Source organism: Chrysoperla carnea, chromosome 2 (assembly GCF_905475395.1).
Source record: "Chrysoperla carnea chromosome 2, inChrCarn1.1, whole genome shotgun sequence".
Taxonomy (NCBI): Eukaryota; Metazoa; Arthropoda; class Insecta; order Neuroptera; family Chrysopidae; genus Chrysoperla; species Chrysoperla carnea.
Window position 1 is genome coordinate 6,651,177 of NC_058338.1, and position 284,787 is coordinate 6,935,963.

Consider the following 284,787-nt stretch of genomic DNA (forward strand, 5'->3'; position numbering starts at 1 on the left):
AGTATATCAAAAAGTATGGCCATGAGTCGTATTTCGTTTACCACTTTTACAGAAATCTTTAATTTATGGTTCACAATTATGCCCATAGATGGCGCAGTAAAATGTCAGATTAAATTAAATTTAAGAAAATTGTATTTAATATAGCTTTATAAATTATAGCTGTTATGTTATTCTGATGCATGAGCAATATTAATGCAAAGTTTCATTCAAATCCATTTAGTAGTTTTAACAAACAACCATACTTTACATTTATATAGGGATACTAGCTGGTCTGGTCCCGCGTCGCTATGGTTAGGCAACTCCTCTAATATTTTTGTAATTATGTTTGTCTATAAAATATTGGGAAAAGATGGAGAAAATGATTTGTCTAGAAAAAATCAGAAATCCAAATTATATCAAAATTGTAAAACTAAATAAAAATTGAACGCTTGATTAGCCGCGGGTACAACGACGTCTCATACAAGAATCAAAAATTACAAAATATATATAGTTTAAAAATACGCACATATCTTATTTTTAAAAAAATAATACAAATTATTGTAGGTATAGATTGAAAGAAATATTAAAAATATGCAATTTTTGTTTTATTTTTATGACTTGATTTCAACTACCTACGTAATTCGTGTCATTAAATTTTGACAAATATCATTATTTATGTATAAAAATATACACAATTATTATTTCTAGTCGCCATGTCTGATGTCAACCTTCATTTTTATGCCAAATTATTAATTTCCATTTCCCTTATTATAACGCAATTTAAGTTTGGACGCTAAATTGCGCCCAAACGGGTAAACAGTGATGTTTACGAAAAATTGTTTCAAACAAAAGTGGTTTATTTTTTGATAAGGAAGATTTTTTACATTTAAACTTTTGTTCTATCTCTAACGGTTTACAAGATGGGACTTACGGACCCATTGGTCAAGACCCAATTGACCTATGTTGCTCATTTACGAACTTGACCTCACTTTTTACGTACTGAGTACGCTCTAAAAATTTCAGCTTGATATCTTTTTTCATTTTTGAGTTATCGTGTTGGCAGACAGACCCAAAGATTGACTATATTGACTATACCAAAATTTTGTTCATAGCATTAATATTTTTAAGCGTTACAAACTTAGGACTAAACTTAGTATACCTTGCATATTACATGAATGTAAATTTATTTAACCGGTACCGTCAGAATCATTCTTGATAATAAAAAGAGTTTAAAATTTTTTTCCAGATAGCAGCACGGCCTAAACGAGCCACATGACTTAATTTGTCGCTCAAACTCAGCGCCAAGCATCAGCCTCATATGTACCTTTTTACGTGAGCCCAACAGAAAAATTTTAGTACTTTTCTGCCTAGAATTAAAATCAAAATAATTCCATTTTTGGAAGTTTCAATCGATATAGGAACGGATATTGAAAGTACAGGATGTTTGGGTTGGGAAATTTGATTGAAAGAATGAAAACAAATTTTTTTATTTAAATTGTTTATTTCAATATAAAATTTAATTTACTATCAATTATCTATCGAAAACACGTACACCCATACATACACACACACAAATTCCAAAACTATTAAGAATCGTTCCTTAATTTTTTTTCCACTAAATCATCAATCGGTAAAGCTACAACAATTTTTTGAAAATGCACCTCTTGATTTTTTATGATTTCACTTAAGGATTTGTCCATTTGTCCACTGTCTTGACATATCACACAAATGTCTTTTTCTGTTTTTTGTAAAACGCTTTTATGGTCGCTTTCCGATTCATTTAAAAATAATTGTTTACCTCTGTAATAACGATATTTAATTTAGACAAGTCAAAAAATCATGTTTTGAGCCATTCAAATCACGATTATCTTCAAATTTTATTACACCCAAAATGAGCATCGATGCAAGCGCATTTTATATCACCCTCTGGAGGGCGAGTTAACGTGCCCGTAACCTTTTCATATCCAAGCAAAAAGTACTCGAAATAATGAAAAATTATATTAAAAAGCATGATTTGAATGGCTTAAGAAAGAACAACTTTACATTGAGATTCCCTGTTTTATTCCTATTATTTTCCCGTTTCGAAAACCATCCTCATATCCTGTTTCAAAATTTTCTTGATAAACAGCTTCCTTACCATCCATTTTACCTTCACGATACCCCATCTGTAAATTTATTAAAAGTATCAAAAACTGTCGAAAAAGACAAATCTAGGTATTTTTAAAAGGCTCTAAAACTAAAACATTGTTTAAGCCCGTGATTCGGATACTCGACTGAAATGTTTAGTAATAATCCTCGCCGTAGTCGGGGTAAAAATAATCTGTGGTAAAAAACATGATAGGAATTTAATCCTGGAATGATGCCTAATTTAAAAATATCAAAATCTTATTCGAAATGACGTAAAAGACCTAATTAATCTTCAATAAATGCATTTTCTTATGGCACAAGTTTTATTTTTTTTTTTTCGAAAAAGTCGGTCATTTTAAAAAAAAAAATACAGTCGAATTGATAACCTCCTCCTTTATTGTTTGAAGTCGGTTAAAAATATTATTTATTTAATCGATAATTATTGTTGATATTCATATCTAAGATACTTATCGAATCTTTGGTATCAGAAAAAAAGGACAGAATTGGGAAAATATTAAATCTTTTGCGAATTCTAAACATAGAAAATGACAAACACCGAAACATTAAACATAACCTATAACATTGTTTATGTAAAAGTTCAAATTCAATTTTGAGAAGTTGATAAAAACTTACAGTTTTTGCTTTATCTATTATTTTGGTCCAATTTTTCTCTGCTACCTGTAAATCATCTAATAATTCTTCCTTCAATTCCATTTTATCAAACATTTAGAAAATTTCCCATGAGGATATTATAACCATTACACGGTAAATTTACTTTCACGTGAAATAAAGATTTTTTTTTTAAATCAATTTCCTTCGTTGGAAATTTTCTGAATAAAAATGTGTGCCGCAACTAGTAAAGAATTTCCAGAAGATTCAGTTGAACATAGAATATTATCGTTTGCAAGGGAAAATATTACCGGATGTACGGACAAAGATTTGCAAGCCCATATGCCTGATATTGAAATTAAAGACCGTGCAAAAGCTATTAATTCACTTTTACAGCAAGGGTAAATATTTTTTCCCACAATTTCCTTCTCCGAGATAAAAAAAAAAATCATTGAAACAAACTTTTTTTTTTTATAGTTATTTTGATTTATTCAAGAAAGACGGTGTCTTATTTTATAAACTTAAGGATAATACACAAAAAACTGTGATCAAAGGAGCGGATAATGAAGAGAAAGTCGTTTTTAGAATTATTGAAGAAGCTGGAAATAAAGGAATATGGATACGAGATATCCGTTATAAATCTAACTTAATGATGATGCAATTAAATAAGATATTAAAAAGTTTGGAAACTAAGAAGTTAATTAAAGCTGTTAAATCAGTATCGGTTAGTATTTACGGCAATAGAAAATTAACTTTTTGAAATTTTAATGTCTTCATATGAAGTCTGTCTGCTTTGCATACAATTTCTAATCTTCGGCTTCAAGCAATATCTGTAAATAACACAGGTCTGCGACTAAAAAACTGCATAGGATTTTTTTACATTTTCTTATAGATTTTGACCTCCCAAAAACAGGAAAACTATTCAAAACATTCTATCACATAGGTTTTCATAGATATTAGTAACAACACTAGTCTTAAAGTAGTATTATTGTACAATAAAAATAAATTAGCTTGGCTTCCATGGGGTATTCTGTGCATATGGAAAAAAACTGACTATAATAATTTGGCAGTTACCCTGGAAAGAATCAAATATCAGGACCATCAATGGATGGTTTGTGGGGACTTCAAAATACACGCGATGCTTTTGGGTCAGCAAGCAGGCTATACTAAATACCCATGCTTCTTATGCTTATGGGATAGTAGAGCCAGAAAACAGCACTGGACTAAAAGTGATTGGCCACCCCGAGAAACTTTAAAACTTACTTCTGGGGAGAAAAATGTTATCAATATTACTTTGGTGCCGCCAGAAAAAGTTTTGTTGCCACCTCTCCATATCAAATTGGGGTTGAAACAATTTGTAAAATCACTGCAAAAGGATGGAGACTGTTTTAAATATCTATGTACAAAATTTCCGAAGCTGTCATAAGCAAAGTTGAAAGAGGGAGTTTTCTCTGGCCCCGACATAAGAAGGCTTTTAACTGACACCCTCTTTGTGGAAAGTATGATTGAGAAGGAAAAAGAAGCTTGGGTATCGTTCAAGGATGTAGTGCGATAGTTTTTGGGAAATACTAAGGATCCTGACTACAAAACCATTGTTCAACTAGCAGCATACGAAGCTCAAGGCTGCAAGATAAGCCTGAAGGTCCATTTTTTACACTCCCACATAGTTAATGGCCATCACTTCTGAAATCAGCGCATTCTAAAACATATAATTTAGTAACAATATCTCATGCAGCTGATAAAAAAATTTTGTTTGCAGACCTGTGTAATGGATCCAGAACTAAGACGGCCTACCTTGTTGATCTAAATTCTAAACTAATGCAAAAAGTACTTCATTTGATCAATATTTGATCTTTCTAAAAATAATTGTCTCAAATTTTTTCCGTAGGCGAGCAAAAAAAAAGTCTACATGTTGTACAACTTAGAACCAGATTCATCTATAACTGGTGGAGCTTGGTATCAAGGGCAAGATTTCGAATCAGAATTCGTTGAATTATTAAATCAACAATGTCATCGTTACCTGTTACAAAAGCGTGAAGATGCTCAAACAACACCCGGTGGTCCATACGCTGTACGAAATAAATGTTTTGCATCACTTCAAGACATTCATAAATATATCTCGGATTCGGGAATCAGTAATGTTACGTTATCTGCCGATGACATCGATATGATTATGAATACGGTGGTCTTAGATGGTAAAGCCGAGCGTAAACTTGCTGTGAACGGGACAAAATTATATCGAGCTATTGAATCGTTAATGCCCACGTCCAGTTTTGTGGCATCACCATGTGGAGTATGTCCTGTGATCGGTCGATGTGCGAATGTTGGATCAATTAATCCAAAAACTTGTGAATATTTAACAGACTGGATGGGATAAAACATATTTGTATCGTTTTTCTGTTTGGAATAAAATTATTTTTACTGTTTTTAAATTTCTTGTTAAACTTTTTTTTTGCAATGCCCTGGAACCCGTTTGGAGTTGTTCGTTTAGACTTATTCATTCAAAGTTGTTTATTTTTTTGTAAGGAACAATTTTTACATTTAAACTTTTGTTCTATCTCTAACGGTTTAAAAGATGGGTCCTACGGATAAAAGACCCAATTGACCTATGTTGCTCATTTACGAAATCGACCTCACTCTGTACGTTTTATGATCATAAAAATTAAATTAAAAGTATACTGAAAATCGTAATCGAATTGTTTTCAGTGTATGTTTGAGACATAGTTCTATCTATTGAAACAACCCATCAATTTCCGGCGTTATTGAAATGGAATAATTAGTGTTTTTCAAAGTACTGCCAAAAAAAATCTCTGACCACTTGCTTTTCTGCCAGACATATTTTCTGGTCCTTTTGACATCCTCAACACAACCAAACAAGTTTTACACAGTTTCCAGAACCATCACTTCAAATTTTTTTACCGCGTAACGACATTTTCGGTTTTTTTGGCATAATTCGGGAATGGGACGACTTATTGAGCTCAAACTTTGCAGGATGACTGTTCAGAATCACATCTAATGAATTATCAAACAAACAGACAGTTTCCAGAACCATAACTTAGTGACAGAATATGACATAGAAATTCGGGGAACCTTACAGGACGACTTGGAACATTACCTACTATCATATTTAAGGCTCATATGTACATATCTATAGTAATGTTTTATAAAATAAAGATATTTTATAAAACAATTCAGGGGATAAAAATTACATTTCATTTAGATTTGACTCTTCACGCTTTTAAAATGTATAACAGTTCAAATTTTAACGTAACGTATAAATGTATTGAATTTGTGAAATGATTATATAATGCCATGCAAACGAGGCTTTATATTAAAATACAATCGTAAAGAAATAAAATATTATTCAAATATTAATACATAATCCATTATAGAATTATAGTATTTCGAAATAAATACAAATAATTTTAGTATTTCAAAAATAAAAAAAATATTAATAAAAAATAAATAAAACTTTATTTGGAAATTAATTTCTAAATTTACCGCATTATTTTTATTAAATGACAATTGTCCATAAATATCCGTTTATTGAATAGTAGAGAACCTATCGGTAAATTTATACATTAATTTCTTACGCGCTTTTTCTCATTTTAATGTTGTCAGTGAAAATCTTAGTTCTTAAAACGGAAAATTTTATATATGAATAGAATTCTAGTGAAAACGTCATTATATTCAAGATAAATATTTATAAAATATTCGAATCAATGTTATTATCGAATCGAACAAGTACAAACAATAAATAATTTGTGTGTGTGAATATTGTAATTAACAATTATACGCATTCCCTCCAAAGTAAAAAAGGGACTCAGTGTTGTTGGTTAAAATACAGAACACAGATGAATTAGCATGCCGTTATTAAAACGTAAAGCGTTTGAAAAAGCAAAGGTTCCAGAATATCTACGTGACGATGAAGAAGTTTTCCATTGTGAAGTTACAAATGAAATATTTCGAGATTATGAGTAAGTTGATAAAATGTTATTTGATTGTCATTCAAATGGTTGAGAACCATCGGCTATCGGGTGATTTTCTAAATATATCAACTTCATTTGACCTTTTAAAATTATCTGAAAAGTTATTTAATAGTGACGTTCATTGTTTATATAGCTTGTCATTACGTTTTATTCCAAAAAAATTTTCATTCGATTTTCAATTTGAACGATTCATTAACCCTATCAAAAATTGACCTTGAAAGTTGTATATAGGAAGTATAAACTACTGTAATTTTACAGAGAATTTGGTATACTTATGATATAACTCAATTCAATTCGAGTTTTTCGGCACATTATTAGATATCTGGGGGTATATTGGACAATTTGCCTGGATTGAATGAAACATTATTTTTAAAAATTCACTAAATTAAATCTTGTAAACATGGAGCCATAAAATTTTGAGGCCTATCAACATGAAAATCATAACGAAGCCAAAAATATGCATGTGGCAGTGTTTTTTATTAGTAAAAATTGTTAAAGCTAATAAAACATAACTACTCAAAGAATAATTGATAAGGTTATTCGGACACTATCGTATATCTTGCCGCTATCTAACGTTAATGCTATCGTTAGCGAATTTTCATAGAAAAGCTCTAAGAGCGTCAGGTAAAAATCAAATTAAAGCACCTTTTACGTAGATTAGGAATTCGCTGTCGAAACTGGTGAACGCTTGTTCACGCCTTTAATGTGGTTGAAATAGCACGGGTCTGCGTGTTTTTTTGGCTTTTTGGTTAACCCTGTCATTGCTTTCATTCACTGATCTCCGGGAAAACTTTGGAAAGCTCGTAAAATTTAGATAATATTCAAAACTGAGAAAATTTCGTAAAATTTAGATAATATACTATTCATGTTAATTATCTACTCCAAATTATCTCAACGTGGTACTATCCAAACACGATAGCCCTACATTAATCTAGGAGCCACTCAATTATTTATAAGAATTATGTACAAATAAAAATCTTAGCCTCCTGAATCGGACTCATGAATACATTTTTGGGATAACCTACCGACGTGTACAAACGCTACGATTTAAATTTGCCACTTACATCGGACCAAAATTGAGTAGCATTCAGAAAAGATCTTTTAAATTTTAATCGGCTTAAAAATTTCAATTTTGTCTCTGTACCTTTACAATTTTTACTCGCTTTGCTCACAAGGAGGCTTTCTCCTTGACGTCCGTGGCTTCTTTCGGCTTTCACAGAAAAAATCCTTACATGAACCTTATATGAAATCCTTAGACGCCACCTTCTCAAATTTTCGTTCATTTTGAAAGGACTGTGCTTAAAAGTGTCTAATGAAAATTTTTGGACTAAAAATCAAACTTGAACCCATTTCTGACCAGATAAATAATAAAATTTATTGAAATCTTTTAGAGAATTTTGCGAACGGATGATATTAGTAAATTCAATGGTATGGACATGTTCTATGACTGGTCGAAATAATCTTACTTATGCCGAAGCATTAGAATCGGAAGAAAATGCACGGAAAAGTTTACGTGATTTTCCGCCCACTTTACGTGTACCACTCTTATATTTGGCATCAAAAACACATCGAGATAATTTCACTGATATGGCTGAAGATGTTTGGAAATTTGCTCGAGATCGATTTTTTGTCGGGGAAATTGTTGATGCGTTATTAAGTGATGGTGCTTGGCACGAAGGACAAATTTTACAAGTTATGGCACCTTCAGATGAAGCTGTTGCTGAATATCAGAAAAAAGGGTGAGTTTTACCTTTTATTTTTATTACTTATTTCTTCTCGTGGAGTACCGCAAATGGGTCCCTAGCACCTAGACCAAGAGTTCCTCTGTACCCTCCTTGAGAACAACCAGTCATTCAAAGGCGAAACATTTCCGGGTAATAGGTGCTATTTTTAATAGAACAGCTGTTGGATTCTGCCGAGACTGGACGTCACGCAGAAAGCCCACAGCTTCTTCGTTGAGATTTCTTCCAGGATTGATAGATCCAAGGTTTTGGACCCAAATATTTTAAACCTCACGCCCTGCAACTTTTTCCCATTTTATGAAGGATGTAGTTCAATCGACAAGATCATGTCAAGAATGCCACCACCTTTCTCAAATGTGCTCTAGTAAGTTTCAAGAGAGCATCCAATTGTGATTTTCAAAAACACAATGCCCAGTTGTTATTTTCGATTTGAGTAAAAATGAATATAGATTTGATTTAATTTGTGTTCTAGGGTACCTTCATTGGATCCATTCATACCTCAAGCCGTTTTGTATCGTTACGAAATCGAACAAACTGCCGACGACAATCAAATATTTATCGTAGACGCTGCAAATGTACGTCGTAAAAAATCGATCTACACACGAGATAAAAGTAAAATATTCGTAAGACAATTTACGGAGCCATCTCGAAACGATAATATATGGCGTGTAAAGGAAGCTTTATATCAAAAATATCATATAAATAAAGTAACATTCGACCAAATATTTGATGGTCCATTACCAGATTTTAGTAATTCGAAAAAATCGCGACCAAAAAAACAAGAAACATTAACAAAATTCTTTACAAAGGGTGGTTCTTCTAATCAAAAATCTGATGGACAGAATGCTAATAACAAAACTTTATTAGAGAATATGAAAAAACGACAACAGGAAATGAAAGCCAAAGCTGCAGCCGATAAAGCTCGAACACAAATAGAAAAACAAAATGCAAGAAAACGAAAACGTGAAGAAGATTCTGAGAAAGCGGCATTGATGCGAGAATGGATTAAGCCTAGAGATGATTTGGAATTAGAAGATCATAAGGTATCTATTGTAAATTTTAATCCCTATTTCAGACTTTTCAGGCAATGAGCTTGTAGTTTTATCTCCCTTATCCAGTAATAATCTTTGGACCTCTTCTTCCTTAAATTTTTTTAAATTAGAAACATACAAATTCCTCCGTCGAACTTCATCTTAATTCCATGCACACAAATATTTTAAAAGTAACAATTATTATTTATTTTTCTAGATTTTACCAATTCCAACACCGGTTGAAACTAAAATAACGAGTACATATTTTGGAGATGCTTTAATGATTCTTGAATTTGTAAATGTATTTTCAAGTGTTTTATCTACAAAAAAATATTTTGTAACAGGATTAACGTTAAGTATTCTGGAGAGATGTCTTTTTACACGTGAAGTAAGTATTTTGAAATTAATAAATCGTGATCTAAAATACCCCATAAATAGGGAATATTCGTGAATTTTTTTTTTATATTTTTAATTCATTATTTACACCGTTATAACAAAGTAAAAAATATAAATACTGTTTAAAAATGCTGTATTTAAGTGTAAAAAAATTTTTAAATACATTTTAATTTTGAGATATTTAAACGCAGTTTTTTGGCGCTCTTTGTTGATGACGAATAAGTACGTGGTCTGTCAATTGGTGACAGTTCAATACTCTTTAAAAAAATTAATTTACAACATAGAATTTACACTTGTTATTAAGTTTTCTAATAAAAAGTCGTAGAATAGTATAATTTAATGAAATACCATATAAAATGTAAGTAATTAATATCATACAGTATGTCAACAAATTTGACAAACCCGTACTATGATGTCACGTCCATATAAAAATTTGAATTTGCGTTTTAGAAATTTTTAAATGCCCTCATTGAATTTGTACTTTTATTAATTAATTTTAAGTAATTAAAAAGATATTAATTACTAAAATAATGGTTTAGTTGAAATGTCCAATCATTAGAGTTACGGAAGAAAAATATTTGAATCAAATTTAAATTTCATGAATATCCCTATTATAACCTTAATTTTGATTAACTTGACCTTAATTTTAATGTAATCTTTCTCCCTTAGGTGAACGGTCCCTTAACAGATCTCCTAAAATTATTATTAAACGCTTTGTTCAACATGCAAAACGACGAAGCAGCCGAAATAAAAAATGTGAAAAATCCACAAATTCAAGAAAACATGCAAGATGCAAAAGGTAGTGAGGTTACAGTTGCACAAGCTATTCGACAAGCAACATCTGCAGCACATTGGTGTAAATTACATCAAGGTTTTAATCTATCACAGATGCCACTTGATGGTTTAACAATTACAGAAGTTTTACGATTACATTTATTAAGCTCCGGTTCAAAAATGACTGAATCAACTGCTCGATGGCAATTTCAACAACGTGGTGGATACACTTCTGAAGATGATCCCGGTTTATATTTTCGTATGGTTAATCCTCATATTATACACAATTTAACGACTCATCATGTTTCAGAATTATCACTAGGTGATAAAATAAAAATATTAACATGTTTAATTGATCAAATCTCAACATATGCCGACGTTCGAGATATTATTGAGGAACAACTCGAAAAAGCTAGACAGGCTAAATTTAATTTAAAATTGTTACAACAAGCTGAGCGTAAACATGAGAATGAAGTGAAATCGCAACGATTTAAAATAAAGCAAGATTATAGGAAACGTAAAATCGATACTCCGGATCAATCACAGCAAATTGATCGAGAAGAAGAAATTGAAATGGAAAAACTTGATAAAGATTTTCAACGAAAACAAGACGACTTTCAAAAACAAGCTAAAGAGTTATCGGAATCGTCGAATATTACGTTGTTGTATACACCATATTTGGGAACAGATCGAGCATATCGACGTTATATTTTTAGCCAAACAATTGGTGAGTATTTATTTGAAATGATAATCTATATACAGGGCCGTAACGAGGTTACATCGCGTTAGTCTTACTTTCCAAATTTGTAATCAAAATTAACCTAGCTGTAATAGGTTTCAAGAATGTGGAGTCCTGGTCCCAGAATTCCCCACATTTTTCTTGAAGAAGCTTTGAAAAACTTAAATTTCATTCTGTTACAGGTGCATTATTTGTGGAACACGACGAAGGAAATCCAGGTTCATGTATGGACCGTGTTATCATTCCAAATCCAAGTTTAATTGATGCCACACAAGATGACACACTCAAATATATCCGCGAATTATTTAGCGAAAAACCAACAGATTCTACATTTATTTTTAGAATTCCAAGTCCACGTAAAAGCGGGGCTTCAGATAAACCAAGCGAGGAGACAATCAAACTCAAAAATTTACTTATGTGTACCGGAATAGCGTCAGATTGTCCGGTCCATTCAAATAGTGTAGATCGTGTAAAATGGTCATTTTTCCATAAACCAGAAGATCTCGATGCCTTAACTCAAAGTTTAAATAAGCGTGGTGTACGCGAAAGTGAATTACGACTTACTTTGGAAGGATGCAAAGAATATATTAAAGAAATATGCGCTGAACGTTGTAAACCAGAAAAACTTGCTCCAAGTGCTTATCAGATTGATGAGAATCGGGTTCGTCGAGCATGGCGATCCAGATATGATAATGCTAATCTGGGCTACGATGATACACACACTATATCCGATATTTTAGAGCTCACTTTACGTGATTATATCCTGGATTTGGAGCAACAGGTTTATTCGGGTGGTTTAGGAACACTTCAAGTTAAAGATCGTACATTATGGCGTATGTGCTTAAAAGATCGTAATTACGATGTTAATCATTTAAAATTTATTGGTGAGTAATTAACGACTATTTTTAAGTTTTCACCTATTAATCGTTCCGCGTTTATTTTTCTAATCGAAAAATCACAAAATCCTGAAGAAGGGACTAGTTTCTCCTCCCAATCCTGTCTGGAAGGGATCTTTACTGAGAATTACGCCGCACATACTGCACTATAATTTATCGATTAGAATATAAATTTATTCACTAACTTATTTCTAGAAGTTTTGTTTAAAATGTCTTTTTCCCTATCTATTTTAGCTTCTAAACCGAATGGTGTGAATACACTCAAAGTGAAAGTCGAAGAAGTGAATGGGAATGGTGAAAGTCGTGCAAGCACACCAGAAGTTGAAGATGTTATTTATATTCCAAAACTTGACATAGACGATGATGAGAAGACAGCAAACCAAAAAGCGATTACCGGATTAGCTGTAGCCATGGAAGCGTTAGCATTCAGTATCAATGAAAAATATATGAATCGACCGTTAGGAGAAGCAAATGAATATAAAAAAAATAAACCGGAGACAAAACGAAAAGGACTTTGTAATCGATGGGCTGCCTCGTTAATGTTAGCTACAAGTTTTCCACAATTATTAATACATTATAGTACATTAGAATCGTGTGTCGCGTTAAATAAGTCCGCGTTAAATGCGTGTTGTGTTACGTGTCGAAAACGGACAAACGATGATCAATTGTTATTGTGTGATGGCTGTAATCGTGGACAACATTTGTACTGTATAGAACCCAAACTTACGGTAAGTTGCTGTTTATTAATTCTTTTGGGCGATGGTCCCATATCAGTCGCTGGCACCTAGACCAGAGACGTATTTATGTTAGTCGAGACGTCTCCGGGTAAGAAATGCTTTTTTAAGTTGATGAAGCTATAGGATTCTGTCGTGGAAAGACAAAACGCTCAAAGCGCATAGTTTTGATCCGATCTTATTGGAATTTTTTTTGAAACCCACTAATTTTGGGTCATTCTTTTCCGCTGTGATGTCAGTTTTTCGCTAGTTATCACTTATGTGCTTAATTCCGAAACCAGACCTCCACATTCTTGAAATCTAATAGAGCTAGGTTATTTTTGATCATAAATTTGAAAAAATATGGCCTAAATTTAGTAGGATTACATACTTGGTTTATCAAAATTGGATAAAATTTCGATGTAATAGAGCAAAATTAAATATTTTGAATTTTGATGACGTCATCAAGTTCAAAAATTCGATTTTTTTAATAACACAGGCAATTTTGATCCGATCTGTTTGGAATTTTTTTTGAAACCCACTAATTTTGGGTCATTCTTTTCAGCTGTGATGTCAATTTTTCGCTAGTTATCACTTATGTGCTTAATTCCGAAACCAGAACTCCACATTTTTGAAACCTATTAGTCCTAGGTTAATTTTGACCACAAATTTAAAAGTATGGCCCAAATTTAGTAGAATTACATACTTGGTTTGTCAAAATTGGATAAAATTTCGATGTAATAGAGCAAAATTAAATATTTTGAATTTTGATGACGTCGTCAAGTTCAAAAATTCTATTTTTTTAATAACACAGGCAATTTTGATCCGATCTGTTTGGAATTTTTTTTGAAACCCACTAATTTTGGGTCATTCTTTTCAGCTGTGATGTCAATTTTTCGCTAGTTATCACTTATGTGCTTAATTCCGAAACCAGAACTCCACATTTTTGAAACCTATTAGTCCTAGGTTAATTTTGACCACAAATTTAAAAGTATGGCCCAAATTTAGTAGAATTACATACTTGGTTTGTCAAAATTGGATAAAATTTCGATGTAATAGAGCAAAATTAAATATTTTGAATTTTGATGACGTCGTCAAGTTCAAAAATCCGATTTTTTTAATAACACAGGCAATTTTGATCCGATCTGTTTGGAATTTTTTTTGAAACCCACTAATTTTGGGTCATTCTTTTCAGCTGTGATGTCAATTTTTCGCTAGTTATCACTTATGTGCTTAATTCCGAAACCAGACCTCCACATTTTTGAAACCTACTAGTCCTAGGTTAATTTTGACCACAAATTTGAAAAGTATGGCCCAAATTTAGTAGAATTACATACTTGGTTTGTCAAAATTGGATAAAATTTCGATGTGATAGAGCAAAATTAAATCTTTTGGATTTTGGTGACGTCATCAAGTTCTAAAATTCGATTTTTTTAATAACACAGGCAATTTTGATCCGATCTGTTTGGAATTTTTTTTGAAACCCACTAATTTTGGGTCATTCTTTTCAGCTGTGATGTCAATTTTTCGCTAGTTATCACTTATGTGCATAATTCCGGGACCAGGCCTCCACATTCTTGAAACCTAATAGAGCTAGGTTAATTTTGATCATAAATTTGAAAAATATGGCCCAAATTTAGTAGAATTACATACTTGGTTTATCAAAATTGGATAAAATTTGGATGTGATAGAGCAAAATTTAATTTTTTTGGATTTTCTTTTCAGAGTGTTCCAACTGGAGATTGGTTCTGTGATAGATGTAAACCAGTTGAAACAACAAGAGTACGTAGAAGGTCTCGCAAACGAAAAATATTCTCGGAGGAGTCTGATGAAGATACCCCATTAAAGGACCGACAAGAAAATGGACACACAAATGGAAACAATGTTGATGAAGAAAGGTATTCTATTTAAATCGAACTATAACGATTAATTTTGTCGATCGGACACAAAATCTCCTTTTTTTTGGAGTTTTCTCCTTAAGAATCAATTTTCATATAAGGAGCCTGGTATGAAAAAAGTATGAAAAATAAAAGTGTGTATAACTTGTATACTTGTGTATTGTCGACAACGCAACTATTGTTTAAAAGTGACAAAAACTTGACAGACACAGCACACAGTGTAGTTGTTATCGACCGATACAGAATGACTACATAGCTACTCAGCCAACGTACATCTTACGTTTTCGATTTATTTTGGGTTACCATATATAAATTATGCTACATAGTACGTATAGCAGACAAAGTATCTATTGTTTGAAACTGATAGTAACCTGACGGACACAGCACACTATACAATACTCAAGGAGTAAACTCCAGTCGTACGTCAGAGCTGACGCATACAATTTTTTGTCGCAACTTTATTGAACTATAATCAAATCACTATATTTTTCAATTTTCTAGTGAAAATGAAGAAGAAAATGGCACTTCAACAGAAGCCAATGAATCTATGTTGGAAGTATGTGAAGTTTGTAAAGAAGGAGGTCGTGTAATTTGCTGTGATTCATGTTCAATCATGTACCATCCAGAATGTTTGGATCCCCCCTTACGAAGGGTACCCCGTGGTACATGGCATTGTAGTGATTGTAAACGGAAACAAGCGAGTGATGGAGCGAAGAAAGTTCGTGCACAAAGATTAGAAAAACGTAGTCGAGGTAATTTTAAAAACATTTATATTGTATTTTTGTCGATTGTTAATTTCAGGTAAATGAATTTTCGAGTGCTCACAGTAAAGAACTCAAGTCGAATAGTTTTTTTTTATCAAAATGATGATCATCATTGCTTTATATCGTTCCTTTAAATCAGCATCATTGAATGAGCACTCACAAAATTAAAATTCTAAGATCATCCAGATTGAACCATAATCATAGCTTGCGCGATATCACCAGAACATGCGCGCAATCAATACTTTATGATCGTCAAAATATGCTACAACGCGCATAAAAAATTGACACACATACAATTTTAAATTTTCTCGAAATTTCAATCTGGTATATCTCGACGAAAAATGATTGAATCTGAATGAAATATATATGATCCGATAGCTTGTACTTTCTAGATTTTGAATCCACATCGACATTTTTATCATTCTTTGGTATTTATACAAGAAATTGAATATTTGCAATCGAAAACTTGCTTATTTTTCTTTAAAATGCGCATAAATTGATTTATATACGAGGTTCTAAGACTCTCAGATTATCATTTAAATTTCATGAATATTCTCTATTCTTTTTTCGCCGAGATATATCTGTTTGAAATTACGATAAAGTTTAAAATTTGTTTAAGTGTGTCACTTTTTTTTGCGGGGCAGTGTATTTCTGTCTTAGATATTATTCAGAATTAATTCAAATAGACTGGACCCCCGTAACATCTAAAATGTCGTTAAAAGGATTTAAGACTTTTAAAACGGTGTAATTAAAAATCGTAAATCCTTAAAAAGGCATTTTTTGTGTTATGGGCTCCTAGTCCGTACTATTGTATGTATATATATTTTTATATGTTGTGTATACGCAGCTTTGGAATGTGAACGTACAACTGATTCCTCAGCATCTGCTACAAGCAGTGATGTGGATGGAAACAACATTGCGAGTGCGCGTCGTTCATGTGCTCGACAAGCTCGAAATAAAATACATGGTTTTGTTCGTACACTTAGACGGCCATCACTTGGTGTGTTGCTCTCTCTCTCTCTGTCGCACATTTTTTAATGCGCTTTTCATTTTTTTACTTCCTTGTTTTATTTTTTATTCTTTTCCTAAATCATTATGAATTTTCACCATGTTAAACCTTTTATTTACCATCATTATTTTGAAATTTTTACCAAAATGTATGTTTCTTTTTTTTTTTTTTTTGGAAATAAATTAAGATTAGTTTGCCAGTACTTGCGGAGTAATCGAAAAAAATAGACTGAAAATTTTATAGACCCGGAGGAGTATTGTTGTAATTACGGGTTGGTTGAGTTGACTTTATCAACAAAAATCGTGTTTATTTGATTTGATTTACATGCATAGTTTCTAAGACTTCATGCGAAAGTCCGTACCATTAGGTGGATTAGGCTACTTCCTAGAAGCCCCGCGCATCAGTTAGGAGCCCTGGGGAAATAGGTCATTGTCTATGGGCCCCTGGCATAATTAATCCAGCCCTTACTAAGAGAATGTGAAAGAGTTTTAAAAACAAAATTTATTAACATAAATTTTGGTAAAAATTCGATAAATTAGTTTAACCATTCCCAAAAATTTTAAGCGTACTAACAAAATATTCAATTTTTTGGTGTTGCCCACAAAAACTTTTCCATATCATTATAACTTATGGAATTTGTTCCCATACGAAAATAATTAATAATTATAATTAAATTCAGAGAATACTTAAATAATTGTTTTTGGTTGCTTTAAAAAAATATACAAAATTGTTCAATGATTCTCGTTAATTACGGAGTGTTATAGGAGATCTTTGAGCTTAATTTATGAAAAATTATTTTTATACTTGATATAAAAATTATTTTGAGTTTGCAAATAACCCACTGTTATATTGTATGGTTGAAAAGCCTTACACATGCACCTAGTGTTTTAAATAAATCGTTTTTAAACTTCTAAAGGTGATAATTCTCATCTATATTAATCGAAAGTCGAAATATTTAAATATAACTCCAAAAGAATTCAAATAGTCGATTTAAAAAAATATAAAATGGCGCCTTAATTTCGAAATTTTTTTTATTAGATTGATGAGCACTGTTACCTTTTGAAGTTTTATACGGTACTTTTTGAATACTTTGTACTTACATTGATTATTTCCATTCAGATTCCAATAGTGATTCAGATGAAAATCACAGCGAAGAAGATTCAGAAAATGATAACGAAGATGAAGACGACGACGATAATGGGTATTCATCAAAAGCTAAAAGACGATCGCGACGTGCAAATGATCTATCAGATGATCTACCATTACATAATGCACCGTTACAAGAATTATTATCGGAGATATTAAAACATCCAGATGCGTGGCCATTCACACAACCAGTACAAAAACGTGATGTACCTGACTATTTTGATGTGATCACACATCCAATGGATTTTGGTACCATCAAATATAAATTAAATATGGGCAAATATCAATATGATGACGAATTAATGCATGACGCAATCTTGGTCTTTGAGAATTGTAATACTTATAATGATTCTGAAGCTGATGTTTACAAGTAAGTTTCTTCTTTTTAAAGAAAGTCGTAAAAGTTTGTTATCTCACTTAAGTTACCTTTATCCGGGGACACACTGTATATTTCATTTAGATTAAATAATTTTCGCCGTGATATATCTGTTTGAAATTTCTTGAAAATTTTAAGTGCTTCACTTTTCTTTTGCGGGGAGCTATTTGATACAGCTTTCGAGATATCCCTATGCAAGCATTAAGTTCATTTTGCCAAAAATTATACTCTCTTAACGACTTTGAACTTGAATGTAGCTTTATTTGAAATTTTTAAAAGTTATTCCCTTGTAATATCACAATCCTAATAATTATTAATTGTTTTTTTTTACAGATGCGGAGTAAAACTATTAAAATTCTTTAAACAAAAAGCACAAGAATTAGGTTTACGTGTACCACAAATAGAGAGTGGAATGATGGACGATGCCGAGGAAATTGAAGACGAAAATAATGAAGAACGACAAATTGTTAAAACTAAAATTCCACGAAAAAAAGCGCGTTTTTCGAATTAAATTTAAATGATACATAACGGGTTAAAAAAAAACCAGTGATTAAGTTTTACAATTAATTATTATTTAAACAAAAAATAGATTTTACTCTTCAGATAAAAAAGTTTACCCAATACCAGTGGACTCAAATAATTAATAGTGACATGAACGTTTTTGAATTTCAAAGTCCTGCATTATCCAATAAGATTGTTCGAAATGATTTCTATGAAAGAGTGTAATGGTGTAATGATATTGGTGTAGAGGATCAGACGTAGAATTTGACAGTCAGAACGACTAGAAATTTGAGAAGTTGTTATCAAAGTCTTGCTTAACAAGTTTTTCCTCTTGGTAAGAGAGAACGTTTTCGAGAGTTTATTTTAGGATGGCTGAGTTTCGGATATTACTTTCCTTATTAAAATTAGAAAGGGATGAAAGTAAAACTTGCAACTGAGAGTGGTTGCGTTAATTAACGATGAATTCGTGCTTATAAAGCAATCGAATCTCTGCCCGGCGCGGTGTTAACAACGGTAAAACTGCCTGGTAATTATAATTGATATAATAAAAGTTCTTGGTATAAAATTTTCGTAGAAGAAATAGTATATTACACATCTAGGGAGCAAAAGTAAAGAATGTCTCAAATCTCGTGTTCACAAACATGAGATCTGAGACATTCTTTACTTGCTCCTGTGGTATGTATACTATTTTTCTCCCCGGTGAAGGCAGAAAGCGGCAACTTCGATTTGCACACAGAGGGACAAAAGTTGATACTTTCTACACGGAGGTGAGAAAAAATTATTATGCACTACTATAACCATGCTCCCAAATTTTCAGCCGTTCTGAAATAACTATCAAATACCACGAAAAAAAAAGATAATGGAGGTTAAATAAACACCGCCCCCCCCCTCCCTTATAAAACATACACTATGACACTGATATTTTTTTTAAATTTTCATTAATACCGGGTGTTGTTAACCTATTATACAGCTCCTTTAATGTGATAATTTTCAAAAACAAGTAGATACAATTTTATACACATGCTTTAAGACACACCCTGTATACGATACGATTTTTTTTTAAATTGATTTAACTATCGATGAATGTAAAATTTGTATAGAATCAACGGTCATTTTTTATTAATTTTCATTTTAAAACAAAAAGTATATATTTTCTTTTAATTTTTAACTTTGAATTTTTTTTCTATCCAATCAAAAAGCTTATATTGTGTAACGATCAGATCTTGTGATTGAAAGTGTGAGCGAAATTGTAGGACAATTTAGTAAATTTTCCAAACACTTCATAATTTTAAGCACTAGGTAAGGTTTTAGTAAAAATGACTTCCCTTATTTAATTTGAGTTAAATGTTTTTAAAGAAATGGTAACACTTATTTTGAATACAAATTCAGATTCTTGATTTAAAAATAAGTTTTATTCGAATTATTCTTTTTCGATTTGTATTAGATAATGCTGTAATTGCAATTTTTTTAATGTTTAAGGTTCATTTTTACTGAAATTATCTCTAGCTAAAAATTAAATTTGTACACTTGTACATAAACGAAAAACGCACGTTACTTAATTATTAAGTTTCTAACAGTTTTAAGTCGATATTTCATCTTTAAAACTAACGGGAGAAAATCCGAAACGAAAAAAAATACATTGATGTGTTTGTCTTACAAGTGACGGGAATTATTCGCGTAGAATGCAACATCCAAAGCTATTCAAGCTCGAGGTTAAGTTTGCTTTGACTGAGCAGCTTAGTGTTTATTACAGGATTTACTTGGCTCTCGAATTTCCCTCGCTCTCAAACTGTTCTTAAACAAATGTATCATAAATCAAGGACGAAAACGTTTTTATTATTATTATTTCAGCCTGATTTTAATTTCCATAACTGTTTTTGTTTTATTTAAACTTTGAGTTTAAACACATTAGTTGTAAATATTTTTCAAAAAAACAGATAGTTAAATAAGAAACCATTGATTTTGTTTTGTAAATATTCAATCAGTATTTATACAAAATAGAATGCTCTAACAATGGACCATGGACGAGCCAGCCCCTAATTTGGTTACGTATTCTGTTATCGGTTATACGGAAAATCAATTTCTGACCACCTTGTATAGAGGTGAAAAATTAGGTTCTTCTCTGGCCGTTGGTAATAAATTACAATGGTTAGGATAAAAATAAATTTAATTATTAAATAAATATAATTTTAAGTCGGTAAAACAATTTTCAAAATTTAGAATATACCTAATTTTCACAGAAAAATATGGAAATCGAAATTATCATATTGTCTTTCTCATTATTTTTGGACTTAGAATTCCGTAGTTTATTATTATTATTAAATTTGTTATTGTGTACCTATTTATTACTTAGATTAAAATAAAACTCTTTTTTTATTTAAACATAAAAGCTTTCTGTGATTTTTTAATAAAATTTCATGTATATATCCCGAAACTTACACCTGTCCTCAAATTACTCGAATTCCTTATCATTTATCAATAGGCCTCTTCATCAAGTCATAAATGCAAGTGCAGTTTATTTTTTCGTACTGACAGCAATAAGTTGGACAAATATGAATCATTAAGCCCGAAACAAAAGTGAATCGTCATTTTAAAATGAAAAGCCCTATTGGATCGAGATCAACGAGGAATTTCAAATAAGATATGGAGTTTTTGGGGATAGTCTTGAGCGGTGGGGCCCATTTTACTACGATGAAAAGGCTTAGGCAAGGGTATAGATAGTAATCGGCCACATTCATTACACCTTTAATACCGGCTCTTATTAAGAATGGATGCTAGACTAGTAAAACTGCTGTTAAGTAGAATCTTGAAATACATTTTTTAGACTCTAAACCGGTTTCAGTTAGTCCTTAGGATTCCCTCCTAATAATGGGATAATTTTGGGATAATAAAAATAAAAATTCAGAGAATACGACTAAAACATGAAATTTATTTATTCGAAATACAATAACAAATTTTTATTGATTCCATCAAACTAATCCAACTGATTATATTGGAAAATTTACTTAATGATGACCTTCGGCTTCTTTCCTTCTGATTTCCTTCCATTTGCTAACATTTTCAGGAGAGTTAGCTAAATTTTAACAACAAAAAAATTGAATTATTTTTCAATAATTTCGCACATTTTAATTTAATACTTTACCTAATTTGGAAATTTTGTAGAAAATGGGTAAACAAATTAAGCATGAGATGGCTCCGTATCTCCAAATCCATTGATTGTTCAAATAATGTTTAAATGGAAACTGTGCGATTTTCGCAGAGAGTGTATATGGGAATTTCATGGGACGCCCTGGTGCTGATGCTCCTTCAGACATGTTGATTCGCGAATTTTTCACGTAATCTGTAATTTTAGCATAATAATTCGGTAAATTTTTTAGTATATTCTTCATTACATATAACCCCACAATCGTTACGTAATATTCAGCCTAATATTTAAGAAAATGGTTAGTAAAAATAATAAATATAATTAAAATATAAGAATAAAAATTAAAAGAAACATACAAATTCGATTATAAGTTAATTTGCATTAAATTTTCAAGAAAATCTTTATAAATTACCTCACTTATCAAAATGTTGACAACCTATTAAAAACTGCAAAGGACGTTCAAATCCCATAAAGATGAATACACTGCTTTTTTCTCTGTCTTCAATTTTTATTGAATAATGAATGCCAAAATGTATGAGTCAAAAACATTTAAACTTTGATTTTTCTCAGCTAAGATTCAAAACTCTAGAAAATTGAGTGATATTCAAGAAAAACATTTTGTAATACATGTTTTTAATTTTTTAAATCCTTTAAATGTACATTTTATAGTAAAATTTTAATTACTTTAATGTTTAAAATTTTTGGTACTACTGGTTTCATAGATAACTTCATGTTTCAGAGATGTATTTCTAAATTTAAACCGCTTACATCATTTGGTAACTTTACAAATGGGGTATTCAAGGTGCTTATGTACGAAGTTGCATTAATACAGGTCATTTTTCAACCAATAAAAAAAGCGTTTACACCCTAAATTACTGGAAAATTTAGGGGGTAAAATTCATAAATTGCTGCTATAGAGTATTTCAAGAATCTAACATTCACATGTATAAAAAATATTCCACTTCAACAATGGACACCATAAGAGCGATCACCACTCAGTCTTCTTAAGGTGTATTTTCATGCTGACGCTCAATGCTGAGTTTGGGCGACAAATTTGATTTTGACTCAAAAAACAAACGATTGCTTCATCAACACAGTCTATACATGGTATTTCAACAATTAACTTAGTCAATTGTTTGTTTTCACTTGTTTTATTAGAAAATCTTTCTCTAGTTTTTTTCTTCTATATGAGTTGTTGGCGATCGCCCATTTGATGTTGGCGATCCACGTTTCAAATAAACGTCTATGATCATTTTAATCAAATTTCAAAACTTGAAAACAATTGATGAAACTCACATATGATGGTAATGTTTACAAAACTGAAAACAATAATGTTTTATCGATAGCAAAACGAATTGAAGGAAAATGGAAGGAGGTATTGAGAAATTAGCGAAACCACAAATTATATGTCATGCAGAAAAATCCGTCAATTATTCATTATTTGACGGTAAATGGATACCATGTTCGGCAAAATTTATTGTGTTAGGTAGCCAACCGAACGGTAAAGGCATTATACAAATATATGAAATATGTAAAGGTGAATTAAAACTAGTCAATGAATTTGGGAAGAAATCATCATTTAAATGTGGCACTTTTGGAGCATCGAATTTACGCGATAGACATTTGGCTACCGGTGATTTTGATGGGAAATTACAAGTATTGTGGGTATTCAAACTGAAAAATTTAATGCTTGGCGTTAATTTTTTGATTTTGTTTTTTTTTTTTAAAGAGATTTAGAACGTTTTGATAAGCCAGTGTATTCATGCGATGCACATCAGGGAATTATTAACACAATTGACGGGATCGGAGGAATGGCGGTAGGCTGTGGAGCTCCTGAAATTATCACCGGTGGACGTGATGGTATGAAATAAAAAAATTTCCATAGATTCATAATAATCGAGGAAATAAAGGAATGAACTGTCGATTTTTTGGGCAACCCATTTTTTGAGCAGTAAGACGAATCGTGAGGACGTCTACAAACTTTGTGAACAAAAGTTATGAGGGAGAAATGAAAAGCTGGAAACTAAATATCGATGGAAATAAGTCTTACTTTGTTACTCGGGGCTTTTCTGGACCGCTGAACACGAATGTTATTACGAAAATGGCCGTTGAGGTATCCTGTGCTTAGGGCGGAACAAAGGGAGACGCCCAGGGACGAAATATGTTACATATTCTCGTAAAACTGCAAGAGATGAAGTGTATACTTCCCGCCCTGGGCACCAGGTACTTCGGAGGCCATTTTCTTTAGCATATTTGAGCTCAGTGGCAAAAAAATCCCCAAGTGACAAAATGGGAATCATTTCCATCGATATTTAGTTTCCAGTTTTTCATTTTCCTCTCATTACTGTTGAAAGTTTCTAGACGCCCTCACGAATCGAATGCATAAGATCACATCTCCATCTAGAATTGACAATGAATTATTTCTGAGATTCCCTAAATTCTTCTAATTTTTGTTTATTTAGGTAGTGTGAAAGTGTGGGATGTTCGACAAGTGGGTGCTCCAGTTGCCCATATGAAAGCACGTGAAGGTGAAACAACACGTGAATGTTGGTCCGTAGCTGCGGGTAACAGTTACAATTCCGAAGAACGAGTCATAGTTTCTGGCTACGATAATGGTGATATTAAAATGTTTGATTTGAAAAATATGTCGATACGATGGGAATGCAACGTTAAAAATGGAGTAAGTTGCTAGAATTATTAGATAATCGTTAAATTTTTCTAAACTTTCTTAATTTTTTACAATTGATGTAAAACGAATTTTAAGTTGGATATAATCGGGTTACGATTTTCAAGAAAAAATTCCATAGTAACCGCACAAAATTACCGGGAATAACAGGCTCAGGTGAAAGGAGCGTTTGAGACGCTGTGCCAACGAGCCCGCTCTTTTCTTTTGACGCTAGAGTGGGCCGGAATCTCAAATCATTCAGTGCCAGGCGGTTTAGTTCCTCGAAGCATTCATAGTCTATCCTGGATTGGAATCTTGACGCCTCAACCGGCCGAAGTGCGGCCTTACTATCTGAGAAGATGTTATGTGTCCTACTGTAACGTTTTTTGCCACAGATCGGGACACCTCTCAGCATAGCGAAGATTTCTGATTGAAGAACCGTCGCAAATTGGCCAAGAGGAATCGATTCCTTTATCCTTGGTCCATAAACTCCCGCACCAGATAGATCTTCTTGACTTTTTATAGGCGTAAACAAATACCAAAACTATCATTTCTCCAATTTATGGAACTGGTAGTTTAATCGAAATATAAGGTCACACGACCCAAAACTACATTTTTGGTTGCAAGATTCTTGTGATTCGCTTCGATTCGCAATTAACTAATTTGATTTTTTTCTTTGAATTTATGTGACCTTAGGTTTGTGGATTAGAATTTGATCGTAAAGATATCATGATGAATAAATTGGTAGCGACAACGTTAGAAGGTAAAATTCATGTATGGGATCTTCGAACGCAGCATGAGAAAAAAGGTTTTGCTGGTTTAATAGAAAAAGCAAATAATCGTAATACAATTTGGCAAGTTCGACATTTACCACAAAATCGTGAAATTTTCGTTACGACTGGTGGAGGCGGAACTATTAGTTTATGGAAATAGTAAGTTTTATTTTTTGGCGTCTTATAACGTATTTGCAACTGTTATGAGAGCTTAATTTGTTTTCAGTAATTACCCAACAAAACGTGTATCAGACGATGGTGATGGTAATAAAGTGGGTGTAATTGGTAACTTACAATTGTTACAACATGCTGATTTAAGTTCACAACCTGTAAGTTCATTAGATTGGTCACCAGATAAATTAGGTTTAGCCGTTTGTACATCATTCGATCAATGTATTAGAATTATTATTACAACTAAATTAAATTTATATTAAATATAATTAATATTATAATACCTACCGATGTTACCACTTTACCAGCTACTTCACACGGTCTTATGTCCTACAGACCCCCCCCCCCACACCAACCAGTTCTTACTTAATTAGTGTAATAATAATCATTTATTTTGTTAATAATAGATATTTTTTTATTCAGTTTTGTGTCTTTATATTGAATTTTCATCCAACAAATTTTGCTGCATCCTAAATCCTATAACAATGGCAGCTTCAGCTGAAATAAATTCCTAAACTGTTTCGCTAAAAAATCTGGGTAAGCATAGCAAAATCATTAATGATTGGGTGCAAAAAACAAATTCTGATCTGAGGATCTCTCTCTCAATCTTCTTTGCTATCTTTAACTGTTTTTTAACCTGCTATATTGTTCATGATACAAAGGTATACACTTCAGCTGTCTAGGTTTGAGGTAGGAACATCAATGAACCAAACCACATTTTAATTTCAACTTTTATTTAAAAAAATAATCACAGATTAATAATTTAATCAATTTATATAAAAAAAATTTATTTACAAAATTAAGTTCAATATTTAAAAACATAATACATTGGCCCCAACATTGGACGTATCGAAAATCTATATTTACACTCATACAGTTCCAAATGTTGGAGCAAAGCGAATAACTATCTGTTCGACAAACACAACGATTTTAATAAATTATCGTTGTGTCAACTTTTCCCCGATTTCTATGGGTTTCGGCTTTTTGGAACTAAATAGATGTTATGATTTAAGTGTAATTTAAACATTTAAGCCGAATTAGAATTTTCATTTCCAACCCCATTCTTGTTTTGTGTCCACAAAAACATGTATACGAAAAAAACAAAGTTAGAATTATGGAATAACCTTATTTGGATCGGTAAATATTGCAGTGGAAATATAAAAAATAGCTGGAAATGGTACTAAAAATAATAAATGCGTTGGATTTGGTAGAATTCTTTTATATGTTGTAATTGCAATAATGCCATATGCATGTAAACACCAATGCCCTAATAATATCACACAATTTCGAATATCGGTTATTGTATCCAAAAATAATGCTTTCCATGTTTGATTTTCACGTAACGCAAAATGTGCTGCATTTGATATTACTGAGAGTACGACAGTGATGAATGGATAACTGTAATCTGAAATAATCAAGACATTTTTGTAAAATATTTCCGCACTGTATCAGGTGATCGGATAGTAACAGAGTTTTAAGGAAATGAGCAAAAAGTGTGTCGAATTTCAGAACAATCATGATTATATTGACAGATTTCGAAGTAAAAAACCAGTCGGAATCGTGGATTTTATTTCATTAAATTCTCAAAAAACTTCATTTGATTTCTAAGGATTCATTCATTACTAATTTTGTGAATTTCGTGAAGTTTTTGGCAACCTAGTAATAGTTTGGAAAACCTACTCAAAATATAAATTAGATTAATTTCACTATCTCTCGACTTTTTGGTTTATCTCCCGGTTTCCCAGAACTTTGAGAAAGCATGAAATTATAAAAAAAATTAACTTACATAAAATTCCAGCTCCAACAGCATGAAACAATCCTAAAATTGGAATAAAATACATGGCAGCATAAATCGACATTTTACTCTGCTTCGGTAGACATCGGGCACAAATCCACGGTCGTAATACAAGCATTATTAATAATGCAAATCCATATAGCATAAAAACCACCGTATATCTATCCAAAAAAAATTGTTTCAATTTCTTTGTTTAAAGTATGGAGGGTAGACGTAAGGAGGATAATCTTAAAAATGGGTCAATGTCAAAAAGTGTCCAAAATAACAGTTATAAAATTGACCAAAATGGCTCTTGTGTAGCAAAAGGTGTTTGATGTGAACTTCTCTATCCTTCTTTAACAACTTATTTAGATCTTTATCTTTCTCTTATTACTTTGTGTTTGATGTGAACTTCCCTATCCTTCTCTAACAACTTGTTTAGATCTTTATCCTACTTTTATTACTTTCTTTTAAAATTTACACTTTTGATACAGCAGCACCACCAATTTTCTGCTTTTCGTGGACACTTTCTATATACCCCTTATCTTTACCCTCCATAGTTTAAAGGGAAGGGATTTCTGTGGTGGCTATAATACTTACAAGGGATATACAGCTTCTTGGGTGCAATGTAACGTTTCTTCATAGTATAAATTTGGATTGTGGAAGAGTGTATACCAATCTGCTCCATTTTTAATGGGACAACTGCGCACTCGAAATGATCCAATTGGATCGGTTAGCAATAATGTGCATATACATGCTAATCCTGTTTCAATTAGGGCAGATCCATGAAGAATTAATACATCTTTGTTAAAACTGGAGAAACAAATTTAAAAATAATGTTCGTTATTTTAGTTTTTATAATTTTATTAGCGATTATTAGATATTAACGGCCGCTTACGGGTCCGTTAAAAGACCAGCACCGTTGTATTTTGTTCATGGAATTTATTACATCCTTTTCAAATCTTCCTTGTTAATATAAAACAAGGAAACTTCGATCCAGAACTGGGCTATTATATTAATCGAAAAAATAAAACCGAAAAACAGTCTGACCCAGGAATCGACTCTTCGCCAGTTGGTTATTATGGAAGTCGGCGGAAATTATTTTTCTAGGAGTCAAAAAGTGTTTAGAATGGACAAAACTGGAATCACAAAATAATCCTCATTTTCGTTAATAACGAGTTTTCGACGAAAATCCGCATTTTTTTTTTCAAATGCTTATATCTCGATAATCGTAAGGTAAGGTAAAAAACGTAAAGGCTCCAAAATTGCTTGGTATCGTCCAAAATAAAAAATCCAAGTTTTTTTTTTTAATGTTAAAGAGAATGTGGTGTCCGGAAGTAGGTTGAGTACACGGTCCAGTACTTTTTGTTGAGTATACACAGACAAACATTTTCCACCCTTTACAAAACAAATCCACTGGGAAGGAGTCGATTCTTGGGTCAAATGCCTTATTTCCTAAACTATATTATCATTCCTCCCAAACAAGGACGAGGGTAAGGTTAGAATTTGTAATATTCCGGTAAGTTTTAACCTTTCAAAAAGTGCATTACAAGTAGATGATAAACCTAATAAATCTTACTTTAAATCCAAATAACGGGAACTTTATGGTCACAGACTCTCAGCCTATTGTTTACATGTGGCAAGGAATGTGATAATTTGGTGGAAACTCACCTTCGTCGCATCGAGACCATGTCAATAAAAAACCAATGTAAAACTAATAATAATAAAGTCATAAATCCTAAGTATAACCAGTCGTAAAGTGATAATGTTTCCATACATAATAAACAAATCGATTCATCGTTTGCACGATAACCTCTTGGACAAGCACCGCATCCAGACCATGTTCCATTGTCGTATGATACACGTCCACAATATTTTCCTGGACAAAATGATGGTGTCAATACAGAATTTTTAAAATTTTCTATGTATGCCATATTTTTTTTTTCGGAAAAAAGGTTAATATAAAGTCAAAAAGATGACACCATACTGTTTATTACCTCTATATACTAACTACTGTTGTTTACAGAGGAGATAATGTGTTTTAATTTTAACTTTAAAAATCGATGTTCCATAAAATCGTACGGTGTTGGTTAAATTATTTGAAGGATATTTATTAAAACGGTATGGCTATCCGCACAATACCGTCCACGGTATACCGTATACGGTCTATTTAGACGCGGTATGAAATTATTTTTACCCTTTTATACCGTAAGGCCCTTATACCGTGCACGGTATACTTTTTCACGGTATACTCTTTATGCCGTCGAACCCTTATACCGTGTGCGGTATAGTCTCGTCCACGGTATACACAATATAGATTGGAAGGCTTATTTGAAGCAAATGAAATATACCGTGTGCGGTATAGTCTCGTCCACGGTATACATTATGCAGATGGGAAAGCGTATTCTACAGAAATGTAACATACCGTGTGCGGTATACTCTCGTCCACGGTATACATTATACAGATGGGAAAGCGTATTATACAGAGATTTACGGTATACCGTATACGGTATACCGTCTATACGGTATACCGTCTACGGTATACCAGTATATACGGTATCCACGTAAAAAATGCTGTGGGTTATTTTGTTTTTTATCTTGACGTTCTAGGATCATTTTTAAGAAAAGTCACTAAAGGGCAAATTTAAGATAAATTTGCACTTTCGCCTTTTAAATTTCTTCGAATTGTATCGTCCAAAAATGCTCTTCTTATGACGTCACGTTTTCATAAAATCCTAAAATACATGCATCCTCTGAATATAGAAGTTTTGTGGCGTTCACACTATATTTTTAAATTATGCAATATTATTGGTCAATATTTCTGTAAAGAGGCCGTTCATTGGACAGCCATACTTGTACATCTAAATAAAAGATTTTCTTATAAAATTAATAATTTCATAAATTTAACAAATAAAAAATATTAAATAATTATTAAAAATTTGTGAATTATTTTTTTTATAAAGTTTTTATGTGACTTAAGTTGTTATAAACATATTTTTGTGAATATTTAGACATTGATTTGACTTAAAAAATAGTACTCCATCTATTTTCAGCACTAGGTACTTTTCAACGAGGCTTTACTTCTCAATGCTCAATGAGTGAGCCAAATTTTCAGTGAAAAACGTCATAAAAACGACCTAAAATAACCGTAAAACTAAAATAATATCGATGTGTAATTGTGTTAATTATTACAAGTGATGTATTTATGTGTCACGGCAATGGTTAAATTGACGTTAAAACAATGAATTTGTTACGTCTTGACCAGCTGATGGCGGGTGAAATAACTCAATGCTCCTTTGCTGGGTTTCATAATTGACGGAAGGATTACCAAAAAAAAAAAAAAAATTAAAACTGAAAACTGTGTGTGTGAAAAGTTTTTTTTTTATAGAAAAATTATGAAATAAACCATGAGTGATTTATTTATTTGAAAAGTGGGTTCAATCCACAAGAGACTAGTCAACCGGCTTGCTCTTAGGGCGTGCACATCTTAACCTATCCTTTTTTTAACGTTGGCCCCTGCGGCTGAGATGCGAGGCTTTGCCCCAGCTTTGTGTATAAATATCAACTAAAAAAAATCCACGTGTTTATATAAACACGTGAAAACCACAAAACTTTGTGAGAAAATTTAAAAATTTTTTGTGTGTGAAAATCCTTTTTGTCCCCCAGTTCTTTTTTTTGTTTTATTTATTTATATTATTCAACGACACAATGTCCACTACATTTGTTGATCGAATTGATCCGTTTGCAAAACGGTCGTTAAAAAAGAAAACGAAAAAGTCACAAGGAAGTTCACGATATCGTAATTCACAGGATGTTGAATTACAAGCGCTACCATTGCTTAAAGGTAAGGAATCATCATATTTTTTGTCGATTGCATAACTCATTTGATTGAATTTAAGTGTTTTTTGGTTGAATTATTTAATTTTGATTTGAATTGTGTTAGTTTTAATGAAAATAAGTGAAAAATTACTTCATTTTATGATTATTTTTGGTGTATGTTTACAGTTTGGACAGAAGTTATCTAGTATTACATATTAACTGTCTTGAAGTTTGTAATACACGGTCCGCACGGAATACACGATCGTCTTCTAAACTATTGCACGTATTTTAATCAAACTTTCACCCATTTATTGAAATTTTTTTTGTTTTTATTTTCATTTTCTAACATCGAAAATCCCCCTACTACTATAAGTGCATTTTTCTTCCATATTTGGTTTTTAAATATGCAAATTTTTTTTAATGAAACATTTTAAGATGATTTTATTACGAAAATAAATCCGTCATTTAAATACGTTTTTTTTTCGAGATAAATTTTGTATGTGTTTTTTCAAACATGATTTTCTCGTGAAATATACCATTTACATCGAAAATCCCTGTCAAATTGTTTTCGGACACAAATTGTAGGAATTTTTGTTATGTTTGTTTTTATAACGTTTTATAGTGGAAGATTATGATGAATTAGTTTATAAATGCATATTTTATTAAATATATTTTCGTGAAAATCATTTTCTACATCGGAAAATCCTCCGCTTTCTGTGATTATACAGAATTTTGGGGATAAAAAGCATGTATTTTCTAAACATTATCTTTTTTTTCCGAATATTATAGTTTTATTCTAGTACAGTATTTTGAAGTTTGTAATTTACAGATTAGGTACACTCAAATCAAATAAAATTGAACCAATTGAACATAGTTTTAATAGTAGTATTAGACAATACTAGATGTTTCAGGGAGATTGATGAATTTTCAAAAATTAAGATTATTTCAGGTTAAAAAATTGAAAAATTAGAGAAATTTACAATTCTTTTCTATTTATGTTCAATTTAGGAATTAGTAAATGTAATAAAGTAGAACTTCGTTTAGTTCAAATGTTTTAACGGAACTATTTTAAAAGTTTGATTTGTAGAATTTCTCACTTAAAAGTGGGCTAAGTTAGGCCAACCATTTTAAGGTTTCATCTCGCAATCTAACGGAATAAGCTGAATACTTGTACAAACCTTTATTTGGTACAAATGTTGTCTTAAAAGTCACATATGATCACGTGTCAGCGTTCTTAGATATTCAAGGTCAAAGGTAGCAAAATTTAATTTTTTTGAGAATATTTTGTTTTCTTTGCCTTCAATCGTATTTAAGTTTATTATAAAACTTGTAAAGAATAAAATTCTCTATAAATTTTGTTTGAAAACTTTTTGTATACGTTGAATCGTTTTCAAAAAAGTTAAAAAAACGGTTTCAGACGTTTGTAGAGAATTTTATTGTCTACAACTTTGATAAGACAAAGTAAACGGAATATTCTCAAAGAATTAATTTTTGCAACCTTTCACCTTGAATATCTAAAGACGCTGACACGTGACCATATGTGACTTGAGACAACATTTGTAGTATCAAAATATGGGTTTGATCAAATATTTCTTATTCGCTTATTTCGCTAGATTCCGAGATTGACCCTTTTATTGACTTTGAAATGGTACCATAAAAAAATTAGTCTTTTAGGGTAATAATCACCAAAATCTAAAAAAAATTTTCGGTTTTTTGACAAAATTGCGTTCGAGGCAACAAACTTGGATTATTCATTTGAACAACATCATAAACAAGTCTGCAAAAAATCACAACTATTGAATTTGACACAAAATACATCGTACTTTCAGACGACAAGGTTATTGAATAATCATCAGAATAACACATGAGCTATAAATTATAAAAAAATTTAATTTAATCTGACATTTTACTGCTCCATCTATGATCATCATTTTGAATCATAAATTAAAGATTTATGTAACAATTTAAAATAGTAAATGTTAAAACAATTCATGGCCATCTTTTCTATGATTGTTGAATGATGATTGATGAGGTTAGACTGTAATAATATTAGAATATAAAAATAATTATAAAATAGAAACAATAAGTAATGCTTTTACAAATAAAATATAAAATAAAATATTAAAAGATGTTTAATAATAATAATTATTATAATAATAATACTAGGTGAACTGTGTACAGTGCACGTACAGTTCGACTACGAACATTGTAGTAGTGTACACACATACAGTCATACATACATATTACACGGTGCAGTTATCAAATATGTGACAACTGTATACACTTACAGGGTGTAATACATAAAATTAAATTTAATAATACAAAAATAAATATAAATCAAAAAACCCGATTGAGTTAAATATAAACTGGAAAGAAAAAAACAAGTACAGCAGTTTACATAGCAACTTTAACAGTCGGGACCCAATATTGGACATATTTGAGCCGGTGTAGATTTTAATGAGTCCCGGCTGTTAAAGTCGCTATTTAACTGTTGTACTTGTTTTTTTTCTTTTTAGTTTATATTTAATTCAGTCGGGTTTTTTGATTTCTTTAAATAATTTTTTTTTATTTTACTCTTTTTAGTGAGGATTTTCAAATACCTATTCAACGATACCCCACTTACCATAATTTGTCGACTATCATTTTCTTTCTAAATCAAATGCGTCAACCGATTTTAATGATTATTATGTTCATCGATATGTCTATTTAATAGCTATTCAATGATACCCAACTTGACATAGTTGACATAATTGCGATCACCATACGCCATATTGAATTTTTATTATTGTCATATCTTCAGTAGCGCTCGCAAGGTTAAAACAAATCGATTGACGTAAAAATCATCGACATCTCGGCCTTTGCGTGTGGTCTCTATTGCACGTATATGTGCACAAACAAACATGCACATTTTCTACACATATAGGCGTCCAGTGGTCGCCATATTGAATTTTCATTACCGCCATATCTTCAGTAGTACTCGCAAGGTTAAGACAAATCGATTCAAGTCTGAATCATTAAAATCGGGCTTGCGTTTGGTGTCTCTTGTGTGCCACATAACAATACACATTTTCACAATATGGCGTTTGTGTGTCGCCATATTGAATTTTTATTACTGTAATGTCTTTAGTTGCACTCGCAAGGTTAAGACCATGAAGGTTATAAGAAGGAGAACAATCGCTATAGAAAATATTGTCCCCGAAATATGGATAAAATAAGTGAGGCGCTGCGACCGCTAAGTAGTGTCAATAAAAGCGGGCTGTTGTGCGCTAATTTGAAATGATATGTCAATTTGTACATTATGCAACTAACTTCATCTACTTGTACTCATAAACAGCTAACTTCGCAGATACTACTTCTTGATGACAGCGCTGCTGGTGACTGAAAAATGAACTATAAATTATACAAATTTTCAAGGACAGACGCGCTAATGCTTTAACACGTAGCGATCGTTCTCCTTCTTTATAACCTTCATGGTTAAGACAAATCAATTGACGTGTGAATCATCAAAATCGCCTCGTCGGCGATTTTGTAGCCGTCAGGGTTTTACTTTTTGAACTTTATAAGATAGGATTTGTGCATGTTGAACACTCTGTACATTCATTGTATGCAATGCAATGCAATGCAATGCAATGCAATATAAGTATAAAGTATAAACTGTTGATAATTACAATAATAAGAGTTTAGTTTGAAGTTCATGCATAAACTAACAAGGTTGTATACTTTAGGCTTGATACCACCAGCTAGTGGCACTTCTTTATTCTTTGATTAACCCAGCACCCACCATCCAGCTTCTAGTCTAGCAAACGCTAGATGTGTTATACGTTAGTAACTAGTAAACGAGTTGATCTTTACTAATTCCTACTATAAGTATATGAATACATACATGAAAATGAATTATTTATGGTTTAAATTTTGAAACTGATAATACTTAATTTTCCAAATAAATCCACTTTAAAATCTTGATATGCTCAGAAAAGTTTCTTTAGTACATATATAATTAATCAAATCAAATCAAAATCGTTAGAGAGGAAAATTATTAAGTTGGTTTTTCGCCAAACCAAGATATCGAATAAAAATTTTCGATATCTAGAGTAATTTTCAAAATATCGAAAATTGAACATTTTGTTTAATTATTTAGCTTTCGATATTTCGAAAACTAAGGCAGATATTGAAAAATTTTATTCTTATTTTTCGTCTGTATTCACCAATCTTGAATTTGTTATATCCTTCATCTCCATTGATCTCACTTATCCCCCTTCCATAAGACTCGAAATAATTATAGGGATTGTTTTACACACCTAAAAGTATATAATAATAATTATAATAATGGGGTTTAACCTTAGTTTCTCTGACATATACGCCTATAACAGAGGCCACCAACATCATTATTTGTTAATCTTTATTTATTTAATTACAAACATATTTACAATTACATTTTGATGTGGGTGGAATCGGTTACTTCGTTCTTATCCAAACGACGACAATGTGATCAATACTGCACTCCCATTAATTATAAATTGTTCACACTGCCGCTGCCTGGATTCGAACCCGCAACCTCAGTCTAAATGGACAAACAGACAAAGACAAACGCCTTAGACCGCTCGGCCATTTAGGCTCAACACTTAGAAGTATATGTATATAGATTTTTCACCTAAAAGCAAAACGACTGTCTTAAAAAGGTTCCTGTTTTTATCTAAAAAGATTTAAGAGGATTAAAATAGCGGGATTTGACAATTATTTCTCTATAAATAGAGTTTTCTTGCTTATCCAGGTCTTATTCGACCAGGTTTGACTGTCTAAATCGAATGAACTTCGAAAAAACGTTACTTATATAATTTTTCCTAGCTAAAGAAAAATTTTGGAATAGGAAAAAAATGTCTTAATTTCAATTAAAAGTGCAGTCGTTGCATAAGCCTTCTTTTACATAACACATCCTGTAAAATGATACACATATTATAAAACGCACATCTGTTTAAAATATTTTCAATTCACAAGAATATTTTCAAAATGATTTCCGTCTGCTAGTTTTCTAACACGAAATATTACTTTATATAAACATCTTCGGAGAACTTAGCGGCAACGCGATGTTGCGATTCTATCGAATAAAATAATAATGGTTTCTACTTCAATAATTTAAATATCTTACCTTTTGTGGAACTTAGAATGAATTTACAGGAAACGATCAATAAATTTAAAATGTATTTGATTGTTTAACAATGATTGCTTCAAGCAGATGTGAATGTAAAATTTAAGAGGATTTTCGAAAATTTTTTTCTGTCCCAAGTAAAAAATTAAACAACATCACCGCGTTTACCCGCGAGGGCGCAAATTTGGCGCAAATTGTATAGTATGTATTATATGGTAATATCAGTTATGTGTGTGTGACATGTATGTATGTGTAATGTGACAGTGTAATCAACACAGTGTATACGTGGTATTTCAATAATTAACTCAGTCAATTGTTTGTTTTCACTTGTTTTATTTTATATTTTAACTAGCAGCCAAACCCGGCATTCGTCATTTTTGAATTAACTACTTAACCGATTTTAAAAAGTTTCTGAGATATCGCAATGTTTGGATCGATTTTAGTCCGTATCTCAAAAACTATCCGACCAGTCAACAAATGGAACCGATTTTTGTACTTTTTGGGTCAAAATTACCTTATTAACTGAGTTTTATCGAAATTGGAGCGAAAAATAATTTTTCGATTTTTTGCAATTTTTTTAAGGGGTACCCCTTTGAAAAAATCGAGAAAATCGAAAAAAAAATTTTGTTTTGGAATTTGATGAAACTCGGTGGATGGGGTAATTTTGAACCAAAAAGTATAAAAATCAGGTTAATTTAAAGATTGGATGCGCAGTTTCTGAGATATCGCAATATGTGGATCGATTTTTGTCCATATCTCCAAAACTATTCGACCAGTCAACAAATGCACCCGATTTTTGTACTTTTTGGGTCAAAATTACCCTATATACTGAGTTTTATCGAAATTGGAGAGAACAAAAATTTTTCGATTTTTTGCAATTTTTTTAAGGGGTACCCCTTTGAAAAAATCGAGAAAATCGAAAAAAAACATTTTGTTTTGGAATTTGATGAAAGTCGGTGGATGGGGTATTTTTGATCCAAAAAGTATAAAAATCGGGTTAATTTAATGATTGGATGCTGAGTTTCTGAGATATCGCAAAATTTGGGTCAATTTTAGCTCTTATTTCAAAAACTATTCAGCCAGTCAACAAATGCACCCGATTTTTGTATTTTTTGGGTCAAAATTACCTTATATACTGAGTTTTATCGAAATTGGAGATAGCAAAAATTTTTCGATTTTTTGCAATTTTTTTAAGGGACCTTTGGAATATATATAAAGAAAGGTATATAGGATATACTTTCCCTTAACGGGATTAGGACCATTAATAACTTCTCAGGAGTTTTATCCTACCAATGTCCAATTTTTTGAAATGAACATTTTTATGATACTCAAAAAGAATTTTAATTAAAATTTATTATAATCCGACAAAAAAGTAATCAAATTTAGTATAATTACATGGGCAGTTTATCAAAATTATACGAAATTGTATATACTAAATAAAATTAATTGTTTTTGAACTTTAATGACGGCACAAAATATCTCTGTGTCACAAACAAAATTTTATTTTATTTCACAAATTAGTCAATTAATTTGAAATATTGATCAAAATTTAATACAGAATGGCCCCATTTTAAACTATTATGGATAATAGCTAGTTCTGTAATTAGCCAATCAAAAAATAACTCAAACAAAAGTTACAGCGATGATCTTCAAAATCGATTCAGTTTGGAAAAGGCATGACATATAAATAATTAGTACTATGGAAATGAATGGTCAAATAAACCTGGTTCAATTCATTTCAAAAAGTGAAATGGTAAAATAATTAGGTAAATCAAAACAGTAATTCAAAAGAACAAAGTCAACTCAAATATTTCAATTACAATTAAAATATTTCCAAAAATTAGTCCCAAAAAATGATAGGTCTCTAAGTATCCTTTTCATCTCATCTGATGTCCTTGACCATAATAATATTGATTTAAGAAAGAGTGTTGTAAGTTTAAGGTGTTTATCTGTGTGTCTGTGTGTTTCTCAGTAGCATCGTAGCCCCTAAACGGTCGAACTGACTCGATTGAGAACATTTTATAGCAAAGTTTCCAAAAATCAGTTTACAAGGAATAAATCGCATTTGTCGCCTTTTCCAAACTGATCCGATTTTGAAGATCATCGCCAATTTTTTGTTTTTTCGGGTACTGAACTCTAAACTCGCACTTGAAACATAGTTAAAAACACTCTCCATTAACTTGCCTTTCAAACTAAATTAAAATATATCAAAATCGGTTCCGTTTAGGCACTACGATTCCACAGACAGACAAACACACACACATAGCGGTTCAAACTTATAACACCTCATTTTTTTAGTTCGGAGATTAAAATGTTTATTTTCAAATAAAATAGACAATGCAAACTATTTGACATTGGTGTAACGTATTTAGACTTATAATTAGTATTTTTATGTTAATTAGATGTAATAGAATGTCAAATAAGTGGAAATTAATAAAATATGTAAAGAAAAAAAAAGAAATTTTGGCATCAAAACATAGTACATACATTACATTCTCTATATATATTGTATTTATATTTATAAACAGCAAATACCATTGATTTGGGACTGGCTGACACTACACAACATACGAGCACGCATTATAAAATTTATCGAATTCAGAGAGAGATTAATTATGAATTTCAAACTATTTTATTGAACAAAATAATTTCAAAACAGAAGGAAGGAATGAAAATGGCGTTATAAAATTCCTCAACAGATTTTCGAAAAGTTCATCAAAACTCCCACTCTCTGAATGCATACAACAGAAGATCTGTCGTATCGTATCTGTAGTCTTACAACACATACATATAATACCTCTCGCTTAGAAGCATTACTAAACGGATGTATTCTGTCATACTACAGATATGTATATGCCTAAATGGTACAAACACACATGGTATAGTACAACTAATAAAGATATAGTACAACTAATAAGCCGGGATGCATAGGAAAAGTTGAGAAAAAGCACCGATTTTAATGAAACATTTTGTAACGTGTTTATAAGATCCCAAAAAAACATACAACCAACTTAATCTAGTCAGAAATGGGCATAGGACCCTAGCGGAAGATGTAGTAAGTATTTTTGGTCGCTGAATACGAATCCGATGCAGCCTACACGAATTCTTTCACGTATTCAAAAATCGTGCCATTTTTAACCCGAAATTTCATTTTGTGCCAAAAACTGGAATTTCGAGTAAAAATGAGCATGATTTTTGGAATACAGAATTAGTATAATCTGACATCGAATTCGTATTTACCGCGACCAAAAATACCTACTATATAACAATTATAAGCCAAAATAAGCATTTCAAAAAAAATTTGAGCTTAATATACACCCCGCAGGAGATCTTTGCCTTCTTCTGGCTTGAAATTGGCTGAATGTTCCTATGGGTCCTATAAACACGTTACCAATAGTTTCATTCAAATCGGTGCTGTTCGTCCCCACTTTCGAAACTTTTTCCCGGCTTATTCATTATAGTAAGTTTTTATAAAAGAATTGTCGTAACAATATACTAAAAATTCAATTTAATACAACTTTTGATCTTAGTAATTGTGTTTTTTTGTTTTAAAAGAAGTTAAAAGTTAGAACAGTTAAATACAAGTTACACCACATTTGAATACAATATCAAATTCAATTTAAGAGTGGGTGTCAGTGACACACCTTAATTTGGAATCGACTGTAATTTGTAAGATAATTTAAAAACATGGATTAACATTTTACACAGACAGTTTGTAAAAAATTTAAGTGAAATTATGTATACTTTAAAAGTCTTTACGCTGTCTGTCCGCTGTTTAAGTTGAAATTTTTACAGCATGCTCAGGACGTAAAATGTCAGATCGTAGAACCCATTTCGTAAACCGTTAGAGATAAAACAAAAGTTTAGATGTACGAAATGTTCCTTATAAAAAAATAAACAACTTTTGTTTGAAACATTTTGTCGAAAACATCACTGTTAACTCGTGAAGGCGCGAATTAAAATAGGTTCGAACTTTACCAATCATGTGTGTGAGACATGTATGGTATGGCTGGTTATCTCTCCTTACTTACATGACGTAAAAAAACAAACGATTCAGTATCAACACTGTCTATACATGTTATTTCAACAATTAACTCAGTCAGTTGTTGTTATTGTTGTGATTGAGCCGAAAAATTCTCAATCCAAACTATTTTTCGAGTTTTCGATGCGGTAGAGAACATACTTAAAACGTTTTTATCGCTGTGCACACCTCTAAGCACTTTACCATATGATTGGTGTATATTTATAGCAATAATTCTTCCACCTTCATCATTTAAGAAACTTCATGTATTTGTATCACACACAAATAAATTTCAAAAATTGTGAAATATTTATAACAAAAAAATAAATCAAAAATTTTTATTTGAGGAAATTATAAATATTAAGTTCAAATTCGTCCAACACTAAATAAACATTTATTAAAAATTTATTTCATGTAAATTGGAATTGGTAAATTTTCTATCTAGAAAAAGGAAAAATAGTGAAGTAAGTAAATTCTACACCATCTCAACAGTTTCCCATTCAATTTTCACGAATCGAATTGATTTAATCTGGTTACCTCTTATTAATATAATTATGATTATTACATAAGCAATTCGTTGTGTGCATAGTCATGGTAGGAACAATAAAATTGATGCCAGCGCTTTCAGTGAAAAATAAAGGACGCTGTTATGACTAATTTGCAGTTCTTCACATGTTAATGTTATAGAAAATGTCAAATTAAAATTATTATTAATTAAACTTAATGCATTAAAAATTGTGAAAATAAGAAATCAAATTGCACAAATATTATTTTTCAAATGTAAATTATCATAATTATTTAAATTTGTGAGACAATAATATTACATTTTCAATGTAAGTCATAATTGCAATCCATACAATTAAATATGCATTCATACAATTCTATAATTAAAGTAGTGTATCGTTGTCATTGAAACGAAACTCGCGCACTTCAAAAAAAATAAATAAAACAGTTAACATTTTTCGAAAACCGTATTGATTACGGTAGAAATTGATAAATTTACTTTCAACCTTCAAAAACCTAACCTAATTCGTTTGAACCGGATAAAATATAAGAATCCTTGACAAAAGGTTTTTTAAAATTAAGTTAAATAACTTTTGTATGTTATAGAAAATATATGCAAATATTTATATTTTGAATAAAGAATATAAAAAGTTGTAGTCCTGTAGTGTTTAGTGTACGTAGGTTATGTTATCCTTGTATTCTCATAAATAATTCCAAGTTATATGAAATAGACTGTACAACAGAACAAGTAGAGTACAATCTCATCTATTTTTATTATAAAACTCTTATCAGTATCAGTTTAATGAATATATTACAATATTTAGAAAAAAATTTATTATATCAGCAGAATATGATCGTAACAAAATAAAAAACACAATGTAAACACTAATCTGTTTACATTGGTCTACAAAATTTATAAACAATACAGTACATATGTACGTAAGTATGTATAGACGTATATTTAGCACGAAAAATTTGGTCGAAACTCTGATTTGGATGGCACTTGCTATCCAGAAGCAAAAAATTTGGTTGGATATAAAAAAAACTATGAGAGATAGCAAAACATAACCCAACAAATCGAAAAAGTCGAAAAAACTCAGAAATCAGAAATCAGAAGTTACTAAAGACCAGAACCATTTAGTTAATAGTGATTAAGATCATCATCTAGGGTAATTTGAACTCAGAAAGCATAAAAATTCAATTTCTTAACGAGGTTTTGCGATTTCGTTACCACCTTGACTATTCAAGAATCACTCTGTATGTACATGCGTTGAATTATAGCCACTGTTGAAAGAACTATATAATCAAATTTTTGTATTTTGTGTAACTTATCAAAAGTTATAAATTTTAAATTGAATTTTTCCTTTATAAATGGTAAATAGCCAAATATATACTCTACGTATAAACAGTAGCGTATCCATGAGGCCAAGATACCATAAACTAACTTACTGCCATCAAAATTATTTATAATATAGTATATATTGTAGTTTATATGCAATTCTGATATTTTTACTCCCCTCTCCCCTCCGTAATATGTAAAACTTTTGATAATTCCGCCCCTGTGTTTATGGTAAGAAGTACAATTGAATGTAATGCATACAAAACATTATGATAGCACTTAAGTCTGAGGTTGTTGGACTAGTATTATCGATTCGAATACAATTTGCCAAAAACAACAATGTATTTTCATAAATCAATATTATAAAATACTACAGTAGACCCTCTTTAAAGTAGAATGTTCGTAAACCCACTTATAAAATATAATTTTGAGTGAATGTTAAGAATAATAGCCTCCTTGAGAATTACAAAATTCAAAATTTTGTTGGTCCGTTAATTATAAAAGATATCCTAAATTTTTTCGATTTTTCAGTCAAAATATACACTGAGAGAATTTTATTCTTACGATAACAATTCCTATATTGTAGCTGCTATTATCTCTAAATGGACTAATTAGATGATTCTATGAACACCTAATCAAATTTTTTTTCCTAGCATCACTATTTTTAAGCGTTACAAACTTGGGACTAAACTTAATATACTATGTATATTTCACATATATACTCACTGTCAAAAAAAATGCCACAGTTAAAACATTCTAAGCGTACTCATCATATGTTATGTTATAATAGTAACACTTAGAATGTTTTAAAACGAGTATTTTTTTTGACATTGAGTATACATGGTATAAATATTACACCTGTTAGTCTAAACAAAAACAATAAAAACATCTGCAACATACATCTTTTGGCATATTTCTATTAACGCCACGCCACGCTAGTTTACAATGCTATTTTGATAGTAAACAAACTAAATCTACTAACATTACTAAACATAGATGTATGCAGACACAAGAACACTAAACACTATCAGTACAACAATATCAAATCCAATGATATGTGAATGTGTTTGCAAGCAAGTTGCTAAACCCACAGCACCTGACACCATTATATCAATTTATGAGAAAATGGAAATACGAAAATATCAAGAGGAAGGAACAAGCTAAACAAAAATTTATCGCTCGTAAAAAGTACGAATTTACTTGCCATACAATGATTTGCTTTTTGCAATTTTTGGTGGAAAATTTTAATAAAAATAAGTAAATAAAACGAAAATATTATCACTGTATATTTTAATAAATTTATTTGCAATCTTCAACGATTTCTTTTAAAGTGTTTGTTTCCAACAAGTTTTGGTTTATTGCACGGTACATACATATAAACCAAATACATGCTTTGTAGTCAAATAACATGATATTTTTAGCTTTACAATACCACGCAACTACAAAAATATATAATATATTGTGTGCAAGTGATGCTTATAAATTTGATAATATAGATATCTCTCTTCAATCATCAATACTCTAACTGTAGTCGTCTCTGTTCATCAAATGGTAGATTTTTATCTCTAGCGGTTTAAAAGATAGGTCCTACGGACCCAAGACCCTCACTTTTTACGTCCTAAGCACGCTATAAAAATTTCAGCTTGATACCTCTTTTCGTTTTTGAGTAATCGTGATGACAGACGGACAGACATATGGACAGACGACAGACAGACAGACAACTGGAAATGAACTAAATAGGTGATTTTATGAACACCTATACGAAAATTTTTTGCTTAGCATCAATATTTTTTGCTTAGCAACAAACTTGGGACTAAACTTAGTATACCTTGCATATTACATATATGCATGGTATAAAAAAAACATACTTTACATGGATGAATAGATATAAGTTTGACCTTGAAATATAAATAATATTTTGATTGATATATTTTTATATACAAAGTAAAATGTGTAAAGGATTATAAATTTATTTATAAAAATATGATTTAAACAATAAATCAAATATGTTTTTTAAGAATTAACCCACTTCCGATTGTTTTAAGATAAATACAGAATATCAGTAAGTCACTCAGTCAGTCAGTAGTGTACATATTTATGTCTATCTATATGACTTATGTAACAACAGTCATAAAATCATTTTTATGTATTGATAGACGTTGAAGAAAAAATGATTTCATATCAAGTTCTTTTACTTTTATTACATCCAGATGGTCATTGTATCAAATCCCTATATATTATAAATGTGAAAGTAAGAATGTTTGTGTTTTGTTTGTTACGCTTTCACTCAAAAACTAGCGAATTAAACTAGCGTTTTAATAAAACTGTACAGCAACATAGCTCATACAACAGAATAACACATGAGCTATAAATAAAAAAAGATACAGATACTAAAAAATAAAAAAAATTTAATCTGACATTTACTATTTTAAATTTTTACAGAAATCTTTAATTTATGGTTCAAAATGATGATCATAACTCTACTCCATCTGTGATCATCATTTTGAACCATAAATTAAAGATTTCTGTAAAAATTTTGAAATAGTAAATGTCACAATTCATGGCTACCCTTTTCTGATATACTCAATGAATTATGACTTACTTTACGATTTATAAAATCGAAAACTGTGCATATCTTTTAGCTGCGTAAAACAATTCCTTCAAGTGTTATGGAACGTTAAGGCCAGTGAAACGGGCGGGTATCAAGCTAGTTTTACTTTTATATTTTATTTCTATTCACAAACTATAAGGGACTTCAATCCACTTAAGTACGAAAAATAATGGGATTTTTATATTAAGAAGCTTTAGGAAGCTTTAATTTTAAGAAATTATAGATTATTTTCAGAAAGAGTCAGAATTTGTCAATGTTATTTATTTTCATGTAATTTCTTGCATCAGTGTACATCGTTTTATTTAAAATATGACTAATTTTCAATCGTTTATATGTAAATGGTATAGTAGTCAAAATAAAATTACTGAAAAACATGTGAAAACAAACCATTGACTGAGTTAGTTGTTGAAATACTCTGTATAGAATGTGTTGAATGTCAGTGTTGTACATTATTTTTAATAAATTAGAAAAGTTTAAAAAACAAACACAATTATGGCGTCCATTCGACCACCATTTGCTTTGATTTCCGATAAGTTTCTTGAAATTTTCTTTTCTTTTCGAGAATTTTTTACATTACCACTAATTGAAGCTACCTTCGAATTTTCAACTCTCTATCTTTTATAGTTGTGGAGAAAATGGACACCAAATTTATATTATGTCCTCCTGCTCTAATTCTTGACGTCGGATCATAAAACATTTAGATTGTTTTGTAGTCATAATAGTAAATATTTTATTGTCAATATCTTTTTCTATTATAGATAAAAATACTAAAAAAATTCACTTATTTATAAATCGTTTTATTGAAAATTTTATTTTCAAATCAATTATTCTATGATTTTTAGACACTCTAGAATGATTTCTTATTTTTGATACCCTTATCATTTAGTTAAAAGAAAAATCATAAAATAATTCCCGTTAAAGTTTTATTCCTTAAAAAGCTAAGCGTGAAATCCATCATAATTTGATGGAAATGCATTATTTATTTTTAAATTCTGTATTAGACTGGGAGCTAGTGAACTCTCCAGGTAACGGTATTCCTTGTAAGGCTAGAAATTTGTTTTGTGATGAACTATAGCATGGTAAGTATAGTAACCATGACCTGGTAGGTCCCAGTCCTGCACATTAGAGGACCCTAAATTGTTTAAATAAGGGATAATTCTGATATCGAGTTGGCCTTATTACCCATAAAAATGTAAATCTAGACTTGATACAAAATTTGAAAGTTAAATTAAAATTGATGAACAAGTGGAATTTATAAAATTTAAAAACTTCCGATAAATTTTTCTGATTCTTGTGGTGTTTCTGTGATGAATGTGTAGCTGATACTTGTGGTGTTTGAGATACCTGGTGCTTCACTTCCTTGGCTAACTTTTAGGCGAGAGTTTTAGGTGAATATAATCCGCGAGAGTGTGGATGTGGGGGGGATAACTTTTTATGCAATTTTAAGATGATAGATTAGTTCCACATGGATGTGTTTGAAATCACAGTGTCACTTAATGTGTTAATATGTCAAAACTAAATAGATGCAACGTTATGGTAACGTGACATGAAGGTTATGTGATGATTTACATTTGTATGAATATAAAATATATTTAAAATAACATATTTATAGTAATTTTGAAATTAAATAATTTTATGTTAAAATTGTCTTATTGTTGACCTTGAATTTGTGTCTTCCTTCACAATCACAATCACAATCACTCACAATATAAATATCGAATCATGTAAAAACGTGTAAGCTCATATATATTTTTATAGTATATTTCAACTAGTTTGAACTCTTTTTTTAAAAATAATTGCATGTTATAACCGATCAATACTCGTAGAGTATTCTTGCTGTATATAATCATTACTGTTGGTCGATAAGTAAGCACTCATATTCGCACCATCGTCCCGCATCAACGATTAAAGATGTATGAGCATGGTAGTGGGGGCACAAATTTAAAAATAGATATTTACAATTTTGATGATAAATTTATATTATTACTTGACGATATAAGACGAAAAGTAAGAATAAAATTTTTCGATATCTGGCTTAATTTTCAAAATATCGAAAATTGAAAATTTTGTTTAATTATTTAGCTTTCGATATTTCGAAAACCAAGACACATATCGAAAAATTTTATTCTTATTTTTCGTCTACATTCATGAAGTTATAACAAAATTCATCATCAAAGTTGAAAATAAGATAAAAATAATTTCAACCCTTAATCTACCCTGCTCTTACATCCCTTATATGGACGGTGACACTTAGTTTTTTTCTTTTCTAATTCATTGCTAATATGTTTACTTTCTATTAAAAAGTTTTTTTTAAATTTGTTTTCATTCATTCCAAATGAAAATTATCAAAAACTTCCAAAATATGTCGTTTTTTCAGATTCCTCCAGAAGAGCCAATGTATTTTATATCGATTTTTAATGACATTTTTCTTAAAAATTTGCACGGTTACCTAAGCTGAAATTTTAACCACATATTCTTTGAGTAAAAGACTACCTACAAACAAATTTTGAGCCTTTAAATCAAACATTATTGTCATGCTCATACATCCTTAAGGAGATATGCAAGGATTTAATAATACTAGGGATTTCAATAAAAGTTTAGAAATACATTTTTTCCAAAATCACAAAAAATTTCTAGGTCATCGGGATTTTTATTATTATTTTATCGTTCAAAGTTGGCTGAAAAAATAATGAATCATATAGGTTATACTTTTCAATTGGATATTTCTATATCAAAAGATCTAGAGAGTGTGATAAAAAACTATCTAAAATATTTAGACAATTTTGTAGTTTATACCATCAAAATATAAGGTTGTCGATGATATAAAAACAAAATTTAAATTTAATTATGAATTCATTAAAGATCCATTATATGATGAACAGAGAAGACTATAGTTAGAGTGATGATGGTTGAAGAGAGATATCACAGCAACAAAATATGTCGTAAATAAAATTTTTATTCTTCAGTTTCAAATTTTCTAAATAATGACAGTATATAATTTTTTGATTCAAATTACTTGGATTTTCTAAATAGTAACAAATTTTCCACATAAGGCTTGTTTAAAAATAGAAAACTGATGATAGACGTCATTGTACAGCCCTAGACGATCGTAGTAGAATGAGTATTGTCTGTCAATCGTATATATTTTCCATTTCGCAAGGTTATTATTAATCTGTCATTCAAAATATAAACAATATTTATAGTATGCACTATATAATTATGTCATTCAAGGTACGTGAAATAGACAATATGTATACAGAATGTTTCAAGAGTTGTAACGAATGTTTTTAGAATAAACAAGTGAAAACAAACAATTCACTGAGCCAATTGTTGAAATACTATATATAAATATGTAAGTAAAGAGAGATAGTCAGCCCTACATACATGTCACACACACATGACTGATATTCCCATATAATACACATTATACAATATTCGAACCTAATTTGCGCACTCACGGGTAAACAGTGATGTTTTCGAAAAAATGTTTCAAACAAGAGTTGTTTATTTTTTTTTAAGAAACATTTCTCACATTTAAACTTTTGGTCTATCTCTAATGGTTTACAAAATGATCGACCTCACTTTTTAACACGCTGTAAAAAAATTTCAACATGATATCTTTTTTCAATTTGAGTTATCGTGATGACAGACGGACAGACAGACAGACAACCGGAAATGGACTAATGAATTCCTATATCAAAATGTAATGTGACCAATGTATGTGTAATGTGACAGAGTAATCAACACTGTCTATACATGGCATTTCAACAATTACCTCAGTCAATTGTTTGTTTTCACTTGTTTTTATTGTGCACTAAAGTGCAACTTGTATTTGATAGTTCGAAGTATGTGAAATAGAGAACATTTACATATTCATTTAACATAGGTAGGCGACTACACACATAAAAAAAGTGGCGCAGGAGCTGCGTTAGCTAAGCGAATTCCCTCAGAGATTGAAAAATAACACTTTTTTCTTAAAATCGAAGGTTAATGCATTTTAAGTTTTGCAATAATTGTTATTTAGAAAGCAAAACGTCTAGAGAAAAGAATCACAAGAGTATTTTTTTTAAACTGCAACACAACCCCAAGGTTTTCTTATAAACGAATTTAACCTTTCATTTACCAAAACCCTTCTTGCTTCTTGATATTAAATTTCATTCAAATCGGACTTAAATTGCGAGCACTAAAGAGAGGCAGACACATTAATGTATAGATTGATACATATATTAATTTTTATTAGCGAATTTCCAAAGGAAATGAACCTATTGCTTTTGTACTGTTGATGGAATTTTGAAAAAATTTCTTCTAATGTTCATTGCTTCTACCTAATAGATGTCAAAAATGATATATATATATATATATAAATTTTAACGATGGTCATTTTTGACATCTATTAGGTAGGATCAATGAACATTCGAAGAAATTTTTTCAAAATTCCATCAACAGTACAAAAGCTATAGCTTCATTTCCTTCGGAAATTCGCTAATAAAAATTAATTTTCAATAGTTTTTACTTAACTATTGTAAGATAATTTCATTATTTTTTTTTTCATTATTAATTTATTATAATTGTTAAATTATAATTATTATAATTGTTATTTGTAATTTATTTCACATGTTTGTTTAAAAGTTAAACAACATCTTCTAAAATTGTTATTATGCATTTTTAATGATTATGAAACTTTAATTAACAGATATACATGATTAATTATTGTTTGTGTTTAAATGTTTGTATGATTGACCAGGAATTATTATGAAATGGTTGAAAATACCTCGAAAATTAGGGTTTCATTTCGGATTTTCGATGATAAGACAGAAAATAGTCGACTAACCGCTAAATGGGCTCGAATTTTGTTTTCTTTGGTAAGAATTACTCTATAAACTTAGTTTTATTCAAATCCCGAGTAAAAGAATTTGTTGAGTTCTTTTCGAGTTTTCAAAGAGAAAATGCGCGCCTGTGGAAATTTGGAAAATCTAAAAGACAGAGTCTTTAAACAGTTTCGATTCTCATTTGTTAATATAAATAAAAACTTTTTTCGCTGTCAATTTCATCTCCATACATTTATGTTAATCGATTTTATATGTTATTTGTTGGAGTAGAAAGTAGAGGAATAACGAAGAAGCAAGAGAGCATAAAGGGAAGGTGTCAGGATTTTTGTGTATATTTTAGCATATGTATTTGACAATATTTTTTTCTTTCAATATAAGAATGATATTTTTATATTGAAAAGGTGAGATATAGTAATAGACCGGTATTTAGCCCGAACAATGAGTCATGATTCTGTTTCTGAGGTCGCAAAGCTCATCTATCGTTGCTTCCGAGTTCAAGTATCAAATAACCCATTATTCATTTAATAAACATTTTTAGTTTAAAACACAGAGTGGCAAACAGCTCGTTTTGTAATTAACCAATCAAAAAATAACTTAAACAAAAGTTTGATGGGGACATCAAACTTTGTAACCTGAAGAACTAGTTCCAATCTGATGTCAGAACATGATGTTTTACGATCAAATTCTGCAACTTTTGTTTCAGTTATTTATTGGTTAGTTAACTACAAATCGAACTATGTAGTGACCATAAAATGGTTTCAAGTGTTTAAGAAAATAAATTCGAATCGTTAATATTCGAAGTAAATGTGAATCAAAATGATCAAAGTAAATTAAAATTATTGTTAGAAAGAAAAGAATTCCAACAATTGGGGTAACTTGCATCAGAATCAGAATCGTAGCCAATTTTTTGCACTAAATTCTGGTCTATAAAACATTATTTTTAGATCAAAATTTTGTAAAGTGCAATGCATTATTATTGTTATAAAAGAAAGTAAAGTATTGAAAGAAAGTTTTTTTGATTAAATATAGATAGTGGTTAAAAAGACATTAAAATGTCATTTTTCTTGATACATAATATTTTTTTATCAACATCTTTGAAATAAATGAAATTTTTTGAAATAAATTTAAGAGTGTTTACCGAATAAAACCTGTCATGGAACGTACCTACATCTGAAAATGATTCACCTTATGGTAAGAAACTTTACACGCGTAAATGTTCATAAACATCACTGTTTACCCGCGAGGGTGCAAATTAGGGCAAATTGTATAGTATGTATTATATGGTAATATCAGTTATGTATGTAGGACATGTATGGATGTGTAATGTGACAGATTAATCAACACATTCTATTTGGTTTCACTAGTTGTTCCAATTCTTAAAATTTCCATAAATTGCGCATGCATGATCAGATTTTTTAGACCTTGTCCAATTAAATAATTTTTTTTTTGTTTCAGGTGAGTTTCTTTAAGAAAATCGTTAATAAAATTCGTAAGATTCAAGTTTTTCACTATAAGAAACAAAGCCAATCGTTCATTAAATTGGTAAGATTGATTATTATTTATAATTCAATAATGATCCTGTAATGATAAAAATACATAGATATTGAAATCACTATATACAGGCTATTTAAACAATTCATTGGATCAGCACCTGTTTATATTTATTGTTTATAAATAGTTGTGTATAAAAGGATCGCTCATAAAAATAGTTTCCAATTGATTATTTAATTAAATAAATATCTTTAAAGTGTATAGTGTCCAATGTTGGTTAGATGCACCTTTTGGTATGGAATTTAAATTGAATATTTATGGATATAAAAATTTTAATTATAGAACAGTTATTATTCATACTCATTCTTATACACATACGGTTTTAATTGTAACACTGTTAACAGGTGTAACGAGTTTTAATGCTAACTTTTAAATACAGCTGGTATTTCTTTAAACTGTATATACAGTTTGCCACAGAGGATGTTTAAATGAAACCACTAAATGACACTTTTTATACCATGTATATATGTAAAATACAAGATATACTAAGTTTAGTCCCAAGTTTGTAACGCTTTAAAATATTGATGCTACGAACAAAATTTTGGTACAGGTGTTCATAAAATGATCTAATTAGTCCATTTGCGGTTGTCCGTCTGTCAACACGATAACTCAAAAACGAAAAAGATATCGAGCTGAAATTTTGACAGCGTACTGAGGACATAAAAAGTGAGTGCTAACAGGTGAAGTTAAGAATAACATTAAAATGTATATACAGTTCTAAAAATTACAACCTGTTTAAATATTTCTTGACTATCACGGCTATTTGAAATGCAGATCATCTACATTTAACGTACAAGTTCGGTTTTAGAACTATCTATGAGTTTTATGAAGGTCAAGTTTACGAAAAGATCTAATATTTTCTTTTTATAGCATACTAGTTTGATACCCCGCCCGCTTCGCTGGGCTTGGATTATTATATAATTTTTCAGTATTTTGTAATTTTAAGAATGTTTTTTGCATAGAGTAATATATTTTTATTTATAAATTTTGATGTCTTTACGAAGAAAATGACCGTTGCAGAAATTGCGTATCATTAAAAGAACCTCTTTGAGCGATTTAAAAATGCTCACGTAATTTATGGATGTCCCCTAGCAGACAAAAACCATAATAAACAATAAATAAAATGAATCTTGTTATTTTATTAATTTGAAAAATAAAAAACAAAATTTGACCTTAGTACGCCTAGAGACTAGAAATACGCCTTCCATTACAATGCATGCATACATTAACAATATTATTTATAATTCTAAAAATGTTTTTCACGCAGAAACAAAATATTTATGAAATATGTGTAAATTTTATGAATTATAATACATATCGTAATGCTAATATTGTACTATACGATACTAAATAATTGAAACACACTGAAAACCAACAGAGAATTATTTTATATTCAATGTAAAACGTAATGATAGATTTTACCTCGGAAAATTTCTCTGGCGTGGAACTAAATCGAAATTATGAATTCCTATGAAACTACGAAACTAAAATGAATTTCTTAAATGATTTAATGATTGTCACCATGAAAATATTAGAATAAAATTGCTGAATGGTTTTCATAACTTTGTATTATACAAACTAAATACATTTTAATTAAAGAGAATTGAAAAAAATACACTCGAACCAGGACTCGAACCCGGACTTCTTGGATTCATGTCAAGCGCCCTACCAATTAGGCTATTCGAGTTCTAGACACGAATGCAATTTTTTCAACTCAATGAATTTTTTTACTTTGTTTATCCACCTTATTTATTATTATTACTAGTAGTAATAATAATAAATACATTTATCGATCGGACCTTTTCACGTCACTGTTCGCATTGAACTTTTGTTCTGAAGCACTCCATGTTGCTTTTTCATTAATTTACAAAAATCTGTGGGATCTCTTTTAAGAACTGAAAAATTGACTTGACCTTTTAGGTCATCATTAGATTGTATGAGCGAAATTCTACAACGTTATTTGCTTTCAATAATTATTTTCTAAAATTTCACGGGGGGGTCTCGAACTTTTTGAACACCGTGTATATATTGTATAGTATTGGTTGTATTATATTTACAAAATAGTGTCATGAGTAATTGATTTTGTTTATTGTGAAATATGAGACCATCATTATCAACTCGAACTGAATATGTTAACTAGCTTGCTAGTGAAGCTAATGAAGCTATTGAAACTATTGTAAATTGTAGCTGTAGCTGTAAGCTGGCGTTGTAGATCTCAGCCAACAATCAACATAAATATTAAATACGTTCACATACAGACAGATATATACGATGTATTATGTTTTAGACAAGTATGATTATCCAGTTAAATGTGAATATCATTGATCATTCTATTTTAAATGTTTATTCCATCTACATCAACGTCTTCACCTTATACCAGGTGTTCTATAATTGATTGCAGACCTTTTCACTATCTGAATAAACTGAGAAAAAAAAGAAAGAAAAGGCTCTTGACCAAATTTCGATCTTAAGCATAATTTGGGAGATATGGGTATCGAAAAAAATGAAGAATTTGTTCATTAATACACCAATGATAGATAGTCAGGAGATTGTAGTAGATATCACTTAAAAATATGGAAGATACTTAAAAACTATAAATTGATTTAATTGGTTTAATTTGTTTTCATTATTAATTTATAATTTCATTATTTATTATTATATTATTCTGAAAATGATTGCACGGTATATACATATAAACCAAATACATGCTTTGTACTCGAGTAATGAATTATTTTTGGCTCTACAACATCACGCAACTACAAAAATATAAAAAAATATTGTGTGCAAGTGATGCTTATAAATTTGATAATATAGATATCTCTCTTCAATCATCAATACTCTGATTATAGTCATCTCTGTTCATTAAATGATGGATCTTCGATGAACTCATAATTAAATTAAAATTTTGTTTTTATATCATCGACAACCTTATATTTTTATGGTATTATTATAAACTAAAAGATTGTCTAAATATTTTAGATAGTTTTTCATCAAACTCTCTAGATCTTTTGATAGAAATATCCAATCGGAAAGGATAACCTATATGATTCATCATTTTTTCAGCCAACTTTGAACGATAAAATAATAATAAAAATCCCGATGACCTAGGAATTTGTTGTGATTTTGTGGAAATTTTGTTATTCAAAAAATGTATTTATAAAGTTTTATTGAAATCCCTATTATTATCCAGCCCTTGCATATTTCCTTAAAATGTACAACATACACGTTGGGTCTTGGTCTATAGTGAGTAAACAGCAACCATAATAACCACTAAATATGAATATCATAATTATTAATAATAATATTTGGTATGGTTTGTGTTTTAATTCAATATAGTATGAATAAATATTATATGAATATTATAAATATAAAAATGAATTTGTTAGTTTGATGGTTATTTATTTGTAAATGTAGTTGTGGAGTGTAGTCAGTAGTGAAGTGTACGATGTGGGTGTTCTAGTGTACTGTATGAATCTGTTAAGGTAGTGTAGCAAGCAATAGCTGTATCAAGACGAGAAGTTTACTCAATGACTCAATGAAATGAAAATGAAATATACCAAGATATACTAAGTTTAGTCCTAAGTTTGTAACGCTTAAAAATATTGATACTACGAACAAAATTTTGGTATAGGTGTTCATAAAATCACCTAATAAGTCCAATTCCGGTTGTCTGTCTGTCCGTGGTCTGTCTGTCGTCATGATAACTAAAAAACAGAAGAGATATCAAGCTGAAATTTTTATAGTGTGCTTAGGACGAAAAAAGTGAAGTCGAGTTTGTAAATGAGCAATATTGTGTCAATTAGGTTTTGGGTCCGTAAGACCCATTTAGTAAACCGTTAGAGATAGAACAAAAGTTTAAAAGTAAAAAATATTCTTTATCAAAAAATAATCAACTTTTGTTTGAAACATTATTTTGTAAACATCACTGTTTACTCACGAGGGCACACATTAGATGCAAATTTTATAGTATGTATTAATATGGGATTATCAGTTAAGTATGTGTGACATGTACATGGTATTTCAACAATTAACTCAGTCAGTTGTTTGTTTTCATTTGCTTTTCATAATTTTAAGTATATCTCTTAAACATTTTGCTTAAAAAATTTATTTTCTCTTAAATTATGGGAACCATGATTTTTTGAATAAATAAAAAACTAGGTAGTTAACTGGGATCGTCGATATTGCTGTATACTACCTTAACTAAGTACAGGTATGAAGTGAAGTGAAGTGCAAGTGTAAGTGTATAGTTGTGTATAAACTTTCATTCATAAATTATGTATTTGTATGTACATACATTCATTAATTATAAAAATATTATTTTGACTTGAATGTGATGCCTACACTAAAAAAATTAATATAAATGTATAAAAAGTATAATATCACTTTTATTTTAAATATTTTACTTTAAAACTTGCAAATAATTAAGGAAAGATACTCTTTTTAATTTGTGTGTAAGAATGGCTATCTTTCTTTACTTACGTGAGGTAAAAAACAAACAATTGCGTCATCAACACTGTCTGTACATGGTATTTTAACAATTAACTCAGTCAATTGTTTGTTTTCACTTATTTTTCTGTTCGTATTAGTATTTTCACAATAACAGAATTGGGTATCATTTCGTGTCGCGTAATAATTTTTATACCATGTGTGTTTGTACCATCTTGGCATATACATATCTGTAGTATGACAGAATACATCCGTTAAGTAATGCATCTAAGCGAGAGGTATTATATAGATGTGTTGAACATTAGTTGGAAGACGCTTGGAGAGTGGGAGTTTTTTAGTTATAGATAACGAGTAAGTTCATCAAAACTCCCACTCTCTGCATGCATACAACAGAAGATCTGTCGTATCGTATCTGTAATCTTACAACACATGTATATTATACCTCTCGCTTAGATACATTACTAAACGGATGTATTCTATCATACTACAGATATGTATATGCCTAGATGGTACAAACACACATGGTATAAAACTTTTGCTTCAGCTATTTTCCGTGAAATTGTGTTATTAATATTTTTAACAATTGAGTCTGTTGTTAATCGTTCAAAATTTTTATTTGTGGATGTTGGCGGCATCGGAGTCTCTACTTATCGTTAATTTAAACACCATATAAAATATAATGTGTAATGTATAAAACAGTAAATAAAATATTTAAGATAAAATATTTATTTATTGATTAATCATAATCATAATCATAATACTTATTTATATTATTTTTAATAATATGGTGTTAGATATAACTAGGTTTGACATGATCAAATGATTTTCTCGCGTTCTGGCTGACTACTCGAATTTATTCCTCATTTCGCACATATTCGTTGTGTGTGTAGTCATGGTAGGGACAATAAAATCGATGCCAGCGCTTCCAGTGAAAATTTTTGGCGATAAAGGAGGCTGTTATGACTAATTTTCAATTCTTTATATGTTAATGTTATAGAAAATGCCAAATTAATATTATTGAAAAACACTAATTAATTAAACTTAATGCATTAAAAATTGTGAAAATAAGAAATCAAATTGCATAAATATTATTTTTAAAATGTAAATTATCATAATTATTTATTTAAATTTGTGAGACAATAATATTAAATTTTAAATGTAAGTCTTATATGCAATCCATACAATTATATATGCATTCATACAATTCTATAATTAAAGTAGTGTATCGTTACCATGGAAACGCCCCCAATAAAACTCACACACGGTACGAATAGAAAAAAAGTACGAAATGTATTCATTGTCTGGCATTGATGTCGCTTCGCTACAACAATGTAAAAAAGTTTTGAATTGTATGCACGGTAAGAGTATATGAACTTGTGATGAAATGAGGTATAATTTTTGTCTAATACTGTACCACAGTGGGCTTCACACACACAGGAGTGTATGGTTAGTTTGTATGTTAATCGCCTTCAAATTTGTACATGATGTGTATTGTTGTATATTTATTTATTAATTTTCCAAATTTTGTAAATCTATATAGGTCGGGCGTCTTTCTTAAGTTGACATTTACTCGAAACTGGTTAAATAAGTTTTATCGATAAAAATACTTCAAGCAAAAATTGTTGGGTGTATGAAGGCGCACCCAACTATTTTTGCAAAAAGATCAATTACCTTTTGCAAAGTTGGCAACCCTAGGTATTGCCAATGTAAATGTATATAATAGTTAATAGTATATTATAGTTAATGTTTATGTGTGTAATTAATCAGTGTTTAATAAATAATTGAACTGGAAACACAACGATAATATTATTTTATTAATTTATTTTTAATACTTTTTAATATATTTTATTTAATAGTCTTACATATTACATTCTATTTTGTATCTATCTTTTAATATATACCTAATTGTTTGTTAATTATTGAGCGATATAAAGAAAATCCGAGAAAAATCCTTAATTATTATCATCAAATTTAATGAAAATTAATTTCGAAAGAAAGCTAATATTATTACTCAGACAAACTTATACATGATTATCAATCGTTGTATTTTACCCTGCAGTCATTAGTTTAGATTTTGACCGTAATTTGGCTAATTTGATTGGTTGAAAATGCGCATGATTATAAAAATAAGTGCGGTAATAATCTATTTATCTCACACAAAATGTAAATATATATTTTATCTTGAATATTTCTATTCTTTATTTTTTATCTATTTATTACTAGCAGATATTCGCCCGCTTTTCTGGGCAATTTCTCCTTTAAAAACTAAGACTATCATTATCATATCTATAATTTTATGAATTTTAAATTTTTGATGAGGAATTCTAATTTTTTGAAAATGATTCTTTCTATAGATCCAATCATTAAAATAACCTGATTTTTAAACTTTTTGGATCAAAATTACCCCATCTACCGAGTTTCATCAAATTCCAAAACAAAATTTTTTTTTCAATTTTCTCGATTTCTTCAAAGGGGTACACCAAAAATTGCAAAAAATCGAAAATTTTTCTTTATCTTCAATTTTGATAAAACTCAGTATATAAGGTAATTTTGACCCAAAAAATACAAAAATCGGGTATATTTGATGACTAGTCGAATAGTTTTTGAGATACGGACGAAAATCGATACAAATATTGCGATATCTCAGAAACTCGGCATCCAATCATTAAATTAACCAGATTTTTATACTTTTTGGGTCAAAATTACCCCATCCACCGAGTTTCATCAAATTCCAAAATAAAAATTTTTTTGCGATTTTCTCGATTTTTTCAAAGGGGTACCCCTTAAAAAAATTGCAAAAAATGGAAAAATTTTTGTTAACTCCAATTTCGATAAAACTCATTATATAGGGTAATTTCGACCCAAAAAATTCAAAAATCGGGTACATTTGATGACTGGTCGAATAGTTTTTGAGATATGGACGAAAATCGATCCAAATATTGCGATATCTCAGAAACTCGGCATCCAATCATTAAATTAACCCGATTTTTATACTTTTTGGGTCAAAATAACCCCATCCACCGAGTTTCATCAAATTCCAAAATAAAAATTTTTTTGCGATTTTCTCGATTTTTTCAAAGGGGTACCCCTTAAAAAAATTGCAAAAAATCGAAAAATTTTTGTTACTTCCAATTTCGATAAAACTCAGTATATAAGGTAATTTTGACCCAAAAAGTACAAAAATCGGGTGCATTTGTTGACTGGTCGAATAGTTTTTGAGATACGGATGAAAATCGATCCAAATATTGCGATATCTCAGAAATTCTGCATCCAATCATTAAATTAAACTGATTTTTATACTTTTTGGGTTAAAATTACCCCACCCAGCGAGTTTCATCAAATTCCAAAACAAAATTTTTTTTGCGATTTTCTCGATTTTTTCCTCTCGCTTAGATGCATTACTAAACGGATGTATTCTGTCATACTACAGATATGTATATGCCTAGATGGTACAAACACACATGGTATATTGCTGATACATATTTTATCGATTATAACGACTAAAATTGTTGGTCTCTTCAACAATGTTCGTTATAAACAATTTTGACTGTATTTATGTTGATATGTGTTATATTGTAATTGATCTATCATTACTTATTTATTATAATAATAAATATAAAATATGTGATTATTTGTTTATAAATAGACATTTTAATTTTTTATTTTTATTTATTTAATAATACAGTAGAACCTCGATAACTTAAACCTCGGTAACATTAAAACCTCTGTTACTTCAAAAAATACTATGTTCCCTTCCCATCAGAGGCCAAAACCTCTATAACTTAAAATACGCAACCTCTATAACTTAAATAAATAATCTCTGTATAGGCCCTCGGTAACTACATAGAAACATGTACATACCTCTATATTAACTAGGGTACATAGAAACATGTACATACCTCTATATTAACCTTTACCTAACATAGACACTTGATAACTTAAAACCTCTATAACTTAAAATATTTTGTGTTTCCCTTGGACTTTAACTTATCGAGGTTCTACTGTATTTAAAATGCTATGATATGATATGCTTTACTAACTATTGCAAATATTATTGATATCAATAAATATAACCTACTTATTAGTTGGGTAAATCTACCGGATTTTGATATTCAATTCGGAAAATTTTGAGAAAAGCCTTTTCAATAAGTTTTTTGGTTTAAAAAAAATTAATAACAGAGTCTTAATAAACTAGGTCTAAACCCTCTTATACGTTAAGTGTATTTCGAAAATCTATTAAGAATTCTGTCACTATGTTGATGACTTTAATGTTACCGAAAATTGATTAGCTTTAGTTTGAAAAGAAATAAATTAATCAAGAAAGGTATTCACACAAAAAATATATAAATTAACGTTAAAAGAAAATAGGAAATAACAACGATACACAACGAAACACTTAATAAAAGCATGTGAAAATTAACAATTGACTAGGTTAATTGTTGAAATACTTTATACGAACAGTGTTGAATATAAGTTCTTATTATTTTATAATTAAGATAAGTTTAAAAAAGAATCATGTAAGATAAAATGGTAACCATTTTTCTCCTTAAAACTCGATATTTTTTCTAAAATTTCTATAAGCGAACGTCCAAAAATTTGATATTTTCACCCCCTTAATATTATCGGATAGGTTTAGCATGAAACTGGAACCACTCACTATTTGAAGCAATCTACAAATTTTCAACCCTCTATCTTTTATAGTTTTTGAGAAAATGGTATAACTAATAAATAAACAAATTTTATAAACTTATATAAACTTTTAATATTTTTAAGCGTTAAAAACTTGGGACTAAACTTAATATACTCTGATATATTTCATATACAGGGTATAAAAATATTGGTAGATTGGATTCTTCTTTACCTCCATCGGTAAGAGTTTAAATCAAATAAAAAGTTTTAATTAATACAATATCACTAAAGAGATGTAAGACCAACTACAGAGTGTCGGGCTTGCCATTAATATAGTGAATTGTTATTAAAAAAACGAGTTTTGGTGTTTACCAATGAGTACTTGTTGCTTTCTGTTAGACTGATATACATATACAGAAAAATTTATGATTTTAATTTTAATTTTCTAATTCTAATAATTCCACAATATTTTTATTATAATTTTATATAATTAAATTCGTTTATAAAAATTAGGTCGGAAAGTGAATCAGAGTGGCCAGAGAGTGAGGGACACTTTGTATACACAATATATTTATGTCAACAACACGAGAATTCCCAAGATATATTGATGAATGACGTGTATGTATGTATCAACAAAACTTGATTGACTTCACTAATTCTGCTCTAGTTGAGCACTGATACTTCTATGAATTTAGCTCACCATTTAAGGATATATGAGCATGACAACAATGTTTGATTTAAAAGCTCAAAATTTGTTTATAGGTAAACTTTTACTCAAAGAATATGTGGTTAAAATATGTGTCTTTCTAAGAGTGGCTGTTTTTCTTTACTTACATGACGTAAAAAATTGCGACGATTGCGTAATTATCATTGTCTATACATGGTATTTTAAATAATTAACTCAGTCAATTATTTTCACTTGTTAATATTATAGAGAATCCAAAATCGTATAATTTTATGTGAATTATGGATCATTTTGAAACAGGGATAAGTTCATTGATGAAGGGGGTGGATGTTTGGATAAATTATTTTGGTATGGTACTGTTCCATATATTATTATTAATATTATCATGAACAGCTGTGTTTCTATATTGTATGGGTCATTCTACGATAAGAGATATTTTCTCATCAAAAACAATCACATCTGCTTTGTATCTTATTTTCAACTCTTGATGATGAATTTTGTTATAACTTCATAAATGTAAATTTTTCGATATGTACCTTGGTTATTTTCATTTTTCGGTATTTTAAAAATAACACCAGATGTAGAAAAATTGTATTCTTACTTTTAGTCTTATATCGTCAAGTTAAAGTAGAAATTTATCATCAAAATTGAAGATATATATTTTTGAAATTTGTACCCCACTACCGTGCAATACATTGTATAAATAATAAGAGCCTAAAATATTCCAATTACTGGACAAAGGCCTTGTATAAAATCACAACAATTAGGATAAAACATCTATTTTATAATGATTGTTGCACATATTATCTCTTATCGTAGAATGACCCTTATGTATGAATGTGTGGTGTGTTTGCTTCTAATTTGATAACTGTGAACGTTCAATTACAATTACAATCACACCATCATACAACTTTAATAGTCAGTCCACACTTACACATTTAGTACTTACACTAACATTTAATATCAATTGTTTATTAATAATGATATGAGAAAGTATATGAAAATTTTTATTTAAAAATACAGGATGGACCCCATTTTAATATCTTATGGCTAATAGCCCGTTTTGTAGTTAACCAATCAAAAAATAACTTAAAGAAAAGTTGTAGAGTTTGATGGGGTACATCATGTTTTGACATAAGATTGGACGAACATCAGTTTATCCCTATATATTATAAATGTGAAAGTAAGGATGTTTGTTACGCTTTCATGCAAAAACTAGCGAATGGTTTTTAATGAAACTGTACAGCAATATAGCTCATACATCAGAATAACACATGAGCTATAAATAAAAAAGATACAGATATTTAAAAAAAATTTTTTTAATAAAATTTAATCTGACATTTACTATTTTAAATTTTTACAGAAATCTTTAATTTATGGTTTAAAATGATGATCATAACTCTACTCCATCTGTGATCATCATTTTGAACCATAAAATAAAGATTTCTGTAAAAATTTAAAATAGTAAATGTCACAATTCACGGCTACCTTTTCTGATATACTGAATGAATTATGACTACTTTACAATTTAAAAAATTGAAAACTCTGCATATTTTTTAGCTGCGTAAAACAATCCCTTCAAGTGTTATGGAACGTTGATAAGTGAGATCAAAAGAGGTGATGGCCATAAAACGATGGTTTTTTACTTTTAAGCCCAGTGAAACGGGCGGGTATCAAGCTAGTATTTATATTAAAATGATATTAATATTCATGGTTTTTATTTATTTTTTTATCAATTGATTGAATTTATTTTTTTCCCTGCATTGCATTGATACAGGAAGTAGATTAAAATGTAGAAGGAAATAACGAAATAATTTCATTAGGTTTTTCGTAAAGTACTTTTTTTTCTTTCCATTATGTTTTACTTTTTACGTCAATTATATTTTGGTTTCTTTTAACGTAGTTTTTCTACTGAAGGAGCTGTCACAGTGGCGAGGAGGAGGAGACAATGTCTCATCTTCTCTGTCACTGTCCAGCTCTTGTCATGAGGAGATGGATTTACTTGAACCAGCTTCTCTTTGACGACCTCTCCGACCTAAAGTCCGTTGACGTCAAAGCTCTCCTGCTGCTCTTAAACAGCTCCAAATTGTTCATGGAGTAGTGGCCGGGTATGGGCCAACCCTTTTTCGGTATCACAACGGATCCTATGGTCTAAGTGAGTCCCATCCCAGGACAGCCACTCTAACCTATCCTAACCTATCGTAGATTTTAATTCTGAACGTTTTGTTGATGAATTTTTTGTTTTCTTCATGCCTTAACAATTCTTTTAAGAATTTTTATAAATTTTCTAAAATTTATAAATATTGAATTGCAAAAAAAGGAAAACGTAGAAAAATTTTAATGAAAACAAAGAACTTAAAGGGAAATTATCGTAAAAGGGGATAATAAATAATAAACCTTTGTGTAGTGGATTATCTGCGACATTTTTATTGATACCTATAAAAATAAAAATTGTTTTACACGAATTGGTTAGATAACAGTTTATCAGACATTTTTTCCGTTTATTTCCCAATGTTGTTGTTCTCAGTAGTCTAAGAGCTCATCGTCGTAATAGACCTTTCTCACAGACCCGAGCTTTGCTCCTTATTTTTTTGGTAGATCGTGTATTTCGAGACTAAAGTTTCTGAAATAAAACGACGTTTTCTTAAAATAAAATCTACCTAGATTGATTTTTCGCCCCCGAAATCCTCTGCATACTAAATTTGCTCGTTTAAATATATACAAGAATTACTCGTTTAAATATATAAGATAAACAACGTGCGTGTGTCACAGTAACGCATGGCTGGGTCAGCTCTAAAATTACCATAAAATTCTATTTCAAAATATCAAGAATAGAACATTTCGTCTCTCACGAGTATTATGCTCTAGCTTTTTCATATTAAAAACGATGATAATATTCCGGAATATATACCATTATTTTAACACGTAATTTCAAAACCGTTTTTTTTTCAACAATTTATTATTTCTATATTTTGTTCGACATACAATGAACACAATGGATGGGTTGGCTCCTGGACTATAAATAATGATTGTAATATAATGTTGATTACATTCTTGCATACATTTATTTATTGTCATTAAAGAATGAATATTGTGTGTGTTGGTAATTTTTTTTTTTATAATCATGTACAAAATTCAATAACTCAAGGTCGATTTTATTTTTTTATTTTGTTTACATAAACATCCATTAAGTATTTTAAGTAAACGTGTACGAATACATTACCTAACCAACCTATATTAGTTAATTGCATGGAGGTTAGAAAGAAGGAGAACGATCGCTGTAGGAAATGGTGTCACAGAAATACGGACCAAATAAGTGAGGCGCTGCGATCGCTAAGTTGTCTCAATAAAAGCGGGCTGTTGTTAAATTTGTACATTATGCAACTAACTTCTTCTACTTTTACTCATAAACAGCTAACTTCACAGATACTACTTACCGACGACAGCGCGGCTGGTGACTGAAAAATGAACTATAAATTCTACAAATTTTTAGGGACAGGCGCGCTAATGCTTTAGCGAGTAGCGATCGTTTTCTTTCTCTCTAACCTCCATGGTTAATTGTTTAGGTTCCGTAGTCTTAATTTGAGATAATTTTAAACCAAACTTTAGACAAATAGTCATATTTCTGTTGGTACCTTATCAATATTTGACATTTTAACCTATTAATTTCATCAATTATGTCGTTTATTAGATATATCTTCTTGAATTAATCTTGAGGGAATTGTTTCTAGACTTCAGAAAAATCCCAAGACATGTATGTTATAGTGACTTATACATTTGAGATGTATTTTAAAATTACGATGAAAATAAATTAACTTGAACAAAGGACCCCGCAATATTGGATAGGAAAATGGCTTTCCTGGAAACTTTTTTAAACCCAAAATGTTCTTCATCATTCTAATCAAAAGCTTTGACGACCATAAAACTTTTTATACCATGCATATATGTAATATGCAAGGTATACTAAGTTTAGTCCCAAGTTTGTAACGCTTAAAAATATTGATGCTAAACAAAAATTTTTGGTATAAGTGTTCATAAAATCACCTAATTAGTCCATTTCCGGTTGTCTGTCTGTCTGTTATTTGTCCGTCTGTCATCAGGATAACTCAAAAACGAAAAAAGATATCAAGCTGAAATTTATAGCTGAAAACTACTCGTTAAAAATTTTTGCTGCCGTGAGAGCTATTGGTCAGAATGATCCAAAGAACTTTTTAGGGTGGGTTAGGACAAGTTTCACAGAATGCCATTTGTCTATCTAATAACAAAAATTAATATTCAACACTGTATAAACTTATTCCTAGCAAAGCCGCCAAGTAACAGCTAGTGTTTCCCTAAAGTATTTGATGGGGTATACACGCGGTAAACAAAAAGAAGTGTATCTAAACAATATTTAGGACATAAACAATTTGTTTATGTAGAATAGTAATAGAATAGAATTCCCCCGAAGATACATTTTAAAGGAATTTATAAATAAAAGACTGCAATGTTGAAGGAGATTCTGGTACTCTCTGGTACCTCTACTCTGTTATCATAGAACTGGCTCTGACTGCTATGTATACTTGATACTTGTCATGTAACAGTTGTGCATACTGAAGTATACATTGTATCATTGTATAATGGTCTCTTCTATATCCTTTAATATGTCTTTTGTATTCTGGATGTATATCGGGATCTACAAGGTTATTGTAAAATGTTGAAGGATAATAAATGATTTAAGAAAATACTTAAAATTTAGTAGGTGTAGAGTGAAATCAAGTTCAATTTTAAAATTATTTACTATTATCGTCGGTTTTTATTACCTGGATCCCCGGACACTCTGGTTGGAACGGTAATGAGAGAGCAGACAAGCTGGCCAAACTGGGAAGCACCATGGCTCCCAGTCAAGAAAAGCTTGCGAGGATGCCATACCAAGAAGGTCTTAACACATTAGGAGATAATCTGAAAAACCAACAATTAAAGGCATGGACCAGCTACGAGGGAGGGAGAATCGCCAAAAGCCTGTTGGGTGAAGGAAACTCGCTCGGTAACAGAGCCGAGGAGATCTTGAAACTAAACAGAGCTGATATTAGAGTCATCGTAGAGTTACTCACAAGGCTGAATAACCTGAACAAGTTCCAACATGAGATTGGAAAAAGACAATCTCCCACCTGTGACAGATGCGGAGAAAATTCAGAAGAAACATCGATCCACTTTCTCTGTTACTGCCCGGCGCTCATACAGCAGCGAAGTAAATGGTTTGGTCCGGCCATAGTCGAACCAGAAGAAATTAGGAAACTCAGCGTTAGGCAAATCCTGGGTTTCAGTACATCAGTTGGTTATAATAGCCACTGAAAAGCGTAGCGGAGATAGAGTACAAGGGTCTATTTGGCTAGGTGCACTGAACCATTGCTTCGAGGCGCGATGATCGAGCATGGCCCGCTAACCTCCATACCCCATACCCATCGTCGGTTTAAAAAGTTAGGATGCAATACGTTTTAGAATTAGTGCTTAGCCTAAACTTTACCTATAATACATCCATCTTATTAAATAAACTAGCTTGATATCCACCCGCTTCAGTGGGCTTAAAAGTAAAAACCACCGCTATATAGCCTCCGTCTCTCTTGATCTCACTTATCCCACTTTCATAACACTTAAAGGGATTGTTTTACGCAGCTCAAAGGTATGCACAGTTGACAATTTTTTGAAAAGGTGGCCATGAATGTGACATTTACTGTTTTAAATTTAATTTTTTAGATTTTTTTTTTTTAAATATCTATATTTTTATGATGTATGAGCTATATTGCTGTACAGTTTCATTAAAAACCATTCGCTAGTTTTTGCGTGAAAGCGTAACAAACTAATAAACAAACAAACAAACATCCTTACTTTCACATTTATAATATATAAGGATACATAGAAATATATAAACATTTTAAGTTGTTTCTTAAATCGAAAAATCTTCTACAAAAAAACCATTGATATCAAAACTTAACCTAAGTTGGACGGCTAAGCCGTCTCTAAAACAAAACCTTTACCTTAAACCTTTAATAAAATATTTACAAAATTATATTTTCAAAATTAACTAAAAGAGTTTAAGTGATAATGCATTATTTAAACAATATTTTTCCTGTATATTTAAATAATAAATACGATTCTCCATTATACATGATATTTTCCATAAAATTTATTTAAAATTAGTTTAATTTTTTAACATTAATTAAAAATATTCAACACAATAACTGTTAATTAAATTTGTGGTTTTGGGTATTTTATTTTCCGTTTTTATTAATTATATATCAGACCACAAACTCATTAGTTTTGTGTGAGAATAACAAATTTTATTTAAAAAAAACCATAAAGATTTAATTCTTTTTACGACTAGTTGATAATGAATTGCAGCGTTTCTTACCGTATTTCGAGCCATATCTTAGAATTTACTCAACCAGTCGTAAAATGGATCTGCTTTTTGTATTGGGTCAAAATTACGTTATATACCAAGTTTTATTAAATTTCGAATCAAAAATTTTTCGGGATATATTCGACTTATTAGTTGTACTAATATCTTGAATCAAGAAAAACCATTTTTCTAAGCAGAAAATGTTAAAAAAGCTATAAAAATTTTTTGTTTTGATAACTTGTATATGTTTTGATGAGTTGTGTACTGTGAATAATCAAGAAGAATAAAAATTGCTGGGTAATTTAGTAACGAATACCCTGTAAATAAAATGAATCTTTCCATTTGAGAGCCATTTATTTGATATATATTTCATTTATGCTTGTTGACCGATTTATTAAGATTGTTCTTCTGTTTCTGTATGAGAGATAGATTATTTATGTTCTGTTCTATTGCATCTGCTTGCTGAGCGTTCTTCATGACTCCTACGCTTTTATTCTTATTTATAAACTAAGCAATGAAGCTTTGTAGCTTGTAGATTTTTATCATCAATTAATGTCTTTATTCTGGTCTGATAAACATTTCAAAGTCTATGACCAATATTTTAAACATTATATTATACTAGCAGTTACCCACCCCGGTAGTTTTTTTGCTGTAGAAATTGATTTCACACTTGGCACCGCTCAAGAACGCTAGAAAAAACGTTGTCTCTAGTTAATATTTTTTTAGCGATTTTTCCATCTCGTTAATTATCAAATACTTTCAATAATTCTGTTTGTCCTTTGAGAAATACATCAAAATCAAAAAGTTTTGTGATTGAAAGGAAATTAAATCTTCAGAGAAATGGTTTATTGATATGTCTATACATAGATTACAATGTCTATGATGTACAGTGTCCGCTAGAGAATTTTATCTGGGTTTCATGCTCTTTTATTTTTGACGTACACTTACGAAAAATATTGATTTTTATATCCTGAATAGAATATATATCAAAGTAGTTTAGTCCCAAGTTTGTAACTCTTAAAAATATTGATGCTACAAAATTTTTGTACTGGTGTTCATAAAATCACCTAAGTAATCCATTTCTAGTGGTCTGCCTGACCTACCTGTATCTGTGAACGCAATAAATCGAAAACAAAAAGAGATATTGATTTTTATAGCGTGCTCAAGACGTAATAAGTGAATTTGAATTCGTAAATGAGCATCATAAGTCCATTCGAGAAATGTAAAAAATGTTCCTTAAAAGATAAACAACTTTTGTTTGAAACATTTTTTCATAAATATCGCTGTTTTACCCTAAGAGCCCAAATTAGTGCAAAACTTAAGTTTCCATTTTGTGAAAAGCTATAAAAGAGATTTATCAATTTTCGGGAAAACGTTTATATTTTAATTCGTTTCGAGGCAGGTAGATTCCAAAAAATAAAATAAACATCCTAGCAAAATTTCCGGGGGAAAAATGGCCACCATTTTATCCTTCGTGAATCTTTTTCTGTCTATGTAAGGTATTTCAAAAAATATAACTCATTCAATTGTTTTTGTTTCAAAATAAGCCCAGTGAGTCTACTGTCGTCTGTGTCTGTTACTCCCTGTAGACACTGTATGTTAGTAGAGAGTACGGTGTATTATTTTGTTTGTTTATTTTTCAATAAATTGTTATACCTTTATTGAGTTGTGCCGGTGTTGCGCAGCGCAGCGCATACCATACAAATTTATTGTACACACTTTATTTTCTAAATCAAATACAATTTTCATTTTCTTATTTTCATTTATGTGTACCTTTTCTTACGTTCTCAAATTTATGAATAATGAATTGTTTTTTATCAATACACAATGTCCAATTTTATAATTTCTATATTAGTCATATTTTAAAACTAACACAGTTAATTGTTTAGATATCTACTGTAATGTTATTTAACTAAAAACTTACAAATATTCTTTTCTTTTGTTTTAGGTAAATGTCAATTAAAGGAAAACAATGAATTTTTAAGGTATTGTGAGGTTTGGAATTTTATTATTATTTTATATTTTGTTCAAAAAGTGCTCAATAAAATACATTATAAAAATTACTCGACTTTGATAGTAATTTTTCTAATATCAAGTTTGAATAACGGATTCATATACAGTATTTTTTAATTTAATCAAATATCCCCGCGCAAAATTTCTCATTGATCAAAGTTGTCCACGACAAAACATCCCCGGATAAAATATCTCCAAACTAAATGTGCTTGCGTTTAATTGGATCGAGTTAGCACGAGTTTGCGGATCTTTTTGCTTTATGGTTAACCTTGTGATTGCGTTCATTCACTAATCCACGGGTTAGTTATGCCTTTAATCGGATTGAGTTAGCACGTGTCTGCTAACTTAATTTTCGCTTTTCGATTAATCCTATGATTGCGTTCATTCACTGATCCACGGGTTCGCCATGATTTTAACCCTGTGATTGCGCTCCTTCACTGATTTTAAAGATTTTTTGCTTATACTTGAGTATATTTTGTCTAGACATATTTTATCTGATAATATTTTGTCGCAGGAATATTTGTGGGAATATTAACTCGTCAGCACTTGCGTCAACCGTTCGGTAATCTTTAGTCGCTAGGTGAGCGATTTACTTCGGTGTCACTTAAACTAACGAAAGAACATGAATCGGTCCGAAAATTTAAGAAGTAAATATTTTTTGTGCTTATAGCTTTACTCTCATGATGAGAGAAATTCTCACAATTTCTGAAGGACAAAATGCTTATAACGCGAGTGTTGGCTGGCTAACGTAAGCAACCAATCATTTTTTTTATATTTTTTTGCTATTTCTTGTCTGTTGTTAATGAATTTCTTGGGGTACCAATTTTTTAAACACAATGTACTTGTTAATATTGTTATTTATAAACAATATTAAATTATTCAATTTCGTATCCCTACCTTTAATTTAAAACAAAACAAAACAATAGAAATCTTTTTATTTATTTACTATTAACTTCACTTTAACGTTGTCGCTTTAATCGAATTCGCACTTCAACGTCAATAACAACAACGTAAATACATTAATTTTTAGTAAAATTCATGAACTCCAATCGAAAGTGCTCAATAAATGGTTATTTTTTTACATAGTGTGAAAATGAGGGATTGTAGAGGATAAAATTCTCTACAAATTTTGTCTGAAATATTTTTTGGTATGTTAGAACTGTTTTTGGAATAGAGGGTGCTATCTTTCCCGGCATACATTTTATGTTTAGAGTGTATCTCGAACTCGAAAAAAAATAATTCAAAAAAACTGTAAAAGTGGGCATAAAAGGCCATATCTGAGGACCATGTTCTTTAAATGACCTTTGGTGGGTGTCAAATTTTGCGTATGTACTCCAGGTACAACTTTTCTAGGTAGACTTTTACCTATGGTGAGTGGAATGCGATTTAAAAACGTGAGATACGAAATTTCTAACATCAAACAACAATTTTCTTGGATAATATAATAATACTCGTATTTATCACTCAAGATGATAAAGCAAAAATAAAACTTTCATTTTGGTATCGTATCAAAGAATGTTATTATGAAAATTGAATGGGTGTAATATAATTTGTACGTAGAGCTTCATCATAGCTCTACGGAGCACACACACAAACACACATCTCGTTATAATATGAATGACGTCGATAATAAAAAGCTCATATCATATTTGTAACAGTTGAATGCATACTTTAAAAAAATCAATTTGAGTTATTGGTTTGTGTTATAATATTAATAAAGATTGGATTTTAGCTCCTTTAAAATGTTAAAAAATATTTAAAATTATTTTCCTGGTGACTTTAAGGACGTTCCCAAAAATTACGTTTTCTTAGGATCATCGTTAAGTCGTGTATATATATATATTCTCATTTATGCCCTTTATAAGCAGGTCGTTAATACCTCTTACCGGTCTCATAGATTTAATCTGTTAAAGTTTGCGTTTTTAACATAAATCCTACATTCAAGTGCTTTTAAAGGTATGATTTATGTAAAAAGGCTAATTTCTAAAAAGATTAATTTGGCAAACCAATGTTCATTAGTTAAAAGCATGACAAATGTTTTCCTAAAAAGAAAATTATAACAAACGGCACTCGTTTTTCCATAAAATACATTTAAAATGATGAAATGAATGGCATTTGTGTGTTATTTCTTCTATAAGTGATTTTCTCTAAATCTTTAGGGAAAGATTTCCAATCTTAATTAACCTGCAGCTCCAATTCATTAATAGCTATACTATGCTTAGCCCCACCCGTAAGCCCGCCCGCTAAACATAAGTTTTACTACTATCTCTTGGACAGGTCTTCGGTCTAGCTGAAGCCTTCGGCAGTGGAGCTCGTTTCGCTCGCATATAGTTCTAGTAAATACCTATTCATAATACATGAATAATAATAAATAATACCTCAATACTATTCAAATACCTGTTTACAATTCTTGATTAAATATGGTGGGAGCGCAAATAAATACATAAGTACAGAGAGTAAGGTAATATAATGCATTATTTATTTGCGTTCCCACCATTTATTGCATTTTAATATTTTGTCTTAAATTTTCTATTGTTTCGCTCTATTTCATTAATTTTTCAATTATTAAGTTTTAACAGAATCCATGATCAAAAGTTGTAAACTTAAGCCAAATATTTGTGTGTTGAATTGTGCAACTTTCGAAAGACTTCAAAAATTCAAACGTAACTTTACTTGAAATCTGTTCTTTAGTTACTGCAGAACTTGTACCTATTAAAAATATATATTAATTATGTTTTAAGGTAGTACTATCGGTAATAGACTTTGCATTCAGAATTGAATGAAACTTGGCATAGTTGTCCATTATTATATCATAATTAACCAATTAAATTTTTAGGGGCCTTCAGAGAACTGAAAAAAAGATATTCGAACATCCTTATGGAAAATCACAGATTTAATTTTATTTCACAAAACTTGGACGTTCAGATTTTCAGTTATCTGAAGGCCCCTAAAAATTTAACTGGTTAATTATGATATAATAATGGACAACTATGCCAAGTTTCATTAAATTCTGAATGCAAAGTCTGTTACCGATAGTACTACCTTAACACAGTGAGCCAAATATTTAAAACTGATGAGAAGAATTTTAGAATGAAAAATGTGTGTAAAATATGAAAACATATTCACATTATTATGTGAAGGTCATTCGTATTTTTAAATATCATCAACTTAACTCTCAACTTCAACTCAACTCTCAAGAAACATAACGATAACACATTATTTTAGAAAAGGAGCAAACGAGTGATGTTGGACACAAACGGCATTCATGTTTGTGTGTGTGTTGGTAAAACGATTGTCGTGGTGTTTTTCTCATAATATATATATAAAAACAAAACTTTCTCAGTTGGGTGTACGCTGAACGGTGGTCGTGTTTATACAAATCATTTTCACTCGAATACAACAATTCTTTCGAGTTTATATCACAATACTACCATCTGTCCGTTAAGAAATATTGGTCCATTATTTCCTCTCTCGATCTAGGCCAAGTTTATGTATTCTGAATTTATTGAAACTTGGTATTTAGTCTTATTTTGGTCCAAAAATTGGGTTTTTTTTTATTGATTGGTTGACTAGTTTTGGAGATATCAATATCCTGCACGAAATTATCTCGAAAAATACTCATTTAATTAGGCCAATCTAATTAGGGATGAACCTCGGAATAAGAGATAGTAAGCTGAATAAATTTTCGTATATATCTTTCATTTTGGCTTTCTAAAAGTTGCCTCAAATATATCATAAAATCTCGTGTCTGCGTCGTAAGTTATTCAAGGTCAAAGGTCAAAAAAATTAATTTTTAGTGATTATCTCTGTTTCTATTGTTTCAATGATGTTAACATCTATTATAAAAATTTGCTCAACCGTTTTGAAGTAGAGCGTGGTGAGCGCCATAACTTAAGCTGACTCACTGACTGACCTATATATACTCTAAGGGACTGCTACCAGCAATTTAAAAAAAAGAAAGTTAAAACCCGTTTATTTGCCTGAACTGTACGAGCTGGCTTTTTTATGATCATAAGTTACATCTTTTTCCAGAATTGCAACTCAATTCCTTCATTTTTCGAAAAGTTATCAAAAAAATATGAGGTTACTGGGGTTTTCTTGAGATTTTGAGGTTGATTTGCTATGTTCAGGATTCTTTATCAAGTCGATGCAGAAATTATTATCAAACAATTATTTTTTTTTATTCGTCTCAATCCCATCAATGGAAGCAGAGATATTCAAGAAAACGTAGCCAAGGAAAACAATGTTGATGAGATAAATTGTCCCAAAACTACGTACAGAAGGTCGTGTGGATCGTTCCGAAACTGGAAACTCCTTTTCTGAATTTTTTACAAGGAAAGAAAACTATTTTTAAAAAAGTTATCCATTTCCCAAATTGGATATTTTATTATTAATTCTTCTGCCTCATATTTTCTCATTTCTATGGTAGATGCATACGAATGATAAATAAACAAGACACAAATCCATGGCCTTATTTTATGATGACTCCTCGTCTAGTCTAGACTCTAGTCGCTATGTAGCATACGGCTTCATGTATAATGACAAATAATCTGTGTTGAAATAAAAGACAAACAGAAAAATATGAGCATTACAATTTGGTGTAAATTTACAATAGCGCTTTGTGACAAAATACTGAACTATTTATTACAAGGAAATCATTTCTATGAAGCAAATAGTTTGTTAGTAGTCGAATAACTAACCACCTTTTTATAAATTGTGGCTGATCCTCGTACAATAACATAGTATCGTGGTTTCGAGATACAAAGTGGTTTATTCAGTTTAGATACCTTTATTATGAAATAACTTCAGTTTTCTATTTATTATATTATAGTACAGGCCCTTGGTTTAAGAAAAATAATCCATTTCGGAAGAAAACAGGAAACATATTCGTGTAGTTCATAACTACACGAGTCTGGTATTGTGGGTGGCTGTGCGAATTACAAAAACAGTATATGGTTTCCATGGAAACGGCTTATATGTGTATTGTAAAATAACATGTCAGTTGTTAATGGACAGTCATTGTGAACGGACGCTATTATTAAAAATAATTGTTGAATTATTGTTAAATGTATTGATTGTAAATATATTTGGAAATTAACAATTAATGGACCAAAATTAATACACCTTTGTGTTAAATTAAATATAGCAAAGTTTTCAAGGAATTCATTTAGTGGTGTTTTATTGTATTGAATCTACGAGGAATAGAACGTTGAGATTTGAGAGAATACATTTCTTAAAAATTTTGTGTTAGTAATGGTAAAACTGTCCTGCAATTATAATCTGATGGTAAAACTGTCTGACAATTATAATTCATGTTGCTAAAAGTACATGAAAATGATTTTAAGCAAGTCAGTTTATCAGGCATGCGCACTAATAAATGCAGTAAACGCATCCTTTCTCGAATGTCAGACATACTTCATCGCTACTTAATTCCAATAAGAAAAAATATCCAAAATCTTCTGTCTTGAGATCGACTTTGCACTTATATTATTACAAGTCTAGAGTCAAGCATAGTATTTAGACGACTTGACGAATTTATGGATTTTTTTGCACCTTTTTGTAGGCTAGACCCCGTACTAATAGCATGGAGTATAACATGATTCCGTCACTTTTCTACACATTCGTTAAGATTGTTGCTTGCTCGTATAACGGATATAGTTGCCGCTATTGAATTTATAAAGCTCATATGTGTTGTGTTTGTGTTATATTCTGGGAATACCCTTTGGCATATATACTTTTTCTTTTAAATTGTTTGGTTATATACCGTGATGGCGTTATGTAAAAATATATACAAATTACTAGTTGATCTGTTGAGCATATTTTTATTTATAATATAGCCTAAAGCTATCATTTGGAAGAAAAAAAGACTCTTTTCAAGAAAGAAATGGGCACTCCACCTGTGGATCTCAGATCTGTAGTCACTAATCGAAAAAATTATATGATTTTCTGGTGGGGAATATGAAAACCTAAGAAATATTTAAAAAATCTTGAAACTTTCCAACACATTTTTATGTCCTATTTTTGCCATTTTTGGAGTGAAACTTCCTTGCTCACACTAATGAAAAACGAAATACAGAGAGTGAATCGGTATAAGTACGTGACATCATCGAATTGGGGTTTTACGAAACTTGAAACTCCGATTCTTCTTCTCACTGTCTAATATTAGCAATAATTTTATTTGTCATACACAGGTGGCACTTGTGTTCTAAAATTTAACAATAGTTCTATTTATCATTCCCAGATAGCACTCGTTTACTAAAAATGAACAATAGTTCTATTTCCCATCCACAGGTGGCAATTTATTGCTATTCGACATAATCAACTATAAATGTTTATAATTTATATAAATTTTCAATATAAAGCGAGTGAAATTCTGTCCTGTGTCCTCCGATCCATATATTTTTGATAAAATAGTAAAAATCACAAAAGTTTTGTATTCGTTTTGGATGAAAATGTATGGCTTAAGGATGTATGAGCATGGTAGTGGGGGCACAAATTTAAAAATAGATATTTTCAATTTTGATGATAAATTTATATTATTACTTGACGATATAAGACGATAAGTAAGAATAAAATTCTTTGATATCTGGCTTAATTTTCAAATATCGAAAATTGAAAATTTTGTTTAATTATTTAGCTTTCGATATTTCAAAAACCAAGACACATATCGAAAAATTGTATTCTTATTTTTCGTCTACATTCATGAAGTTATAACAAAATTCATCATCAAAGTTGAAAATAAGATAAAAATAATTTCAACCCTTAATCTACCCTGCTCTTACATCCCTTATATGGACGGTGACACTTAGTTTTTTTCTTTTCTAATTCATTGCTAATATGTTTACTTTCAATTAAAAAGTTTTTTTTAAATTTGTTTTCATTCATTCCAAATGAAAATTATCAAAAACTTCCAAAATATGTCGTTTTTTGAGATTCCTCCATAAGAGCCAATGTATATTATATCGATTTTTAATGACTTTTTTCTTAAAAATTTGCACGGTTACCTAAGCTGAAATTTTAACCACATATTCTTTGAGTAAAAGACTACCTACAAACAAATTTTGAGCCTTTAAATCAAACATTGTTGTCATGCTCATACATCCTTAAATTTTTATAAAAATCAGGATGTAATTACTAGGAACCATCTTCATGACACAGCCGTTACCACTAAGTATAGCAAATCGCACAGAAGCTCGCCACAATGCACACACACAGTACTAGCTTGTAGAGGGAACAGTGAGTCACAGTCGACCGACTGACTGAGGTACAGAGGACACGACTCACTCTCACCCGACTACGACTACGACACACAATCTCTTCTCTAGATAATGCTTTGCTATGTGCTATGTGACTGTGAGACAGTGATGCCAATAGGTAAACAAGAATCAATAAAATTATGAAACACACAAGTTAAAGTTGTTCACGTTCAACCAAACGGAATACGTTCAACTCTTGCTTCATTTTAATGTTGACTGTACTACAGTTCATATTACAACTCAGAGTTACCGTACTACTACCGTACGAGTGTGTTTATTTGTTTGTTGCGCCTTTTTTTCACTTTTACTCATATTCGATAACCAACGACTGTGCTACTTGTCTAACTTCTACAATGTGCGAATAAAATTTTTTAAGAAGATCTGTTTTATTTTTTTAAATGCCCATACAAGCCTTAAAAATCCTTAAAGGAGTACTGTGATGAATTAAACGACGCGACGATATTAGGAAGTGTGCGTTTCTTGTTACGTTGGTGAATTATACACTAATGGGAGTAAAACGTCGGGGTAATTAACAATGTTTCAAATCCCTTTTTAAAAATAAAATATGTATTTCCTTAATTTATGTGTGCAAAAATTAAGGTGTATTTGTTAACTGTTGTTTCCCCACTATCCTTGTATTTTTGTACTGGATTATTTTTGTAATTTTCTCCCAAACCTGTAGTTTTATTATCGTGTAGGAAATTTGTTTTTTTTAAATGTCATAAAAATTATATAAATTTTTTTTATTCAGTTAAATTCGCGAGAAAAACAATTCACGATTTCTTTTGATGGAATTTTTAAACGTAAAAATAAATATTTTGCCATATTTTAAGAAAAAAAATTTCTTGTTTCCTAAAGGCTCCTGATTTCGGGTTTGAAAACTGTTTGGCTGCCAGAGATTGCATGGATTTATGAAGTTTTTTTGTAGTACATATGGGAAAGGACTTAAAATTAAAAAAACATCCCTGTTATTGTAAAGTTTTAGCAGAGAAAATTTTTTAAATTTCTAATTTTAATTTCTTTTTGCAATAATAATAATAATAATGGGGTTTATCCTCCGTTTCTCTGAAATATACGCCTATAACAGAGGCCACTCACATCATTATTTGTTAATCTTTATTTATTTAATTACAAACATATTTATAATTACATTTTGATGTGGGTGGAGTCGGTTACTTCTTTCTTATCCAAGCGACGACAATGTGATCAATTCTGCACTCCCATTAATTATAAATTGTTCACACTACCTCTGCCTGGATTCGAACCCGCAACCTAAGTCTAAATGGACGAACAGTCAAAGACAAACGCCCTAGACCACTCGGTCATTTAGGCTCTTACCACAACAGCCATATCACGTTGAATTTTCGCAATAGATAAGACCAAACCCACTTCAGTAACGATTATCGATTCTGGATATATATTTTTCTCCGCCTCGTAAATGTCATTTTTCTGAGAAAGTGTAACTTTTTAGGAGACTGTCACAGTTTGTCTGGGGGTTTGTTTGGATGGATCAATATTTAATTTGTCGACCACAAATTGTGTAATTATGGTACGATAAATAATAATCTTTCTCAATTTCATCCAGTTTATTTAAGTGAAAACTTGTGTAGGCGCGTAGGACACTTTTGGGATGTGGAAAAAAAAGCACTGAACTCGAATGAGTGAAACATATCCAACTACTACCCAAAAAAAAATATCTATTTTCTGGTTTAGTGTTTTTACAACTTAATAAACAATATGCATCTCTTTATTTAAAAATATTATCTAAAACTATTGATTATCCTTTTTGTATCCGCCATAAACCCATTTTTTATCTGCACAGTAAAAAAAAATTAATAGCACAAAGTTGTATTTCAATTCGTTGGTAATTTCTTAGTAATAATAGGTGGTATTAACTGATAACCCATCGTTTCTTCCAATTCTCCGCTTGATCCACCTTTGAATTTATACTTCTTGAGATATAGGCTACACACAGCTCTTACTCAAAATTTTAAGTAAAATATTTGAAAACCACGTAGATAGCACGTTCAAATTAACCCAATTTTCGATAATTTTTGGGTAAAGTCGGTGAAAAATAACGTTTGCCTCAAATTTTTGATGAAAACTTTGTTTTAGGCTAATTTGGACCCCAGTGAAAATAATGTCGCAGGTCCCAAACGAATCCGATTTATGGTTCTTGAGATATCAGCTCCAAAGATCTCCTCAAATTCAAAGTCCAAAACATCAACGACGTAAAATCCAAAGTCCAAAGAATCAACGACGTAATACCTTGAAAAACGTAGATCGTATGTTTAAACGAACCTGATTTTCATTATTTTTGTAGCTTAAAAGCCCCCTTCTTTTCGCCCCATCAATCTCCAAAAAAAATCTCCATTCAAAATTGATTTTCATAACGCACTAATTGATCTACCACCTGTAAATTACCAAAAATTCTACAAAAAACCCAACTACGTAAAAGTTAAATTGAATAGAAAAAAACAAGTTCAGTAGTCTACATTACTTTAACAGTCCAGGCCCGTTAAGAATCTAGACTGGATCAAATTTTTCCAATAAAGGATCCCGACTGTTATGCAGACTACAGCCCTTGTTTTTTTTTTTTTAATTTACCCTTTTTAGTTAAGATTTTCAAATACCTATTCAATAATACCCCACTTAACATAGTTCGTCGATTTTCATTTTTTTTTCTTCAATTTGGCGTCTGGTTATCGCCATATTAAATTTTGATTACTATCATGTGACACTCGCAAGATTAGGACAAATCGACTGACGCCTTTCAAATCGGTCCACGCGTTTGATCTGTAAACCTTATTGGCCAAATTATTTCAAAACCTAAAAATGTCAGGGAATTCAAAATCTATTAAATATGTCATGGAATTCGAAAAAAAAAAGTCAGGGAAATTAATTAGTTTCGCAACAAAGTTCTAAGAAAAATTTTTTTCCAAGTATTTTAAAAAATGGGCGCATATGCAAAGCAATTTAAAAGTAATCATTTGGTCAAGGAATTTTTGAATTATTGGACTGGAAATCCTGGAAAAGTTAAGAAACTACAGATAGTTTTTTCCATTCCATTTTCTCCGAATTTATAAAGTTTACGAAAAAGTGTTTCCAACAAAAAATTTTGGCTATTAAAGTTATACTACTTTAGTCGCGTTATGAAAAAATGATGAGATAAAATAATACTCTAAATTTAAAACATTTTTTTCAAAATCGTTAGCTTTTGAAGGAAATGAGACTTATCATCAGAGATATATCATTATTGCATTTAATCAAATGAAAAACTTTAAATCTTTAGAAAAAACATGTTCAGATAAAACTTGTCAATGGTAATAAAGGTCATTTGTGTCTGTGTTAATAACTTTTAATCCCAAATAAATTTCCAAGATCATTTTAAGATCAATGTCAACGACCTTGAAACTAGGTCAGTTGTAGGTCAAAGCCGTGGACACAGGCGAATGTGCTCTAACTTGACAATCCCAAGTGAATTTTCAAGATAATTTGAAGATCAATGTGAATGACCTTGAAACTAGGTCAGCTGTAGGTCAAAGCCGTGGACACAGGCGAATGTGCTCTAACTTGACAACTTTTGTTTAAGCATTTTTCTATACTTACCGTGTTTTCTTTCGATTAAATACAATAACGACATATTTTTCCGTAAGCTAACGATTTTCAAAAAAATGATTTAACAAAAAAATGTTAGTTGTTTTATGAGAATCAACTTTCTGATTTAAAATGTTTCTATTTCTTGCCTTTAAGGTTCTTGAATATTAAAGCAACTCAAAAAACTAGGTTCAATCTGATGTCAGAACATCATGCCTTCTCCAATCTTAAGGATGTATGAGCATGACAACAATGTTTGATTTAAAGGCTCAAAATTTGTTTGTAGGTAGTCTTTTACTCAAAGAATATGTGGTTAAAATTTCAGCTTAGGTAACCGTGCAAATTTTTAAGAAAAAAGTCATTAAAAATCGATATAAAATACATTGGCTCTTATGGAGGAATCTCAAAAAACGACATATTTTGGAAGTTTTTGATAATTTTCATTTGGAATGAATGAAAACAAATTAAAAAAAAACTTTTTAATAGAAAGTAAACATATTAGCAATGAATTAGAAAAGAAAAAAACTAAGTGTCACCGTCCATATAAGGGATGTAAGAGCAGGGTAGATTAAGGGTTGAAATTATTTTTATCTTATTTTCAACTTTGATGATGAATTTTGTTATAACTTCATGAATGTAGACGAGAAATAAGAATAAAATTTTTCGATATGTGTCTTGGTTTTCGAAATATCGAAAGCTAAATAATAAAACAAAATTTTCAATTTTCGATATTTGAAAATTAAGCCAGATATCAAAGAATTTTATTCTTACTTATCGTCTTATATCGTCAAGTAATAATATAAATTTATCATCAAAATTGAAAATATCTATTTTTAAATTTGTGCCCCACTACCATGCTCATACATCCTTAAGGACTCTCAGTTATGAATTTAAAAAACAAACTTTTGAAAGTTTATTATAGTGTTAGCTTTTGTACGATAAATATAAGAAAGTGTTATTTACGATATAATACTGGTATAAGTAAATTCTAAGTGAAATTCCTGCTAAGAATGTGAAATGTGACAAACTATTTTCTATAATTAATTAAAATAATATCATAAATAATATAAATATCTACAACCGTGTGTACACACATACATACATATCAGAGCACTAGCAGCTTTAAACAGCACCGTATTTAAATATAAATGTTCAATTATGTTAATGAGTGGTTGATACGTTTATATTAACGTATTAAATTAATAAATTAAAAATTAAAAATAGTAAAACATAATACAGTTGTTATTTATGTTTATGCATATTATAATTAATGACTAACATGATTTCATTCAGATTCAGTTATAGCAGTCGGTTGACAATTAAAATTAAAATTTTAATAATAAAAAAACTTGAATGAATGCAACAAATATAGTCAACTCAAAACTTAAGTGTATGTCACATATCGCATGTAATGTTCATAACTTGCCAAAGTGGTTCTAAATAATTATACAACATGTATTTTTTACAATTGTATATACGCTTTCAGTTTAACGTGTCGTCGCTAATATTTCATTAGGAGAATGTAAGACATTTAGTAGTAAACTTCGGTAGTGAAAAATAAATTATGAGATAATAATTAAAATTTATGGAGAAATATGCTTAAATATTCTGATTTTAAATCATGAAAGCACATTATTGTTTAATTAGATTAAAATTAAAAGTATTAATGTTTAATCTGTATATCACGTGACATAAAACACGAGCCGCCATGATATGACATCATATAGACAAAATAATAAGCATTAATTACTAATTTTTAATGCCTTTCATAATAATTTTACGTTATGTTACCATCAACTTTATTTATACATATAATAATTACATACACGACTGTTATTTTTACCAATATTACGTCATCAAAATGGCTGACAACGTTTTTGCGATCCAAATCCCGAGACCAAAAAAACAATACAGAAAATTTAACGTTTCTCGACTGGAAATGCGATAGTTACGAATACCCTGTATACACAGCTTAAAAAATTACAACCTGTGTGACTTCACCATGTGTTATGAGCATGATTCACCGAGTAGTCAATAGTCACTCACGAATACTTTTGTTTATTAGATTTTACCTCTGCTAAAATATGAGTAATGCCATTTTAACACTCTGCCAAAAGTAAAGACTATATTTTAAGGGAATAAATATACCGTTTTGATCTGTTTGTGAAACTGGAAACTTTCTTTCAGTACATGCATATTATCACCATCTCTAGCTTCGACACTTATGTCTCTGAAAAATTCTTATTGATACTTTATTGTGTTTAATTCATATAAGACTAGCAGATACCCTCATTTATCCACCCTTTTGTTCACAATTTTATGGATTTTAATTTTTTGCCCATGATACTCGCTGACATTGTAACTTTCTATAGGTTCAATCATTAAATTTCCCTGATTTTTATACTTTTTGGATCAAAATGACTCCAACCACCGAGTTTCATCAAATTCAATAATAAAATTTTTTTGCCATTTTCTCGATTTTTTCAAAGGGGTACGTATCCCTTAAAAAAATTGCAAAAAATCGAAAAATTTTTGCTATCTCCAATTTCGATAAAACTCAGTATATATGGTAATTTTGACCCAAAAAATACAAAAATCGGGTGCATTTGATGACTAGTCGAATAGTTTTTGAGATACGGACGAAAATCGATCGAAATATTGCGATATTTCAGAAACTCTGCATCCAATCGTTAAATTAACCCGATTTTTATAATTTTTGGATCAAAATTATCCCATCCACCGAGTTTCATCAAATTTCGAAATAAAATTTTTTTTGCGATTTTCTCGATTTTTTCAAAGGGGTACCCCTTAAAAAAATTGCAAAAAATCGAAAAATTTTTGCTATCTCCAATTTCGATAAAACTCAGTATATAAGGTAATTTTGACCCAAAAAATACAAAAATCGGGTGCATTTGATGACTGGTCGAATAGTTTTTGAGATACGGACGAAAATCGATTCAAATATTGCGATATCTCAGAAACTCTGCATCCAATCATTAAATTAACCCGATTTTTATACTTTTGGATCAAAATTACCCCATCCACCAAGTTTCATCAAATTCCTAACAAAAAAATTTTTTCGTTTTTCTCTTAACCTAACAGTATATAAAGTAATTTTGATTCAAAAAGTACAAAAAAATAACAAATTTTCATACAGATCATCAACCCCTTTTCACCACCAAAATTACAGAGTTTTGAACTATAACGGACATTCTACTTTCAATCGAAATTATTTATAATAATGTTAATGCCTTTACTTTCATCATTAAATATATTTGTACCAGAGCTTTAAAAACTGCACATTAAAACTAGTTTGATTTTAATGCACCAGATGTTATGACCAACGTGGTCAGTTATCAATATACGTATAAAAGTCATTTGAAAGATATGTAAGGTGTACAATTTTTTCAAACCACATGGTATGTAAATGTTGTATGATGTATAAATTTTAAAAAGAAATCAACTTTCCTTATACATAACCTTTTAAATTTCAATATAAATGGTGTATTAGTGTTAGTGTTAGTGTTATTAATGTTTATAGTTTGTGTTAATTAAAAATATTTTATTACACATTTTATTCATATTCACCAAATATGGATCACAATCACATTACACTTTTAAATATGAGGGTAGCTAGACAGACTATCTATTACTTTAATATTCATTAGCTACTTACTTTACGCGACATTTTAAATTTTTCAATTTAAATACCAAAAAGAAAATATTTAAAACAATTTATGATATTATTTATTAGCATATAAAAATCGTAAAACGCATATTTCGTTAAAATTAACGAGAAAACTTATTATTAAAATTATAAAATAAACAAGTGAAAACAAACAATTGACTGAGTTAATTGTTGATATACCATGTATAGACAGTGTTGATTACTCTTATCACATTACACACACACATACATGTCACACATATATAACTGATATAGCCATAACATACATACTATACATTTTACGCATAATTTGCGCTCTCACGGATAAACAGTGATGTTTACCCAAAAATGTTTTAGAAAAAAGTTGTTTAATTTTTTAGAAGAAACATTTTTTACGTTTAAATTTTTGTTCTATCTCTAACGGCTTACAAGATGGGTCCTACGGACCCAAGACCCAATTGACCTATGTTGCTCATTTACGAACTTGACCTCACTTTTTACGTCCTCAGCACGCTATAAAAATTTCAGCTGGACATCTCTTGGTTTTTGAGTAATCGTGATGACAGACGGACAGACAGACGACAGACAACCGGAAATGGACTAATTAGGTGATTTTATGAACACCTATACCAAAATTTTGTTCATAGTATCAATAAGCGTTACAAACTTGGGACTAAACTTAGTATATCTTGGTATATTTCATATATACATGGTATAACTAGATGTGAACGACCAACGCATGTACAAACCTATTTTTTTACATAATTAAACAAAATGCCATCGTAATACTATTTTGAACTTTATAAACTGTATTTTAAATCTTATCAATTTTATTTTGGACCTTAATAACTCATAGATCGGATATAGCGACCAATTGTCTTTGCAGCTATTCAATAATAACGACATACATATGTACATGTATAACCTATACATACACTTTCACTTTTATATAAAAATATACATATCACTTATAATTACGTTTACTGTTCCCTTTACTGTCGTTAAAACTGATTTTGACTGTATTATTATTATTAACTTATTGAATTTACGTATCATTTATCAAAAAAAATCACGCAAATCAGACAAACGAAATAATTTTCATTGTAAAGAACGTATTATTCCACCTTCCACCTAAATATTTGGTATGTAAATCGGTTACATTAGATTGAATAATAATATTTATTTGATGATGGTGTTTATTTGCTAAATATTTCAAATGATCATTAACATTTATATATGATATTACGTAATATGTAAAGTATACAGTGTGTCAAACAAACTTTACATCATTTTATATCTGCCAATTTTGTACTTAATAATATTAAGTAATATTTCTGAAATATACGTAAATCTGGCGTGAAATTCTAAACTCGCACTTGATAGCTAAGAACACTCCCACTTAAATTACCTTTCAAACGAAACAAAAAAAAATTAAATCGGTTCATCCGTTTAGGCGCTACGATGTCACAAACTGACACACAGACATAGCGGTCAAAAGTTTTGGATCGGGGGTTAAAAACTATGGTATATATCGAAAAATTTTACTCTTAATTTTCGTTTAATTTACCCAAGTTCTAACAGAATCCAGCCTTCAAATTTGAAAAGTAAGTCTCAAATATTTCCATACACTCATTTTTTTGGAAACGTCCTTAAGACATGGTAAAATGATTTGATTGACAGTCCGGTATATGTATACTAAATAATAACATCAAAGTGTTCCTGTTGCTTTCAATCTTGTATTCTTGTATTCCTGTATTCCTGTAGTATGTAGTATATAATATATAGAATGTTTTTAATTGAATGAACTTGATCAATAGTCTTTAAAATTAACTGTATCTATATCAGTTATCAGCTATCTATAGATACAGATAGATAATCAACCAATCAATTTTATCTATACATCATACCACACTTCAAATAATTCAACCAATCAAAACTTACCCACATTCTTCCATTCTAATTCAAGCATAATATCTAAATCTAAAAAAACTTTCCTATAATTATTAGTTTACTTTTTAAGAAATAGGCTTCGTAAACTTTAAAAAATTATAAGTAATCATTATTAAGGTAGTTTTGGTACCAAAAAAATGGAAATGATCCAAAAACTTGAAAATCAATTAATCATCCTTTTGGTGTTAATACATATTTAAGTAAAATGTTTCAACCTGTATTTTGCAATGAATTATAATGAATAAATAATAATCACCTTTAGTTTAAATAGAAGTAATTAAATTATTAAATGTTTATAAAAATTAATTAGTACAAACATTTTAATTTCAATAAAATAAAATAAAATACTTAGATTTAGTTAGAGTAGTTAATAAGAATAATCATAGGCAGTTCAATTCAGTTAAGTTTAGTTCAGTTATTGACCTTATTTCTATTCTAATTCTAATATTAATCTAATTCTAGCACTGGTACTCATACTCATATAATATAAGAATTTTAATTAATTTTATTTATTTAACAACATTATAATTTATTAACAACTTATATAGAAATAGGTGGCGCAAACACACTATATACAATATACAGAGTGTTCTAACTTTTTATAACGCTACACGATATTTGAGGTTACACTTAGTTTTTGAGTTATTGTGCCCTTTGACAGACGGTTTCAGGATTGTATAAAAAATCCGTTAATATTGTTTTATTCTAAACAACGTATTTCTTCATTGATAAAGTCCCAAAAATTACAAAAATTTGGTTCATTTGATTTGATGATTGATCATATCGTAACACTACGAAATTACATCGAATCATTAATCGTCATATTTGTGATCTCAGTTTACCCTAAATCGAAAATTTCTAGAGATATTTTTTTTCGATGCACTTCTTAAAAAATTTTCTGCGTTTAATTGTTGCTTAATCTTGTCTTATCGTTCGGTACTTCAATGAAAAAATACTTGAACAAATGAAAATTTAATTTTAGAGGAATAAAATTAATAACTTAATTAAATAAATTTGTGTGACTAAAGTGTATATTTTTACTACTCCCGACGAGTCGAACCGACTGTTTAATATTATAAAATTCATTTTATTCACTTATAATTTGTCGTTTATTAACAAAGATATTTTTATTAAATATAGATCGCTAATAAACCAAATAATTGGAATCGAGTCGAATATCCCAGATGATTATAAACAAATGAACTGAAACTTTGAATATTTGTGTCAAGATGATTCCAAAAATGTCAGAAATGGTTCACGTTTATTAAAATGCTATTATCTTCTAGTCGTAAGGTATATTCCTGATTCGAAAGACAAAATTTATATTCTTGATTTCGTTTAAGAAAATTAGTGATGAAACTCTGGAGTCAAGTAAATTTACCTAACTCATACTCGAATGAAAACGAATTTGACTCAAACTTTGAATGTCGTATTTACTTACATTTAATTAAAAGCCTGAAAAATAAGTTTCAAGTTTCTAGCTTTAAAAATGACGTCATTTCTGTACAAACTTGGATCTCTCCTATTTCAACCTCTTACAGCCCTTTTTGCATTAAAAAGTATTCTATGTCCTTTCTCAGGCTCTAGAAAATCTCTGTATCTAATTTCATTTAAATCGGTTCAGTAGTTAAGTATTTAACAATGGGTATATCCCCAATTTTTGCCTACAAATTCCTACCTGTGCAAATATTGTGAAGTTTCTTCTCATTATTCCTAATTAGATATTGAATTAGTTGAAATTTCCTTCTTACTAATAATTTCTTCCTAATTTTCGTCTTACTATTCTTACGTGTAGGAATTGTGGGGAAAATGTTTAAACAAATCTTGCTCAAGTTGCAAGGAGTGTAAATAGTTAACTCGAGTACCATTCGACTGATTCCGAAAATTCCACTCGAGTCACATCACTAAATGAACTAGTATTTTCCATATAATAATAGTCAATCACAAATTCTATTAGAAATGATAATGTGTATGTAAGAGCGATCTAAGCATGATGTATAAACATCTATGTATATTATTATTATATGGTAATCATGGTTGAGATCAAAAAAGGTTATTCCAGAAAATTAAATAATTATGTTGGTAACTGTTTATTATTTAATAAACATCTTTTAATTTACATTAAACATTCTATTACAACAACATATGACAACCTTTAATGAATAATTTTATTTCGTATTCATAAATTTATCTTATATATAGAAAAAAATTAATTTTAAACACATTCAGTAAAATATCAAGATAGAATTACACAAAATACCAGTTCTGCGAAATTTCCGAACATTTGTCGAACAAATCTACACTTATATAATGGTCGTATAAAACCTCATCTCGTTTTTTTCTGATCAAGGCAGTATTTGACTATCTTTGTTTAACGAATTTAGTGTAAAAAGTTTAGCATCTTTGTCTTAATCATTGGCCTTGGTCTTGCAAGTCTTGTTTGGTTTTGCATATGTGTAAGAGCAAGATCAAAATACACCACCAAGTATGCTAGACCAAAGCAGTTAATTACAAAAGAACCAAGACCCATGTGTAAGACAAAGAACAAAGTTCAAATGTTAAAGATAAAGAAAGTCAAATTAGCCTTGTTTTGTTCTTGGTAGTCAAATAAAAATTTGAATCTCAAAATCATCCAAATTAAGACAGCGATATCTACAACCTACTCTAGAAGTGATTCAATTTTTGTTGGCTTTCAGTGTACATTCTACAATAAAAGCAAACTACAAGTAATAAAAGTTTAGTAGTTTTTATCACCTTTGGTGTACCTACGTCATACCGTTATACGTGACGACATTATCATTACAATGTTGCAGTCAAAATTTATGGATTTCATTCTCGAACACATGCACTTACAAAAACAGACCAGAACGAAAACAGATCAATGATGCAATGATGGTTTGAAATTGAATGAACAAACATAAAAAAGCTAGATTTTTGCTAACAATTGCCTAAACTATTCGGTTTACAAAAATGTTTCAAACAAAAAAATATATATAAAATCTAAAAGGCTATAAAAATCATATAAACTAGGTACTACACTTTTCCCTACTATCGAGTTCAATATAAATGGTGTTGTTATTTATTTAAATGTCACGTGACGATGACACTGACAAGACAATGATGAACATGTACCTTCATTAAGTAACACTACACCTATTGATAATGAGTTCGACTACGACACTGGCACACCAATCACACTATTCAATATATACAATAAATATACAAGATGGAGCTGCTATCAAAAATACTTTGCATAAAATTATATCGAAAACGAATTTAAAAAGTCTTGTAATTTACTCCAAAACATGTACAAAACAAAAGAGAAAACATTTTGTCGGGTAGAAGAAAAAATTCTAAGGAAGATTAGCGTTTTAGAATCGGATAAGTCGAAACACGGTATTTTGCTTTTATACAGAACAATGTAGTCTACATGACTGTCAAGGAGTGGTTATGTTTTTCCCGAGTAGTTTTTCGCGGCTCAATGGATTTCAACATATAAGGTATCATTATAGTTGTCTCAAGAACCCAAGTGTTCTTAGGTAGGTTTTTTAAAAAACAAAACAAAATGGTGGATTTTTGAAGCGAAATAGTAATACTTTAATAAAAAAAATGAACAAAACCTATCGAGTAGGGTATCAAAATAAAGGAAATTAAAAGGGGATTACAAAATATTTATACGTTATATGTTTTAATTTAATTAGGAAGAATAAATTGGTTTAAAAGTTTTAATATAATATAATGAGAGGGTTATTTAATGCTGAGACTCTATAAAAGTCAAAAATAAGTCCAGTAGTTTACATAACGACTTCAACAGTCGCGGCCCAATAAAATCTAGACCGACACAAACCCTTCCCAATAATGGCCCCGACTGTTAAAGGCTATGTAAACTACTGGACTTGTTTCTTCTTTTTCAGATTTATTTAACGCAGTCAAGTTTTTATTTCTTTAATTATTTATTTTATATTGAGAAGTCCTAGAGAAACAACCTCAGACTTAAATTCTTCATAAAAGATTGTCTTATTATGTACGGCAAAAAAAAAAAATTTTTGACCTTCAACTATTCTTAATTCGAATTCGTTCAAAATTCTTTAGAAATTCACTTTATAAAATACTGATAAAACTCGAATGATAACACAGTGTCATTTATTATCCAGGTAAATTTTTCACGTTCTTTAAGTTTGAATTCAAAAGAAAAATCTAAACTTTTTGGTGGGGGTACATTCTGTATATATGTATTTATGTAGAAGTTGATAACGAATAATAATATAATGATACCGAGGAATTATCATATTCGTTTACTTGGTAATTGTAAACACTGTAATATTGATTTTCTAACTTAGATTAATTTATTTAGAATAAATAATCTAGAAAAATTATTTTTAATTGGTCTGAATATACGTAACTAAATAAAGATATTCGAGCAGAGTAGCTTAACAATTTTAGTTAATTGTATAAATATCTTATATATAGACAATTCAATTAAAAGTTCGTACCTGAATGACCGAGTTTTCTCGATATTTTTTGAGTTAAAAAGACTCAATTTTTATCACTAATATAAGAATCGTTTAAAATGTCTCAACACAAATACCAATATACCAATTTGAATGTCCCAGTATTGTACTTTATTCGTTAACTACGATATACGCCAATAGAAGTCAGGAAGAGTCATATTTTGCAGTTTATATTTCAGTTTTACCTAGTTCGATTTTTCGCCCCAAAAAACCCTTACCTAAACTATACGATTTTCGAAAGAATGTTTCGAACAAAATATGTTACTTTTTTAATCAATAACAGCTTTCTAATTTAGCTTGAAAACCTAGTTTCAAGCATATGTCAACTTAAAAAAGCACCGTGTAAAAGCTGCTCAAAACCGACAAATTTATCAGAATACGAACCAAGAAAATCGCTTTATGTACTCAACTTTGGACGAATTATGGTGATATGGGAGAGGTGACAATTCTACATATCTTATTTCTTTTGAGTTATTTAATTTAGGCTAGGATATTTGGAATCACTTGTTTAAAAAAGTTTGGGAGAGGAGAGAAGCACTTATGACTTTGGAGGCTTATATTTTGCGAAATATTCTTCTAAAAATCACATTATTTTTCCTATTTCCCACTTTTAAAGACGTATCCAACACTTAGCGGTTCTACAAAAATTTCCATAGTATTTAATTAACTGTACACCTTCCCCCTTAATAAATGTATGATTCCAGTTTCACTGTATTAAATAATATAATTAATTTGTTTGTATTTTGTTTTAGATGTGACGTCCGGTGAACAAGAGGATCTATTTATTCGTAAATTACGACAATGTTGTGTAGCATTCGATTTTATGGACGCTACGGCCGACTTAAAAGGTAAAGAAGTCAAACGTGCTACGTTAAATGAACTTGTGGAGTACATTACAACCGGACGTGGTGTGCTTACCGAGCCTGTTTATCCTGAAATTATTAAAATGGTACGTATGAATCTAGTATTTAAAAAAAAAATATAAAAAACTATTATTGGGTAAATTTAAAATGAAAATTGCATACTTTAAAATTCATATATTTAAATTAATAGCAGAAACAAAATTGATATTTTAAAAATAATAATAATTCGCTGAATACAAGAGCACAATCAGATTCAATATTCATCATACTCGACTACACGAGTGTCTGAGACAGAGACCTTCACTAAATCGCACTATTATAATCTTTTATTTATTTATATATTTCATAAGCAGACTATAAACATCATAGATGTTTGTACTAACAGCTAAGATCGCTGATCTAGTATTAGACTATAATTTATTATTTATTCTCTGATATCGGCCCTCTATTTTTATATATAACATACCATAGCCCTGACCGCAAAGGAGGCCTTTTGTTCCCAACAAAACTTTTATATTCCCCCTCTGTATAGATTCCGCTGGGAATACAAATTATTATGCTATTCCAAATGTGGATCTCTGATGATTCCATTTGGAGGACGATGAAACCTCCACACATGTCATTTTTGTCACTTGCAGAAATTTGTTGCAAAAAGAGTGTCAGGTATGTATTGTTTGGGTCTGAAACCTTGGACGCATCAATCCTTGTAGAACTTTCAGCGAAGAATCTGAGGGTTTTCTGTGTGGCGTATGACCTCGACAGAATTCTTTAAATTAATCTGCTTAAAATAACACCTCTTACCTGTTGATGTCTTTTCTTCGGGTGATAGTTTCTTCTCAAGAAGGGCACAGAAGCGTTCCATAAATATTATCCTAATTATAGAGCAGGCTCTGGGAGATAAGCATGATGAACGGTATATCCCTGTCAACAAGATTACTGTAGGAACCTGGAGTTGTCACACTAGAAAGGAGGAAGAGACGAAGGCTAATATCCTTTTATCTAGTATCTCTGTCTTGAGTCAGAAATTTTTGGCGACCACCCGGGAACGATATTTTCCTGTCAACAGACGAAGGCTCCTTTTACCTATCTCTATCTTGCGTCAAATATTCTTTGGCGACCTCCCGAAATTAAAATTTATCGATACCAAATCTCATCTGCTGTATTTTTTCCACAATTTGAAAATATGTTGATATTCTATCAAACAGTTTAAAGTTAAAATGGAGTATTAAAGAGATTTGACTGTAAAAATATTTGAGTCAGATAAATATTTGCTTTGAATATGATATTTTAAATTACTAAAGTTTATGGTTAGTTAATTTTCTATTTAAGTAGTAACCTATCTAGCAACCATCATTCAACGTTATCGTTCTTAAATTAAAACCATATTCAAGAAATACGATTACGATCAAACGTTACGATTTTTCTACGTAGTCTAGGAGCCAGATGGGATATCCAGTTCAAGTTTTTTTTAACTCGCTTATTACGAAATGATCATTTTTTCTGTTGTTTTAAAGATATAAAGACATAGAAATCGTTTTTAGGATTCCGCTGTCAAATGGTAAAAAAGAGTTCCTTATAAATTGTATCTTTTGTACATCAGAGGAAAAAATTGTCAAGTGATCTTTTTTCTTCAGCTCAATATATGCCCAGGATGTTTGTCCTTTAATTTTAAGTCCACTTAAATGAGTTAAACTTATAATAATCTTTCTTTTGTAGATATCAGCAAATCTATTTCGAACATTACCTCCAAGTGAAAATCCAGACTTTGATCCAGAAGAGGATGATCCAACGCTGGAGGCGAGCTGGCCCCATCTTCAGCTTGTATATGAATTTTTCCTACGATTTCTCGAAAGTGCTGACTTTCAACCCACCATAGGCAAAAAAGTTATTGATCAAAAATTTGTTTTACAGGTAAGAAAAAATAACAAACTAAAAATATATATTTGAAAAATAATAAAAATGATTTATTCTTTTTTTCAGTTGTTAGATCTATTCGATTCAGAAGATCCTCGGGAGCGAGATTTTCTAAAAACAGTTTTGCATCGTATATATGGCAAATTTCTTGGCCTACGAGCATTTATTCGTAAACAAATTAATAATATATTTTTAAGATTTGTCTACGAAACTGAACAATTTAATGGTGTTGGAGAATTATTAGAAATTTTGGGAAGGTAAATTTTATTCATTCATTTTTTTCATGTTCTTTTAAGTTAGAAATCCGATTAAATATAAGCCGATCAAAGATTCGTCCCATTTATTTTAAATGTTGACCGAGTATTTTTTTGGAAGCGTAACTTAAGAGCAATAGTTTCCCGCGGTATATTTGACAAACCATTGTCACTCATAAGGGCCACGCTTGCCGAATTTTTCTATTTTATCAGCACGCTTAGAAGAAAAAACTAAAAAAAAACTAGTTGATTTGACGACTAGATCATTAGTTCTCAAGATACCGCTAAAAATTTCTCTAAAATATAGGGTTTCGTATGATAAGGTGGGGAGATTGGGTCACAGTGGATCTCTTTTTTCCTTAGGATACTCTAGGCAAGTGCCCAGGGCAACACAAACGATGGAGGCTCCTGCTTGTCCTCAAAAAAATCATTCTTTGTAGTCGTCGTTCCATTCTACGCAGTAGGTGCGTGTTTCAATGACAAAATAATATTTGCAATAATTTTATTCGATTTGCCAACTGTAAAATACGTAAAATGAGACGAAATGCGGTAATGACATTGAATAATTATGTAATTAGCACACCTGTTAAATCGAAAATCTTATCTAAAGGCTAATATTTTTAATTTCGTGACAATCAATTTGTTTATACAATTTGAAATGAAGTTTAACAAAAAGAAAAGAGGTCCCCGTGATCCATATGGGGTGCTAACTCTCGGACTATAGTAGAGAATAACCTGAGATAAAAACATTGATTTTAATATGCTTGATGATTTTATTTTGCAGTATAATAAATGGATTTGCGTTGCCGTTAAAAACAGAACATAAACAGTTCCTTGTGAAAGTGTTAATACCGTTGCACAAGGTGAAATGTTTAAGTTTATATCATGCACAATTAGCATATTGTGTTGTACAATTTTTGGAAAAAGATGCTACGTTAACTGAACCAGTTGTACGTGGTCTACTCAAATATTGGCCAAAAACATGTAGTCAAAAAGAAGTTATGTTTTTGGGTGAAATTGAAGAAGTATTGGATGTTATTGAACCAACACAATTTACTAAAATACAAGAACCATTATTTAGACAAATATCTCGTTGTGTAAGCAGCCCACATTTTCAGGTAAACTACCAATTAATTTATTTATTTATTCTTGTACTCACTGTACCATTCTTGAGTTTTTCATCAGATCGAAAGGGTAGAAAGATAGTTTGTATATTTCTTATTTTGATTATCCTCATCTACAGCTTTATCCTTCGTCATCGCGATTTTGTTCATAAAAACTTTGAATCGAGTTATTAAAACCAAAATCTGTGAAGGATCGGTCAAAATTTATTCTCCTTAAGTGATAAATTGAAATTAATTACAATAAAATTTGTATGTTTTTGATTTAGGTTGCTGAACGAGCACTTTATTTTTGGAACAACGAGTACATAATGTCATTAATGGAAGAAAATAATCATGTGATTATGCCAATCATGTTCCCAGCTTTATATCGTATTAGTAAAGAACATTGGAATCAAACCATAGTTGCACTTGTTTATAACGTTTTGAAAACATTTATGGAGATGAATTCTAAATTATTTGATGAACTTACGGCTAGTTATAAAGCTGAGAGACAAAAGTATGTATATATTTTTATTTTATTTAATTATAAACTTTACCGTATTTATTCTTTCTCCTATAAATCATTGAAATTGTACGAAAAACGAACTGATTAAATTTTTCTATTTAATTTTGATTCGGAAAATATCAGATTTCTATATTATATGGAGTTACTCAATTTTTTAGAGCCTGGCAACAGTGTACCTTGAATGAAAATCTCAAACATTCTGATCAGCCTTTAATATTTTATACGCAAGGTTGAAACGTTGAGAAAATTTATTTATTAATTTGATATGTTTTTTTAAACGTGTACATAAGTATTTAAACTAAAAATTGAGTATGTGCAGTGAAAAGCTTGTTTATTTCTCTTTAAAATACGCTTGTATTGATCTTTATACGAGCTTTTAAGATCGAGTTATTTGCGAAGAAAATAGACTTTCGTTACTTTTTAAACTGCCGTATTTCCTTGCGCCACGCTTAAATCGTCAGATATTGAAATCCTTTTTAGCATGTAATTAAGCCACCACATGTTAATCTGACGTTTAACATTTTTTCGTAAACATCATTGTTTACCCGTGAGTGCGCAAATAAGAAAAACTTTGTTGTTTATTAGTTATATAGTGGTTTTGTGAAATATTTTCGAACCAAAACAAATGGTAACCGAAAGACCGCCATAATTACAGTTGCAACAATTCAGTCACTTGTTTTTAAAATGATTTTTTTATTTATTTTACAGAGAAAAAAGACGTGAAAAAGAACGTGATGAGCTTTGGAAACGTTTAGGTGAATTGGAAATAACAACTAAAAAAAATGTCCATCACAGCCCAACAACAACTAGTAACAAAAAGTGATAGCCAATCACCTCCTAGTGTCCCTCATTCATTATTAATAATAAGAATAATAATTAATTATAAAAACAAATAACAACAAGTCATTGAAAAAAAAAAAACAAAAAAATCAAAAAAATCCTCTTGCGTTTTCCCTTTTATATATTTGAATGAAAAAAACAAAAATCACGAGACCCCAAAACATTTTTTTGATAGAGATACGATACAACGAGATCTATTGTTGTGTGTGTCACATCAAAATAAAAAAACTAATCAGCCAGTCACAGACACATAGACTCCTGATTATAATAATTAATTATCTTGTAGCAATGAAAAACAAACAAAATTATTTAAAAACCAATCATCATACTTACTACATTTATATAAATCAAAACTTAACATTTACTTGACATTTTAAATGACTCAAGGTTGTGTCCAATAAAATCAAAAAAAAAATAATTGTGCTAAATTATGTCTTGTTTGTTAACGGTCGTCGTCAGGTAAGTCAGAATCCATCTTTTTCATCACACCCACAACACATACATACACACACATACATATATATTCACAAAAAATCCACATCCACAATCTTTTTTCTGCAATGGCTGCTAAAAAAAATTCATCATCGTAGAGACCAAAAAAAATAAAATAAACATATTATAAATATAAATATTATACAAATTAATACTTTATCAAAACAAAACACACCGCCATTTTTAAAAAATTTGTTTTTTTCTTAATAGGTTAGGTCTATTTAATCACCTCCCGCCCCCAACTTTTCATAGATTTGCGCTAATTTTTTTTTTTTGTTATCACTACTCAACAACACATGATTAATGATGGAAGTTAAATGTGATGCGATTAAGTGTGTGATTGTGATGTGTATTGAACGCGAATTTGGTGTGATATAATGCGTAATTCGAAAACAATCGATGATTCTTTTCTAGAAACTTGAATTTCTGGAAAAGGATCGTCGATTGTGTACATTCCTAATCGATTACTAAAATAAAAGAGAGATGACAGTGATATTTGTCGTAAAATAAGTGAAGAATTCTCAAAATTTCGAGATCATGCGGATGCAATTAAGATCACATTCGATGTAGTTCGATAATCCTTTTCTAAAAGCTTGGATTTTTAAATTCCTAAAAAAGAGTTAATCGAGTACTGAAAGAAAAGCGAAAAGACAGTGATATGTATTCGAGTTATTTTTAGAAACAGGCAAAGAATTAATTAGCGGGGTTTTGAACAAAAAAGGGAATTAATGCGAGGAATTTGAACGACGAGTGTTAAAAAAGGAGCGCGAGTTGAAAAAAAATTGAAATTGTTGCCGTGGAAAATGAAGAAGCGGGAGAAATAGAAATAGATAGTTCTCAGAGTTCTGCAGTTCATACAAGTGTAATTGAGGAGAAACCAAAAGACATTTTGATTTAGTAGCAAAATATTTTTCACAAAAAGTTTAACATGGGCATCATTTCAGGGAAATTGGTGCTTTAATTATCGTAATGATATAATACATAAGATACCCCTCTTATGGATTCCTGACACGTAGGCGAAGGGGTACTCTTTACCCTCCAATAACCTGTCACCTGAAGGTACGACATCTCCGTGTAAGAAATGCTATTGAAGCAGATGAAGTTATAGGATTCTGTCGAGGCTAGACGCCACGCAGAAAGTCCACAGCATTTCCACCGGAATTTCTCCCAGAATTGAAGAATTTATTAACATCAAATTATTACTTGTAATAAAAAAGTTTCACTGTTGACTTGTTTGTATAGAATAACGGGAAATGTAGGCTAAATTTTCGAAAAATATAGGAATCGAACTCAATTAACATCAAAATCACAAAAATTTACGCAAGTTGAGTAGTGGACAACCTATAAATTTTTGTTTTGGGTGTAAACAAATCATAAAAGTGTGCGCAAAAATTATGTACACAGATCTGATGACGTGCGAGATCACCTTTTTTACGAATACATACGAAGAATTTTTTATTTCTGTTCGAATTACGGAAGCCTGGATGTCTCAATAGCTTTTTTTTTTAAAAGTGTCTACCCACAAATATAAAACCAACTAGTTCACTTTCAACAAGTGCACTTGTGACTATTCCAGATAGTTTCGGTAGTGGCTAATTAAAGAATAGTCATTACCGACTGACACTTTCAAAAAAGTTTGTTTCCATAATGTCCCACAAGTCACAAGTGCACTTGTTGAAAGTGAACTAGTTGGTTTAATATTTGTGGGTAGACACTTTTATAAAAAAGCTATTGAGACATTCAGGCTTCCGTATCGAATCACAACTTTTGTTATTTTTTTCTTTTTTTGGTAGTTAGGATTATTAATAATAATAATTATTGTATTTTGTAAATAGAATTTAATTAAGAAAAAAAAAATATAGCCGACAATGAAAATATATAAGAGAGAGGCAAACGATAATGTTTTGTCCTTATTTAAATTACCAGTGTATTAGTTTTTATTAAATGTTTTTATTAAAAAAAAATACAAAAAGCCATTGCTACGTAAAAAAAAAAGAATATTAGCCTCAAAGGACTTAAAAATATTTAGCTTTATGAAAAATACCAAAATTATATTGTTAAAGAAAATGCTTTGGGCTTTTTTCATACCATAACAAATTTTTTATAAAAAAAACAAACAAACGGAGAAGAAATTGTTGGAACTATTTACTCCCCCTCCCTACCTTACCAATAATAATACGTGTTTTTTAAAAGAGACTGATTGAACGATTATAAATGATTAAATAGGCTTAATCAAAAACAAATCAAAAATTTTTAATTTTCATCCAAAAAAAGAAACCGTTATTTTTTTGTGCATTGTGATTTTTGAAATATTTCACCTGAAGGAGGTAACGAATTATTTTTGTTGTTGTGAAAAACTGTTATAAAAAATAAAACTCGTTGCAAATATTTCAAAAAAAAAATTTAAAGAAAATTTATAAGAAAAACTGATTGATATGATTGTTATTCGTTTTCCTTTAAAAATGCTTTTAACAATTTAATTATAAATAACTCTAAAAAGTAATTTAAAAAAATACATTTCATTTAAGAGTTTTTCATTTTCTCTTTTTTGTTTTTTATGTAATTTTTCGACAGAGGGGGAATCATAGTCTTCGAAAAATGTAAACTGTTCAGCCATAGCAAGTTAACGAAACGCTATTGTCTCCTTTTGCATTTTTGATGGATCTTCTTGGAATTAAGTTCCTTGGTTTTTCATATTTCGAGACTGATGGAACAAATGATGATGCTAAGAGAGATTCGAGGTAAAATTAAACTAATTAGATATGTGGAATATGATTATTTACGCATTTTTGATAGATCTGCTTAGAATATAGTTTCTTGGTTTCATATTTCGAGACTGATGAACATATGATGATGCTAAGAAAGATTCGGGAGAGATGCTTTGCATGTCGAAAATAAAGAGGGTTATGTTCAGATACTAAACAAAATGTACATATGTATTGTTATATAATTTTAGATAACAACGTCGATTTTCGATTTGAAATCTTCTATCACAGTAATAAATACTGCCTTCTCACTCAATAAGGCTCCTTTGATATTGGAGCTCACTGTAATCAGTATAGAACGCCATATTATTGGCAGTAAATCGGAGATTGTGAAAATGTAATTAATTTTTAATAATGGTATTTTTATTATATTAAAATATTTGGCGCCCAACTCCGCCCCTACTCCTTAATCGCATTCTATAAGTTCGTCTTATTCAGATAAAGAAACATTTTTTCGTCGGTGTTAATTTTCCAACCATTAATTTTATTTAAATTTTGGAGCAAACATTTATTTTCTTCCCTTAAATGTTTTATATCTTCAATTTATTTACAGCTTTTAGTGCTCTATAATTCAGCATCGAAAGAAATCTTGGCATCTATAACTTAAAATTTTTTTGCTAATGAACATAAATTTTTTGAAGGCTGTGTTTCACTCTCCAACAAATTCATCCCCCCTACATATTTCAAAAACCCATAATATTTTGGATCTTTTTAATTTTTATTGAATGTTTTTTAATCAAAAAGAAGTAATTAATTATTTTTAGTCTTATATTATTAATAATTATTTGTGTTAAGACAAACAAGTTATGTTTTGCACAAAATTTGTACAGTTGTGTGTATAGAACTAAAAACATAAAAACATATAAAAACATTAAAAAAAAATTATGAAATCATAAAAAAATAATTATTATTTGTAATTTTTAATTATTAATTAATATCATTATAAATAAAGAAAAAAAAAAAAAAAAAACAAAAGATATGATGTACACTACCACAAAAATACAAAAAACATAAAAAATATATATAAATATATAATCCATCCCTCCAAAAACGTTATTATTCTAATTATTATTATCATTGCTCTAAAATTTAATAAAGAAAACAAATCAATTCAATAAAAATATCACTTTTTATTCATTTAACCCTTCAGAATGGTCGTCTTTCGTATACCACAAGCATTATTCTTGTGATGAGAGATTATCTCATGCTATTACGCAAGCGTCAAAAGCAAAATTTCAAACTGAATAACGTATGAAAATACATTAATTCATATGAAAGAATAGTATATTAAATTTACTTATTAAATATTCTGGGTAGGTAATGTTACTTATAAATTATGCAGGGTGGATCATTTTAATCTATTATGGCTAATAGTTCGTTTTGTAGCTAACCAATAAAAAAATAACTTCTACTAAAGCAACCTAGAGAACTAGTCCAATCTAATGTCAGAACATGATGTCCCCCATCAAACCTTGAAACTATTTTTAATGTTATTTTTTGATTGGTTAACTACAAAACGAAATATTTGCCATAATAGATTAAAATGGTCCACCCTGTATAATAATTATAATTACAAATAATCACATTTTTTTTATCTGTCATCTGTCATTGAAAACACAATGTATCTACGGAGATAGCCGAAGTATAACGAAGCCATCCGAATTGCGTTTTTTTAAACCGATTTTACTGAAGTTATAAGAAAAATCTCACAAATTTTTGTGCTGTAAAGCATGGAATTGTGAAGGAAAAAAGATTTCAAGGTTATTCCATTTGAAAAAAAGAAAAACGTTTTAAAATAAGCGTGAGAGAATCTCTCTACGCAACCGTTCTGAAGGGTTAAGTAATAGATTGGGAACCCACCTCATCAAGTGTGTCCTTGCAGCGATTTAACGAAAGATTTATAGGATAAAATTAAAATAAAGGTAATAAGTAGTATGAAAGGGCAAGTAAAATGTTACAATTTTCCATGAGGCATGCAAGTGCGGCCCTGAAAAGAAGTTGTGGGCACAACCACCCGAAAATCGGTCAAGTACCATTAGGAGTATCGCCTGATATTCATAGAATTTTTACGGGCTTCGTGCTCATGGATACTTTTTATCTATTTGCCAAGAACTGTTCCGGGAAGCGCACGGGAAAAATTCGTGTAAGATACATTGGTATTATAATTGAAGATATCAGTTTTGCATCAAAACTCGCCTGCCCCATAATCAGGATGTGATATGAGCCCCCAAAATTGATATAAATGAAAATATGCCTTATGGGGAAGCTTATTCGACATTGCTGTATCTGGAAATATATCTGTACCAAATTTCGATTGCTTTGCCTTCATGGGGTGGGAAAAATATACCTCCTTCTATTCCTTCTTAATTTAAAAAAAAGTAATGTTTTTACAACCTTTCGGCACGCGCTTTGGTCTCTTATAATCTTTAATTTATCTGTAGTTATTAAACTCGGTAAATCTTAAATATATGTGAGGGCAAATTTGATGTCATGAGCTCTGAGTCTATAAAAATTATTCAATACTAAAAAAAACATCGGTTTATATTTGGATTAAGTTTAAATTATCTGATCCACAGGGGTTAAAACACACCCCCCAAAAAAATGTATTTTGTTATTTTTGTGATATTGAAATCTTTCACCTAGGGTGCCAAATTGGCTCTGAACGATACCGAATTTGTTTTATTCCCTTTTTTGAATTTTTTATGAAGGCATTAAATAGAAAATATCATCGTGTATTAATTTTTTTCTCGGTGAAAAATAGCCACTGAATCAAATTTTGTAAAACTAGAGATGTAAGTCAAATAATTTAAACTCGATCCAAATAGAATATATTATTAAATCGCTTTAAAATCTCAAAATAATAACTGCCAGTGATATTTTTTTGATGTTGTTGCAGTGTGTTTTTTTCTTCATCTTACGTTTAAAATGTTTACTTTGGTTGAATGAGATCAATTAATGCACGAGTCCAGTCGGTGTTGACATTCGATAATTATATAATTAATTCATTTTTAAATTAATTAGTTCATATATTATTATTAATTCATATGTATATTCAATTGAAAATGATATGTGAATCCAAGATTTAAAACTTTTCATCCAAAAATTTGATTTCAAATACTTTTACGTAAGCAGTTATAGAACTATACAGCCCCGCCAGAAAAATTACAATTTTAAAAAAAATTTCGAGAAAATTTATTATTATTTTTTAGGTTTGCCATTTTTTTTGCGGGACAGTATATAACATACTTTTTTTAGTCTTCGCCATTTTATTTATTAGGAAAGAATGAACACTTTTAAGAAGAGGTTTTTATGTGAGTTTTAATTTCAAAGGTGCCGCGTTGTATAGCTGCTTAGTAAGCATATCATTTGATCCGAATATATTTCGATTGGTGCACATACGTTGATGTTTTGAATATTTTTTTTTTTTAAACTCAACTGATTTTTTTTTATATTGTGATTTCTGTTTTTATATAAATTTAATTCAAATTTAGGAGGTAGAAAAACATTATGTACATACAAAATGGTGAATACGAAGGGGAAATGAAAGAAGATTTGAAGTAAGTTAGAGAATAAAAGTGAGTTTTTGTTCAAAGATACTTTTTCATCCTGATATTCAGTTGATGAGAATTATATTACAGTAAAACATGGTCGAAGAATGAGCAAGAGCGAAAAATATTAAACAATTATGGGACAACAAAGTTTGCATTTGATTCTGTTCTCAAAAAAAATAATTCATCCATTTTGTATTTACAAAATTAAGAAATGAAGACCGTGTGATTTACAAAAATTGAATCTATGCAAGAAAAACCCAATATTTAAATGTATAAAAAAAAATTTAATTTTTAAATTGACCCGTTTTTTTTTTATTTTTTAAACAAATTTTGTCAAATAAAATTTCATCTCATTATTCTTAATACAGTGTGATTCAGTAAGAATCGATTTTTTATTGAAGACAACAAAGCTCATTGTTTAATCAACATTATTTCATATTTTCTGTTAAAACATGCAGTAGAATTTAATGAATAATTAAAATATAAATAACTAGCTCGACTCGTACGGACTTCCGCAGTGCGGTACTCTTGGTTAAAAACAGGATAGATAAATAATATATAAGTGAGTAATTGACTTTTTATTTATACCGCACTGCGGAATTCCGCACGGATGGAGCTAGTAATTCCATATTCAAACGCCTAAATTGTAATTTAATTTATAATGAAAATATGAAATTTTATCGATTAAAAAAAGTATGTTTTTTGCCTTAATAATCTCGATTCATACTGAAACATTCTTTATTGAAAACAAAACAAATAAAATATATTCCTCCTCCATCCACCCCTCCCCCCCTGTTAATTAATAATAATAATTAATTGTGAGGCAATGTTAAATAATATTTAAATTAAATAAATTAATACCTCTGCTCATAGAAACAAAAAATATAAATTTTATATATAAAAAATATAACAATTGCTGCTGAAATTCAGAGTGTATGAAACGTTTCATCTCTGTGAATATTTTTATTTTTGAATAATTCATATAATTTTGAAAGATTTCATAATTATATCAACTATTCAGACAATTCTCGGGTATGGAAAATCAAAATTTAAAACACAAAAAATATATTCAGAATGTTTTTTTTCTTCGGGACCTATTTAATATTTATTTCAAGTTATGTAATGTTGAATTATGACGTCATGAAAGTAATCCGGTTTTTTTTAATGAATAATGTTAAAATAATTAAGAAGGTCTCCTATCACAAATATCGTGGAATAATGAAAAAAATTCTCGATATATTTTTTGTACCGTATTCTATAGATTGATGAATGGGTATTGATGAGGCTACAAATCGAAAATAGTTCGAAAATCGAATTAGAAGTAACGTGGGGATTATCATAGATGGGCGATAGATACGTAACATTTAAAAAAATCGGTATTTTATATTCCTACGCTACAACATTTCTCATTTTTTTCGTTTTTGTCTCGGAAATAGACAATCTAGACTAAAGGGTCTTCTGTGCCTTCCTTGAGAACAACTTGTCATCCGAAGGCGAGAAGTCTCCGAGCAAAAGATGCTATTTTAAGCAGAAGAAACTATAAGATTCTGTCGAGGCCAGGATTTCTCCCCCAGATTTGAAGGATCCAAGGTTTCGGGCTCAAACATTCTAAACCTGACACCTTGCAGATTTCTGCCGATGCAAATTACATGTATGGAGGTTTCATCTTCCACCATACAGATCCTACAGGTGGGATCATCAGAGATCCCCATGTTATGAATTTCGTAATTCAATCGGCAATGTCTTGTCAAGAGTCTCACCGCCCTTCTCAACTGTGCTCTAGTGAGTTTCTGTTGAGAAGTCTTCGGCTAAGAGATGCTATTTTAAGCAGATGCACCTATAAAATTCTGGCGGGAACAGACGCCAAGCAGAAAGGTCACAGCTTCTCCGCTGAGATTTTTTCCACGACTGATGAATCCAAGGTTTCTGACCCAAACATTCTAAATCTGACGCCATGTAGGTTTCTGCGAAATACATCTATTAAAATAGTATCCATGAAAGCGACATGTTTCGGTTTGTAAGGCCATTTTCAAACTATTAATTTTGTGTAAACTTTATGATACTCAACACTTTCCATAAACACGACCAATTTATGAGATTTTCCGTTAATTTTCTAAACGAATTAAAAGTACGCGTGCCGAATATTTTCGATTTGAACAATAAAAAACATAATTTCTCCATTGATTTATAGAATATAATTTATTATTGTATATGTATATACACATTAAATATTGCCAACATAAAAAAGTCAAAAAAGGAAAAAAAAAAACATTAATTTAAAAAGAAAATTGTACTATGTAGATAAAAAAATGAAAAATAAAATAAAATTCAACAAAAAAAAAAATATTTAAAAAAGATTAAATATTAATATCCAAAATTATTATTTGAGATCAAAAAGATCAAATCAGATCAGAAATCAAGATAGTGACAAATGTGTGTGTTAATACTCATTTTATTACATTTAATAACAAACATAAATAAGTGGGGCACAGCTCCCTTGTCGTATAGTCGCTTCAACAATAAATCAAACAAAAAATAATAATAAAAATAATTATATTGAAAACAAATTAATTGCATTTCTTTATTTATAAAAATATAGGATGCTCCTTTTTTTATTTCTCCAACGAAAATTTTCTACAACAAAGCCCTTTGGAAGAGAATTAACTTGAGTACGAGTTGTTCTATCAAGAGGAGTGTATCTTACGAAGACCTCGAAATTGGCCTCAAAGGTGAAAATTCAAATCATGTTCATAAAGATTAAGAGATAGAAGAAATGTTTAACAAACAAATAACTTTTGTAAAATTCTATAACTTGGTTTTTATGTTTAATTTGCATGGAATCTAGACGATTTTCGAAAAAAAATGGTTTGAAAGAAACTAAATTCTGTTTGGACCAACTTTGGAAATTATTCATTGTCTTTTTAAATCTTATATCTTCGAACTTATTAGATTTTCGAAGAAGAGTCGTTTTTTTATCCTCTATTTCTTTTCATCTACAAACATGAGCTTAATTTTTAACGATCCTGAAAGTCTAGGTCAATTCGAGGTCTTTGCAAGATAGCTTCTCCAAAAAAAATAACTTTTACTCGGGTATTTTTAAAACGCTTTGTTGAAGAAAAATTAAACTGGGGAGTATAAAATAAGGCACCCTATATAGTTGCAGAAATTTTCGACACTTTAAGTAGCAAAGAACGGGTTGATAGGGCTGATAATTTCAAGAGGTCTTATACGAACCGATTTACAGAAAAATGTGGGTCTTTTAATTTTGAACCTATTATAGGAAGTAATTTTTTGATGAGAAGAGAAAGGAACAGTCAATGATTACGCTCACTTAACGATGAACGAGTTCTCAAGTTGAAAAACAGTAGATTCAATGTTATTGATGATTAAACCCCAATTCTTTTTGCACCAGGGGTTAAAAATGGGTTCAAAATTAGCCTCACTGGTTTCAGTAAAAAGTTGTGTGTTAGGCTTCATTAAATTACTGTGTATGACAGCTTTAGAATTATAATCGAGTTGTTAAAATCGAAATTTCAGTTTAAAGGAAGCGGCAATACGCAATAACTAATTCCTATGATGAATGGCGTAATAGACTTCGGTATGTAAAACTTCATCCTCCAATTTATTGAACATAACTCAAAAATAAAGGATGTGTTCGGTCGAACTGAGGGCTCGATTAGTTTATTGAGGATTTCTCGGCCCCCATGGAACTTGCAACAAAAAATGGATTGTTAACCTTGAATTGGCTCATTAAATAAACTTAACGCCTGCGAGTGTTCAATTCGGCCAGACGCACCCAATAATACAAATAACATTTCTACTAGCCGAATAGTGGCCAAATATCGAATATTCGGTGCAAAACTAATTTATATAAAGTATTGTACTCGAAAAGTACTCAAAAAACGTCGTATTATACTGCCTAATACAATTTAGATGGGATGCAATTTATAACGTTGCTATTAGCAACGTTTGTTTTACGCCCCCGCTATCCCGAATTTTTCCCAAAACACAAGCAAAATGTCACATTGTTCAAAATTTATTTTTTCGTAAATAATAATGATTTGATAAAAAAAAATAATGTTTCCAACATCAAATATTGATGGTGTCAAGTTAAAAAATAGGGCAGTGAACGTAAGAACTAGCAAATTTAAAACAATACCAAAAAATATTGATATTTTGAAACCTTTGCCACGTTTAAACGGTGAGAAAACTCTAGATGGCGTAATTTCTTCGTTACTTCAGAGGATAAAATTCAGGATTTCAAAAACGCCTCCGTTGTCACGAATTCAATTTTAAGTTTTTAATTCTGAAAATAATTTTTTATATTTTAAAGATTGCCGTAATGCAAATGAAAGAGAAAGTTTACTTATTAGAAAAATTCAACAATGCACAACATTATTCGATTTCTCGGATCCAAATATTGATAATAAGAGCCAAATGGTTAAAAAGAATGTATTAAATGAATTAATTGATTATATAACAGATGATAAGAATTCGATTAGTGATAATGCTTCGTCAGAAATTATAAATATGGTACGTAATACAAATACTTTACTGTAGCTATTGATAACTGGGAGTGGACCGCTTTTCAGTAGTTCCAATTTAGACCACCTAATTACTTACCATTTGTCAATATTAATCCAAACTTAAAAAAGTAATCGAAATTTGAAATCATATTCGATTTTAATTCTAGGAAAGACTCTATCTAACGATAGAAAAGAACTATTGTAAAAAAAACTTTAAGAACTATTGTAAATGTTTTCGATATTGTTGTCTCTAGGTGGCAAAGAATTTATTTCGAACTTTACCATTAAGTGATTTTGATCCTATGGAAGACGATCCAATATTAGAACCAAGTTGGCCTCATATGCAATTAGTTTACGAATTATTTCTACGCTTTCTTGAAAAGTTATCTTTTCATGAAGTGAAAAAACCACTTGATCAAGGTTTTGTTGTTCAGGTAAGTACACCAACTTTCCTAAAATTATTAGTATTTGTGGAGTATCAAGAGAGAACTGGGCTGCCTCCTTTTGATCTCAACGTTCCATACATTTACCTGGTTAATTATGCGTCTTTTTCTAAGTACTGTTGTATTTATGAAATTTTGTTCCAACTTTAGACAATAATTCCTGAATCCTTAAATTTTTATGCCTTTTTCAGATTATTCGATTATTTGACTCAGAAGATCCTAGAGAAAGAGATTATTTAAAAACCGTTTTACATAGAATTTATGGTAAATTCATAAATTTACGCGCATTTATTCGAAAGGAAATCACATACACATTTCTAGAATTTATTTATGAAACTGAACACTTTAATGGAATTTCTGAACTTTTGGAAATATTTGGCAGGTCTATTAGTAATATAAGTTGGTATATTTTAATTATTTATAAACAAAAACTTCTCTTGAAAGGTTCTTAAAGGACCCAAATTTAGTAGGATTTCATACTTGGTTTATCAAAATTGGATAAAATTTGAATGTGATAGAGCAAAAATAAATTTTTTGGATTCTGATGACGTCATTAAGTTAAAAAATTCAATTTTTTTGATAACACAGGCAAATTTGATCCGATCTTATTGGAATTTTTTTTGGAACTCACTAATTGTGGGACATTCTTTTCAGCTGTGATGTCAATTTTTCGCTAGCTATCTCTGTTGTGCTTAATTCCGGTACCAGGGCTCCACATACTTAGAATCTATTAAAGCTAGGTTAATTTTGACCTCAAATTTGAAAAGTATGACCCAAATTTAGTAGGGTTACATACTTGGTTTATCAAAATTGGATAAAATTTGAATGTGATAGAGCAAAATTAGTAGGATTGCATACTTAGTTTATCAAAATTGCCTATATGGTACTTTTTGATACCTTTTAATGAACAGCGAACTCTTTAAGGTAAAATGCCATGATTATGGCAACTCTTCCCCGTTTTGCCTTTACTCTTATGTTAAATACTATCAGTATACGAATTTTCATCAAAATCATTAGAGTCGATCCCGATATATATATGGGGCAACCTAAATACTTGCCACCGATGCTATGTACCCTCGTTACGACCCTGCGTGCGTTTATTAAAGGACACCCCATTAAAAAGGCAAAAACTGGTGGAACGAGGATCATTATATTTATTAAAATAAAATTATTTGAATTATAACGTTTTTAATTACAGCATTATAAATGGATTTGCAATACCAGTAAAACCTGAACATAAAATAACCCTTCAACGTGTTATAATGCCGTTGCATACTCCAAAATTGTTGCACAACTATTGTACACAATTAGCATACTGTGTTGTTCAATACGTGGAGAAAGAAGCTTACTTTGCTCGAATATCAATAAAAGCATTATTAAAATATTGGCCAAAAACGTGCTCAAATAAGGAAGCGATATTCGTAACAGAAATCGAAGAAATATTAAATATAATTGATGTAAATGAATTTAAAAAAATACAGGAACCATTATTTAAACGGCTTGCATTGTGCGTGGGAAGCTTACATTTTCAAGTAATTCAATCTTTTTTCACATTTTTGTAGATAAATTTATTTCCTCCCAATTTTTATCTACAGGTTGCAGAAAAATCATTATTATATTGGCAAAATGATTTTGTTTGCCGATTAATGGAGGATAATTATAAAACTTTAATTCCTATACTGTTCCCTCACTTATATCGAATGAGCAAAGAACATTGGAGTGAAACAATTATATCGCTGATAATGAACGCATTAAAATCATTTATGGAATATGATCCAAAATTATTTGGTGATTTAACAGCACAATACAAAAACGATAAACAAAAGTTAGTAATAGAAAGTATGCCAAAATCTAAAAATATAACCACGACAAGAACGGGTTCACCTCTTGTACCATAAGTGAAGCCACTTTTCCGCAATGTTTCTGTGGAGTTCTTTATAATTTACAATAGTCCAAATGTTCCCACATCAGTAACTGATACGCCATAAACCACCAAAAAATAAATGAATGAACATGACCATAAATTATGTTAGATCATGACCAAATTAATGAAATAAAACTTCTTAATATTTTACTGCAGGGATAAACGAAAAACGAAAGAGCGGGAAGAACTTTGGAAAAAATTAAATGATATTGAAGTAAAACGGAATATGTCAAAACTTAAACAATACAAGCAAAATAAATTTCATTAATAAAAATGAAATTAAAAAAAATGCATTCCTTCTTTATTTAAAACAAATCATTAATGTGAAAAAAATTGTATAAAATAAATTAGAAAATATTATTTAACCATAACAGGTTGCTTCATTTTAGAGATTTTTTTCAAAGGGCCGATAAATCAGAATCATCAATTATTCTGCTTTATCGTTTTTTCTACAAAACTTTTTCTGGCGGCACCAAAGTAGTATTGATAACATTTATCTCCCCAGGTTTTAAAGTTTCTCGGGGTGGCCAATCACTTTTAGTCCAATGCTGTTCTGTGGCTCTACTATCCCATAAGCATAAGAAGCATGGATATTTAGTATAGCCTACCTGCTGGCCCAAAAGCATCGTATTTTGAAGTCCCCACGAACCATCCATTGATGGTCCTGATATTTGATTCTTTCCAGGGTAATGGCCAAATTGTTATAGTTAGTTTTCTTCCATATGCACAGAATAACCCATTGGAAGCGAAGCTAATTTATTTTCATCGTGCAATAATAATACTTTAAGACTAGTTTATGTTGTTACTAATATCTATGAAAACCTATGTGATAGAATGTTTTGAATAGTTTTCCTGATTTTGGGAGGTCAAAATCTATAAGAAAATGTAAAAAAATCCTATGCAATTTTTTAGTCGCAGACCTGTGTCCTTTATATTTTTTGAATAATCTAGGTTGTACGGAACCCTAAGTCAATTCCTGTACATATGTATGGACTATGGAACTTTGTAGCGAGTAAACCCCAACTCTCTTGACTATTTTTTTTTATTAGCTGTCAGTTGAATAGTGTCAGTTATTCAATTTTATCTTATGGTTATTATTATGATTATTATAAAAACTTAAAAAGTTTTATTTTAATAAGTTTTAATAATTAATTCAACGTATATTAAAAAGATTATTAAAAAACAACAAAAGAAAAATGTTAATTTAGCAAAAGGAACACAAAAATTAGTTAGAATGTTGTCCAGAAAAAACAAAGATTTACGAACTATAAAAGAAGGTGTTGTTGGGAAATATGTTAAGAAAGATACACCGCCTGAAATGCCAAGTAATTATTTATTTAATTTCTTTTTTTTTAAATACCAGAAACGTAAAATTGCTGACCAATTTTGATGACTTACTTACGTATTTGAAAAGTAGAATTTTTGGTTAATGGGAGGATGATAAAGTTTGAAATATCTCGTTATTGGCTTATATTTTTTAGTTATCAATGTGTGGACAACCGAACCGAAACGGAAAAGTCAAAGCAGACGTGGTACATTACCACCACCTTCTTCAGCAACCATGAGTAGTAATTCCCCGCAAATGAATAGCAACGTACAAAAGTTTGGTAATCAAAAACCAACCACAAGTGCTGTTGGTCTTGGTGCTCATGAAGGCAAATATACACCTAGTGCTTCAGTACCTGATTTAGCTACACGATTTGCTAGTTTAGGTGTTGGTGGCGAGCATGCATATCAGTCGGGTGGTATGGTACGAAAATCAACGCCAGTCTCTTCTTCATCGTTCACCTATTTAAATTATTTCACTGATTCATCATATCAAACTGAAAATGTGAGTTAATTGTTTTAATTTTTTTCGCTTATCAAGGTCCCTCACTAAACCAGCTACTCGCTTGTCCAAGTACATGAACTCTTAACTCTGGCGCTCAACTTTTTGAACCAACTCTTCAATTTTTGCACGATAATTTCCGTTACATTTGGGTCGACAATATTAAACTTTGGCGAAAACGCAATGCCACACAGGACGTCAAAAATTCAAGCTAAATACTCGATATTTGCAATGAGGATGCGTTTGCAAATGTCTACCAAATGCTTCGCTTTCTGGCAGTTTTTACTGTGGCAACAGTGACGAATGAATGCTTCCTTCGAGTTTTGCGTCGTCTCAAAACATACCTTAGATCGGCAATATCTGAAAATTGGCTAAACGCTTTAGCCTCGCTCAATATTCACCGCGGTTTAAAGGTCGATGTGCACACAGTTTTGGAAATGTTTGTTTCAGTACCTCCCAGAATTAACTTATTTGGAAAATAGTGACGAAACTCGAGAAGACATACTTGAAACTCTTTCTTGGATAATTCCTCCCCTCCTTGGATAATTACTGCACATGGACTGAGCAATACGCCTCTAGTGGCCCTACATTGCAACTGGGTACCCAAAAGAATGAATTTTCTAAATTATCAGTATAACAAATCATATTTTCTAATTTATGAGAAACCAAGAGTTTTTGATAATCTAAGATTTTCCCCGATTTCTGTAATTTGCAAAGGTTGTTTCATTTCCATATTACAAAAATGAAAAATTATCTGCCTAATTAATTATTTTATTAAATTTGAATTTTGTAATTTTAAACAGACATTAAATGCTAATAATGCGAATTACGTGGAAATTGAACAATTAGATCGAATGTGCTATCAAACTCAAGAATCCAGAGATAATAATTCATCATCACCGATTTATCAAAATACATCGAATGATCCAAATTATCCAACAAATTATTATACCCGACAGCAAAAATTATCACCGATTTATACAAATACATATAATGATCCAAATGTGGACCATTATCGGGAACATTTAGGACAAGCAATGACGTATGGTGAAAGTTTAGTCCATTCATCCAGAAATAATTTACATGTAAGGTTAGTATTGTAAACTATCTCGACCCTATAGCTTTATCTGCTTAAAATAGCATCTCGATGACCTTTGGTTGAAGAGGGGATAGAATACCATTTAGTCTAGGTGTTAGGGACCCATTTTAGGCACCCCTCATATGTATTATTATTAAACGTGCAATTTAAATGTCTGTATATATTTTTTTAAAGAGTTAATACCCCACAAGGTGTTTCAAATCAAACTGTTGAAACGGAAGAATTACCCTTACCTCCTGGTTGGTCCGTGGATTATACATTACGTGGTCGCAAATATTATATGGATCATAATACAAAAACAACTCATTGGTCACATCCATTAGAACGAGAAGGTCTACCAAATGGTTGGCAACGGATTGAATCTCCACAATATGGCGTTTATTATTGGAAGTTTGTATTTGATTGTTCTTTTAAAATTTATTCCATCTTATTAATTTTTTGTTTTTCTTTTAATTTTTCAGTTACATAACACGATGTGCTCAATACGAACATCCGTGTCTTACATGGCATCAAGTTGATATACGACAAGCTCCACCACCACCTAGACATACAAGTTTTCATCCTCATAGTGTTTTGGTACCAGCTAATCCGTATTTGAATGAAGAAATTCCACACTGGCTTGATGTTTATTCAAAAGGTAAATATCTTATACTAGCTTGATACCATCATCATCTTTTTTAATTTTTAACTTTTTTAAAGAGCTGACAAAAGTTACCCTAGCTGCGAAGTTGTAATAAAAACAATTTACTAAAATAATTTTTTTTTGCAGCAAGTCCAGATTTGGATCATAAATTACGATGGGATATGTTCCGTCTTTCTGAATTGGATTGTTTTAATGCTATGTTAACCAGGCTTTATAAACAAGAATTAAAGGAAATTGTTATGAGATACGAAGCGTATAGGTAAGAAACATTTAGGTTTAACATTTTTTATTTTTACTTGATTTATTCCAAACAGATGAGATGGGTTTTTTTTCGGTCTATGTATGCTCATTTATTGGTGCATATCCTTTTTGAGGATATTGGTTCCGTATCCTCCTTGAGTCTTTTTCATTTTCTTTGACTATTAAGAGTTCCAAAGCTTGTTGCTCATTTTTGTTAAAATTTTCCTTTTCTACAGAAATTCTATGAATTAGACACTCCTACTTTTGAATAACTTCACAAACGTCAATATCAACGGACTATAATTTTTTATGTGTACGCCCCTTTTTCTAGCCTCGTCCCTCTAGACACATGCCTACTTTGCCTTATGGATATAAAACAATAACAACTTCTTGGTACCATCTTGAAATACATTCCTGTATATAGAGTGTCCTGTAATGACCTTATTTGGATTATACAGTTATAGAGAACAAAATTCTAAATAGAAAGGTTTTGAACCAAATTTAAATTTCATGAATATTCCCTATTACGTCAATAGTTAATTAGCAAAATTAAATTTCCTAATTAAAGATGACTTATCTCATTAAACCATATGTCGAATCTAAAATCTTCTAAGTACACTTCTAGTTATAATTTTATTATCTATATCATTTTATTTTTCGAATAAGGTCATTACGGGACACGTTATATGAGTATAATTTGTTTCAGATCATCTTTACTTATGGAAATGGAAAGTAGACGTGCTCATGCCCCTGAATCAAATGCGTAAATCCATCCAAAAATTGTTTTTCTTGAGTACAAACTCCAGGTAATTTTAAACATTTATAAAAATTTCCAACGCTATTATGGATTATTTAATTTTGGAATGCTAAATGGATAGAGCCCCTTTAAATGAATTTTCCCCTTCACCCATTTGTTTTAACGATGTAAGATATTAATTAGATAATAAGGTGGATCGGAAAAGTCTTTTTATTTTTATTTTAATACATATATACAGAGAAAACATCCAGAAAAAAAGGACAAGAATCTTGAATTTTGGAATCTCTTTATATTTTATACATGAAGTGCATAAATTTGAAAGGACCCTCCATTGTTTACAATCAATATAATCAATGATGTTTTGACAAATAATTTTAAATTTGAATGGTAGTCTGTGATAATTACGTTTACAAAAAGTAAAAAAAACTAAATCTTTTTAAAAAATTATTAATTTTAATAAATAAGTACTCAATTTTAATTATTAAGAATAATATATTATTGATTGGTCCTTGTTTAGATTAACTATGCGTTAAATCTCGTTTTACTTTACGGTTTTGAATCCCGTCTAACGATGTGCCTTTTGGAGGTGAAAACTTTCCAGTCTCTTTCCCACTTTCACATGTCGTAATATTATGTTTTTTCATGGTTTTTATGTCATTGAACAGGTGTACAGCCTCCCCAAATGAAACTAGAATGTTGAAAATCGGTATGTAGGTTGGGTTAGTGTCGAGGATGTGCCTTATGGGGGTGAAAACTTTCCAGCCCCCTCTCCACTTTTACATGTCGTAATATTGTGTTTTTTCGTGGCTTTTATGGCAATGAACAGCTATATAGCCTCCCCAAATTGAACTAGAGTGTTGAAAATCGGTATGTAGGTTAGCTTAGTGTCAAAGATGTGCCTTATGGGGGTCAAAATTCCAGCCCCCTTTCCACATGTGGTAATATTGTGTTTTTTCGTGGCTTTTATGGCATTGAACAGCTGTACAGCCTCACCAAATGGAACTAGAGTGTTGAAAATCAGTATGTAGGTTGAGTTATTGTCTAGAATGTGCGTTTTTGGGGTGAAAAATTTTCAGCCCCCACCCCGCTTTCACATGTTGTCAAATTTTATTGTTTTTCTGTGGTTTTTATGGCCTTCCTAAATTGGAATAGAAGGTTGAAAATCGGTATGTAAGTTAGATTCGTGTCAAGTATGTGCCTTTTATGTGTCGACATTCCAGCCCTCCCCCCCTTATCGCTCTATTTTGTAGATATTGCATGTTTTCTAAAAGTGGAAAAGACATCAATTTCATTTCAATAAAAATAATCTTTTAATAAGAAATATATAATTTGAGAGAAATATAACTTGGTGGTGAATTTATGGTGCTCACGAGTTTTAGTTATTCATCTTCTTGTTTGGATATCTCCCTCAATAAAAATATGCATGTCTGAAAAAAAATTTCTTCACAATCTTCACAACAGTAACTCAAATTTCGAATCGTTCTAGACCTATTAGTGCTAAGTTAGTCTAAACACAACCAATATATTTTGCCTTGAATATGATACGCTGTAAGAAAAATAATATCGTGTTGTTCCTAATGTGGGCAATTCTATGAACTCTGTGACACCTTTATTTGATCCCCTCGTTTTCATTGTTCTCTGCCAGACAATTTTTCGATATATCATGCGGGAAAAAATACCGATTCAAAAATGAATCATGGTGAAAATTTAGGAAATTTTGGTGATTACTACGCTATATCCAAACGAGATATCGAAAAATTTGTCTCATTGAGTGTTATTATAGTAGGGGACCCCAAGAGAGAATTTGGGGAGTAACTCGAGCATGTTAGATTAAGATATAGGAGGGTTCCTTGGACCTTCCTACGTATCTCCTCCAAATATTAGCCCTTAATATAGGGACGCGCGTGTAGGGCAGCTGATTTTTATTTTTAACCCTTTTTAACGACGCTTGAGTTACTTCACATTTAGCATCGTGGGCTTCCTTACTATTAATATCGACAGTTAAGTAAGGTGCTACGGAAAGCGTAGAATTCCCCTGTTATGACTAAAAATAAAAATAAATATTATATATTTTGTGATCATATTTATTAAATAAAAAATCAAATATTTAATTCTATAATTAATTTATTTTTCTATTTACAATTAATAATTTTTTCCTTCTTCTAACAATTCATTTTCCTTTTCCGTAGACAAAACCGTATTTTCATGATATTCATCAGTTTCAGTAACTGTTAATCCTTTGATTCTTACAATTTGTGCGTTTGGTATTCCTAACGTCTTAGCCCATTGTTTACCTACAAAAAAATAATTATCAATCCTAGACTTTTTTCAGCCGTTACAGAATTTGGATTCAACTTCATGAATTTTAATTTTAGAATCAACTAGCAGTTTACTCATGTTACTCGCTGATACAGTTTTATATTGGTGAACTAATTTTTTTAAAATAGGTCCAGTGTTTTTGTGTTTATCCACAAAAAATCAAAGATTTCCTTTTCTATAATGTTAGTGTAGATAAAAAAAATTTCTACCTGGTGATAGTTGTTTGTCTTCATCAGACTTGTACCCATAATAATCAGCCCAATCTTTTTTGCCCTGATATATCATATACAGGACACATCCAAAAGCATTCCATGCTACTAACGCATATATCACAGATAAACGATTTTTCCAAACTTGTGCACTTTGTACCGGTATTGGTTTTGTATTTCGTCTAATCAGGCGTCTTAACCATTGTATTCGAAACATTACTGGAATAAAAATTTTAAATATTTGAAAAAAAGCACCTTAGGTGGTTTTCTACCTACGGGGGTTTTATTCGTTTTGGGGCATTCCAAGTTTTTGGCAATAATATTTATAGGATTAAATTGAAATATAAGAAAGAATCTTTATTTTATATAATCTTTTATAAATCCCAGAGAAAACGTTGTAATATATTAAATTCTACATAAAAATAGGGTTATGTTAATAAGTGGGTCATTATATGAGTTTTTTGAATTACTTCAAAATAAATTAACTGTTTCTAAAGGAATTTGAGCACATACTTTTAGAAAAAAATATACCTTAATTAATTATTAATAATTATGTATAAAATTTTTTTTTTTCGAGTTACATAAATTGAAATTAGAAAAATGGGGTTAGGTTTCAATCGTATTTGTTGTAGATATTCAAATATTAGAAGCGGGAATTGAATTTTTTTACGTTTATAAAAAACACTTTTCTCTTATTTTCAAAAAGAAATATAATAAAAAGTGTCTTTGGATTTGATGTTTAATAATTTTTTTTAACTTCGGTAAAATAACAGAAATTATTCATGAAAGTTAAACGTCTTGTAACGCGAGAAAAATATAATTGGCATTTAGTTGATATAAAAGTTTAAAAAGGTCTTGGATCTCTATTTTGAATTTTCAAATTTTGGTGTCATTATGTTTTATTTTACCTTTCTTTAAAATTTGTCATTGTTGGAAAGAAGGTGGGATGGTAAACGTGGAAGGAATTAGCTAAACCGGACACCTTTTTTACTAATCTTAGATTTAGCTTCAGCATGCAAATAAATTAAAATAGCTTTCGTAACTGAGCTTTCCACACTATCTTTACTAGGGGAGGAGTGGTTAAAGTTAAATTAACACTCTGTATTTTAAGAAGTGTGCAGATATTATGATAAATGGATGTCATATCGAATAAATTTATAAAGTAGTGATAAAAATAATTTGCATAATCAGCATTTTATTAAAATAATTACTTTATTAAATCAATTTCAATTTCAATACGTTTACAATATTTTATATTCAATTATTTTCATTATATTATTATATTAAGTAGAAAGTAAATTGGGCATTTTATCATGCTTGTATTATTTTGAGATGGAAGTTTTGAAATTTATTGTATAATAAAATCGAAACTTTTATAGTGAACAAAGTTGTAGAGTACAATTTATCATCTGCAGGGCTTGATTAATTATTTCGGGGCAATTCAATTTTCGGGGGTCTTTTTTAGCAGTTTGAAGACATCAACTTTTTTCAAGTTGAAGGTAGGGATGTGAGTAATATGTCTAATTTACGTACAACCGTTTTACAATCTACAAAGTTCAATTGTTAGGTATTGTTTATATTCTTTACTCTATAATGGAATGAATATATAATTGATTGGCCTAAATACCTAAAAAAAAAAAGCGTAATAATAGAATCCTGAAATGTTTTAGAATAACATTGATTTATGGTAACAACAATTACTGTGAAGACACTCAATTTATTCCTTCTCTCTTTTCAACTGTGTCAGTTTTTCCCTAGCTATCACTTATGTGCTTATTTTCGGTACCAGGGCTCCAAAATCTTGAAACCTATTAGAGCTAGGTTAAATTTGATCACAAATTTAAAAAGTATGACCCAAATTTAGTAGGATTACATACTTGTTTTATCAAAATTGGATAAAATTTGAATGCGATAGAGCAAAATTAAATTTTTTGGATTCTGATGACGTCATTAAGTTAAAAAATTCGATTTTTTAGATAACACAGGCAAATTTGATCCGATCTTATTGGAATTTTTTTTGAAACCCACTAATTTTGGGCCATTCTTTTCAACTGTGTTGTCAGTTCTTCGTTAGCTATCACTTATGTGCTTATTTTCGGTACCAGGGCTCCAAAATCTTGAAACCTATTAGAGCTAGGTTAAATTTGATCACAAATTTGAAAAGTATGACCCAAATTTAGTAGGATTACATACTTGTTTTATCAAAATTGGATAAAATTTGAATGCGATAGAGCAAAATTAAATTTTTTGGATTCTGATGACGTCATTAAGTTAAAAAATTCGATTTTTTTGAGAACACAGCCAAATTTGATCTGATCTTACTGGAATTTTTTTTGAGATCCACTTATTTTGGGTCAATCTTTTCAACTGTCATGTCAGTTTTTCGCTAGCTATCACTGTTGTGCTTAATTCCGGTACCAGGACTCCAAATTCTTGGAACCTATTAGAACTAGGTTAATTTTGATAACCAATTTGAAAAGTATGACCCAAATTTAGTAGGATTACATCCTTAATTTATTAAAATTGGATAAAATTTAGATGTGATAAAGCAAAATTAAATTTTTTGGATTCTAATGACGTCATAAAGTTAGTACACTTATACTGAGTGTAATTAGCAAAGGATAGTGCTGATACAGTGTTTTAAAACTATATTCTAGCCCTAGGATAAAAAAGAACAAAATATATATTCCTTTAAAAAAAAAGTTTTTGTTTGAAAATTCATTTTCAATCCCTTTATTTAGAGACTGTATATATAAACAATTAATTACGTTGGTTGTTTTATAAGGTAAGAAAATAATTTCTTACAACAAAAATAATTAAACTTTCACTTTTATGTTAGATAAAAAGAAATTAGATCGAATTAAAAAGATTTCTTCTCTTAAATGTTATTTTCAATTAAGGTAGTATTATTATTCATTTTAAACAGTACAGCAGAAAATGTCTTTAATAAATGACTTTGGAAAGAAAAAGTTACTAAAAATTTGTTTCAAATTCAACTCATGTTCAAAATTTTTAAGAACTATCTCTGGGAAAATGGAGCCTATTGTTTCGCATTCTGGCAGTTTTGCCTGTGACAACAGCGAAGAATAAACGCTCCTTGTCCTTTTAACTTTGCGTCGTCTCCCTTAAATAATAAATATCTTGGTGTAGAGATCGATGCGCCCAGAGTTTTGAAAAAGTTTTTTTTCTGTGCCTCGTTAACTTACTCGAAAAAAGGACACCAAAGTTTTGTCATAATAGGGTATTCTACTATTTTTGAAAAAGTACTTCCAAATGTTTATTTTGCTAATAAAAAGCCTCCAAAAATTTATTTTGAAAAAATACACACGCTTTCTTGCCAAAAACTTAAATTAAATTTTAAACCTTTTTTAAACTGTCAAAAACGCGGGCATCCAATTTGATGACGTAATATGGGTATCACTATACGAAATAACACAAATAAGTTTGACAGATATATTCATAGACATCTGATTATAATAAATATAAATACTTATTATCTATGGATATATTATACCCAGCTGTCTACACTGAACTAATTGATGGTCTATGACTCATACCGCTATGACATCACAGCAGGGCTTACCCGCGTTTTAGGTCACGTGATATACAGTTTAAAAATTACGATTTTTAATTTAAATATTTTAAAAGAAAAATGTGCTTTTATGACTCGAAATCAGAATATTTAAGTATATTTTTACATAAATTTTAACTTTTTTCAAATTTCATGATTTATTTTTGACTAACGATAATACCCTATTTGCACCCTTTTGGGTAAACAGTGATATTTGCAAAAAAATGTTTCAAACAAAAGTTGTTTATTTTTTTATAAGGAACATTTTTTAGACTTAAACTTTTTTTCTATCTCTAACGGTTTACAAGATGAGTCATACGGATCCAAGACCCAATTGACCCATGTTTCCCACTACTATATTTTATCTATGCCTATGTTGCTCATTTACGAACTTAGCCTCACGCTATAAAAAGTTTTAACAGGAAATGGACTATTCAGGGGATAGAAAACAAATTGATATTTGATAAAAATTGTTGTTAAATAAAATGAGTGTTACATATGAACTACCTTAAAACTTATTAACAAAAAATACACGGACGAACGAACACGGTTATTAAAATTTTTGTTCAGTAGGTAAAATGGTAGGTAAAATATTAAATAGTGAATAGCCACCGTATCTAAGCAACGCACGCGCATTCTAAATGCATAATCAAATCAAAAATGTAAAATAGAAGTATTTTTGCACCACACTTAATTCTCATCGAAAATCAAAATTATTAGTCTATTACACACACATATTAAAAATTTTTATTACAATAGTTTTCAAAATTACAATTCAAGTTTTAATTCTAGATTCTTTACATCGAATTCATCGAAACACGTCAACCAACCCACATATGTTTAGAAAATTGAATCAACATCAAATTTTAAGTGTATGTAAGTTTACAATAAAATGTTTTCATAACCTATAAATAATTTATATAAACACGAAATATGTTTTTATTATAATTTTATAACTTATTTATTACAATATGCGTTAATTCTATTCGAAGATGACACTTTCTGTCTTCGAAATTCTATACAGAATCATAAAGCAAATTTTAAGAGTGATGGGTTTAAAATTTTTTTGGCTAATGTCAATTTGACATGCACGTTTGAGAAATGCGATTTTAATCTATTTTTTTTTAAAATCTTTTATATATATGGTGTTTTTATTTTATTTAGCTGTTTTAAATTTATTGTTTTTAATTCAAGAATTCAACTTAATTATAACTTACTCAAATTCTAGAATTTTAGAATGACTGATTAGTTTTTTTGCAAATTTTATAGGAAAAACGATTAATTCATGAATGTTTCATGAAAAATTGGGATTAACGTTTATTAAATTGTTTAATTTTAACTGGTTTTTATTTGAAACTACGTTATTGGCTTGCTATTTTTAATTAGCCGGTAAATTTTTGTCCGATGGCGTAAATAATAACAGTATTTGTAAATAAGTAAAACAGATCGGTATTTCGCCCAAAAATTTGTTGAGATACTGATTTGGACGGCACTGATTCATATCATTTAGCTGTAGAAACTAAATACCAATATTTATTTGATCCATATTTTGAGTAATCAAAATTCAGACTGTTTCCATTCTCCATTTTAGCATTCCATTGTTTCTGTTAATATAATAATTCTTATAAGCGTATAATTGGAATCAGAAAAAAATTCAAATTTTTGTGTAAAAAATGGCTCATTAATCGAAGAAATATAAACAAAAAAACAGTCAAACCCATTTTTTTGTGAGCCGGTGAAAAATGTTCTCCTAAGTGTACTCAACAAGATCATGTCCAAAAGAACTTGTGCTTTTTCGCTTTTCGCCCATAAAGATGGACAAAGCACATTCTCTTTATTTAGTATTTAAAAAACTAAAGGATTTTCTATTTTGAACGATTCTAAGCATTTTTGGATCCTGGACATTTTTCACCTAACCTCACCGTTTTTGAGATAGCATTTGAAAAAAGCGGATTTTCGCCGAAAACTCGTTATTGGCGAAAAGATTATTTTGTAGTTTTTTTTCTGGTCAAAAATTTGATTCGTAAACTCTCAACATTTTTTACCTAACCTCATTGTTTTCGATATATAAGCGTTTGAAAAAAAAAATCGCGTATTTTAGTCTCAATTTTAGCTATACATAAAAAATATATATTTTTTTTGGCAAGAACCCACTTCAGAAAGTCTATAAGAACGTGCATTCCAAAGTATTTGTTCTCGAAACTTAAACACAATGTTATTATATCTCGGAATATACAGGATATTTAAATAATTAAATTTAAAAGTAGTTTTTTTATATGTATGTATGTATTCTAAATATGTGACCATGACAAAGTGAAATTGAATTGTAGTGACAGCGTAAAAAATGTCTTAATAATATCGCGTGTGTTTCGATATAACTAGAATTGTCATATTTGATTTTATCCAATTTATTAGATTTTCACCAAAAAATTATCTACCATCAAGTGAAAAATGTCATAAACTATCTATTGTTTATTTGTACATATTTTTGAAAAAAATTGCATGGAAGAAAGCTTTATGTCTAGAAGTAATTTTCCTTGAGTTTAAACTTCTTAAAAACAAACTTTCGATTTAGATTAGGTTCTAAAAAATCAGAATTACAGTAAAATTTGTTAGTACGTGAAGGCAGGGTTTGCTCTATGACCATTTCCAATCAACTTCCCGTTAGGTCGGTAAATACCCCTTTGCTCCTGGTGAAAGTAAGGGAATGTTGCGGGGGGTGGTTGTGGGTGGCAAAAATGTGAAAAAATATATATCTGCCCTTTTCTTACTCATATGAACTTTCGGAAATTTCCAGAACAAATTTCTGGAATGATTTAGAAAGTTACAAAATGTGTGTAACGGTCAAAATCGATTCGAAATTTCCTAGAAAATTCTAGAAAGTTATAAAAGTAATCTAGAAAGTTTGTTTAAACCGACAACTATAATCATGATTAACTTTAAATTGACCGCCGAGAGCTGTTAGCGCCATTTCTCGACGACCAGTAGAACTATCAAGTCAGACCCGGACAAGAACTTTCTAGGCCTTTTTCCGAAATTTAAATCTTTTAATTTCAACCAAGTTTAGTGTTTTTTTAAGGGCTACACAAAGAGTGAGTTTGTCTGTTTTTTTTATGTCAGTAATGACGTAACCATAGACGTAGGAAATGGAATTCCTTCTCCATTTAGCTGTCAAATAAAGTTTAACAAAAAAAAAAAACAAGGGACACCGTGATCCCAGGATTAACCCCCTGTAGTTACCATGATTTCTAATGACACCCAATAAAGATTTAATGAGATATTTCTGTAATTAGTTTTAAATATCTAAAACGTTAATCTCTATTATTGATTTTTAAGAGTACGTTTTTTAAATATTTTATGAGTAAATATACATTTTAATCTTTATAATTATATAGGATGTCCCTCTCCACAGATTAAAGAGTGTTTTTAAAGAGAGATTCATAACTTTAAAATATTAAATTAAAACAAAGACGAATATTTTTAATATTAAGGCTGTTATGAACAAATTTTGAAAACATTCTTTGATTGGCATGAAACTTATCATCAAAAACAGTAATATTTTTTTCCATTCATGGTACACTTTTTTATGGAGTCAGCCAATAGACTTTTGTCCTAAACTTAGAAAAATTTTTTATACGTTACTTTAATTAGGTCAACCCTAGTGGCTCAGTTGGTTAAGGCATAACCAATTCCGTTCGCGGTATGTCTAGGGTAGCGGGTTCGATTCTCGCCGTCACAACAAAACTTAAATTAATTAATAGTTGTGATGGGCTGGTGTTAGTGCCTGGTAAATGCGTGAAGGAGGTGCACTCAGCCTTTGAACACAATTGAGGAGCTGATAAATTAAATTATCAGCAGAAAAGGTGGTAAAACATATATAGTATCACAGTGGGCTCTATAGCCTAAGTGTGTCCTTCGTGGACAGCCAATATAACCTAACCTAACCTAACCTATATTAGTTAATATCTGATTTACACAAAACAAGTATTTAAAGAAAAAAAATACTATTTGCATTATGTATTTTGCATTTTTGCAGTGTAGAGTGTCATGGCGTCTTGAATGACATCAGGACTTGGCATACAATCATATTTGTATGTTGTTTTATAATATTGAATTTTCCCTTGTTTTGGGATACTCAGTATAATAAAATAGAATGAATCAGATAAAGGATTCAATAATGATAAAACACTGGGTATAAAATATAATATAAATTTAATATTTAATACAATGTATCAGTCAGTGTTCTATAGTTACGATATCTATTCTATTCTATTGGTTTGCATGTTAATTATTAATAAAATTTATTAGGTATCCAAGTAATTTGTTTTATTTTTAAAGAAGGAACACACACACACACACACACACACACACACACACACACACACACACACACACACACACACACACACACACACACACACACACACACACACACACACACACACACACACACACACACACACACACACACACACACACACACACACACACACACACACACACACACACACACACACACATATTATTAGGAACAACTAAAACTCAGCTCAATACTCAATGTAGCACAAGTTCAATTTGTGAATAGGTATTATTTTTTTAATCATGTCAAATGAAATTTTATTTGATTTATTTAATTCTTTGTGAGTGTCATTTTTACGATTTTTATGAACACCTTATTATATTCTGTTCACCTGGATGAGATTGATCTCGTAGTATAGTTTTGAAAAAATTTACATTTGGTTGTTTTTGGAGAGGGGGAGGGGTACGTACACAAAAATTGTACCAATAAGAGTTCTGTCAAAATCCGGAATATTAATCTATATAAGTTTTTCTGAACAAGAATCAATTGACAAAATGTGGCCCTCGGACTTTGCACACACAACTTTATGTAGCGCCTGCTCTACATTGTAAACAATGTAAAATTTAAAAATGTACATATTGATAGTTGATTGATTTTTTTTGATAAATTAATTAAAATATTTTATTTTATTTAGATATTTTAATTAAAAACTTTTCAACAGAATAATTCTTTTAAGATACAATAAAAATATTAATTAAATTATAAATAAATATAAGTAGTACAGAGTGTCACACATGGTTCGTTGTGCAAACAATACTTCTTCAAAAGTATGACTCAAATTTAGTAGGGTTACATACTTGGTTTATCAAAATTGGATAAAATTTGGATGTAATGGAGCAAAATTAAATTTTTTGGATTCTGAAAGTTAAAAATTTCAATTTTTTGGATAACACAAGCAAATTTGATCAGATCTTATTGGAATTTTTTTTTGAAACCCACTAATTTTGGGTCTTTTTTTCAGTTGTGATGTTAATTTTTCGCTAGGTATCACTTTTGTGTTTCATTCCGGGACCAGGACTCCACATTCTTGAAACCTATTACAGCTAGATTAATTTTGATTACTTTACTTTACTCTTAAATACAATCAGCATACGAATTTTCATCAAAATAGTTAGAGCCGATCCCGAGATATATAAGGCGCAAGCTAAATACTTGCCAACGGCGCTATGTACCCTCGTTACGGCCCTGTTGAAGTTGAATATAAAAATTAGATATTAATATTGTTATTAAAGATTAAACAAATTGTTGTTAACACTTATATTTGGATGGTTGCGTGACTAACAATAAGTTTTGTAAATTTTTATTTTTTAATTTCGTAGCATCGAATATCATATGAAAGTTGATCCATGGTAAAAGTATACAACACATAACTTAAATAAAAGTAAAATCGTTATCGCATATGCCAATAATTAGAAGTGGTATATTTTACGTGAATTTAACAACAATAATCTATTAAATTGTTTAGGATTACATTTCTGTCAAATGTTTTGAGTGCAAAATATTGTTTAGTAAAATTTTACACTAGTGACAAAACTTTGACCCCCCCTCCCTCTCCGTTTGGATGATTTCTGCACACAAAAGTGCTTTAATAAAAAATACTAAACGAAATTCTTTTTTCTAAGCTTAAGAATATCTTCACGATGGGTTTAGAAAGTATAGAAATATGTAATTTTTCGATACACAAGCATTTTTGTATGTTACGATGGCTTATCAAAAAAAAAAAGACAGATTTTTCCTGAACACTTCGTTACTTATCTTTTATTAAATATTTTATTCAATTCTATTCAGGAAGTCTTAGTAAAAAATACCCATTAAGTGTTTGCTTTCCTGCATACATTATTTGCATATAATAATTTTATGAATCATCAACGTTAAAAAAAATGATATCATGATTGAAGACGTACAAATTTTTTCTATATTCATAATTATACCCTGTATATATGTAATATATTTTCAAGGTAGACTAAGTTTAGTCCCTAGTTTGTAAACGCTTAAAAATATTAATGCTACGAACAAAATTTTGGTATAGGTGTTTATAAAATCACCTAATTAGTCCATTTCAGATTGCCCGTCTGTCTGTCCATCTGTGGACACGATTACTCAAAAACGAAAAGAGATATCAAGTTAAAATATTTATAGCGTGTTCAGGACTTAAAAAGTAGTGCTATGAGCGACCTAGATCAATTGGGTCTTGGGCCGTAGGGCCCATCTTATAAACCGTTAGAAATAGAATAAAAGGTTAAATGTAAAAAATGTTCCTTATAAAAAAATAAACAACTTTTGTTTGGGACATTTTTTTGTAAACCACACTGTTTAACCATGAGGGCGGAAATTAAGACAAAAGATTGGTGTCCATTTTCTCCAAAACTATAAAAGATAGAGAGTTGAAAATTTGCAGGTACCTTCAATTAGTAATCTTCTAAATTATAAAAAAATAATGCAATCACTGATATTGAACACTTTCTATTCAGAGTATTTCAACAATTAACTCTGTTAATTGTTTGTTTTCACTTGTTTTTTTAAATATCTTTTCTAAATTAAATAACTGATTCAATTAAATTATCATTTAAAAATATTAATTGTTGCATAGTTTTAGCCGTTTTTATAATTTCAAACGTGTGCAATGATGTTAGTACTTAATTGGTGATAAAAAAGGATTTGGAAGTGAGAATAAAATTTAATTGCTTGTTTTGCTTTGTATTTTTACAGAATGGACACAACAACAGCAATCAAAAATGGAATTAAATCTGATACAATTACCACAGTTCATCACTCACCACAACATAACACGATAACAATCACAGAAAAACTCCATTCCACATCATTAATCGCAGAATTATCACCAGAAAAACCGTCACCCATTCTTAATTGTATAGATGTGTAAGTCTTAACAAATTTTTAAATCGTTAAAGGTGAATCATTTTAATCAATAATGGGAAATATTTTGAACGGTAAAACCTCATGAGATATCCTCATTCAGGAGCTGTTTGCAGTCCGCAAAGGGAACTCCCTAATGCCTACTTATATTTCTGTCTGGGGCCTTGTGCCATTTCTAGCAAGCTAATCGAATTCACAATTCCTTGGAAAGTTTCTGTATTTCGATACCTACACATCAAGTTTACATTCATTCTTTGAATCAACAGCCTTAAAATCATCTTTTTCGGGACGTTGCCAGTGACCAAGGTCAAATTTAAGGTGTCCAAAAGATGTTTCCCTTTGAGTTCAAGATATTTCTACATTTTAGTTACCCTTCAAGATTTCTTTGATTATATTGCTAAACATTCGCTCAATAATATGAGTAACCTATAAATTACGAAAACACCCCTCCCCTTTTTGTAATTGAAATTGTTTCTTTTATAAAACGGAAATGCAACAATTTTCCAGGAAAACTAATTATCTATTTTAAAAGAACATAAGTTTGTGAAACCCTGTTGTTTTATTACAAGAAAAAGCCCTTTTTATTTTTTGTATAAAATAATTTTCATCGGTAAAACCACCAACATAATTTCCGCTAATACTTGAATAGCGTGAGGAATAATTCTCAACAATAAATATAAATTCGTTTATAATTTAAAATGAATATTAGAAAATGTCTAATCAATATTATCATAATTAATAATTAAACTGAACTTAATATTCATTCATCACATAGATGTCTCTATCAAACTTGGATCGCACACACACTTAATTATAAATGCATATATAAAATCAATCAGTGAACGTAAATATGAACTTTTGAACATTTTAATTACTTATTTTCCAAAAGTCTCAAAGCCTCAAATTGGAAAAATTAGGAATTACCACAGAATCTCTTGGTTTTTTCCCCCAGTCCAGAACTCTGATTTTTTCCCCCAGAAAGTACGGAACTCTGATTGCGTTTGTACATAAATTAATTCTGCTGTATATGTTAGCGATTTAAGTTGAGTAGAGGCACATCTATGATTGATTTTCTACACTTCTGACATATCTTATGTAGCACAGTTAATTCAAAAATAACATTACCATGGAAAGAATCTGATCACTATGTGCCTGTTCCAATATTAGATTCATGGAATTACGATACGTGGCACGACTGGCTTAAAAGACATGATACTTCATTTTCTGTAAGGTAAATTTTTTTTTAAAATACTGCCATCCAATATTAACAAACTGCTTTTGATTTTAACAGGGTTTCTCAAACTATGATTTCCAAAATTAGGATTAAACGTTTATTGTCCCTTTAACTTTTTATTTATTTTTTTTTTTTGCTGTTGACAATTTTTGTAAATTACTTTTCTTGAAGTTTCACAGTTTGAGAAATTCTACATTTTTGTTTATTAATAAGTTTCCAAGCTTCCAAGGTTTGAAAATTTTCTTGGAAATTTAGTTATATTTAATGCAATTATCAACCGGATTTTGATAATTCATTCCGAAAATTTTCGGAGAAGCTGATTTGGAAAAAAATAGCTTTCTTTCGTTGTAAAAAATACAGAAAAGGATTTTTCCAGTTCCGGAACGATCCGCACGACCTTCTGCACGCGGTTTTAGGACAATTTTCTCTACATTGTTTTCTTTGGTGACATTTTCTTGAATGTTTCTGTTTCTATTGTCATGAAATGGCTAAATTAGCATACTAGGCCGATAGACGTGTTTAATAAGTATAGATCATTAATTTAATACCCTATTTTAGAAAGTTCCTCTGGCTTACTAGGCTCACAGACGTATTTAATAAGTATAGACCACTAAATTAATTCCCTATTTTTTAGGCCCATAGACGTATTAGTAAGTATAGACTACTAATTTATTAACCTGTTTTAAAAAGTCTCTGTGGTTACTAATGTGAAATTTTCTTAGCACTGAAGTATGATACGAAGAAAGATCTATGAATACTAACCTAAAAATTAATTTAAATACATTTTTCAATAATAAAAACATTTTAAAGTTTTATTTTTGTAAATAATGCCGACCAAACGCCTGATACCGCTGTTTGCAACTAAAAAAAACAATTTTATATAATAAAAATAAATAAAATTTTGATTTACAACCAAGCGTGCAATAAATCTATCAAAAGCTTTGAAAAGTTCATTCACTGAAAGTTTTAACACACTCAGAAAAGCTTTAAATAAATTTTTTTCTTTTTAAATAAAACTTTATGTACTTTAAAAAAAAAACAATCAGTTTTTTAACCTCCATATATTCGTCAAGAATGCTTGAGAGAGGTTGAAAATATAAATTTGGTTGGCTATATAAAGCGTCAAAATAAATCACTGCTCGATTTTCTCAGAGTAGAAAGAATATAACAAGATATTGGCGAAAAACTATTTTTCGATAGTTAAAACTTTGGAACACTTTACTTAGGGTCAAAACTAATCCGAATTAAATAAAATCAAAGTTCGAATATCTAGAACTTTTCAAGGGTCAACAAAATATTTGTATATCAATGAACCCGGTTTTATCGGAAAGATAATAGGATTTTGTCCACTAAGAATAAATCGGTTGGATAAAAGTTGCTAAGGATTAATATGATGTGTAGATAACAAAACACAAAATTATTTTTCATAGAAAATAAGATTATTATTATTTTTCACCAATCAGGAAGTATTGCGCCACACTGTGACAAACGCTATACATTATTACATTTTATTAGAACAAAGCAGCTGACTTGATTACAACTGCTTAAACTTGTATACACATAGTGGTCTTTATTTTTAAGCCCAGCGAAGCGGGCGGGTATGAAGCTAGTAAAATCATAAATAAATGTTTGTTTTCCCTTTTTAGTATTTTTGTAATGAATTTTTGACTGAAAACATAACTCTTTAAACATGCGATGTGTTCCTTTGTGTGATTATGATATGTACCTCTTTTACTGTACAGTTTACATAACGACAGGACAACATGCATCATCGTGAGCACCTCACCTCACTGTCACTGTCAGCTTGTAGTTCAAAAATGCTGTAAATTATAACACAAAAATCTTATATTTCTTTTTATCAAAAAATCTCAAGTAATTTTATCGGAAATTTTCTCCTTTGCAAGGATCTTCTTTTTTTCTAGCAAATATCTCTAACATTAATAATTTTAGCGATGATTGTGATTATTTTAGCTATTGAATCAGTCTATAATTGTCGCCCCAATATTAATTATTAATGCTCAATTCACTGGAGAGCAATGAAATGAGCGTCAAGCCACAGAATTGAAATTAATCCTTTCGCCGCCATCTTTGAAAATGACTTTGCGTTTTGGTCCATATCTTGGGTTCTATTCATTCAAATTTGATGATTTTGATGTCATTGGACCTGCCTGAGTTTTATCTTAAAAAAATTTAAGTCGAAGTACCCGCTATAAATTGATAGAAAAAAAGTTTTTCGTGTTCTAAGTCAAAATTTTTTTCGTGACTTTCGTGTAATTGTTTTTTGCAAACAGTTTTTGCAAAACAATGAGCAACATAGGTCAATTGGGTCTTGGGCCCGTAGAACTCATTTTTTGAACCGTCAGAGGTAGAACAAAAGTTTAAATGTAAAAAATGTTTCTTATAAAAAAATAAACAACATTTGATTGAAAATTTGTTTCGTAACCATCACTGTTTATCCGTCAGGGCGCAAATTAGGCTAGAAACAGAAACTCACAAACAATTTTTTGATTTTGAACACGAAAAACTTTTTTCTATCAATCATTTCAAAAGTCATTTTCAAAAACGGCGAAAGGGTTAATTTCCCGAATACTCAAATCATATTTAGGGTTTCCAAACAACCCCCTATTGAATAAACGAATAAAAAATCTAGTAACAAAACTTTTGGGTCACCCCCTCGACAATTTACGTGAACTGGACCATATCGCCAAGAAAATTTTTTATATTTGAGGCTAAACAGTACGTTTATAGTTTATGACAATCAATAAAAAGAAATTAATTAATTATTTTCATATTATACGTAATTTAAAGTGATTAAAAATCAATAATTATATACTAAAATTGAATTCGGAATAATTTCAGTGACGGGATCAAAAAAGGTTGTCTTTACTTCCAGCCATGCTCGTGTGTTTGACATGTGATAGCTTTACGTCAATCAAGTTGAACCCTCATAATTATTTAATATTTACTGCATTTTTAATGAATTTGACAGTGAAATTATTCTAAATTAGCATATTAAAAGCCAGCCTCCACATGATTTATATTAAATAAAATGAACAAATATTAAAATAAATGAACTAATTTAGAATCGTTAACTACAACTAGGTATTTAAATAATAATTGAACCTTATTTTTTTTAATAAGGTGTGTAGGTTATAAAATGTAGTTATCGTTTAATTATAAAGTTTAAAAATAAAACATGTGTGTTTGTTTGTGTGTCAGTCATGTCAATAAATTTGAAATAAAAATAATCGATCAACCATCAACAAAACATCAAATGAAAAACTTTTATGTTTTATGTAAGTCAAGGGTTCTGTTTAGTTTCTGTGTAGGTAATAAAAACTTTTTATTTTATTGGTAATTAACACAAATTTAATTGAAAAACATGAAAAAACATTGCATCCATTTTCATTATTATAAAAGATGAAATGGTAAATGTAAACTTGACGTACCTAATCAAAAAAAAAAAAATACATTAATTTGTTATTAATTCCTAATTTCAAATAATACAGGTTGGACCAGAAAAAGTAATGAAGTAATTTATAGTTTAGCTTGAACCCTGAAGTAGCAGAACCATACTACGCTCTACGCATAGTCTCTACTCTTAAGGTAGTATGGCAGTATCGAAGTTTTACCACTTTACTCTTTAGTCAAACGGCAATCTATTTTTTTTTTCAATCTATTCAACAAAAATCAAAAATCTTGCGACATCTCACCAAGGTTGGAAGGGGGGGGGGGGGTAAAAAAATCCTTAAAAATGCCTCACGTAATTAATGGACGCCCCCATAAATATATTATGTATGTGTTTGTTTGTTTACTACTGTATCCACTGAGGAATTGAGAAGAAAGATACTCTTATTACTTTGAAGTGTATGAGTGGTTATATTTCTTAACTTACATGACGTAAAAAAAAAACGATTGCGTAACCAACACTGTCTATATACATACTATTTCAACAATTAACTCAGTTAATTGTGTGTTTTCACTGGCTTTTCGTATAATGTGCGTTTATAATTTGAAACAGAAGTCTCAAATATTTTCATACAATCACTTACGTGAAAACGTCCTTAATAAAAGTATTGTCACGTGTGAACTACCTTAAAGTCGATTTTTTATTAAACATAGGTAATAATAATAAAAGCTAATTTATACCTTACATGGTGATGTAAACTTAACTTGACTGACTCTATGATAAAAATATTTTTTTTGACTTTATATGGTAAATAAAAATAAATAAATTATGATTTTGTTGATTTCATCCATATTAACATTAAATGAAATAAAAAAGTCATAATTTAATAATAATGTGTACTACTACAGAGTGTCCTCCCCTCCGTAACTCGATGTTCATAGCTTAAGGCAGTATTCTGGTCTAGAAATTTGAAGAAATGGAGTTTTTAACTGTTGCACCTCCCAACCAGCAAACAAATCATAGTTCCAAAACATTAGACTACTTAACTCAACAATGACTTTTCTTTATTCGTTAAATTTAATAGTGTCCATAACTCCTGAACTATTGAGGTTTGAACAAAAGTTTTAAGGCACTTTCGATTTAAAATTGTTAAGAGAATACATTCTTAAGCTATGACCATCGGGTGACGGACACCCTGTATATATACATATATTTTATTGAACAATAAATAAAATAATATATTGATTGATCTCTTTATCAAATAATAATAATAATAATAATTTGTTTTGATCAAATTTTAATATGATTGTGACTATTACTATTTACTACTATTGTTATGTAGTCAATAGTGTAATAAACAAAATTTATTATCATTATTATTAGGTATTATTAGGTTTTTAGGTATTTTGAATAATATGTACTATAACAAAAATGTACTATTTTTATTTTATACGTTTTTTTATTTCAAATATTTAAATCAAGCGCATGGCATGCAATGCATATTTATTCGTAGATTAGTATGAAACGGTACGATCGGGTTGCGAGATCTAGCATATTTCTAAGTGTAAAAAGTGATACACACAGACACTTTCTAGTTTTATTTATTCATCATTAAAATGCTAGACTTAAAAAATTGTATGTAAGCTAAATTCAGAGTTGCCGATAGCGTCTATGTCACACATCCCCAACTATTGTAAAGTTAAATTCCCCACTACAGTGAACCCCCGGTAATCCGACAAACGTTTTACAGGGTAGTGTCGAACTATCGAATTTGTCAGATTATAGAGTACAGCCTAAGATCCCCTATAGTCCGTCAGTTTTTTTTTACAAAAGAGTAGGTTGTAATCCCACAAATCCAATGATAAAATTCTATTAGTTACTCTGAAGTACAAATCATATTTCAATACAAAAACAACAGTCGGATTACCGGGTGCTCGGATTAGCCAGGGGCCGGATTACCGAGGGTCCTCTGTATTACAATAAACGAACTTTATAAAATTTTTTGATTCCTTCAGAAAATTATCCTAAAAAAGTCTGTATGGTTTAATGGTTAACTTTTTAGTTTTAACCCCGGCGCCATTGGGGTGCAGGGTTTTTAAATCGTAAAGTAAATCAGAGAGAATAAAATAACTTTTGGAAGATTTAAAAAAGATCAAAATGCTAAAGTAACCCGAAATTTAAGATATATTTATTAATTTAAGATATCTTTTATGCACCTCCCTCCTTTTTTCGGGGGTCTGAAGGACTCTCAAAATGAAAAAGATCATTTTTTTGCAAACGAAAATTTTTAATGACTTTTCAGTCAAAATTTTAAATTGGTATAAAAATAAAATGATAAGTTATTGAAAATTGTTATGTTTTAAAAATGCCAACAACTTTTTGTTCGAAACTTTTTCCAAGAACCTGAATAAATTCGGTAAGAGCGAATTAAAAACTATATTCGATAATTTTCGATAGATAAGTTACCGTCGTATACCAACTAGACATATTTTATACGTTGACTGGAAAGTGATATTGTTATGATATTGTTTAGGTTTTTTTAAGTTGAGTTTTAGTTTAGTGTTTAGTGATTCATTGAGGTGATCAGTCATCGTCGTTGCGGCCGTCGTCTACAGCAGCGTGTGCTCTTCGTTGTGTCGCGTCGCGTCGTGTCGTATGTTATACATTCTTCATTCCGTTTTTAACAACAATTTTCTTTACAATTTAACAGTTTTTGTTTGTTACCATTATAATTTAGTATCGTGACTAATAACAATGGTGAAAAAGTATAATAATAAAAAAAGGTGATTGATTGTATGATAGGTCAAAATCATTTTCTTTTTTCCAATTTATTTTTTTATCCAAATTTAATTAATTTTCTTTTATTGTATTTGTTAAAAAAATTTATAAATTCCTCGAAAACGAAGCAAGGACAAACAATTTGTGGATTCAAATTATCCTAGTATTAAGACGTGGATATTTTCATTTCATAATTAAATCTTTTATTGGACTAAAAAGTAAAAAATAAATCTTTACTCTTTATGGTCTCTAAAACACTGTAGTGATGGGACGAATCTTGAATTTTGTACATTCGCGAATGCGTATGCGAATGTTAACTGAAATTGTACCGCTTAGGAAAAAACATACTAGACAAATAATATACATGATATGATATTATTTGTCACATACACATGATTCGAATATAGATGTTTTCCTAATACTGAAGACATTATTAAGAAGTGCATCAGCAACTGAAAAGATATTTCAAATGAAACAAACTATTTTTAAAACATGTTCTCCTAATATTAACTTAATAACTCTCTCGTGCCAACGAATCCGCTTTTTTTCGAAAACTTTAATTTTTATTTTTATTTTCAGTCAAAATATGGATGAGATTCAGTGTAGTAATGATGAATTTGAAGAAAATCAACGTGAAGGTGATGAAGAAACGATCGGTTCATCAGTTGAGAATCATGTAAAACCATTAGAAATAGTGCGGCCACCACCCCCGTTGGCTGAACATTGGATCAATGGTGAATTAGGATCACGTAATGCATTGTTAATATTTCGTAGTTGTGCTTTAGCTGCTAAATCATTAAGTGATCATCCAAGTGCTGGTGATACCGTTAATAAAAAAATGCCTGCAGCCAAGCTGCATTGTACTTACAAAATACAAAACTCTGAAACGAAATTAATTACACGGTTATTAGATGCACATGGATTAACCGAGGTATGTACAACTCATTTTCTACAATTTTTTTTTATAAAGAGTGGCAATAAATTTGGTTTAAAGTTACCTACACCGGGAATGGTGAACTAATGGCACACATTTTAAGCACGCCACCGATCACGAAGTTCAATTTGAAGAATTTATTTCGAACGATATCGGACCCTTTAAATGCGCGCTCGCTTTTTATTGTAATCATATCGTAAACGACAATAGAATATTTTAGGGTTCGCCACCCCTGGCCTAGGCAATAATTTTTATTCAATGTAAACAAATTTTTTATAAATTTTTCTTTTCAGGTGCCTATAAATGCTAGTGATTATAATTTATTGTGGACTGGATGTCATATCAAACCTGATGTTTTAAGAAATATGCTAGTTTTCCAAAGAGTTAATCATTTTCCTAGGTAAGTTTTCACTTTCTATTAGCTAGTTTAGAAAACATTAGTATAACAATAACACTATTTATTAACGTCTTTGTCTTATCTCTTATAAATTGTTGACAGTTTTTCGTTTGATAATTTTCCAACAGGGCTTATGAATTAACAAGAAAAGATAGATTATATAAGAATATAGAAAAAATGCAAAGATCAAAAGGTTATAAACAATTTGATTTTATACCACAAACATTTGTTATGCCTACAGAATACAAAGAATTATGTAGTGCACATTATCGATCACGTGGTCCTTGGATTATTAAACCAGTGGCGTCTAGTCGTGGACGTGGTATTCATATTGTTAGTTCACCTGATCAGGTAAAGTAATCAAAATCATCTTACATTTACATTTACATTTATTTAGGGAATGTTCTAGTTTAGAACTAGGTCTCGAAACGGAATCAATTACGTAGAATGTCCAAGTTCGATAGTCGCCCTAAGCCAGTCATTCCCAAAATGGCCTATATTGACCTATTGGGGTACTTTCGAAAATAAGAATAAAGGGGGTCTATGAGAACAGAAAGGGATCTACGGTAGCGAAAATAAGAGTAAATCATTTTACAAGCATACAGACATCGTGTAATTAAGGTCGCAAAAACTTTTGGTAAGGGTTGCGACAAAAGAGGTTTGGTGGTGAATGAACGAAGGTTAAAAGGTAAGAAGATAGTGATGATGTACTTCTCGACTAAAAAAAATGGACAAGAGTGTGGGTAAGATTAAGAACGATCAATAAACGAGAAATGGATGGAGGGAAGATTCACGATTACTAAAAAAAGAAGACTGATACAATTTGTTACGTACCCTGCGTTGTCTTAATCTGGCTTTGCGTAGCAAGGAAATCTGTCTAATTAATGAAAAACTTGGGCCTGTCAGCCAAAAATGTTTGGGGACCACTGCTCTAAGCAGTATTTACATTTCATCTCTTACAAATAATTATCTTCTGAGAGAAATGATATTAGAAATTAGTTTGGGCGACTCCTTCATCAAAAATTCTACTTTTCCGAAGAAAAATGATATTCTAACGAATCCAGAACTCAAAACCATAAAGTTTTTCGTGATCCTTTAATAATTTTTAGAGTAATCTTTCCTCAGAACTCTACTAAATCAACAAAAACTATTTTGCAATGTTTTTCTAGACTAGAAGCTTCCCTTAAAATATTTTAAGGCGAATTAATAATAAATAAAATTTTATAGGTGCCACTAGATGAACCTGTAGTAGTTGCTAAATATATTGTAAATCCATTATTAATTGGTGGACATAAATGTGATCTTCGTCTGTATGTGGTTGTAACAAGTTTTGATCCTCTAGTCATATATTTATATGAAGAGGGTCTTGTTCGTTTTGCTACCGTACCTTATGATTCGAATCCACGTCAATTATGGAATCCATGTATGCATTTATGCAACTACAGTATTAATAAATATCACTGTGATTATGTTAAGTAAGTCAAATCTGGGGGGAGTCTTATGAATGGTTGATTTAATAAAATACTTGTTTGTGCAGATCAGATGATCCATCTGCAGAAGATGTAGGCCATAAGTGGACATTAAGTGCATTATTAAGACATTTAAGAAGTGAAGGACAAGATACAGCGAAATTAATGGAAAATATTGAAGATCTTGTTATAAAATCGTTGTTAGCGTGTTCAGAATCAATTGTCACCGCTTGTAGAATGTTTGTACAACATCCAAGTAATTGTTTTGGTAAGAATCCGAATCATTTTTCTAAATACATAAGATCCAAAAATTCAGTTAGAACTTTGACGACCGTTGACGTCAAAACACTTCTGCCATTCGTTTTTCGATATCACAACGGACCCTTTGATCCCACTGTGTCCCATCTTAAGATAGCTACTCTAACCTAACCTAACCTACACAATATACTTTCGTAGATTATTGGTAAAATGTGAAGATTTTTAAACAATTAAATCAATTTTGTTTATTTTCAGAATTATATGGATTTGATATACTTATCGATAGTAATTTAAAACCATGGTTATTAGAAGTGAACTTATCACCATCGTTAGGTTGTGACACACCATTAGATGTTCGATTGAAGTCAGCCATGTTAGCTGATTTACTAACATTAATTGGTATACCAGCAGTTGATCCAATTGTACGTACATCACCAACTCCTTCAACACGTATCAACACCACTAGTTCATCTACTACAACTATTTCAACTACTTACAGCAATAATAACAATAATAATAATAATATTAATTTTAATAATAGTAATAATGCAACACGTGCATCCACAATCACATTACGTTCTAAATTTGGATCATCGGTATGCCTTCAAATTTTCATTTTTTTATTGTTTGTTCAAAATTAATTTCTGATCGTTTTTTTTTTGTTTGGTTGTTTTGTTCTGGGATACGTGAACATCACGTGATTTGTTATGAAAAGTATGCATGCATTATTTTATTTTTATGATTAAATCGCTTTTAAAATAGTCCATAGATGTTTTATACTAAATTTAGATTGCTTAAAAAGCTAATATACTAGTAATCGATTTGAATTTACATTAATTAATATTGAAATGTCGAAGTAAAGGAAAAATCGACCACATCAGTATTTTTTTAGAGGTTGCATATTTTCTACATCTAAAAACATTATATGATGATGTCTAGACATCATCTTTAACGCTTAATTTGTTAGCTTAGATACTTTTATTTGATCTCTCTAAGCCGCATAGAAGATTAGCACAATGTGTACCTGTTTTTAAGGATAAATTAGGGTAATTTTTATGTCCCCGGTAGAGATTTTTTATGGTAAAAGGTGTTAACCATTTGGCCATCCCTGATTTGGCTGATCCCCGATCCTAAAGTTGTAAAAATATTTTTATGTCGCGGCCATGAATAGGCAATTGGATAACATCTTTTTTCGCATAGTTTGCCAAATACCTGGAACATATAAAACCTAAACGTTGCTGAATACCAAGTGATTAGTGCTTTTTATTTTTCGCTACTAATTTCCCTGCTATGACACTGATTACGATCACACATCCTCAAGTTAAAGCTCAAACTTCAATTAAAATGTTAAGATTAATAACGTTTTTTTTTATACAGTGTCGACGAGTACATTCAGCTGATGCAGTTAACTCACGAAATCATACGTTAGGATTAAGTCCAGATGAAAATCGTATATTACGCTTAATACGAAGCCAATACGAACGTCGTGGTGGTTTTGTACGAATATTTCCAACATCGGATACATGGAATAAATATTCATTGTATTTAGGTAAAAAATTATTCCATTTAAATAAAAATCTGCAAAATTAATTAATAAAAGTAAGTTTATTATTTGTTTAGATCCAGTATCAGGAGTTCCAGTCGTAGGTGATCGTTTAGGAAGCACAATATGTTATCAATTAGGAAGCCATCATAATTATAATTCAATGTTGAATGTACACTTGTTTAAACGAGCTACGCAAGGTGGTGCAGATCGTTTGGATCGTTATGAACGTATGTTAACACGTGGACATAAGGAACGTGTTACCGATGAAACATCGTCCAATCAGTTACGTTCAGATGATAAATCTCCAACAAAGATAGCAGCATCGTATTCGATGACAACCACTGACAGCGCACAGGAAAAACAAATTATTAATAAAGTGAAACGATTCTTAGAAACAGGATATAAATTAAAGTAAGTTTCGAATAATTCATAGATCAACGGAAGAATTTTTATTTTTTATAAAATTTTTAAACCCCCAAAGAAATTTTCAAGATCTTATTTTCTTTTTTCCAGTCAAATCGAAGCACGTAAAGCATTTAGTAATTATTTACAATTCGTACTTAAACGTTTGAGCGCACGTAGCTCAACATTTGATAAAGGATTACAAACCGATTTAATTTTAAGATTTTTACAACGTGCATCCTCACAACTCCGTACTCCATATGTGATAAAGGTTAGTCTAACATTATCAATTTTCGAGGGTCAATATTTGTAACTTTATTTTAATCATCTGGCATAGTGACCCTTTTACAATTAAAAAAAGGAAACAAGGATTGTTCACTACTATGGCTATAATTCTTGTTGCAGACATGTTAAAATAACGTTACTGTCAATCACTCTTGTACCCAAAATTTTGAATTCGTAAGTTAAAATGTTTATATTATGGATTTTAGAAATGTGATTATTTTCAGTTACCAAATCAAAAACTTCCCGATAAAGATAAAAATGCGATTGTTGCAAGACATTTAAGTGATTTTTTACAATTTTATAATCGTGAAACAGATTTATTCGCACATTCCACCGATCGTCCAAATCATATTCCAAATAAAATATTTGAAGAATTTCTTGGTGTTGCACGGTTTGTATACATTTTTCTTTTTTTAATGCCCGCGTTTTTGACAGTTTTAAAATTTAAGTTTTTGGCAAGAAAGCGTGTGAGCTTTTTATTAATTTTGAAGATCATCGTCAATTTCATAGTTTTTTCGGGTATGTAATCCTAAGCTTGCACTTGAAACATAGCTAAGAACATAGACAGACAAACACACAGACACACGCACATAGCGGTTAAACTTATAACACCCCCTTTTTTAAGTTCTTGGGTTAATAAAATGATTTTAGATAGAATTTGATTGAATTGATTCAATTTTTGGTTTACTTAATTTTCCAGTGAGAATGATTTAGAAGAAGCATTACTTTTACACATGCAACAATATACAAATAATCCAACACGTCCAAACGTATTATGTGGAAGTTTACAATTGTTAATGCGATGTTTACCGAACATGAATCTACGAACTAAACAGGCAGCTGAGAATGAACAGAAGAAACCAAAGAAATTTACACCTAGTCTGAGTCGAGCATAACACTGTACACCCTACTATTTCATATCAATAACAAGTGAATAATGAAAGGATTTGTTCAAAACAGAAGCCCACCCACATCAATTCAAATACGGGTATTATAAAACATAAAGTTTATGCCGACTTTTTATAAAAATTATATATTTATTTAAAATAGTTTTATTTATTTTATATTATTTAATGTTTGTTTTTGAACAGTGAAATGGTTTCGTACAGGTCCTGAATTCAATTTTTGATCTATTAAGAGATGACTCACTCAAAAATCATCCTTCAGAAAAATGAAATCTTGAATATTGTGGCATCGAAAAGGTTAGATTTTCTGATTTGCCCAATTAAAATCGGACAAAAATGAAGCTAAAATTTTACTGTTCGAAGACAAAACAATTTTTTAATCGATATTTTTAAAAAATAATTCATTTTCTAGTGTGAATGGCAGCTCTTTTTGCTCTTTTGCTCTTGATTGTGTGTAATTTGTATAATTGACTGCAAATAAAAAGAAATACAGGAATTAATATTTCCCCCCACAACTGTGATCACAAAAAAAAAAATGATAAACACATCCACATTTTACATGAAATTAAGTAAAGTATGTAGAAGTTATTTAATGAAGCTACAAATTAAAAAATAGAAAAACGAATATAAAATTTTTGAAATTGCCTTGCAAAAATAAGAAAACATAAAATAAAAAATAAAAACCGTTCCATTTATTATTAAAAAAAAAAAAAAAAAAAAAAAAATGTTTCCCTAGAATTTCTAGGAAGTAGAATTGTCTTCATATTCCATTCAATCAAATCAAAATGTAAAACTTTTGAAAAATGTGATATTAGCTGGCCTAAGTAAATTTTTTACCGTAGCGTTATTTTTTATTTTTGTTTGTTTTTCGTTATATTTTAAATTATTTTTCGTAACAAATTTTGATCAATTTTGATTTAAACTAAATGAACTTGCAACTGTTATCCGTTCTGTGGTCTTAAAATGACAACTAGTAAAGTCCAAAAGGATCAAGAATTACAAACTTAAATGCCTGCAAATATTGTGTATATTCGATAATTTGTTAGGCTCGACCCAGCCTTAATAATCGCGTAAATACTCAAAATATATTTAAAGGCGAAATTTATTAAAATCGGTATAAGTATTTTAACGTCATAGAGGCAGTAAATTTAAATGGCTAAGTGAGAATAGCCTGATTGATTTGTCCACTGGTTAGTTTCTCTGGTTGTTTTTTTCCACTGGGTACCAAGTGTGCTCCCTGGAAAACTATAAAATTTCTGGGATGAATTAAATGCACGTTTCCAATGTAAGATATTTGTGCATTAGTTTTGCCATTCATTTTTATTACGTGCTAACAGGGCCCCAAATTCTTGTCTCGCGAACAATAATGGCCCTGTGCCTCCGTAAAATCCACCCTGCTTTCAAAATTGGTCAGAATTTAATAATAATTTAATTAATATTTATTAAAAATAATTGTTAAAACAAATCATAAAAAAATTGTATTTATTTTTTAATTATTTTAATTTTTTTATTTATTATTTAATTTTTATTGGTTTTTTTTTTGTAATTAGGTGTTGGTACTTTTTTAAAAACAAAATATTTTTATAAAATATGAAGAAAAAAAAATTGAAAATCATCTCCTCTTAATTGTATTTGATACTTTCCTCTACTTTTTTTCTTAAAATAATTATTATTCTTTTCATCATTTTTTGATTTTAAATAACGGGATGGCGATCGATTTGTAAAACGTGGTAATGTTCGGAGATGGAAATTTTTGAAATAAACATTTAAAGAATTCACTCGCGTTCAAAAAAAAAAAAAACAAGTCGATCACCGTCCTGAAATTGTATGAAAAATGTGGTTTTTCTTTCAATAAAGTGCACATTTTTTTCAGAGTCATAACAAACTGAAATATTTCAACTTTTTTTTTGTTTTTGTTTATATTCCTAATTTTTTGTTGGTTGTGTACAAATGTCATGTTTTTCGATTTAAAAAAAATAAATATTTCAGTATGCTTAGAAATTTAAATAAAATTCTATGTAAGATTTAAATACAGTTAAAAGTTTGTTAATTGAAATTTTAAATGTCGACTCATTCGAACTTATTCGAATTTCTGATAAAAATTAGGCGAGATAGTGGAATAAATTTACAAAGGAAAAATCGAACTCTTCACGCTTTCTTCAATTTCCAGAAATAGAAGGCATATATTTGAAATCCAAACAAAGTCAAGTTTAGACAGCTTGGCAGCAAACAAGAAGATCAAATTTTGTTTTATTTCCAATCTGAGAAAAATAAACTGAAGACTCTTAATTTTAACCTCTCTTTTCTAACGATAATCTTTATATCTCTCGAGTTTAAATCTCAATTAACAAAACTTAACTGTATCTTGAAATATTGTAAATTAAAATTTTTTTCATGTATGTAACAAAATTGGAATTTTAAAAGCTTGCATTAAAATATTTCAAAAAAATAATTCATTAAAAACCAATTGAAGCAAGTTAAAATTTTTGAAAATATCAAGACGAAGTACTTTTTTTGTTTGTTAATAGTTTAAAATAATAAGCTAAATCATTGTGCTTTTGTGCTAAGTTTTAGTAAATAAGTCAAGAGGAGAGAAACCGAATGACAGAATAATTCGCTCTATTTCAAGTCTTCTCTCTATTATACAGAATGCTCGATCTTTTATGTCGGTATGTAAACATTGAAATAGTTCCCTGTACATTGAAGAGTCCATCAGTTGTGTTAACTCAACGTGCATTATTCATCGTTTGGTATCAAATATTGTTGAACACGGGACAGTGGGAGATCGTCAACACGCCCTTCATCAACGACCAAGGTGTTCCAGTGAATTGATTGAAGCGGTCAGAGAGAGCGTTACTCAGAACCCAAAAATGTCGCTCTATTGGTTGACATTAAATCTGATTTTTGGAAACAAATTTTTATAACCGATGAGGTCCATTTTATACTATCTGGTGGCGTTAATAAGCAAAATTGTAGCATTTGGGGAACGGAGAATTCATACAAGATCTATGAAACGACATTAAATGTCCTAAAAGTGACTGTTTGAGCCGACATAAAAGATGGTGCACCCGTTACATAGTTAAACTTTTTCAATTCAAATTACGTAAATTGCAATAAAAATTTTCCTCTTTAAACTAAAACTTCTAGAACACTCATTATGAATTTTTCTTGTGCAAGAAAAAGTCTTTGCACCAAAGCACACTTTTCAGAAATCCTCGATTAAAATAAACTGTGGTGCTGTGTTATCAAATTTGCCATTATGTGGATTTAAGAAAAAGGAAACCCTTACCAGTAGATTAAGGTAAAACCAAACAATAAAAAACGAGATGGCGTTCTACTTTACTAGCGTACACACAAAAGGAAGTGTCATGTGTATCCAGCGAAAGGGAATAAAGTTTGAACTTTCATCTTCAAATTTTAAATCTACATAACGACAATTTTTATGACCACAGTCTTGAAGCCTAAAATATTAAAACTACAAAATTTTCTTAAGAAAATATAGGTTAACGATAATTACTGCCCGTTATAGTAAAGCACAGCCATTTGGGCCATATTTTATATATTAAAACGCTTAACTGAATTCCGTCTGTAGAATTTTAAAACCGTCAACATTTACAACAAAATAATACACTCAGAAAAAAATAAAGACTGGAAAATTTTTGTTTCGTTAAAAATGCACAATAATTACAGGTGTGTAACTTTATTATTCTTGCCTTTTTTGGCCTTAACCAGGGCTCATTTTAAGTGGAGAAAGGAACTTGAAGATGTGCCACTCCAAATACTATTAAGGTTCAAAGGTGTGCTGCATTTTTCGGTAAATTTAATCAAAAATGCAGAGGGAAAATAGAAATTTCTAAAAAACAAACAAAAGGATCAAAGATAGCAAAGTTAAATGTCTACAATAATGAATGTGTATTTTTAGCGAAATCAAAAGGGTCGCGTTTTTATTTTTGCAAAGTGTAATATATTAGTCAATTAATTGTTTCAAATCAAGGTCTAGAATATTCTAAAATGAAGGTTTTGTTTAGAGTAAATAATTTTGGAGATTAAAAAATTCAACAGAAGATTTAAGGGTCGCCTTAATTTAAAAATATTAGGTTATTTACGGCACGTTGAAGACTAAAACAATGGTGAGGAAAGACAAATTTTTATGAGAAGGGCGCCACGATTTTAGAAGACTAAAAAAAAAAGAACGCTACAGAAGGAGAATTGCGGTTGATTTACGAACACTGAATAAGATTATTAAGACGGCATTGTATTTAGTTACAAAAAAGACGCCTGGGATATCTTGGCCTTAGGCGCCATCACCATCAAATCGGCCACTGACGCTAGTTAATAATTCAATGTGTGATATGCGTGGAATCGATCCGAAAATGATTTAATCTAAACAGAATCAATTTTATGAATTTAAACAAATTTTTTTATTGTACGATATTGTAAGATATTTCCTTTGATTTAAAAAAATAAATTTAGTTGTTAGGTATAAGATTGTAACACAAGCTTTCAAAATTACGCTCAAATCTTAGACAGAAGTTCAAAATTTGACATGTTCTCCTATTACCAAATCTTATAAAATTGCATTTAACAAGTAAATTTAGAATGTTTGTAATATTTGGTAATAGGAGAACATGATGTCACATAATATTTAATATGGAATTTTCCTACTATTTATCGAAGAACTTTTGATTTCCATTAAAGACAAGATCTGAAGCTTATAATGATAGTCTTCAAATATCTTTAATAACTTTAGTATGCTTCATCATATTAATTCATCTGCCATTGCTTAAATGAAATGAATTAAAACAATCTGTCTAATATTTGATCGTATTTATCTGTCAAAGAACTTTTGATCTTCATCACGTAAAACTTTGACTAAAGCCTGTAACAGTGTAACTCAACGAGCTATGACAAGGATCGGGCTTTAGGGATGTATAAAGCACAAATTTTCTTTTTCTAGTCTTATTTATTTTTGAATTAGTATGTAAGTTTGTGATATTTTTTCTAGTACGTGAAGCCTGAATTTTACAATCATTTTTGATAAAATTTTCATATGTTTCGAATCAATCATGAAAAATGGTTATTTTTTTCTGAAAAGTTGATTTTCAGAAGATTTCTTAGAAAAAATAAAAATTTATTTTATTTTTTACAAGTTCCAATTCGCGACTCCAAGAAACTATAGGTGACACTTTAATGGCGGTTGAAGAGAGAGGGTATCAACAATAAATTTCTTTTCGTAGGTCAATTCCCTTATAACATTTTATTATCCTCCTCTTCATTTCATATTTAAATCAGTAGAGTTTAACTCAGTATTTTGGAATCGCGAATAAGAAACGGAATTCTAAATTATTCTAGATATTTTAAAACAATGTAAATTGATTTAGATCGTAAGATAATGATAGATCATAATACAACCATTTTCTTGCTGTTATCTTGGATTAATATGGAAAGTATATTTGTTTTGATTACAATCAGGGGAAATTTTAATGGCTAAATAATATTAAGGGCCTGATTTTCCGTGATTTTATCCAAAATTGAAATGCTTTTCTACTTTTGAGGGAAAATATGATGGTAATCTTACGATCTATAAATCGATTGTATTTTGGAACTGTTATAGAAAACTAATCATGGGTCTGGATTTGAATTTGCATTTTATAAAGAAAAGTTAAAATTTTATAATAAAAAAATTTGCATTTTTGCGCTAAGCTGTGTTCAATTTCAATGTCAGTATTACTTTTTTGTATTTATAAAAAAACAAACACCTTGAGAAAAATTCTATAGTTTTCATTTTTATTAAAAAGCTTGTGTCAAATTTTCAAACTTTGCATATTTGATCCAGTATCTTTAGGATTTATCAACAAACAAAATTTTGATGAAGAAATCTCTTCAAAATTTGCTTTACTAGGTAATAAAAATTGTGTAAATAAAAAAGTTACAAAACTCACTGACAGCTCAGATTTTCATGATTTTTTTTTTCAAAATGATTCTTTTTGTATATTATTTAAAATCAGAAATATTTCAGATGGGGGAAATAATCTGGAGAGGGAATAAGAAATGTCGCGACTGATATATCGACGTCCAGTCTAAATCGCTAATGATAGAAGTTTAAAATTTCGAGAAGATATTGATTGATTTTATACTCTAGGTGTCATATAAAAAAAGATTTTTCGAAATTCTTCCTCTAAAAAGGTGAAATAGGGGATAAAAGTTTTCATTTTGAACTCAATGTTTATTAAACCGAATATAGAGGAAACTTTGAAGATATTTCTTTACCAAAATTTCTTTGAATCCTAAAATGATTGGATTTATATTTAAAAAAATAAAATTGTTAAAATAAAAAAAGTTGTTCAAAACATTTTCAGGAAAATAATAAATTAAATTTAATATTCTAATGATTGAAAATAAAAATTAGAACAAATTTTCAATAAAAATATAATAAAAAAATAATTACTTATTTGATATTTTTGTAATGAAATAAGTAAGTACAGGTACTTAAGTACTTAAATTATATTTTTAAAGTGCACTCAAAAATAATTATTTTATTAGGAACTTAAAAATAAATGAATTTTTTTATTTGATTTATCAGAATATTTAATAAAATGCATGTTTTACCAACAAATATTTCAATTCAATATAAAATTCTGTAAACTTTGTATTCATTAAAACAAAAAATTACACTTTCAATTGTTTGTTTTATTTGGAAAAATGTACGTGAGGTTCCCTGGAATACACCCGGTTGAATCAAAACTTCCTTTTGATTATAAATTGAATACATGTTCTCCTATTACAAAATTTTATTAAAAAAATTATTTGACAAGTAAATTTAGAGCATTTTTGTTTATTTGATAATAGGAGAACATGATCAAAATCACTTTTTTAAAATCGACTCCATTCCCAAATACATTTTCAACGCTTTAGCTCAATTTGGACGAACTTTGTAGGTTTCGACTTAAAAAATAAAGAGTTGACACCTACTATATCACGACTAAAACGATAGTACTTAGAAAACTAGTACTTTTCCATGAATAAAATAAAATTAATAACATTTTTAATACAAAAACCAAGAAACTTGTAGGTCACATCAAAGCAAACATTTTTAGTCGAAATAGGTATCAAAACACTTCTTTTCCAAGAAGGTAAAAGGTGGAAGAAGGTGGTTTATAATAAAATGATAATGGTAAGTAAATTTTTTTTTAAATTTCCTTACGCACAAATCTTAAATTTAAAATTCAAGTAAACGTTAGTCACCTCCATAAATACCTGACGTCAAAGGACACTGGTGGATTGTATGTAAGATTCGGTAGCTCAATTGGTAGAGCGCTGACCAAGCAAGCCAGTGGTCGTGCACTCGAATTCTACTCGAGTTCTCATATATAAAAATTCCTCATACCTTAAAGATGGATGCCAAGACTTGAAATTAAGTAAATGAATTTAAAAATAATATTTTTTTTAGCTTTTATTTCTTAGAAATCGTTTTTAATTATTTAGTAACAGGCAGTAAGTATATTATATTAGTAATAGTTATATTAAAAAGTCAAACAGCTCTGTGGATATGTCATCTGCCTATGAAACAAAGGTACGCTGGTTCGTATCTTTGGTATTAACGTAAAATTTTTTATTAAAATCTAATATGTCATAAAACTGTTTCCTTACGTTAAAAATTTTTTCATTGAATTGTAGTAATAATTTTAAAAATTTGTTTTATCATTATGTTCTCCTATTACAAATATTCAAAAATTGAATGTTTTTTATACAAATTTTGTAATAATAATCATCACAATCTTTTTGAACAAAAAAGCTCCGCGATCTTAGCACCTCATGTGCGGAATTTCGATTGACCAATTATACCATCTGAAAGGTCAGAAATTGGTCATAAAAGGTCAGTTGGTCTCATTAATTGGTCAGCATCAGAAAATTTTTTATTAAAGATTGAAAAAACTCCACCTATGCGCGATCGGGAAGCATTCGCTGATAATTGGTCAGCTAATATAAATAATTGGTCAGTTTAATTTTATATTCAAAAAATAATATAATTACGAAAAAATTTTCAATTTTTTCAACATTTGTACTAGGAGAACATAAGTGGGAATTAGTAGTTCCTGATAAGGAGAAAAGTGAGTAAGTGTTTTCACCCCGAAAGTCTAAAATTTTATTTTGGCAGAAAGTTATTGGTCTGCCCACTAGAGGTCACACTCACCAAACACGGGTGTGCAGACCACTAACTTTCTGACTTACGAGGTGACAACAATTACCTTGCTATCAGGTACTACTTATTCCGTCCGTCCTTGATGTTCTCCTAGTAGAAATGTGAAAAAAATTGAAGTTTTTGAACGAAAAAAAACTAATTTTTTCATCATTTACTAGGCAAACATGCTGTGGTGGAAATTTGAAAAAAAATGAAAATAAAAATCAGATTTTGCTTAAAAGATTTAATGAACTTTTTTTTAATATATGTCCTCACCTAGTTTCGAACCAAGGGACTATTTATTCGAAGTCAGATACGCTAACCATTATACCATTAGGGCTCTGTTATTCGTATTAATAAATAATTATATTCATATTTTCGACTTTCTTAAATTATAACAAAAAGTAAAACTCATTTTCGGAAAATTTTGAGTAGTATTATTACAAAAAAAAAATGGCAAACGAAGTTTGAAATACTTACCTATCGTGAAGTTCGAAATACTTACCTATTTTTAACTGAAATAATATTGTATAGCTACAGAGAGATGGGGAAAAATAAAATAAAAACAGGGTTTGAGTTTTCAACTTTATTTAAATGAAGTGAACAAATTAAAACTATTTATTTTATAAAATAAAAAATAATTCATTAATTGAATAATTTATTTATTTTTTTAAATAATTAAAAAAAAATTATTTATTTAAAATGTTTCGACACCAAAACGAAAGAAAGTGAAAATTTTGTAGGTCAATTAATATTTTAGCTCAACATGTTCACCATAGCTGTAATCACCACCGAAATAAATTTTAGTTCAACGCGTTTACCATAGATGGCACTACCGTCGAAACAAATTGGTAGTTCAATATGTTCACTATAGAAGGCACTACCGTCGAAACAAATTAGTAGTTCAATATGTTCACTATAGATGGCACTACCATCGAAACAAAAATTGTAGTTCAATATGTTCACTATAGATGGCACTACCATCGAAACAAAAATTGTAGTTCAATATGTTCACTATAGATGGCACTACCGCCGAAACAAATTAGTAGTTCAATCGGTTTCCGATAGATGGCACGACTGTCGAAACAAATTGGTAGTTCAATATGTTCACTATAGATGACACTGTCGTCGGAATTATAGTTAGTTCAACCGGTTTATGATAGATGGCACCACCATAATTAAAACTTTTATCGTTAAGAACACTGACTTTGAAATTTTTCACAAAAACGAATACAAGGATGGATAAATTGATTTGGATTGATAAATAATATTTCAAATTTTTCTTGAGGTATAATATTTTCATAAATTATGTTCTCCTAGTAAAAATACACAAAATTTGACTAAAATTTCATTTCATAATAAAAATCAACTTCATAAAACATCTAATTTTTGAACATTTCTACTAGGAGAACATAATTTTTTAATTTAATACTAACCCTAATAACTAACAATTCCTTTCGACGGCTGTGCCATCTATTGTAAACCGGTTGAACTAACTATAATTCCGACGGCAGTGCCATCTATTGTAAACCGGTTGAACTAATAATCTATTTCGGTGGTATTACCATCTATGGTGAACACATTGAACTAACAATTCGTTTCGACGGTGGTGCTATCTATTTTAAACCGGTTGAACTAACTATAATTACTACAGTAGTGCCATCTGTGGTAAACACGTTGAACTAAATTTTTCCGGTTGTATTGCCATCTATGGTGAACATATTGAACTAACAATTCGTTTCGACGGTGATGCCATCTATGTTAAATCGGTTGAACTAACAATAATTTAAACTAATGGTTTGAATTTTTTTTTTAAATAAAATGTCTATTTTTCTTAACTTTTTTAATTAATCTAGTTAATAATTATTTTATAAAATAGCTATTTGCAAATTATATTCTCCAAGTAAAAATACACAAAATTTGTCTAAAAATTCATTTGATAAAAAAAATCAACTTCATAAAACCTCTAATTTTTGAACATTTCTACTAGGAGAACATAATGATCAAAAATTTTTTTAATTTAATACTAACCCTCAATTTAAACTAATGGTTTGTATTTTGTTTTTATAATAAAATGTCTATTTTTCTTAACTGTTTTAATAAAACTTACTAATTTTAATTTGATTACCTTCATTATTTTATATTTATTTGAAAAATACTTACCTAGAAAATTTGATATCTTTTTAAGAATTAATCTTTCTTGATGACGTAAGCTTGATAATCTAAGTGATGTAGGTATAAAATAAATGAAATTAAAAGACCAATATAATTTTTTAATATTTTTTATACGTTCAAAAATTAGTTTTTCTCTGTATTTTTTTACAACTATATTACAAATAGTGATAAACTCCTCTAAATATAATAATATTATATAATAATTTTACAAATATTACAATTACAAATATTTTCATTTTAAAAATAATAATAATAATATTAATTAATAAAAAGGAAAAAAAATGCATAAAGTTCATTTTCATCAATAGTTCATTAATATTATAATTAATTCAATTGATATTACTTTTAATTTTTAATATAATAATTATAATTTCAAATATTTTCTACACATATTTTTCATTTTAAAAACGACACATTTTGAATCATGTCAAAAACCCTGTTTGTTAGTTTTTTTTATATTTTTATATAATAATAAATCATCACACAATATTTTTTTATTAAAAATTAATTAAACTGTTTGTTTTGAACCCACAAGGTTTTGTGTTACTTAATATAAATAAATTCAGCGCAAGTTCATGAAACAAGGTGAAATGAAAAAAAAATCTACAAGTCAAAACCATTTTATAACAACAACATCGTTTTTTAATTGGAAAAGCAAAAGGTTGAATTATTTGAGGATAAAGAATCGCCAAAATAATTCCTAGTGACATTTATCAATATACAATTATGTTCTGGTATGTAAGTTGCCGTGATATTCTGCACATATTACAAACACTTTAAGAGATAACGAGCATAATTGTACGTCCTTTCAATGTGGTTTTAATCGATTTTGAGTAAATTAATTTTTTCATATTCCAAGAAGAAAAATACATAGGGCACAGGGTGGTCTCAGGGGGGAGAAGGGACAATTTTATATTCATCACACTTAGTTTATATAGCGAGCTATCACAATATTAATGTCTAACATTTAATTAATAATATTATTTAAACTAGATAATTAAATTCATGCAGCATTGTCACATGATTCGTTTTTTTGACTAAACACTAATTTTAAAACAAAAATTATTAAGTAAACACAGTTGAGTATAGAGTGAAAGAGAGGGGGGGGGGGTTAAGAAACGATTGTTCCTTTCGAATAATCGATAGTTTTGATATCAAGTTTTTTTAAACTCTCACTACAAATAAAAAAAAACACACCCAATTTAAAAGAAAAAATGGCACATGATAAAAAATTGAAGAAAATTAAAAAAAAAATTGTTTATTGTTTGACTAAGCTTGAAAAATCTATGTCTCTACATGGTGAACGGGTACAAAATTTAGATATATCGGTCAATTCGAATTTACGGAAATACCATTTGGTATTGTTAAATCGAAACAAATCGATTGTAAAGATTTGAACGATATAAATAATTTTATATAACGCAAACGTCCTCTAAAACAAATTGAATCGAGATGGTATATATAGAATTATGTTTTGGTATGTAAGTATTGTATTCTGATTCAGGTGTATCACCTATTAAAATATTTTCGCATGTTTTTGTATATTTTGATAAGAGAATTCAATCAGTTTCAAGGTCTAACGCGTTAAATGTTCGAACATCATGTGTAAACAAACAAAAATTAATAAAAAAACTACCTAAATACAAAACAAAAAAACTTGATGGAAACTATCGTTCGAGAAATTCCGATTTAGATCGCAAAAAAAAATTTAAAATACCTAATCACACACACATTCTTAAGTCTATAAATTATGTAGTTATACTTTAGCTTCTAAATCGGAATACTGCGTATTCTGGAGAAAGAGTGAGGGGCAAAAAAACAAAGAGATGTAAAAGATCGACGACAGCGATTTAATTACGCTTGATATCTTGTTTGATGATCCCACGCTTTTGTGTTTTCTTTTGAACATTCTATGATTTAACTTTGTGTATGTAGCATTAACTAGTTAAATGTTATTTTTTGTAAACCGTAACCTATAATAAAAAATGAAAAACACCATATTATTTTATTTTCAAAAATTGTAGTAGAATAATTAAAAATCTAAGAAAAATTTGTAAAATATCCTTTTTTTTCATAATTTAAATTCTAAAGTCACTTGTGCTTTAAATAACGTTTTATTTTTGTTTTTTGGACCACGTATTTCTTTTTTTAATAATAAATCAGTGAAGAGATCACGCTATAAATAAAAATTTTAAGCATTTTTTATCATACTTTCTGGAATTTTCACAGGCAAAACAAAAATTTTACAAAAGGATAATACTTTTTTTTGTTGTTGGAAAATTCGAAAGAATTGTAATACTTTCGGAAAAATACTATTCTTGGCAAAAGCTCTAATTAAAGCTAAAAGAGAAATCAAGTTCATTATTGTCTTTTCTCCATTTAATTCCCAATTGTGTGAAATACTTTAATAAATTCAAGAACTTGGGGAAATTATTTTATGCCCATGAAAAAAAAGCATGATAAAAATTATAAAAAAAGATTTTTATATTTTGCTTTTCATCAAAAATTAATGAAAACATAGATGTTTATACTTGATATCTAAATCGCTGGAAAAAAACAAACGGGCTTCTCGATTATTTAAAAAATAACGTATATTCTATTCAGACTTTTAACCTCCCATTCAAGCACATAAATTCGACACCATATTCTAATAAATATCTAAGTATAAACATCCATGAATAAAGACAAAAATAAATACAGTTTTTCATTTTTATAATTATTTTTATATGTTTTTCCTTCTATGAATTCTAAGCGCATATTAAGATTTGTTGATTAATTAATACAAATTAATCATTTTCTCAAATATTATATAATATAAAATATAATATTAATTATATAATAAAACAAAAAAACAATTTGTACATTCATTTAATTATATTTTCATTTGTTTTAAATATTTTAAATTCAGTTTTTTTTTTTTTATCACAATATAATATTTAAAAAGAAAATAATATTTCATAAATTCAAAAAAATGAAATATTAAATATGGAAGAATAAATAATTACGTTTTTTTTCTTTGTTTTCAATTTATACTTGAAATATACACATATTTTTGTTGTTTTTCTCAAAATAGGAGAGATTAATTGACCTAAAAATAAAAACAAATGACACACATCATTACTTCTGTCTCTTTTTGACAGATATTGGAAAAACCTTAATAAAAAAAAACCACACATAATAGAAGACTAGAAAGAGATCATTGAACAAATCTAAATTTACAACTCACAGTTTAGTTGTTGAATAAAAAATTTGTTTTTTTCTAATTTTACCTGTATGCTACAAATATTTATTTTTCATATGTTCTCCTGTTACTACCTACGTTTCTGGGACGTAAGTCATCAAGTTATTGTGACGCCGATCATATTCAATTGTATTTTCATACGATTATTCATACTATAAGAGCCATAATAACACGGCAACTTACATACATACAAGACTTATTTACAGTAAAGGTAAAATTAACTTTATTAAGTGGTCGGCGATCGGTTACCATGGTGACTTACGTACCACAAACATACTTATGATTTAGAAGAACATTAATTATCTGTGTATAGAGGTAAAATTAAAAAAAATTGTATTCGTTTTTAATTAATTTAAATATAAATTAGTAATTACTTTTTTATTCAACAACCCAATTGAATTTTCTTCCACATAAGGATCATATTAAAATTTGAAATTCTATTATCACAGCTGTCCGCTGTCCCCTATATGGAAATGATTATATTTCAAGTGAAAATTGAAAAAGTTCTTACAAGTAAAATAAGTTCGCACACAAACAATTGAAAAAATAACATTCTCCCCTTATTTTCACAACGTTTATTTGTTTTTTTAAACCTCTTGATATTTTTTTATCAGACCGTGCATTAAATTTTTTTCACATTTTCAATTCGGTACAAAAAGGTATTTTCTTTTATCAATTTTATATTTATTATCGAAAATATGAAAAAAAGTTGGTAAACTTGATTTGAGGCACTGAATTTTGCACGACCTCTAACTTGCGAAATACAATATAGTAAAATTTATATCAGCACATTCGACCAGAAACGTTACGTAAATATTTCTTTGCATTTACAGGGAAGAAAAACCTAAAATAAAAAGTTCCTCCTCGTTTGTTGGGGTTGGGGGTACATTCGATGATCTTTGGAATTGTTTTCTTATTATACGCTTAGCATATTTTTTTATCTAATACGAAGAATAAATAACAAAAAAATTACAAAAATGTTTGTGGTGGTGTGGGGGGGCTAAGGGATAAGTGGCTACCGTAGTGGCTCAAACAAAACTGTAATATGCTTGAACATTATTAAATATTTTTTATACTCTATTTTGGCGGGTTTTTTTTTTGAAATTTTTTGTTTTCAGTGTATATAAACAGATGGTTTTTATCACAGACTGAATATGTATTTGCCCATAATTACAAGAATATGAAAAGAGAGCAAATTGTCGACGTAATATTTTCCCAAGAAAAAGAAGCTTTTTTTTGTACTTTCTAATTTTTTTTACACAATTTTCTTTTTATATACAAATATGACGCGTAAACATTTTTAAAAGTATATGGTAAAGTGAAGTTTTTTGGCGGATTATTTTGTTTTCTGAAATAATAACCGCCATTTTTCATGAAATCCATTCCATTTAACATATAGTGCGGCTTGACAAATTGTCAAGTTGCCAAAGCGCATCGTTTTTGTTAAGTAGTTTTAAGTTTTTCTTTTATTATAATAAATTCGTTAATTAATACTCTTTAATTACTTCGTAAATGTTCACACTTTTTTTTTCAATATCTATTTCGAATTTAATTCTAGATTTTTAAGAAAATTACATAGTTTTTCTTGTGTTACATACAATCGAATACAAAATATCCAGGACGAAAATTCTTATCGAACTTCGAATGAAAAATTATCTCTGATCTTACCATCAAAAAAATTGTCATCATTTAAGAAAAATTCAAACATATGCGAAATTTATGCACTCCGTTACAAAAAGGCGATGAAAGGTGACCAAAATTTTTATCTTCTTAAAAACTGTGAAGCTTTCGAATAGATAATTTCGATTAGAGAGAAATTTTCTAAAGAGGAGCGATTTTTTTGATGGTTAATGTATTTTGCATTAGTTTGTTTACAAAATGACTTTAGTTAGTTTCAAAAATTAAAATTACCCAAGAAAAACATCTTCGAATTTTAGAAAAAAAACACAGTCTTAATAATTGAGACACTACGAGAACTGTTCAATACAAATGATCTCAATTTGAGAATAAAATGTATCAGAAAAAAACAAAATAGGAAAATAAACGTCAAAAAAGTTACTGCTTGACATCCAATCACAAGGGAACAGAATTTTTCTGGTAGTAGAGTTGGTAAATGATCTACGTAAGATCCCAACTGACGAAAAAATTTCTGAGATGTTTCCCTATTTGATTGGATTTGCCCTAAATTACAAGTATATTTTTTTTAAAAAAGGAATCGAATTATTTTTTATTATCCAAAAATTTAAAACTTATTTTTGATTCTTTGCGAGACAATTAAAAAAAAAAACACAATTAAATAGTACATAATTAATTATATGGCAAAATAATAAAATAAATCCCAAAAATTTTTTTAGACCTAATAAAAATTATGAATTAAATCTTTTTGTGCTGATTTACAAATTAATAATAATTAAAGTATTATTTTAATAATTAATATTAATATATATATATTTTATATATAGATTAAAAATAAAGCCATTTTTCAACAGATACATCACAAACATTTGTCAGGACTTGTTGTTTATTAAGACTATCAACAAAATTTTATCCACCATTATACTTTTCTATTTATTATCTATGCTTATATCATTTCTCCCCCTCTCTTCACATTAATTAATTATTTAAAAACGAAAATACGAGATCCAAGTTTCAAAAAAACAAAACTTAAAAAATAAGTCTAAAAAACTGTTTGCCTTAACTTGAGTTTAAAAAAAAAATCATTTAGTTTTTCGTATCCAAGATAATCTATAATTTCAAATCTTAGAGTGCACCTTGTTTTCAAACAGTGCTACCAAACAGAATTAATTTCGACAAACGCCAAATTACAAAACAAAATTTGAATTTTGGATACCGACACAAAAAACTACTAATCCGCTTTTTACAAAATCCATATTATATACAAAAAAAGAAAAAAATTATTCAGTTAAATTCAGTCGGAATTAATAATTAAAGTCGATTTTAACCGAAAACATTCGTGTCAATAATTATCACAAAACAAGTGTCAAAAATACACTTTTTACGGAAGAGTTTTACTGTTTCGTTACGCAAGATTCAAATTTTAGGTAATGTATATCGATTTTTTTATCGTTTATACTTCATAAGAATCATTATTCTATCGAATTATAGCCTTGAATAAAAAAATTAAATGATATTTTTCATGAAATTTTGGAGTAACAAAATAAATATGCGCCCCCAAATCTTAATACATAAATATACACATAAATACATATACAAATTGTTTTTTAAATCATTTCGCATGCTAAATTCATGAGTATGAGAGAGTACATATACATTTAAACAATGTGTATAAGAAAGATACTATTATATGTTTGCTTGTTGAAGTATCTTTCTTATCCACATTGCTTAATGTATATGTACTCTCATACTCATGGATGTAGCATTCGAAATGATTCATTATACGTGCTGTATATAAGTTAGTTTACAGAGAGAGAGAGAGAAATATACAAATAGGTAAATATAAAAACGAATTAGTGGAAAAAGAATGCATATCTAGAGATAATAATATAATAAATTTCTTAAATACAATCATAGTTCATAGTAGTAAGTAAATAGTAGTGATTGCGGATAAAAGCAGTGACTGTGACTGTGACTGTGATTCACTGTGTCACTGTTACACAGTTAAAACATTTTGAAACTGTGACATTCTTGGATAAGTGGGTCTATTATAATTGTTATAACCATTTGATGATGTATTATAAGAGCCCCCATTTGTTGAATTATTTAATGCAAAATGTGGTAAAATTTCATAATAATTTGTACGCCATGTTGATTGCTGTTGTGACATTGTATTACGATTACCCCCATTATTACCACCAAGATGGCGTTGTTGTACTAAATTATTTGGTGCATAATTATTAATTTTATTATGATGTGTGGAATAATGATTGTTGTAGCCAACAATTGGTGAAATACTATGGTTCTTGTTGTTGTTACGATACTTCTTTGGAGTGCCGATAGGATTGGTGGCTTTCTTCATGTCCATGTGTATATTATTGGTTGTAATTAATTTGCTATGATGGTTTTGAATAATGCTGTTATGATGAGTGCTTGGCATTTCCACAGACCCGCTGCTAATATCTGATGCCGGTGATACAGATCGTTCAGACGTTGGTGATTCTGATGATGTTGATGTTAGAAAATGATTTTCTTTCTCTGAGAATGTTGCCAACGTGCAATACGATCCTTCCGTTTCACCAAATCTGTAAATAACAAAAAATATTTTGTTAATAATATTTCTAGTAATGTTTCATTCTAAAACAAAGTGGTTATCGACTTCTAGATCGAACAACACTATGTAATAAATTGCAAAAGAAAAAAAAAAACCTCAGTCTTAAAGGAGGTTGAAAAATATATCAGTATTGAGAAGAAACTTAATATAAATTTCCGTCAAAATTTTAGCTGTCTAATTTTTGCGGTTTATGAGATACAACTAGGCAGATAGACAGCGGGGTTTTAGTAAAAGGGCCCCGTTGGTTACCCTTTGGATACAGAACCCTAAAAATGAAATACGTCTGTATTTTGCAATCATTATAAATGTGTTTTTATTCGGATTTTATATTCACAGAACAAACAAAGGATATTAAAATTTGATTCCAAAGGTGTTTTTTTATATTTTTATTTTCAAAATGACTAATATTTTGTTATCTGAATCATAAATACTCAATATTACTGACTATAAATAATTTCATAAGCCAAACTTCCCAAACGGTTGTAAGTAAATTAAACACCTTATTAAGGTAACACAGTCAATTAATGAACATTAAACATTAAAAAAGGGCCCATTTTTCTCAACTGTGATAAAGGCGACAAGCGATAAAAGTTTTGAAAAAAATACCTTCTAATTTACAGGCAATAAATTTTAACATTTGTAAAAGTGCACAGTTTTTGTTTTCACCTCCTAGCATTACCCATTATTTTTTTTAAATGTAATAAAAATATTGAATTTCAAATATTAGTATTGATATAAAATATAGATGATTATATTTTTTCTGATAATATCTTCAAAAAAAACCAATTTCAAGGTTTTTTGTTATATCTAATAACAAAAAAAAAAACTAATACAGGTGATCCAAATATGCTTTCACATCTTAAATAACAGTCCAAAATTTTATTCATTTTGTCTAAATCAGGTCGAGAATACATTTGCTACTTATTAGTACAGAGTTTTCTTTGTATCGATTGTAAATTTGTAAAACAGTTTTTTTTGATCCAAATGTTCCAAAAATTGGATAACATAAAATTCATGAATAGAGTACAATATTCTTAGACGAAAATTTGGTGGTTAGTGATCTATAAAATTGTTTAAATAAAACATTAACGAAACAAAATCTTATTAAGAGTGGAATCGAACAAATTAATTTTAAATTTATATAGAAATCTAAAATCTACATTTAACATTTTAAATCTACACGAGAATAAAGTTTTCATCGTGAGTCATATTTATTATAAGCACAATAGTTGAGTCATTTTCACAAGAAATAACACTAAAATGATTTCAGTCAAATAAGAACCTTAACAAAAAAATAACAAAGTCAAAAATAATAAAGTCGAGAAGGTTCAGAAAATAAGTCAAGCCAATGCCAATTTACAAAGGCAAATACATTCTCAACCTTAAAATATCGATTTTACATAATTATAAAATTCATAAAAATGTGCTACATTTGTTTCTAAAATGATTTGTGTAGCTTTCAATTTTGTAACCTTGATATGAACGGTTTTTTCACACATCCAAGGCGAAATTTTTATTATTTCCTTAAATTTCAACAAAATTTAATGATATTTAAATTTATTATATGTGTCTCCTCATGAATTTTAAGTTTATTTTTTTTTAAACCACTGTAATCAATTCGATTTTATTGAGTTTCCGTATGTTTTTGTAAGTCTATCACTGAATAATTTCACATGTGCTCGATATCCAAAACTGTTAAAAACACATTCACGAATATAATAAATTAAATGGGCCCTAAGATTAAACCACGTGGTACTCCAGAAATGACTTTGAGAAATATAAAATTACATACACATGTAAAATTTCGAATCTAATTTATTTACGATCAACATTCATGCTTAAAATTTGTTTCAAAAGAATACCACACACTACGAATAAAAAAAAGCCAATAAAAAACTATTTCATTTTGAAATAAGTTAAATGATAGGTTTGATATTGAGATGAATGTTTTTAAGTTTGTTGAAAACCGCAGAATATAACAAAAAAAGAAAAAAAATTATATTGAAATAAATAGAATATAAACACGTGTTGAATTCAACACACAAATGACGAGTGACGAACGTATTTAATTGGATCACGCGAAACTAAACACTTACATCAAAAATAATACAGAAAACCTGTTAAAAAAGTTATATTAACGATATCCTGTTTTAGTACAAACTTATGAACGCTCCCAAATCAATCGAAAAATACCAAATTTGTGTACTTTCTCCTCCCAAGTCTCTCTTTGCTTGTTAATGCATTAGATCTTTTCAAATACCAATAAAAGATCAGATATATTTTTTGTTCCGATCGACTAACATTCTGGTCACAGCTATGTGTAAATAATCATTAGTTTTTTTTCGATATGAGAGGACTTTAGACAGATAACATTCAAGAAAAAATTACATATAAATATGTATAGATTTTACCACTCACTTTATTGAAGCAAAAATAATAAAAATACTGTCTTGATTCTTTCGAAATTCGATATGTGAGCAATGATCAAAAAGGATTCATTATTGAAGCACCGATTTTCTTATTGAAAATTCGATTCGATATATGTAAATATATCGAATTGATCGAAGCTTTCAAATGATCAAACTCGATTGAAACAATTTTTTGTATCCAACTCATTTTTCAATTTATTTGGGAATGTCAAATAAAAAAGAATCATCCTGTATATAGTGCCATAAGAATTGGTTGTATTTACCTACGACCTAAAAAATATACTCATCATATGTTTTTTATGTGTGTATGCAACAAATATACATACATGCAACTATTATTAATTGTAAAACGTTAAAGGGTTCGTTCGAACAAACGATCAATGCCATCGTTTGAAAATGTAATGCAAGCGTGTAACGTTCAGCGATTAATACGTATTTGCACACATTGATGACTGAACACTAAAGTTCTTTATTCAATACTAAATAATATGTAATTTTATTTTCTCACGATATTATTTATTGCTACGAGTATAGAACACTCTAACTAAATAACCAACCAATAAGCTATCAGTATTCACTCAATAAAAAATACATGTTTTCATTCATATACCGATCGTTTACTGTAAACTGAATCTATGTATTCAGTCAATCTCTGCATACTAAGTACTAGCAGTTATCCAGCCGCTTCCCTGTGAAATTTCTTTTACTTTAAAATCTTTTTTGTTTAAATTTTTTGGTACGGAACCTTATTAAAAAAAATTAAATACAGACCATGTTACTCGTTCATAATATTGATGAAAGAATTTTTAAAATCGGTTCAATAGTTTTTAATATAATTAGTGTAGATTAAATGTTTCTTTTAATATGAAATTCAGAACATAGTATTTGTGAGAGTGTGAGATGTTTTAGCTTTGATTTGTAAGTCTAGTCGACACGTTTAAATTGATGAAATATAGAAATTCTGGTCGTAAAAATACGTTTGATACCTCGTTGGGTCCATAATGTTGTCTAGAAAAATGTGCTAGAAGCGTTTTTCAGCACATAAACAAATTTCAAAAGGTATAAACAATTAAAGATGGAAAAATCTTTAATGTGTTTAATTTAGTTACCCACATAAACGCTGCCCTGTGTAATCTTAGTGAGTTTTGTTGAAGCAAAAGTTTCATGATACAATCTGTATAAATAATAATAAATAATTTAAAAAAGTATATTTTGATTTTATAAATAATAATTATGGTTATGTATATTAAGTCTTTGTTATTTGAAAATTGTTTTTAAATATTTTTAATGCTTTTTTTTTGTATTGTTTAGAACAATGCTAAAATACAGACATGAGAGATCGATTTTGCCTTTGGCAATATTCAATACAATTTTAAGTCTTCCATAATATTATCAGAATCGAAATTAAAATAAATAATAGTCTGCAGAAATGATTTAAAACTTAGAAATTATTTTTATAAATAAATTTTCAAATCTTGTGTTAATTTTGAGACACCCTTTTACAAGGTGGATCAAAAGTCACTACCCAATGGAGTGCAATAGAAACATGGGTAGTGATTTTTGGCCCGACTACAGAACTATGAAAATGGATAAAAGACGGAATGATTGTCCTGTATCGACATTCTTTTGTTTACATTTATGTATGGAAAATAAGTAATTGTGTCAATTATGAACAATGATATCGCAGTATGACTTTTGAAACTAAACATGTATGGTAAGTAAGGTTATAAAAGGTTAGACCTTGATTTGAATACCGACTCCCCGATGTTTTAAACATTGTTTGTGAATATAAACTTGATCAAAATAAAAAAAAAAACTCTTTCACTCTGCATGCCACTCTGCATAAAGAAAATGTTTTAATACAGTTTGGAGAGTCTTCTATTATCAAAATGTTACAATTATTTTTTAGAAGATGTATCATGCTACGTTTATAGTTCTTTAGGGTTGCCAACTATAGTTTTATAATAATACTAATTAAATTTCGATTTTTCCCCAATACGATTTCTCCAGGATTTCGAGATCACGAATATAATGTTAACAAGTGAAATTTACAAAATTTAAAAAGCCCCTGAGAATTTTTTTGGCACAGAACAATAAACTCGCACTTGAAATGTATCTAAGAACACTCTCCATTAAATTACCTTTTCCCTCAGAACTGAAACGATTTTGAGGATCATTTTTTAGTTTTTCCAGGTACGGAACCCTAAATTCTCACTTGAAACATAGCTAAGAACACTCCCCATTTAACCACCTTTCAATCGAAACAAAATCCAAATCGATTCATCTGTTTAGGTGCTACAATGTCACAGACAGACAGACAGACACACATAGCGTTCAAACACACCTTTTTTAGTTCGGGGGTTAAAAATACTCCTTTTGGTGTATCTGGGTACAAGGGAATCCCGGTTGTAGAGTTCATTTGCAACATTTTTCACTAACTTTTACACGAAATGTATCAAAAATACGTACTCGGAGTGTTTTTGAGGTAGCTGATCACAAATATGATGTAAAATTATATACACCAGGGGCCACCAGGGTACCCTGGTCCTCAGATGCACCTAAGTATATTTTAGAGATCATATTTCTGCTCGGTGTGACCTCGAAAACCCCCGAGTAATTATTTTGGGTGCATTTCATAACTATTTATAGATAATCCTAGGGATGAAGTGTACAATCGTCCAGATTTTTGAACATCATATCCGAGATCAACGACGTCAAAAACTCCCGAGTAACAAAATTTGGTCGATTTCGTTAATTATTTACCAAGTAATTTTCATGGATTGTATACAATCAAAATAAGTCACAAATTTTATTGTTGAGTTTCTGTATCGAATGCAAAAAATCGCATCTCGATCTGTCTTGCCCGAAATCAAAGGTTTTTAGTTTTATATCATCTGGCCCTATAATGTATACTCACTGTCAAAAAAAAATGCCACAGTTAAAACATTCTAAGCGTACTCATTATATGTTATGTTATAATAGAACACTTAGAATGTTTTAAAACGAGCATTTTTTTTGATATTGAAATACGTTACTCGTAACTAATTTGATGATATTGCGGACCGTAGACAGTCGTCAACACCACTTTATAAACCCAATTTCACCACTCTATTCTCTATCTGTATCTAAGAAGAGCACAATGTATTCTTGCAGTTCTATTTTTTTGCAGTTAAAATCGCCGGATCTACAAATGGTAATAATGATAGCTGTAGATTTTAAAATGTAGTTGGATGTATGGATGGATGATTTGAATGTACAATGCAAACAATATCGCAACGCAACAGAAATGGAGGATATAATTATAGAAAGTTGCAATAATAAACGTACATATATAAATAAAATAAAATGAAATCTACTGAAATCATTTTGTAATTATATAAAAAATTATTTACTTGAAAACAAAAAAAAACATTATTTATCGTCCCACCGAAGTGAACAAGGGTGATGGAGTTATTACATGGACATATACTTGTTTTCTTTAAATGCTACAAAATTATATCCAGGTCACTGATCGTCATTTTTTAAGGAATACGTCATATTATTTATTATACATATTAATTTTGAATATCTTTAAATTAAGTGGTGAGGTCTTGAAACATGAAATGTTGCACAAACGTTCCTTAAATGACGTAAGTGTACACTAAGAAGGGATTTTTGGTAACTCATTCGAGCGGGTTTCTGCTAGTTTTTTTTTTTTTGTATAGAAATGACGTTTTCAAAAAGAGTATGTATTTTGTCGTTTAAAGTTATTTTGAACATAAATGAATCAAATTTATGTGTTCAATTTTTTAAATTATTGTTAAACGACTTTTTCAGCTGTTTCTTGTATTTATGTTTTTTTGTGATGAAGACAAATTGTACACATTGAATAATAAAATGTTTACAATTGCCATACTTTTTTTTATCAACTTTAAAAGAAATGTTTTGTATTGACCCGAAAATTGAAATAGCAAAATAAAAAAGTGAAACAAAAGTGAAAGATTCCATATTTTAAGAATTTAATTCTGGCTTCAAGTGGCCATTTTTAAGTTTCTCAAACATTAAACACTGTTAAATTCAAAACGATCAGCTTTACGAAAAAATATCAAAAAGTCTTTTCTGTGTTAATTTGCCCAAAAAGCTTAAAAAATTTTCAATCAGTCTATATAAAATCCGAATTTTTTTTCCTGGCGAACGTTAACTTATAAGTATACTCTGTAGCAACCCTGAGAACTAAGTCCAAACTGATGTTAGACTGGATCAAAAAATTATTGATCTGACTTCCAAAACTCATATAGAGCACGAACTTGCTATATTTTAGTTAGCTGAGCGGAGCCTGAACTGTTTATTTATTTACCAGCTGCATGTTGTAAACACACAGAGACACTCATCATAATATAATGGAAATAGTGACTTTTACCAAGCTTAAAAACAGTCATTCATATTCTTTCAAGTGCAGCTACAACTGTAACACAGAGGCGTCACTAGAACATGAATGAGGGGAGTTTACAAGATAGTACTCTGGTTATTTTGACGATTATTGTTTTTGAAATTTTGGTACATTTCATAACGAATACATAAGAGGGGATCGCAAATGGCCCTAGCACCTAGAAAGAGGTCCTTTGTGCTCTCCTTGAGAACAACCTGTCATCTAAAATCGAGGCTATAGAATTTTGTCGAGGCCAGGCGTCATACAGAAAGTGTCTTCAGCTTCTCCGTCGGGGTTGCTCACAGGATTGAAGGGTTCAAGATTTGGGATTCAAAAATTCTATACCTGACACTCTGCAGATAAAATGTGGAGGTTTCATCGTACTCCATACAGGTCCTGTAAGTGGGATCATCAGAGATCCTCAATTTATGAAAGGTGGGTAGTTCAATCGAGAGTGTCCTGAATCCCACCTCTCTCCTCAACTGTGTGCTAGTGAGATTCAATCGAACACAGTCGAAGGGCTTAGCTGTGGCTATGCACAGCTTTAAAGTTTCGTAAGGCAAGCAAACTCCATCTTCATATTGCATTCCAAAAACAAATTTCTTAAATACGACACTGTATTAAACGATATATGTCATAAATATCAAATGTTGAATATTGAAGTGATAACAAGACCGTCTCTCGTTAAACTCTCACTCCTAGTAGCTTGAACACATACTTCAACAACAAAGTTTCGATAGCATCCATGTTTGAATGTGTACAAATATGGTCATCAACTCTACAAACAAGACTATTTTCGTTGGTTACAAAATTATGTCGTACATATACGATGTTACATTACTCAAGAACCAGACATACAAGAACCCTTTTTTATCCCTTTCACAATAACTCATTATATCGTTTTGATGAAGGAATTGTTTTTGTGGGTAGATTTATTTAACCTTCAGATTTTTAACTGAGGACTAATGATTCAAGGTTATATTATTAGCGTATGATATTTAGAATTGAACATGTGTTACGAGACTGCAAACTGCGTTGTTTAATTTTAAAAAAAACGATGATTATGCTAAATTAGCTTTTTTATATTAGCGATTCATACGATTGCACTAAGATTTAGCAATGAAAAAAGTTGAATTTGGTTAATCGTTTAAGAAATTTTTAAATTATGTCACCTTTTCAAATAAAATAGGCGCGTATAGCTATCTTTGTCTCTCTCATACGTCTACAATTTCTGTAATAATCTAAACTTATATAAACTTGACTAATCTAAACAATTAAAGTTTTAATTAAAAACTAATGTTTTGTTTTGGAAAATTTTTGCAAATAAAAATCATTTAATGTTTATAGAAAACACGACAGAACTTTTTAGATAAAAACTCTGCAGAAATGATTATGCCGAAATGGTAAGCAATTATATTTTCAAATTATTAAAGACGTTAGGAGCACTTTTTACGCTAATCTGGCATTGGGAAATGTATTTCAAAATTATTTTAAACTGCAAAAGGCAAACAAAAATTGGGAAAATATAGGAAATGGATGTCTTGGAGTCAAGGCAACGCATTTTATATTTAATCAGCATGGTCATATGAATTTCAAAATTTTAAATATTTTATAATTCCGACATTTTTCTTGCTTTAACATGCAAAATGACAACCTTGGCACGTAGAGCCAATTAATTGGCAGCAATTAAACTGAGAAACTGGGTAACATAGAATTTTTATATTTACTTCTAATCAAACTATTTTTTTTTGAAATTTATTTAGACTTTATCAAAGTATTACAAAATATGAAAATTAAAATTGTAATGGCAAAAACTTTTTTTGTAATGATTACAAAAAATATTTGTTCAAACGAAATCTATAATTTAAATATTTTTTTAAATCCGACCATTTAATGCTTTCATTTTCCTTGGAGAAGGATGATTTTATTGTTCTAGCCACCAAATGGACGTCTAGTAACATATTCCAACTCGTCGTTGTAATCTTCGTTATTTAAGAATATTTCTATCTCTCACAAGTGTTATGTTCTGACTTTCATATGTTGTTTAAATTTGTGATTTTCAAAATGTTTCAAATAAAATGAATTCAGCGTCTGATCTATGAAAATTCCGTAAATGCATTTATAAGTTTTTATCTTTTAATGAATGTAATTAACAATCAATTATAATAATATTTACTTGCTATCATTGTAAGGTATTGTATTTATTTTAAAAATAAATTAATGATAATGAGACAATGTTCACTTCATTTAAAATGAACCTACTCTATCTATTATCAAGTATGGACGGACAAATGTCGTCAATCGTTCGTTATTCAATGCTGACACTATTGTACTCAAATAATCTACTATAATATTGTATGTATAGACGATTTTTAGAAAGATGAACCTTCTTATCATAATCAATTTTTACATATCAAAAGTATCTGAAAAAATAAAAATTTTATACAGGGGTTTTAACCATTGCTTAAAAGTGTATTCTTTAGAAAATTTTAAGTCGAAAGTACCTTATGTACTTTTGCCTAAAATCCAATAGTTAAGGAGTTATGTGCATTATTAGGCCCCCTAACTAGCTTTCGTCTAAAACCCAATAGTTAAGGAGTTAGTCCCATACAGCAAGAGCTTTTCGGAGAAGAAGCTATCCTTAACATGGTCGAAAATAGTCCCTTTAGTAGTTTAAGAAGAGAAATTTAATTAATAAAACATTAAACTACTTTACTAAACAATGTCTTTAAGATATTGGTTAAATTCAATAGTGCCCATAACTCCTTAATTATTGGGTTTTGGACAAAAGTACATATAAGGTATTTTCGACTTAAAATTTTCCAAAAAATGCTCTTAAACTACGCCTACCGAGTCACGGAGCATTCTGTATAGATTTTTTTCTAAATTACTGTAAATTAATCTAAAAATAGACGGTGGACGAAATAGAATTTAATATTTAAACTGTTTTGTTTTCTTTTAGTATTCAGAGTAAAAAAGTGTTATTCTTAATTCACGTAGATATTACAAATGATTACATTTAGAGTACAACGACGCAACGGTTTTTATGATTTATATAAATAAATAAAAAACACATTGACTGCTATAATAATAAAAATCACCTATATTACATTACTCTAAAAACAAAAGTACCGTTTGTCTGTTTCTGTTATTATTGTAAACGTTTACATCGTTCGCCGCGCTGCCGCTTCGATCGTCCATAATGCAAACCAAACAGCATATGTTTTTATCAGAGAGAATATAAACAAAGAATTGAATTTTTTTTAAAATTTTATTTCATATTTAGTTATTTATAACAAGAGTGACAATGGCAGTCAGTATCACTGTGCTCTGTCTTGATTTCTTTACTTTGTTTTTAATGTGAATACTAGGTGATTCAGTTAAGGATGTATGAGCATGGTAGTGGGGGCACAAATTTAAAAATAGATATTTTCAATTTTGATGATAAATTTATATTATTACTTGACGATATAAGACGAAAAGTAAGAATAAAATTTTTCGATATCTGGCTTAATTTTCAAAATATCGAAAATTGAAAATTTTGTTTAATTATTTAGCTTTCGATATTTCGAAAACCAAGACACATATCGAAAAATTTTATTCTTATTTTTCGTCTACATTCATGAAGTTATAACAAAATTCATCATCAAAGTTGAAAATAAGATAAAAATAATTTCAACCCTTAATCTAGCCTGCTCTTACATCCCTTATATGGACGGTGACACTTGGTTTTTTTCTTTTCTAATTCATTGCTAATATGTTTACTTTCTATTAAAAAGTTTTTTTTTAAATTTGTTTTCATTCATTCCAAATGAAAATTATCAAAAACTTCCAAAATATGTCGTTTTTTGAGATGCCTCCATAAGAGCCAGTGTATTTTATATCGATTTTTAATGACTTTTTTTCTTAAAAATTTGCACGGTTACCTAAGCTGAAGCGGTTACCTATTTTAACCACATATTCTTTGAGTAAAAGACTACCTACAAACAAATTTTGAGCCTTTAAATCAAACATTGTTGTCATGCTCATACATCCTTAATAAGGATATCTGCTCATGTTTCTTAAATTTAAATATACAGTGAAACCTGGTTAAGTGACACGTCAAAGGACCTGCAAATTTGTCTCACTTATAGAAGTATTCCACTTATTCAGTGTCTCAGATATCCTAGTATGTATAAAAAGATATCTGCCTCATTTACAGAGGGTTCCATTAACACCAAACAACATTTCCTCCACAAAGGGCTTGAAAACTATACCGTTTCTTTTTTTAAACCCTTTCAATCAACTATTGTTGCTACAAAAATTATGAATACCGAGCCTTCGAGCGAAATCTTGTGCCTTTTATTTAATCATCGGTCCCCTTACTGGTACAGTAGAATCTCGATAAGTTAAAGTCCAAGGGAAACACAAAATATTTTAAGTTATAGAGGTTTTAAGTTATCAAGTGTCTATGTTAGGTAAAGGTTAATATAGAGGTATGTACATGTTTCAATGTACGCTAGTTAATATAGAGGTATGTACATGTTTCTATGTAGTTACTGAGGGCCTATACAGAGAATATTTATTTAAGTTATAGAGGTTGCGTCTCTTAAGTTATAGAGGTTTTGGGCTCTGATGGGAAGGGAACATAGTATTTTTTGAAGTAACAGAGGTTTTTATGTTACCGAGGTTTAAGTTATCGAGATTCTACTGTACGTTTTTATTACGAAGTTGCTTGACCCATGCTAGTAAACACTGTTCAAGTTTAGAATATTCTGATAAACGTACACGTTTTAGTTTTCCTTGACCTTCAGAACCAAATGAATGACGAAATTGCTATCAGAAAACAAAAAATTCGTTGTTATAGAAGAAAACAAGCCAAGAAAGAATTCGCCAAAGTAAAATAAACGATTTTTTGCGATTAAAAAAGTTACAGGATTTCAGGAACTACTCATGTAGTAGCTAAATGAGCAGAATTGAACCAACATTTTTAAGATTTCTTAAAACCCAAAAAAACATTTCATTTGTGGCTGGTTTTGAAAAAATTGGATTTTTAAATTGTTTAGTGCGCACAAAATATGGTTAATTAGGAAATTTTACTAAAATTAAGTATAATTAAGCATTTGGTTAGTAAAAATTTACAAATAAAATCCGGCTATTGATAAACAAATGTCATCGTTCAATTAATTATTTTTATGTCATTGACGCTCGTTGAAAATAGAATAACAATAGCCCGGGGTAGCTTAAATGAATAACACTGTATTTTTAAGTAATAAATTTTATATTGTTTGATCAACATCAATTTTGTTTTTTATTTTTTTGGTAATGTTAGTAAAGTAAATATATATTTAATTTGACTATTTTGAAACTATTGTTACAGTCAGTCAGTATAAACGGACCGAAACCCGTTTACATAAATGACGGAAATGTACAAAAACACAGTTAATTTATTTGTTGTATTCGAAATTATTATTTATCTTTATTTAAATATCAAATGCACATATACAGAGATAATGTAGATCGGAGCGCTGACTTTTATATAGGGTGTCACATCCCTATTCTGCCATCAGAAAAGCCACGTTAAAAAAAATTTAATTAAGCAATACTTTTTTAAGCTCAAGCTTTTATAATTCGGAGCGCCACATATTGGCCAAAATACTCTTGTATGAATGAGTGACTATTACATAACTAGAGACTTGGCCTTTAAAGTACAATTGTTAATTAACATTATGACGTTATATGATCTTTTACGAACATTTTTTTTGTCGGGCGTTTTCGTTTCTCTTTTGAAAAGTTCTTATAAAACTGCCTTCTTTCTTTCATTATTGAACTTAGATAGAACGCGAATTGCGTTAATTAAAGCGGCATACGCGCTACTAAGGAAATCGATTTTCTGTCTGGCAAATTAAATTTCCATTCTTTAATTATAAAACTAAATCATATTCAAATTACAGTCACACTAAAATAATCATCCCTACTAAGAAATATTACAAATTTTTTTTATTTTCTTTAATTCACAGAAAATTTTTAATTAAAAAAAAAAAAGGGTGTGTGACACCCAATATAAATACAACTTTGTGTTCATTTGTTACCGATACCAAGATATCAAGTTTAACCTCATAAAATGCATTGCCAGTCAGTTTATGAGAGATAATTAATTGGTTATTTGATTCGATAGTTTATTCAATTCTAATTCGAAAATTAATCCTTTAGTTTATTGGATAATTAAAAACTTGTATTGACGTCATTACACAATCGATAAATAGTCAAATCATTTTAAATATTAGCTGATAGGAGAGATACCAAAGAAATTTTGTTGAAAAATCATCACTACATAGTATAAAACAAAGTCGCTTTCTCTGTTCCTATGTCCCTTTGTATGCTTAAATCTTTGAAACTACGCAACGGATTTTGATGCGGTTTTTTTTAAATAGATAGAGTGATTCAAGAGGAAGGTTTATATGTATAATAACATCCATTAAATAGTGGAGAAGTACTGCTATTTTTGAGGTTTCTAATGTGATGTCGTAAATAATTACATTTTTTCCGCATTTAGATATTCCAAAGATAGCAGGAAATCTTCATGGTATAGGGAAAGGGGGATTGTTTTACTCCAAATTTAACGCGTGCGGGCCACGGGCAGTAATGAATAAATCAAAACTACTGGATCGATTTTAATCACATAGGCTATATATTTTATACCCGTGCGAAGCCAGAGCGGGCCGCTATGTTTTTATATACAACGTTCACAGTTTTTCTGTAGTGTATTTAGTATCAGCATTGCACCCGTGCGAAGCCGGGGCGGGTCGCTAGTTTACTATAATTTTTCTAACAATCTTTATTTACTCTGAATCGAATATCCGAAAAATTTTACGCTTAAAGTTCTAAAATACAAAATTTGTCAAATTTATTTTAAATTGTGTAACTTTAATACTTTGAACGTGAATATAGAGAAGACAGTTATGATTAAATTAATTTTTTTTTTGGGAATCTAGGACATAAATAAAATTAATTTGGATTTTAAATTTTTTATTGACCAACATTTCGACCTCAATTAGGTATTTTTCAAGGCTCTACAACAAATTTAACAATAAAATTTTTCGGTTTTTGTAATTATTAAAACAGAAAAACTTTATTGATCTTTAAATTTGTTGTAGAGCCTTGAAAAAGATCGTACTAAATTTTTTTTATCAATTCAAGTGAAGAATTCTCATTTTAAAAATCTTTACAAGTATGCAAGATATGAACGTTTAACATTAAACAAAGGGGAAGATACCCACTAGTGACGTCATACTTGGGTATCGCCATAAAGATAACATATAAAACTTTGCTTTACTAAAAAGAGATTGGCAACCTTTGAATGCAATCTTCGATTGCTTATAAATTTTTCGTTTTTTAATCAATTTCAATTTCATTTTCAAATTTTGTCATGATATCAAGTCTAGTTTTACATTTTTATGGGTAATATGACCAATTCGAATTCAGGATTATCCCGTATTGAGTTCGAAACGTTGGCAATTAAAAAATTAAAAACTAAATATAACTTTATTTGCGTCCTAAATTCCTAGGAAAAACAAAAGTTATTAACTTTCAAGGACATAGAACGATATTGTTATGAGTTATTTTCTAGAAAAATTTGAATATTCTTAATATTAAGGTTGATCGCACATGAATGTATAGATACCAATCTGAATTTTTAATGTTAAAGTTATTGCTAGCTCATACATATAAAAAAATTTTTTTTTATATTACGAACGATTTGAATGTAATTAATCATTAAAAATTGCAATTATAGCATGTTATTAATAGCAAATGTTGAATGAACGTACAAAACATTATTTTCGATAATGTTTCTAAACCTTCTATAGGTTAAAAAGAAAAAAAACTTCTACTTTTATAAATTAAACCTCGTACATACGTTAAAGATTAAATTCAAATAATTAATTTACAGATTAAAATTTTAGTTTCTGTAAAAATTTAATAGTGTACTGCAGTCCGATCAACCTTAAGGATGTATGAGCATGGTAGTGGGGGCACAAATTTAAAAATAGATATTTTCTATTTTGATGATAAATTTATATTATTACTTGACGATATAAGACGAAAAGTAAGAATAAAATTTTTCGATATCTGGCTTAATTTTCAAAATATCGAAAATTGAAAATTTTGTTTAATTATTTAGCTTTCGATATTTCGAAAACCAAGACACATATCGAAAAATGTTATTCTTATTTTTCGTCTACATTCATAAAGTTATAACAAAATTCATCATCAAAGTTGAAAATAAGATAAAAATAATTTCAACCCTTAATCTACCCTGCTCTTACATCCCTTATATGGACGGTGACACTTAGTTTTTTTCTTTTCTAATTCATTGCTAATATGTTTACTTTCTATTAAAAAGTTTTTTTAAAATTTGTTTTCATTCATTCCAAATGAAAATTATCAAAAACTTCCAAAATATGTCGTTTTTTGAGATTCTTTGAGCAAAAGTAGTCTACCTATAAAAAAAATTTTGAGCCTTTAAATCAAACATTGTTGTCATGCTCATACATCCTTAAATGAGAAATTTTGAAAATCAAAAACTATAATTAATCTTGTCTCTCAGTGCATTCGAATCAAAAAAACTTGAATACAAAGGTTGAATTAAAATGCCATTCAAATTATAATATTTTTTAATTTGATAAACTAATCTACAACCAATTTTTTTAAATAACCGATTGTCTTTATTATGACTTTTAGCCCTACTTTCAAATAACGATTAACACCCAAAAATACTAGTAAAGAATATGCCTTTTTAACCTATAAACATATTAGCTTTAATTTTACAAAGTACGCATCATGTAATACTATCTGTTGTTAATCAGAACAACAACAACAACAACAGTATACTTACTAGTACATTGCATTACAATCAGTAATCAGTAATGTAGTCATCAGCTTCATATCTATCTGGTTGTGTTGTGTCAAACACAATAATCTTTGTTTAGTTCATAACCTAAACTAACAATAATTCTATTGTTTTAAATATGTTAATGAGTATAGTATACACTTATACAGTGTGTTTTTAAAATAATTTAAATGAGTGTAAGAGAGAGCATATACATTAAGCAATGTGTATAAGAAAGATACTATTAGATGTTTGCTTGCATGCTTGTGAAAAGAAGCAATACAGGCATCTTATAGTATCTTTCTTATACAAATTGCTTAATGTATATGTACTCTCTCACACTCATTGATGGTACTAAAAGAAATTATTTAAAAAAAGTATATATACAGTGTGTAAATCTACCGATATGTGAAAGAGAGAATTGCATAAATACGAGAATTATTTAAAATATTTTGCTGATCGTATAATCCCTTAAGCCTAAGGTATTTCGATGCCAAAAGTTACCAAAAAACTGATATTTTGTCGTAATAAATGTTGGATTTTTTAGTCAATAAGTGGTTTTAAAAATGTTTTACCATTTAAATAAAGAACTTTTATCAATATTCCTCAAGTTTTAAGCTTTAAAATCATACCAAAATTAACAACTGTGCATAAAAATGAAAAACTTTTTTTGGTAAAAACTCTGACTTTGATATTTAATTTCTCCTAAACGTATAAAAGTATGATTAATTGATAAATAAAATTTCAAATCTTAGATATCATTTTCAATTTACGGTATCGAAGTTGAAATGAAAATAAAGGATTTTGAACGATTTCTCAAAAACCATTAATTCATTAAATTTAACTTACACGAATTTTTATACTTTGGGATGTTTGACATTATGGATCTTTCATCTAAGGACTAAATCCATCGATCATGATGAATCTCTATCAATCACACTGTGTTTAATGAATCATTCTGTAGATTTGCATTAAAGAAAGTATGTTTTTAAAATTATATATATTTGTATTTAAAAATATTGAGGTTATATTATATTATATTCTCTCTTAAAAAGTATCTATCATTAAATATATATTATTTTTTGATACAAATAACATAGCATAGATCACGATTACTAACTTTATATATTATTAATTTTATACAGAATGTTCGATTTACATCTAGGCATATAAATATCACGAGTATGACAGAATACATCCGTTAAGATGTATTATATACATGTGTTGAAGTTTCGATATGCGTTGAGATAGTTGTAAGACGCTTGGAGAGTGGGAGTTCCTTAGTTGAATATATGAACTACAACAGATAAGCCACGATACAACGTCACTTTTGCAATTTCATATTACACCTATAATACCTCTTACTTATATGCATTGCTTAACGCAAGTACTCTGTCATACTCGCGATATTTATATGCCTAGATGTAAATCGAACATTCTGTATAGTTGTGAGTTGTAGGAGAATTAACTAATTCTACTCTTGAGAGATGAATCATTTTTAAAATAATGATTTTACTATGTTCTATTATATTTATTTATATTTATTATTTACAATGAATTAAAAGTTTTTTACTATTTCTTTAAATACAAAAAGTGTACATTCTAAATATCTGTCAAGCGTGTAGGTTGTATCCTCAATCATTATGTACAATACCTTATCAATTCTGCTCTGAATCTTATAAAAAGATCTGTAAGTTGATTTCCTTAAGCTAGTTTTGCCATAAACCCACTTTTCTTAAGAATTTTATGAAATTAAAATATGTAAAACTAGAGTGTAATGGATGTATACGCGTGTAATTTCGGACGTGGGAAATCTTTATCAAGATGAGGAAACAACACTAAAATTTAATTTTCTTTCTTTGGGACTAATAATTGATGGTTTCAAATGAAGATATTCTTTATTGTTATTACTTTGAAACGGAACACTAAAACACATAAAATCTTGACTTCCTGAACAGTTTGACCTTCTAATTGAACAAGAGAAGTTTTTAAATATGAAAAATATATATTATTCACAAAAGTAACGATCATAAATATAACCTTTATTCATGCAAAAAGAAAAAAAACAACAAATTCGCATTTAAATAACAAATACTTCATTTTATAAATAATAAAAATGTATTTCCTTTTATTAAAAATTTGTTTTGCTTTATAATCAGATCTTCAAAATTATGATTTGACCATGGAGAAATATCCATTCTAATTCATAATACCAAAAAAAAGTTATAGATCAGTTTAAGAATCACTTTTAAGTCCGGATACGTTTCGGGGAATAAATGTCTCAATAACTGTTATTTTTTTAACTGGATACTTAGATTCTACAATTGAGTGATGCAAATTGATGCAATACGAACACGATTAAATTATAGAAATTGTATGAAAAATTGAGCAATACATACGCAAAAATAATTTCGAGACGTTTTGAAAGAATTACGATTTTAAATTACAATGAGATGATTTTCATGTTTGCAATTTAATATGAAAGCCAGAACATAGTCGTTGTGAGAGATCAATCATTTTGAATTTTAAAGAACAAACGGAGAAGAATTTAGTTTTTCAAAAGTTAAATTGATATTAGAAAAAACGAGAAAAAGCGGTCGGCAACGAAGCAATTAGATTTGATGCGAGTGTTGAATAAAGAAATTCAACCTAATTCAGGAATATTCAAAGGCTGATTTCTTGAAATATAATTAAAATACAACCTTTTTTTTATTGCTAAATCTATTCAATTGAACAAGAAAAGGGGTAGTGGGGTGTAAAATAATGTCAATAAATAAATAAATAATAATTTTAATCATTATAGAAAGTATAAATCTCGCCTACAATTTTGGCTAAACGAGGAAGTCGTGTGTAGTAGTTATGTGATGTATAGAATTAAATTTTTACAATACCATGTGTCACATATGTAGACGTCGAACGTGGTGAAAGGTTTCTTTAAATGTCTATTTACATGATAGCACGTATAAATAATATTTGAACGTTATATTATAATACCTGCTGTATACGGATACGGATGACGAAATAAAAAAAATTGTGTCAACTCCGACGGACAGCTGGAGTTTACTCCTTAAGTGTTGTATAGTATGCTGTGCTTGTCAGGTTATTGTCAGTTTCAAACAAAAGATGCTTTGTCTATTATACGTATTATGTAGTATAATTTATATATGGTAACCCGAAAAAACCCGAAAGCGTACGTAAAGACAATGTACGTTGGCTGAGAAACTATGTAGTCATTCGTATCGGTGGGTAACAACTACACTGTGTGTTGTGTCCATCATGTTATCCTCAGTTTCAAACAATAGATGCTTTGTCGACCGCACACAAGTATGCAAGTTATACACACGCATTACTAAAAAGTGGAGGGTGCGTACGATAGGTCGTCCACCAAAAACGCAACGTAAAGAGGTGATTCGATCACTAGAATTGACCCATTAAATAACTTTAACGTAAAATTCAAAAATTTTTAATGATTTTTCAATAAAAATGAAGTTTTTAGGGCCGTGTAAATTATGTTATAAAATTAGTTATACGTCTTTTTGTACCGTTATCTTGTAAATATACACGACGTTCTTTTTATATGATTAATACAATAATTTATTGATTGTTAAGCGATTATTTTATAATTAATCGATTAGAATTTTATGCTGAATAATAATATTGTTAACGAATTGAAATTTGACAATAAAATATTTTGTTTGAGTATGTCAAAAAAAAGCCAATCAAATCATATTTCAATCGAATGTTATGTATGTTGCGATTGAGAATCCGGCCACAGTTGACGCATGGCTCTATTTATGTATATTTTGTGTATTTCTTATACGAAGAGTGTCAATTTAATGCGCAAACAAAGTTTTGAATTAAGAATTATTATTTGATTTTGCAATCGTACATTCAACTTTATGATAAATTAAAATCACATGATTTTAAAGATTTTCTAGTTACGTTAATTTAAAATTGACATCCGAGATCAAAATGTGGTCGAAAAACTAGTATTAACAAGTATATAGTCGAAAATTAAGAATTTTTCTGTCTTTCAAGTCGTTTCTGATAATTTCTGGGAGCTAGTATCTCGTGGTCTCAAAATCATTCCTCAGTTTGAAAGTACAAGCAAAAACTATACAAATGTTAGGTTAGGTTATATTGGCTGTCCACGAAGGACACACTTGGGCTATAGAGCCCATTGTGATACCATATATGTGTTTTACCACCTTTCCGCCGATAATTTCATTTATCAGCTCCTCAATTTCCGAGGCTGAGTGTACCTCCTTGACGAATAACACCAGCCCATCACAACTATTAATTAGAATTTTGTTGCTACGTTGGGAATCGAACCCGCTTCCTTAGCATACCGCGGACGGAATTGGTTACGCCTTAACCAACTGAGCCAATAGGGCGACAACTATACAAAAGAATTGAAATTTTTCTTGTTGAAAATTATAAAAGTTTTATAACTTTTAATGTGATTTTACAACAATTAATATGTTGAAAATTTTCTCAACAAATCCACAAACAAGGATAGTATTTTTACTAAACTGCATTGCTTGACAGTTTCGAAAAATTGCAAATATACGATGTACACTTTAATTCCAAAAAAATGATTCAGTTACAAAGAATTTAATAACATAATACATCAATTGTCTTTGACTAGAGTGTACGATATCTAATCCCGTGTTACACAATTTATATGCATTATTTTTAGCTTACTATGGATATAATTATTAAACATGAAATAAATAAAAAACGTGACTAAGAAGTAAAAATATTATAGGAAAGATTTTACTAATCTTAGACTACATCACATACAAAAAAATTCTAAAAAACAAAATAATGAAGAGAATGTTTTTGCTATATTTTGTATATTATTTTATGAATATGGTTATTCAAAACTTTACACACAAGTTCGAGATCCTTAGATAAAAATTATATTTAAAAATTTCTAGTTAAAAAATGTTTAGTTAAGATTATTGTAGGAAAAAAGAGTTTAAATTTTTCAAACCTTATAGTTAGTGGAAAAATAGTTTCTCTATTGTAAAATTTGATTATTTACCTGTAACAAAAATAGAAAAAATAATTAGTAAAATTAGTCAAATTGATTATGCTATGAATAATAGATACAGATATAACACCGTAGCTTAACAAACTAAAACTTATTTCAGTTTAAAAAACGACATCTATGTAATATAAATTAAACCTGTACAATAAACTATTAAATAAGTGATTCTGATCTTTGGTAACTTCTGATTACTGTTCATAGATGGCCGTTTTTTTAAAAGTATCTATAATAGTGTTTTATACACACGTTAAGAATTTACAAATAAGGAAATTTTAATCATTCATACTAAATTTATAAAAAAAACTGCCTCCGATTATTTATAGAAACGCTACAATATTGGATTAATCGAGTAACGGGAGGGACGGATTGAGTAATAATTTATATTTTCACACGATAATCCATCCAGCAATTTAGCTCTTATATGTGTCCATGAATATAAAATGATAAACAAATGCTTTGCACTAACATTTTTGGAGTGTAATTATTTTTGTGCGATTTAAAAGATTAAAAATTTTTATATTTTTGAAAACATATACAAAAACATTAAACAAATTTATTAAAATAATATTAAATTTTATCTAAAATATAATTGAGTCATCGTATCGGATCGCATCGCTCTCCATTCCATTGTTATTAATTGTCTTTGTTATAAACAAACACAAATTGTTTACAGTCGCTAAAATAGTTCACGATAACAAAGAATAATCATTTATTATTGTAAATATTAGTAGGTATAAGGCCCGATGTGGTGTTTGACAGCCATTTCAAAACGCTAAATTACGGCAAAAAACATGTATTGAGATTTTATTATCCTACAAGTTAGATCATCTGAGACCTCCCAATTTTTGAAGGTGGTGAGACCTTCCCAAATAAATTCTAGCAAGTATCAATCGGGCACAGCCAAATTTGTAAATCTTATCTCTCGTGTTAAATTAAATTTAAATACTTCATTTTAAAATGAAATTAATATTTTTTTTAAATTCCAATTTCCACGCCATATCCCAATAATTTCGAAGACAATATATGGTGATGGGCACCTAGGCTATACACATTATTGGAGACTATTAGACTGGTTTTTTTTTAGTAAATGTATTCTCAGCATTAATCTGGAAAGATATTACAAAAAGGTGTATTCAATATTAAAATTATGATTTGGGGGAGTTGTTATTTTCATAAACCAATATAAAAGTTCGAATGGTGGTGGCTCTTATCAGTGTTATCTCTATCATACTTAAGATAAAAATGATAATAATGTTTTTGTTATTGATTTAAAAATTATTATGTATTCAATGGTATTGGTGTGTTAAGGCGAAGATAATTTTTTTTTTAATATTAATTTTTTTATTACTTTAATAATACTCTATAAAAAATGGAAAATATTTTACATAAAAAAAAAAACGTAGTACTTAAAAAAATATCGCTATTTATAGTAATTTTATGTTTTTATTTTACAGGATGACCCAAGAATAATTATTACTACCTTTTAAAAATGTTTAATACACTTAAATAAGCTGAGTTTTTTAAATTGTAAAATTTGACTTCGAAAATGGCATATTTTTATACCCTGTTATATTAAAAATATATATCAAGGTATACTAATTTTAGTCCCAAGTTTGTAACGCTTAGAAATATTGATCCTATTAACAAAACTTTGATATGATTGTTTATAAGTAGTCCATTTCCGATTGTCCGTCTGTCCGTGATCACGATAACTCAAAAACGAAAAGATATCTCTAGCTGGGTTTTTATAGCGTGCTCAGGACATAAAAAGTGAGGTAAAGTTCGTAAATGAGTAACATTGATCAATTGAGTCTTGTAAATCATTGTCTTGTAAACAACTTTTGTGTGTAATAATTTTTTGTAAACATCACTGTTTACCCACGAGGGCGTAAATTAGGACAAAACTTTGGTGTTCATTTTCTACAAACCTGTAAAAGACAGGGAGTTAAAAATTGGCAGGTTCCTTCATCTAGTGGTATTACGAAAGTTCTCGAAAAACGACGGAAATTTCTAGAAAAAACTTTCAAAAAATTTTCGAAAATCAAAACTTTTTTTGCCATTATTTTAAATGAAAAAATTAGAGTAAAAAATACGAGTTTGTCTTTTATTGTTGTTACCTTTTAGACATTGAAAATCAATTATTTCAAATAAAAATTAATTATAAAAATAATTTTGCAAAGAAAACAAAAAAAATTAATTAAATATTCTACAAATGATGAATAATAATAAATCAATTCAAAAATAAATATTTACGTTTGAATCACGCACGACAAATTTTTAATGGTACATTTAACAAAAATGTTTTTATTATAAAATACAAAACTAAACGAATTGACAAGAAGTAAACAAGACAGACATTCTTTAACAACAAAACATGAGACACGAAATTTATTAGAATATTGTGTGTCAAGTGTGCGTACAAATAAATAGCAACATATTTCATAAATCTATTGGTACGGTTACTCAATTTGTACTTTATATAAAGTGTCAGAAGTTTACATCAGCAGATTTCTCAGAGATCTCAGCGCTGAAAAGGTCTTTCTGAAGTGAATACTTCTTTAATTTAGTACAGTTTAGAGGGTACAGTTCTAGTTTTGTGACATCATCATCCCCTCGAAAGCGACTCTCGATTTTTTAATCTTATTTTCCGATTTTATCCCTATGCGCGATTTTTCAATCCTATTTTTCTCGATCATAGTTTTTCTTGAATTCTTAGGAAATCTGAGGATTAAAAGATAGAATTTATGCCACGTAAACTTAATTTTCTCTTAGAATTTTACGACATGTAGAAAGCTGTACAAATCGTGATTTTTGTATTTTTCCTCCTAGAATTTCAGATGACATTTTCAAAACTTATTAACTATCGACATTATAAAATAAATTTTAAAATTTGGGCTCCGTTTTTAAATTAACAAGACTCCGAATTAACCCAAATATGGTTCATTTGAAATTGTTTGTAATGAATCGAAGAAATCACTATCCGTTTGAAATTTTGGGGCGATATCTCTTCCGATACGGAATTCTAAAATAAACAAAAAAGATATCAAATCTACCTACGCAAAATAATATATATTATATAACAGAGTAATCTCGAGACACATCTGCCTCCCCTTACCATGACTTCAGTAACACGTTTAACGTTTATCATACTATGAACGCAGTACACATAAAAAAAAAACATTTGAATATAATTCGGGCTGGGCTGTTAAAGAAAAAATAATAAAATAGCCTACAGAGGATGTTTTTATTCTGTAAAAATCGTGCAGTTCCTTGAAGCGAACAAAGTGTATGTTTTTAATGTGAAGAATATACACATCACCTGAAGCTAGAATTTAATTTACACGCGAAAAAAAATAATATAGCTTTTGAAGATTCGTTTGTTATTTATATTTACTATAGCTTATGTTAATTGGATGAAATCCATGACCGATTCAGAAAAGAAACGAAAAAGTGTAGAGAGTTCATCACAGAGCCTCCATGCATCAGGGTTCGAAAATATCCGATATTTATTATAAATATCAAAATATCGGATATTTTGATATATATATCCGATATATATCAAAATTTTGATATTTAAAAAAAACTAAAATGTTTTAAAGGTTTTATTTACTTAGGCGCTTCAAATCAGACAAATGAACAAAAACATAAAATATTCTTCGAGATCAGGCAAAATCAATTAAAAATAATAAAATTTTTATAAATAAAAATCAATTTTAAAACAAAAAACAATTTTATAAATTGTTATCAGTCAATGGTCATACCTACACTTAGGCAACAAAACAAAAAACATTACAAATAATAACTCTAGAGTATAATCAGTCTTTTAATTATCAAATCAGTCATCAGTCATTCGTAATAAACTGTTAATTATCAAATAAAAAATAAAAAAATTTCGTTTCATAATTGTTCTTAGTTTGACTGCAAGGAAGAAAAAGCTAGATCATCTTCCGAATCTGAATCTTACTTAAACTTACTCTTTAGTAACGAACTTTTTCTGACACGACATGATTTGAGCTTAGTATTAGTAGGTTATAACTCTACTCCAATGCCATCAAAATTTGGGAAGTAGAAATACGGTAACAAACGCCAAAAATTACTAAATAATATTAAATTTTTTAAAATCATTTTTGTTTTGATATATATCATAAAAATTCACGTGATATATATCGGATATATATCATGATATATATCCTCGAACCCTGCCATGCATAGGAGTGAATGTGGAATTCTTTGCTAAGTAATAAGAATTCCAATAGAAAACTTCATTTATAAAAATATAAAAATTTCTGCCAACATATGTAAATGTGACCTTTTTTCAAATGTTTGACTGTAAAAATGTTATTTCCAATTCTGTTAATATAAATATCTCTCTTTAACTACCAATACTCGCTCTAACAATACCCGTTTCTGTTCAAAAATTCCTTAATTATTAAAAAAAATTTAGAATTTTCGGACACTATGCCTGTAGCGAAACAACAACCTTAAGGCTTGCAAAAAGACTGTGGTAGACATTTGAACAAAAGAAAAACGCAAAATTTACTTTTGAAATGTTTTTAATTTATAAAGTATCATTTTGATTGAAAGACCTTATAGTTACTGTTGCTATGTAGACTGAAAAATACCATTAGTTTGGAAAAGTTATATTTCTAAAAGAGATTAGCAATTGAAGAAAGTTTTTTACCTATAAGTACACCTATATAATATAATATCTTATTCATAAGATTTGAATTCAACAGAAAATAGTAGTTTTATAACTAGTAGATTTATAAGAAACACAAGACAAGAGAAGAACTTTCTCTCAAATATCAACAACAACACAATACACAAGCACTCTTCTTCGTCAACCATTTCTAAAAAACTTTTCAATAATATTATAGATCTACGGCCAGGTCTAGTGTTTTTGATACGTTATTTCAGAATAATTGGAAAGAACGACACACAAATCTTATATTGTAAGCTTTTGATGCCCAACTCTGATATATTTCATATACAGGGTGTCCGAGAACCCGATGGACATAGCTTAAGAGCATATTCTTTGGACAATTTTAAATTGAAAGTGCCTTATATACTTTTGTCCAAAACCCAATAGTTAAGGAGTTATATACACTATTATGTATACTCACTGTCAAAAAAAGTGCCACAGTTAAAACATTCTAAGCGTACTCATCATATGTTATGTTATAATAGTAACACTTAGAATGTTTTAAAACGAGCATTTTTTGTGACATTGAGTGTATGTCCTCAAAGATAATAATATATATGTTATCGTAAAATTCATTGAGAAATAAATAATAAATTGAAAAAAAAGTACTAGCAGGAATTTGTCCTTAAGGAAGCAAGTAAATACTTTGATTTAAGACAATATTTTCTTGCAATACTTTAATTTTTATGAAGTCAAATACTTATTTTATAGAATTAAGGAAGTCCTTTTCCAGCCAGTGCACAATTTACTTCCCCCCGAGCGAAACGATATCCTTAAATACTATCAAAAATAATATAAAAATAAAAAATATTGCTTTTTTAGTGGAGAAATTCCTTAGTAACTAAAAAACTGTTCATTATTTTTGTGCCTATTGAGATATTTAAGGTTTGTGCGTGATTCTGAATTGTTCAAGACCTGGCCCCTAACCTATTATAAATATATATTTTTTTAAATTTTATGTAGAGCAAGCAAAAATATACGCCTATAATAATTAGTAAAGGAAGGAAACATACAATTAGATTTTAGTTTAGTTGAATATTGGTGTTGACGTTGTCGATTATTTGCTTGATTGAGTTTTCTATTGATAACTGATAATGACAACAAGAAAGTTTTGTATAAACAAATCATATTTCTCAGAAATATGTACGTATACATTTTCTTACACATTTTTTGTCAGTTGGTATTGTCAATATCAATAATATCGATATACTTTATTACTATGTAGTCACGTAGCACTTTCGTAAATACAATTCTTAGAATTTTTCCTAAACAAGTATGTTGTTTTTCTTCAGTTTCATAGAAATAAGTTGTTGCATGTTACATACCTATCGTTTGAAATTCGAAAAGAATGTATTTTTTATTAATAACTAGCTGTACCCGGTCATGTGTTGTAATCCCTACATATTATAAATGTGAAAGTAAGGATGTTTTTTTGTTTGTTTGTTACGCTTTCACGCAAAAACTAGCGAATAGTTTTTAATGAAATTGTACAGCAATATAGCTCATACATCAGAATAACACATGAGCTATAAATTGTAAAGATATAGACATAAAAAAAATAAAACTTAATCTGACATTTGCCATTTTAAATTTTTACAGAAATCTTATGGTTCAAAATGATGATCACAAATGGAGCAGTCAGCAGAGGTATGATTATCACTTTGAACCATAAATTAAAGATTTCTGTAAAAATTTAAAATAATAATTGTCAAACCATTCATGGCTTGACATACTCAATGACCTTGACCTGTGTGTGGAAGTCGAGTCTAACCCTACTCCAGATTTAGTCATACAGATTTTCGGACAAGAAAACTCCAAGAGCGTCGTTTTATTACAATCGGATCATTCATTTTTAACCCCCAATTTAAAAAAAGGGGTGTTTGACCGCTATGTGTGTGTCTATCTGTCTGTGGCATCGTAGCGTTAGAGTCATTTGTAATAAACTCAGAATAATAGTTTCTATGTGATCACAATCTGTAATATGCGAAAGCAAGTGGCGAAAGATACGATTTACTCAAGTATAAGTAAGATATCGAAAATAAAGAAAATAATTAAGAATTAGAACAAAGAATTGCCCTAATTTTAGCATAAATTTAAAAATGAATGCTTCAATTACCACATTGGCCTTCACGTGTATCATGGTCCGATCACTCAACAGAAAATAAATTAATGTCCATAATTGGTTGTTCGCACCTTAAAACTTAATTTTGTGTGTTAAACGTGACCGCAAATGTGGCCTTGAAAGACATTGTTTAAAAACAAAATTAATGTACAAAATAGATGAGAATGCTCTGCTCACAAGAACGTCTATTAATTTGTATATAAGGTTGTATTAGCACGGCAATATGAGTAGATAGTGCTATCCACGAAAGATTCCATTAAATACTCAAGCTAATTGGGTTTTAGAAAAAGGGATGAATTTGCAGTTAAATTTATATACCCGGTTAAATTTGTTGTTTCTTGATAGCATGCATTATGTTCGTACATTCCCTGGAGCAAAATTCATCTTATTGAAGCACACGGTAAGAAATATATGGCGATTTCTACAATGCTGGTAGAGACAGCTTCATCCCCATACTGCATTGACCCGTCCGCCATAACTATTACCTCGAGGGTTCAATCAATAGGGCGTACACACATCGATAATGTCATAGTGACATCCACAAAAAATTTCTTACCGTGTTCGTACGTATTTAAGTTTTAATGGAAAAGTTTATATATAATTTAATTTGGAAGCAGCTGAAGTGTAGCTTCTAAAAAAACTATGTTCACATTAAAAAAAAGTAATATTATGGTATTATTAATGGATGATATCACAGGAAAGAATCATTTATGCGCAGCAAGCAATACCTGCCTACATAAGGTATTTTTGGTTACGATCTCACATTCAAAACACTACCATCACAGACCACGGTCAAGGTCTTACAATGTTGTTTACTAACAAAAAAAAAATCAAACATTGCGTATGGTTACTAAGCATCACACGGACCATGGACGCACGGCCACTCACATAAATAAACCACTGTTCTCTTGTGTCTCTTTTTAATTTATTTACTCTAAAAGTATTCTGTTTTTATATCGTAAAACTTAATATTTATTAAGCGTGGGTAATTGTTAATTGTTCAGTTGTTAAGAGGCCTTTCAAAAATAAAATTTTTTTTTATGAGATATTCAATTTCGATTAAAATAGTTATTTTGAAATATATAATAATTTATAGGAAATTTAATGAAATTATTTTGTAGAGCGACAGAGACGTCTTTAATTATTTGAAGAACTTGGGCATATAAGGATCACGAGGCCTCTTTCTTTTGTAAGACTTCATTTCGAGAACACAAGATCGAGAACACAAACCACTCCATTTTCTATGAGTATGGTTACGTCATTACTGACACACACAGGCACACTCTTTGTGTCAGAGTGTGTTAAAAAATTTTTAATGTCACGAAATAAAGAATATTAATTAGTGTGCTAATTAAATAATTATTCAATGTCGATGCCGCATTTCGTCTCATGTTACGTACTTTGATAGCTTGCAAATTGAGTTTCTTTCAATGCTCAATTGAACCTAATTAAATTATACCTATAAAACCAAAAAAAGAAACATAATATTAATACTTCATTAGTTCGGGGCAAAAAACTTCGAAAATCGCAGTGCAAATCAATTATATTGTCATTGAATCATGTACTAAATGCGTAGAATAGAAAACGGTTAATTCTAGGGCAAATCAACTTGATTTCTACATTTTGTTTCATAGCAATTATAGGTTTACTAGTCGAATTACAGAGTTTTTTGAGAAATGCAATTGATTGATTAAAAAAGTAAAGCCTTGTGGAATGGAAAATTTATGGATTTGAAAAGCAGCTTGGAAGATAGTTATTGAAATAAATGCCACGATACTCGAAATAATACCTCGATAATCGAATTTCTCACTATTTCAATCCTCAGAATAAAGCGATAGGGGCTGGTAAATTTTTTTAGCAATACATTCCAAAAATGTAAATTGTAATTTTCGACTTTTCCGTATCAAAAGGTTGCCGACCCCTGATATAATCCTAAGAGTCACAAAAAACAAGTTAAATTGATTATTTACTTTGAAGTTGCTTGGATTGGATCTGAGAAGTCACTCTTTGGATCGAGGCCTAAAAAAATTTGCAAACCCAAGATTGCAAGACCGAGACTAATTTTGCTTATCACTAAAGTAGGCATTCGATCATTAATCGTATTTTTTTGGTCAAAATTAACATGTTTTGGATATTTAAATTTCTTGATTTTTTTTATGTCTTTAGAGGTGTGTTTTAAACTTTTTAAACATTTTGTAAACTTTATAAAACAGAATGACAAGGAAACTATTTTTAAAACAGATTCCTTGATCTTTGACATACAGAGGTTCTACTGTATATATCAAAGATAATTGAAAACGATCATGATTACTTTAAGTAATTTGGATTGATCAGGTCATGAAAAGGTCAAACAATAAGATTGAAAAATTTGATTAATAATCAATCTTTCATTTTTAAATATCTTTAATAAAACAAGACAAGAGAGATGCTTGGCTTGTACACGAGTTTGTAATTTTTTTTATTTTACTAAAATCATGACGATTATTACATTTAATTTCTCTATTCATTATTTGGAACATTATTTTTATGACCTGAACAAAAATTTAATTCAAGCAAATAACAATATTTTCGTTGCTATCTAAATTTTTAATTAAAATATTAATTTGATTTTAAACGTGTGGGACGAGGATACACGTGTAATAAATTCAATATCCAAAGAACGGGGGACGATAAAATGTTTTAATTACATCGCCATTTTGGTGTTGTGTACTAAAATATCATGTATTGTGAACAAGTGACAGGTAAAAACATATCCCGTTAACAAAAATTACGAAATATTCCGTTGATGGCAGTGGCGTTCACAGAGTTTTTAGACAGGGTAGGCAGAAATTTTTAAAAGCTACTACTATATAATCAAAAATACTGCACGCTGGTTTTGGTTCATCGGCATGGTAAGTAAATTATAATGTAGGTATTTGTAGCCACAAATATCCACAAATTGGCTGATCTTTGAAGATAATAATTAAATAATAGCGGTTAAAAGATGGTGGTGTGAGTATACGGATTTTTTCCAAAGGTGTGATACTTAAGGGAAGAATCTAAGTGTTTATCAGATTGATCGTGTTTTTTGCGGTCTTAGAAAAATTATGAACATTGTTGTAACCGGTTTCGTTACAGATAGTTTTATTGTTGACAAATGGTAGACAAGGGAAACAAAACACTTTTTACTTGAAGCACTTTTATGAAAAATTTTTATAATTCAAAAATTTTGCATGTGGGATTTATGAATGACACAAACAAGCAACAAGCAAACCTAGAGGCCATCGCCCTAGTTACCACACACAAATGCTGACCAGCTGACCGCTTCGCTCGTATCATACGGTATATTAAACAATACACTCTTTTATGCAGCTAATAAATAATAATGAATGGTAAAATGAAATTTAAAATTTCATTAAAACAATAATTTTTGTTCTCATTGTTCTTAAAATAATAATAAATAGGCATCAAACCAAGCAACGAGCAATCAGTCATCCATTCATTCGAACTGCAATCAATCCTTCACTCCAAGCCACTATACTATTCAATATTACTATCCACAAGTATACTACTTCTCAATAAAATTGAAGCAAGTTGGTCGTCGATCGAAAACCAAAACTTTGATGACTAAAAAAAACTACAAAGTTCGCAACATCTCACATGCCGCATAGAAATAAAAGCATGTGAGGAAAGTGGTCAATTGCCTTGACCTGCCTCCTCGTTACGCCTTTGCATAGCAAGTTTCTTCGCAAAAGATAGAAGATTATTTATCCGGGGTTTTCTATATTTCTATATTCCAACACAACATTCGAAATCGTATTCCTACGAGCACAGTCGAATGTTTCAGACGAGCACAGTCTGAAGCGCTTTAGAGCGTATTCTTTGGACAATTTTAAGTCGAAATTGCCCAATAGCTGGGGAGTTATGGACACTATTATGTCTCCAAAAGTAATAATTAATTTAATAGCTACATTTACAAATCAAGAATATGCCGATATTCACTTTATTTACGGATATTGTGACGGAAATGTAAGAGCGTCAGTGTGGGAATATCTACAGCGGTTTCTTGATCGAAGAATTTCTAATCAGCAAGTGCTCTTAAATGTGCATCGTCAAGTGTGCAATGTCTTTATTGGTTAAATTCAATAGTGACCATAACTTCTTAACTATTGAGTTTTGAACAAAAGTTTATAAGAGATTTTCAACTTAAAATTGTCCAAAAAATACGCTCTTAAACTATGTACATCGAGACACGAGACACCCAGTATATCTTTCTTCCTTAGACCATCCTGTATATCTTTCGATTATAATTTATAAAAATTAAAACGATTTAGCGATTTTTTTTTTGCTGACGAAGAATCAATTGAATTTAATCACATTGTACTCAATATTGAATACAGTATAAAAATATATATAAAAAATAAAATATATGACATTTGTATAATAATTGATTTAAAATAAAAAAAATAATAATAATAATAAAAACATATTGTTTAAAAAAAGAAAGTTAATTAAAATAATAAATAAATTATTAAAAACAATAATAATCATTTACGCTTTGTTTAATTATTATTATAATAAAATGTAATGTGTATTAATAACGGTTTTGTCATGCACATTTTTATTTATTTCATTCGTTTTTTATTGTCCTTATAATTTGTACGAGACTAACTAACTAGTAACTACCACTAGAGTGAATTGAAGTGACTAGTTAGTGTTTGAAGTAGTAGTGTAGGTCAAAATTAGATACAATCAATTAATTCTATTCTAAAAATTATTTATAATAATTATTTATTATTCACTATGTACAATAGAAACAAATTATTATATTGTGAACATGTCTCTAAAATTTGTTTTTATTAATATTAATTAATTTCGATTCATTCTAAATTAATTTTTATACCCTGTATATATGTAATATATATCACAAGGTATATTCAGTTTAGTTCCAAGTTTATAATGATTAAAAATATTGATGATACGAACTAAATTTTGGTATAGATGTTCATAAAATCATCTCTAATTAGTAATCCATTTCAAGTTGTCTGCCCGCCTATCTGGCTAAACGATAATTCAAAAACGAAAAGAGATATCAAGCTGAACTTTATATAGCGTGTTCAGGACGTAAAAAGTGAGGTTGAGTTCGTAAATGAGCAACACAGGTCAATTGAGATTGTATCCCTCTTGTAAACCGTTGGAGACAAAACAAAAGTTTAAAAGTACACTGAAAAAAAAACTCGACCAACCGATAGGAGGTTGTCTCAATCCCATCCTAAGATCATATATAGCGAATAGTGCCACGAATATGACACAACTACAGTACGAGGTTGAGTGGTGAAGTTGCCACAAACGCATGAGTTGCTTGTATGAAAGAAATTACTAACAAATTTCAAATATTATTGTGAAATGCAACATAATTTTAAACAATCTTTTTTTGATTGGTTCTACTACTTATAAACATTACAACAAAATACTGATGTGATTGTCACAACTACACGTTCCGGTAAAAAAAATAAAAAATTTATACCTGCTAATAGGTTTGTTTAAAAAAAAAATAGAATTCTTCAGATCGGATTTGTAGCAGTTTGTTTTATATATACCAAAAAATATTGTAAATGTTATAAAAATGATCAATATGTTTATTTCAAACTCTCTGTTAACTGGTAACAAGTATCTTCATGAAGTTGGCTCAATCACATATGGACTAGACACGATATACATACATGTGATCATAATAACCTAATACTCTATTTAAAGCCAACGCAACGCAAATTGTCCGACAAATTTCTTGTTGACGTTATCATGCTCCTTTTAAAACTAAGCAATTTCGAAAAAAGTGGTAAAGAAAAAATTTGGTAGACTCGCCAAAAGGAAGCCATTTTCAAAGTTTCAAGTATGTATTAATTATTTAACAAAAGGGGTGCTGCCCCGCGGACTACAATTTGAATTTTGACAAAATATTATAAAAAAATTTCGTATCGTTTAAAGTGCATATGTACTGACTGGAATGCCCCTAACTAAAGAATATTGAATATATTTTCAGGGTAATTTAGTAATTTGGCATTTCCTTTAACAACTAAAATAAAATATAGTTACATATTAGCATTTACCATCGTGTTGTGTTGTCCGCGCACAATAATTACATGTGTCAGAGTGCCGAACCCCGTTCCCTACAACTTATCAGTTGGTGCGGCGGCGAGCGGCGACACGCTATGTAATATTAATGAATAAATTATTATTTTTTATTTTAACTTGAATGATTATTGGTCACTAGCTATGAAATAATGTATGTACGATGTACGAACAGAGCAACATAAACAGCTGATCGAACCAACACAAACTCAACTCAACTCATCTGTGTTTTATGAATTTTTTTTATTATTATTTTTAATCACACCTGTAGATCAACTCCTTTTTCAACACCTGTAGATTTAAGGATGTATGAGCATGACAACAATATCGTTATATCGTCAAGTAATAATATAAATTTATCATCAAAATTGAAAATATTTATTTTTAAATTTGTGCCCCCACTACCGTGCTCATACATCCTTAAACAACGTAGGAAGTCAATTTTGTGTATTTTTATTCGCCGATTTTCGGGAGTATCTTGAGATATATTTTTTAAGGCATCAAATTAACTGAATGATTTATTTTGAGGCTTTTTTACCTTGTATTACAAAAAGAGACCAAAAAAACTTTACAAAATGTGTATTTTCAGCCACGAAATATATCTGATATACAGGTAGTGGCACGTTTTTATTGAACTCAAGTATACATAAAATATACTAAATAAATATAAAAGTAAAAATAAATTTACAGAAAATAAAATCGATTCCAATATTTGTCATCGATTTCCATAACAATATAATATTACTTTTTAAAATTTTTGTCGTCTGTTTGTGCATTCCGTATGCAAGTAAATTTATGCATTTTTGGCAGTTATTTTATGAAGTTTGCAAAATAATGAAATGTATTTTTATGTTTTTTTTTTTTTGTAAAAAATGTTGATGCCAACTTTCTATTTTTGTATTTAACAAGCAACCAACAAAAACAACATATTACCACACCATTTTAAATGTTTTTTATTAACTTTTATGAATAAAAAAAAATTATTGCAAAAAGTGTGTACATCGAACAACCTTAACATATATGATTCCGAAAGACATTTAATTGTTTTAGAGAAAATTTCAAAAAAATGCATTAAAAAGTAAAATATAATTTTTGAAATTAACGAATAAATCAATTTCTTGTCAGCAATCATGCTTTGAAGTTGACGCTAGTCATATTCTTAGCTAAAAATTGATTCATTGGCTTCGAATCCAAAGCATGATAGCTCACAAGAAAAATATTGATTGGATTCGATACTTATTTTTTAGTGTATTTTTTTGGAGTCTGTTCTATTTTGTGCTTTTTAGCCCCTATATAAATCTAAGTACCATGTAGAAAACACCTATAAATTACATATTATTTTCAGAACTTTTAACTTAAAAACTACTAAAATGATTTTGATCAAAAAATTAATGGGACCACCTTGAGAGTATACTCTTTCAAACAAAAAAATTGATTCCCAATTGGCAGAGAAATGAAGTTACAAGCATAAATGTTTTGAAATCGGTTAAAAAATGTTTCTTGGAAGAGGATCTTGAACAAACAATTCCGCCGGGGAAATTTTTTTTCCACATATTTAGTTTTCGCATTTTCTCGGTAATTCCTCTGGACGCGCTTAAAAGTGTATCCGTTTTGCCTAGAAAGAGGAACTTTTTCCGTTGCTTCCGCAGAAGTATCATATCGAAAAATAAAATTTTATGAAACTGTCATGATTTTATCGTTTCCGATACGCTTTCTAAATTCTTTGACAAAGCATACGATTGGCATGAAAATAAGGATCAAACTTTACAAGATGAAAAGCGATAATTTTGTGGAAACATAAGAAATAAGGGTGTAGTCTTTATGACTTCGGTAAAACATAGAAAGAATAAAACGTGGGATATTATGTTACTGGATTTTTCTACGGAACCATAATAAAAAATATTCAATAAAAGACTGTTATTATGTGTTTTTAGACGTTGAAATAACAATACCATCGCTTTTACTTCGTAAATTTAATGTCTTTTTTAGTGAAAAAGTTACTTTATATAAAATAAAACAAACTAACATATTTTCGAAAGACTAAGAAAACGGACAAAGATAATGCGAAATTTACGAAAAAAGGTTCGTTGGCTTTCAAAAATTTATTGAAGGAGACGTTTAAAACTTTCAAAATATTATAAAGGTATTCATTTTATGTACTTTAGGATCTAAATTTGTAAGTTTAAATAATTCAAACCTGAATCTTATTTAATAGAATAAAAATTTCATGCTCCGAAATAAATATTTACCTGAAACAAAAAGAAAATATTTGTTAAATAAATTACAGAAAAATAATTAATAATTTTTATGAAATTATGTCATGAATTTCAAAATTTTTTAAGAAGATAAATAAATTATAGTCAATTTCATTTTCTACAACTTAAGGTTTATCCATATACAATGCTGCTGAAAAGGTTTAACTAGAGCGCAGAGTAAGCTTATTTACAACTCTAGCCAGGGAAAATCTAGCAACAGTGTATAATGCACATTAACAGGTGAGAATATACTTTTCGAGATTCTAGAATCAAATATTGGGTAATATAAGCAAATTTTGATTTTCTTCGACTTTTCTTCGGCTCATAATCAAGTTTTGAAAAAATAATCGTTCGCACTATCCGAAAGTATATCAAAAAAAACTGCAATTGTTACATCTTTCCCAGAATTTCAACTCTATTCCTTCATTTTTCGAAAAGTTTTCAGAGAAAGTTAAAAATATGAGAGGTTACTGCGGTTTTCTTGAGGTTTTTAGGTTCTTTGTTATGTTCATGGTTCGATAGCAGGCAACGTTGACGCAGAAATTTGCATTTTTTTTATGCGATAAGATAGCGGTTCCATCAGTTCTCGCTTTCTAGTTAATTACCACGAATTTAAACATCCTTAATATGTGAAAATTATCATTTTTTTGATTATATTCTTATTAACATAAATAAAAAAATAAACATCTTTAAGTCGTCACCATTAATTATTTATTTATTTGTATTACATGTGGATAACAGAACAGTGCCAGGCTGACAAGCAGTCAGGCCACCACAGACTATATTTATTTAAAAAAAAAATACATAAAAAAATTATTTACCAAAAAAAAGTAATATTAAAATAATAAATTATGATAATATTTTAATGACGTTCATTTTAATTAAAATATATTTTATATAAAAAAATGTTTATATTTTTAGTTAAAAAGTTTTTCATCAAAAATTTTATTATTTAAAAAATAAAATGTTACTATTAAAAAATATTTCATATCATGTTTTTTTTTTTTTTTAGGTAAATAAAAATATTTTAAAATGTTTTGTCTGGATTAGTTAGTTTATTTGGACGTCCCCCCAAAAACAATGAGTGTATGATGATAATATTTGAGACTTAAGTTTCAAATTTTCTTTCTACTAACAGAAGAGTAAAGCTACTAGTTTTAGTATTAAAACTACTGAGTTGGCAAAACTTAAAATACCAAAACAAAAAATTTTCTTTGTAACAAAAACAACATTATTTCCTTAAAATCTGACGCCTGTGTAATTATCTTTCACACTTTTTTATTGTACAGACCTTGTTATTTATTATACCATGTATATGAAATATACTAAGGTATACTAAATTTAGTCCCAAGTTTGTAACGCTTAAGAATATTGATGCTACGAACAAAATTTTTGGTATAAGTGTTCATAAAATCATGTAATTAGTCCATTTACGGTTGTCTGTCTGTCTGTTTGTCGTCTATTATCACGATTACTCAAAAACGAAATGAGATACCACGCTTTATAGCGTGCTAAGGACGTAAAAAGAAGAACAGTACCCATATTTTTAATTAATTTTCTTTTCGAGGTTCTACTGTAATTTTTTTTTCGAACTCCAATTTTGTCCATGGTGTACTTTTATAAACAATTCCTCGCATTAAATTTTTTCCAACTAATAAAACCTTTATTATATAAATATTTGGTTAAAAAAACATAAACTATATATTTTATTAATTTTCGTGGTATAATAAACTACCTAATAATTCTGCCTAATGGTTTTTATTATGGTTTATTATAAAATAATAAATATTCTATGTATTTATTTCTGGGCCGAATGCGTGGTTGTCATAGCAATATCATCATGGCAACCATTGTGAAAAACTATATATAGGATATGGATATTTGTTGCACGTAGAGAGGTACATTATAAATTGTTTATACAGGTGGTACCTCTCCAGGTAAATGAAATTATCAGCGGAAAAGGTGATAAAACACATATATGGTATCACAAAAGGCTCTATAGCCTTAGTGTGCCCTTCGTGGAAAGCTAATATAACCTAATCGAATGTAGTAAAAAACTTTTGAAATTTTAAACAGTGTGATGATCATTTCAAAAGTATCGACCCTTAAGGATGTATGAGCATGACAACAATGTTTGATTTAAAGGCTCAAAATTTGTTTGTAGGTAGTCTTTTACTCAAAGAATATGTGGTTAAAATTTCAGCTTAGGTAACCGTGCAAATTTTTAAGAAAAAAGTCATAAAAAATCGATATAAAATACATTGGCTCTTATGGAGGAATCTCAAAAAACGACATATTTTGGAAGTTTTTGATAATTTTCATTTGGAATGAATGAAAACAAATTTAAAAAAAACTTTTTAATAGAAAGTAAACATATTAGCAATGAATTAGAAAAGAAAAAAACTAAGTGTCACCGTCCATATAAGGGATGTAAGAGCAGGGTAGATTAAGGGTTGAAATTATTTTTATCTTATTTTCAACTTTGATGATGAATTTTGTTATAACTTCATGAATGTAGACGAAAAATAAGAATACAATTTTTCGATATGTGTCTTGGTTTTCGAAATATCGAAAGCTAAATAATTAAACAAAATTTTCAATTTTCGATATTTTGAAAATTAAGCCAGATATCGAAAAATTTTATTCTTACTTTTCGTCTTATATCGTCAAGTAATAATATAAATTTATCATCAAAATTGAAAATATCTATTTTTAAATTTGTGCCCCCACTACCATGCTCATACATCCTTAAATACATCATTTGAAAGGGCATACAACTGCCTATTTACCATAATAAAAAAGATGGTTCTCAAGAAAGACTACACAGAAGATGGAAGGTATCCACCCATAATAATTTTTGACCTGATGTGATTGTTGTTTTGAGTGAAAACACGTCGATTTAGGTATCGACGACGATGTAACAAATGAGATGGCTGGTATTAATTGTATTGTATTTGATTGTAATAGTATACACTACAGTAAGCAGTAAAAAACTTGTATGCAGTGTAGTTGTATAGTTATGTATACTCAATGTCAAAAAAATGCTCGTTTTAAAACATTCTAAGTGTTACTATTATAACATAACATATGATGAGTACGCTTAGAATGTTTTAACTGTGGCATTTTTTTTGACATTGAGTATATATACGTATAGAATAGATGATATGCCAATAATTTTATAGTGGATTGTAGGGAAAGAACTACCTTAATGCGTAGAATGGAACGACAACTGCAAAGAATAATTTTTTTGGGGGTAGCTCAAGTCCCTCGTCGAACGTAGGACCTTGATCACTTTTCCAAAGAGCCCTGGGTGAAACTTTTAACAAAGAAGAATGATAAATCTTTATATAAATAATTATTTGCTGTCTCTTGAATAAAGAATATCTTCCCAACAACGGATACTTAAAACACCATTAACTTTTGTTTAAATAATTTTTTAAATATTAAATTTAATAATTTCGTCACTTGTTTTTGTTGTCATAAGAACCTGGTGCTGATGTCTATAGTGAGTGAGTAGTGGTGACTGGTTAGAAGGATAGACAATGATTATTTATGTCACATTGTGGTTATGTTCATATCAAAATACCATGTCCGGGTTTATTAAAAACAAACAAAATATAATAATTATTGTTTTAAACTCATATAGCTTTACAAACTACTGTTCAACTGCTGTTATTGTATTATATTAAGTACTTGTTGCTTGTAAGTTATGAAAAAACTGCTCATACTTATTACAAAACATCCGGCTTTTGGTTTTCGTTCATATTTGTTTATGAACGTTTAAAAAAAAATTAAGGTGGTTGGTGCCGTAGAGAATTACGAAACAAACGTATTTTGAATTTTCAACAAATCTTCCATTAAATCCAAAGTTAATGAAAAATAAAAATCAGGGAACATCACGAATATATATGACTTATTGACAAGACCTTAAGGTAGTACGAGCGTCAAGGCAAGTTTAGACTTATGGCTGAAATTTTTTGTACCCAATTTCCAACTTTGATGATGAATTTTGTTATAACTTCATGAATGAGACGAAAAATAAGAATAAAAGTCGCTTCCCGCTGTTTTTCCCTATCTGTGCATATATCTTTAAAACTACGCAACGGATTTTGATGAGAATTGATAATAGATAGAGGGTTGTGAGCAAAAGGAGATTAAGTGCCGGTATATGAAGTGAAGGTTGTTACACAATAATCTTTGTTTTTTAAATTGAAGTTGTCCAGCGAAGCGGATAGTTCACAGCTAGTACATAGTACAGCAGTGTGAAACGTTTGTTACCGAATCTATGCCCTAACTACCTTAATGTTTATTGTTTGTAAATTGATATTTTATGATTGTAAACATAAGAACTCATCAAAAAACAACAATGATTTGGTCTGGTAAAGATTTTCGACGGTTGTGAAGTTTCTCCCTTTGATAATAAAAAAAACAAACAAACAACAATTATCCAAGCAGAATTTTGTATACGCTAACGATATGTTTAAATACCATGTATATACTAAGTAATGAAATTTTTAGATAAAATATTTCTGACGAAATTCAGTTAAGAATAGATATTCTAATTTTAAAATTTACTCTATTAGTGTCAATATTAGAAATTAGATGCCAATAAAACAGCGAATCTGGAAATTGTTTAAGTTTTTATAAATAACGATAAACAAAAATAATAAACGTTTGAGTTAAAAAGCATTAATAATATTGATTTTTGAAAAGCATAAAATAACTTAAATTTTCTGATAAGATAAATTTTAAAATTACGACGTATTTTTGCAATTGATAAAATAAATTTTTGATTTACAAAATTTATCTTTAAAAGGAAAATATTACCATTTTTAATGAATAATTTTTATTTTTATATTTAGGTTTTTTTTTGATATTGAATTACTAAAAACGGCTCTACAAACTTTATGAAATTAGATCGAAAAAAAGAGATTTTTCTACAAATTGGTTTTAAGTTTTAATTAATTTTCTTTCGAATATTCACAAGGCATCTAATTTTGTGCTATTTAATAGCATGTGTATTATCGGCTTTATAAATAATCTATTTATCTATGGAAAAATAAATTTTTAAAACAGCTTTTTTAACGATCTGTAGTAATTTAACTAAAGAATGTGTGACGAATTATGTTTTTTTTTAATCAGTTACGGGTCGTGAGTATTTATTTTTTCGTTCAGGTCGTAAATAAATCATAGTAAAACTAATTTTATGACTCTTTAAGTCACATAAATTAAAAATTAGTAATTTTTCATTGATTTTACAAAATCCATAAAAAACGTACAAAAAGGAATCTATATGGCAAGGGCCGAGTTATATCAGATTTTATTAAACAAGAACGATTCTCAATTTTCGTTAAAACGCGCTTAAAAAACTTCAAAAAGGTTCGGAGAGTTGTAATTTTAGGTAAATTAACTCTATAACTGTTCATTATGTTTACCCGACTGAGTAACACAAGGGAGTGGTAATGTGTTTATCAGTCTATGTATGTATGTGTGGACTAGAGGCTAAACGCATCGGCCGATTTTGATGATTCTGACGTCAATCAATTTGTCTTAACCTTGCAAGTACTACTTAAGATATGGCAGTAATGAAAATTCAGTATTGCGACCACGCCATATTGTGAAAATGTGTGTTCCTATGTGGCACACTAAAGACTAAACGCGTAGGCAGATTTTGGTAATTCTGACGCCAATAGATTTGTATTAACCCTTCGAGTGCTACTGTAGATGTGGCAGTAGTGAAAATTCAATATGGCAACCACAAGACGCCATATTTTTCAAATACATTATGTGCGTTCTTATGTGGCGCACTAGAGACTAACTACAAGTACTAGATAATTAAAGCTCGCCTTAATTAGAATAAAATAAACAATTATAAAGTAATTATTATAAATAATAAGCAATGATGATGACATTGAGAGACGGACTTACAGACACTGTTTGCTATCAATACATATTAACAGATAGATTGATATTTATTTTTGCATAAATGCATCCATAAATCTATCAATAAATTGAATTGAATTGAATTAAGTGGAGTTTTATATTTACTATTTTAATCTATAAAAAATATAAAATATATTTATGATGCACAACAGTGGCAGCAACGCAACAAAAACAACCTTTATTCGAGGTTAGCTTCGAACACCACAACATTACAGCATAATTATGTGTGAAGGATTTTATAAATACATATACAACTTAATAATGTTGTTTTGTTTTGATTTGATTTATCTACAAAACACAGGAAAACAATCAGACGATTATTTTAACCTCTTGATAACTTTTCTCCCATTTATGGGACAAAATATTTTACAACCATTGAGCCCAATAGGGTATTATCGTAAGTCAAAAATAAATTATGAAAGAAAAAAGTTATTTATGTAAAAATATACTTAAATATTCTGATTTTGAGTCATAAAAGTACATTTTTCTTTTATAATATTAAAATTAAAAATCGTAATTTTTAAACTGAGTAACGCGGGTATGCTCTGCTGTGATGTCATATCGGTATGAACCATAGACCATCAGATAGTTCAATGCAGACAGCTGGGTATAATATATCCATAGATAATATTTATATTTATTTTAATTAGTTGTCTATGAATACATCTGTCAAACTTATCTGTGTTATTTCGTATAATGATACCGATATTACGTCATCAAATTGGATGCTCGCGTTTTTGACAGTTTAAATAAAGGTTAAAATTTAAGTTTTTGGCAAGAAAGCGTGTGGAAATTATATAATTCTGAAAACCATTGATCTACTTTTAAACAGTTAAATTCACCATAGTTTGTTTATATTAATCGCTGTTATTTTGTTAGGAATTGGTACGGCTTACATCCAATTTATTTTAAATGAAAAATATTTTTTGTATACAAGAAAAATTTAAAAATTAAACATATATTAGTTAGCGAGATATTATTATAAAATTTCATTTTTTAATTTCAATATTTTGAATAATAAAATTGATTGTAATTTATGTAAATCAATTACTAATTAAAATTGTTAAATATAAATAATTATTTATGAAATTTATGGTTAAAAAAAAACAGTAATAATAATTTCTTATCAGCGTGCATTTTTCATTGATTAAAAATTGATTAAATTTCGCAAAATAATCTGACATGCGTCAATTTTAAATTATGAAAAATATTTTTGTTTTTATAATTTTTTTTTGTATGTAAGTAATTTTTTCTTACAAAAATACCAAAAAATAAAATCCGAAGGTATATTCCGATTTTGACTTTCGAGGGATACAAATTCTAGGTTTTTTAATATTTATTAAAGAATCATTAAAAAAAAATTGGGTTTTTTGGTTAAAATAGATTTTTTATCAACTTGGGAAACACCTACAAATACACCGAAAAAAAAATTGAATGGATTTTTCGTTGTTGATAATTTACTAGAATCTAATAAAAGTAATTTCCTGAACAAAAATAATTTTTGAATATAACACAAACGTGACTGACTATACTTAAATGTCATTAGAAAACTAATTTAGGATGGTAATTAGAGCATTAATTAGTCATACAAGTGTCTAAATGTACGTTAAATAATTTGTATCAGTAAAATATATTGAGTGTCTCGAAAAAGTAGAGAATAAACAGAATATAACAGCCAAGATCCTGTTGCAAATATAAAAAAATTACAAAATTAGAGACGTTCCCAAAAAATTACGTTTTCTTAGGATCATCTTATCTTATCTTAAATTCGGAGCATTTTTTTGTTCCCGATTTTTATAAAATTCAGTTTCTTAGGTCATTTTAACCCAATAAATTTAAAAATCCACTCTACTGGACGAGTTGATTAAAAGTTTCCGCGATATTGTCTAAAATCCGATTTTCTTCCGGCTATCGAGATTCTCATAATAGTTTTCTCACTATAACCATAAAAACTAGAAGAAAAGGCTTTCTAAAGAATATACATGGGGTATTTAAGCAATTCAATATATTACTTGTACATCCTTGTTTATTTAAACATTGAATTCAAGTTTACACGTGGTAAAAAAACGATAGCTATTTTGAGGGCCACTCAATATAAATGTCATTTATGTTACTAAAAATAAATAATAATTAATATAAAATATTTCTTGCATCAAATTTCAATAATTCATGTCTGACTGATTATAAAATTTGTTTGATAAAAGTACAGGCAAAATTGTTAATGAGCTTCATATTACTTTAAAAATATTATTAATATAATTTTAATAAAAGTTTATGAGTCTGCCTGCCTTAGTTTTATGGCATCTTGACGATAAGGTTCAAATTACATCCAATTATTTGAAGGATAATTGTGTCATTGATGTTTTGTACAGGCATGGGCGAGTTATTTTAAGTCAAAGCCACTATTACTATTAGTTTATTGCGTGCCATAAACTTTGTGTGTTTGTATAACATGCAATAAGGAACATAGTTTCAAAACTTCACAGGACTTTTTTAATGGAAATTCAATGTACAATAGCTGATATCTTTACTGTAGATACCTGGAACACATTGTATAAGCCGTTTACGTTTTTCGTTTGATTATAATAAATTAATAAAAGCAAGTAAGATGTTTTTATCGTCATAAACTGTCTGTAACATTAACAACATGTAATTATTTAAGAATTTCAATAATTTCAAAGAAATATAATTAATTCGTAATAATCATCATATATTGATAAAGAATTTTACACAACAGAACGAACAGAAAATTTATTTAAAAAAGTTATTTCAATTACACAATAAATCAATTTAGATATATAAAAATATAATTTGTAATTGTAATTACAAAGTAATCATGACAAAAACATTCTTGCAGTTTAAACTTTTACTAAACGATCAAAATGTTTTTCATTTTTACGAGTTCCGTACCTAAGTTGAGTGCGTCTAGTACACGCATAAAACGATTTCTACAGGATGTGTCATTTTAATCTATAATAGCTTGATTAAAAGTTGTAGAATTTGATGGGAACGTCATATTCTGATATCAGATTAGACCTAGTTCTTCGGATTTCTTTAGTAGCCAATTTAGATATTAAATGACAGAATTAGAATAATACTTTAAACCATTTCTTCGGAAATCGTCAGCTTTCGGTGGAAATGCAACTTAAAATATGTCATTATTGCATCTAATCGAAAGAAAACGATAATATCGAAAAAAAATGCTTTAGCCAAAAGTTGTCAAAGGCAATAGAGAACATTCATCTGCACCATGACTTTGATTTTTAATTTCCGATCAAGTCCGATTTCCTCCGAAAGCTAACGTTTTTCGAAAAAATGTTTTAAACATTGTTAGTTTTTTTATGAGGAACAACTTTCTAATTTGATGTGTTATTCTATCTCTTACTGTTTAGGATTTAAATTAGCTATTAAAGCAACCGGAAGAACTAGGTCCAATTTGATGTCAGAACATGATGCCCGCCCCCCCCCCCAATCAAACTCTAAAGTTTTTTTTTTGATTGGTTGAACTACAAAATGAGCTATTCGCCATTATAGATTAAAATGACTCACCCTGTATAACGACACGAATCCTTTAACAGACAGATCGTATTTGCACTTGACCGATGTTTTTTTCTAAAATTTAATAAATTTACTTAAAATATACTAATCACTTTTATGTTAGAGGTATTAAGTAATTACTTATCTTTAAACATTTATTTTGAAAAAAAAAAAGTAAATACTTAATTATTTTTGTAATTCACACAACAATAAAAGTGACGTCAACATATTCAATATTTGAAATTGTGAATTATTATTTTTAAATTTTGAATTACCTATATAAATAAAACATAGAATTCCAAGAAAAAATTTAAATTGTACATAGTAATTGCCACCCAGCTTCGGATCTTCTGGTAATAGGGGTATTACTCTCATTTTTGAAAAGTGTCTCAATTTGATTCTATAGTACTACACTTTAAAAAAAGCAAATTTTCGATTTAATCGAAATTTAAGGCATTTAAATATTATTAAATTTGACGAAAATGCTCGAATAATGATAATTAATTGCTTTATGGTCATGATGTCAGTTGGCTATGTAAACAAATGTTTGGCCAAGTTTCATACAAACTTTCAACTCTCATTTTAACCTCTTAGAAAGTGAATTTCCAAAAATCTCTTGTTAGTGCTCACTTACGTCATTTAAAGAACATGTGAATAAAAGTGGTCTTTTCGAATTCTGATACGAAAAAACAAGTTTTGGTAAAATTTGTCAGTCCGTTTTTGCCTAAACTGTACGGTTTGCGATAAAATGTATCGAACAAAAATGGTACTTTTTTAATCAATTACAACTTTTTAATTTAAAGTGTTAATCTCTCGATTACCAGTTATGAAGTAGAGTGAGATTTTCATTGAGCTTGAAAACCAAGGTCAAGTTTAATGCCTCTGCAAGACGTGCACCTACATACTCCACATTTTTCGCTTGATGTATTTTTATCGATAAAAGTTATTTTTTGAGTTTCAAGCATATTATGTCAAAAAAGAGACACCTGTATATAGATTTTTGAACTAAAACTAACATTTTCCGACTGCTATTAATGACTAACTTTGACATTTAAGCACTAAATGACGATATCGCCTACAAAATTTTGTTTGATTTTTTGGTGATGAGAAGAACCGATTTTTAGAGCTACAAAAAAAAAAAGTCAATTTTTTGTCTAAGTAAGAGACACCCCTTAAAACAATTTTGATTAAATGTTTATGCATGAATTGAGAAAATCAAAACTAAGTATTAAATTTTCAAAAATTCACCTTGTAGTAGAAATTAAATATTTTTTGTTATTTTCGTACACACATAAAAAAATTAATAAATCATGACAATGACTAGCTAAGGTTATACCAATACTTTAAACATTCAATGAAAATGTATTTATTTTTCAAGTCTCAATGTCAAGGTAAGTTCGTATACATATACGAACAGCTCAGCTCCTACTCCTATTTTGTGTATTTAATTTTTTTTATCGTCTCTCTTGTTCAAAACAAATTATAATAATAATACACTGAGTCTTACTGATTTGTTTTATTTGCCTATTTAAATACTTTAAAAAGTATACTTGCGTAATCATCTTTCATCAAATAATAGAGCAGAAGCTTATCGAATTCATTTTATGCTTCATTTTCGAGTTGGTCTTCTATGTATAGTTTTACAAACTATGGAATGTGTTTCAATAGTTATTTAGGATACCGGTGGGATTATTAACGTACAAATGCGAAATTTGGACGTGTGTTTCCCTCGAGTTGGGCAATCACAAAACCATAATGTGTTTTCACACGTATGTCGTACAAAACTTAGGTCCGTAGGAAACACCTTGACCAATAACTAAAACCCATGATCGCCAGTGTTGGTTTTTTTGAGCATTGACATTCACCACTTCCTATACAGAGTATTTTAACAAAACTCAGTCAGTTTTCACTTGTTTCTTATAATATCATTTTTTTTTTATAAAAGAAACTTGTAAGATGTCAACTAATGGGGTAAAACCACCGATTTTTGATAATCAATTCGGAAAATTTTACAAAATTGAAAATTGTAAGAAAAAGAGAAAAAGAGTTTTCCGACTTCGGGAAGATTTGCACAACTTTCCGCATCCGGTTTTAGGACAACAATTTATCTTAACATTGTTTCTTTGCTAAGTATCTCTGTTTTTGCATCGACCTTGCCTGATATCGAATCCTGAACATATTAAAATAATCTCAAAACCTCAAGAAAACGGCAGTAACCTCATATTTTCAACTTTCACTAATAACCTTTCGAAAATTTTAAAACGATTCGAAGAAATTGAGTTTAAATTCAGGATAAAAGATGTAACTTATAATCATAAGATCGTGAAGATCGCTCCCGAACCGGAAATCTCTTTTTCTCTACTTTTTACAACTCAAAGCTTTTTCTCAAAATTTTCCAAATTGGTTATCAAAATCCGGTAGATTTACCCCCATTGTTCAAAATAGACGAACGAAGAATTGTACATTGCAAGAAATTTTTTGTGGAAATCACTATGTCAGAGTCGGTGTATGATTTGACAATTGAGGGAATAATCACATTAGCAATAGTTATCGCGGACGAGTCAATGCAGTATGGCCGTCAGATCCATACTGGTTGGCGATACCCACAATACTTCTGGTGGATTGCCCTATTCAATACTGTAGTAATATTATAATATCTGTGGTCTCAATACCAAACGAACATTAAAGTAAGCGATAATCATTTCCTACCGTCTACAATATCTATAACGATACATAACTTTGATACGATAACCTTCAGCTCTATAACGTGTGTACACAATTGATGTTGATGATGATATTAATGAATTCATAGAGGTATCCAGAGAGTACCAGCACCAGAATACACTGTACAGCCACACATGTGATGTAGTCATCAGATTCAGATCGCTACTCTATTATGTTTATGTTATTGATTTAAATAGAACGAATTTCACACACGTGTCACTCTTGTGTGTTGTTGTTTGTATCATAATGATTAACGAAGGAGGTTATGAATGTTTTATTTTCATTTCAATTGCGTAAATAACTAGGTACTAACTAGCTATGTATTATCTCCTGCAGGTATGCCAGTTGTGAATTTGTTTACGACATACAATTACCAAATTGTTATAACAACAGAAAACCATCTGAAGGTTTTCTTTCCATTGATAAATACATTCTTAGAAATTCATCTTAAGGGTGATTCCATGAAAAAGTGTAAATACTTTAGTATGGTTCCAAGACTGTAGAACATCCATGGGCAAACGTGGCTTAGAGAAGCCATCCCAGACTTCCGTATCTAACATACGAGTAAGACAGTGATACCCTAACCAGTGGAAACCAATAATACGACTAAAACAGAGAGACAACATTTTTTTTCAACCTATCTCATTACCATTAGAGAAATTGAGATAGGTAGAAGAGTCGTATACCCGTCTCGCTTCCTCCCCTATGAGCAATGAGGACTTGCATAGAGACACGCATTAAACTTTATGGCACGCAATAAACTTATAACAATGGTGGCTTTGACTTAAAATAACTCGCCCACGTCTGCTGTAGAAAACTTATCTTTCAGTATCTTAAATACTTAAAAAATATTTATTTCTTCGTAAATGTTAAGTTTTCATTAAAATTTCATTATTTATGTTTCATGTGGTTGGCTCAATCACATATGGACTAGACATGATAGATATGCGATTATAAAAATCAAATCCTCTATTTAAAGCAAACGCAAAGAAATTATCTTTTAATTCGCCGGTTCGCTTTATTTAGGCAACTCGATATTCCAACTAAGTACAATTTTATTTTACATCAAAACAATGCATTACTTTAAACTAAAATCAATATCTTTCATAGAAGTAATGATTTTGTTTATTTAACTTCAGTGATTTTGTATCAATGAATTCATATTTTAAATTCAATGTCATTCTATTGTAAATACAAATATTTAGCTGTGCTTACTCCAATTGTTAGGCAATTTTTACTTTATTTCAATATGAAACGGCCAACTTCAGAATGAGGTTGTCATTATTTTAATTTTTGTTTTAGCGTTGGATCTACAAACTAAGGACGAAACAGCGTTCGATTTCGGTCCCGAAATACTTTGTACACTCTGATAACAAAATTCGACATTTGTACACTTTGTACAAAATATTTAATGCCCTCTGTACAAAGTAAATATTGGATTTATACAAAATAAAAGTTTTGAAATAATTTTATTTGAACAAATAAAAACGTGAATGTGTTGTTATTCGTCAAAAATACGGCTACCATATGTCTACAACACGTGTTTCTATGTAGTCCACCTGATTTATACAGAATGTTCCAAAATTAACGCAAGATTTGAATGTTTGCTCATTTGCGTGGTAAAGTATTAAGCAACACTTTGTAAGCAACACACCAAAAAATCATTGAATTTACAAACTAGAATTCTTTTAGAATGCATGCAAAATTTATAATAAAAATTAATATTTAAAAAATTTCAAACCTTTCTCGTTCAGAGGAAAAACAATTATAATTTCTAGATATTTACCTGCAACAAAAGAAAAATTTTTTATTAGTAAAATTAAAACGGAACGTCCTTAATTTTTATGTAATATAATGAAAATTTTTTTGCCATAGTTTCTCCCAAAAAAAAATCTCGATGTTTTGTCTAAAAAAATTGAAAAGACCCCCTTCAATCCCCAAATATTTCAATACAATTCAATCGTTTTCCTTTGGATATTTTCCAAAAATTGAATTGAAATATAAATATTTATTATAAATTGGTGGCAAATAAAGCAAAATGAAATCAAAAATAATTTTAAATACACAATTGTTCCATAAATATAAAGTTAACCTTAAATCCTAAGGTCAAAAGTGTATCATATTTTTAAAAACGTATATTTTTTTTAAATAAAAATTTTTGAAAACAAAAACATTATGATTTACATATAAGTATGTGCCACACACATTTTCATTATCACATACGTAAATATATAACATACTTCAGAACATCAAGTCACTTCTATAATATTATTGTGTCGTTAATGTACGATAAAGTATACTTTTTAATTTCGATTATTTAACGCAACTTTTTAAAATTTTAAATATTCTGTCTCTCACAAGTATTTTGTTCCGATTTTTATATTAAAAATAAGAGTATCGAAAATAAGAAAAAAATACATAAAAAAATGTGAAATTTACAAAATTTAAAAAACCGACAAATGCAATTTTTCCTTGTAAACCGATTTTTGGAAAATTAGCTAAAAAATGCCACTGTGAAACACACAGACGAAAAGATAAACACTTTAAACTTATGACACTCCTTCTTAAATCATTAAAAAGTAATGGTCAAAGACATCAGATGAGATGAAAAGGATACTTAGAGAGCTATCTTTTTGTGGGACAAATTTTTGAAAATATTTTAATTGAAATTTGAGAATGGAACTCAAGCTCGCACTTGAAACATAGTTAAGAACACTCTCCGTTAAGTTACCTTAACGATTAAAATCGGTGCATCCGTTTAGGCGTTACGATGCCACAGACAGACACATACACATAGCGATCAAACTTATAACACCTCTTTTTTTTTAAACCAGGGGTTAAAAATGTAAGGAACCATTCGTGTACGAGACCGGTTTAGCAATAAAACCGATACTATTCGAATTTAGAGAGTATAACAAACTTGTGAAATAGTGATGCGATTCGAGTAAGATTATTTATGTAACTCGAATAACTAGAGTAAGCTTCGCTTAACCATTTTTCCCCATAATTCCTACGAAGGAATTGTAATAAGAAAATTAGGAAGAAATTGCAGGTGAGAAGAAAATTAGAAGGAAATTGCTACCAATTTAATATCTAATAGTAGAATTAATGAGAAGAAATTACATTATATTCCTATTTCCTACTGGTAGGAATTCATAGAAAAAATTCTGGATATACTCAATTTTAAACATAATTATTCAATTAATAATTAATTACTAATTAATATGAAATAAAATACAATAAATTAATTAAAATTATTTATTTATATAATCGAATTTACTCGGTAGCTCGATCGCATTCGGTAACTGGAGTGTAAATGAACTCGAATCTAATTCGTTTTCAATCGAGAGTGCGAGCAGTATGATAAATTTACTCGAATTACTCGAGTAAAAACAGAGCTTGCGTCACATCACTATGCTGAAAGTATATTTAAATAAGAATTCAGAAGCTTTATAATAATAATAATTATATTTAAATTAGATTTATAAATGTTTATAAAGTTTTGTTTAAACTTGTCTTGTCTCTGGTGGATAAATTCAATTTACCTTGAATATTGAATGTTTAATATAATAAACTTAAGTGCACTCTCAGTTGTACGTGACTAAATTTTATTGCAGTATAGAAGCGATTCAATTATATCTAAATGGAAATTTAAGGCCAAAATTAAAATCATTCTAAAAAATTGGATTTGCTTTTTTATGAATGAATCAGAATGTTTAGAATGTTGAGCTAAAATTAAAGTCTGAAGTTAGGCATGGCCAGAACATCTTTTCCTAAAACTTTATCCCGCCTATTTCTTTAAGGTTGATCCCGATAGGACAGTTTCCTGTATTTATTCCTATTATTATTCAAATTAGTTATGGAAATAAATACCACGATATTTCGAATGCAACACGACCTTCGTCAGTAGTTAAATTAATTCTTATAACACATTTCAAACACTCTTTACAAAGATAAAAATAAAAGAATGTTTGTAATTTCTTATATGAACAAATTTAGCTACTGACCATGGTTGCGGCTCAATCGAAATATTGATATTAAGCGAAATGTTGTATTTTTAATTACATTTTTTTAATAAAACTGCTTAATATACAATTTTAGAGTATCGAAGTATTTATTTCAATAATTGGACCTCAACTCGGAGCCAACGAAAAATAAAGAGAGATAAAGCGATAACATGGGCATTTTTATTAAATTTAAACCGAACAAAATGGTTAAAAACTAATCATTAAAAAAATGCAATTAAAAATCGTCAGATATATTATATTTATTAAATTACTTTTCTTAAATATTGCAAAGTAAAATAACATTTTGAATTGAATTTTTTTTTTTTGGGTAAATTAAAATAAAATTTAATTAAAATATACGCTTATATATTTTTATTAAAATTAATTTATCTCAAAATAAAAAATTAAAATTTTTAATCATCCTATTTTAATTAAAGTCAAAGAATAAGAGGAAAATATTATATTAATGTAAATAATAATTTAAACACAGCTAATAATATTGATAATAAATATAATTGTAATACCTACAATCATTTTTACTGATATTAAAATGTTAGAAAATGTTTTTTTATTTAATAGTAAAAACTTTTTGAAATCGTGAGAAAAAGAACTTTTTTTTGCATAAAATCGAGAAAAAAAAATTAATTCTCTGTAATGATTTTAAAATGTCATATTTATTATTATTATTTTAGTCCGGGTGCCGTGCGATAAAATGTAGTTTAAATAATTTCTCAACATTAATGACAGCCCCAGGGCTAAGGCGTAATAAAGAGTGATCAAATTGTATTTTAACGTAGCTTTAATTTTGACTGGATGGGCATAGCTTAAGAGCGTATTATTTGGGCAATTTTAATGTCTTATATACTTTTGGCCAAAATACAATAGTTAAGTATCCATCCTATCCATGAGGATCCCGGCTAATAGAACCTTCCCCTTTGACATTCGATGCAATGCATAAGTATATATTTTCGGGAAAAGGCTAGAATTGTTGTGTGATGGAATTCAAACAATTGATATGAATGGCCCCTACAGCGGGGTCTCCTTTCATTTTTCGTGGTAAATCGATCCTTAACTACTGTTGTAAGAGACATCGCATATGGAAGTAATGAATATTTTTTGAATAAATTTAACTTATATTTGTCTCCTACAAAGTCATTAATGAGTTACTCATAATAATTTTTGTTTTTTATTTTTTTATAAATTTTTCACTAATAAAATTGAAAACACATTACATATGGTTTATATAAATAGTTGGCCCTGCTGCACCGTGCTGAAATACCTTCCCCCCGTAAAAATAATAAAATTAATTATCTTATATATAATTTTGTTGTTTGTCCAATGTGCGATATGCTGGAGTGGCTAAAAAATTACCCAGTCCAATTCATTTGATCTGGACAAATAGTTTTTACGAAATAATCTAAAATCGATCCGAGAAACTGTCCTTTGTTGTTGTTTTAAACAATTGAAAATTGAGCCTTGAGAATCAAAAAAGAATGGAAGATGATTTTAAGATTTTGAAAAGTTCAAAATTTCTTTTGCATTAATTTTCAGCTTTGAAAAAAAACTCTCTGGAGATTTTCCAAACATTAAACTGTTAATAACTCAAGGAAAAAATCACAAGAGGCCTTTTTTACGTATAATTACCCAAAAAAACCTCTTAGGTAGCCCTTTTGGATAAAAAAAATTGGCATTTGACTGTTTCTGGGGTGGAATATTAATCTGTAAGCTTTTCTTGAACAAGAATCAATATACAAAATGCTGTCCCTGGCTTTTGTATACTCAACTCTATTTAGCGCCTGCTCTAGATCAAAATAAATTTGTCATTAATTTTTCAACGAGTTTCACGTTACACATTTTTCAAACAACAATATATTTTTAGATAGAATCATAAAATTTATATTTATTTTCAATAAAATAACAGTTTAAAACAAACACAGTAATCTTTGTGAGGTAACTTTTATGAGTTTATTTTAGAGAGACGACTTTTTAAACGTTTATTTTTATTAAAACGACTTTAAAAACATTATACATGTATAAAAGATTATGTACGCAGTATTGCACAGAACCTTTTAAACGCCTTAGGTTCCTGTGTTGAAAAATTTATTACCATTTAATTTAAACCGTTGAGATCGCGGGCGATGAGCGCCATAGTTAAGGCAGACTCACTAACTGATCTATACAAATTTTAAGAGACTTCTAGATATGAAAGATGCATTTTTCGACCTTCGACGCGGAATTGTTTGAACCTACAGGAAAAGTCGGAAAACTTTAATTATTTCTTTTCTCAGATCTTGATTAACTTACGACGCAGACACGACTTTTGACACAACTTTTAGAATGACATAGTGAAGCTATGCACGAAAATTCAGCTTATTATCTCTCATTCCGAGGTTGACCCGAATTTTACGCTTAAGTGACGGGTGGTCTCTACCGTCCTCTATGCTATTAGCATTTACAAATCATAAGAATAGACGGCACTCTTCGAGTACATCTGCAGCGGATGGATAAAATATAAAAAAAGTATTACACAATCGTAACTGACAAACATAAATAAAATATCGTAATAATTAACTTCAATGATTCGATTTTAAAATTTAATTAAAAAAAAAAAATTAATTTAATTTTTTTTATTTATTCTTTTTGTAAGAAGACCTTATTCTTAAACTTGTTTGTATTTGTATACAACACAAGTGAGTAATAATGATTAATAGTACCGAGTGATTTTATATAATTGATTGAAGTTATAATAAAACAAACATTTTTGGCTTAAAATAGTGTCTGAACTCTCAGTTCAACAATTCTAGCCCATCACAACTATTAATTAAATTAATTATGTTGCGACGGGGGGAATCAAACCCCCTACCCTAAGCATACCGCGGACGGAATTGATTACGCCTTAACCAACTGAGATAATCGGGTGACTAACTTGCTCTTATACTATAATAAATTTAATAATCGGAGATGGTTTCCAGAAACCAATCAAATATCCTATTTCCTGATCGTAATTACTCTTCAGTAAGATATGTTATTCGTTGCATCAGTATCATTATTTTGTTATCATTCCGTACCAAGGTACAATGTAACTGTTGTACTGGTTACTGAGTAGTGTATTAGAGTAAAGAAAAAAAAACACGATTGCAAAATTTACTACTTACATTTGTTTTTAATTAGTATAATTTGAATTAATTAAAGTTTTTAAAAAAAATATATTATTTATATACGTTTGTATGTAATTCAACCAATTTACCTACTTTATTCTGTTTGACTAGTACAACGCAATCCGTACAGGGTAACAGGGTACTACTTACCACAATTATTAAACAACTTACAGATATCTAGGTATCTCAATTTGTATACCCTGTATATATGTAATATATACATCAAGGTATAATAAGTTAAAACGCTTAAAATATTGATGCAATGAACATAATTTGGGAATAGGTGTTCATAAAATCACTTAGAGAGTCAATTTGACCGTCTGTGGACACGATGACTTAAAAACGAAAAGAGAATATTAAGCTGAAATCTTTGTAGCGTGCTCAGGACGTAAAAAGTGAGGCTAAGTTCGTAAATGAGCAACATAGGTCAATTGAGTCTTGGGTCCGTGGGACCCCTTCTTGTAAACCGTTAGAGATAGAATAACTTTTGTTATAACATTTTTTCATAAACGTCACTGTTTACCCGTGAGGGCGCAATTTAGGACAAAATTTGGTGTCCATTTTATCCAAAACTATAAAAGATAGGGAGTTAAAAATTTTCAGATTCCAAACTTGTAACTGAGAGTTTTTGAGGTCGCTGAACACGAATATCGAATCAGAATTGGTCTCCGAGGTAATTGGTCCCAGGATAAACGGTATGCTCTCCGTTTCCTGGAAATTCGTTCGTAAATATAGTCGGTCTAAACTCGTTACCTGGGGGTTTTGGGGTCCAGTACCCTGATCACCAAATATCTCGGGGATCTGACGAATTCTGACGATATTCGAAAGTTTGGAATCATTTTCATCACTAATAACCGAATTGTGAATTTAGTATATTTACCGATAATTTAAAATGCATATTATTTATGCAAATTGCATATTTTGAACACTCCAACGAATCGAATGTCGAAAACCGCAGTCAAATCCGACTTACTGTTCAAATTTTTCGAACTTTATTGCTTCGTTTCTGCGACTACTTCTTATGTATTTCCAACCATTTTTAATGTATGCACATATATTTTTTTTATTGATTGTTGTTCAATGTTCACTTTTGAAACAATTTTCGTTTATTGATCTTAGTCCTTGTTCCATATTTTTAAAAATAAACAGATACATTTTTTAAGTAAATAAAGAAGCAGCAGTAATAAGTAAGCAACTGGTGTTTACCAACTTAAAAAAGATTAAAAAAATTGTTTTTATAATTTATTTCATCTCTCCACGACCACATTTTTTATTTTTGATCGACAAAACACGCAAGAGGTCCATTGAGTTAACAAATATTCAAGTTTATGTTTTAAATACAGAGTGGGACAAAAAAGTTTGTGATTTTAAAAACGTTTTAAAATAAAAACTCATCAATTTGTATTTTCAAGTAAATTATTGTGTTTTGCTCAATTATGTTCAGAGATTTGCTCATCCATGATTAGAGATTTGCTCACGCCTTCTGCGCATGCGACAAATATTTCTTTGTGTTTTAAAAATTACGATTTTATATAAAAAAACAAGTGAAAACCTATTGACTGAAATAATAGTTGAAATACCCTGTATAGATGGTGTTGAATGTCAGTGCTTGCATTTTTTTTTTTGCATTTTCACATTTTCAACTCCCCATCTTTTATAGTTTTGGGGAAATTGGACAACCAAAGTTTTGATCTAATTTGCGCACTCTTGAGAAAATAGTGATGTTTACAAAAAATGTTTCAAACAAAAGTTGTTTATTCTTTTATAAGGAACATTTTTTTGTATTTAAGCTTTTGTTCTATCTCTAACGGTTTACGAGATTTACCAATATTGCTCATTTACGAATTCAACCTCACTTTTTTGTGCTGAGCATGCTATAAAAATTTACGCCCAGATATCTACCTCAGCATCGGTTTCCACTTCGATATCAGTCATAGCAATGAAACACTTGCGAAATAAGACGATAATGTGATAATGAGTGCTTCACTTCAACTAACTTTGAGATGTAACTAAGCTCAAAACTAAAGGCTCTTTTTTTAATAGAATAATAAAATTAAATATTATGGGCCCAAAACTATAAAATTTCAAAATATAATGAAACACTTTTATTATGTAGGTTAAATAAAATTTGCCTACATGGTAACATTTTTGTAGACCATATTGTTATAAATAAATGTATTTTTATTACGCATACAACATTTTATAGATAACATAAAAACAAGTATTTAAACAATTAGGTACCTTGAATTAATAATGGAGTTAAAATTAGCTGATACGTGCACTTAAAAGCATAATATTTTACAAATTTGGGTATTTAATACTTGGCCTTACTTTTATCATTTTTTAATGAAAATTTTAAAAAGAAAAAAAAGTACGTTTTTCCACGTATTTTCTTTACGCCCGTAAAAATTTTGTTGTTTTTATACCATGTATATATGAAATATATCATAGTATATTAAGTTTAGTCCCGAGTTTGTAACGCTTAAAAATATTGATGTTACGAAAAAAATTTTGGTATATGTGTTCATAGAATCAATTAGTCCATTTTCGTTTGTCCGTCCGTCCGTCTGTCAACTCGATAACTCAAAAACAAAAAATGATATTAAGCTGAAATTTTTACAGCGTGCTCAGGACATAAAAAGTGAGCTCGAGTTCGTAAATGGGCAACATAGGTCAAATAGGTCTTGGGTTCGTAGGACCAATTTTGTAAACCTACTTGTGCTATCTGCGTAGCACTCACACATAAAAAAGGTTGTGTTACCTGCGTAATTCGTGAAAAACTGTATTTCGAACTTCTTTGAGTTTTTGCAGTTTAATTCAAAAACGATTACGTTTTGGCATCAGTTGCTACTATTATTTAAAGAAGATTATTAAATTTGAAACAGGTTAAACCAACCCGCAGCTTCGTATGTCTATTTTTGAGATATGATGCTTGAAAAATTTTGTAAATTTCACTTGTTTAGAAATAAATTTTACATTGAAATGAAAATAGATTTTTTGCAATTTCAAAACTCTTTAAAAACATTATTTCATCATTTGCAGACTTTCATTATTTCGAACTGTACAATTCTGGTTAAATTGAGTTTCATTTAATTAAACTAAATGTCTATTTGGTGACAGTTAAATCTATAAACGATGTATATTGAATTGGATAGCTTACTTTATTTACCAACCAATCTGCCAGTATGTCTGTCTGTTTTATATAACATAATATACAGAATGTTCGAGAAAAATTTCGAATGGTGATACTGGACAATGACGGCACTAATTTATATCTTCCTCTTTGTTTAATTAGGAATTTTAAACGTTCATAATTTGCAATATTTCTAAAAATTTCCAAACACCAACTTCACTACCCGTGCAATGAGAATTCTTCACCTGAAATTTAGTTAACATGCCTATTGGTGAGAGCAAAATCGTAAAGTTTTTGTCAACATGTCTTAATTTTTTTTACCACGTTTTATCGATACGCTGCCTGAAACACGTTGTATATCTGTTTGTTTACACACAAACAATTCGATACCATTCTCGCACACATGTAACGTAGACCAGTGTATGTTACGTATGTGAAGTTCAAACTAATGAATCGATTTGAATGCGATTTATATTAATAATGAAGTCAATTTTAAAAAAGGAGGTTAGGTTAGTTAGGTTGTTGTGTTGTGTGGAGGTGACTGTTATTGTTAGTGATCGTATTGTTCACATGTATTAAATCGTGATTACATTTATCTATCACATCGACATGTGGTCTAGGGTCAACTGTATTTGTTGTATATTACAGTAATCCTAGTCGAATTTTTTTTTACTTTTCTAGAATGTTTCACAAAACTACTAGTTGAAGTTAACCTGAAAAAAATCAACACACTTTTTTTATAGTTTTGGATAAATGGACACCAAAGTTTTTCTTAAGTTGCAGGAAAAACAGTGATGAAACGAAAGAATGCTTCAAATAAAAATTGTTAATTTTTTTAAAAGGAATAAGTTTTACATTTAAACTTTTGTTCTATCTCTAACGATTTACAAGATGGGTACTATTTCATTTGATTGAATGAGCAAAAAAATTCCATTTTAAAATGGGCGAAAAGTAGAAAAATACAACGAAAATGTGCAAAAATACATCAGCTAGAACTTTTAATTGAATTATTTTTTTTAGTTGATGCATAGTTTTTTTGTAATTTGTAAAAAAGCTGATTAAAACCCTCAACTACCCGCCCAAAAAGGGGATTAGGTACGCTCCTAAGAAGTCGACTTTTTTACAAACTAATAAATAGTTGTGGAAAATTTCAAAGATACATTAATTTTTTCTTTTTTACTATGATATTTCTATTTAATTTTATTAGACTAATATAGTAAATTGCTTTTTTAGAGGAAAGCCCGACTTTTTGCTTACGGTTAAGATGGTCAATGGCTTACCATGCCACAAAAGTAACCTACAAAAGTAACTTTTCCCGGAATTAAATGTGACCAGGAAGGTAATACTTTCTGCTAGTAATATTTTCTTGCTTTCGTCTATATTTCTTGTCGCTTTACAATAAATGACAATTACTACAGCTGGTTCTAGACTCAACACACCAACGCAATCACTATATTCCAAACTAGTCACTAGTCACTAGTCAGTCAGTACACCACTGTACTGAGTAGTACCTAATACATTGTGTACGTAGAACTATTATTATTATTATTATTATTATTATGATAGGTAAACGACCGAGTACTACGTTTTTTTATTTTAAATTAAACAAAAATTACCTCATCATTATTATTTAACTTTTTAAACTGTTACCCAGATTTGCAATGTACTTATAGTGAGGCTGCTCATAACAGGGTTCATAACTTATAAATGTTGATTTTCCTAATAAAAAGTTCTCTCCAATTTCGATAAAACACAGTATGTATATAAGGTAATTTTGACCTTAAAAGTACAAAAATCGGGTGCATTTGTTGGTCGAATAGTTTTGGAGATACGGGCTAAAATCTATCCACATATTGCGATATATCAGAAACTCTGCAACCAATCATAAAATTAACCCGATTTTTATGCTTTGTGGATCAAAATTACCCCATCCACCGAGTTTCATCAAATTCCAGCACAAAATTTTTTTTTCATTTTTCTCGATTTTTTTCAAAGGGGTACCCTTTAAAAAAATTGCAAAAAATCGAAAATTTTTTTTAGCCCCAATTTCGATAAAACTCAGTATATAAGGTAATTTTGACCCAAAAAGTACAAAAATCGGGTGCATTTGTTGACTGGTCCAATAGTTTTTGAGATACGAACCAAAATCGATCCAAATATTGCGATATCTCAAAAACTCTGCATCCAATCATAAAATTAACCCGATTTTTATACTTTTCGGGTCAAAATTACCCCTTAAACCGAGTTTCATCAAATTCCTACAAAAAAATTTTTTTGGCGTTTTTCTCGATTTTTTCAAAGGGGTACCCCTTAAAAAAATTGCAAAAAATCGAAAAATTTTTTTTTGCTCCGATTTCGATAAAACTCAGTATATAAGGTAATTTTGACCCAAAAAGTACAAAAATCGGGTGTATTTGTTGACTGGTCAAATAGTTTTTGAGATACGAACCAAAATCGATCCAAATATTGCGATATCTCAAAAACTCTGCATCCAATCATAAAATTAACCCGATTTTTATACTTTTTGGGTCAAAATTACCCCATCCACCGAGTTTCATCAAATTCCAACACAAAATTTTTTTTTGCGTTTTTCTCGATTTTTTTAAAGGGGTACCCCTTAAAAAAATTGCAAAAAATCGAAAAATTTTTTTTAGCTCCGATTTCGATAAAACTCAGTATATGAAGTAATTTTGACCCAAAAAGTACAAAAATCGGGTGCATTTGTTGACTGATCGAATAGTTTTTGAGATACGGACCAAAATTGATCCAAGTATTTAATATAAATTAAAGTAATTCGAATGTTGAATATATATAACGCAACGGAATATTGTGAATCATTACAAATTAATAACTTTAACTTCTATTACAGCACACACATCTTTTGAAAGAAATATCGAACGAAGTCTTATCAAGTCAATTGACAATAGTATGGAACTTTTAATAAGTTATGATGTAAGTCTAGTCTATATACAGATCGTGTTCAAAAGTATTGCTAATAGAGAATCAATGAATACTTAAGTTGAATACATATGGAAAACTTTTTTATTATAAGGTTTACGAAAAAAAGTAATTCTTTATAAAAATCTCTGCATTCAAAAATATTAACATTTAGCTATTCACTTTTGACATAGAATGTACATAGTGTCACAAATTGAAAAAGTTCGATAGGAATGTTAATGGTCGTTTAGAAATGTAGATCATTTTGAACAGATAACAAAGAAAATGGTTCAAGAAATCTCTCTCGAGATATATAGGAGTGTATTTCAAGAATTTTGTAAAATAACTCAAACCTTAAAGGTAACGGAAGTAATGCAAACACCAAATTTTGTTGCTTATTTTATGAAACAGTCCATAATAATTCCCGACTAATCATATTCCCTGATAATTCCCTATTTCCCCAATTTGTATTCAATTGATTTAACTTTCTTACTGATAGCTTAGAAATAAAAAAATAAAAAAAGTTAGGAATGGATAAACTCACCTGCAACAAACTTCATTGGGATCCACCCAGAGTGTTAACTCAATGGGCAATTGTAAATCGTTGTAACTTAACCCCACCAATGTCGCTGCTTTTTGTAACACAACATCGACCGGATGTAATTCATTCACTCGTATACAACGATAACCTTGCCCCTTAGCTGGACAATCAGGGAACCAATGATTCTTGAATCGCTCGGTCAATAACTCAATTAATTGAGATTTGAAAGCGTCCAATTTGTCACGTGGAAACTTTTCACTTTTTTCAATAAAACGTACTAAAAATAATACGGCCGCTAAAATTTCGTCTTTCATTTTATTTTTAAAATATTCTTGTGTGATGATGTAAAAAAAAATTAACGCGAACTCGTTTTTCAAACTTAAGTCGGTTCGTTTTTTATGGTACTTGAGTGTATTAATTATGAATTAATGAATTAATATTTCGTTTAGCTAGCTATAAGTAAATATCGTTCGATATCGTAAATGAAAACATTTGAAATAATGTGAAAATATAATGCAGTAGTTTGACAGCGCGTGCGTTGAGAAAACTGGTATTATAACTTCACTTTTTGCAAGTTTTTTAAACTTTGTAGTTCTACGATTTTTTTGGTTTAATAATAATGATGAAATTTTGATTTGATGTATAAACAGTGCTTTATCTGAAACAAAAATAAAAACTATATTAATATATTTTATTTAATTTATTAAATTACAAATAATAAAATATTTAAATAAACTTTCAACTTTCTACTAATTATTTGTATAAAATATTATTAACTTTTTATATTAGGAATAAAAGATACAACCCCCACCCCTATACTTGCTTATTTATTTGAATCAAAGATTCATTTATTTAATGGGGTAACCATAATCTTGAATTTTAAGAAGTGGAGGCAAATATCAATTCGTGAAAAATGTTTAAAAAAATTTTTCACTACAAAAATTGCCCTCGAAGTACCTAGTTTCCAGAGTAGAGGAGAGATGGCGCTCAGAGACGAACTGTATACTGCCCGCCCTGGGTATCAGGTACGTCGGAGATCATTTTCGTAGTGATACTCCTGTTCAGCGGTTCCGAAAACCTCCGAGTAACGTGTTTCGACCTAATAAATTCATTTCCGTGATATGTCATTTTCTGATCCCTAAACTTCTACTACCTATGCAAAAAATCATGTCGATCCTTGGCTCTATGGAAAATTAAAACAAATTTATCCCACGAGAATCATAAATTTTACCGGGATAAAAAGAAACATACATAAGCTATTCCAGACTATAATCTATCTCTGTGCCAAAATTCAACCAAATCCGTTGAGTAGATTTGCATAAAAAAGTAACAAACATCCATCATCCATTCATCCAAACTTTAAAGATTATAATATACTAGCGTGATACGCGTCCGCTTCACTGGGCTTAAAAGTAAAAATCACCCTTTTATAAAGATATGTTTAATTTATGGTTCAAAATGATGATCATAGATGGAGCAATAAAATGTCAGATTAAATTATAGCTCATGTGTTATTTTGATTTATGAGCTATATTCTTGTACAGTTTCATACAAATCCATTCGCTAGTTTTAGCGTGAAAGCGTAACAAACAAATAAACAAACATCCTTACTTTCACATTTATAAAATAAAGGTATATCAGATAATGCAAGCACTCACATACAACATTTTCTACACATGATATTTCAACAATTACCTCAGTCAATTGTTTGTTTTCACTCGTAAGACTTAAAAAAGAATACCTGAATTACAATTAAACATAAAAGCTATTATAAATTATAATAAATGACGTCAAGCCAATCAATAATGAATCGATCACACCACTTGATATTTAATAATATTTTAAAATATAAAATGATAAACAATATTAAATGCTATTGAAGTTCTTATTACTTGTTAGTGAATTTAAAATTAAAAGAGAGTTTAATAATAATAAGTTTGAATTCTAAATTAAAAATAATTATATACATGATTTGTCAACTTTAAAATTTGTAATTATTATAAATATAATGTATCAGCATAAAATTAATTATAAACTGAATATATCGACAAACTTCAATCAATATCGTCAAAATTACAGCTTGTATTTTTTTTGAATTGTATATAGACTTATTCATTCAGGTAGATATTACTTGTGTTAATTATTGACTTTGTAGAAGACTAATTCGTTGTGTGCGTAGTCATGGTAGGGACAATAAAATCGATGCCAGCGCTTCCAGTGAAAAATTTTGTCGATAAAGGAGGCTGTTATGACTTATTTGCAATTCTTTACATGTTAATGTTATAGAAAATGTCAAATTAAAATTATTGAAAAACACATAATTTAACTTAATGCATTCAAAATTGTGAAAATAAAAAATCAAATTGCACAAATATTATTTTTAAAATGTAAATTATCAAAATTATTTATTTAAATTTGTTAGACAATAATATTAAATTTTCAATGTAAGTGATAAATGCAATCAATACAATTATATATGCATCCATACAATTCTATAATTAAAGTAGAGTATCGTTACCATGGAAACGCCTCCAAAAAACTCACACAAAGTGCGAATTGAAAAAAAAAATTTACGCCCATGAGAAAAGAAGTTCTTTTCTTCTGAGAGAAAACAGATACGAATATATTTGATAATATATATGCAGTTTAAAAAGATACAAGCTGTATTTATAATTTATAATGTTTTGAGTGTGAATATGCTTATTTGGACAATATTTTAATTTGTATACACAATTTGTTTGTAATATTATGTTAATTACATGAGGTAATTAATTATTGGTTGTGTTTTGTTAAGTAAATAAGAAAATTTACATTTCATGTGATATTACTGATTACTGATCAACTGATTAATCAAATCATCAAAAAAACTAATAATAAATCTTGTTTATTTTATTTTTTTGGAAATAAATTATTTTATATTCAATCGATTATCCATTTATTATATGTTGCTCATTAACGAACTCAAGCTCACTTTTTACGTCCTAAGCACGCTATAAAAATTTGAGTTTGATATGTCTTTTTGTTTTTGAGTTATCGTGATGACAGACCACAGGCAGACAGACAAAAGGAAATAGACTAATTAGATGATTTTAAGAACACCTATACCAAAATTTTCTTCATAGCATCAATATTTTTAAACGTTACAAACTTGGTACTAAACTTAGTATACCTTGGTATATTTCATATACATGGTATAATTATCATTTTAAAAAAGTCGTACGAGTAAATTTTAATAAATATCAGAATAAAAAGTTTGCTAAGTATATAAAATGAACAATTATTATAAACAAAAGACTAAAAAGTTATAATACTAAAATTTCTAAACTTTCTAACGGTAGTGTAAGTATGATTACAGTACTGAGTACTGAGTACAGTCATGTCCATGTATTATATGAATGTATGAGTGTTTATAACCAGAAATTATAAAAATAAATTCAATAGAAATGGATATTATTATTAACAAACAATTTAATATTGAAGGTTCTTTTATATATTATTCACGTTACATGTACACGATACACGTACACACGTACACCAGTACATATAGATAGGTATGGGGTCAAACGGAGTATTTGACAATCATTTCAAAAACCAGTCTAAAATAGGGCTTTCAATTTACAAAATGATTCTTTTTTGTTTCGAACTGTTTTCAATCAAGTCAAAACATATCTTATATCTTCTATCCTTGTCAAAAAGCGCTGCTTGAACAAGATAAAATATATTAAATAACTTTCTTAGGTTGAATAATTTTTTGACAACTGTCCGAAATAAAAGCAAATCGATGAAAAGGTCTATTTGAGAGGCTATTGTTCTTAATCGTATCCTAGCAATTTTATCTCTACGAAAATTTCCCGCGTATAATCAATCACACTATGCTACAAAATGTTTTTAACCCATCAGTACTCGGGTCAACCGTTGGGTAATCTTTAGTCGCGTGATGACAGATTTTCTCACGCATTTTGCACATGCGTTAAATACTCTTTAACTTTGTAAATCATAACCTCAACATGGAAGATTTTTGAGAGTAGAAATAACGAACGACCCCCCCCCCTCTAAAATTTTCGGAATCTTCATATAAAAAAAAATCAAGCCAAATTTTATGCATGGCACTAGACCGAACCGTACATGTATGACGTATGACTCAATATCCATTTTAAATATTGATAATGTGAATTTAATTATTGTACGAATTATTTTTGAAAGCATTCTTTGTTTGTGGGTTTACAGTACTGTTTATTTTTATACCCGTATATAATAAACCAATGTTTTTTGTTTGTATATAGACCCACATTTTGTAAAATGAGAAGTGGTCGTATTTCAATTATGATTCTTTGTTTGTCAACCGGAGTGACTAAAAATGGTTTAAGAGCCAGGCCAAAAAAATTCGTTAAATTTACTAAGCTGATAATTTGAGTATTGGTTATAGTAGTTGTGTACACACACATACTGCGGTCAGTCAAGTGAACGATAGGACAGGGGTTAGACATATGCAATCGAAACCGTAAAATTTTACGTGGTACTAAAATCAATTTACTAAAGGTGAAAATTTTTATACAGCTTGTATCAGTCAGTTATACGTTAGAACAGGGCTAGTCAGTCAGCCCTTATTTATGAACAATAAATACATAAGATTCATTTACGATTTCCGTGGTTTTTAAATGAATTTTCAGCTTTAGTAAATTCATTTAAATGCCACGGAAATCAAAATAAATCTTATCTATTTATTATTCACAAATAAGGGCTGACTGACCAGCTCTGTTCTAACGTATAACTGACTGACAGGCATAACTGTTATCTATATGCAATATACAAGCTGTATAACAATTTCTTTGTATCATCAGTTTTTCTAATCGTTACATACTTGGGACTAGAATTAGTATACCCTGATATATATTTCATATATACAGGGTATAAAAAAAACCTATAATCAAATTTACTACGCAAAAAGGAAATATTAAATATGCGTATTTTTATCATTTTAAACAATTATTGTAATATCAAACAAAAAATTTTCCCATTACCGTGTTTTTTCCTCATAAATAATTAATTATTTATATATAATTTATTAATTAATGAAAAAATAAAAAAATAAATGTGAACAGGAACTCAAAGATTAGATTATTTATAGCTTTAAAATAAATAAAAAAACTTTAAAACAAAAAGAAAACCGACTTCAAAAGAAAAACTTTTCCAAAACAAATAAATATGCACTAAAAAGTTAAAAAAAATAACGATAATGTAATGTAGTTAAAATTATTGTTATTTTTGGAGTCGGTGTCAGCCAAGGAAAAAACTCTGACAGAACAGTTTATTACATTAGCTTGGCGGACTCCAAAAATAACATTAGTTTTAACTACATTATATTATCGTTATTTTTTTACTTTTTAGTGCATATTTAAAGTTTTTCCTTTGAAGTCGGTTTTCTTTTTATTAAAAGTTTTTTTTATTTTGTTATTTTTAGTGAATCTGAAGTACGCTAACTAATTTATCACTAAAAACAGAATCATCGAGATCAGTTGGCGCGATATTGACTTATTTGTCCTCTTGTCGTGCATTCTTAATGCAAATTTAAGACTTTCATGGTTTTCTCACGGATGCCGTTGTTAGAACTAGACCAAAATAAAATTGGACCACAATGGAAGCACCAGCTTTCAAATAGATAAAGAATCATCAAAATCGGTTCACCCAGTCAAAAATTCTGAGGTAACACACATTAAAAAAAAATACATTCGAATTGATTACCTCCTCCTTTTTTGTTTGAAGTCGATTAAAAAAATTAACACTAAACAGATGATGCGATTGAATATATTTTGTAAATGGCTGTTTCACTTAAAAAAAAAAAACCTTTTGTTTTTGAATGAAGAGTGCATTTTAAAAATAATATTGATTGTTGGATTTAAGTATTATGGATGTATGTCACTTAAAAAACTTGTTTATATTGATAAGCGATACAGGATGATCTAAAAAAGATACATGGCCATACAGTGTTATACAATGTGTCCCATACCTACTACATTAGATAACTATTTGTATATTGAAAATTAAGTTTTCTATTTTAAAGTTCGAGAGTTTTTCTAAGAATTCATTTTTTTGGAATTTATGTTTTATAACCAATTTTTTCCCCAAAATCAACGGAAATTTTCCCAAATTTTCAAAACTATTATTTTTGTACAGTTTTTAAGAAAAAGGAAACTAAAGACGGGAAAAACATAGACTTTCACAAAAAAAATGTTTCAAACAAAAGTTGTTTATGTTTTCATAAGAAACATTTTTTACATTTAAACTTCCGTTCTCTCTCTTACAGCTTACACGATGTGGACCTACGTTGCTCATTTATGTATTAGTACTCACTTTTTATGACCCAAGCACGCTATAAAAAACAACATAACAAATTACTGTACAATAATTCTTGAATCATACTGTACCCACTCTAATAATATTTAAGGATTAGTAGTAGACTTAATTAACTTAAGATAGATAAAACGTTTAAAATGATAATTATCATTTCAAAATAAACAATAAACAATCGACTGATAAATTTAGTTAACATCTGTTTATTGAATGTTTAAGATAACACACACAAGCATCGATTTTAACGCGTATTTTTTCTAACGCATGTTTAATCGCGTGTTTTTCAGAATTACATAGTGTTAAATAAAACTCGTAACGTTCGTTGAAGCTAACGTGAACTACTATTAAGCACAATGCGTTCTGAATGCAAATTCTATTACCGATAGTACTACCTTAAGGATGTATGAGCATGTTAGTGGGGGCACAAATTTAAAAATAGATATTTTCAATTTTGATGATAAATTTATATTATTACTTGACGATATAAGACGAAAAGTAAGAATAAAATTTTTCGATATCTGGCTTAATTTTCAAAATATCGAAAATTAAAAATTTTGTTTAATTATTTAGCTTTCGATATTTCGAAAACCAAGACACATATCGAAAAATTTTATTCTTATTTTTCGTCTACATTTATGAAGTTATAACAAAATTCATCATCAAAGTTGAAAATAAGATAAAAATAATTGTAACCCTTAATCTACCCTGCTCTTACATCCCTTATATGGACGGTGACACTTAGTTTTTTTCTTTTCTAATGCATTGCTAATATGTTTACTTTCTATTAACAAGTTTTTTTTAAATTTGTTTTCATTCATTCCAAATGAAAATTATCAAAAACTTCCAAAATATGTCGTTTTTTGAGATTCCTCCATAAGAGCCAATGTATTTTATATTGATTTTTAATGACTTTTTTCTTAAAAATTTGCACGGATGCCTAAGCTGAAATTTTAACCACATATTCTTTGAGTAAAAGACTACCTACAAACAAATTTTGATCCTTTAAATCAAACATTGTTGTCATGCTCATACATCCTTAACTACCAATAAATAGAATCGAAATCGGTTACCTTTTTTTAAAAAATGTATATCCTCTCTTCAATAACCCTACCCTCACTTTTTATAATCCTTTTTGCAAGCAAAATCAAGGTCACTTATTTTTTTTAAATAAACTTATAGCGTCAATTATAAATTCAAAATAAACAAACACAAAACAAAAATAATTCACAAAAAAACTTTCATATTTTTTTAAATTTTTTTTGGGGAATTCAATCACACATAAAAATATATATCACAAAAATGAAAATCTGTGTAACTTTGTTTACGAAAATGTTCACACACTTAAAAACAGAACAAACAAATATGGACCAGTTTATTTTATTTAAACAATTTATTCTTAACTCTGTGACGATGCTGCTGACTTGCTGAGTGCTCTCAGTCAAAGTGTGTAATAAATATAGTTAAACTGGTTCGTGGTTTTACTAGACTTCATCAGCTGCAGCACTATGTGAAATCAGTCATTCGATTAGAACAAGTTTATTCATGTCACAAATAAAATGAGTGTATTTACGAGAAACGATATTATCTAATTTGTAACGGAATTTTTTTTTTTGTGAAATAAACCCCCACTTTTACTCCCCACCAAGTATTGTTTTAAGTAGATACTAACTATGTCAGCTGTTTATCCTTTTAAAATTGATTCTCCCCTTAAAAATATTTAGACACCCTCGATCTCTTGTTTCATTAATGGTTTGTTTCCCTTCTTTTGTGTAATTTTATTTTTGTACTACCAAATTTGTAGACCAAAATCAGCTGTTTCTCATCAAAATGACATTCTTTCGGTTGTTACACTGTATCGAAGTTGTGCGTTTCATATTAAAGTCAAAATAATGCTCGTGCTGCTCGTGTAGTTGTGACAATCACATTAGAATTTTGTTATTATATTTATAAGTGATAGAACCAATCAAAAAAAAATTTTTAAAACTATGTTGTTATATATGTCTTTCATACAAACAAGTCATGCGCTTGTGTCAACTTCACCACTCAACACTGTACGGTAGCTGTATCACATTCGCGACCATATTTGTTGGATCTTAAAAAACTTAACAAATATTTGACATATTGATTGAAAAACTAGAAAGTACAAGCTATCGGATCATACATATTTCGTTCAGATTCAATCATTTTTCGAGGTATGGTTTGAAATTACGAAAAAATTAAAAACGCCTTCTTTTGGGTAGGGTAGGAGGATGGTAGTATATAAATATTAAAAAAAAAAAAAAAAAAAAAAAAAAGTTGTACATAATTTTTGTGTGCACCTGGGTGGAGAATTATTTGAACACATTTTCTCTTATCTTATTTATTATTTACTAGAGAAATAGTATTTTATTTTACTTTATTACTAGACTAGATAACATTTTTTATGTTCAGAGCTCTGTAAGCTGTGTCTATTTGTATAATTTTTTTTCTATTATATTAATATTTATATTCTGATACTGATAAAAAAATATATATTAGTGACGTACAATATTGTTTACGATTTATTGATTTTCCAATACATTCTTTTATTCATCAAATTCATTTCAGTTAATTTATTCAGAAATCATTTTTTTAATTCGATTTTTATTTGTAAATGACAACTTCAGTGACCAGATTTATTTATTCAATTTTTTTAATAAACAAAATTGCAATTTTATAGGTGTGTTTTAGTCATCACTACATATTATAAAACAAAGTCGCTTTTTCTGTCCCTATGTCCCTATGTACGCTTAAATCTTTGAAACTACGCAACGGATTTTGATGCGGTTTTTTTTAATAGATAGAGTGATTCAAGAGGAAGGTTTTTATGTATTATACATCCATATTATAGTAGAGTAAGGGGTTGAAATAGGGGTTGAAAGGGATATTCTTCAAAAACTAAAAAAGTTGTGCATCGATTAAGCTCAAATATTGACACGATATACAACCAGCTTCAAAGATCTATTGTTTTTATCTACTTTTAACCTTCGGAGGGTAGAAAGGTGAAGCGAGAAACAGGGAAGGAATTATCGAATATTTACAAATATACCTAAGTGGGGTATCAAATAAAAGAGCATGACGTGTACATTACGAAACTGTCATCCCACGCAAGGAAATGTGGGGGGAGGGGTGCAAGTGGGGATGTTGCCCAGCAAAGCGGGTAGTTCACAGCTAGTATCCAATAAAGTTTAATATTTAAGTAAAGAATAAGGAAAGTCAAGTACCTGTAAGGTATGAAAAATAAAATATATCTTGAGTATTATAAAATACGTAAAAACATTTAAACAAAAGGTGTTTAATTTGTATACTACGGACCATTTTATTGTATCAATATTCAAAATATATTCAGTCAGCATTAACAATAATAATTTCTGATGATTCATATTCGTATTTAGTTTTAGTTTACGTTGACAATACCTACATTAGAATATAATTATTATGTTTACACATTTCAACAAAAAAGAAAAAAATCGCTGATTTATTATAAATAAAGTCTGTTTTAATGGTACGCCGTACACCGTACACCGTACGATATGGGTAGGGTAGGGAGAAAGCAAAATAAAGGCAATACACCACAAAACAAGTTTTTAAAAAACTTTAACTACATTGGGTGGGATTCAAATTTTAAAAACTTTGTAAATGATGTTGGCAGAGAAACACAGTAAAATCGATTTTTTTGTAATAATAATTTAGAGTAAAACAAATGAAAACAAACAATTGACTGAGGTAATTGTTGAAATACCATGTATAGACAGTGTTGATTACTCTGTCACATTACACATACATACATGTCCCACATATATAACTGATATTCCCATATAATAATACATACTATACATTTTGTGCAAAATTTGGGTTCTCACGGGTAAACAATGATGTTTACGAATAAATGTTTCAAACAAAAGTTGTTTATTTTTTTATAAAGAACATTTTTTACATTTAAACTTTTGTTCTATCTCTTACGGTTTACAAGATGGGTCCTACGGATCCAAGGCCAAATTGACCAATGTTGCTCATTTACGAACTAACCTCACTTTTTACGTCCTCAGCACGATATAAAAATTTCAGCTTGATAATTCTTTTCGTTTTTGAGAAATCGTGATGACAGACGGATACACGACAGACAGACAACCGGAAATGGACTAATTAGATGATTTTATGAACACCTATACCAAAATTTTGATCATACTATCAATATTTTTAAGCGTTACAAACTTGGGACTAAACACTTAGAATACCTTGGTATATTTCATATACATGGTATAAAAACTTGGACTTGCTCCTGATATTTTCACAAATCTTAAAAAGATAAACACTTTAATAATACTCTTAGTGGACCCTAAGTGTGAACTGTTTCGCCTAGACTATAAATATCTATAAAATGACAAACGCAATAAAATTATAATTGATAGGTACGGTTAAATTAATAATATTGTATTGTTTAATTTTTTTCATAACAAGATCACGTGGTATAGTGTTTTTTCTACAAAAATAGTTAGTAATTAATATAAATTTGAAAAGTATTAGGATGAAAAAAGTAACATCGAGATAGTGTAGTACTGTCGATAATAGGCCCGTGTTAGCTAAATGTCCTTTTTCAAAATTTGGTAGAGGGAATATGAAAATTCCGTACAAGAATCGACCTGTTCACAAATTCTTAAAATATTAAAAAAAGGACTACCGAAGAATAAAGAAGGATTAATTCCATATTTTGTAAGACAAGAGTTAAGGTGTATGTAATTTGACAGCATACTTTATTAAAATAATACATAAAACAGGTAAAAACTAGTTTGAAAAGATGAGAGTAAATACGTCAAACAAAACATAAGACCGGTGGCCACAGATCTTATCTATACCACTTCCTTTGTCATGTTTTAATACAAAAACATCATCTATCTCTATCTTCCTGTCCTTCAAACCAAAACCGCATTTATTTTGCAGAAAAAAAAAGTACCAAGTAATTTCTTTTATCAAAATCAAAAAATATAATCAATTGATTTGTTATTTAAATACTCTGTAACTACCAAGAAATCGTTGATTTTTTTCCTTTAAACCAAAACCTTAATGCCGAATTAGAAAAAAAATACCAAGTAACTCATATCAAAATCAAAAAATGTAATCAATTGGTTTGTTATTTAAATACTCTGTACATACCAAGAAACCGATGATTTTTTTTTAATAATAAATTCACAAAAATAGCATCTTAATCACTAACCACTTCAGAAGACATCGCACGACTAAACGAAACAAGGAAAAAATTTAGGATATTTCTATCATATTATGCAATATTTTGCAATCGAAAAATATGATTGCAATATATGTTTCAATGAATTATATTTAATAATTAAATACAGCCAAACCTGGATAAGTGAGAGTTTAAGGGAGCACAATCTTATTCTCGCTTATAGAGGTTTTTCACTAACCCGAGTTTCTCGCTAATGCAGGTACATGGGTAGCGTTTCTCTCTTATAGAGGTACGCAGCAATAACAAGTCGCAGCAAGTTCAAATGTAGTAAATATGTCTCCTAAATAATATAAATAAATAAAGCTTGACTGTCGCTTATAGAGGTATAGATAAGTAGCAGTCTCACTTACGGAGGTCCATGAGGGAAAAACGACTCTCTCTTATAGAGGTTTCTGTTTCTCGCTAATAGAGGTTTTGGGAGCTTAAAATGACGGGTCCTGGTTATTACTCTCACTTATAGAGTTTTCTCACTTACCCAGGTTTGACTGTAATGGAATAATTATTGTTTTAACTCTTGAATGAAAAATAGAACTTAATTATGGGCGGCTAGAAAGGAGGATATATATTATGGGCTTAATTGTAAGCTATTAAACATGTTAGAGAAGTAAATTCGATTCGATTTTAAAACTTTCTTTAAGTTAATAACAACAATCTTCATGTAGTTGGCTCCATCACATATGGACTAGACATGATAGATATGCGATGATCGTAACCAAATCCTCTTTTTAAAGTAAACGCAAAGAAATTTTCTTTAAATTCATCGATTCGCTTTATTTACACGATTATATATTCCAACTAAGTACAATTTTATTTTCCATCAAGAAAATGCATGACTTTAAAATTAAAATCAATCTCTTTCATAGAAGTAAAAATTTTGTTTATTTAACTTCAGTGATTTTGTATCAATGAATTCATATTTTAAATTCAATCCCATTCTATTATAAATACAAATATTTAGCTGTACCTGTTCGAATCGTTAGGAAATTGTTTGAAAGTATTTTGACTTTATTTCAATATGAAACGGCCAACTTCGGGAAGCGTTTTTTTGCAGTGTACTGTTATAACTTGGTCACCCTGTTAAATAACTATTTAGAAATAAAAACCGTGGGAATAACATGAAGACACGAGACTTCCAACTACTAATACTGAACCAAACTAGTTTTAAATAAACCAAAGGTGTATGAAATGAACTACATAACCATATATGTTGTGGTTTTTCTACTACAGGTTATGGCTTCTTTCTAAGCAGATAAACAAAGACTAAGTGATAGAACTAAGATCACAGCACAGATACTAGAATTGCATAGATTTTTAACAGTTATTGAAACTGTTGTTAACACTAATTATTTATTATTTTGTAATCAATTTCCAAGTATTTACACAAAGTTTTATTTTATTTTTTTATTTTATAAATGGCGAAGTAATATAAAAACTAGATTGTTATTAATATTGTTATGTAAACTGTATACAGGGTGAAAAATTTTAATCGATTATGGCGATTATCGATTATGTTTATACTAAAATAATAATAAATTTTAAAAAGGTTCAAATCTCTAAAGTGGTGAAAATCTCATTCATAGGGACTCGAACTAAGGAAAACTGAAGCTAGCAGACAATTTTAAAAATTCGTGTAAATTCATTTATAAGCCTTGTACCCTTAATCAAAAGTACGAGGAAAAAATCATTAAGTTGATTTTTCCACCCTCATCTTAATGTATCCCGATATTCCATATTTAAAGTCCCTACAAAAAGAGTTCTGGTCGTTAAAAAAAGTTTAAACGTTCAGTAATTCTTTTTTAGTAAATAATTAATCCATTTTAATGAAAATTGTTAGGGAACAAGACCTCTGAGTGGTTCCTTCTAAGGAATTTTCATGCATCCCTATATTCCATACTTTAAGTCCCTACAAAAAGGGTTGTGGTCGTTAAAAAAAGCTTAAACGTTCAGAAATTCTTTTTTAGTAAATAATTAATCCATTTTAATGAAATTGTTAGGGTACAAGGCTTATAAATGACTTTACACGAATTTTTAAAATTGTCTGCTAGCTTCAGTTTTCCTTAGTTAGAGTCCCTATAAATGAGATTTTCACCACTTTAGAGACTTGAACCTTTTTAAAATTTATTATTATTTTAGTATAAACTTTATACAAATTATTATTTTCAATTATATTTGAGTTTTTCAAATTTTTAATGATGTACAGAGAGTTTCGTATATTCCTGAGAGGAGAATAAATTTGTCTGCTAGAATTGTCTACTAGCTTCCGTTCAGTATCGGAAAAGGGTAATACAAATTTTGAACAATAGATTCAAAAGCTAAAAAGTACAAATTTTAATATTAACTATTGCACTTCTAAATTCGATGTTTTTTCCCAGAGTCTTTTTAATACTTTTGATGATTATATCTTGTTTTGATTCTTTGATAAGTGTGACAAAATTAACGGATTGCAAAATATATTTCTATTTAATTCTAAATCAACCCTTAATATTGTCAAGAATTTGTATTAATATTCAAGATTCTTTGTTCTTGATTAAATATGACCCCCCTAAGAGTAAACCTCTTGTGACTCTTTTAAGATTTCTTATAAAATAAGGTTAGTGAGTCAAATCAATTGTGCCAAAATGACCAGTATAACTTAATTCAGTATTTGTTAAGGGGGTAACATATTTTTGAAAAAGAAATACATTAATGAATGAATTTAATTTTTTTGGCTTCCTTACAATTCAAAAAGGATGTTAGTAATTTTTGAAAGGATACAGCTGTGATATTTAACATTTTTTTGAATTCTCATAATAATATTTTTTTTTTACATCCCTTATAACTTTTGATTTCAAAAAATAAATAGGGTTGATCGATAACACATATACAACCCTTACAAATATTTAATATTAACTAAATGTAACCAATTTGTTTGAATATATCCCCTTAAGGACCCACTTACGGTGGGTCCTTAAGGGGATATATTTTAACAAAATGCATAATACAGCCCACAGAAATGCTCATCTTAATTTGAATAATAATTTGTTTGAGTTTTAAAATGTAAAATATGTTAAAACTTTGACAGATGGTGAATTCCATAATGAACTTGGAATGCAGAAAAGTGGATTTTAAAAATGTAAGTTTTCTTAATAGCCTTATCAAAGTTTTAGAAGAATTAATTTTCAACAGCTGGAAATTGTTTTAATACCTTCATTTGGTCCTAAATGTCTGTAATCTGAGCTTGCTGAATCCCAGGAAGTGTGTATAGCTTTTCGAAGCCAAATAATTGTAAAATTTGTGCACTTTTTTCAGTTATTTGGCAATTCCAGGAGGTGTACATAGCTTTTCGGAGCCAAATAACTGCAAAATACTTGCACTTTTTCAGTTATTTGGCTCGAAAAAGTTATGAACACCTCTTGGGATTGGGCAAACTCGGATTACACGCATTTAAAACCAAATGAAGGTCTTAAAGCAATTTCCGGCTTGCTGGAAATTAATTCGAAAAATTTTAATTCATTTTTTATTTTAATTTCGAACTTTTTGAAAGTTTTTTCAATAATTTTTTTTTGTTTTTCGAGAATCTGTTGAATTTTTATGGTAAAATTTATATAAAAACAATTGACTGAGTTAATTGTTGAAATACTCCGTATTGAAAGTGTTGAATATCAGTGTTTGCATTATTTTTTTTATAAATTAGAAGCGTTTATAAAACACATTTATGGCGAAATTCGGCCGCCATTTATTTAGTTTTCAGAAATTTTCGAAATTATTTTCTAGTATATTTTTCGTTTTTAGACATTTAACTACGCAATGAACAAATTTTAAGCTTTTAAAAACACAAAGTCCAAAAAACAAAAAGAAACGCGTGATCGTATAAGCCATAAAAAATTGAAAAGAAATAATATTTTTTTAAATTAATTTATGAGTTGCTTTTTTTTAATAATAATCCATTTAAATATATTAAACGTATACTTGATAATTAAATTTATAAAAATTATAGTCCATGTCTATGAAAACACAATTTTATGTCCAAGGACATTCAATAATTACGCATTTAGTATATTTATTTTGTTTTTTTTAAAGGTTCCACCTTTTATGGTCACATTCTTTTACCGGGACTTTTATACCATGCATATATGAAATATACATAGTATATTAAGTTTAATCCCAAGTTTGTAACGCTTAAAAATAATGATGCTAGGAAAAAAATTTTGTCATAGGTGTTCATAAAATCACCTAATTAGTCCATTTCCGGTTGTCCGTCCGTCTGTGGACACGATAACTCAAAAACGAATATCGAGCTGAAATTTTTACAGCGTACTCAGGACGTAAAAAGTGAGGTCAAGTTTGTAAATGAGCATCATAGGTCAATTGGGTCTTGGATCCGTAGGACCCATCTTGTAAACCGTTAGACATAGAACAAAAGTTTAAATGTAAAAAATGTTCCTTATCAAAAATTAAACAACTTTTGTTTGAAACATTTTTTCGTAAACATCACTTTTTACCCGTGAGGGCGCCAATTAGGCGGAAATTTTATAATATGTACTATACTTGATTATCAGTTATGTATGTGTCACATGTTTGTATGTGTAATGTGATAAAGAAATCAACACTGACTATGCATGGTATTTCAACAATTAACTCAGTCAATTGTTTGTTTTCTCTTGTTTTATGAATACATTGGTCACTACCGGAACAGTTTGACAAAGTGTAGACAGACGAATAAATAATAAAATTGTGGTTTGATAAGATGTCATTTAATTGTGTTTATAATAAATACTAACTGAGTTGAGTTGAACTGATTACGTATCGTATGGTATCAATGTATGGAGTATGGAGACAATTTTTTAATTTGATATCAAGGCCACCGTCATAAATATCATTTTTATTAGGGTCAATAAGAATTTAAAAACAAATAAATTCAATCTCTGTTCGTTCTTACAGCAAAGAAATACTCAACTTTTCATTTTCATATCAGAATTTAGGAGCTGTATGCAAAAAGGGCGTAAGTTCACGAATGTATTTTGAGAATAGTCAGCGGGACAGGACCCTTTTTGAAGTGAAAACTTCTTTAGCGGCGTTGTACACTTTTTTTTGTAATGAGTAAAAAATGTTAAACTCGCGTCAAGACACGTGACCTGATCGAAAATTCGTAAGACCACGGCACAGTCAGTACACAGGTTCGCGTCTGATCACCGAAGTTAAGCAACATTGAGCACAGTCAGTACTTGGATGGGTGACCGTTTGCCTTTTTATTAAAAATATAATTTTTTTTTTTTAAGTGAAATTTTCTTTAACGGCATTGTACACTTTTTTGTAATGGATAACAAATGTTCGTTTATGAAATTGTCATGTTTGTGTACGATAGCCCAATAAATAAATACTGTATTCTACCACATAAATGTTAGTACTTTTATACTGATAATTAAAGCAATTCGTGCAAAATTATTCCCTAACCATTCCAAAATATCAAAAATGCACAACATGAATATTCAAGTTTTCACTTCTGCCGGCACTGCCGGAGTGCAACACGTCGTTTTTTTTGTTAAACGATTAATAGTGGGGTAAATCTAACGGATTTTGATTATCAGCAGGGAATTTGTCGGAAACTATGACAGCTTGATAACATTTATAATTAATTAACAATAAAATATTTTGTCTGGCAAAAATATTGCACCAATGAGCTTGTCTATCCCCTCGAATATACTATCAATTTGAAAAGAAAGAAGGCATGGTCAGCTAGACCATGTAAAAAATTCGATGAATTTACCTACGACCATCTGAACTAAACGAATATTTTTTTTTTTAAATACTTAGTGCATAAGGGCTGAATACACTTATTTTTTTTACCAAAAAAAAAACATTTTAAATATACAAAAAATGTTTTTTTTGTATAAAAGATAACAAAAACTGAACCATGAAAGGGTACAATTATTTAAATATAAAATTTTCTCAACCATAAAAAATATATCTCATATTAAGTATGAAGGCCACTTTAAAAAAAATATATATTTTATGAAAAAATGCCTAAAGATAGATTTCTAAATAAGAAAGAATATTTAATACAGGTGATTCTCAAAAAACTTTTTCAAAAAATTTAAATAAAAAATACTTTTTAAGAGACAAGTATTTATTTAAAATTCTGAAAATTTAAAAGTATTTTGTAGCACCTTTCGTAATACCACCAGTTGAAGCTATCGGCAAATTTTCAACTACCTATCTTTTACAGTTTTGAAGAAAATGGACTTTATCCTAATTTGCGACTTCGCGGGTAAACAGTGATGTTTACAAAAAAATGTTTCAAATAAAAGTTGTATATTTTTTTATGAACATTTTTTACCTTAAGTCCTAAGGTCCCAAGACCCAATTGTTTTATGTTGCTTATTTACGAACTCAAGTGTACTTTTTTCGTGCTGAGCACGCTATACAAATTGAATGCTTATAATTTCTTCGTTTTTTAATCAATTTTCATATTACTTTCAAATTTTGTCATGGTATCAAGTTTAGTTTTACATTTTTATGAGTAATATGGTAAATTCGACATTGAGCAACTACCGTATCGCCACTTTTGATGAATCAAAATTGATGAAAGAAATCTGATTGCTCAAAAAAAGGTTATTGATTTAGTATTGTGAATAAAAGAGAGATTGAAGTTTAAGTATTAGCGCAAAAACGTATTAAATTTTATTTCATTGAATGTAAACACAGAAATTAATTACAAAGTAGCATTACAATAATTTTTATAAGAATTTGTAATTACTAAAGATAATTATAATTGAAAATTTTTATAAAATAAGTACAACTTGGGTACTTGATAGCACTGTATAGTGCACGTGTTCAGCACTCATGCCGCGTACCTGCCTATTTAATTCACGATTGGATATATTTCTTTTTATTAGAAAGCTATTGGTCGAAAATTTCTAACCTGTGATTCTAGTCTTAAATATAAATAAATCCCATCTTTCTAGCATGTATAGAACATAAAATTCGATCATTTCAGGGCTACGATGTCACTGAGAAACACACGGACACACAGATAAACACTTTAAACTTATAACATTCCTTCTTAAATCAATATCAAAGTGATGGTTAAGAACATCAGATGAGATGAAATGGGTACTTAGAGAGTTATCATTTTTTGAGACCAATTTTTGGAAATATTTTAATTGAAATTGAAATATTTGAGTTGACTTTGTTCTTTTGAATTAGGTACTTAATTATTTTACCATTTCACTTTTCAAAATGAATTGAGTCAGGTTTATTTGACCATTCATTTCCATAGTTATTATTTATATGTTAAAATTATACGTCATGCCTTTTCCAAACTGAATCGATTTTGAAGATCATCGCCAATTTTTTATTGTTTTTAGGAGTACAAAACTCTAAGCTCGTACATAAAACATAACTAAGAACACTCCCTGTTAAATTATCTTTCAAATGAAACCAAAAACATTAAAATCGGTTCATCCATTTAGGCGCTACGATGCCACAGACAGACAAACACACAGACATACACACATAGCGGTCAAATTTATATCACCCCTTTTTTTTTAAAGTAATTATCAGGTTACCCACCGGCAACTTGTACTTTTACGCCCAGAAACATTTTTTAAACGGGAACCTGCAAAAATTTTTCATGCTCATAATGAAGGCTTTTAACGGGTCTAAATGTGTAATATAGCAGTGCTACTATGCTCATAAGTGCAGCCCAGTCCGCACAGTCCATGCATGTTTAATGATTATGATGAATGGTATTCGTTGGTATCGTTCGTTATTCGTTAACTATGTATGATATGCGTTGTATGAATATGTTTACCTATTCGCTCCGAGCGTGAATTTCGTTTCCATGACAACGATACACTACTTTAATTATAGAATTAATGGATGCATATATAATTGTGTGGATTGCATTGAAAACTTACATTTAAAATTTAATATTCTTGTTTCACAAATTTAAATAAATAATTACGATAATTAACATTTGAAAAATAATATTTGTACAATTTGATTTCTTATTTTCACAATTTTTAATGCATTAAGTTTAATTAATTAGTGTTTTTCAATCATTTTAATTTGACAGTTTCTATATCATTAACATGTAAATAATTGCAAATTAGTCATAACAGCCCACTTTATCTCCAAAATTTTTCACTTAAAGCGCTGGCATCGATTTTATTATCCCTACCATGACTACGCACACAACGAATTTGTATTTATTTGTGTTGTTTATAAACATCTGCTTGCTTGCTTGCTTGTTTGCTCATTTATTATTATTATTTGCATGTAACCTACTTTAATTATTCATAATAATATAATAATCACTTAAAAACAAAGCAAAACAACATTTGTACTGTAGCTACTGTACACCCCTGTACGTAGTACATATACAAACTAATAAATATACTATTCAATTAAAACTCATTTAATTGTCTTTAGTTGCCATGTGTATTTGTCTGTACTGAGTTAAAGCCATTCGTAGCTTAAGGTTGTTGAGGCACTATAGATAACGAAACACCGTTAACTTAAAATTTTGAATAAATTGTTCTTAGTTAAGGTAGTACTATCGGTAATAGACTTTGCATTCAGAATTTAATGATACTTGGCATAGTTGTCCATTATTATATCATAATTAACCAGTTAAATTTTTAGATAAAATTTAAATAATAAATTTTTACCGATAGTACTACCTTAAGGTTGTTGAGGCACTATAGATAACGAAACACTGTTAATATAAAATTTGGAATAAATTGTTCTTAGTTAAGAAGACACAATTAAATTGTTAGTTTTAATATAGTTTGTCTCTGTAGCGCTTCAACTACCTTAATTGAGAAGCTGGGTACTCGAGTTAATAAGCCGAAATATATTGAAAATCTTTCGGGCGGCATCAAATGTTCCTTACACCTTCACGAACACTCATCGCCACTAATCACTGCCTTTATTTGAAAATTCTAGGAGTTTCAACCCTCTCCCAAACCACCTTAACAAGAAACAGTCTATGAAATGACTATTGCCTGCGGAATTGTCTCTGAACGGATTTTTTGGTCGCTGATTACAAATTCGGGGTCTAAATTCCACAATACCAAACTCCAGTCTAATGGCATTCGTGCCATTTTTGGCTTAAAAACTCACTTTTGGAGCGATAATTGAAATATTAACATTTTTCTATTAGAATTTCTTCCAAGAGGTTTTATGGTCGCTAATCACGAATTCAGTGCTTAAATTTAATAAACCCTTTACTTCAGTTCGGTTTTATTCGGTACTTCAATTCGAATACCGCACAAAAGTGTGGTATTGTTGAATTTAGACCTCAGATTCGTAACCATCGACCAAAAAAATCGCGAGATAAATATTCGCAAATCAAAATAGCACGGATTTCAGATTGGTGTGTGGTTTTTAGACCCTGGATTCGTGATCAGTGACCCAAAAAAACTCAATGAGAGAAAGTCTCGAATCAAAATGTTTATATTTCAATTATCTCCCAAAAAAGCTTCAATTTTTTAGTCAAAAATGGCACGAATTCCATACTGGGGTGTAGTATTGTTGAATTTAGATGCTGAATTCGTAATCAGCGTCCAAAAATCGTCCTGGGAGAAGTTCTCGTAGAAAAATGTTCATATTTTAATGATCTCCCAAAAAACTGGAGTGTTGGATCCACTCTATAGTCAATTTCAGAGGCAAAATATTCATTTTATACTGTTTTTTTTTACGTGGGTTGGCTCAAATATACCTATTAAGTAGTTACAGCCAATATTTTGATTCCATCAAATTCTTAAGAAAAGAGGGTTTACGGTCATAGCTACCTCAAATGGTACAAATGACATTTATTCCGTCAAAAATGTCTTTCTAAAAAATAATAAAAGAAGAAACGAAAGTTTCAAAATCCCAAAAGTTTTTGATAATTTCGAAAATAAGTGATAAAAAGTAGAAAAATAGAAACAATAGATCCTAAAAAACGCATATTTATGACGAACATTCTTAAGAAAACCGTAAAACGGATGTTTAATTACAAAACAAAGCACTTTAATTAAACTAAACCGATTTAAGTTACATAAACATCCTTTTAAAGTAAACTTATTTTTGTAATATAATTTCTATCATATTTTTAAATTCATTATTTTTCGCTGACCACTTTTATCAAAATTTACAAGGGCAAAAAAAATTGCAAATGAGCATAATTGCCACATCACATTCAAAAAATTTTTGATAATTTAAAATAGGAAGTACTAACAATATGGCCAAAAAAAAATTCCCAAACATTATTACCCTAATTTTTGGATTATGAAACTTTTAAAATAAACAAATATTCCATATGGAAAATTTGGAGAAATGCTTTTAAAATTGATTACATCAAAATCATATGTTTATGAAAATTTTCACTAGATGATTTTCCAAGAATAAAACATAGTTTCAAACAAATTCAAAACACAACAAAAGAAAAAAAATTAATTTTAAAACACACACAAAAGGTGCAATGCACTGAATTAAGGTCACAATTATTTTAGCCTTGGATACAAATTTACAAAAAAAAAATATAATTTAAAAAAATAATAATAAAATTGCATACCTGTTTTTCAAAATGAAAATGAATGTGAAAAATTATATAAAAATAAAATGAAAATATTGAAAAAAATTCATCAATTGCCAACTCACTCTCTTGTTTACAACACACAAAAATATACACTAGTTTTTTTGGATTAGACTGTGACAATCTAGAGCAATCTTAAAGGCAACTAAACTCGTTGCGTCAGTATAATAACACCCATTCTAAACACACAAACAATATTACAAATACAATAATATATAAAACTTTGGTTGATTACAGAGCAGATTTTAAAATAAAAATATATAATATGATTTTTTGGAGAAAAACTTTTTTAATAACGCAAAATATGGATTACTTTTATTTTTAATTACCTTCAAATTGTGACAGCACAATTCTTAACTTTATTTTTATATTTTATTTAAACTATTTTTTTGTTTAACTAGAAGTATGAAAAATATGAATAAAAAATAAAAAACGAAAGAAGCACTTAACAAAGACGTAGCTGCAAAGCCAATGACAAAAACTAAATACTTACTACATATGTTAAATGAATACCAACATTTAGAATTATTTTGTTACTAGACGATTCTTGTTTAGGGTAAACTTCATGCTACCAATAATCTATTTGAGCGACATCTTTTGTTTGAAAATATACTTTTACACTGGCTACAAAAAGTAACTTAAATTAATATCATTCGAAATTTATTATTTAACAAAGCGTTTATGAAATAAATTTAAAATTGTTAAACTTAAAAACTGTATAAAACTTTTACTAGAGTCATTTGTCCGAAAACGCTTTGTTGAAGAAAAAAACTGGGAAGATTAAAAAAATTTTTTAACAAAAAGAAAACTGGCTTCAATAGAAAAACTTTTCCAAAATAAATTAATAGGCACTAAAAATTAAATAAATAACGATAATATAATGTAGTTATAATTATTGTTATTTTTGGAGTCGGTGTCATCCAAGGAAACAACTCTGACAGAACAGTTTGCTACATTAGCTTAGCTGACACCGACTCCAAAAATAACAATAATTTTTTAACTATATTATATTATCGTTATTTTTTTACTTTTTAGTGCATATTAATTTGTTTTGGAAAAGTTTTTCTATTGAAGTCGGTTTTCTTCTTGTTAAAAGATTTTTTTATTTTGTGATCTTTAGTGAATCTGAAGTACACTAACTAATTTGTCATTAAAAAAAGAATCATCGAAATCGGTTGTCATGATATTGAGTTATTCGTTCTTTTGCCGTTTATACTTAATGCAAATTTAAAACTTTTATGATTTTCTCATGAATGCTGTTTTCAGAACTGGACCAAAATAAAATGGGACCACATGGAAAGTACCAGCTTTCAAATAGATAAAGAATCATCAAAATCGGTTCACCCAGTCCAAAGTTCTGAGGTAACAAACTCTTCTCCTCCTCCTTTTTTGTTTGAAGTCGGTTAAAAATAGGACATCCCATATAATTTATATTTATTAGATTTAGTCTAAAGTTTGTAGCGCTTAGAAATATTGACCGAAGAAATCAAACTTTTGTACAGATATGCATAATTCATAATTTGGTGCGAATTTTTGTTTATTCGCTCCTATTGTGCGAGACAAAGAAATTTGAAGAATAAAATGGCTGCAGCTCTGAAAGTGAATTACCTCCAATTGTATCATCTCTTTTTTAAGCTCTCCGATTTCTACTCGCTAACGTCAATTTTTGGCCTACAAGGCCAATAAAATTGAAATGGTAGAACTTTCCATGTATTTAAAAATAAAACTATTCAATAACGCCAATAATGCCATGGATCCGACGATAATACTTTTTAAGAGCATTGTACAAAAAATCACACTTAATGCAATGAACAGAGCTACACAATTTTAAAACATTTAGTACCAATATCGACAAAAAATATATATCTGTTAATATAATATTATTGGGTAGATGACTTGTTCATTTTGAGTTTATTGTCAAAGAACGTTTTTCCGAAAAGAAAATGGTATGTGTTTTTCTATTTATTTTCTGATCAATAAAAAATCATTTATTGCATTTGTAAATTTTAAAATGATGTCTACCGTTTTATTTATTGTGTAATAATTAGAATATTTTATAATTTCATTAAAAAATTTGTATATTTTTGATTAAAAAAATGTTTTACTTACATTTTAAATGAATTAATAGTGCACTGTAATAGCTCAAAATTATTCCACAATTTTTCCATAATAATATAATCCCATAAAATTTTCTTAACTTTGTAAATTGATCACTGTTGATTTTTTTTTTGTTCAAAACAAACATCAAAGTTTGGCCTTCTAAATATTAATTAAGGGTATGTTATTTTAGGGTCAAAACCAGTCAGGTGCTGGAGGAAGTGATAAAAAAGATGATAAAGATAAGAAAAAGAAATATGAACCACCAATACCAACACGGGTAGGTAAAAAGAAGCGACGTACAAAAGGACCTGACACAGCTTTAAAATTACCGGCTGTAACGCCACATACAAGATGTCGATTGAAGTTGCTCAAATTAGAACGAATTAAGGATTATTTATTAATGGAAGAGGAATTTATTAGAAATCAAGAACGATTGAAACCACAAGAAGAGAAAAATGAGGAAGAACGCTCAAAAGTTGATGACTTAAGAGGTAATGTCAAGCTTAAAATTAACCCTAAAATTATTTCTATTATTATATTCAGGCATTTGAGGTAGAAATTTTAATAGTGTAACACGAATTTTTACGGGCCCAGGCGTAAACTGTTCGTATGAGGGTGTTGAAAAAAATTCAGTTTGCTCAGAAAGTGTGTTCTTTAAATTTTTTATAGTATGGTATGGTATGGAGGTTAGCGGGCCATGGCCGAGCATCGCGCCTCGAAGCAATGGTTCAGAGCACCTAGCCAAATAGACCCTTGTACTCTATCCCCGCTACGCTTTTCAGTGGCTATTATAACCAACTGATGTACTGAAACCCAGGATTTGCCTAGCGCTGAGTTTCCTAATTTCTTCTGGTTCGACTATGGCCGGACCAAACCATTTCCTTCGCTGCTGTATGAGCGCCGGGCAGTAACAGAGAAAGTGGATCGATGTTTCTTCTGAATTTTCTCCTCATCTGTCACACGCGGGAGATTGTCTTTTTCCAATCTGATGTTGGAAGTTGTTCAGGTTATCATGCCTTGTGAGTAACTCTACGATGACTCTAATATCAGCTCTGTTTAGTTTCAAGATCTCCTCAGCTCTGATACCGAGCGAGTTTCCTTCACCCAACAGGCTTTTGGCGATTCACTCTCCCTCCCGTTTTTTAGATGCAAGCGTTCAAAAAATATTTGATTTCAACTCAATTGCATCTGAATAATTGGTTCACCCTGTTTTTGATTTCATTGAAAATTATTCTTAGAAAATCGTAAACATGTTTCAGGTACACCGATGTCCGTGGGAACACTTGAAGAAATAATCGATGATAATCATGCGATTGTATCGACATCGGTTGGAAGCGAACATTATGTAAGCATTCTATCGTTTGTGGATAAAGATCAATTGGAACCGGGTTGTTCTGTACTATTAAATCATAAAGTACATGCTGTTGTGGGAGTTTTAGGAGATGACACTGATCCAATGGTTACTGTTATGAAATTGGAAAAAGCTCCACAAGAAACGTACGCCGATATTGGTGGACTCGATACACAAATTCAAGAAATTAAGGTAATCTATTATTTTAGAATTTATCCAGATTTCTATATTGGATCAGTTACAGTGCACGTCAAATCATATTCCATTTAGTGGGAATCATCTAATTAGTCCATTTTTGGTTTTCCGTCCGTCCGTCTGTGAACACGATAACTCAAAAACGAAAAAAGATATCAAACTAAAATTTTTACAGCGCTCCCGGGACATAAAAAGTGAGGTCGAGTCCTTAAATGGGCAACATACGTCAATTGGGTCTGCCGGGGTCGGTCGAAATATTATAAACAAAATTCTAAAAAAATACCTGATTTGATGCAGTGTTCACGTCCTCTTCATGTTTAATTTGACTGAATTATAAAGATGCTCCAAAGAAAACGACGTGCTTCATAAACCTAAACATTTTTCAGGCAGTTAAATGATAATTTTTTTTGTAGGAATCCGTAGAGTTACCATTAACTCATCCAGAATATTACGAAGAAATGGGTATTAAACCACCTAAAGGTGTCATTCTATATGGACCACCAGGAACTGGAAAAACTTTACTTGCAAAAGCTGTTGCCAATCAAACTTCTGCCACATTTTTACGTGTTGTTGGCTCAGAATTAATCCAAAAATATTTGGTAAGTTAGATTTTTAACACTTCTAAAAAAAAAATACAAAAATTGGAATTATTTTGCAATTTCTTAGAAATTTTTGTTTAGTATCCAAATAAACTGAATTTCCGTGATTATAATATTATTTTATTAACATTTTAGGGCGATGGACCAAAATTAGTGCGAGAATTATTCCGTGTTGCGGAAGAACATGCTCCATCTATAGTATTCATCGATGAAATTGATGCTGTGGGTACGAAACGTTACGATTCGAACAGTGGCGGTGAACGTGAAATTCAACGTACTATGTTAGAGCTATTAAATCAATTGGATGGTTTTGATTCACGGGGTGATGTTAAAGTTGTAATGGCTACGAATCGTATTGAAACATTAGATCCAGCCTTGATACGACCTGGACGTATTGATCGTAAAATTGAATTTCCATTACCTGATGAGAAGACTAAACGTCGTATATTTGGTATTCATACAGCTCGAATGACACTCGCTGAAGATGTTGTATTACAAGATTTAATTATGGCTAAAGATGATTTATCTGGTGCTGATATTAAGGTTGGTATTCATTTTTTATAAGGCTAAGAGACCCAGGGCTAGTATTTATTAGTTATTTTAGAATGACTCGAATTTTGGTAGTTTATTCTCGATTTTATTTTAAAGTTGTTACGAAAACATAAGAGAGTCTCATTGTCCCTATCACTTTGTCCCATGCAAAATGCATGGAACGAAACTGCCAACTTTAAATAAACAAATTTTTTTAATTTTAATTTGATGATAGTATATACAGTGTGTCCCCGGATAGAGGTAACTATACTTGTAAATTTTCTTATTTTGCATTTTAAGAAAAAAAGTCATTCTTTTTAAGAAGTTTTGCTTATTCAGAAAAGTATGTAGGAATATTTAAAACTTCTTAATAATGTACGGGGTAGCCAAAAATTTGGTATCAATCCTATACAAGGCCATAGCGAATAATAAAATAACTAAAACAAAAGTTGCAGACTTTGATGGGATTTATTAAATATTTTAGGGAAACTGAACGGTGGTAATATTCTTTAAAATATTAGTTTGTTGTCAAAAGCGTAACTCTCCTTCACTGGAACAACTTAAAAAGATTACCATTTTCACACGCTTTTCCAGTGCTATGTGTGTTATCTCATGTTAGGCGCGGTAAATTTTCTTTAAATTTTAAAAGCGTGACCCCAACTTAAATTAAAAGTTTTGTAGATTACTTAACATTTTGCTTGCGTGACCCAACTACCTTAAAAGAATATTTTTTAATTATTAGATTCTATATTTATACTTGAGTTATTTTACCAAGGCCAATATTTAAAAAACAAAGTACGTTTTTATAACACCCAATTTAATTTAAATGGTTCGATCTTTGAATTTTGATTGAAAATAACTTACATTTACCAAAAAAAAAATATAAATTCGATAAAGTTCAGAAAGTTGGCCTCGATAAAAAGTTGAAGTTGACAATGTGATAAATCTTTTTTTTTTTAGGCAATTTGTACTGAGGCTGGTTTAATGGCGTTGCGTGAGCGTAGAATGAAAGTAACAAATGAAGATTTCAAGAAATCAAAAGAAAGTGTGTTGTATCGAAAGAAAGAAGGCACTCCTGAAGGATTATACTTATAAAAAATTTATTTTTAAATTAATATTTTACAATTTATCGTTTGTATAAATTGATGTTTCTAACATGAAATTCAAATAAATAAATGCTTTTTTCTAAGATTTCTAATTTATTTCTTAAAGTAGCGAATACACTAAATAGTACAAGATGAGGATTTTCATTTAAAAAAAAAATTAACTTGCCCGGATTTTCAACGCGTTAATATCGAAAAAAACTCCATTTCCTTCGGAAAAAATAGTCGAAAAAATACTTTGGAAAAAATCGAATTGTAGGAGGTTATTTTAAGAAGAAAACGAAAAGCAGGTTCTTTTCAAAAGAAAGAAAGACGGGAAAGCAATTTAATAAAAAATTGGAGATTATAGTGCTAGAAAGGAAAAAATGAGACTAGCTGAAGTCAAATCAGATGGAAATTTTGCGAGAAAACACGGTTTTGTGACTCGAAGGATATCATATGTTTTATTAAATTTAGAAACACAAAATACTGATTTTTTCGTTTTTCTCAGTGTTCCCGCATTTAACAAGAATAAGTAATAGTTTAAATTAATAACAACCGCGTCTCATTTTACTCACATTCACCTGGAAAGAGCTGATAATATTCCAAGGGCTGAAAAAGAGCCTCCCGGAAATAGCAGTGTTCCCTGCATGGTTAATCCGACCCTGATTGTTAGCGTGGGAATAATTCATTATTGTGTAACGGAAGTAGTAAATATAATTTACAAATCTGAAATTTGGTAATAAACGTCAAATGGCCATCATATCATATTCTGATTATTATCTCAACTGCAAATAAATATTTTGGCGAAACTGTGTCATGGCTATCATACACTTTTTTTTTTTCGTCCGGAAGTTTAAATAATATTTAAAGAATATTAGTCTTCCATAACGGAAGTTTAAAATTTAGTGCGTGTTGATAAGAACACTTGATGGTTCTTGAAGAATGCAATGCCAAGGATTCCAAAAATGTGTCACATGCTTGGCGTGTAATTTTAAATAGTTATAAAAGAACAACATTCCATAAGAGTGCAAGGAGTAATTCGATTTCATCCGGCGCGGACGGATGAGTTGACTAATAGGTAAAGGTGACCCCAAATGTGTTTTCTAACTTTAAAAAGAAATGAAAAACAATCGACTGAATTAATTGTTAAAATATCATGTTTAGACAGCAGTAGGGTAAAAATGTTTCACCGGAAGAGCGTTGTACCGTGGACTATTAGCACGCTCTTCATTAACTTTAGTCGAAGCATATGGATCATTAATAATTAACTCCTAAAAAAAAGTGTAGAATGATTAATTGCTAAAATTTAATTTCATTGACCATTCAAAGTTTATTTGATGTCCACCGTTTTTACATAAGGGGACAAAAACGTTCAAATAATTGAAAATCATATCTTTAATAATTAATCATAAAACGACAGATAATATTTATTTATTTTAACATATAAATAATTACTATGGAAATGAATGGTCAAATAAACCTGGCTCAATTCATTTCGAAAAGTGAAATGGTAAAATAATTAGGTAATTTAAAACAAAAATTCAAAAGAACAAAGTCAACTCAAAAGATTTCAATTTAAATTAAAAGATTTTCAAAAATTTGTCCCAAAAAATGATAGCTCTCCAAGTATCCTTTTCATCTCATCTGATGTCCTTGACTATCACTTTGATATTGATTTAAGAAGGAGTGTTATAAGTTTAAAGTGTTTATCTGTGCGTCTGTGTGTTTTTCAGTGGCATCGTAGCCCCTAAACAGTCGAACCGACTCGATTGAGAACATTTTATAGCAAAGTTTCCAAAAATCGGTTTACAAGAAATAAATCGCATTTGTCGGGGGTTTTTTAAATTTTGTAAATTTCATTTGTGTAAAAGAAAACATTTGGTTCAAAATCCCAATTAAATTCATGTATTCATTTGAGCATTAAATTTTAAACAGTTTAATATGAACGTCATCTTAGAAAAAGAATTTTATGACTAAACTATGAATATTTATGATGGATTTACCCAAAATGAACTAGCTCCATATACTGTACTTATAACGCGCTACGGTTGGCGGCTCTAAACGGAATTTTAAAAAAAATAAAGATAATTTTGTGGGAAATACGACACTATTTATTAATAATTAAGTTAAATTATTTTAAAATAAGTCACTTATTAAGCATGTGACGTAGGTGATTTCCTTGATAAAATATACAAACGCATAAATATGTGATTTGTTCTTGTTCTAAGATTTCCATTTCAATGGGCACAAAGAAAAATAATCTTATATTTTTAAAAGAGCACCTACAGGCAGTGGAGTAGCTCGCCTTGGAGGGGCCCTATATCAAAATTAGTTGGGGGGCCCTATTGAGCTTTGGACCTCCTTCAGTTTTAAAATAAGTTATTTTACAATAGGATCATAATTAGATATAAATCTCTCTAAACTGTAATTTTACTATTGATATCACTTCAATGGTAAATATCGATGGTATTTTCTTGTAACCATATATTATAAGATAGGGATGCATTAATATGCTGCTGTGAGTTTACATGGTCGAATATGCATTGTGTAAATTATTAGCCTGGGGGCCCCTGTAGCCCGGGGGCCCCGTATCATTGATACGGCGGTAGCTACGCCCCTGCATATAGGGATGTTCACGATATACGACACGAAAGATTACTACTAAATGGCTTGATTTTAACAAAAATTTTTTTTTAATAGTAGATGGATAGTTGGCTGTACATTTTAAAATTATTTTCGTATAATTTTTTAAGTTTTGACCTATATCTTGCGTTCTATTCATTCAAATTTGATTATTTTGATATCGTTAGACTGGTCTGCGTTTTATCTTCAATCCAAGTACACGCTACATTGATAGAAAAAAGTTATTCGTGTTCAAAATCAAAAAATGTGTGACACCTCAGTCGTGTTATATATACGCGACTGTGACTATCTAAGAGTGACTATCTCTCTTTACTAACATGACGTAAAAAAAAAACAAACGATTTCATAATCAAAACTGTCTATACATGGTATTTCAACAAATAATTCAATTAATTGGTTATCACTTGTTAAAAAAATTTTTGATTCTTTTTTTAAAACAATAAAATTTCATTTTAGTGCTGATAATTTGAAATTCTAAATCAAAAACAATGAAAATATATATTTAAAAGAATTTTATTAATTGTATTATACTTTATACCGTCTTAAAATTAAATAAATTTGGGGTAAAAAACAAAACTAAAATATTACAAAATTATTATTAATATTGTATATTTTTATCTATATACAAGAAAAATATATTGTTAAATCTTTTAAAAAAGAAACCTTACAAAACTGAATTAAGTCTGATGATTCACCTTATATTGATAAATTTTTTAGGTAATTTTTTTAGGTATTTTTTAGAAAGAGAATAAAGTTATTTATCATTGTTAATGTAACAATAAGATAATTTTGGGCAAAATTTTCATTGATCCAAAAAGATTTTCAAAATTTGTTGCTAAAAAAACTATCAACTTTAAAATCGAAAAAGAAAAAAAGCTATAAAAAATTTTAAAAATGACTATTTTCGCTCTTTTTTTAAGTTCTCGGCACCTACGCATCCAAATCAGACTTACCAGACGTCAATCGATAGTTTTTTTTTTTGTGATCTATAATTTTCCCATTTAATTTTTGTACCCTTTTTTGTCTTTTAAACATAAAAACTATGTTTCTTGGCTTGTTTTCTTTGATATCAGAGTATTTTTTGTTTTCTGATAGCAATCTTGTCAAATTTAACATCCGTAGATTAATTGCATTATAAGTTGAAGCGCGTGGTAAACAATTTGCAAATTTTTAACTGGTATTTAGTACACAATAAAATATATTTACATCCAATAATAATAATTAAAACAATCCATTGTGGATATGACCGTTAGGAATCGGACCAATAATTTCTTCGTCATAAAGTTAAAAAATTTGATTTTCTTGACAACATAGGCAAATTTAATCCGATCTTATTGGATTTTTTTTTTAAACCCACTATTTTTGGGTAATTCTTTTCAGCTGTGATGTCAATTTTACCCTAGCTATCACCTATGTACTTAATTCCGGGACCATGACACCACATTCTTGAAACCTATTAGAGCTAGGTTAATTTTGATCTCAAATTTGAAAAGTATGGCCCAAATTTAGTAGGATTACATACTTGGTTTATCAAAATTGGATAAAATTTGAATGTGATAGAGCAAAATTAAATTTTTTGGATTTTGATGACGTCATAAAGTTAAAAAATTTAATTCTTTTGATAACACAGGCAAATTTAATCCGATCTTATTGGAATTTTTTTTGAAACCCACTAATTTTGGGTCATTCTTTTCAGCTGTGATGTCAGTTTTACCCTAGCTATCACCTATGAACTTAATTCCGGGACCATGACACCACATTCTTAAAACCTATTAGAGCTAAGTTAATTTTGATCTCAAATTTGAAAAGTATGACCAAAATTTAGTAGGATTACATACTTGGTTTATCCAAATTGGATAAAATTTAGATGTGATAGAGCAAAATTAAATTTTTTGGATTTTGATGACGTCATAAAGTTAAAAAATTTGATTTTTTTGACAACATAGGCAAATTTAATCCGATCTTATTGGAATTTTTTTTGAAACCCACTAATTTTGGGTCATTCTTTTCAGCTGTGATGTCAATTTTTCGCTAGCTATCACTTATGTGCCTAATTCCGGGATTAACCCTCTCTGCGGCGCTGAAAAAATGTATTAAAAAAGTTTTATTGAAATCCCCAGCATTATTCAATCCTTGCATATCAATCTCCAATATTTATATCTCTTTAAAATATAAAACTTTTTTAATTTCACTTTTCGGGATGAAACCAATCAACTTTCTACCAATAAGTGAATAATTAAAAAAAGCGATGTACACGGTTTGTGCGCTGTCTTATACACCACACCATACGCAGGTATTTAAATACATATGGATATAATTAAATAATACCACGGCTCTCTTATAGCTATTTCTTTTATATAAAATGAATTGTCAGCAAAAATTTTTATTCAGTTTAGCGGTTCAGAGCTAGTCTGCAAGACAATATAATACAACCATCATACATAGGACAAGACACACGAACAGACATCAAAACATATTCTTTTTTAATTTAATATTAATCACATTTAATATTGAATTAAATCTTTTACATATAAGCATGTTTGATTGATTTTAAATGATCGATTGATGTTTGAGTTTTTGTTTTGTTGATTAATTTAATTTAAAAATATATCAAAAAAATGCATTTATTACAAATATTATTGATATTAATTGTAAATTTAATTTATTGTGCTTTAACAATTGATAGTAATGTGAATAATAATGATTCGTTGTTGATTTTAAGTAATTTAAAGGATAATAATAATAATGTGAAAAATAATCATGAAAATCTTGATTTATCACGGCAATCAAAACATTTATTGATTAGTGATGATCCATCATCAACTATTATTGTACCATCATCAATAATGGATACAAATTTGGGTGCGATTGTTGATACAAATGGTGAGTTTATTTATTTTTTTTAAATATTTTATTTGATTAGGGGAAGGTGGTCTAAAATGATCCCTTTAAGAAAAAATGTAATTTATAGCTAAACTATTCCACATATGTACAACGTCGAAATATTTTCGAGTTCTTTATTCAAATTTTACAATATTGGTATGTAAATTTCTTTTGATCTGTTCAAATTTGTAGAAGTATTTGATATTTCTCAAAAGGGATCGTTTTGATCGCCCTTATAAGGATAGTGGGTAAAATGATCCCATTGCATTTTTTATCAAACAGTTCATTTTATCTATTATAATCTATTATACATAAAAGTACATTTTATCTATTATAATTTTACACACAAAATAGGGATCATTTTAGCCTATATAAATGGGATCATTTTACCTGTAACGACATATTTGAATTTCGTGTTATTATACGCTTATGAAAATGTGTTATAACGAACGTTTGAACGATTAATTTGCTTGCGCGGAAACCATCTATCGATAAATACACTAGAAGGCTTGAATGGTTTACTTAAAACAACGAGGGATCATTTTACACTGAGGGATCATTATAGACAACTTTTCCTTATTCTTTTATGAATTCAATAAATTTTCGAAATGTGTTAAGAATTAAGAATTTACTAAGAATATCAATTTTTCGCAAAACAAATTTAATAGTACAATAAAATTTAATTCTAAAAGGAAAAAAGTGTTGCATCTTTATTAGGCTGTAACAACTTCGTACCGAAAAGTCGACTAAAATCGATAAAACTGAGTATCAAGTAGTTTAAGCTAAGACTCATTATCTTTGCACTTCGAAGGTTAACTTTCTCGAAATTCGACAACTTTGAAATACAAACGAACAATTTTTCCAATACAATCATCTGCAAACAATTACGAATGAGCTTTTAAATTGAGATGGTGAAGTTTCTTGAGCCCCTTCTATCTCAGAAACCTTTAAAGGATATACGAATCTTTTTTCTGAAACAATCAACTGTAAACGATTTGGAATCGATTAAGCTAGAAAAGTTCCATGTCGTGTCAGGTTCATAATTTAAAAATATCACCAATAATTAATCAATATACCATTGATTTTTCAACGAGTATTCATCTCGTTAGTTCGTTAAATATTATTTGCATACGGTTTGAGAAAGAGCTAGAAATGAATCAATGCTAATTATAATTGTTTTTTATTGGTGAGACAATTATACAAAGTTGATATATCTCATTATTTTCCCACTAATTATCTTTAATTAATAATTTTATAGCTTTTAATAATTCACATCGCCATTTTAATAATATTACAAAATCTATTGATATTTATGTAATATAATAAGATTAAATCTCTGAAAGTAGGCATTTTTATTTATTTCTATTTATCGTTATTAAATTTTTTCCTACCATAACTTAAATTTCCCATGAATATACTATTAATAGAATTTATTATTTATTGAAAAATTAATTATTAAAAGAACTAGTGAAAATAAACAATTGACTGAGTTAATTCTTGAAATATGGTATATTCGCACCGTGTGTGAGTTTTATTGGAAGCGTTTCCATATGGTAACGATACACTACTTTAATTATAGAATTGTATGGATACATATATAATTGTATAGATTGCATTTATGACTTACATTGAAAATTTAATATATTGTCTAACAAATTTTAATAAATAATTATGATAATTTACATTTGAAAAATAATATTTGTGCAATTTGATTTTTTATTTTCACAATTTTGAATGCATTAAGTTTAATTATGTGTTTTTCAATAATTTTAATTTGACATTTGCTATAACATTAACATGTAAAGAATTGCAAATTAGTCATAACAGCCTCTTTTATTGCGAAAATTTTTCACTGGAAATGCTGGCATTGATTTTATTGTCCCTACCATGACTACGCACACAACGAATACGCTAGAATTATTGAAATATATAGGATATATGTATATAAAATTTTCACAAAATACGTTTATAAAAAGATGGTTAATTAATCAATAAAATTTCAAATTTTTTGAAATATTTTCATTTCTGCATACTTTTAAAATTGTAAAAAAAAAAAAAAAAAAAAATACATAAAATTAAATTGACTAAAATCAATCTTTAATTCCGTACAAAAAATTTTCCATGGAAATTTTTCTTAATAATATTTTCAATCTCTAAATTAAGAAACCATTAAAAAAATTGATTTAAAAAAAAAAACTATGACTCTATATTATTATCTAATAAAAAAAAATTGTTTATTATAGTAAAAATTAATCAAATAATTAAATCTAATAAAATTTAGCAATCATAAAAATATTATTATTTATGATTAATTACAGTAAAAAAATTGACACAAAATTATTTAGATTTTATGACCATTGTATTATATTATAAAAAAAAGTGTAAACTTTCTTTATATTTAAGTAAAATTGAAATTAATTATTAATTAATTAATTTTTTAAGTAACTTTAGTTATTTAATACATATTACTTAATTTATTAGTATTACCATTGAACTTGGAAACTTGAAATACTATATTTTTATTTGCATTACAATAATATATTCATCATTCATAGATGTTTATACTTAAATTAGAGTGCTAACAACATAGTATGCTATCACCTTTTGTCTCTCAATTCATATACAAAGTAATTTTTAAAATCTATTTTAAAATGGTTATTAAAAGTGATTAAATTTTTCATGCTTCATAGTCCATGTCAAGGACAACTTAAATCCTTTAAATAACACAATAGTTTTATTGTGCTATCCAAGTTTTTAAAACGCTTTTAAAGTATTTAAAAGCTTTAATTAATTTGTGCATAAATACATAAATTCAGAAGATCAATATTTATTTACATAACCGTTCATTTTTTATATAATTTGTAGATTAATTTCCTATAGGTACTTACTTTTTTAATTGCTGAAACTTGCAACTTCGTTCAAGTTAACTACTAAATACAAAATTTATTTCACTTGAAAAGTTGCCAATTTGTTTTTTTTTTTTTTTTTTGGAATTGGGTGTTTTTCATATTTGACTGACAATACTTTTGGCTCAAAATCTGTTCATAAAACTTTATGATATATGATTTATTTAATAAAATGCAACTGTACCTGACACTACATGCAAAAGGAAGTCGTGTTCGAGAATGCTTTCAAACTTTGAATATCTTCCTCTATGGAGGATTTATAATTTTAAATTGTTTTTGGGGCCAAGTTACATAAAACAAATTATTGGAAATTGGTAAAGAACCTTAGCATTTTAGAATCAAATTTATTAGAAAAATAAATCGTGACTGACACTATCACCACTTTTAGTTGTAAAATAGTTGTATTTTAAAAGAAACTTTAGAAATTAATATTACAGGACACAAGATTTTAACTTAAAAAATATTTTTCAGCTAATTTTTTTAGCGTATCTACCCACGAGCGCAAAATTGTTTAACCGACTTCTGCCGCAGCCCTTTAAGTAAGCAAACGATCAACGATTAATATATTGACATTTATGTTTAAAAAGAAATTCAACCTTGTTTATGGTTTTCTTGAAAAATTTTATCGAAAAAACCTTTTTTTGGGAATAAATTTTACAGTTTTGATAAAATAAATGAAAAATCAAATGATCTTGACCGGCATTTTTTTTCTAAACATACTTACATCTATTTCACTTGACTTAAATACGTGATTTGTATTTTTAATTGGAAATTAATTCGTTACTACGTTTTTTTCTACGCCATATCTTTTAAATTTTTTTATTTTATTTTAAACAATACATCGTCTAAAACCAAAATAAGACTTTCAAGTTCATTTTGTATTTATGGACCCGACAAAAAAACCTTTTATACATGTACCAAGTGCAAGGCTTTTTTCAAAACTATTCAAAAATTTAATAAGGTAATTTTAAAATTGTATCTTGAAAAAATAAAGATAATTAATATAAGCAGTATTTAATTTCATTTCCTAATATTTTCGCGATTGTAAAATATATTGCCTCGCAAAAAAATGATGCACTTAAAGAAATTTTAAAATTTCTATAAATTTCAAACAGATATATCTTGACAAAAAATGATTTTCCCAATCGATAAATTCCCAAGCAAAATAAATTATGAAATAAAAAATTGCTAAAAAAAATATGATTTATTATTTTGTCAAGGTTCTGGGCGCGTGTTAATAAACTTTTATATTAAATTTCAAAATTTAGGTTTATTTCTTATTCTTATAATAAACCAAAACAACTTTTGAAAGATTACAAAATTTCATATCTGATAAAAAATTAAATAGTTTTATTAAAAATAAAACGATATTTTCAGGCCAATTATGTTCATAAAAATTTGGTATATGATTTCCAAAAGGATATTACTTGAATTTTTATTGTAATATTTAATTTAATTAAGATATTTTACAATACTTTTTATGGAATTTGAAATTATTGTATTTATAAGGTTTTTTTAATTTATAAATATTAAATAAAAAAGAGATTATTTTTTGTAATTAATAATTTATACGTGACAAAGGAAATATTAATGTATTGATAAATGAAGTTTGATAAGCGTTAATTAGTTAAAAACTTATTCACGCGTTAAAAATTATTGAATCTATGAATTGTGTAAATTATTAGTAATATTGATTTTTTATCGAATGCGAATGCAAATGGCCAAGTACAGCACTTTTTTGCCCCCTACCTCTTTTCACCAATTGTTTCGTTAAATTTTCTTAGTGTTCTTTATTTCTTTATTTCCCTAGTGTATCTCTTTTCTGATTTGCATAAAGTACCTAGAAGACTTTTGGGTTATTCTTTGGCAATAACTTTGGGTGAGATTTCGTGATCATTTTACAAAATTACCTCAAAATTGTAGTCAAACTGGTTTTACGTAATTTATGAAAAATAAGTTATTTTTAGACTAATTTTATTTGTTTTTCTTTCGTAATTAATTCATTATGAATTTACTTTAATATCTTATATTTTCTATGTATAGTAATTAAAAATACAATCCTTACATTTAAAATAAAAAATCCATTATAAAATTAAAGCTTACAATAAAACACTTATCAACGAAAACTAATTAATTATAATTTTTAATTCGTTTGAGAATCCTTAATAACTCTCTTGATTTAATAATATCTTTAAGTGATCGAATTGTTGTCTTTAATAAGTTATTTTAATTAATAATTAACAATTATTTTTAAGGGATATCGCAATATTTGGATCGATATTAGTCCATATCTCAAAAACTATTCGACCAGTCATCAAATAAACACGATTTTTGAACTTTTTGGGTCAAAATTACCTTATATACTGAGTTTTATCGAAATTGGAGATAAAAAAAATTTTTCGATTTTTTGCAATTTTTAAGGGGTACCCCTTTAAAAAAATCGAGAAAATCGCAAAAAAAATTTTTGCTTTGTATTTTGATAAAACTTTGTTTATAGGGTAATTTTGACCCAAAAAGTATAAAAATCGGGTTAATTTAATGATTATATGAAGAGTTTCTGAGATATCGCAATATTTGGATCAATTTTAGTCCATATCTCAAAAAGTATTCGACCAGTCAACAAATAAACCCGATTTTTGAACTTTTTGGGTCAAAATTACCTTATATACTGAGTTTTATCGAAATTGGAGATAAAAAAAATTTTTCGATTTTTTGCAATTTTTTTAAGGGGTACCCCTTTAAAAAAATCGAGAAAATCGCAAAAAAAATTTTTGCTTTGTATTTTGATAAAACTTTGTATATAGGGTAATTTTGACCCAAAAAGTATAAAAATCGGGTTAATTTAATGATTAGATGAAGAGTTTCTGAGATATCGCAATATTTGGATCGATTTTAGCCCGTATCTCAAAAACTATTCGACCAGTTAACAAATAAACACGATTTTTGAATTTTTTGGGTCAAAATTACCTTATATACTGAGTTTTATCGAAATTGGAGATAAAAAAAATTTTTCGATTTTTTGCAATTTTCAAATTATAAATTCTAGTCAACAAATTCATTAAATTCATTATTTTTTCGGAGTTCTTTTGCATGTATGAACAATAAACTTAAAATTTATAATTATAATAATTTTAATTAACTAATTACAACTTACGTCAATTTAAATTAATTTTTATTTTAGAGTAGGGAAAAACATAAATTGTATGTAAACAATCAGAACTACAACATACAATAGGAAATGTTGAAATTCGGTTCGATATTATCTTGAATAATAATTAAACCTTTTTTCTTGTTTACTTCTTGATACTTGAAAAATTTATTTTATGTAATTAAATTATTTGTTCATGTTCTTAAAACATTAAAATGTCACCTGCTTATGTTTTTTTTATAATTTAATTATAATTAATATCATGTTGGAAAAATAATTTGGTGATAGTGAAAAATTAAATTTTTTAGATTCTGATGACGTCATAAAGTTAAAAAATTTGTTTTTTTCGATAACACAGGCAAATTTGATCCGATCTAATTGGAATTTTTTTTGAAACTCACTAATTTTGGGTTATTCTTTTCAGCTGTTATGTCACTTTTCCGCTAGCTATCACTTATATGCTTTATTTCGGGACCAGGACTCTACATTCTTGAAACCTATTCTAGCTAGGTCGATTTTGATCACAAATTTGAAAAGTATGACCCAAATTTAGTAGGATTACATATTTGATTTATTAAAATTGGGTAACTTCTGGATTTGATAGGGCAAAACTAAATTTTTTAGATTCTGATGACGTCATAAAGTTAAAAAATTTGTTTTTTTGATAGCACAGGCAAATTTCATCCGATCTAAAAGAATTTTTTTTTGAAACCCACTAATTTTGAGTCATTTTTTTTTTCACCTGTTACGTCACTTTTCCGCTAGCTATCACTTATATGCTTAATTCCTGGGACAAATTTGAAAATTATGTGCAGTCTTTCAAACTATTATCCTAGCCAAAATGTATGTGTCTATGAAGTAAATTACAAAGTGCTTATATGTAAATTAAAAGTCAATATTGACCTATTGATCTCGTATAAATATTTATCCTAACTTGTCATCACTGTTTTCTTAATTATTAATAATTATTAAAACATAAAATTAATGATTGATCAAATTAACATCATACAAATTATCCTTGCGAAAATTAATAATCGTAGGCGCAATTATTATTTTTTTTTAAAGGATAATCTTTAACCTTAATAAACTTAACTTAACTTAACTAACAAGTTAATTGAATTCCAGTGTATAAGTAATTGTTTTAATCATGACAATTTAAAAGAAAATTAATAAAAAACAAGTAAAAACAAACAATTGACTGAGTCAATTGTTGAAATACCATGCATAGACAGTGTTGATGACTCTATCATATTACACATACATACATGTCACACATACATAACTGATATTCCCATAATTACATACTATACAATTTTCGCCTAATTTGCACCCTCACGGGTAAACGTCGATATTTACGAAAAAATGTTTCGAGCAGAAGTTGGTTATTTTTTTATAAGGAATATTTTTTACATTTAATGTTTTTACGTGTTAAGCACGCTATAAACATTTCAGCTTGATATCTCTTTTAGTTTTTGAGTAATCGTGATGACAGACGGACAGACGACAGACGACAGACAGACAACCGGAAACGGACTAATTCGGTGATTTTATGAACACCTATACCAAAATTTTGTTCATAGCATCAATATTTTTAAGCGTTACAAACTTGGGACTTAACTTAGTATACCTTGGTATATTTCATATACATGGTATAAATACTAAATTTACCAATTTGCATATTAAATTTAACTGTTAATATATATTTACAGAATATAATAAATAATGCATTTTTTTTTGCTGGTAAAATGGGCGTTTTGTTTTTGAATATAATATTCTGAAGTAATAAATATAATTACAGTTGATTTCAAGTAAGTAATTTGAATAAATTACAAAATTTAATTTGTGATATATTACTTATTTGATGTGTAACAAAAAATAAGTAATAAAACAATTCAACCAGCAATATATAATATAATTTCACTTTTTAATTATCCGATAGATAGTTTATTATTTTTATCCCGAAAAATGAAATAAAATATTTTATAGTATCAAGGTTTTGAGGTGTCTACAAGGATTGAATAATACTAGAAATTTTAATAAAACTTTATAAATACATTTTTTGATTTGCTTTGTAATCAAGTAATGCGTTATTTTTAGCTTTACAATACCACGTAACTACAAAAATATATAATATATTGTGTGCAAGTGCTGCTTATAAATTTGATAATATAGATATCGCTCTTCAATCATTAATAATCTAACTATAGTCGTCCCTGTTCAGCAAATGATGGATATTCGATGAACTCATAATTAAATTAAAATTTTGTTTTTATATCATCGACAACCTTATATTTTTATGGTATTATTATAAACTACAGGATTGTCTAAATATTTTAGATAGTTTTTTTATCACACTCTCTATATTTTTTGATATAGAAATATCCAATTGAAAATGATAAGCTATATGATTCATCATTTTTCAGCCAACTTAGGACGATAAAATAATATTAAAAAGCTCGATGACCTAAGAATTTTTTGTGATAATGTTTCTAAAGGCCTTATCCACCATGGTCTGTTTTTATTTATTTTATTTATTATTACACCATTTTAATTAGATATTAATGTTGGTTTTTAACCACAATTTAACACTATTTATTATATGTGTTATGGGTTAAATATGATTGAGGCTAGAATTTGTTGTTTTATAATGAAATTAATTTTCTAAATTTTGTAATCATTAGGTGTACGATTGTTTTTTTTTTATTGCAATTATATTTTGATAATGGCATAAATTGGAATAAATTAATCGCTTCATTTCAGAATTATTGTGTTTTTATACAGTGTGTCATAATTAAGATGAAGAAACAGTTTTGAAATTTTTCACAGTCATACAGAGTGATGGGTCCATCACAGGTTGATGGATTTTTTACAGTCATATAAATCGCCGATAAATAGTAATATTTTCGATGCTATCTTAATTTAAACAATTAATTAATTTTTTAATTTCTATTTTAACAAAAATTTAGATTGTATTGTAAAATTTACAAACTGTTTGATATCAACTTTAAAAATCTTGTAACAAGTGGAAATTTTCAATAATTTCCGATATAGATAAGTCATTCTTTCTACACCGGGAGTTAAAACATTGATACTCAAATATATGCAGGCATTACCAATTCATTTTAAAATAGAAAATCTTTCAAACCCTTGAATCTCTTTGAAAAGATCTGCTCATTAAACTTAGAATAGCAGTTGTAAAGAAAAACAGCCGAAACGCACTTTTGAAACTTGAGTTCAACACATTATATTTTGATAGAAGTAAAATAAGAAATAAATAAATTTGTTTGAATTTTCTAGAAACTTATTTTTATTTATCGTTTAAAAAATCATAAAATATTTGAAAGGTACTTTCAACAGTAGCAATTCCATGTATGGGAGACTGTTGTACCATGGAACACAATTTACATTTGAAGACTCATAGAAGATAATTTTTTTAAATACAGTCAAAATCGAACCGGTTATAACACATACATAATTTTATCGGCTATAGCGACATCGATTATAACGATATGTCGTTTATATCGATGAATAATTCATTTGAATTATAAGCAAATACATTGGTTATAATGACCAAAGTATGTGAAAACACACTTTTTTTACTTATATTTACTTTTTCATTTAAAAAGAAAACAACATCATAATACAATTTTGAATCTTATAACTTTATTTCGGATCATATATCGGTTATAGCGACCAATTGTCATTGAAATTAGCCAGCAATAACGACTGGCATGTGTATAATTTGATACCTCTCACATCTAAGTGCCTCTGTTTTGGTGAAATAATTTGATAAATATGTAATATTTTTTTGTTTTCTTTATAAATAACGACACTTAAATCAATTTACAATCAATTATTGTTTTATGATAGCCCACCCCTATATTTTAAAGTTACACGTGTAACTTTATTAACTCATTAAATTGGTATGTACCTACTAATTTAATGAGTTTGATAGGTCTGTGAAATCACAAATCTTTCTATTTTTCCCATAGCCACATCTTCCAAATTAGGTCTCAGATCGAAATTTGGTAAAAAGCTTTTCCATTTGTCTTGATAAGCTTAATTTACAGGTATAATTTTCTGCTAACAATATCCGAACATCCTGTATAGTGTATAGTTTTTGTTTCATAGAAACAATAAATCTGTTATATATCAATATATTATCAAGGTACAACAATCTACCGTAATATTCATTAGATAGGTAATCGTGATCATTAAAAAGAACTGCATTTATTTACAAACTTGCATCTTATAGATTGTAGTATTTTTAATTCTATGCCAGGGACAAAATTATTATGTCATTTTATTTTATTCATTACACTGTATTATAGTATCAATTAAATAATTCGGTTAATGACTTTTAAATCTCAATTTTATTTACTAAAGATAAAACTAGTATTAAAAAAGTTAGGAAAAACATTTATTATTAAAAAATTTATTTTTAAGTTTTTTTATAGTTTTTATTCGGATATGGATCCCTAATTTCTTGAAACATAGCTAAGAACACTCTTCATCAACTTATCTTTCAAACGAAACATAAAAAAATCAAAATCGGTTCATCCGTTTAAGCGCTACGATGCCACAGACATATAGCAGTCAAACTATAACACCCATTTTTATAGTTCGGGAGTTAAAAACAACTTAATTAATACCTTAAATTATGCCGAATTAAACAATAATTTGTATATGTATAGGTATATACTTACGATGTCTAAGTATTAAATACAATAACACGTCTGTGATCAAAAATAGTATACATATAGGTATAGATATATATTATTTAACGGAAATTTTATCTTCTTAATCACTAATTTACTATTTTTAAAATCATTTTACAGTTAAAAAAACTACCAAATAGTGTAAAAATTTAAATACCAGAATAAATAACTTATTTTTTTTCAAACTTAATTATATCTTTATAAATACACTAAATTTTTCAGCTAAATATTTATATAATTGTAAGAATTTTTATACCGTATAATAGTGACGCATTTAGGTAGTTAATTTACTCAATTCTTCCTACGAGAATGTTGAGAATTTTCCATGTAAAATGAGAGGTAATGACCCCGCAAAAATCTTATGAGAGTTGGCTCCAAGCTTTTTTAGAACGAAAAATTAAAAGACTACACAGGAGTCTGTTACTTCAACGAATTCTCGTTTGTCACTGACAAGATGGCGGGACAAACGACAGCGGACAAGAAAGTTAATTGAACTTTAATGTTATTAACTTTTAAATTCAAGATAAAAATAACGAATGGAAAATCCATTACATTATCATAAATTAATGGTTTAATAAACCTGTGAAATCAACTCACAATAAACAAACAATATTACTACATATAATAATTCATTTTTATAACAAAAAATTTAATGGGGACTTCCTTGTACCATATCTATGATAAACTGTGGTCAATGAATTCATAGGAAAAATCTCAATTTTCTTTATTACTAAACATAGAAATTTTTCTTCTGTATGAGTGTAAATGAGTCAGTTGTGAAATACAACAACGATTTTAATGTAACCTACAAAAACTATATGCAAAAAATGCTAAATTTACATTTTTAATTTTTTTATTTGTTTATATTTTTTTCTGTATTTTATAATAAATTTTTTTCTTTCTAAATAAATAATAATATTTTTGTTTATAAACAAACTGCTACTTTTGTATTTTCAATGCTAACTTTATATGATGTAAATTAATACATAAGTATACTTACCTTATATAAAAATTTATTGTGGAAATTAACTGAAAATTTGGTTATCCCTTTTATACAGGGTGAATACTTAAGTTAAGAATGTATAGATGAAATATACATAGTATATTAAGTTGAGTCCCAAGTTTGTAACGCTAAAAAGAATTCATGCTACGAAAAAAATTTTGGTATAGGTGTTCATAGTATCATCAAACTAGTCCATTTTTAGTTGTCCGTCCGTCTGTCCGCTCGCCTATCAACTCGATAACTCAAAAACGAAAAATGATATCAAGCTGAAATTTTCATAGCGTACTCAGGACATAAAAAGTGAGGTCGAGTTCGTAAATGAGCAACATAGGCCAATTGGATCTTGGGTCCGTAGTACCCATTTTGTAAAACGTTAAAGATTAGAGACAAAAGTTTAAATGTAAAAAATGTTTCTTATCAAAAAATAAACAACTTTTGTTTGAAACATTTTTTCATAAACATCACTGTTTACCCGTGAGGGCGCAAATTAGTATGTATTATATGAGAATATCAGTTATGTATGTGTGACATATATAGGTATATGTGTAATGTGATAGAGTAATCAACCCTGTCTATACATGGTATTTAAACAATTAACTCAGTCAATTGTTTGTTTTCACTTGTTTATTATAAGGTTTACGAAAAAAAGTTAGTATATATAACTGCATGAATGTAGACGAAAAATAAGAATTAATTTTTTCAATATCTGCCTTGATTTTCGAAATATCGAAAGCTAAAAAGTACTTGATCGTACGCGCGGTGATACATCCGTTAGAAAAGTGAATTATTAAAGAGTGGTCCAACTATATCTAAATAAAATAACAAATTAAAGTAATAAAAAATTATAACAAATATAATTTTGACCATAACTTTATTATTAAACGTACGAATTTTTAAAATAAAATTCAATGGTATGACCTTCGAGATGTAATTTTCCATTACTGTAAAAATTCATTACACTTAACTATTAACTATAAAAAAAAGAACGTATTTTGTTTGTGTTTTGATGTTTAGACAATATTATTTATAATAATTTATAATATTTAAAAATTATCAACACGTTTTTGAGTTATAATGTTTTTGAGAACATCTATTGAATACCAAATCAAAATCGCTTTGTGTTCAATTAATCTTCTTTATTGTAGATTGAAATCAGTGATTCTACATCTTTTCTTTTATTTATTTTATCTTTAAAATCTTTATAATTTACATGATTTTTGAGATCTACAATTAAGGAAGAACAGCAGTATCGAGGGTTACAGTTAACCCGTCGGCACTCGAGTTATGAGCATTTTGTTCACGCTTGATTTAAAACATAAAGAACTTTTATTATTACAAGCTTTTATTTATTTTCACCTGTCCCGTTGACTTTTTGTAATCAAATCTTGCAAGTCAAAGATCCACTTCCCGGGCTCCGATTGAGTTGAAATTTTGCATGCACATTTAGTTTGGATTACAATGCATGGTAAGATTGTGGTGTCCTGATTTTCCCATCGCTTCCACTATACTTCCAAATACTTTTTTCCAAATACTTTTTTTGTACAAAAGAGTAGAAAATAATTTTATCTATATGTCACTTATGCCCAACTATTTGTAAAAGCTTGAGAAGCTTAATGGCGTTCCGATATTTTCTGCGATAGTTTAAACTCAAAAGTTACGAACTTGAGATTCATTTTTGAAGGATACTTGAATTTGAAGGATATATTTAGTTAGGAATAACACAATAAGCATAAATAAATCCTCACATAATTTATAATAAATCACTATGAACGTGATTCCTATATTAAATACATCTTATTTCGTTTGAATTCCGCATCTAAGCGACTAAAAACTTGTATTTCATAAAATTTGACCTTTGACTATAATAAATCCGTTAATATGATTATAAAATCACGAAACCTAAAATAAAAAAAGGTTGATAACTTCTGCTTTAATTTATTTGCAACTGCATGCAAAGTATTGAAAAAAAATTAACATTTCTGGAAAATTACAAAGAAGTTGAAGAAGAATTTGATTTTAATTGACAATTAATGCGATTATAATTTTGAACTGACTATTAAAAAATTTTTACGTAATATTTTTAAGAAAAATAGGTGATTCAACTTTATATGAAACACCAAAATTGTATATCATGCAAAAAATTGAATGCTTATAAAAACTATAATTTTATAGTATTACTAGCGGACCCGACAGACGGTGTTCTGTTTCATTCATTTGGTATAAATTTATTAATATCAATACTATGCTTAGCATGCCAGCTAAACCCATCCGGCTGAACTCATTCAGCTAAACCAATCCTGTCAAATCCAAATTGTACTTCTATCTATTGAACAACCCACAGTCGTACCTTCGGTCTTTGACCTGGCCTTCGCCCTTTGGAACCTTCGGCAGTAGAGCCCGCTGCGTTCATATATAGCTCTAATAGACGCGTGGAACCCTGAAAAACAGTTGTAATGGAATCTAAACCACTTGAATACAAACAAACAATTTCATCCAAATCGGTCCATTCATTTGGGAGGAGTACAGTCACCAACATCTACACACTCAAAATATATATCATAGATATTACGAGAAGCCGAGAAAGTGTGGGGTATGTAACTTACTGGAGAGGGAGCCAACTGTAATCAGACATTATTCACCAATATATATCAAGATATGCTAATTTTAGTCCCAAGTTTGGAACGCTTAAAAATATTGATTATACGAAAAATTTGGTAAAGGTGTTTATAAAATCACCGAAGTTGTCCATTTCCAGTTGTGCGTCTGTCCGTCTTACCGTTCGTCTGTCACCACGATAACTCAAAAACGAAAAGAAAGTTTAAATTATAGCGTGCCTGATCTTTTGAGTACGTAGGTCATCTTGGGTCTGTTGGACAACTTTTGTTTGAAACAATTATCACAAAGCTTTAGTGTTTCCATTTTCCCCAAAAAAAATAAAAGATAAGGAGTTGAAAATTTGAAGATAGCTTCCATAAATGATCTTGTAAAAGATTCTCCAAAAACGCAAAAAAATTTCAAGAAAAAATTCGGTTTTAGAAAAATTACGCAAGTTTTCGAAAAATAAAGCAAATGATGGTCGAAAGGGCCTCGAGAATTGCATTGCCTAGGTGTCTCGATATTGTTAATCCAACCTTGAGTTGGGGATTAAAAATTTGCAGATAATTTGGGTACAAACATCAAAATCAATAATAATTATTCATATTCGCATAGTAAAAAATCCATTAATCCATTAAAAGTGTTAAAACCATAAATTAATTTTTTTTTCTTCAATATTTCAGTTTTTTTACCTGCATACTAATAAAAAAAAATCATAAAATATTGAATTTTAATGAAGCAATATTTTTAATTTATTTAACAATACTATATTAATAATTAATCATTTATTTTTATACGATACTATCAAAATATGATTGTAAACAAATTTTTTTTTAAATAATTTTTTTTCTTATTTTATTTATTTATTTATTTATTTTTTGTTACAGAAACTGATGAATCATTATTAGCATTATTTCAACAGCGGACAATTGAATATGATTTGGTGCGTTATGAAAAGGCATTAAATGCTTTGGAAGATGGGACTTGTAAGGAACATTTACAATTTTATATTGAACGTCTATCTGAAGGAACCGATTGGGCATTAAAAAGTAAGTCAATTTTAATAATAATATCCTTACTATTTTTGATACGAAGGAGCTTTTGATCCGAATGATTCAAAGAATATTTTAGAGTGGGTTAGAAAAAGTTTCACAGAAAGCCATTTACCTATCAAATATTGCAGAGTACAATTTATTTTTGAAAAGTCTTTTATCCGGAAAATACTCATGGAAAGTTTAGAATGCTTGTGTAGGATTTAAAAGATAAAAAAAAAACCCTGTAGGTATTCCGATTGTAAACAAAATTTATACATCTGATCTAATTTATTAAACCTGTTTGAATTTACATTTTTTATTAATTGATTTTTAATATCGAAAGGGAATTTGCATGTAATCGAGGAAATAAAACCAATAAATCAATCTGACTAAGGAATTGACTCCTCGTTAGTTGATTTTTATGGGAATCAGTGGAAAATGTTCCAACAAACTATCACACGTATTTTTACGACCAGTATTTCTATTTTTCATCAATTTTAACTTGTTGACTGGACTATGTATGAAAAACCGTGAATTTCTCTCCGTGTATACGCTTTTACATAACCGTATATGTTGTGGAATCGTAGAAAATTCATGTAGCATTCTTTAATTAAAGAAAAATTCTTGCATGATACACGGATGTGGTTGACCAATCAATTATGATGTAAATAAACATGTATTAAGTCTAGTTTAACTGAAATGGAATCTCCGAACAGATTTTTTACATTGTCAATATAATTTAATAATTTAGATTCATAATTTATGCGTTAATAAAAATATTTTTTTTTTATTATCTGACATAGGTATGTAAATAATAGCTTATTTTGAATTATTATTATATAATATTTTTTAATGTGGTTTTTTCTTGCTTTTTGAAACATTTGCATTGATTTGAAATTGGAAAAATACAGAATTTTTTTAAAAAGTTGATTATAATTTTTCCACGTTCCAAAATTAATGCAAGACGTAATTTTGATAGAAAACACTGTTTTTTTAATTAAAAATTATAAATTTTTTATTATTAGAGTTATGGAATACCATATAATGTAAAATTCAAGATCTTGATGACACATTTTCCTTGAACATCTTGTAGAAGAGTCTGGTAAAAATGATCTTAAGTCTTTTTAGATTACCTTAAAAATTTTGAATAACATTTCTACTCCATAAAATTATGAATTCAAAATATAAAACAACTCCTTAATTAAAAATTAATTTTTAACTAAATTTGTTTATAAATTATTACAATTGATTTCGTCAACCGGATGAGTTATACCAAATATTGAGAATAATGGATGTTCATTCTCTGCTAGACAATCAATTTTACGTCATACAAATGCAGTTATAATAAATAATTAAATTAATATTCAAATTATGGAAATCGTTTTATTATCTTATTTTGAGCCTTTTTAAAAATAAATCACGCAATTTTTATGTCAAAGTAGTTAAAAGAGGAATATTTATGACCATAATTTGTGAAGTCGAATACAATTTTGCCTATATAGTATGTTCAGATTTTCAGTTCTCTGAAGGCCCCTAAAATTAAACTGGTTAATAATGATATAATAATGGACAACTATGCCAAGTTTCATTAAAATTTGAATGCGAAGTCTATTACCGATAGTACTACCATAAGGACGTTACCAAAAAAATTAGTGTATGAAGGTGAATTCGGAAAGCTTTTGAAATGAAAATTTAGAGTAAAATTTTTCAATATATACCATAAGTTTTTGAAATATTGATTGCTAAAGATTTAGAGAAAAATAGAATTTGCAAATTGTCTTAATAATTATTAAAAATTACTACTTAAGTTAATTTAATATTTATTTTTTAATTCCATTAAAAAAAATATGAAAATTTTCCTTTTTCCAAAAAGGTAGGTATTTTTCACCTCATAAAAAATAACCGCAGAAGATTTAAACGATACTAAAAATAAACAGAATTAAATTAAAATAAATGATAATTTGATATTTAAAAATTTTAAAATTTACAAAAATAGATATAAAATAAAAACTATAATTGAAACAAATATTTAATTTTATTTTTATTCTTATTAATATTAATTAAATAATAAATTGACGTCATGAAAGGATTATTGCATTTTATTATCTAATTATTCATCTTTTTAAAATTCATTTAATATGGATATGAGTAGAGTGCTAATTAATTGTAAAAATCACGATATTTTTGGGTTTTCTAGAGAGACATTTTCTGTTTTCTAGAGCTATTCATTTTAAAGACGTTTTCTTAGAATTTTCTTTAAATCGTGTATACAGAAATTCTAATTAATGTCCTTTGTAAGCAGGTAAATTTTTATACCATGCATATATGTAATATGCAAGGTATACAAGTTTAGTCCCAAGTTTGTAACGCTTAAAAATATTGATGCTATGAACAAAATTTTGGGGTAGGTGTTTATAAAATCACCTAATTAGTCCATTTTCGGTTGTCTGTTCGTCTGATCGTCTGTCTGTCAACACGATAACTGAAAAACGAAAAAAGATATCAAGCTGAAATTTTTACAGCGTACTCAAGACGTAAAAACTGAGGTCGAGTTCGTAAATGAGCAACATAAGTCAATTAAGGTTTTCAGTAATATTATAATCCTAGGACAGTGTACATTTTGTGCAATTAATTTGGCAAAGTTATTGCTTTTTCAATTGTAGCACTTTAAAAATTTAAAATCGGAGGCTTAGGCCTCTTTTTTATACATACCATAGAGGTTCCTTAACTTCCATATTACCGAAACAAATCTATTTTGTCCAATTTTACCACCTGGCAATAATAAAATTTTATACCTACTATTAATAAGTATAATTTTGATTAATTAATCACACGGGTTTGTGGTCTTCATCGATTTCAAATTTTGTAATTATATGTGGAAACAAGAGATATAATAAGTAACTAACATAGTTAATTGTTTAAGCACCCTAAATTAACTATGTTAGTAACTTATTATATCTCTTTGTTTCCACATATAATTAAAAAAAATTTGAAAAGGATGAAGACCACAAACGCGTGTGATTAATTAATCAAAATTATACGAATTGATAAAAATATTTGCGGTTTAATAAATATTTATATTCAATAATTAAAAATTTCAACAAAATTTCCGAAATAAACAAATTGCCAATTATTATTTCCCACGTTTTTGCTCACGTTTATTAAAAAAAAAAGATGAACTTTCATATTGCCTTATTAAAATTGTTTTGATACTTGAACAAGTAATTTCAAAAATTTAGTATATGCTTATAGAACAGGCTCTCTGGATGGGGTTGAGTGTGCAAAATATGAGTACCGCATTTTGTCAAGCTTATAGATTAATATTGTGAATCTTGCCAGAAACCCTTTTTGTTCCAATTTTTGCATACCTCCACAGAAACAGTTAAATGACTTTTTTTTTTAATCAAGTAAAAGTTACTCTAGATTCTTTGGGTTATATAACGTCAAAAAGACTCTTTGTAATTTTTTCGTAAACTTCTTCGTTTACGAGATATTAACCGTTTATATAATGTTTGGGAAAACTCCAAAAAGGATATTTTAAAAGCTTAAAAAATGGGGCAAATTTAAATCATTTGTAAATTTATTTTGGGACATTTTCAGATTTTGCTACTATTGCGAATTTTCAATAAACTGTTATTAAAATAAATAATATAATTAGTAATACCAAAACTATAAAATTATAAGACTTAAATAAATGAGACGACAAACCTTGATTAAAAATGTATTTAACCTTTAAAAATAATGCAAATTATAATAATAATAATATATAAAACAATTAATTATTATATTAACAAAACATACAGGGCCGTAGATGAGCACGGGCTGGGGGTCAATGCAAATATTTTGCTTCGCTTCTAATTTCCGGAGATTTTAAGTTTTTATATTCATTTTTCTTTTACTGGGAGGTTGTTGGTTCGAATCCAGGCAATGGAAATGTGATCAATTATTATTAATAGGGCGTTAATGAGGCGTTATAAGAGCGAAGTAATCGACTACACCCACATCATAAAAATTTAATTGTGTATGGATGTAGTTTAAAATAAATTTGATAAAGATTTTAAAAAAATAATGACGTGGGTGTCTTCTGTTACAGATAGACATCTGAAAAATGGAGGTTAAACCCCATTATTATTATTATATTCATTTATTTGAAGCAAAATGTATATGTTCTTAAATTTCCCAGAGTAAAAGCTTTTAATTTTTGTTCCTCATGAGAAGAATTTTCGCCATTACTATTGAAAACATGAACTTAAACGGTAGGATTTTTGAAGTTTATCTGAACGAAATACACACATAGTCATCATCACATCTGATGGCTTCAATGGCAAAGCCTTGGGTTCGATTCTCGCCCACTTGTATATATATTTATATTAGGTATTCATGCTCAAATTTAATATTTAAAACAACAACAACAAAAAATCTGTTTCCATTCCTCTCTGTAAATTCCTGGAATTATTAGTGCAATTATTGAATTGAGAAAAAGGTAATAAAAATCGATTAACTTATAGAAATTATTTACCTATCCACAAAGGATTATGTACACATTCAATTTGATTTAATGCGGAATGATTCAAAGAACTATTTTAGCAAATGACTTGAGTTTGAACAAATTTATATATTTTGGTACGGAATAATAAAATAAGAATTTTTGAAAATATAATCGATCGTTTATATTCAATAATCATTTAATAAAAAGTACTAAAAAAACAAATTACTACGATAATATTATGAATACATAAGTATTTGTACTTGAGAGAGTTGAGTCTTAAGACCTAGGCTTTACTCGTGCTAGTTGGGTGACACTAGGTATTTTTTTTAATCGAGTTCAAAAAAAAAAGAAGGTTCTATCTTAGACTGCATGTAATTTTATGTATGTTCACCGATTTCTCCATCAATTGTAAAGCGATTTGGAAAAATTTTTTGTTTAAATGTTAATACTATCCAGGCGACTTACATAATAGGTTTTGGTCCACTAGGAATAAATCGGTTGGATAAGAGTTTCTAATGCGTCATCATGATATGTAGATGACTTAAGACACAAAGTTATTTTTTATAAAAAATAAGGATTATTATTATTTTTATAATTTTAGTAAAATTAGGCATTCAGTCACGTAACAGCAAACACCAATCAGAAAGTATTACGTTTGAACAGTTATTCTTATTGAAGAACGATAGCTCGAGCCGGAAAATTGCTTAGAATAACCAACGCGATTTTACAGATTCTCAGAAATAAAGAATTTGAAACTAAAGAACTGAAAAAAAGCGTAATTACTCACAGGGAAATTATTGATTTGAGTCGGTACTTTAAAATTATTTTTTACTTTTTTGTACAAGTGTTTTTTAGGAGTCGGTTCCATTTTTTTGTAAAAATTTATAATCAATAAATACAATTTATTTTCAATTTACATTTATTTATAATAAACATTTCATTGTAACTTCGTGGTAGGTAATCAATTATTTACATATTACATTTTATTGAGCGTCTACAATTTACAAAACAATGTTGGGAAATACAACAAAAACAATCTGTTTGTCACCTTTTTTCGTACATTCCTCGAATTGCCAATAAATTAAAGCACTCTGTTTGTTCAGAACCTTCAATGAAAAGTTTCGTTGTAAAATCGAAAAATCTGTTTCTATTTCTCAATCATTTTGAAAATTTTATGATTTTTTAATTTTTCAAAATTCGAAAAAAAAAAATTATATATGAAATATATCAAGATATACTAAGTTTAGTCCCAAGTTTGTAAATCTTAAAATATTGATGATACGAACAAAATTTTGGTATAGGTGTTTATAAAATCGATTTCCAATTGTTCTTTCATCTGTCTGTCAACACGATAACTCAAAAACGAAAAGAGATATCAAGCTGAAACTTTTATAGCGTGCTTATTGCAAAAAATCCGTCTATTATCATCCAGACTCATTCTGGAACTTGTGTAGGTACTTCTTGTAAAAATCTGCAAGAACCCCCTTATTTAAAACTCAAATATACAGGATATTTGAACAATTATCTGTGTTAGCATATGTAATACATAAAATTGAATGAAATTTTTCTTTTTTCAGTGTATGATTCATCAGCAAAAGAAATCGATGGATATTTATCTGGATCACGTTATGAATTTGGTAATTTTGATGAATGTATTGCAACAGAATATAGACCATCATTTACGCAAGATCAACATCCATTATTTATTGGAGATTTGTCTGAACCGCTATTTAAAGGACAATATTGTTTAGCTGATATTACACATAAATCAATTCAATCATTACCACAATCGATTACCACTAAACGTTCGTATAAGGTAAGTTTTTTTTTTTCGTTTCTTACGAAAACGCAAAGTTTCCATGTTTAGGAGAAGGTGGTCTAAAAATATGAGAGGGTGTCTTCATCTTAAATGCGACACACTGTATAAACCTTTATTTATGTAATTTATTAAAGGAATAGATTATGATCGAATGTTTAAAGTCATAAAATGAATTGTTTCTATTTATACAATATAAAGAAATGCATACCGATACGTGCAAGTGGCCATATTAATTAACACTTCAGTGTGTTATTGAAGAATCCATGATGCATAAATTAATCAATAATTACTGAAGTAATTATGGAATAATGTGAATTATACTTGAGTATGAGTCGTATGATTGTTCCAAGGATAATGCCCTCTGATTTTATTTCCGTTTTATCAAAACATAATTTTTTTAAATGTCATTCTTTTAGAAGTGGATTAAGAAAGATCAACTTTTTAATTCTTTATTTTCAAGTTCTTTATTTCTTACAAGATTATTGAAGTTCTCCAGCTTGAGCTATCGTTGTTAAATAAGAACGTAGATACAGATACATTAATCAAAAAAGTACTTTTTTAAATCATCCAAGCCTAGTTTTGAAGTTAATTTTCACATTTTATTAGTTTATTGAGAAAGAAAATTTATTTTGACTAGACAAATTTACATCAACTTCCAGATTTGTTCTATAATTAGCAACCATAAAACTTCAATTAAGTTACCAAAAGCAATAAAATTATCTTGTATTGATAATTACTAACTAATAATCATTATTTTTTAGCAATTATATTCATTTTTCTTCATATTCATAAATAATTACAAAAATTACTTTTGTTAAGATAAGTAAGTCCACAGGTAATTAAACTTTGTTATACCCCATCGACTTACATGAAATATATATCAAGGTATACTTAATTTAGTCTCGAATTTGTAACGCCTAAAAATATTGATACTTGCATTTACAAATGACGCCAAAACAAATTATTCTATCATAATATATTTCCTCAAATATTGGAAAAGAAACATGATTTCCAAAATTTTTACAGCAATTGTTATAATGTTTCTGTAATAGTGGTTGCATAACCCCAATCAAGTTAACTACAACAAATGAATCAGTTTTGTAAATCAACCATAATGAAATATTGTCCAGTAAAAGCTGAAGCTTTTAGCCAAAATATTAAAACTTCCTAAAAGCTTCCAATGATTTTGAGCATAATTCACGCTCAGGCATGAAACGAGCATTATTCAAATTTTATTTTATAAACTAAAGTTTCTTTTTCTTCTAATTTTTTTTAGGAACGTGCTCGACAAAATACAACAATCCATTGGGGAATTTGTATACCATCGTCGTGTTCATATCAAGATGTTGAAAAGTTCGTAGCCACCATGTTGGATATTAAAGATAGATTTAATGTCTCATTGAACGAAAATTTATGTTATGTAGATAAAAAAATTAATCCTACAACTCTCGACATCACTTATGCGTAAGTTAATTTATTTTTGGCAATATTTACATATAAGGCCATTACAAAAGGAGGAGAGTGCAAGAAGAGGTACTCCCCCCCCCTCTGAAGTGTTATGATATCTTTTATCTTTTAGAATCTTAATTACTTCAAAATACAAATGTAAATTAATCGAAAAAAACTTATATGATTTATTTATTTTCAGATGTATAATCTTAGGATTTTTATTAATCACAACATTGGCCACTGTTTTCCATGTATGCTGTTTGGAATCATCGAAAAATGATAAAATTGATAATCTATCAATATTGGAAGAAGTAATTGTATCATTTTCCGTAATGAATAATTTACGTAAAATATTTACATGTAAACAAACAAATCCACACAATTTAAATTTCATTGGTGGAATACGAACCATTGCTATGTTATTAGTCATTTCTGGACATTCTTTATTATTTACAATGTTTGGACCAATCACAAATCAAGACTTTCGATCAGTGGTAAGTAATCGAACTTTGATTACTTTATTTTAATAAAATAAATCAAGTCTTTTTATCCACAACTGCCCTGGCGCTCGTACATCCTTAATTACCTTTTATTCTTTTTTTTAGGCTTTAAAACAGTATCGTTACGTAATATTCTCAAACAGTTTAGTACTCGTAGAGACCTTTTTATTAATGAGCGGTGTCCTTATGGCATTTATGCTCTTAATTGAATTGGATAAACGTAACGGACGTATTAATTTTATTTTCATCTATATTGGACGTTATATTCGATTGACGCCTGCTTTTATCATTGTTATTGGATTCTATTGTACATGGATGATTTATATGGGTGATGGACCATTATGGACAATGCGAATGTCGTTAGAACGGGAACGTTGTTTGCAATCATGGTGGGCTGATATATTATATATCAATAATTATGTGAATACGGATTATTTGGTAAGTCTATGATTGAAGATACTTTACGATAGGACCGTCTTTAACCTTTTGTAGGTCCTGGGCACAAACGGATCACAGGACCCCTTTTTTGAATAGCTTTATTTGATCGCCAATGCACTCCATTTTCTGTGTCTATAGTCACGTCATTAACAAAAGAAATATAAAATAACATTTGCTTAATCGCCTCTTGATTCTAAGATTAGTGATGGGATGAAATATATCTTGAAATATCTCAAAAATTAAGTATCAAATCCAAATTTGGTAAAGAGCTTTTTCGTTCGCCTTGATGAGCTTAATCTCGTAGTAGCATTTTCTAAGGTCAATTTAAAAACACCCTGTATACAATACTGCCTAATTAAATTTGGTTTCTTGGTCAATTGTTTGTTTTCACTTGTTTTTTAAATAAAATATTTTTTCTTTTAGTGTATGTTCCAATCCTGGTACTTAGCCGTGGATACACAATTATTCATAATTGCACCATTCATTATTTATCCATTATGGAAATGGAAGCAGTTTGGAAGAATTTTATTAGGGATCTCAATTGTCGTTACGCTATTAATACCATTCATCATACAATATGTTCAGGATTATGATCCCACATTAATGGAATTTGCAAGGTAAGCAGAATACTTTTTAAATATTGTTGGATTATAAGAGTTACCTCCAAAAGTATTTATCTCTGCCCTTGGAACGTTTTTTTTCTATATTGGAAATTTTTTGTTTCAGTGAACATCCCGATTTACAGTACAACTATTATTTTATGACCGCATACATCAAAACACATATGCGTGCATCGTCTTACTTTTTGGGGCTATTACTTGGATATCTTTTGTACGTGCTACAAAAATCGAAGTAAGTATTTTTTCTGTCATGACTGTCCACAATTTCATTCGATATTCCTACAAAAAACGAAAATAATGAGGGTGTCTGCATCAAAAAGTTATCCGGGTGAAAATGGCTACTGGATATCATACTTCGAAGCTATATCTTCGAAACTATTCGCCTAATCGTTAAAATCTAAATAAATTTTGTCATTTTAGATTCTCATTTAATAAATATATGGTAATTTCTGGCTGGACAGTTGCAATATTGGCTGGAGTCTCATCACTATGTTCCATAACATATTTATATGAAACAGAGGATCGAATTCATCCATTAGCTGGTGCCTTTTACAATGTTGGCCATAAAATTCTATGGAATATTGGTATTGGCTGGATAATTGTGGCTTGTATTACGAAAAATGGAGGTAATTTTGTATAATAAAACATAGACTTGAAGACACAAGATTTCTGAGTCATGTGATTCGGAATTTTTATGTCAGTGTTTTTCTAAGTCTATGGTTTGTTGTAGAATATCGAATAACTTTAAAACAATTTCTAGGTCTCTGTTATAAAATAATATCATGGTCCATATTCCAACCACTTGGCAAATTAACCTATTGTGCATATTTGGTTAATGGTTTGGTCATTATTTACGGCAGTGCAGTGACTAGAGAACAAATTCCTTTGAATGTTTATGAAGCGGTAAGAAAACATTTTGATATTTGGCAGTTCTATCGATTAACACGATTTAGGCGATTGCATAATCTTTTTTTTTTAAATTACAGGCTTGTCGATGCATTGCACATGTGATGGTTAGTTTTATCGGTGCGTTAATTCTATGCGTCTTATTTGAATCCCCTATTCATGGTGTGGAAAGAATTTTACTTCGATCAGGTATGTAACGATTCTTCTTTTTTTATACAGAATGGACACAAAGCGGCAAAATCGGGAATTATCGGGGAATTTGATATACTGGGATTACCAATTCCTGATCTTTAACTATTCATTTAACTACTAGATAAGTACTTGTCGAAATTTTTTCTCAAAATATAGAGATTTCAAATAAGATTTCGGACGATACCTGAAAAAATAATCAACTAAACGTCTAATGGAGCCGATTTTATCATCTCAAAATCTCTATCGTATCAAAAACAATAGAGGCTAACGCAAAATAACCCAAAGACGGTCGATGAACGTTGGCTGAGTCGTCGTGTGGTCATTTTGTATCGGTGCATAACAACTACACTGTGCGCTGTGTCCATCATTGTCAGTTTCAAACAATAGATGCTTTGTCGATAGCACACAAGTATACAAATTATACACATAAAACGTAACGAGGATAGTTACCGTATATCCGTTTAATCTATAATTTTAGCCACATAAAATGCCAATTTTTCAAATATAAATAATCGTCGAAAAAATATTTTTAACTACCAACTTGTTTACATATTTTCTAGGACGAAGAAAAGAATCCAGTAATACAACAACAGAAACAAAAGTTGGTGATGCGTAAAATTCTACGAGCTACGTTCTACGCACGTGTAGAAAGAAACCAAGGCTGTATTACTTAGATTTATTTTATGTGATATAATATTTATTTATTATAAAAACTATTTTTAAAAAATTATCTGAAATACTAAAAAAAAAGATAAAAATGATCACTTATTGTAGTTTTGTTGGCAATTAAACTAGATGGCAACAGTGTCAAACTAAGAGTGTTTCACATCGAACTTTTTAGATTTATTGAAGATTGGTGTGGTGTTTTTTTGAACGAGAGATACAAAAATACAATAGGCTTTCGTCCTAAATTTGAAAAATTGGTTTATACGTTAGATTAGTATCTGATTTACGCCAAACTATTCGCAATATATATTTTACATTTTCAAAAACCGATTCAAATTTACTTCGAAAACAATGTAGAGTGTTATGGCGTCTTGAATGACATCACGATTTGGCATATAAACATTTTTGTGTATGCAAGTTGAAGCAGTTGTAATCAACTAACTTCCTTCATTCTCTTAAAATGTAATATTGGCTGTGTTCCGATATACACTACGAGCACTGCTCAGTACTCTTACTGGAGAGAAAATTGTTCCGATATCGATTACCAGTGCACTCAGTGGTCTCAGTGCGTTTATCATAGCATGACGTAATACTTTCTGATTGGTGTTTGTTGTCACGTGACTGAATATGCCTAATTTAACTAAAATTATTTTATAAAAATAATAATAATCCTTATTTTTTATGAAAAATAATTTTGTGTTTTGTTATCTACATATCATGATTAATCATTTGGAAATTTTATCGAACCGATTTATTCTTAGTGGACAAAAGCCTATTGAAAAAACTATTAACATATCCCTAATTTTATCACTTTGATATTAATTGCCAATTAGATATTAATGTATGGTGAATTTAGTCTTAGATATTTTGAGATACAACAAAAAATACGGACGACATTTTAATAAAGTCGAAATAAGTATCATTATTTCTATATTTCAACAATTTGAACTTGTTGGCCAGACATCTATTAGGTGAAATAAAAAAATATCACTTATTTTGAAATAATTAAATATGTCGTTCGTCTAAATCATTTATGAAAACTAGTCATTACAGAAAAACATGTTAATTTTAACTATTTTTTAGTAAAATTATGTAAACTTTTATTATTAATTTTTGGGTCATTAGATTTTAATTGAAATGTATAAGGTAAATGAGGGAATAATTCCTCATAAAAAAATGGTCACTATAAGCATAAATGTTGCTCAAAATATAATATTTAAATGCGGGTCATATTACAAAGAAAATACCATTCTAATAATATAATATGTTTTTAATGGGATATTTGGGCATGAAATTACGAAAAAAATAATTCGTAAGACACAGTCAATTTTTTATTTTTTTGGAATTCATACTCAAAAATTAATTTATTTAAAAATCTTTTTTTGTAAATATAATATATTGTTTATTTTCTCATAATTTTTTTCAATAAATAAAAAATTTTCTAAAATTTGTTTGTTTTATTTTACCTATAAGTTTATCAAATTTCCCATAAATACAAGATTGCTCCTGGGAGGAAAGAAAGTAAAAGATTTTGCTACAATAAATTAAATGCTTGGAAAAATGGCCTTCTATCACGTAGCGTCTATAAACTACGTGGTTCAATTCCAGCATCTTTCTTTTGAAACCCTCCCTCCTGCCTTCTAGCCTACCGTAGCCTTTAATACGTTCCACATTCACTCCCACGAAGTCAAGAACAGCCGCAGATTCAACCATATGGGCACAATGAGCAACGCAAAGGAGTGCTTAAGTGTTTATCAGTCCATGTCTGTTCCTATGTGGCATATTAAATTTCAAACGCGTCGACCGTTTTTGATGATTCTTACGTCAATCAATTTGTCTTTGCCTTGCGAGTGCTACTGAAGATATGGCAATAAGAAAAATTCAATATGGTGACCACCAGACGCCATATTGTAAAAACGAAAAAAAATATAGCAAGCAAATTACGTAGCTTGTCTCCATTGCCACTCTCCCCTGCGGTAGTGTAGCTTTTGATCTAATCCCTTCCACCTCTTGACCGGACCACGTAATTTATGGATGCTTCCTAACGGTTAGTAGTGATATAAGATGTAATCCCATGAGATTAAGGATTCACTTTTGGTATGTATATCTCGAGATATCGACTTTCTATATTAATAAACTTTTTTGTCGCTCATTTTTACAAGTTGAGTTTGACGCAGGTTGTTTTTTTCAGCTAAGTGGAACCATAATTTAACGCTCAGAGCCAGCGTCAAGCATAAGGTACATCTTTAGATTGCCATAATGTCTTTTATGGATTCCTTGGGGTCCTTGTATGTAAACATAATTCACGGTTTTTGTTATACAATATTCTGAAGTAAATCATTTAATCAAGGCTATTTCATTTAATTAATACTCAGTTAATACGATTTTTATTATGGAAAAGGTTATCAAAATGTCACCTTGCAAACGGCCAATGATTTTATTATTAATATAAATGATAATTATTTATTTGTATATTTATTGAAAATCTGTTTTTATATATTCTTATAGAAATATATTTAATAACTGCATTAAGCATAATAATTTTCTTTTAATTAATTTTAATTTTCTTTTGGTATAAAAACAAACACATGTTTAACATTTATGAGATCAAATATTAGGTCAAATATAAATTAGGTCATAATTTCAAATTGGTAAAAATGTACTGTTATGAATTTTTTACAAATTGAAATATTGTAAATCCCATGATTTTATCATTTAACAAAGTTAGTTTTTCATAAAATAGGGTAAAAGTTGTAAAAACTTGTAAATTTTCAAATAAAAAATTTGTAATTGATATACGCCATTATGGCCATGGACTATTTTCATAAATAAGGTAAAAAATAGATAGATATGGTAAAAGTACTTGCCCACGTTCACTATTCACTTGTTAAACGACATTCTGCCCATGTACTTTTTGCTGAATTTATCAATAAGCAAACTTGAATCTTTTTGGATACATTATATTTTGGAAATAATAAACATGTGGTCACTTTATGTAAATATATCCTTTTTGTTTAGAACATTTTTATATATATATGTTGACAATATTTATTGGCAAGCATAGACCTGTTTATTTACAACTTTTACAAGTGTTCATCGTAAGTTTACTTTTGATGTATATATTTTTGGGAAATACGTCTATACTTGCATAGCATTTGTCCTTATTCCTTAACAAAGAAAGGGTCAATTTTATTACTTAAAAATGTGAATATAAACTCAAGCCTTATGAGATGAAATATGTCAGTCGATATTGTAAGTTGAAAGATATTAGCTAAGTGTGTATTATACTAACTACGTAAAGACGTTACTCTCGAAATCAATCATGTGTCATTGTACTTTTTTCGTAAAAAAGGTAAAATTCGAAAATTTTCAAATCAATAATTTGTCTATGTTAATTGATATTATTCAATACTGCGCTTTTCCTTTTACTAGAATATTATTGCCACAAAAATCTACCATAAAAGTTTCTTGGCCTTGGAGGTAAACATTTTGCAAATTTTTGTGGTACATATTTTGCGGAGCATTCTATACACAAAAGTCTCTATTATACAAGTTGAGCCATTTAAAATAGCTAAAACAAAAGTTGATCCTCATAAAAAACTAACATTTTTCATTTAAAAATATGCCATTATTGCATTTAATCGGAAGAAAACACGCTGGCCACAAAAAAATGTTCATGGATTTGACTTGAAATTCTAGTTTTAAGGTCATTTGGCTTTGATCTTCAAATAATCTTGAAAATTTACTTGAACTTAACAGTTATTTACACAGACGAATGATCTTATTTGGCTTGGAAGTTTTTTCTAAAAAGTTTTTCGAATGCTAGCGTATTTTCTTTAGATTAAATGCAATAATGACAAATTTTTAAGTCGCATTTCCTCTGAAAGCTAACCTTTGTTAGTTTTTTTATGAGGATCAATTTTCTAATTCAAAGTGTTATTCTATCTCCTATCGATCTAAATTGGCTTTTCAAGCAACTTGGAGAACTAGGTTCAATCTGGCGTAAGACCATGTTTCCTGGATCTCATAATTTCCATAATTTCCATGCCTAAATCTGAAACTACAGAGACGACTCATA

General features: G+C 29.2%; 14 protein-coding genes across 22 annotated transcripts; 9 read left to right on the forward strand and 5 right to left on the reverse strand.

The window, feature by feature from the left end:
* Window positions 1–1,548: 1,548 nt before the first annotated feature.
* Window positions 1,549–2,924, reverse strand: LOC123292357. The gene is made up of 3 exons (XM_044872983.1): window positions 2,740–2,924; window positions 2,023–2,144; window positions 1,549–1,779 (listed from the first exon to the last, which is right to left on the reverse strand). The coding sequence occupies exons 1-3, from the start codon at window positions 2,830–2,832 to the stop codon at window positions 1,566–1,568; spliced, it is 429 nt and encodes a 142-aa protein (XP_044728918.1). The 5' UTR covers window positions 2,833–2,924; the 3' UTR covers window positions 1,549–1,565.
* On the forward strand, window positions 2,691–5,147 carry LOC123292345 (probable DNA-directed RNA polymerase III subunit RPC6). Its single transcript, XM_044872970.1, has 4 exons — window positions 2,691–2,872; window positions 2,927–3,116; window positions 3,193–3,439; window positions 4,604–5,147. Exons 2-4 carry the CDS (start codon window positions 2,947–2,949, stop codon window positions 5,090–5,092), a joined length of 906 nt encoding a protein of 301 aa, XP_044728905.1. The 5' UTR covers window positions 2,691–2,872; window positions 2,927–2,946; the 3' UTR covers window positions 5,093–5,147.
* Window positions 5,148–6,326: 1,179 nt separating this feature from the next.
* Window positions 6,327–19,794, forward strand: LOC123292315 (bromodomain adjacent to zinc finger domain protein 1A). Of its 2 annotated transcripts, XM_044872916.1 has the most exons (12): window positions 6,327–6,692; window positions 8,096–8,443; window positions 8,919–9,489; window positions 9,695–9,865; window positions 10,543–11,374; window positions 11,569–12,270; window positions 12,517–13,010; window positions 14,721–14,893; window positions 15,395–15,645; window positions 16,505–16,657; window positions 17,786–18,182; window positions 18,522–19,794. In XM_044872916.1, exons 1-12 carry the CDS (start codon window positions 6,580–6,582, stop codon window positions 18,697–18,699), a joined length of 4,383 nt encoding a protein of 1,460 aa, XP_044728851.1. In that variant the 5' UTR covers window positions 6,327–6,579; the 3' UTR covers window positions 18,700–19,794. The 2 variants fall into 2 exon arrangements, with proteins under 2 accessions (XP_044728851.1, XP_044728852.1); XM_044872917.1 differs by lacking the exon at window positions 16,505–16,657.
* Window positions 19,795–21,604: 1,810 nt separating this feature from the next.
* Window positions 21,605–22,375, reverse strand: LOC123292359. Its single transcript, XM_044872987.1, has 3 exons — window positions 22,247–22,375; window positions 21,832–22,029; window positions 21,605–21,762 (listed from the first exon to the last, which is right to left on the reverse strand). The coding sequence occupies exons 2-3, from the start codon at window positions 22,001–22,003 to the stop codon at window positions 21,695–21,697; spliced, it is 240 nt and encodes a 79-aa protein (XP_044728922.1). The 5' UTR covers window positions 22,004–22,029; window positions 22,247–22,375; the 3' UTR covers window positions 21,605–21,694.
* Window positions 22,376–23,109: 734 nt separating this feature from the next.
* Window positions 23,110–25,865, forward strand: LOC123292342 (dynein axonemal assembly factor 10). Its single transcript, XM_044872967.1, has 5 exons — window positions 23,110–23,495; window positions 23,564–23,694; window positions 24,297–24,514; window positions 25,196–25,431; window positions 25,499–25,865. Exons 1-5 carry the CDS (start codon window positions 23,200–23,202, stop codon window positions 25,704–25,706), a joined length of 1,089 nt encoding a protein of 362 aa, XP_044728902.1. The 5' UTR covers window positions 23,110–23,199; the 3' UTR covers window positions 25,707–25,865.
* Window positions 25,866–26,238: 373 nt separating this feature from the next.
* On the reverse strand, window positions 26,239–29,172 carry LOC123292344 (JNK1/MAPK8-associated membrane protein). The gene is made up of 4 exons (XM_044872969.1): window positions 28,889–29,172; window positions 27,818–28,030; window positions 27,230–27,399; window positions 26,239–26,848 (listed from the first exon to the last, which is right to left on the reverse strand). Exons 1-4 carry the CDS (start codon window positions 29,149–29,151, stop codon window positions 26,556–26,558), a joined length of 939 nt encoding a protein of 312 aa, XP_044728904.1. The 5' UTR covers window positions 29,152–29,172; the 3' UTR covers window positions 26,239–26,555.
* Window positions 29,173–30,293: 1,121 nt separating this feature from the next.
* Window positions 30,294–96,932, forward strand: LOC123292337 (serine/threonine-protein phosphatase 2A 56 kDa regulatory subunit alpha isoform). 2 transcript variants are annotated; one of them, XM_044872961.1, is made up of 8 exons: window positions 30,294–31,061; window positions 33,479–33,481; window positions 90,920–91,116; window positions 92,747–92,941; window positions 93,011–93,201; window positions 93,983–94,316; window positions 94,589–94,818; window positions 95,536–96,932. In XM_044872961.1, the coding sequence occupies exons 1-8, from the start codon at window positions 30,926–30,928 to the stop codon at window positions 95,648–95,650; spliced, it is 1,401 nt and encodes a 466-aa protein (XP_044728896.1). In that variant the 5' UTR covers window positions 30,294–30,925; the 3' UTR covers window positions 95,651–96,932. The 2 variants fall into 2 exon arrangements, with proteins under 2 accessions (XP_044728896.1, XP_044728895.1); XM_044872960.1 differs by lacking the exon at window positions 33,479–33,481.
* Window positions 96,933–106,552: 9,620 nt separating this feature from the next.
* On the forward strand, window positions 106,553–109,636 carry LOC123291374 (serine/threonine-protein phosphatase 2A 56 kDa regulatory subunit epsilon isoform-like). Its single transcript, XM_044871640.1, has 7 exons — window positions 106,553–106,676; window positions 106,809–107,008; window positions 107,256–107,435; window positions 107,636–107,826; window positions 108,643–108,976; window positions 109,040–109,269; window positions 109,525–109,636. The coding sequence occupies exons 1-7, from the start codon at window positions 106,553–106,555 to the stop codon at window positions 109,634–109,636; spliced, it is 1,371 nt and encodes a 456-aa protein (XP_044727575.1).
* An 890-nt stretch (window positions 109,637–110,526) lies between these two features.
* Window positions 110,527–114,259, forward strand: LOC123292340 (protein salvador homolog 1). The gene is made up of 7 exons (XM_044872965.1): window positions 110,527–110,693; window positions 110,850–111,199; window positions 112,000–112,286; window positions 112,470–112,685; window positions 112,757–112,932; window positions 113,065–113,197; window positions 113,885–114,259. Exons 1-7 carry the CDS (start codon window positions 110,603–110,605, stop codon window positions 113,943–113,945), a joined length of 1,314 nt encoding a protein of 437 aa, XP_044728900.1. The 5' UTR covers window positions 110,527–110,602; the 3' UTR covers window positions 113,946–114,259.
* Window positions 114,260–116,073: 1,814 nt separating this feature from the next.
* LOC123292358 lies at window positions 116,074–117,092 on the reverse strand. Of its 2 annotated transcripts, none has more exons than XM_044872985.1 (3): window positions 116,995–117,092; window positions 116,464–116,682; window positions 116,074–116,229 (listed from the first exon to the last, which is right to left on the reverse strand). In XM_044872985.1, exons 2-3 carry the CDS (start codon window positions 116,678–116,680, stop codon window positions 116,078–116,080), a joined length of 369 nt encoding a protein of 122 aa, XP_044728920.1. In that variant the 5' UTR covers window positions 116,681–116,682; window positions 116,995–117,092; the 3' UTR covers window positions 116,074–116,077. The 2 variants fall into 2 exon arrangements, with proteins under 2 accessions (XP_044728920.1, XP_044728919.1); XM_044872984.1 differs by lacking the exon at window positions 116,995–117,092 and adding an exon at window positions 116,736–116,754.
* Window positions 117,093–120,660: 3,568 nt separating this feature from the next.
* Window positions 120,661–142,296, forward strand: LOC123292325 (tubulin polyglutamylase TTLL5). 6 transcript variants are annotated; one of them, XR_006534998.1, is made up of 15 exons: window positions 120,661–120,906; window positions 127,104–127,274; window positions 128,371–128,502; window positions 135,272–135,623; window positions 135,920–136,026; window positions 136,152–136,374; window positions 137,251–137,498; window positions 137,561–137,760; window positions 138,006–138,346; window positions 139,128–139,299; window positions 139,371–139,707; window positions 139,810–139,969; window positions 140,208–140,374; window positions 140,684–140,971; window positions 141,301–142,296. XR_006534998.1 is itself a non-coding variant. In XM_044872946.1 (14 exons), exons 2-14 carry the CDS (start codon window positions 127,105–127,107, stop codon window positions 140,877–140,879), a joined length of 2,805 nt encoding a protein of 934 aa, XP_044728881.1. In that variant the 5' UTR covers window positions 120,661–120,906; window position 127,104; the 3' UTR covers window positions 140,880–141,020. The 6 variants fall into 6 exon arrangements, 1 of the variants encoding a protein (XP_044728881.1); XM_044872946.1 differs by lacking the exon at window positions 141,301–142,296 and having other exon boundaries at window positions 140,684–141,020; XR_006534999.1 differs by lacking the exon at window positions 128,371–128,502 and having other exon boundaries at window positions 120,662–120,906; window positions 141,075–142,296.
* Window positions 142,297–157,757: 15,461 nt separating this feature from the next.
* LOC123292347 (protein BTG3-like) lies at window positions 157,758–221,273 on the reverse strand. Its single transcript, XM_044872971.1, has 2 exons — window positions 220,668–221,273; window positions 157,758–158,706 (listed from the first exon to the last, which is right to left on the reverse strand). Exons 1-2 carry the CDS (start codon window positions 220,976–220,978, stop codon window positions 158,118–158,120), a joined length of 900 nt encoding a protein of 299 aa, XP_044728906.1. The 5' UTR covers window positions 220,979–221,273; the 3' UTR covers window positions 157,758–158,117.
* Window positions 221,274–244,681: 23,408 nt separating this feature from the next.
* LOC123292339 (26S proteasome regulatory subunit 4) lies at window positions 244,682–248,804 on the forward strand. The gene is made up of 6 exons (XM_044872964.1): window positions 244,682–244,785; window positions 245,130–245,430; window positions 246,199–246,482; window positions 246,899–247,084; window positions 247,220–247,627; window positions 248,576–248,804. Exons 1-6 carry the CDS (start codon window positions 244,783–244,785, stop codon window positions 248,708–248,710), a joined length of 1,317 nt encoding a protein of 438 aa, XP_044728899.1. The 5' UTR covers window positions 244,682–244,782; the 3' UTR covers window positions 248,711–248,804.
* Window positions 248,805–253,985: 5,181 nt separating this feature from the next.
* Window positions 253,986–280,744, forward strand: LOC123292329 (nose resistant to fluoxetine protein 6-like). The gene is made up of 12 exons (XM_044872951.1): window positions 253,986–254,226; window positions 269,484–269,645; window positions 275,697–275,935; window positions 277,215–277,402; window positions 277,587–277,881; window positions 277,993–278,325; window positions 278,749–278,942; window positions 279,052–279,177; window positions 279,366–279,571; window positions 279,706–279,848; window positions 279,932–280,040; window positions 280,604–280,744. The coding sequence occupies exons 1-12, from the start codon at window positions 254,190–254,192 to the stop codon at window positions 280,657–280,659; spliced, it is 2,088 nt and encodes a 695-aa protein (XP_044728886.1). The 5' UTR covers window positions 253,986–254,189; the 3' UTR covers window positions 280,660–280,744.
* Window positions 280,745–284,787: the final 4,043 nt, after the last annotated feature.

What these genes read in the sequence shown, in the direction of transcription:
- LOC123291374 (XM_044871640.1), top strand. Translation starts at nt 106,553, where the DNA reads ATGTTTCCAACATCAAATATTGATGGTGTCAAGTTAAAAAATAGGGCA. An exon ending in ACCTTTGCCACGTTTAAACG is followed by an intron (nt 106,677 to 106,808) that starts GTGAGAAAACTC and finishes TATATTTTAAAG; the next exon opens with ATTGCCGTAATGCAAATGAA. An exon ending in TACAAAAACGATAAACAAAA is followed by an intron (nt 109,270 to 109,524) that starts GTTAGTAATAGA and finishes ATTTTACTGCAG; the next exon opens with GGATAAACGAAAAACGAAAG.
- LOC123292340 (XM_044872965.1), top strand. Translation starts at nt 110,603, where the DNA reads ATGTTGTCCAGAAAAAACAAAGATTTACGAACTATAAAAGAAGGTGTT. An exon ending in TACACCGCCTGAAATGCCAA is followed by an intron (nt 110,694 to 110,849) that starts GTAATTATTTAT and finishes TATATTTTTTAG; the next exon opens with TTATCAATGTGTGGACAACC. An exon ending in ATGAGATACGAAGCGTATAG is followed by an intron (nt 113,198 to 113,884) that starts GTAAGAAACATT and finishes AATTTGTTTCAG; the next exon opens with ATCATCTTTACTTATGGAAA.
- LOC123292357 (XM_044872983.1), bottom strand. Translation starts at nt 2,832, where the DNA reads ATGTTTGATAAAATGGAATTGAAGGAAGAATTATTAGATGATTTACAG. An exon ending in TAATAGATAAAGCAAAAACT is followed by an intron (nt 2,145 to 2,739) that starts GTAAGTTTTTAT and finishes ATAAATTTACAG; the next exon opens with ATGGGGTATCGTGAAGGTAA. An exon ending in ATAAAACAGGGAATCTCAAT is followed by an intron (nt 1,780 to 2,022) that starts GTAAAGTTGTTC and finishes TCGTTATTACAG; the next exon opens with AGGTAAACAATTATTTTTAA.
- LOC123292329 (XM_044872951.1), top strand. Translation starts at nt 254,190, where the DNA reads ATGGATACAAATTTGGGTGCGATTGTTGATACAAATG. An exon ending in CCACTAAACGTTCGTATAAG is followed by an intron (nt 275,936 to 277,214) that starts GTAAGTTTTTTT and finishes AATTTTTTTTAG; the next exon opens with GAACGTGCTCGACAAAATAC. An exon ending in TACGTGCTACAAAAATCGAA is followed by an intron (nt 279,178 to 279,365) that starts GTAAGTATTTTT and finishes TTGTCATTTTAG; the next exon opens with ATTCTCATTTAATAAATATA.
- LOC123292325 (XM_044872946.1), top strand. Translation starts at nt 127,105, where the DNA reads ATGGACACAACAACAGCAATCAAAAATGGAATTAAATCTGATACAATT. An exon ending in TATCACTGTGATTATGTTAA is followed by an intron (nt 137,499 to 137,560) that starts GTAAGTCAAATC and finishes TTGTTTGTGCAG; the next exon opens with ATCAGATGATCCATCTGCAG. An exon ending in ACATCCAAGTAATTGTTTTG is followed by an intron (nt 137,761 to 138,005) that starts GTAAGAATCCGA and finishes GTTTATTTTCAG; the next exon opens with AATTATATGGATTTGATATA.
- LOC123292358 (XM_044872985.1), bottom strand. Translation starts at nt 116,680, where the DNA reads ATGTTTCGAATACAATGGTTAAGACGCCTGATTAGACGAAATACAAAA. An exon ending in AGACAAACAACTATCACCAG is followed by an intron (nt 116,230 to 116,463) that starts GTAGAAATTTTT and finishes ATTTTTTTGTAG; the next exon opens with GTAAACAATGGGCTAAGACG.
- LOC123292339 (XM_044872964.1), top strand. An exon ending in CACAAATTCAAGAAATTAAG is followed by an intron (nt 246,483 to 246,898) that starts GTAATCTATTAT and finishes TTTTTTTTGTAG; the next exon opens with GAATCCGTAGAGTTACCATT. An exon ending in TATCTGGTGCTGATATTAAG is followed by an intron (nt 247,628 to 248,575) that starts GTTGGTATTCAT and finishes TTTTTTTTTTAG; the next exon opens with GCAATTTGTACTGAGGCTGG.
- LOC123292344 (XM_044872969.1), bottom strand. Translation starts at nt 29,151, where the DNA reads ATGGCATACATAGAAAATTTTAAAAATTCTGTATTGACACCATCATTT. An exon ending in ATGGTCTCGATGCGACGAAG is followed by an intron (nt 28,031 to 28,888) that starts GTGAGTTTCCAC and finishes TTGTTTCTCCAG; the next exon opens with TTTTAACAAAGATGTATTAA. An exon ending in TGTTGGAGCTGGAATTTTAT is followed by an intron (nt 26,849 to 27,229) that starts GTAAGTTAATTT and finishes TGATTATTTCAG; the next exon opens with ATTACAGTTATCCATTCATC.
- LOC123292342 (XM_044872967.1), top strand. Translation starts at nt 23,200, where the DNA reads ATGGAAGGAGGTATTGAGAAATTAGCGAAACCACAAATTATATGTCAT. An exon ending in TATCACCGGTGGACGTGATG is followed by an intron (nt 23,695 to 24,296) that starts GTATGAAATAAA and finishes TTGTTTATTTAG; the next exon opens with GTAGTGTGAAAGTGTGGGAT. An exon ending in ACTATTAGTTTATGGAAATA is followed by an intron (nt 25,432 to 25,498) that starts GTAAGTTTTATT and finishes ATTTGTTTTCAG; the next exon opens with TAATTACCCAACAAAACGTG.
- LOC123292315 (XM_044872916.1), top strand. Translation starts at nt 6,580, where the DNA reads ATGCCGTTATTAAAACGTAAAGCGTTTGAAAAAGCAAAGGTTCCAGAA. An exon ending in GATGTCTTTTTACACGTGAA is followed by an intron (nt 9,866 to 10,542) that starts GTAAGTATTTTG and finishes TTTCTCCCTTAG; the next exon opens with GTGAACGGTCCCTTAACAGA. An exon ending in AACAATGTTGATGAAGAAAG is followed by an intron (nt 14,894 to 15,394) that starts GTATTCTATTTA and finishes TCAATTTTCTAG; the next exon opens with TGAAAATGAAGAAGAAAATG.
- LOC123292345 (XM_044872970.1), top strand. Translation starts at nt 2,947, where the DNA reads ATGTGTGCCGCAACTAGTAAAGAATTTCCAGAAGATTCAGTTGAACAT. An exon ending in AATTCACTTTTACAGCAAGG is followed by an intron (nt 3,117 to 3,192) that starts GTAAATATTTTT and finishes TTTTTTTTATAG; the next exon opens with TTATTTTGATTTATTCAAGA. An exon ending in AAGCTGTTAAATCAGTATCG is followed by an intron (nt 3,440 to 4,603) that starts GTTAGTATTTAC and finishes TTTTTTCCGTAG; the next exon opens with GCGAGCAAAAAAAAAGTCTA.
- LOC123292359 (XM_044872987.1), bottom strand. Translation starts at nt 22,003, where the DNA reads ATGTCTGAAGGAGCATCAGCACCAGGGCGTCCCATGAAATTCCCATAT. An exon ending in CTACAAAATTTCCAAATTAG is followed by an intron (nt 21,763 to 21,831) that starts GTAAAGTATTAA and finishes GTTAAAATTTAG; the next exon opens with CTAACTCTCCTGAAAATGTT.
- LOC123292337 (XM_044872961.1), top strand. Translation starts at nt 30,926, where the DNA reads ATGTCCACTACATTTGTTGATCGAATTGATCCGTTTGCAAAACGGTCG. An exon ending in ATCAAAAATTTGTTTTACAG is followed by an intron (nt 92,942 to 93,010) that starts GTAAGAAAAAAT and finishes TCTTTTTTTCAG; the next exon opens with TTGTTAGATCTATTCGATTC. An exon ending in TAAGCAGCCCACATTTTCAG is followed by an intron (nt 94,317 to 94,588) that starts GTAAACTACCAA and finishes TTTTTGATTTAG; the next exon opens with GTTGCTGAACGAGCACTTTA.
- LOC123292347 (XM_044872971.1), bottom strand. Translation starts at nt 220,978, where the DNA reads ATGAAAGACGAAATTTTAGCGGCCGTATTATTTTTAGTACGTTTTATT. An exon ending in CCCAATGAAGTTTGTTGCAG is followed by an intron (nt 158,707 to 220,667) that starts GTGAGTTTATCC and finishes TGTTATTTACAG; the next exon opens with ATTTGGTGAAACGGAAGGAT.